The 288,358-nt window shown below is 39.9% G+C and overlaps 1 protein-coding gene across 1 annotated transcript; it reads right to left on the bottom strand.

Moving 5' to 3' along the window:
• Positions 1 to 48,032: 48,032 nt before the first annotated feature.
• On the bottom strand, positions 48,033 to 258,357 carry LOC149165353 (uncharacterized). The gene is made up of 5 exons (XM_089431122.1): positions 258,284 to 258,357; positions 258,127 to 258,178; positions 239,953 to 240,011; positions 164,529 to 164,574; positions 48,033 to 48,542 (listed from the first exon to the last, which is right to left on the bottom strand). The coding sequence occupies exons 1-5, from the start codon at positions 258,302 to 258,304 to the stop codon at positions 48,358 to 48,360; spliced, it is 363 nt and encodes a 120-aa protein (XP_089287248.1). The 5' UTR covers positions 258,305 to 258,357; the 3' UTR covers positions 48,033 to 48,357.
• Positions 258,358 to 288,358: the final 30,001 nt, after the last annotated feature.

The raw sequence follows: 288,358 nt of genomic DNA, 5'->3' as shown, positions 1-288,358 counted from the left end.
ACTAGGTTTTCATACAAATATTAGATTTCAAAAAAGAGAAACAATCAAAACCAATCACAGCTTAGTCATTAACATGACCAGCTTCCACTAGGGTTAGTTGCAAATGCTAGATTTTTCAATGAAACATCAATCCCAACTAAAAATCAGATTTCATCGATCTTACACAAATCTCAAATCATCAGATATTTTTACTTCTTCTAAGGTTTAACTTCAAAACCCTAGAATTTCACAAATACTATCATCCTAGAAAGACAAACTTTGACTAGAACTTAGTTCCAAACCCTAGGATTCATGACCACCGACAAATAGGTCAACTCATACATCTAGGACTTCATCATCATGCATAGGAATTTCATGTGTTAGTCAAACCCAACTTCACAAAGATCAATAAGAATTAGACATACAACAAACTTGATTAGACTAGGGTTTGATCAGACAAACACACACATACCAAGGAAATCATTTCTAAGACATTATAAGGGTCTTGCTTACACATTCCACCAAACCCTAATGAGTTAGGGTTTCAATATAGGAACATAGCAAACCCAATATTACCAAAACTTTCAAAGGTTTGGGATTTTAGACTTTATCATTCAATCCTAACAAGTTAGGTTTTCCTGATCATACCAAAATCCCAAACATGACATCATCAATAAAAACTTCAAATAGCATTTCTCAATAACCCTAGGTGGTTTAGAGTTTCGGACATGACCATAAGCATACCCTTAGGTTAAGGTTTTCCAAAGAACCTATCTAATGATCTATAAAATCACTTAAGAATAGGGGTGGGGTAGATTTATTAAGTGATGAATCACCGAAAATAAGAATCAATAAGATGCACTATAGCTAGACACAACAATGTTAGTAATAGATTATCAAATGAATAAAAATTTATTATAAGGAACTCAATGGTTTAAAGAATACCTTTGTTCCTTGACAAACCTTGTCTTGAGAGGTCATCTTTCATACTCCTTGAGAATATAGTAGATGTTTTCCTAATCAAGACAATAGAGGGAGAATGATGATTAGTATTTAATATAATCAAAGCTAAATGAGTACATGAAACCAAAAACTGAAAGGAAATGAGATACTTATCTTTGGGAGTTGTTGGGGTCTCCCTCCAAAACTTGAGGGATACATATAAACTTATAAAACAAAAGAAAATGTCTTTTAAAAAACTATAAATTCTAAATATCAAAAATACAAAATAGAATAACTAAGACTAAAAGAAAAGGACTTAGTAGTGTAAGTCCCTTATGTCGAATTCTTCGGGTTTGAATTTCTTTGGATCTTCTTCAACATTGTTGGCTTTATCTCTTTCTCTCTTCTTGTTTCTTGGATTGTCGGGATAGTCACTCCTATAGTGACCCTTCTTATGACATTGATAGCATTCTACCTTGGATATGTCAACCTTCTTCCTTGGTCCTTTCGATTTCTTTCCTCTATGTTGAGCAATGTAGGCATTTGAACATCTTCAGAATTGGCAACTAATGAGATCCTTAATTATTCATGATTGCAAACAGTCCATAGTTCTTCAAAAGTGGGAGCTTCCTTCCAATTCTTAAGTCCTGCAGCAAATGCACCCCAAGTAGGTGGCAATCCTAATAGAGCAGTGATCACGGGTTCTTTATCTGGAACAATTTCATCAATGGCCAAAAGATCATCCCTGATTCTTAATATGTTCACAAAGAAGGAAGCCATTATGTCTTCTTTAGTCATCTTTATGGTCCTTAGCTCATTTTTCAAACTTGCTACTTGACCAATGTTCCTAATAGTGAATAATTTTGACAAGGCTTCATAAATTTCCTGAGCATGATTGATGTTGGCTATGAATAGGACAAGGTTGTACATTATTCCTTCTACCATTAGAGTCATGGCCACCAATTTTAGTTCCCCGAATTTTACTTTGTCGGCATCATTGGAGTCTTTTGTAGGCTTATTTACTTTTCCTTTGACCAAGTCTAGAACCTTGTTGTTTTCAAGAATAAAGTTAATCCTCTTCTTTCAAGACGTGTAGTTTGAGGCTCCTTCAAGTTTGTTCTCTCCCTTGATTGTGTTAGACATCTTCCTTGAATATAGTGGACTTCTACCCTGAAATAACCCTTTTGAATGGTCCCTTGATTAAGTTCTTGAGACTGCCTTTTTCTTCTTTCTTCAGCAAAGCTCTGATTCCAATTTAGAAAATAAAAAAGGTAGAAAGATTTTCTTATACTTGATAATTACTTTGTGATGTTCTTGACTTCTTATTAAGTTTTCTTTATATCTTCTTTCTTTAGTTCATCAAGCAATTACCAAAGCGAAAGCACATAAAACAATGGACACCATATATAGGCACTATGCCAAGGCAAAATCCCCCTTGAGGGGAAAACCCAGTCAAAATTCTCTTCCTTTCAATAGTATTCTTTAAGACTCTTTACCCTAGACAAAGACCAAACCTTCCCTCCACACCAAATCATCCTTCCAGATCTTCGACCTCTCTTCCAGCAACTTTGACTATGTAGTAGCTTCTGGCGTCAACAAAACTTGGAAGACTTCGATCTCCCAAACTAGGGCACGAAACAAAGAGAGAGAGACAACAAAATTTAGTTTTTCTTCTTCTCCTTAAACTCCGCCCAACTTGCACTTCCTTCCCCTTCTTCTTCTACTTTGCACTTCTTCCGGCTTCAAGAGATATCAAACTTTCTTGTGAGAGAGTGTGCCCCAAATGAATTTGACTTGCTTCTATTTATAGGCTTCAAGGGAGGTTGAATTGATCTCTTCTAGACCGACTTGATCTGGAGGATACATAAATTATATTTGACTCAATACTAAAACTTTTTACATGATTCAAAAGCCCAAGAAGGGTCTCTTTAAAAGTACAATGACTATGTTGACTCAGAATAAATCCTAGAAGTCCTCAATGGGGACTTTGACCTAAAACATGGTGACCCAAGCATGAAACCCATGCTTTAATAAGTCACAGTAATAATAATAATTATTATTATTATTTTCTTTATTCTTTTGACAAGTACATTACAAGATGACTCAAATACATTTAATGAAGACCGAACCTAGTTACATTTTCCAACAATAAGGACTGAAAGGACTAAAGATGAAGGATTGCCTTCGGTATGTAAGTCAAAACTTGTCTCTATGATCTTTGTTGGGAAGATTGTATATCTAAAGAAGAAGATCTCAAGCCCTAATTTTGTATACTATGTATACTAGTTGTATTAGTGATATAAAGGGCCATGATCCCTGGTACGAGAACCCCGCAATTCTTTTATTGATGGACTAATAAAGAAATAATGCTTTGGGCTCAATATCTCAGTGTACTTTATTGATTTCATTGTTGTAGATTTCCGCTATCCAAAGTGCCTGTACGTTGGGGGTTCCTAGTCTGTTTGTGTGCTTGGTTATCCATATACCAGATTTAGGGCCTAATGAAAATTCAACACGATATCAGAGCTAATTTGAAGAACACATGAATCAAAGTGTGTGCAGGAAGAAGAGTGGGCCTTTGGAGGTTGTGTAGGCTCAAAGGGAGTCTAGCTTTGGAGGGAGCTTATGAAGAATTGTCAGTTGTCATATGGAAGTCTAAATCTTCAAGTTCTAACGAGATAGAGGAGTTTTCAGCCCATGCAAGGATAGTAATGAACCATTATAGAACATTCATGGTGGCACAAGGATAATACATATTGCATTTGAGGACAGTCATGCACCATGCAAGGCAAAGTTAGGCTTAGTACAAAGAAGATGTCACACATGCGAGGAATGTTATGGCTACACAAGGAAAGTCATGACTCATGTGAGGACGGTCATGGGTATGCAAGGAAATCCATGGAGTTGGAAGTGTGAAGGAAATACCTTCCTCACTAAGAGGGAGTGTTAGAATTTTGGGTAGCTCAAAAGGTATTTTCAAGAGAAGGATACCCACCAAAAATAGTTGGTTGGGAAATTTACCCAAAGTAATGGGTTTAGGACCTAAATAAATCAATTTCTTATTCTAATGGGTTGAGAGGATAAAACCCTAAGATCTATATGTTTCATAAATGACCAAAAGAAAAAATATAAATAGAGAGGTTCATGATATCACAAATGAGATGGACTTCACTTGAGGAGATCGTTTTCCTAGAGAAGCCACATATATGAGGAAGACGAGCCGCAGCTAGGAAGGAGGATGAGTTATTGTTTATGGAAGACAAATAGGTCAAGTTATGTTTGTCCTAAAGGGCCAAGGGTTTTGCAATATTCTTCTATGGTTTTTGGTCTGTCCAAGAGTGGATCTATGTGTTAGTCAAGTTCATCTCAAGGCCTAGTTTTGTTCAATAAGCTTAGTTATGCAAGGATGGCACATTAAGTTCATTCCAGCTCTATCCTATGTGATTTGAGTAGGACAAGGCATGAATTAATGGATGGCCGAGTGCTCGAGGTGCCTTATTTAGGGCCCCAAGGGGCTACATCAGGAAGCTTGATGCTAGTGGAGGGTTCTTTTAGGGTTTCTAGGCTATAGGATAGAGGGAAAAGGACTAACTAAGTGTCATGTCCCTTCTCAAACACATTTGTAACAGGGTGTTTTCACACATTTTTGTACAATTTTGGCTAAGGGAAAGAACCCAACATTTTCTACTTAGGGACTTAGGAGGAAATTCAACTTAATTTGGTTGCTAGTGGAAGGTGGGGGCCATTCATGTGGGAATTTGAACTAGGCCATTCGAATGGCTTGGAGGGAATTTGAAGTGTTGGGTGGAGGGGCCCACATGAGGCAAGGAAGCCCCACAAAGATAAAAGGAGGAGAGAGCTCTCATTTGGATTCATTCTTACACCTTGCAAACAAAATTACTTGACTATTTGCTCTGTTATTTAGCTTAGTCAACCAACTATTTAGCCACGAATATCTCAAGCAGGAGATTCAACCTCTACTTCGGGGGACCATCTATGCCCACCCTAGAGAGGCAGTTCCATAAGTATTTCATGAGTTCCGGGAGTGTGTTACGGCAATTCCATTCAACCACAATAGGGAGTGTGTATTTCTGGCTAGCTTGAGAATACATAGGGGGAGTTTGGAGCTATCAATGATTAAGAATTTTCCGAGAGAGTTAGAGGATTGGGAGAGCATCAAAGGGCCAACCTTTCTTGTGAGTTTGGAGCCAGCAGAGCCAGCATCCCAGTAGTCTGATTTACAGTTACATGGGCATGCACAGTGAGCCATCACTAGGCTCACGTGGGAGTTGGAGGAAGGAATTGTAGATCTGGAGCTGGTCAGGAGAAGTAGGAGATCACTTGGAGGGCCATTTGGGGAGGATTGCTAGAGTTGGGAGATCACAGATTGATAGGATCAGTCACAGCAACAGAATTCAAAATTGGAGGAGGGTCAAGCTGTGAAGGGTCAATTTTTGAAGGTTGGAAGCAAGGGAAACCCTTTCTGGGTTTTGGGCAAGGATCACACTCCTAATTTTATAGAATTTTCTAGGCAAATATAAGGGGTCAAACAGGGGTCCCAACTCAGCTAGCAGCTAGAGGAGCTAAGGGGAATTTGGGCCAAAATTTTGAGGTCAACATTTCGCCAATTCCTTTGTGGGTTTTCCTGGGCTTATGCCAAGGAGAAAGGAGTTGAAACCTCATAATTTTATGAGCACGGGAAGCAGTGATTCTAGCCCATCGAAGTCAACGGACAAAGCAATTTTCTGGGGCAGCGCAGTTCAGTTTGGTGTTGTAGCAACCTTCAGTTCAGCATTTTCTCACTTGGGTTTGGTCATGCTTGTCCATTGAAACAAATCCAGGTGCACCATTGTATTTTACTATTGTATTTGCTCCTGAAGAAGTAATAAAATGGCTCAACTATTCTCTATTTCCAATGTTTCCATGGGTGCTTAATTTATATTTCGTTTTTCTGATTGCTGGATTGTTTGCATGCTTTGTATATCACTTACATTCCTGTTTAGGAACATTACGCTAAGCATATATAGGCTAATGGATAGAGGATACTAAGATTTGGAAAGTGGTCCATGACCTTCAGATTGGCTGAGAAAAATTGTAATGGCTAGCATCACAGTAGATCAAGATAAAAGAGGGTAGATATGGGGTCTATTAGGGCTACAGAAGTAATTTGAACCCTAGATCACTGACTGGAAGGGCAGCAAGGAGTTCCTAGTTTCTATGTAGCCTTGGGGAACAAGCCACAACCATGTAGGGCTAAGAAAAGAGAGGTCGAGGACATATTAAAGGTTTCCAAGAGAAGTTAGGCTTGTTGAATGTGTTTCTTAAAGGTTGTTCATCAAAAGGAGGTCATGGGGAACAATGTTTGAAGGATGGAATGCAAATGGTTTGAAGGACTTCATCTTTGGTAGTATATGATATGTTTGATGCTGGAATATGCAATGTAATTGAAGGATTAAATGCACTATGAGTATCTTGTTTAATAGAGATATGAAAGGAGCCAGATCACTTTGTGGAGTCAAAGGACATTCAGAAGCAATGGACATAACAACTAAAAAGGACTAAAGAAGAAGGACTGCCTTTAGTATGTATGTCAAGACTTGTCTTTGTGATCGTTTTTGGGAAGATTGTAGATTTGAAGAAGAAAAACTCAAGCCATGATCTTGTATGCTATGTATACTAGTTGTACTAGTTATCTAAGGGCCATGATCCCTGGTACGGGAACCCCGTGATTATTTTATTGATGGACTAAATAAAAAAATAAAGCTTTGGGCTTAATATCTCTATGCACTTTATTTATTTCACTATTTTATAGTTCCATTGTGAAAAGTGGTTGTAAGTTGGGGGTTTGTAGTGTGTTTGTGTGCTTGGTTAGCCATAGACCAGATCTAGGGGCTAAGGAAAAATCTACAATCTCAAGGGTGTCAAGGGCAGTGTTTTCAATAACATGGCAGTCAAGTGTGTCAAGGGTGGTGTTTTCAATAACATGGCACTGTAGTATTGATGAATGATAGGAAGGGGAAACAAATATAATGTGCACTTGGTGCATTTGGATTAAAGAATCTGGGATCAATTATTGAAAGAACCAAGTTAAATGGGAAGGTGGACATTCATAAACAAATATGTTGATTAAGAACAAAATAAGTACAAAGTGATATCAAAACAACACAAACAAGATGGGTTGTATATATTTGTAGTAATGGTCATTAGAGCAAGTGAATGAGCATTGGTGATTCCAAAAGGCAAGTGCATTTAAGGTATGGACCCATGAAATTATAGGGTTTATCTTTGTTGTGTGGATAAAATATGGTGCACATATTCCATGAAATATATAGGCCACCTTAAGTGTTAGGATTGCATTCTAGAGAAGCAAACTAGAGAAGACCCTAAAATGACAAGCATGGTGTGTCAATGCTCTTTTAGAACCTAAGCACATGGATTTGTGTAGTCTTGAGTTGGCACAATCACTGAGAAAATATTTGTATTACGTGACCTTAAACATTGGGAGTATAAATGAACATGGGTATAGTTGATTTACAAGATTCTACAATTCACACTATCACATTTTCCTACTTTCTTAAACAAAATATGAGAAGTTTTCAAATATTTTCAGAATTCCAATTTGAGGTGGAAGGACATCGTGGAAAGAAATTAGGACTATGGAATCCAATAGAAAAAGTGAGTGTATAATTCAATATAGGTTAGTTAGATTAATGAATTACTAAAGGATCAAGAGATTCAAAGTCAATGCACAATTGCTTATCACCACAACATTATGGGGTCGCATGTGATTATGGATATGGCCTAAACCATGTTGGAGCAGAAATGCATTAGAAACGAGTTTTGGGCAAAATTTGTGTCAAAGAAAGTCCAATGAAACCTATGTGGAACATCACACTAGAAGTGTTAAGGGGAATGAAACCCGATATGAAGCATCTATAGATTTTCAAAATGCATATGCTCAAGGGTAGTGTCCCTACAGCCACAATATTCCAAGTTTTGTTGTGTATACCACCCTAAGCTTTATAATGTATCATATGCTTCATCAATGTAAGAAATTGAAGTTATGTCATGTACAATATTTGTAAAATAAAGTCACAAGTATGCCTAAATGCCTCTTTAAGATAAGCTAGGACCAAGTTTTCTGTCAAACCAGGATGAGTAACTCCACGATGTTGATTTATATTAATGTGCAATCAAATTTATTCAGTGGGGTGACTCCTCATTTCATATTTCAAGGGTCCCTTCATCTCCGTTATATCCTACTAGTTATTTACATTTTTATTTATAGGGAAAACAATTTGAAGGATTATGTCCAACATTCCCCCCTTAAACCGATGGGGTGTTTGTGAGCCCAAGCATCACTATGAATTTTTAAAACTTTTCTCTTCTAAGTGCTTTCATGAAGATGCCTAGAATTTGTTCATTTTTGGAACAATGTCTTACATGAATAGTATTGACATCTACATTATATCGAACCAAATGATAGTTTGTGTTGATGTGTCTGGTTCAATCATGGAATTTAGGATTATGTTGTAGTTGCTACAACCACCCTCCAAAATTTTTCCCATGCTTTGGTTTTGGAGCCTTCCTTCTGTCCACAGGAGCTTATCTTTCATAGTCGTCAAGCATTTTTGCTATGATAAAAGACTTATATTTTCATGCTTTCCTTGTGATGTATTGATCTCGGCTTGACATCTTTCAAACACAAGCCAACTTCCGACTTGACCTTGTAGCATTGTTGGGCTTGCCTCGAGAAACTGCGCAATCTTGGAATGCAAGCCAACCTTGCTCCAAAAACTGCGCAATTCTTCTTGGTAGGCAACACTCGAGCATGAAAAATGTGCAATTCTGGATCGCAACCTAGCCTTGTTGATGGAAACTGCGCAAAGCAGCCCTTGAGCTCAAAAAATGCACAATGCACTGAGTCAAGAAGTTGCCCAGTCCTCGAGAATTACTCAATCCTTCTTGGAAGTGTGCATGCAAGTTTCTCGAAAAAACAAAAAAGAAAAAAAGAAAAATCATCCCTAAAAAATAGGGATTCAATAATTAGTCTTTTATGAAACCAACTCACAAAATAGAAGAAGAGATAGATCAACGACTTCAAATTAAGCCTCTTCGAGGGGGCAACCTCCTTTACATTACACAAATGAATAATTCTTAGATGATACAAATGACAAAACCTCCTTTCTATATATAGGAGTCTAAGGGGTCACAATATAATCAGAGCCGACATAACAATAATAATATAAGGGCACAACAATAACAATAGTGGGCTTATATGGAGCACAATAATAACAATATGGGGACTACATGGGCACAACAATACAATAAGGGGGTTGCACTAATAACAATAAGGGATTACACTAGTAGTATAGGGACCTAACATGCCCATCTCCTTCAAAAAGTGTTGTCCTCGACGCTTGAGTAGTTCTGGATGCTTCTGTATAAAATTCTCATCCTCCCATGTGGAATCTTCAGTGGTTAAGTTCTTCCACTTGATGAGATACTTTGAAATTGGTCGATTTCATAGTTGTCGGGTTCTTATTTCCATGACTGCTTCAAGTTCCAATATGATTTTTCCTTCCTCGTCAAGTTCCAGCAATATTGTTTGAACTAGGAGCTTGTCACCTATAACCTTCTTTAAGCATGAAACATGGAAAACTGGGTGCACTCGAGAAGATGCAGGAAGCTCCAATTTGTATGCCATAGTACTAATATTTTGCAACACCTTGTAAGGACCATAGTACTTTCGATGATAATTTATTATCCTTCTTAGCTTGCTTGAGGGACATTTGTTTGTATGGTTGTAGCCGTAAAAATACTCAGTCACCTACATCAAAACTTTTTTTGCTATGATGTTGATCTGCCTGTTGTTTCATTTGATTTTGCGCCAAAGTGAGGTTATCCTTTAAGAGTTGGGGAACTTGTTTTTGATGCTTGATGTGATCTTCGATTGCTTCAACCTTAGAATTTTCTCTTAATATGATGTGATGGATGGTGTATGATATCCATAAAGTGCCATAAATGGGGTCATTTTTGCTGCAGTATGGAAGAAAGTGTTATACCACCATTCAGCCAGAAGAAACCACTTGACCCATTGTGTTTGTTTATCAGATACAAAGCAATGAAGATATCCTTTCAAAAATTTGGTCACTATCTCAGTTTGTCCATCTATCTTGAGAGTTTGAGGAGTGGTAATTCATGCCAATGAACTACAAGATATGGTCGGATTAATTTCTTCTTTCTCTGGGATTGATTCCTGGTGTATATCCTCTTCTTTTGACGTTTCTTGATCATTTTCTTCCTCCTCTTCACAATCTATGTAGAATAATTTCTTCACAACACACTTCAAACATTTCTTCACTATCTTAGTTTGTCCATCTATCTCGAGAGTTTGAGGAGTGGTAATTCCTGCCAATGCACTACAAGATATGGTCGGATTAATTTCTTCTTTCTCTGGGGTTGGTTCCTGGTGTATATCCTCTGCTTTTGACATTTCTTGATCATTTTCTTCCTCCTCTTCACAATCTATGTAGAATAATTTCTTCTCAGCACACTTATGACCTTTAGTGTATTTGTTATCACAATTGTAACAAAGCTCGTTTTCTCTTTTTTCTTCCAATTTTTGTGGTTTCAACCTTGTAGGTTGTGAAAGGATAGGAGCAACAACACTTCCATATTTATAGTTGTGGGTGGTAGGATTCCTTGTTGCCATAATTTTGCTTTCAATTTTTCTTGCCAACCTGAATGCCTTCTCCAATGAATTAGGTTCACAAAGACGGACTTCACGTTAAATGATATCCTTTAAAGTCCCTATGAATACATCAATCATTTGCTTCTCTGGAATATCATTTACCCTTATATTCCATTTTTGGAAGTCCTCAATGTGCTCTGCCATTAAACCCTTTTGTTTGAGATTTATCAATTGGCTAAAGAAGGTGTTTCTCTTTGTATCCTCATAATGTGCTATCATTTCCTCCATGAAAATTGACCAAGTGACAAGTGGTTTACAAGAACAAAGCCCTCTATACCATACAAATTGATTTGGGTCTAAATATAAATATGCAACTTTTGTGGCAGTTACACATCATGTAGATCAAAATATTGCTCCATCTGTAGTATCCAAGTTATCGGATCCTTGCCATCAAAATTCCTCATATTTATCTTTAGAATATGGTGGGTCTTCAATCCAACATTCGATTCTATGAAAACATGATTAACATTTCTTTTGTTCTCATTATGAGTTTCCTTTACTACCTTTCCGTCATTGGGAGGCCTTTCTTGTAGTAGCTTTGTCCCACCTTCCTTCAAACCTTCCATGTATTTCTTCAAATCTTCCATGCCTTTATTCAAACATGCTTCCATACCATCTATATTAGCTACCATGGCATAGATAAAACTATTTATCTTAGCTTTGATCGCATTCTCAAATCATCCTCCACTTTTTCTTACTAGGTGTTTCTATTTTCTTGATTCGAGTCATTTTTTTTCTTGCTTGTAGCAGCTCAATATTTAAACAACTGTAACTCTGTAATTTAGGATTTCCAAGTTATAAAATTTTGACTATGATAGCCCTCTGATTCCTCTTTCCAACCCCAAAAGTATGATCAAAATTGGATTCTCCAAGAAAGAGTTATACCCAATCTCCCACGATGACCTGATTATAGACTGGTTCAGTAGAGGGAAATTGTACAATGTGCCACGTGTCACTATTTCAATCTTCGGCCCTGAAAACGATACCCAACAAACTAAAATCCGTCCTCTTTCTGTCACTTGTTATGAAAATTGAATTTGATGCTCAAAGAGAAAGTTATGACAATTTTCTCGAGATCACCTGTTTGAGATGGAATTCGAGAGCCTGCACAAACTGTAACTTATTCAGTTCATATATCCAAAAATATAGTGAGAAAAGATCTGAAATTCGGTCACAAGGTTCATCAATATTTCAGCTCAAATGGGTTTTAATTTTAGCTTCTGAAGCTTCTTAGAAAAAACGTTATAGTGAAAATGTAACGATGACCTGTTTGAAGCAGCGAAACCCTGGAATCCAAAGCTCCGATACCAAATGTTATGCAACCAACTCACAAAATAGAAGAAGAGATAGATCAACGACTTCAAATTAAGCCTCTTCGAGGGGGAAAACTCCTTTACATTACACATATGAATAACTCTTGGATGATACAAATGATAAGACCTCCTTTCTATATATAGGAGTTTAAGGGGTCACAATATAATCAGAGCCGACATAACAATAATAATGTAAGGGCACAACAATAACAATAGTAGTCTTCTATGGGGCACAATAATAACAATATGGGGACTACATGGGCACAACAATATAATAAGGGGTTTGCACTAATAACAATAAGGGACTACACTAGCAATATAGGGACCTAACAGTGACACACTTACTATTTTTTAAACTTTCCACCAAGTGTCGCTTTTTCCTTGATTTTAGGCATGTGCATCATAAACCTTAATCGGTCTAGATCTATATAATGGATGCCCCTAGAGCTCAATTGTACATTTGATCTTGGAGCTCTATCATTCCTAAGGAGATCAAGGAGCCTTCAGTGGAGTTTGCAGTGCTTTTCCGGGTGAGTTTTTCTTTTGTCGTCTTCTTTCACTTTTTCCATCATTTTTTGTTGTTTGGCTTCTGTGAGTGATGTTTTTCTTGTTTCTTTTAATGGTTGCTAGTGTTTTAATGTATAGTAGCTTGTACAAGGGTTGGTTCAGTTCGTCGTTCACCTTTCACAAGTGTTGCATCATTTTTCATGTTTTTGCCTGTTAGTGGTCGTCCTTGCGGCGAGTCTCCATGCATGTTTGTTTTTCATTTTTCATGTTGATGTTCCGCACTTGTTTCACACTAATCTATCCATACTTAATCATATCTACACTTCAACATGCACTATCACTCAGATCTGCTAGTTTCCCACACTCAGTTCGGACATATTTTCTCATCCCTTAGCCATGCATCACCTTGTCTAGTTTGGCATTGCGCAAGTCTAAGGCTCAAGCTCTCAACTTCGCCTCTGAGACTGCACAGTACCAGGTTGACCCAACTGCGCATTGTGGAGTTCCAGGGCTCAAGCCCTCACCCTTAGCCTCTGAGACTACGCAATGTGCAGTCTCCATCCCAGTGTTCCCAAGAGGAACTGAACATTGCATAATCTCTAGCCTCAGGTTGTATCACTGGCTGCTGAGACTACGCAATGCTCAGTCCCTCCAGCCAGTCTCTCTCCCTCACCTCAGGAATTGCGCAATCCTCCTCATCAGGTCACTGGTTTGTTGCTTGATCTTGCTTTGTAAGTTGATTTTCTAAAGCTAATTTATGTCTTCCATGAGTGTTTTTTCCTCTCACAAGTATTGCAGGTGTTGAGCACTTCTCTTCATCAGTCACTGTTATCATGGCACCCAAGAGAATTGCTTCAAAGGATACCACAAAGAACAACACCGAGGATCCAATTGAGAGTATGCCATTTTACTTGCCAGTATACTCAGACACTCAATTGTTTGTAGAAAAGGAATCATATATCACATGGTAGAAGGTGAATGAATTTTTCTTAGCAAGAACCTTCAAAGCAGATCTGGAAGACTGACAAGTGTATGTCAATGTCCAGAAGTCGAGGCTACATAGGGTAGCATGTAGGTACCTAGCATTCCCATGTGCAGATGTTATTAGTTGGATATTCTCTCACATGGATCGAAATACTATGACTCTTAGCAGTATCAACAGATAAAGGCTTTCTTCTTTTCTAGCAGCAAACTATCATCTCATGTACCATTTTCTTGAGCCAGAATCGCTCATGGATTCATTCTATGTGAAAACCAGCTATTTAAGCACCAAGGATATTGTTAAAGGTTGGTTGAAAGAGCCAACAAAGTTATGTCAAACACCCACCAACACATACAAGACAAAATCTCTCAAGAGGGCCTATCATCTCTTGATAATTTTATGTTGTAGAATCTACGGCCAAAAAAGCACTAAGACCTTTCCTGAAGGGTGGGCTTTCTTACTGGAATAGGTTGTGAATGAAGTAAACCATTCAACTAGTCAGATTTGTTGGCTTAGCAATTGTGGATCCATGTATCTAACGCCATTAGTCCCCCTAAGGGCAGGAAAACTAGATTTTACATGTTTGCATATCTACTAAATGCAATATGCACACATAATACATTCCCTGGCATACTAGCCCCAATACTGAAACATGAATTCAACACCTACTCCTCCAAAGAAAAGTACTCCCTCTATGCTACGAAGAAGCCAAGGCTCTCACAAACTACCGAGCTCATGATTCTAAGCTAAAAGCCTAGCCAAAAGCTTGGCTCCCCGAAATCCCTTTACATGAGTTAGGAGGGTATATTTATAACAAGAGGGGGTGACTCTTCAACTCCCCTTTGTGACCCTTGCACTTCCCTCACGACTCTTCAACTTCTTTACAAAATGACTCTTCAATTACATTACATGATGACTCTTCACATTCCACAATTGACACTCATAATTTCACTTACAAATTAATTACAAAATAATATTACTCGTACCCATATAAGACAAAATTGGGTAGAGCTAACTAGACAACCTAATAAGACAAAATAGTTAAGCTTGAGTTTGGGGAAACTCCAGCTCAACAAATTCCACTTGATGTTTCTTGGTTACGTAGTGGTGCCAAGCTTTGTACTGCATGATGACATCCCCAAACTATGTGATGGTGTTAGGCTAGAAGCGGACTCTAGCCTCCATGGCATTTGGGTACACTGACTTGGAATCAGTTTGTGTTTCCTTCTTGAGCAGGAGAAACATCGTGTTGATTTGGATAGGGCCACCAATGTACTTGTGCATATTCTATCTATTTACTTCAAGGTCTTCCTTGATGGCTACCTGTCTCAATTGTTCCAAGTATTCTTTAATCTCCTGCCTGACCTGATTCCTACGCTTGATCTCCGTGAGTGATCCCACTGATGGGATATCATGTGATTTCACCAAGAATTCCAGGTTGTTGTACAAATGTGCATATGAGGCTTGAGTGTTGGCAATGAACGAGGCGAGTTGTTTGTTATTCTGGATAAGCATCTGAACCTTTGCCTTCTCCAACTCTGCCTCTTGCCTTGTTTTCTTGCCCAAGTCAAGTGGTGCCCCTTTGTATTGCATTGACCATTCATGCACGATAGTGATGGCAACTTGTACATTCCTAAGAGTTTTGACAAAATCTTTACACTTCTGCTACAAGCCATGCAAGTGGACAACTTCCTTATTCACGGTAATAAGCTTCTCATAAAGAATCCACATGGTCTCTCCCAGTGTCGATACTTCACCAAATATCGCTGCCTTTAGTTCTTCTAGATGGACCTGTGTGAAAGTTGCGTTCTATACCTCTGCTCAAAGTTGTTCAACCTCTTACCTAGCAACCGTTCAACCTCTTACCTAGCAACCTACAAGTTTTTTGCTAGCTATTTTTTCTCGACCATCAAATACTTTGTGTTTGACTTTGAAGCACCTGTGAAGGCCAAGGTGGCTACGACAATGGAACTTGGATTTCTTTTGGTGTCTGTCACGATCACCCTTTCTCTGATGAATGAAGGAGATGTAAGGTCATCTGGAAAATGCTTCATTCTCTCTTATACAATCATTTTTTCAAGCTCATCATAAGTCAGATTGTACATATCCATAACCGAACTAGCATCGAGAGGAACAATTTCCTCTTCCTCACTCAAAGCTTGCTCAACCGGAGGATGGGGAGACTAAATGGTGACTTGTTGTGTACTTGGCATCACATCAACATCTTGATTCTGCGGCTCCATTTCCTCCTCCATGTCATGGATTTCAATCAACTCATCAATCTCTTGAGCGAGCTCTTTATTCTGCATCTATTTTCTCTACTTGTCTAGTTTTCGGTTCGGTTATAGCTCCTCAGCTTGTCTGTGTGCTATTTATTTTGCTATTGCTTTTCACCTTTCCTCTTCTTAATGCTTTTTCCTTTCTTCCTCCAATTTCTTCTGCTCTCGTTCTTCCCTCTGCTTTCGTTTTTCTTCTTGCACCCTTTGTTTCTTCTTCTTCTCCAATGTTATAGCCGCTCTCATAATGACAGGATCTGCTTTTATCTTGCAACTTCATTCTCCCCCTGGGCTATATGCAACTTTCCTCTTGCCCTTCTCATGCACTGAGTTGTGCGCTTCTGTTGTTGCTGCCTCTGGAGTAGCTTCCTTCTGCGGAGTAATCTGTGATGTTCTTGCAAAGCTGACTGGCTCGCACGACTTGGAGGCACTATAACAGTTCTTCCATCCATCCTCCTCAAGCCACTGGAATGTCTTGGTTAGCCACTAAAAATGGATCCTCACACAGTGGTCTTTGAAAATATTCCTTGAATTGTACGAATTGAAACCTCGAGTACCGAATGCAAATTTCTCGATCGCCTTCCCTTCAGTATCCGCAACTTTCAGGTTCTTGATCTCGTACAATCTGATCTGCATAGGAAGAGTAGGCCAAGGTGATTTCTTCTTCTTGTGAAAAACTGTTGACAACCCTGTCGAGAGATGACATGCAACTTTGTTAATTTTAAGTATGTTCTATGCTTAGAGAAATTTATTTCAATTTTCACAGTTAGCTCAATATCTTTTCCAGATTAGAAATCACATCAGCATTAAAGTAAACTGCAGATAGAACATAAACATAAATCGCAGAAGACAAGCCAAGACAAGAGGACACAAGATGTGGTGTTAGCCAGGGACAAACCCCAATATGGGGAAACCCTTGATCAATTCTTCTTATATGTTCTTTAACAATTCAGTAGAGAGAGAGAGAGATAGTACGTTTATAACAGATGTCAACACTTTGACTTATCTAGATAAGAGAAAAGATCATCTCTAAGAAGATGATACATGAGATTAGTTGAAGACATGCTGCTTCAACTAATTCTCCAAGGTGACTCCTTCACCTATCATTGTGCTGCATTTCGTCATCATGCTACACCTCACCGCGCTGCACCATGCTGCACCCATCATCACTATGATGCATCTCATCACGCTTCATTAATCATGATTGTACCCATCACTGTACTGCATTATGTTCCATTGCTACACCATGTTGTCGTACTGACCTATGCTCTAGTTGCTCCTTGCTTGCTTGTTTTCCCTTGCTTGCTTGTTGTCCCTAGCATGCTTGTTGTCCTTAGCATGCTTGTTGTTCTAGCTTGCTTGCTTGTTGCATGCTAGCTGTCCCTTGCATGCTAGCTATAAAATTTCATGCTTGGTGTATTTGTTGCTAAGTACCATACAACTGTCCCAATGTTAGTCAGTTTTCCCTTGCATGCTGCTCTCCTTTGGAGATAGATGCTCCGACAGTTTCCGATAGTTGCAGTTGTTCTAGGTAGTTCTGGAAATTCCCAGTAGTTCTGGAAATTCAAGTTGTTCCTGACAGTTCTGGTAGTTCCTGGTAGTTCCTGGCAGTTCTGGTTGTTCCCAGCAGTTCCCAGCTGTTCCGGAAGTTCCAACAGTTTTGGAAGTTCCGACAATTCGACTGTTCCGTCTTTCCCCGGCAGTTCCATCAGTTCCCGGCAGTTCTGGCAATTCCAGCAGTTCCAGCTTCTACCCTCTAGATTAGGGCAACGTTATCCCTTAGGATCTCTCCTCCTACTAAAACCCAAAGACAAGTAAAGATGAAGAGATCCCAAGTGTGTTGAAAATTACTTGAAGGCCACCTCTATTTATACTAAAATGTTGAGCACAAGTGGGCTTTATTTGGTTGTTGGCCGACCTTGACGAATTGTCCCATAACACAAATAAATTCATATCTCCATGAATACTTATCAGAATCGAATGATCTTTAGATAAATCCTACACCTCTCGATGAGAGGGATCCAAGAAAAATATCAGCTTCCATTAATAAGATGACCCACATGGAGTTTGGCCCTAGTTGCCAATTTTAACACTCCCTCTCAACTAGGGAGAACTCAATCTGCTGATCCATATGTCTGACTATACTATCTCCACCATTAGTGCCCTGCACTGCTCTGCTCTGCTGAGATCTGTTTTGCTCTGCTATGCTCTTCTGAACCATGAAGAAGAAGAATTGATCGAGAATGTCTCATGCCATTCTCTACTGACCCGAAGTCAGTTTCATCTGAAGAGAGTGTGTCACATCACTCTTACTAACCCGAAGTCAATTTTATTGATCCCAGATCAATATCACAAGAGAGTGTCTCAAACCACACGTACTGATCCCAGATCAATAGAGGTCATCCTAGCATAGGGAGTACAGGAGATACAACGATGCGTCCATCGATAGTACAACTATGGTCCCTAACCCGATTTCCCTACTCATTGATCAGATGAGAGGTACTTCCCATGAGTCCCAGACTGCATGGGTAGGATGCCTCAACAGGAGAATTAATCATCCTATCCACAGGAGAACTAATCATCCTACCCCACAGTCGCCACGGGAGAACTAATCATCCTGGCCCACAGGAGAACTAATCATCCTGTTTCACGGTTGCCACGGGAGAACTAATCATCCCAGCCCACAGGAAAACTAATCATCATGTTCCACAATTGCCACGAGAGAACTAATCATCTTGGCCCATAGGAGAACTAATCATCCTGTTTCACAGTTGCCACAAGAGAACTAATCATCCTGTTCCACAGTTGCCATGGGAGAACTAATCATCCCTACCCATAGGAGAACTAATCATCTTGTTTCATAGTTGCCATGGGAGAACTAATCATCCTGGCCCACAGGAGAACTAATCATCCTATTTCATAGTTGCCATGGGAGAACTAATCATCCTGTTCCACAGTCGCCACGGGGTATCACAGGGGAAGGTTGAACCTATCATCCTGTACATAGCACACCACCAGGGGAGGGTGAGTTGCCCTGTGGTCGTATGTTGCTCCAGTAAGTACCCCAAGCCCCCCAGAGCTCTTAGAGCTCAATGCATGCAACAGGAAGGACCCTTATAAGAAAGTCTCTCAATGACTCCAAGTCATTCAGGAAAGTCACAGATTTGACCTTTCCGTGGGCTTTGACAAAATGTCTGTGACCTGTACATCAATCTCAATGCGATGGAGCCTCCTGGCTCATTGACTTACCATATCCCAGATAAGGCAGTATCTGATGTCTATCTACTAGAGCAATCATCGAATACGGGATTCCTCAATAATCGAATCCCCCCTGTGGTTGTCACAGAGAATCATAGTGGTATTCATCATGTGTACAAACAGCTCACTTAAGAGCTTCTGCAACCATGTAGATTCACACGAGATCATACTCGTAGCTATGTATTTGGTCTCGGCGATGCTTATAGCAACCCACTTTTTCTTCCTACTCATCCATGATATCAAAGCAGAATCCAAAGAGAACCAGCACTGAGAAGTGCTCTAGTGATCCTCCAAATTGCCTGCCCAGTCAGCATTCGAATAATCATGAAGTTTCATATTTCCGGCAGTGTATCTCAATCCATGAGAGATTGTGCCCCGAAGATATCTCAAAAGATTCTTGGCACCAATCCAGTGAGGCTCAACCAAATATGAGCTCACCATGCTAACTGCAAAACATATGTCTAGACAAAAGTTCACCAAGAACATCAACGCAAATGAGTTTATGAAACTCAGAGGCATTTCGCAAATCTGGTCCGACATCACTACCATATAACTTCTGAAAGTTAAGATCCTCGAGGTAGTCACAGGCTTGCAATTTATCATTCCACATCCAGAATCCAACTCCCTATTACTTATGCAAATGAGAGGGTCTGCACCTATTAGAAATAGGTCGTCCTCATAAGGTGCCAGTATGAGAGGTCTATCATCCACAACCTTCGGGTAATGGTTTGGATTGGTTTCACTCCTAGTGAATCTTAGCTTCATCAAACAGCTATCAATCCTCTCATACTACACCCGGGGTGTTTTGCTTCAAGCCATAAAGGGCTTTCCTTCACCTATATACGTGAGATTCCTGATCATGAATCTCAAACTCCTCGAGTTGTTCCAAACCTATGGACCTGTTGCATGAGGGGAATGGTCCCCTTATAAGATTTTCCTTTAGTACATCTTAGACATGTAGCTTCATGCTCTTCTTGAATTCAGGCATCCCTATCACCATCTGACTCACATCGGGTAGGGCCCCATAGGTATACCTTCGGTTTTATAGATGCAATATGTCAATTGACATGATCCCCAATGGACCATCCTGCAACTTGATACAAATTGCCAACCCTGAACCCATCAGAAAAAGCATCTTTGAAAATTCTATTTTTTTAACATGTACCTTTCCATCAATGAATGCCACTCTGAAACCTTTGACTTCCATTTCCGAGATGGACACCAAGTTCTTCTTGCGATCAAGTACATAAAAGAGATTCTGTAAATGAATCGAGTTACCCTCATTCAATTGAGGGGTAATATTCCCTACACCCTTTCTGGGATAGGTGGCATCGGCTTCAAGTATAATCCCACAATTGTTTCCATCTCTACCAAATTAGAGAGTGCACCCTACTATCCGATGAAGTGCCTTGAAGCACTACAATCAATAAGCCAGATTCCCGAAGAATCTGAAGGAGACAACCAATACAAGATAACGCTTCTTTATCTTATCAAAAACAACATTTGATTCTTCATACCTGGGGTTCCTTGCTTTTTTTTTTTGAAGAGTCGGCCATTTCCTTATGACTTGCATTACTTGTCATTCCTCTGATCATTGAAGCTATCCCTGGAATGATTGTTATCATCATCAAGTGATGTGTCCCTACCTCAAACACTCCTTCGCATAATGGTCAAGCTTATTGCAACCAAGGCATCTGCGTTTCCTTCCACCCTTAGATCCGGACTTCCCAATGAAGTGATATTTAGGTAGGCCATCAAAAACTTCCACTGTGCCATTCTGATAATATTCTCTGCTTCGACTTCACCCTTGGTGAATTTGAAGAGGGATGAGGAATCTATTGATCCTTTTTGTCCTTTCCCAACTGTCTTCGGTGATTGCTCTTTCACTCTTTCTTGGGCATTGTCTTCACCTCAACTCTGATACCATGTTAATTTTAGGAATGTTCTATGCTTAGAGAAATTTATTTCAATTTTCACTGTTAGCTCAATATCTTTTCCAGATAAGCAATCACATCAGCATTAAAGCAAACTGCATATAGAACGTAAACATAAATCGCAGAAGAAAAGCCAAGACAAGAGGACACAAGATGTGGCACTAGCCAAGGAAAAACCCCAATGTGGGGAAACCCTTGATCATTTCTTCTTATATGTTCTTCAATAGTTCAGCAGAGAGAGAGAGAGAGAGATAGTACGTTTACAACAGATGTCAACACTTTGACTTATCTAGATAAGAGCAAAGATCATCTCTAAGAAGATAATACATGAGATCAGTTGAAGACATGATGCTTCAACTGATTCTCCAAGGTGACTCCTTCACCTATCGGTGCGCTGCATTTCGTCATCATGCTGCACCTCACCGAGCTGCACCATGCTGCACCCATCATCACTATGCTGCATCTCATCACGCTTCATTAATCATGATTGTACCCATCACTGTACTGCATTATGTGTCATTGCTACACCATGTTGCCGTACTGACCTATGCTCTGACTGCACCTTACTTGCTTGTTGTGCCTTGTTTGCTTGTTGTCCTTAGCATGCTTGTTGTTTCCTGCTAGCTGTCCCTTGCATGCTAGCTGTAACATTGCATGCTTGGTGTATTTACTGCTAAGTACCATACAACTATCCCAATGTTACTTAGTTGTCCCTTGCAAGCTGCTCTCCTTTGGAGATAGATGCTTCGACAGTTCCCGACAGTTCCAGCAATTCCAATTGTTCTAGGCAGTTTTGACAATTCCAACAATTCCAACAGTTCCGGCTATTCCCGGTAGTTCTGGCAGTTCCCGGCAATTCCGACTATTCCCAGCAGTTCCGATAGTTCCCGGCAGTTCCCGCAGTTTCGGCAGTTTCGAAAGTTCAGTTGTTCCGGCTGTTCCCAACAATTCCGTTAGTTCCCATCAATTCTCGGCAGTTCTCAGCAGTTCCTGTAGTTCCCGGCAGTTCCAGTAGTTCCGGCCGTTCCGGTTGTTCCGGCAGTTCCTGGCAGTTTCGGCTTTCACCCTCTAGATGAGGGTAGCGTTATCCCTTAGGATCTCTCCTCCTACTAAAACCCAAAGACAAGTAGAGAGGAAGAGATCCCAAGTGTGTTGAAAATGACTTGAAGGCCACCTCTATTTATACTAAAACGTTGAGCACAAGTGGGGTTTATTTGGTTGCTGGCCGACCTTGACGAATTGTTCCATAACACAAATAAATTCATATCTCCATGAATACTTATCGGAATCAGATGATCTTTAGATCAATCCTACACCTCTCGATGAGAGGGATCCAAGAAAAATATCAACTTCCATTAGTAAGATGACCCACATGGAGTTTGGCCCTAGTTGCCAATTTTAACAAACTTCTTGCATGACTAACTTATCAGTGGCATACCTCGGTAAAAGATGCAGATACTTTTATCTGCCAAACACCCTGAGGAAAGTGCCATCTGGTGAGGCAAAACAATCTGCTATCTCCGCCACTGCTTTCATTACCCCACGTGACATGCAAGGTGGCTCTTCTTGAAAGAACATCTTATATAGCAGAATGAGGAAGTGATCAGTCAAATTATCCATTACTCCTTTATGGCTGCACTTCGAGAGCAGCTTACAACAAAGACACACAACAGGCTCTCATGGTGTCCAATTCCAATTCGTCGTCAATGGTATATGTATGATTGGAAAATTCACTTAATGAAAGCTTAGAGCTGACACGTTTTCATGCATATGTTGTGAATATAGTAGGACTATTCTTGTTATGTTTGCAATGTATGTTATTTAACTTACACTTATGCTTATTGTTAAAATTGGCAACTAGGGCCAAACTCCATGTGGGTCATCTTATTAATGGAAACTGATATTTTTATTCGATCCCTCTCATCAAGAGGTGTAGGATTGATCTAAAGATCATCCGATTCTGATAATTATTCATGGAGATATAAATTTATTTGTGTTATGGGACAATTTGTTAAGGTCGGCCAGCAACCAAACAAACCCCACTTGTGCTCAACGTTTTAGTATAAATAGAGGTGGCCTTCAAGTCATTTCTACACACTCACTTGGGATCTCTTCCTCTCTACTTGTCTTTGGGTTTTAGTAGGAGGAGAGATCCTAAGGGATAATGCTGCCCTGATGGAGAAGAGATCTGCGTTGCCCTAATGGAGATCTACACTGCCCTAATGGAGATCTATGTTGCCCTAATGAAGTCTACATAACGCAGCAAGGAAAGATCTAATTGCTGGTCTAGAAGAGACCCTATCCGCTGTCCTAAAAGGCACCTATACGCAGCCCTAAGGAAAGAGACCTATACATTGTTCAAAAGAACCTTAGCCGCAATCATGAAGAGGTTCAATACTGCCCTAGCCGCAGTCCTAAAGAGGGTGGTTTAAGCCGCAATCCAAGAGAGGAGATCCCTACTCCTATATGCTGCCCAAACCTACCCTATACGCTGCCCTAACCTGCTCCTATACGCTGCCCTAGCTTGCCCTAACTCGTTGTCTAAAAGAATGCCCTAACAATAGTCACCAGAGGCTACTTAGCCACAGCAAGAAGGGAGTTGTTTAGAGGATCATCTATATGCAGCAAGGTAAGACCTAAACGCAGTCATACTACAGTGTTTTGGAAGGGTTTAGGACAACCCTTAGACGCAGCAACAAGGAGACTTACCCGTAGTCTATACATAGCCAAATGCAACCCAAAGATGATGACTAGATGCCCTTGTTGTAGCAAGAAGAGATAGCAAGGTAATGTCACTTCAGGACAACATGGAGAGGTTAGATCAGAGGCCAAGTTGTTGTTAAAGAGCAGATTAGTATGAGGGTTGTTTGAGGGTGAAAATAGGTCCTGAACAAGGCTATCTCAAGGATCAAGGAGTTGTGGGTATGGCTGTTGTGACCAAGCCCAAAATCAAGATAGTTTGGACTGCAATCAAGATAGTTTGAGAGAGTTGTAGATGACAGCTATATTGTGATAGGCAGCATGCCTTATCACCTCAGAACAAGAGACAACGTGGATAGGCTTGGGGCAGATCTGTGCACAGTATGTACAGTAGCATAATGATGTGATAGGTGGTAGCATGATGGAGACATATGGTGTTGTATAGTGTAGCCTTGGGACAGCAATGAAGCTTGATGGAGCAAGAAAACGGTACAGTAGTATGGCAAGCATGGAATGACAATGTCACTAACAATGGGACAGCAGTGGCAGCATGAGGTCCAGCAATTGAGAGCAGCATGGTGCAGCACGGTGAGGTGCAGCATGTGGATGAGATGCAACACTATGATAGGTGAAGGAGTCACCTTGGAGAATCAGTTGAACCAGCATGTCTTCAACTGATCTCATGTAGAGATGATCTTCTCTTATCTAGAAAGTCTAAGTGTTGACTTCTGTTGTAAATGTACTATCTCTCTCTCTTTCTCTTTCTGCTGAACTATTGAAGAACATATAAGAAGAATTGATCATGGGTTTCCCCACATTGGGGTTTGTCCCTGGCTAGCGCCACATCTTGTGTCCTCTTGTATTGGCTTGTCTTCTACGATTTATATTTATGTTCTATCTACAGTTTACTTTAATTCTGATGTGATTTCTAATCTAGAAAAGATATTGAGCTAACTGTAAAAATTGAAATAAATTGCTCTAGCATAGAACATATCTAAAATTAGCATGGTACCAGAGCTGAGGTGAAGACAATGCCCAAGCAAGAGTGAAAGAGCAATCACCGAAGACAATTGGGAAAGGACCAAAGGATCAATGGATTCCTCATTCCTCTTCAAATTCACCAAGGATGAAATCGAAGCAGAGAAAATTATCAGAATGGCGAAGTAGAAGCTCATGATAGCCTACCCAAAGATCACTTCATTGGGAAGTCCAGATCTAAGGGTGGAAGGAAAGGCAGATGACTTGTTCGGCCATTATGCAAAGGAGTGTCCAAATGGCAGGGACACATCACTTGATGAAGATAACAATCATTCTAGGGACATCTTCAATGATCAAAGGAATGGCAGGTAATGCAGGTCATCAAGGAAACGACCAACTCTTCAAAGAAAGCAAGGAACCCCAGGTATGAAGATTCAAATGTTGTTTCTGATAAGATAAAGAAGTGTTATCTGGTATTGGCTCTTTCCTTCAGATTCTTTGGGAATCTGGCTTATTGATTGTAGTGCTCCAAAGCACTTCAACAGATAAAAGGGTGCTCTCTCTAATTTGGTAGAGATGGAAACAATCGTGGGATTATACCTGGAGCAGATGCCACCTATCCTGAAAAGGGTGTAGGAAACATTACCCCTCTATTGAATGAGGGTAACTCGATTCATTTACAGAATCTCTTTTATATACCTGATCGCAAGAAGAACCTGGTGTCCATTTCGGCAATGGAAGTCAAAGGTTACATGGTGGCATTCATCGATGGAAAGGTACGTGTATGAAAATAGAATTTTCAAAGATGCTTTTACTCATGGGTTCAGGATTGGAAATTTGTACCAAGTTGTAGGATGGTCCATTGGGGACCATGTCAATTGACACATCTCATCTATAGCACCAGAGGTCTACTTGTTTTGGGGCCCTACCCGATGTGGGTCAGATGGTGATAAGGATGCCTGAATTCAAGAAGAGCATGAAGGTACATGTCTGAGATGTACCAAATGAATATCTTACAAGGGAACCATTCCCCTTATGTAGCAAGTCCACAGGTTTGGAACAACCCAAGGAGTTTGAGATTCATGATTGGGAATCTCATGTATACAGGTGGAAGAAAGCCCTCTATGGCTTGAGGCAAAACACCCCGGGCATAGTATGAGAGGATTGATAGCTGTCTGATGAAGCTAAGATTCACTAAGAGTTAAGCCGATCCAAACCTTTTCTTGAAGGTTGTGGATGATAGACCTCTCATACCGGCACCTTCTGAGGATGACCTATTTCTGACAGGTGCAAACCCTCCCATTTGTAGAAGTAAGAGGGAGTTGGATTCCGGATATGAAACGGTAAACTGCAAGCCCGTGACTACCTCAAGGATCTTAACTTTCAGAAGTTATATGGTGGTGATGGTGGACCAGATTTGGAAAATGCCTCTGAGTTTCATGAACTCATTTGCATTGATGTTCTTGGTGAACTTCTGTCCGGATATATGTTTTGCATTTTGCATGGTGAGCTCATACTTGATTGAGCCTCACTGGATTGGTTCCAAGAATCCTCTGATATATCTTCGGGGCACAATCTCTCATGGGTTGAGATACACTGCCAGAAATTTGAAGCTGCATGATTATTCGAATGTTGACTGGGCAGGCAGTGTGGAGGATCACTAGAGTACTTCTCAGTGCTAGTTCTCTTTGGATTCTGCTTCAATATCATGGATGAGCAGGAAGGAGAAGTCAGTTGTTATAAGCACCGCTGAGACCGAATACATAGCTATGAGTATGATCTCGTATGAAGTTGTCTGGTTGTGGAAGCTCTTCAGTAAGCTGTTTGTACACATGATGGATAGCACTGTGATTCTCTGTGACAACTAGGGGGGATTCGATTGTTGAGGAATCCCGTATTCGATGATTGCTCCAACAGATAGACATCAGATACTAGCTTATCTGGGATATGGTAAGTCGATGAGTGAGGAGACTCCATCGCATTGAGACTGATGTACAGGTCGCGGACATTTGTCAAAGCCCTAGGGAAAGGTTAAATCTGTGACTTTCTCGAACAACTTGGAGTCGTTGAGAGACCTTCGTATAAGGGTCCTACATGTTGCATGCATTGAGCTCTGGGAGCTCTAGGGGGCTTGGGGTACTTACTGGAGCAACACACAACCATAGGGCGACTCACCCTCCCTAATGGTGCGCTGTGTATAGGGTGAATAACGCAGCCTTCCTTGTGATACCCCGAGGCGACTTTGGGACAGGATGATTCGTTCTCCTGTGAGCTAGGATGATTAGTTCTCTTATGGGACAGGATGATTAGTTATCCTGTCAAGGCATCCTACCCATGCAGTCTGGGACTCATGGGAAGTACCTCTCATCTGATCAATGAGCAGGGAAATGGGGTTAGGGACCATAGTAGTACTATCAATGGACGCATCATTGTATCTACCATACTCCCTATGCTAGGATGACCTCCAATTGATATGGGATCAGTATGAGTGGTTTGAGACACTCTCTTGTGATATTGATTTGGGATCAATAAAACTGACTTTGGGTCAGTAGAGAATGATATGAGACATTCTCAATCAATTCTTCTTCTTCATGGTTCAGCAGAGCAGAGCTCAACACAGCACAACAGTGCAGGGCACTGATGGCAGAGATAGTACAGTCAGACATATGGATCAGCAGATGGAGTTCTCCCTAGTTGAGAGGGAGTGTTAAAATTGGCAACTAGGGCCAAACTCCATGTGGGTCATCTTGTTAATGGGAGCTGATATTTTTCTTCGATCCCTCTCATCGAGAGGTGTAGGATTGATCTAAAGATCATTCGATTCCAATAAGTATTCATGGAGATATGAATTTATTTGTGTTATGGGACAATTCGTCAAGGTCGGCCAGCAACGATACAAACCCCACTTGTGCTCAACGTTTTAGTATAAATAGAGGTGGCCTTCAAGTCATTTCTACACACTCACTTGGGATCTATCCCTTTCTACTTGTCTTTGGTTTTTAGTAGGAGGAGAGATCCTAAGGGATAATGCTGCCCCGATGGAGAAGAGATCTATGCTGCCCTAATGGAGATCTACACTGCCCTAATGGAGATATATGTTGCCCTAATGAAGTCTACATAACGCAGCAAGGAAATATCTAATTGCTAGTCTAGAAGAGACCCTATCAGTTATCCTAAAAGGTACTTATACACATCCCTAAGGAAAGAGACCTATACGTTGTTCAAAAGAGCCTTAGCCACAGGCATGAAGAGGTTCAATACTGCCCTAGCCGTAGTCCTAAAGAGGGTGGTTTAAGCCGCAGTCCAAGAGAGGAGATCCCTGCTCCTATACACTGCCCAAACCTGCCCTATACACTGCCCTAACTTGCTCCTATACGCTTCCCTAACTTGCTCCTATACGCTGCCCTAGCCTGCCCTAACTCGTTGTCTAAAAGAATGCCCTAACAGCAGTCACCAGAGGCTACTTAGCCGCAACAAGAAGGGAGTTGTTTAGAGGATCATCTATACACAGCAAGGTAAGACCTAAACGCAGTCATACTACACTGTTTTGGAAGGGTTTAGGACAACCCTTAGACACAACAACAAGGAGACTTAGCCACAGTCTATACATAGCCAAACGCAGCCCAAAGATGATGATTGGATGCCCTTGCCGCAACAAGAAGAGACAACAAGGTAATGTCACTTCAGGACAACATGGAGAGCTTAGATCAGAGGCCAAGTTGTTGTTGAAGAGCGGATTAGTATGAGGGTTGTTTGAGGGTGCAAACAGGTCCTGAACAGGGTTGTCTCAAGGATCAAGGAGTTGTGGGTATGGCTGTTGTGACCAAGCCCAAAATCAAGATAGTTTGGACTGAAATCAAGATAGTTTGGACTGCAATCAAGATAGTTTGAGAGAGTTGTAGATGACAGCTATACTGTGATAGGCAGCAGGCCTTATCACCTCAGAACAAGAGACAACATGGATAGGCTTGGGGCAGATTTGTGCACAGTATGTACAGTAGCATAATGATGTGATAGGTGGCAGCATGATGAAGACATATGGTGTTGTATAGTGCAGCCTTGGGACAACAATGAAGCTTGATGGAGCAAGAAAACAGGACAACAGTATGGCAAGCATGGAATGACAATGTCACTAACAGTGGGACAATAGTATGGTACATGGGACAACAGTGGCAGCATGAGGTCCAGCAATTGAGAGCAGCATGGTGCAGCATGGTGAGGTGTAGCATGTGGACGAGATGCAACACTATGATAGGTGAAGGAGTCACCTTGGAGAATCAGTTGAAGCAACATGTCTTCAATTGATCTCATGTAGAGATGATCTATTCTCTTATCTAGAAATTCTAAGTGTTGACTTCTGTTGTAAATGTACTATCTCTCTCTCTAGCTCTCTCTTTCTGTTGAACTATTGAAGAACATATAAGAAGAATTGATCAAGGGTTTCCCCACATTGGGGTTTGTCCCTGGCTAGCGCCACATCTTGTGTCCTCTTGTCTTGGCTTGTCTTCTGCAATTTATATTTATGTTCTATTTGCAATTTACTTTAATGCTGATGTGATTGCTAATTTGGAAAAGATATTGAGCTAACTGTAAAAATTGAAATAAATTGCTCTAGCATAGAACATACCTAAAATTAACACTGATGAACTATTTTGTTTGCATTAATATGAATCTCGTTGAATGTGTGTTGTTGTTTAATTCCATCATTGTTAACTTTTGAACTATTTTATAGATTAGCTTGTGATGTCTTTATTCTCGTGTGTTCCTTTCAAGCTACGTAATATTATAGGCTTCTAAGGGACTCACTCATCTTCCCTTCATGTGTTAGAACCTCCATGCATTACACTTGACTTTCCACAGTGACATAGACTTATGCCCACCAAAGTCACCATACACCACGTTATGCGTTATTGCATCCAAGGGACATCATTAAAAGCCACTACATCGGCAACCAAGTTGTATTTTGGATGGGACTCCTACACCAAATGGTGTGAGGTATAATTAGGAATTCCTATCGGGGAGATCCTCTTAATGGTTGTAGGTCCAACACCATCAACATATTCTTGGACAACTTGCTTGCAGAAGCATTGTCAATCAGAAAAGGAGTACAATTCACTTGTTTCTCCTACAAATATTCAAGTATTTTGATGAGCCATACAATCTCTTTTATTGCTTCTGCAACTACCACATATTCTATCTTTGTTTTAAAATCTATTGGAACTAATTGTTTGCGTAACTCCAGGACACAGTTGTTGTCGTTACAATCTTATTGTACTTACAATGGTGTTGTCCATGAAAAGAATAGCGTAACCCCCACGAGGTAATAGGCATAACAACAGTCCTAGAAGTTGCAATAGCAGTAGCAGCAGTACTAGTATTAATAGAAATAGCAGTTTTACTATTAATATTAGTACAAGTAGCATCAGCAGTAGCAGCAATAACATTAGGCAGTGGCAGCAGTAGTAGTATTTATTGATACAATATATTGCATGTTTGACACCAAGTAATATCCATGTTTATAAAAGAAACATTCTCTATGTTATAAGCAATAATACCAGAAAAACAGAGACCAAGTAATAGCCTAAACCATGTTGGAGAAAAAATGCATTAGAAACGAGTTTTGGGCAAAATTTGTGTTAAAGAAAGTCCAATGAAACCTATGTGGAACATCACACTAGAAGTGTTACAGGGAATGAAGCCCAATATGAAGCATCTGCAGATTTTTAAAATGCATATGCTCAAGTGTAGTGTCCCTACAGCCACAATATTCCAAGTTTTGTTGTGTATACCACCCTATTGACCACTGTGTGTCAACGACCCATAGAAGTACACCCCCTTTTTCGCAAAAGGGATAGCACCTGATCAATATGTCTGCGTCGTCCATCTATCATCATCAGCCTGATTGTCATGTTATAATGTAAACCCATTTTGCATCTATATGATGTAAATAATCTCAGCAGATCTGTGTCATGTATGTAATTGCCTAAGTAAACCTATTTTTCTGGTAACAATCTACATTCCGAGAGATTTTTTGTCTCACTGATCCATTCTCGGATGGTCGGCAGAGTTTTCCTTCAGCCTTACCCCAAAGCCGGAATGAGTTTTGTCACCAGCATCTTAAGCGAGTCCTAGTGTTATAGATTGAGTCTGTGTCAAAGTGATTTGGGAATAATCCTAACTATTTGGTTAGGTTATTTTATTACAAATTGCTTGATCTGCTAGATTATATTTTGGGGTCGCAGAACTAGGTAGTCTATGAAGGTCTTTTGCAAATGGGTTTTCCCCCTTGAGATGTAAAAAATGTAAAAATCATGATGTAAAGTGTCTTGCGAGTTAGAAAAATAATTTATCCCTTCATAGGTTAATTAATTAAATTTTCTAACCAAAATTAATTAAAATCCTAAGCCAAAAATTTAATTAATTATAAGTCTTAGGTAAACTTAAATTTTCCAAAGGTAAAATTTGTGGGTTCTTTAAAAATTAAATTTTAAGAGGTCCATGAACTTAGGTTAATTGATTATTTTGCTAAATTTTAAGCCTTTGGTCCCTGGGGTTAAGTCAAAGTCAAAATTTTGAGGAAATTAATTCAAAAAATTAATTTTTGAATTAATTAAAATGCATTTAATTGAAAAATTCGAAATTTCCTCAATAATTTAAAATTTTGACGGATAAGATTAAAAGAAATTTTGATCCTCATCAACGGTCGAGATTGTCTTGACGAGGATCACTCGAACTAGCCGTTGGAAGATTTATCTTTAAATAAGAGGTCATTTGTCAGTTGAGATCATTCGGTCTGAGTCATGTGCTACATGAAAGCTCTCTTGTAATCTTTTTTTTATGAGCAATAAAGAAAGACTTTGGGGTTAATTTCTGCTGGTGTTACTCTTCGTAGAAATGCTATAAGATGTGTTATTTTCATGCATAGATTTCCTTTTAGCCATTGATGATCGCTTTCTGAAGAGTGAATTGAGCACATGTATATTGCTCAATCGTTGGGGTTTGAATGGTAATTTAGGTTTTGAATATAATAGCAGGTATCTCTATTAAATCTGAATTTTATTATCGTTTTCTCACTCTACGTTAATGGTTGAATTGAGTTGTGCAAGAAATTCTTGATTTTTAGATTATCAGGCGTTCGGGGAAGTTTTCAGTTGGACCAGCCAACTCTCGATTAGTATTTTCTGAAGAGCCCATCTTGATTTGATCCTGAGGTTATCATAAGAAATTTTATAGGTGATGTATGAAGGGTTTTGGGCGAAGCACCTAATTTAAAATTTAAAATTTCAAAAAAAAATTGTGCTAAATTGATAAATTTGGCTTTTAAGATCCTTAGATTACCAGAGCTGGGAGTTGAGTTGGACTCGCACTCGCCAGATCTGGTAGATTTGTTGTCCTTGTGCATAGATCTATAATTTTATTTCTTACTTTCTCTGACTAGGGTTTCTGGGATTTTCATTTTTTTTGTATATTCGGGTTCTGTGTGTTTATGTTTTTCAGGAACAGGTTGCAGATATGAAGCTGAAGTTTGATTTTGAACCCAAAACTAGGCCGTAGAGGGTAAGATCTGACCTCAAAACCAGCTTTTACAGGTGCATTATTTTTGCAGTCCAAGGGTTTCTTAAATTTTTTTAAATATGGAGATAATTTTACAGGGGTTTCGACTATAAATCTGAATTAAAACATATGAACTTGATCTGAAAATTTCTGGGTTTTATTGGGCCATGACCTTCCATTTTGTCTACTACCTGGAGTTTCGTTTTGCAGTATTTCGCTGAAGAATTTTCGAAAAAAAAAAATGGAGAGGCCCTTAGCTACATGAGAAGAAAAATCCTGGCTGAAGCTCTGCATCTTTCCATTTGTTGCTTTCTTCTTAAATCTGATCAGTCCATCTCTGTCCATCAAGCACTGCTCATACCCTTGGTTTCGTCCATCTCTGCCTAAACTCCTTGCCTTCGTTGTCCAATACCTGCATTTTTCTCTTCCATTTCCCACAGCGTCTTCAAAGATTTCAAAAAAAAAAAAAAAATCGTTGTTCGGTCCACGCTCACCTCGCAGCCTTCTTCGTTCCTCATCCTTATGCTGTCATTGCTCCTCCTTCACCTACGCGTAGTCATTCCAGCTCCCCTCAGCTCCCGCATCCATTCTTCTCTTCCGTCCAAACTTGCAACGAATCTCCTTGTTGCCATTATCGCAATCCAAACTGCAATTCTACATCCTCCGCTCAACGTTGCCCACACATCCTTTAAACCCTCGGCACTTGCTCCCTCTTCCAAACTTGTACCTTCTCCCTTCGCCCTCTGCCTGCTCCATCCACCATCGTTGTCCAAATCTGTACGCCAATCTCTCATCCCTATCTGCACTACTCTCTTTCTGTGATTTTTCTTCCCTTTTGCTATCGATTTCCTCATCCTTCCGCTACTTCATTCCCTCTCCTCGGCTTTTCCCTTGCATTCTATCTGTTGCACCGTCGAGTAGATCTTCTTCTGTCGTCGTGAGCCCCTCCCTCTCCATCGCTGCTCATTCCAGCTCCTTTCCGTCTAACCTTCAACCGCGTCCTCCTCAATCTTCCACGTTTCAGCCAGACCTACAAACCATACTTTTCGAATTTTTATTTTTATTTTTTATTATCTTTTGTTTATGTTGGTAGGGTTAGATAAGATGTCTTAGGTTTTTATGTATGTTCGGTTTTTTATTTTTTTTTAGTTTTGATTTATTTGTTTATTATAGTTTTGATTTGTTCTTTTTTGTCTATTTATTTTTTGGGTTTAGAACATAAGTAAACAAATAAAATATTTTAATTTCTATTTTCATTATTTATTTTTATTTTGTTAAGTTAGTTCGACATTTTGTTTTATGAATTTGATTTTGTAGGGAATCATTTTAATTTTGTTAATCTAAAAGCAAATAAAAAAAAAGGAGGTTAGATTTTGGTTTTATTTTATTTCTTTTTCTTTTCTTTTTTTAACTTTGTTTTATTTTGATTTTATTTTGACTTTGATTTTATTTTTTATTTTTTTTTAAATTCAAAAAAAAATCATTAAAAATCATAAGAAGTTTGAAATTTCTAATCAAAATCTAAAAAGGCCTAAAAAGTTTATTTTATGTGGCTAGGAAATAAATCAAAATTAATTTTCACACTTAAAGATTTTTAAATTTTTTATGTGGCCTTTGGCCCATTAAAAAAATTAAAAAATTATTAAAACTTTTTCAATTTATTTCGGTTACATTTAATCTTACTTAGCATATCGAAAAATTCACCTAAGGAATAATTAAGTTGTCAATTTAAAATTTCTTCTTGGTGGTTTTTTGTGCTAAGGCTAAGATCTAAAAGAAAAAATTGTGTGGTATCAAAATTTTTCCTTAGTTAAATATGCTTAAATTTTTTATATCCTAAGTTTAACTATAGGAAGGTGCTTAATTTTCTAGATTTTGGTCACTAAGAATAAATCTTTCAATCCTAGGATCTAAATTGATTGGCATTTAAATTCCATGGTTGTTTAAAGTATTTGAATCTCTAAAAATTTAATTGCTAATACATTGTGCATCTATTGAATATCTCGCATCTATCTATCGTCATTGCTTGGGTTATTTAATGCTCGTTACATGCTAGACATTTTGCAAATGTTTTCAAGTGATTGTTAAAGAATATTGTTGTGGAATTATAATAGATCGCATATCTCTGTTTCCTAAGCTAAGCATACTTTTGAGCATTTGTTGACATTGATATCTAATTGCAAAGTAGTTTTTGTTCTCTTTGAGCAAAATTGTACCAAGAAGATTTGAAATAAGCCAGTGTTTTAATTATAATATCTTCAAGAGTTTATCTTTTAACTCTTCATCTAATAAAGCAAGCATTTCATTTGGGTCTTTGAGAGCTTTTTGCGACACAAGTGTTTCCCCATCCTCGAGTTTAACTTCATCTCATCTTCCGATGCATTAACATATAAGTTAACTTTGCATAGATAAAATTTACTTCCAAGCATAAGCTTGGTCAATAGACAAATATATCTCCATCTGTATTTTCTTGAGAAGCTTGTTTTAATAGTACTTAAAATGGTGACCTTGCAATCGTCAGAACTACAGCGCTCTATAGCGCCGGAGGCACCAGGTATGTTATAAGTTCAGGAGAGGTATTGTTAATCACACCTTAGTGTGCTTCTCCTAATCTTCTCTCTGCCAATTACTACGAAATCAGAGTCAACACAGAAAGGATTGAAGGATACACAATCTAAGTAGGGAATTAATTAAAAACAACCAATATTCTTGCATTTCACATTTAGTTTTAGGATCTGCATAAGATAGTCATTCACCTAAGCAGAAGTTGCTAATCGATTACTTGGTCTTCATTTTCCTAGCAAGATCGTTGACTCCATAAAGCACTGGTATTAATCGTTTAAAATCTAATCAAATCCTAGGTCTTGTTGAATCTTAATCAAGTACTTGATCGCCTCGCTGTGTCTCCCGAATTGGTTGGTTTCCAACTAGTTCTTCTTCATTCCATTTTTCCATAGGGTCTACCCCCCTTAGCCTATGGTAGGGAAATAGCTTAAACGGAGAGATTGGAGATCACGGTGACAGCCTCCGATCTTAGCGTTGTCGCGATGCCTAGACATTTTGTGTGACAACATTTTTGGCGCCATTGTCGAGGATAGAGTTTTTTCTATCCTTGGTTTCTTTGACATTCATCCCATTTCTTTCTTCTCATCCTTTCGTCTCTTGCCAGGATAAGTTCCTTGTCCTTGGTTCCTTGCTTTCGGGTTATTCTGAGTTAGAATTTTTGTCCGAGTGGCGACTCCACTTCCTCTATCTTCTACAAGAGTGTATACTAGAAGACATCCAAGCAGTTTGGTTAATCCTGCTCTTGATCTTGAAAGGGCTCTCAGGGTACGATTACACACACTCTCTTCTCGTACCCTTCTTGTTAATCTCAAACAAGAATCCCTCTCTGATATCCGTTTGCTTTTTACTAACCCGGTCGAGCACGACATCATGGACATATTCGCCCCTTGTAACTTTGCTAACATTCAAGGTTATCCCAATGATATTCCAAAACATGGGATGGATAAAATACCTCTCTTTCAGGGCAATAATGCAATTAGTGCTAACTCTCATCTAAAATCTTTTAGTTCATGGCTAGGTAAGTATGCAAGGGCTACTGATTTTAATCATGAAGATGTAAAAATGACCATTTTTGTTCTTACCTTGGAGGGGGATGCTTTAAATTGGTTTATGGAAAAGCCTCATAATTCATTTGATTCTTTGCAACTGATTGTTAATGCCTTTAAGGAAAAGTATGGAGATAAGAGAGAAGGGAGGCATCTCGTAAAAGCTATCAGTATCATTAAAAAGAGAGAAAATGAGACTGCAGAAGAATTTAACAAGCGGTTCAATGATATTATTAAGGAATTACCTCAAGATTATAAACCTACTGACAAATCTCTTCGGGACTTTTATATTAATGCCTTTAGCCTTGAGCCCTTTTATGAATTAAGACGTGCTACGCTTCCTGATTATAGGGATTGTCAAACTTTAGCGGTAGAGATTGAAAAAGATAAGGCAGCATCTGGGAAGTCTGAAATCCCAGGTTTTGATAGGGCTTCAACGAAATTGAAAGAGCCTAAAGGAAAAGAGGTTCAAGAATCTGATAACGACCTTATTCAGAAATTACTGCAAAAAATTGAAAGCATGGAGCTTAACCAAGTGAAATTAACCTCTAACCATGCTAAGGAGATAACTACTTTGCAGAATAGGTTGGTCCAAATGGAAAGAGCTCAAATGCAAAATTTCCAGCCTAGAAATAATAATAATAATCGAAATATAATTGGCAAAAGAAAGGTCAATCTAGTGATTAGAGACCACCTAATCCGCTTGAAGATACTAATTTGGTCGATGATGCTCTGCCTTATTGTCGGGCTTGTGATGCTCTTCATGAGGAGGCTACTTGCCCCCCAGTTAGAAGGATTTTAGATAATGGAATGTTTGGGGTAGGTAATCAAATAAATGTAGTGGGTAAAGAGTTTTCTTTGTCTATGAAAGACTGGATGGAGGTTAAGGAAAATAGTCGAGATGTTATGCCTCCCACATCAGCTTTTAGTATAAATAATTTTGAGAATGAAAATGATATGATGGTTAAATTATATGGTGAAAAGCCTTCTCCAGAGCGAATCATGGAAATTGCTAAAGATAAGGGTTTAACTTATCAAAGAAGGGATAAAGATCAAAGTGGGAATCAAATTCCCCCTCAAATTTTTAACCTGGGTTCAAACTCTGGATTAGATGTCGATTTGGGAAGTTGGTTTAATAATGCAAAAATCTGGGTTCCTGTCGCCGAGATTGCAAAGATTCATTCCCAAAGGGCTAAGTTACTAAAAGCTATTGAAGATCCTCAAGTGAATGTTTCTCAACACAAGGTACCGAAGGTTGATTATCAGGATGCTCCTATATATTTGCAAAGTTTAGATTCAGATAACAAGGATCATCAACCATTCTTTATTACTCTGATTCTTAATGGATATAAATTGAGTAATTGCAAGTTGGATTCTGGTGCATCAGCTTGTGTCATGACCAAGAGGGTCATGGAACAACTTAATTTAAGAGTTTCTAGGCCTTACTACAATATATGTGCCATGGATTCTAAGAAGATTGAAGTTCACAGACTGATTAAGGATTTACAAGTTCATTTATTAGTTTACCCTGGCATTATGATTGTTATGGACATTGTTGTTGTTGATGTGCCTGATGCTTGGGGTATGCTTTTCTCTAGAAAATGGGCCTCTAACCTAGGAGGGAGTATTCAAATGAATTGGTCATATGCTATGATTCCTTCTCCTAGAGGTGATGGTTTTGTGAGACTTAATAGAGAGTTTGAGAGAAGATTCCATGTTGAAGATCCCATGAGATAATTAAAGAACAATTTGACATTGGGAGTTATGCTATCCTGACTAATTCCATAGTTCTTCCCGATGATAAGGTTGATAAAAAGATTGGGGATCTCAAGGATAAAGTTTGGTACATGTATTTTGATGGTGCATCGTCTAGGCATGGTAAAAGTGCAGGAATGGTATTAAAATCACCCCTTGGTCATATTTTCAAGTTTGTCTATCGATTGGAATTTGAAGCAACCAACAATGTTGCTGAATATGAAGCTTTGATGTTGGGTCTCGAGTTGGCAAAGGCTTTAAGAGTTAAGTTGCTTAGCATTAAGGGGGATTCTGACTTAATTATCATGCAAATTAAAAATAAATTTACATGTAAAAAGCAAAGGTTAAGGAATTATCGAAATGTTGTATGGGATACTATGGGATACTTTGATGCTCTTGACTTTGAGGCTATCCTAAGAGAGCAAAATAGTTCGGCAGATGAACTTCTTGTAGCTGCTTCTACTTTCCAGTTATCTAATGGGTTGATTAAGGATAAGATAAAAATGGAAGTTATATTTAGGCCTTCTGTTCCAGATAACTCAGAGTATTGGCAAGTTTTTGATGACGAAAAACAAGTAATTCATTTTCTTGATAATTTGGATGAGTTTGAAAATTTTCGGATAGATTCTAAGGAGGATGGATCTGATGATCATGAAGATATCATAAATCCTACTCCTAGAAATGTGGTTTCTTTAGAACAACACTTTGATCGGCATGATGCCACAAATATGAAAGAAGAAAATAAAATGGATCCAAGTGAATACATCGAGGTAAACATTGGTACTTCTAGGGATCCAAAGATTATCAAAATTGGTAAGGGTATTAACGTTGAAGAAAGAAAAAGTTAACCAATTTACTTCGTGAATATTGGGATGTTTTAGCATTTTCTTATGATGAATTAAAAGGTAATAGAGAAGATGTCATGGAGCACACTATCCCTTTGAAAGATGAAAATGCTAAACCTTTTTGTCAAAAGCTTAGGCAGATAAATTCTAAGTTAGCCCCTTTGGTTCAAAAGGAGCTTTCAAAGATGCTTGCAGCAGAAATTATTGCTCAAACGAGGCATTCAACATGGTGTTCCAACCTGGTGATTGTTAGAAAAAAAAAAGGTACAATAAGACTTTGTGTCGATTTTCGAAACCTTAATCTAGCATGTAAGAAAGATAATTACCCTTTTCCAAATATGGAAACTATGTTGCAAAGAGTAACTAGTTCTGGAATGATGTCATTGCTAGATGGTTTTTTGGGATATAATCAAGTGTGGGTTAAGAAGGAGGATCATCACAAAACTACATTCACCACACCACGGGGTACTTTCGAATATATTAGAATGTCGTTTGGATTAACCAATGCTAGGGCTATGTTTCAAAGGGCTATGGATTATGCCTTCAAAGGTTTAATTGGGAAGTTTATCGAAATTTATCAGGATGATCTCACTGTTTTTTCTAAAGATGGTATTAGTCATATAAGTTATCTTAGGCAAGTTTTTGATAAATGTAAAGAGTACGAGATTTCTTTAAATCCGGCTAAGTCTGTTTTTGGAGTCACTGAAGGGAAATTACTTGGTCACTTCATTTCTAAAGATGGAATCAAGATTGATCCTGAAAGAGTTGAGGCAATCCAAAAGATTCCTCTTCCCCATAATCTTAAATTCCTTCAGTCTTTTCTTGGAAAAACAAATTTTTTTAGAAGATTTATTCCAAATTACGCGGAAGTAGCTAAGCCTATTCAAAGTCTTTTGAAAAAAAATGTAAAATTTGTTTGGAAAGAAGATGGAAAAAAGGCTTTTCAGGAAATCAAAGGTGTTATTGCAAAATCCCCTGTTTTAGTTAGTCCTAATTACTCTAAGGATTTCATGATTTTATCTTTCACTTCTAAAGATACCCTTGCTGGTGTCTTATTGCAGAAAAATAAGGATGGTCATGAGTAGCGTATTGCTTTCATGAGTAGAGCGCTTCAAAATTCCGAATTAAAATACAATACTATGGAAAAGCAAGCCTATGCTTTAGTCAAATCTCTTAGGCATTTCAGGGCTTATATGAGTTATTCCAAAATCATTGCTTTTGTCCCACATTCTACGGTTAAAGATATATTAACTCAAACTGATTGCTTAGGGACTCGTGGTAGGCGGGTTACTAAAATACAAGAATATGATTTAGATATTAGACCTACCAAGTTAGTCAAAGACCAAGGCTTGGCTCAAATGATGACCGAAGGTAATGAAAAATCTCTTGGTTTGATTTGTCTTAATGATTCATCTTCACCTAAGCTGCAAAGATTAAGAGAGCATGAGTGGTACAAAGACATTATTTATTACTTGTTAAATCTTACATGTCCTAACCATTTAGTCACTCATAAGAGAAGGGCTCTTAGATTAAAAGCCACTAAGTATTGCCTCATGAAGGATGGCCTTGGATGGAGAAATCCTGAGGGCATAGTACTTAGGTGTGTTGACGAAATTGAGTCCAAGAAGTTAGTTTCTGAGTTTCATTCAAGGTTTTGTGGTGGTCATTATGCTGCTAGAACTACTGCCCACAAAATTCTGAGAGTTGGTTATTATTGGCCTTCGATTTTTTCTGATGTGCATAAGTTTGTTAGAAGTTGTCAAGCCTGCCAACTATTCACTGGGAAACAAAAGCTTGCTGCCCTGCCCTTACAACTTGTGGTTGTGGAGGCACCTTTTCAACATTGGGGTCTGGACTTCATTGGGAAGTTTCATGAAAATTCTAGCAATGGCTACTCGTGGATTTTCACTGCTACCGATCATTTCACTAAATGGGTTAAAACCATCCCTGCTAAGAATGCCACTGAAAAGGTCATTATGGATTTCATTGAAAATAATATCATTACTAGATTTGGTGTCCCTGCTAAGATCACTACTGATAATGCCAAGGCTTTTAGTTCTTCATAATTCTCATATTTTTGTTTCAAGTATAGCATTGTTTTATCTCATTCATCAAATTACTATCATCGGGGTAATGGACTTGCTGAATCAAGTAATAAAAATCTCATAACCATTATCAAAAAGATAGTAGGAGATAATAAGCGATTTTGGGATAGCAAAATCAAATATGCTTTATGGGCAGATAGGATTACTAAAAAAAAAGCTACTGGTAAAAGTCCCTTTGAATTAGTTTATGACTTGGATGTAACTTTACCTGTGCACCTAAAATTGCCAGCTTATCAACTCCTTCAGCATATTTCCACTAATAAAGATGTTGTTCAAAATAGAATTGATCAGATTGTGGAGTTGGATGAAACTCGTAGAACAACTTTTGATAATATATGTAAAAGTCAACCTAACATTAAGAAAAGATTTGATAAATCATCTCGATCTAAATCTTTGCAGGTTGAAGATATGGTACTCTTTTGGGATTGCAAGAATGAAAAATCGAGAAAACATAAAAAAAGTTGACAGTTTATGGTTGGGACCATACATTATCCGAGACATTGTTGGGCCAAATTCATTCCACTTGAGCAGATTAGATGGCGAACCACTTGACTTACCTACGAATGGCCAAATGCTCAAGTTATTTTTTAAAGATGACATCTGATGCCATGGGGCATCTTTTGTATTGTATTTCTAACCCTACACCTTGTCATTTCCGCATTTCATTTATGTTTTAGGATTATATTTACTTTTCGTGTTACTAGATAGTTAATAAATGAAGAGCTTATATCTTTCTTGTGCTTAATGTTATATGATGATTTTGAATAGACGCTACTTATGTTATATTGTGTATTGCGTGGATGCAGATTCTGGATTCTCACATTCCTATAGTGCAGCGACGTGTCCCCAAGTAGAGCCAGATGTTGACCATTGCATGTCAACGATCCATAGCAGTACACCCCCTTTTTTCGCAAAAGGGATAGCACCTGATCGATGTGTCCGCATCATCCACCTATCATTATCAGCCCAATTGTCATGTTACAATGTAAACCCATTCTGCATGTATATGATGTAAATAATCTCAGCAGATCTGTGTCATGTATGTAATTGCCTAGGTAAACCTATTTTTTTGGTAACGATCTACATTCCGACAGGTTTTTGTCTCACTGATCCATTCTCGGATGGTCGGCAGAGTTTTCCTTCAGCCTTACCCCAAAGCCGGAATGAATTTTGTCACTAGAATATTTGGCGAGTCCTAGTGTTATAGATCGAGTCTGTGTAAAAGTGATCTGGGAATAATCCTAATATTTGGTTAGGTTATTTTATTACAAATTGTTTGATCTACCAGATTATATTTTGGTGTCGCGGAACTGGATAGTTTATGAGGGTCTTTTGCAAATGGGTTTTCCTCCTTGAGATGTAAAAAATGTAAAAATCATGATGTAAAGTGTCTTGAGGGTTAGAAAAATAATTTATCCCCTCATAGATTAATTAATTAAATTTTCTGGCCAAAATTAATTAAAATCCTAAGCCAAAAATTTAATTAATTATAAGTCCTAGGTAAATTTAAATTTTCCAAAGGCAAAATTCGTAAGTCCTTTAAAAATTAAATTTTAAGAAGTCCAAGGACTAAGATTAATTGATTATTTTGCTAAATTTTAAGCCTTTGGTCCCTAGGGTTAAGTCAAAGTCAAAATTTTGAAGAAATTAATTCAAAAACTTAATTTTTGAATTAATTAAAATGCATTTAATTGAAAAAATCTAAATTTCTTCAATAATTTAAAATTTCAACAGATGAGATTAAAATAAATTTTGATCCTCATCAAAGGTCAAGATTGTTTTGACGATGATCACTCAAACTAACCGTTGGAAGATTTATTTTTAAATAGGAGGTCATTTGTCAGTTGAGATCATTTGATCTTTGAGTCGTGTGCTAAGTGAAAGCTCTCAATAAAGAAAGAATTTGGGTTTAATTTCTGCTCATATTATTCTTCGTAGAAATGTTGTAAGATATGTTATTTTCATGCATAGATTTTCTTTTAGCCATTGATGATAGCTTTGTAAAGAGTGATTTGAGCATAGGTATCTTGTTCAATCGTTGTGGTTTGAATGATAATTTAAGTTTTGAATATAATAGCAGGTATCTCTATTAGATCTGAATTTTATTATCGTTTTCTCGCTCTACGTTAATGGTTGAATTGAATTGTGCAGGAAATTCTTGATTTTTAAATCATCGGGCATTTGAGGAAGTTTCCAGTTGAACCAGCCAACTCCCGATTAGTATTTTCTGAAGAGTCCAGCTTGATTTGATCCCGAGCTTATCATAAGAAATTGTATTAGTGATGCATGAAAGGTTTTGGGCGAAACACCTCGAAAATTTAAAATTTCAAAATTCTTTTGTGTTAAATTTGTAAATCTGGCTTTTAAGAGCCTTAGATTACTAGATCTGGGAGCTGAGTTGGACTCACACTCACCAGATCTTGTAGATCTGTTGTCCTTGTGCATAGATCTATAATTTTATTTCTTACTTTCTCTGACTAGGGTTTTTGGGGTTTTCATTTTTTTTGTATATCCGACTTCTGGGTGTTTGTGTTTTCAAGAACAGGTTGCAGATATGAAGGTGAAGTTTGATTTTGAAGCTAGATCTAAGCCCTGGAGGGTAAAATATGGCCTCAAAACCAGCTTTTGCAGGTGCACTATTTTCGCAGTCCAAGGGTTTCTTAAATTTTTTTAAATATGGAGATAATTTTACAGGGGTTTCGATCATAAATCTGAATTAAAACATATGAACTTGATCTGAAAATTTCTGGGTTTTATTGAGCCACAACCTTCCATTTTGTCTGCTGCCTGGAGTTTCGTTTTGCAGTTTTTTGCTGAAGAATTTTCAGAATTTTTTTTTTTGGAGAGGCCCTCAGCCACATGAGAAGAAAAATCCTGGCTGAAGCTCTACATCTTTCCATTTGCTGCTTTCTTCTTAAATCTGCTCAGTCCAGCTCTGTCCATCAAGCACTGCTCACACCCTTGGTTTCGTCCATACCTACGTTTTTCTCTTGCATTTCCCGCAGCCTCTTCAAAGATTTCAAAAAAAAAAAAAATCATTGTCCGTTCCACGCTCACTCCACAGCCTCCTTTGTTCCTCATCCTTCCACTGTCATTGCTCCTCCTTCACCTGCGCACAGTCATTCCAACTCCCCTCAACTCCCGCATCCCTTCTTCCCTTTCGTCCAAACCTGCAACGAATCTCCTTGTTTCCATCATCGCAGTCCAAGTTGCGATTCTACATCCTCCACTCAACGTTGCCCACGCATCCTTTAAACCCTTGGCACTTGCTCCCTCTTCCAAACCTGTCCCTTCTCCTTTCGCCCTCTGCCTACTCCATCCACCATCGTTGTCCAGATCCGCACGCCAGCCTCTCATCCCTATCCGCACTGCTCTCTCTATGCGATTTTTCTTCCCTTCTGTCGTCGATTTCCTCATCCTTTCGCTGCTTCCTTCCCTCTCCTCGGCCTTTCCCTTGCATTCTATCTGCTGCACCGTTGAGCAGATCTTCTTCTGCCGTCGTGAGTCCCTCCCTCCCCATCGCTGCTCATTCTAGCTCCTTTCTGTCTAACCTTCCCCTGCGTCCTCCTCGATCTTCCACATTTCCACCAGACCTGCAAACCATACTTTTCGATTTTTTTTTTATTATTATCTTTTGTTTATGTTGGTAGGGTTAGATAAGATGTCTTAGGTTTTTATGTATGTTTGATTTTTTATTTTTATATTTTAGTTTTGATTTATTTGTTTGTTATAGTTTTGATTTGTGTTTTTTTGTCTATTTCTTTTTTGGGTCTAGAACATAAATAAACAAATAAAATATTTTAATTTCAATTTTCATTATTTTTTTTTTATTTTGTTAAGTTAAGTTCGACATTTTGTTTTCTGAATTTGATTTTGAAGGGAATCATTTTAATTTTGTTAATCTAAAAGCAAATAAAAAAAATAAGGGAGGTTAGATTTTGGTTTTTTTTTTCTTTTTCTTTTTTTTAAATTTTGTTTTATTTTCATTTTATTTTGACTTTGATTTTTTTTAAATTGAAAAAAAAAATCATTAAAAATTATAAAAAAAATTGAAATTTCTAATCAAAATCTAAAAAAGCCTAAAAAATTTATTTTATGTGGCCAGGAAATAAATCAAAATTAATTTTCACACTTAAATATTTTTAAATTTTTTATGCGGCCTCTAGCCTATTAAAAAGTTTAAAAAATTATTAGAATTTTTTTTATTTATTTCGGTTACATTTAGTCTTGCTTAACATATCAAGAAATTCACCTAAGGAATAATTAAGTTGTCAATTTAAAATTTCTTCTTGGTGTCTTTTTGTGCTAAGGCTAAGATCTAAAAGAAAAACTTGTGTGGTATCTAAATTTTTCCTTAGTTAAATATGCTTAAATTTTTTATATCCTAAGTTTAACTATAGGAAAGTTGTTAATTTCCTACATTTGGGTCACTAAGCATAAATCTTTCAATCCTAGGATCTAAATCGGTTAGCATTTAAATTTCATTGTTGTTTAAAGCATTTGAATCTCTAAAAATTTAATTGCTAAGACATTGTGCATCTGTTGAATATCTCGCATCTATCTATCATCATTGCTTGGGTTATTTAATGTTCGTTACATGCTAGACATTTTGCAAATGTTTTCAAGTGATTGATAAAAAAATCTTGTTGTGGAATTATAATAGATCACATATCTCCGTTTCCTAAGCTAAGCATACTTTTGAGCATTTGTTGACATTGATATCTAATTGCAAAGTAGTTTTTGTTCTCTTTGAGCTAAATTGTATCAAGAAGATTTGAAATAAGCCAATGTTTTAATTATAATATCTTCAAGAGTTTATCTTTTAACTCTTCATCTAATAAAGCGAGCATTTCATCTGGGTATTTGAGAGTTTTTTGCGCCGCAAGTGTTTCCCCATCCTCGAGTCTAACTTCATATCATCTTCGAGTGCATTAGCATATAAGTTAACTTTGCATAGATAAAATTTAATTCCAAGCATTAGCTTGGTCGATAGACAGATAGATCTTCATCCATCTTTTCTTGAGACGCTTGTTTTAATAGTACTTAAAACGGTGACCTTGCAGTTGTCAAAGCTACAGCTCTCTGCAGCGCCGGAGGCACCAGGTATGTTAGAAGTTCAGGAGAGGTATCGTTAATCACACCTTAGTGTGCTTCTCCTGATCTTCTCTCTGTCAATTACTACGAAATTAAGGTCAACATAGAAAGGATTGAAGGATTCACAATCTAAGTAGGCATTTAACTAAAAACAACCAAGATTCCTGCATCTCACATTTAGTTTTAGGATCTGCATAAGATAGTCATTCACCTAAGCAGCGGTTTCTAATCAATTACTTGGTCTTCATTTCCCTAGCAAGATCGTTGACTCCATAAAGCACTAGTATTAATCATTTAAAATCTAATCAAATCCTAGGTCTTGCTGAATCTTAATCAAGTACTTGATCGCCTCGTTGTGTCTCCCGAACTGGTTGATGCCCAACTAGTTCTTCTTCATTCCATTTTTCCGTAGGGTCTACCCCCCTTAGCCTGCTGTAGGGAGACAACTTAAACAGAGAGATTGGGGATCAGGGTGACAGCCCTCGATTTGAGCGTTGTCGCGGTGCCTAGACATTCTATGCAACAACACACCCTAAACTTTATAATGTATCATATGCTTCATCAATGTAAGAAATTGAGGTTATGTCATGTACAATATTTGTAAAATAAAGTCACAAGTACGCCTAAATGCCTCTTTAAGATATGCTAGGCCCAAGTTTTTTGTCAAACCAGGATGAGTAACTCCACGATGTTGATTTATATTAATGTGCAATCAAATTTATTCAGTTTGGTGACTCCTCATTTCATATTTCAAGGGTCCCTTCACCTCCGTATTATCATAATAATTATTTACATTTTTATTTACAGGACAAAATTTTTGAAAGATTGTCCAAAATTCCCCCCTTTAACCGATGGGATGTTTGTGAGCCCAAGCATCACTATGAATTTTTAAAACTTTTCTCTTCTAAATGCTTTCATGAAGATGCCTGGAATTTGTTCATTTTTGGAACAATGTCTTACATGAATAGTCTTGGCATCTACATTATATCGAACCAAACGATAGTTTGTGTTGATGTCTCTAGTTCAATCATTGAATTTAGGATTCTGTTGTAGTTGCTACAACCACCCTCCAAAATTTTGCCCATGCTTTGGTTTTGGAGCCTTCTTTCTGTCCACGGGGGCTTATCTTTTATTGTCATAAAGTATTCTTGCTATGATAAAAGACTTATATTTTCATGCTTTCCTTGTGATGTATTGATCTCGAATTGACATCTTTCAAACACAAGCTAACTTCTAACTTGACCTTGCAATATTGTTGGGCATGCTTCCAGAAACTGCGCAATCTTGGAACATAGGCTAGCCTTGCCTCCAGAAATTGTGCAATTCTTCTTCGCAGGCAACACTTGAGCATGAAAAATGTGCAATTCTAGATCGCAACCCAACCTTGTTGATAGAAACTGCACAAAGCATCCCTTGAGCTCAGAAACTATGCAATGCACTGAGTCAAGAAGTTGCCCAATCCTCGAGAATTACGCAATCCTTCTTGGAAGTGTACATGAAAGTTTCTCGAAAAATCAAAAAGGCAAAAAAGAAAAATCATCCCTAAAAAATAGGGATTCAATAATTAGTCTCTTATGCAACCAACGCACAAAATAGAAGAAAAGATAGATCAACAACTTCAAAATAACCCTCTTCGAGGGGGCAGCCTCCTTTACATTACACAAATGAATAATTCTTGGATGATACAAATGACAAGACCTCCTTTCTATATATAGCAGTCTAAGAGGTCATAATATAATCATTGTATTTATAATGGTGTTGTCCATGAAAAGCATAGGGTACCCCCGCATAACAGCAGTCCTAGCAGTTGCAATAGCAGTAGCAGCAGTATTAGTATTAATAGCAATAGCAGTTATAGTATTAATATTAATATTAGTACAAGTAGCAGCAGCAGTAGCAGAAATAGCATCAGGCAGTGGCAGCAGCAGTAGTATTTACTCATACAATATATTGCATATTTGACACCAAGTAATAGCCCTATTTATAGAAGAAATGTTATCTGTGTTATGAGCAATAATACCAGAAAAACAGGGTACCAGATATCATCAAAATCCCTTGGTTGTCACAAATGAAATAATATTTCCACTTACCCACAACCTCAATTACTGCAAGCTGTTCAAAACTCTTGTCGTATGTTAGAGAAAATATATTAAACACATTTAAACAGAGCTCATAAAAACTGGGTCAAATGTAACACCTTAAAGATATTTTACCTATGCACTAAGATGAATTGCAAATGTCCCAACCCCTGCCGATTTTACCGAAGCCATAAGAGCACACCCATAGATAACACTAGTTTAGCATATAGTTTTCTATCTATTGCTGCACAATAGCAGAAACATACTTACATTTGTGCATTCTGATTTTGACAACCTTAGGGATAACGTGAGAAAAAAAAAAAACCCGAGACAAACCATAATCATATCTCCCTTTGGAAGGAACACATGCATAGAACACTAATGAATATAAATCATGAGTGCAGCAAATGGGTTTATGTCTTCTTAATTGCCATTGACAGCAACCAACCTATTAACCATGGGAATACTACATTCAAAAGAAGCCACCCAGAACTATACAGTCCTGTAAATGTACAAAGGAATAAGTGCCACACCAATGTTGAATACCTTACAATAGATCATCGCATTTTACATATGATTTACACTGGAAAAGGAATACTATATAACAAGGCAAATATTGTTTCAACCGATTAGGGAGCATATTGTGACTAATTAAATCAAATAAATCAAAACCAGATCTTCTATGAATAGACTTAGGCATTCTTCTCCATCGACAAATTTGTAATGGGTTGTGGATCCCGTGAATGAGGAAGTGAACTAGTAACTTTGTGTAAGTCATCCATGTGCATCGTAACCTGTGGTACTGAAGAGTGGGAACTTGCCAATGCTGCATGATATGATGAAACAGAAAGCTGTGCTAAAGCTGGTACTGCACCACCTGCAGAGTACAGAAGAAAAAAATACAACAAATAAGTATCCAACACTAAAACAGTCATTAAGCATTCATTATAGAAAGCTTTAAGGGTAATATACATTGCTGATAACAGAAATATTTTGGTGGTTTATTTTTACAGGCACTTTTGGACATGGGATTTTCACATCTTTTAACAGTGTCCAACATATTTTAAAGGTTTATATCCTTGACAACAATGGCCAAGCTTTATATATATATACACACACACACCTGCGTCATTCGTTTTCTTGCTTGGCAGAAAATACTTGCATCAGCTACAAGAATGAAATAATATGATAAACAAACTCTTAACAAATTCCATTGTATTTATTATTAAGAAGAGTCTTGTAAAACAAAAGAGAATGAAGTAGGTAATCAGATGACCAAAATATGAAAGCTATGAATTATATATTAGGCATAAGATACCAGGAATGGTGATTGGCAATTACAGCACTGCAAAAGAAGGGAGTAAGGTTTGATTGGATATCAGGGTGCATAGCGAGCTTTGAACAGCTGAAGCACCTTCTCACACATTCCCCTATCCAAAAGATTGTGAACCCAGATTAAGGGCTCGGTGGAGTCCTCATGCAAGATGGACATGTGATTTGCTACGAGTCCAAGAAATTACATGAACTTGAGAGGAACTATGTAATGCACAATTTGGAGCTTGCAACCATAGTGCAAGCCATAAAAGTGTGGAGGCACTGCTTGCTCAGAAGTAAATTCATCTTAATGATGAATCACAGTAGGCTGAAGTATTTGTTTGATCAACCCTGATTGAATTCCAGGCAAGCTAAGTGGATGGCACTTGTTAGCAAGTTTGATTTTCAGATCAAACACATCAAGGGCAAAGAAGATCGAGTGGCCGATGCACTCAGCAGAAGTATGCAAGTGAAACACATGGCAGCCATTCAGACATGTCAGACAGACATCAAGGACAGAACCAGAGAAGCGCTACAGGAAGATAAGCACTTTCAGCATGTAAATAAATGGTTGCAGCAAGAGCCCAAGGGACCAATAGGATAAAACTATCAGCTAACCAGAGATGGATTATTACTGCACTGAGGTAGACTATACATACCCAATGTAGCTGACCTAAAGAAGCTCATAATGGATGAGTTTCATAGAAGACCATATGCAGGTCACCCAGAATATCGAAAGATGATAACAGCCACCAGAAAACTATATTATTGACCAAGGATGAAGAGAGAAATTGCTGAATATATTGCTACATATTTAGAATCCCAACAAGTCAAAGTGGAATGCAACACCCAGCAGAGTTGTCACAGCCAATACCAATTCAAGAATGGAAGTGGGAAGTCATATCAATAGACTTCATCACGGGACTGCCAAGAAACCTCAAGCAGCATGATGCAGTCATGGTGGTAGTGGATAGAAACAGGATATTCCTACCCCTGATGTTCTAGTTGATCTACCTGAATGCCAAGCAATATGAGAGAGAGATGAGGAAGAAAGTATCGGACTGCCCAAGTATGGGCTATGTACCATATGGCAGAGTCCCAGTCAAATCTGTAACCCGAGGAGGGACCCCGAACCTCTCATACACGAGGCAACGCTCATGTGGTAGTATTGCTAGGAGAGCCACCGAAGACAGGGAGACGACAGAGAAGTGCGTTGCAGAGAGCTAACCAGAAAGAGCCTGACTGTGAACCATGAACCCGTCGTGTGCAAGAAGCTTGTGAACCCGTGTTTGGAAATTGGACAGCAGAGTCCATGCTTCAATTGTAATTGTTGAGGAAGCTCTCAGACTGAGTCGAGTAGACCAAGAGGGACTTGACTGTTTGGTTATTTTGTGCACGTGAAGCAGTGAAGAGAAGGGGAAATGGCATCGCTAAGGGACCGTAGGAAGCGGTGAAGGAATTTCCTTTTGTGCTATGCAGGCCTTCAGTGGCCATATATTTGTTGTGTGATTAGCCCAGACTCCACGCTTGAGAGGTAGCATTCCTGTTTCCTACAAGTGAAGGAGAATGCCCCTTATACTCTCTATAGCCTGAGTTGAAACCTTGTTGAAATTTCCTGAGTGAAGCATCCTTAAGACAATGAATCCGGCTCGGGGTTGGCCAGCTACAAGAAACTTATAGTGCAGTCGTACCTGAGGTTGGGTGGAGAGTGGCAGTCCCATCTTCAGTTTCTAACAAAACCTAAGTGAAACAGGTAAGTGTTTTCCCTCTTTGTAAATGAAATGTTAATCTTCATGTTTAATGTTATACTAGTTCACTGTGTATGCATGCAATGACAGGATGAAAGCTGCTGTCATTTCTTTTTGAATATGTATGAGAAGTGAGTTAAGTGTAATGTTTAATCTGCTTGAATGTTGTTTAGTGCCCCTTTAATGAATGAATGTTGTATGCAATGGAAGTCTTTCGCATATGTTATTGTGACCATTGTGTGTTGTGTGTTCATAAATTGAGAGGTTATTCTTGGTTGTATTGGCTGCATTTATTTACTGTTACATGAAAGTTGTCATGTTGAATTCTTGTGTATTCTATAATGGTGAAGTGAAATGATTGGTAGGAATGTCCGGGCTCTTTAAGTATGTTGCAATAAGACTGGTCTGACACTGCTTCCCCTACTCTGAATGAGAAGCATTGGAAGTCCTCCACTTGAGGGGACCTTGTTTCTTAGGAAATGATCATGAACACTAGCCTCTCTATTTTGTAAGTGTTGGAAGTGAAATGTAACAATGTTTGAAATTGCCTAGTTAAAGGCAGTGGTTTCATTGCTCTTAGAAGTTGTTGAAGAGATTTGAATAGCGGAAGTAACTTGGGCCAAAATTATGGGTTTTACTTGAAATTTGGAGTTTAAGAAGGCCTGACCTTAGCCCCTAGTCACATGGCTAAACAAGAGCCATGACCAAGAGCTAGGTGAAATGCATATATTGACGTCATGCATACCGAATAGGCTTACTGAATTTCGGGCCACCAGAAGAACGAAAGAAATACCCTTTGACCGCAATGTCTTTGTTTCCAAGCAAATTAACTATCTACATTGAGCACCAGAGTACTAGGAAATCCTGAAGAATGACATCACAAAGGATGACATGGAAATGACACATATATGACATGTCTCACCTATTTTTGGCATGCCATATGTGTAAATACGAGTGACACATCGCAGCCTACACATTAGTAGTTGCCACATGTCAGATTCTGATTGGGTGTCAAAGAAATGAGGTGGCATGCTAAGCTGTTTCACTGGCCTATCGATATATCATGATTTCATAAAGATGGCAGTTATAGCAAATCCTCAATATCCTGGTATTCCATATTGGGATACCAGCATACCAGCATACCAGGTGTTGGAATTTGGGTAGCCATGGTCGTTATTTTCGTTGAGGAAGAAAATCAAATCTTTAATAATTATTTTGCCTCCTAAAAGTGTCAAGTCAGCTCCAACAGTTGACAGGTTGGCTGGGCCACTTTGTGGCACCATTTCAACCCTATAATGATATATATATATATATAGTAGAAATGTGCTCCTCATTTGGGCATACCAATTTCTCATGGAAGAGCTCTGATTTAGCCACAGGAAAAGAAGGAAAAGGAGGGCCGAAATTTTAGGAGCCCGAATTTCTAGGAGGGCCGAAATTTCAGGGAAGTGAATTTTGGGTCTGTTGTTTCTCTTATTTCTCTCTGTTTTTTGGATTTATGAACTGATCTGAATTGCCTCTCATAAGGAAGGAAGATTTTCTGGGTTTTCCCCTGTTGGGGTTTTTCCTTGGCCATTGGCCTAAATTTTGTCTCGTCTCTCATTGTTGCACTACTGCTGTTCTTATTGTGATAATTTAATGTCTAAATGTGAATTGACGATAAATAATGCTAATGCTAAATTTGTTTTCCTAAAGCTAACTACTGTGAATATAATCTGCTCTTAAAATTGCCCTTAAATTTCAACATGGAATCAGAGCTAGTGCTTTCAACAGAGGGCAGAAAGAAGATCAGCGTGGTGTTATAGCATCTCAAGGAAATCAACTACCATAGACTGAATTTGTGGAGGCAAATAGATCAAAGTTCTGGGCATAATTACCAGCCCTAATTGCAGGGGTAAGGCCACAGGCAATATAAGGCTAGCAAGAACACTTTGAGGACATTTCAAACCTATTCAAGGAGACCTAAAGGCTAATACAATGTCCTTCTCTAAGCCGCATCTATTGACAAGAAGATCGAAGATTTTTGGCACCACCTCTAGCCCTGATTTCTGTAATTAGACCACAGACCTACTTTAACTGAGCAAGGGTACAACATCTTGCTCTTGGAGGCACTGAGAAGCTAGCCCAGTAGCCCAAGGAAAGCCACATTTTTTGATGGAAGAGCGAAGGTCAAAGAGGCCTCTCAAAGTCTGCTAAACTCCTAATTTTCTTAAGCAAATCCTATACCAGGACTGAGCTCCTAGAAAAGGGAGTTCCAAATTCTGGGCATAATTTCTAGCCCTTGTCACAGGAAGAAACGCACAGCCCTGTACCAAGAAAGTGAAGAGTTTTTGAGAGCCTTAAGAGCTCTGTTTTCAAGGTCTGAGGGGCTAATCCTCTAGCTCAAGGAAAGCCGAATTCATCTAGCAAATTATCAAAGTCCTGGTGATGTTTTTCATGAAAATAGGAATCTGAAATCTCTGTTCTACTTCAGATCCAAAATTTTCTAAGTATGAGTATTAGTTCTTTTGGCTAAATCTCCCAGACCAAGTTCGTTGAATTGTTGCCACCTTGAAAGAAGGAACCAAGACTCCTATTGCAAAATTCTGGGCATAAATATATTGAGAAACATAATGTGAAGCTACAGTTGTTTGGAGAAAGGAACCGAACCTCCTACCTGAGCATAAAAGTGTAATCACAGTCATCCTATAAGAAGACCAAGACCTTTGGCAAAGGGAGCGAGCTTCTGGACACTGACTAAAAGGTCTGTTTTCACCATCTCATGAAATCAATCCAAAGTTCTGGGCATTTTTGTAGGCCTATTGAGCATGCGTGCAACATTAAAGGTTTGATACTCAACCTTATAACACTCAGTGAAGGATCCGAGTAGTACTGGGCATACTACTCTTACTAAAGGTACGAACTCTTCTTAAAGAAGTCCGAGATCCATCTATATCTTTGCAGAACTAGAGCAATTTTGAAAGCATTCTGGAAGGGTGGATCTCTCCTCCACTCAAAGCAAATCTTGCAATCATATATCCTTCTGACATAGTTACCCTATACTCTTTGCAAGATCGATTTTGTGAAAAACAAGAACACCGTGGCACAAGAATGAAGTCTCCAAACATATATATTTTTCTGAAGCTCGAACAGTCAAAAGAGCCGACCTACAATTTATGGGTATACCAGTAAGAAGTCTGTTCACAGCATTCTTCAGTACCTGTCACAAAAGACAGGTTGAAATTTGTGTTCTGGAAGGCAAAAGTAAGGCTCTGTGTTGAAGGTCAAGTCCCACTAGCACAACCGATTGAGGATGGGCCTCGTCAGCAAGGCAACCCAGGAGCAAATCTCAAGGGGGGTGGTTGTGCCTTGTGCTACGAGGAGGAGATATGCCAAAAAATCCAGTCAGCTAAGGGCTGGTGTGGCCCAGGCAGGGTGTGATCCCCGGGTGACTTTGACGGCTTAGATGCCACTGGGTCACGGCTCCTCAAGCCACAGGGCAAGCCTGGAGGATAACAGACAACTTGACAAACAAACAAAAAAGGCTGTGTGTTGAAGAAAGCGGTTCTGGGCACACATATATGTAGATATTATATATTATTATTCAATTTCACCCTAAGTCAGTAAGCTGACCTGTGTTAACATTGGTCAAGTCCAGTATGATCTGTGCAAAATGGTTAACAGAGAAGCAAAAGGGTTACAGACTTTGAAAAGATAGTAATCTGTGTATTTTAAGGTGGATACAAAGGAACGGCGGTCTATTAACATAAATGAAAAATTGCAGTCCAAGAGGCTGTATGTAGGATCACCATTTTGTGAAAGAAAGGAAATATATTCCATCATGGGAATGGTATATTGCTGCACACAGCTCTCAAAAATTTGGGCATCACTGATGAACGAGCAGAAGAGCATAGTATGGAGTAGGAAAAGATAGAGAAGGATACCTTGAGTTGATACACAACTTGAAGGTAAAACAATAAAAACATGGCATCCGAGATTGCAGGCCACTACAGGTACAGGGAGTAAAGAAAGAAGGATGGTAATCAAGTTGGATCCATGGACACTCTGATATATTGATCATATGAATGTGGATGCCTAGCTGAGAAGGTCATCATGAGAATTTGATTAATGAAGAATGGAGCACTTGTAGCCGAAGAAACCAATGAACCTGAGAATAAGAAGCCAAAGGAAGAGGATCCCAGGGATCTCTTCTTCTAAAGTGACTCTATCATGATGTTTCTATACAGTTAAAGTAGGGCATGTAGTTGCATTGGTAGAATGCACAACATCATGGTTTTTATTGTATCTCATGGTATATAGATATTGTTCACATGTCATAGCAGTTATCTAGCAAGTATAAAATTTCATGTTACTAATTGATTGATGAAATAATAGGATCGTTTGAGGATCCTGGTTATGATGTCATGGAGTGATTTCTTCTAAGAAAAAAAAATGACCATGATGGTATCACCATTATTTTCTTCGAAGCTTGATTGGAAGATGAGAAGAAGTTGGTAAAAGGCCAGATGATTGGCTGAGACATGGTGATGATGTTTTGCTGAGGACGACTCTAATAATGAGTAGAGAAAGACCATCATGATGATGATGACAAAGATCAAGAGGTAGCTATCATTTCCAAAAGGTAAGTATATTTATTTATTTTTCTTGTATCTTCACTAATTCTCTTTGATGATGATGCTGGGTCCTTGGGAAAAATGATAATACTCCTTGATAATTTGTATTTCATAACATGACTAGATTCTTTGATGGTTTCCTTGTTATAGATTATAGGGATAAGTTTGGATACATGAAAGCCCAGAGCAAGAGGAAGCAAACATGATTTTCAACAGATAAGTCCCTTGAGTTTTCCTTCATATCTTTCATTTCTGATTGCTTATGACTTGTATAATCTTGGGATATGGTTCATATCATGATCACTTTAAATTAGAAATCCTAACTCTTTGGATAGTGTAGACTCTTTAAAAGATGTGACTGTAGATATGGATTTGTGAGGATGTATATTCCTTGATGAAATGGTTAATATTGCCTCCTTGATTGCAATGATGAATAGTGATGATGCCTAACTTCTTGACAATCGTTTTCCTAATGATGACGGTGATGAGATGACAGCAATTAAATATATATATATATTGTTGATGACATAAATTCTTTGATGTCATGGTCCCTTGGTTGATAACATGGACTCTTTCATGATGAGGACTTCTAATGTTGTTGACTTTGGTAATGACGAGGACAAAATGAGAACAAGATTGATTGGGTATAAGGCTAAGAGTAAGAGGGAGCTAACACATTCTTAAGAGATAAGTACCTATTTGTTTGTTAATATTTCAGTATGAATATATCGTCTATATACATCTTGTTTGGTTATATGTGTTCTTCCAAGGCCTCCTAGCAAGTATTGCAGATGGCAGCTCCTTCACTTCCGATGGAAAGGATACAAGGTCGGGATAGCTCGCATTAATGAGGAAGAAATGATTGCTTCATGACATCATCCTTTGGCAATGTATTGGTGTTCGACGATAAGAAGTTGACATGATCTTGAAGACTTTGTGCAATCAGCTAAAAAACCTGATGGATTACTCAATGCCACCTTGAAGACCCAGACTACTAAATTGATGAAGATTAGAAGCAGATGCAACAATGGATGGATCACTTGATGAGGCACCAATCCAAATGTAGCATGAATTGAAAACCTTTGTGTAAGAGGGAATTGATTGGAAGTACGGAAATCATGAAAAGTGACTAGGAAACTAAGTGACAAGAAGACTTGGACTCAAAGGGTGCTGATGGGAATAGCATGCTAATTTGACTCTGTGCTGATGACATTGGACGATTACAAAAGAAGAAATTATATGAAGAGCCTTGATTGATGTATATGGACTGTGAATCCATGGACTTCATACATGATGAAAGACGCTACAAAACTTTTGCTCCTTCTGTTTCGGCTCGCTGATATGTCTACTACATGAATGAAGAAAGTTAATCTTTGAAAGTTGGTTGTTGGCTTGTATGTTTGTTGTTGAGCATTGTTGGTGTTGAGAAGACACCTGTTGTCGTGGTTACCCATGACCACTTTTGTGATAAGTCCCAGCCGATATTGAGTAAATGATTTGATTGATGTGTCGCTTTGAAAAACCACCATGGCTATTCCAAATGTTGATATCTGCTTGAAGCTATTGTACTAGCATCATGAGGATGACAATCTTCCTAGATGGAGTGCACCTGGTAACCTATTGTGAGGATGGGAAGATTGTCACCATCTCGGTGGGATACATCGAGGCGTTGGAATGTTGCAGTGTTCTTTTCAAGATAGAAATGTACCTGACAACCAAGGTAAATGGTTTTGAACACTACTCCCTGAGTCCCTCGTTAGAAATGTACTAGGAAGTTTTGAGGCCTACTATGATCCATCAGGGTAGAAATGTACCTGGGACCAAGGTGATTGGTCTAGGATCCAGTTTTCTATCTTCCTTCAGGTGGGGTGCACCTTGTAACCTATTATTGCTCAAGCTAGCAGGGGACCTAAAGGGGATCCCTAAAGGGCAAATGCTAGACCAAAGGCAACAAATGGAGACTTGGCCCACTCTCTGTTTTCAAAACCGGTCGAGTTGGCCCGAGCCAGGCCAAAAAAATTTGACTCGGCCTTGGATTCGGTTCGGCCGGTCGAGTTAATACTGAGCCGGCCAAGTTGTCTAACAACTCGGCCGGCTCGGTATTAACCCAGTCGGCTCGGCCGAGCCCGCATTAACCCGACCGGGTTAGAAAAAGCGGTCGAGCAACCCGTCAAACAATGAATTTGTTTTTTAAATGATCTTTTAGGGGACTCCAAACCGGTTCTTATTTTGCCTATGTTGTCTTTGGGGTCCATTCCCCTCTCCTAAACCCTATTTAACCCACCCAACCCCTCTCATTTTCTCACAGCCATCTCATGCATTTGAGTGAGAATTTCAGTGAGAGTTTGTGAAGCTTGCTGAGTCACTGGTTAAGGTGTTGCGGTTGGTGGATGGGGAAAGATTGGCTATGGGCTTCATTTATGAGGCTATGGATCAAGCAAAGGAGCAAATAAAGAGGGCATACAAGGATAAAGTGGCTAAGTATGGGCCCATTTGGGCAATCATTGATGAAAGATGGAACAATCAACTCCATTGCCCTATACATGCAGCTGGGTATTTTTTGAACCCACGGTATCATTATAAAGCTAAGGCGATAGGAGCTTTGAAGGGGGAGGTTAGAGATGGATTGATTGACTGCATTGATCGCATGATCCCATTGGAGTGTGATCAGCTAGAGATACACCGACAGGCCACAACCTTCAGCGGTGCCTCAGGTACCTTTGGGAAGAACCTAGCAAAGATTGCAAGGGAAGCAGATGAGCTAGGTAAACAAAAATTTCAATTTTCAAATTCTTAATACTTATTTCGTTAAATTGTTTATAATTTGAAAGTTGGATATAATTTGTAATTTTGTTGAGCTAACTCATTACACTCCTATGTTTTTTGCAGCACAATGGCGGGAGGCTTTTGGTAGCCATTGTCGTGAATTGCAGAGGTTTGCAATTCGTATTTTGAGTCAAACTTGCAGTGCTACTGGGTGTGAGCACAATTGGTGTATCTTTGAGAGGATTCACACAAAGAAGAGAAATTGTTTGGATAAAAAATGGTTAAATGATCTAGTCTATGTCCAATACAACCTCCGGCTCAGATGCAACCAATTGCTGAACAAAAGACCTGATTCAGATCCCATTGTGTTGGAAGACATTGATCCAACATCAGATTGGGTAGTGGAGAGTCATCCAACAGAGTTTGATTCTGATGAGGATCTTGATTTGGATTTACAGGTGGAGGCATCACTCAAACATAATGTTCAGTTGAATGCAGATCCTGATCCACTTGTACCAGCCTCAGGGCCAGCCCCAAGTCCTCCAGTTGCAGGTGCTTCTTTTGTGGAGCCACGACAGAAGCGCATATCTCGTCTATCTCAGCTTGCAGCTGCTACACAGCCTGCTAGTGCTACCACTTCTACAGTTGCGGTTGGAGATGATGATGAGGAGGAGCCATGGGGCCCCCTGTCTGACTCTGATGATGATCCAGAGATTGATCCACATGATCTCAGCTCCTCTGGCAGTAGCCAGTAGTACTGGTCACAGTTTACTTTTGTTGTAGAGGCCATTTCTAGCCTCCTTGGTTATGTGTTTTTGTTTTGATCTCTATATCATCATCATGTATGTATTGGACAGTGCACTGGGTGCCATTTTGATATAATGGATATATACATGAGCCTGCTTTGATCATATGTTGTCTTCTATCTATATAGTATATTCTAATGTTGTGTGTTTGGAAACATGAATGAAAATCTTTAAAATTATGTTTTTTTATAAAAAACATAAATATTTAATGTATTTTTTACAACGACCGAGCCATTGAAATCGAGCCGGCCGAGTCGATATCGAGTCGGAGTCGGAGTCAGAGTCGACCCTCGGTCGAGTCAGTGTAGGAGTCGGAGTTTTAAAACATTGGACCCACTGTCACCTCAGCTAAGGCTCCCTACTATTTACGGACTTTCACCAAAGGGAGGAGACCTGGTATATTATGGAGTCACTAATGAAGGATAAATCAATGAATGGATATGGAGTGACCCAAATAATTCCCTTTACAAAAGAGTTTGAAAGATGGAGCTTGCTTGCTTTCTAAGCAAGGTACAATGACTTTTAGGAGAGGGATGAGAGGATTTGAGGGTTAGGTTTAGGGGATATGATTCGTGAAAGAGTTTCCCAATCCCTAAAATCCTTATTGAAATTGGTATCCTGGATGGTTCTTGAAGAATTGTCTTTTCAAAGGAACAGGACCACACGGGACCAAGTGGACCCGATCTAGGGTAGGAGGAAAGAGTATAGCAACCAATGATGTTCTTACCCTAGGAAAAGGATCAAAGAAATAATTTTCACTTAAAGGTGTTGAATTGATCCAATAAGGTACTAGCCTTGGGGATGCTAGGGCAGAGTTTGATCTCGGAGTTAGGGCTTGGCTTTTCTCACAACTCCACCATCAGAATAGCCTCAAATTTGGAGGAGATTTTGAGGAAACACTAGTGCAAGAGGGGCTAGGAGATCGAACTTTTTGGAGGGCTAGTTCATCGGGAAAATGATGCCCTAGGTGACCCAATTTGGCTAGACATAGGGAAAGGTGAAGGAAGTTGGTTTAAGGTGACCACCTTTTGGTAGATCAGTGCCTTAGTCTTGGCAGAATGAAGTCTATGATGAATATGAGTGAGGACTTTTGGTTCTTTGTCAAGGAGGCCTTAAGACTACTTCGCTAGCCTTCAAGGTGAAAGAGAAGCAATCTTGCAGCTTTTATACTTCGATGTGCAAAATGTGATGGCTTACCAAGATAAATTCGTTGATAGAATTACCCCTAGGAGATTTCATTCCCATTACATGGTCCATACATTGAGAGATGCTATAATAGAGACAAAATTCCACAATTTAAGCAGTAAATGCATGCAGCAATTAGCCCTAAAAATAGCGAAAATCCCAGTCCAATGTATATGACAAAGTAAAACAAGAATAACATTAAAAACATGTACTTACATGTAATAGAATATATCCAATAATCCACAATTTGACAAGAGAGAAGCTCCAAGATAAGATAGACCGAGGTTGTGGGGGAGCACCCCCCCCCCCCCCCCCCCCCCCAACCACGTCCCCACTCCGAATTTGCGCTTCGCTCGGGATCTATTCAACAACTAGTTGGGAGTGCGCTCTCGAAATCGCTCTCGTTCCCTTGAAAAAAAATGCTCCCTGGTTTTTCAGGAGCGATTAGGGGAGCGGTCGGGAGCGGTCGCTCCTTGACCGCTCCCCTATGCTCCAAGAGTGATTTTTAGGAGGGGAAGCAGTGGGGGAGCAAGGGAATGGTTGGGGAGCGATCGCTCCAAACCACTCCCCCTCTTAAAAATCGCTCTCGTCCGGCGCTGAAAAAGAAGGCCGCGCAGCTGAGAGAGAGGGGCGACGACGGACGGCAGTGAGGGAGAGGAAAGGGAGGGAGAGGAAAAGGAGGGAAAGGGGAGGGGGAAAGGATAAAAAGACCCTCTCCCCTCCCATTATTCACTTCATCCATTGGAAAGCAAGAGGAGCAAGAGAGTGTTTGGAGCTTTGGAGATGTTGAAGAAAGTGTAACTAGGTTCGGTCTTCATAATGACATGATCTTTGTATTTGATGTAATAAAAGAGAATAAATTATTTTTGTAATCTTGCTGCATGGGTTTCATGAGCAAGAAGTGTTACTAGGTGAAAGACTTCTTCTTGATGTCTTTAGGATTTATTTAAATGTCAAAGAGTCATGTCATGTGTATAGAAACTCTTCATGAGTTTATGTAAATATGTACAAGTCTTCAAAGTTGTCTAACAGCCCTCCAAGACCAAGATCAATGCCTCAAAAACAAGCCTACAAAAGTCTGCAAGCAAAATCATCAAAGGATCTTCATGTCGGCTTCAATAAATAAATTAAATATATATTTAAATGACACATCGGCTCAACACAAGGTCACGTTAGTTCAAAGGTTCATGTCGGCTTGCATATATGGCACAACTATAAATAGCCTATTGAATCATCCACAAAGGGTAGAACAGAACTCCCATAAAGAGGAGCCGCAGTCATGGTATGGAACTGCAGTGAAATAAAGGGAACCGCAGTAGAGGGTAGCCGCAGTAAAGATGAAGCTGCAGTCAAAGTAAGCTGCAGTCTAGGCAATCCACAGTCAAGGGAATCTCATTCAAGGTCACGTAACAGCAGTAAGGAGGATGAGGTCTATGGGTTCAGCTGCCTCCTTGGATGGGTATAAGGAGCAGCAAAACCTAGATCATCCTCCTCATACCTGTAATGTCCTCGGATGGATAGGAGCAGGCAGCATGTGATCCAGGCATACAAATGAAGTACTATCAGCATAAGGACGCAGTCACTATGGATGGAATACTCCCAGCATTCACATGTACTACTGTCTTCACGTTGATCTTAAGGATGACATATTTGCTACAGCCTTGATATGTCAAGGTCACATAAAGAAGATCTATATGATCTCGGCAGAACCATGAAAGGAGTCTCCATGATGACAGAGATCCTCGGCATAGTGTCATGTGTCACTACAGCTCTCAGATTTATTATGATGCAAACCCGATATACTTTGATGTACAGTGATCAGGATCATAGCCTTGACTGTGATCACAGTAACTATAAGATCATGATCATATATCTATACATTGTACATGTATCAGTAATCTCATTGTCTCAGAGTATCTCAGTACAGCACGAGATGTATTAGCAAATGTTCCTGGTGTCACTATTTTGAAAGCATCTATGTTACAGGAATGAGGATGCAGCAGTGGTGAAGATCATGGTGCTGTAGCAGTGATGAAGATCATGATGAAGATTACGATGGTGATTAACTCTATGGTGCAGCAAAGATAATGATCTCAGCAGTGACTCAAGAGGATTGATGACTTGGTCTTGGAGAGGCAGATTGTGTTAAGGGTCGTGGTCTTGGTATTCGTCAATGGAATCTCTATAAGAAGAATTTATGCATGGGTTTTCCTCTCCAAGAGGGAGAGGTTTTGGCCCTAACAGAAAGCCAATCACTTGTATTCTTGTCTCTTTTGTTTTTTATAGCAGTTTTGATGAAGTTAACAAACACATGCTAATAAGGAAGTAAAAATAAATTGTTTAAATACACAAATTGTTATTGTGTAACGAAGAATCACCTTGATATGCATGCCCTAAGATTCTTCAACATGGTATCAGAGGCATTGGTTCAGCAGTCAAGGAAAAGGGCAGAAAAGAGACATGCAGGGATCAAGTTTTGGAGCAGAGCATCAAAGCAAGAAAGATCTAAACCCTAGATCAAAGGATCAGCCTACAACAGCAGTAACAAGGGTTACTGTCTATATCAGCAAGAGACTTTGTCTCAAGTAATCATCATCTAATTGCCTCAAGATCAAGGCAGCCCGGAGGATCTTAAAATTGAAGCCTACACCTTCTTGAAACCCTAGGAAGCAATCTACAATAGCAAGGGTTTTTGGATATCAATGGCAACACACTTGCAATCACAAGTCGATGTTGCATTCTACCCAATTATATCAGCAGTTTGTTGATATATCAATGAAGATGGCTCGAAGGGAAGGAAGGCAGTCTGCCTATCACAGATCTCAACCAAAGGAAGCATCAACACACCTACTCCAACATGATCAAGGTGAAGATTTTATCTTCACATCTCAAGTAAGTATTTTTCATTAATTATTTTTTAAATGACTTCATTGCAAGAAGATATATATGTTGTATGGGTCGTCAAAGGTTCTTGCATAGAATAAGGAGGATTGTCATTATCCTTAGAGAAGTCAGAACATCAAGGTCTCCTTTGAAGTCATAAGAACTAGTAGGGTTCTATGAAACAAGAAAGGAGACATAGGTAGAATTCAAGAAGTACTAGAGGACATACTCTCTGAAATAAAGTAAAGAAGAATGAAGAAAAATCTTCATGAGATCTCAGTTACGAGATCTGGGAAAAATGGTGAGAAAATAATCATCATTGATATTGATAAGCAAGGTAACAGATGTCCATGAACAAGAAGGTTACCTCGATCAGCAGTCTATGGTCTCTATGTCAGATAGAGAAAGGCAAAGTGATAGGTCACATATAAGTGCAGATAAGTAAAGGGAAGGTTGATAAGACAAAACAGTACTATGGAAGAGGAACTCATATCGCCGGAAGGATGGAAGAAGCTGAAGAAAGGATCAGGGAAAGAGGGAGTAATAGATCTCCATTATGAATGAGATGGTGTCCCTCTCAAAAGGATCCTATTAGAAGTCCTTGTAGATATGATCATAGTAAAATGCATTATGGCATCATGGAAGCAAGAGCTCATATGAAATCATGAAGAACATAGCTCTTGGGAATCTTGTTGCACATTGAAGGAAAAGAAGAGTTCATCCAGGTCAAAGGAAACATTTGCCAGATGGGGATATACTAGATCCTGAAGGATCTCTGATAGAGATTTCAGTGGAGGATCTCCGAGTCCGGAAAGGCAACAAATGTTTCAGCAGAAATTCCAACTCTTGGATCTCATGAGATGGTGGTTCAATGACATGAAGAATGAAGCAAATCAAGGGATTGAAAAACCGTTCAATCAAAGAAGTTGTTGAAAGATACCTAAAGAAAAATAAGGAATGTGCGATTATAATTGTATTTGTATTTGATATTGTGATGTCATGTTCTGTGGTTGCAGATAAAATGGATCAAGCATGATCAAGAAGAAAAAGATCTCTCCCTCTAAAAGGATGTAGAAAGTCAGACTAGATGAAATCAACATAATATGTCCTCATAATGTAGTATGAGGTAGTTGATGACCATTGAAGAACTATGAGAGTTCCTGGGAATAAAAGACATGAGGATGAAAGAGATCATGAGACATGCAACCATGACGAAGGCAGTCAACATCTAGAGGATCAGGAAGACTTGACCAGGAAACCTCCCGGAATGATGAGTAGACTTTGATGGAAGTCTGAAAAGATGAGGACCCTTGACAACATATATCATTGGGAGATGTGTCAACATAGATGCAGGATGATTGATGCCTACAAGAAGATGTCACTAAAAGAAGGCCATCACCAAAAGGTAATATGTGATTTGTTTTTGGTGTCTGGCCTCTTGGAAAAGTCTGGGTATGTGTGCAGGATCATGGAAAGGAGAGTTGTGAAGGATGTCACAACTATGTGATCTAGAGCAATCACTGTTAAAGAAAAGTGGAGACATATGAGCTTATGAAGGAAGCCCCAGATGTAAAGCCAAGGAGGACACTTTCTGGGAAAGAAGGAATGACATGACAGAGGAAAGTGATGGATGGTTGAACCCTACACGTGAAGAAATTGATGACATCGAGATCGTGGATCGTTCGTCAACTAGAAGACCCTATAAAGTACTGATGATAGAGTCCTTGTGTAAGAGGGAGCTCTGGGAGGTTCTTATGAGTAAAGGAACTCAAGCAAGTTTTTGAGTAAAGAGAAACTTGGAACTTGTCCCTGGTTAAGAGGGACAGTTAGACATGACATTCTTGTCTTCAGTTTAGAAGAATGAATGGAGGATTGTGTAATCATCTGGCATCCGACACTCTTTGATGTTAAATTATGGTATGTTCTATGCTTAGAGCAGTTTACTTATCTTTCCTTTTATTATCCACAGATTAGCAATCACATGTACATTAAGTAAAGTGTAGATAGAACATTTAAACGATCAACAGAAAACAAGCCAAGAAAAGAGACACAAGATGTGGCGGCTAGCTAGGGACAAACCCCAATATGGGGAAACCCTTTGATCAAATCTTCTTTTATCTTCAATAATTCAGCAGAGAGAAATAGTGCAAAAGTCTTATTTACATCAGCAGCATCAGCCCTAAACTAGGGCAGTCAATATCTGCCAAACTGGTGGTCGGATCACCTTGATTCCTTCACCAAAAAATGCGGCCTTCCAAAGAGAGTCAGCTTCACCTACTGCGCAGTCTAGAGAGAGAATGCTGGTCAACGTTGGTCAAAGTTCTGATCTGTAGTTGCAGCCCTAAAAATTGCATCCCTTTTCCACACGTGTGAGAGATAGAGTCCTTTCTGTGCAGGAGAGAGAAGAGACTCTTTTCTGCGCAGGAGAGAGAGATGTGATGAGAAGTGTGTGTCCAAATGAGGAGGAGACATCCTGTATTTATATGCAAATGTTGATGTTTAAATAGATGCGTCTATTGGGCTTCTGAGCCTACATAACTTGCTGGCCGACTTTGACAATTAGTCCATAATCAAAATAAATTCATATCTCCATAAATACTTATCGGAATCGGATGATCTTTAGATCAATCCTACACCTCTCGACGAGAGGAATCCAAGAAAAATATAATCAGCCATGAATAAGGTGACCCACATGAAGTTTGGCCCTAGTTGCCAATTTTAACACTCCCTCTCAACTAGGGAGAACTTCATCTGCAATCTATCGGACTGTCACTGTTGTCCATCTATCAAATGCACTGTCCGGTATGGCTTGACCCTTCTTGCTTTGCTCTGCTCAATTCTGCTCTGCTTTGCTCGAATTATGAAGAAGAAGAAATGATCGAGGATGTATCATACCATCCTCCATTGACCCGAAGTCAGTCTCAGAGTGTGTACCACTCTCACTGGTCCCAGACCAGTATCATTGATCCCAAATCAATGAAGGTCATCCTAGCATAGGGAGTATGGTAGATACAACGATGCGTCCATTGGTACTACTATCGTCCCTATCCTCATTTCCCTGCTCATTGATCAGATGAGAGGTACTTCCCATGAGTCCCAGACTACATGGGTAGGATGCCTCGACAGGAGAACTAATCATTCTGTCCACAGGAAAGTGAATCATCCTGTCCAGTGGATGCCACAAAGAACTAATCATCCTGGCCCACAGGAGAACTAATCATCCTGTTCCACAATCGCCATGGAGAACACATCATCTAAGCCCACAGGAGAACTAATCATCCTGTTCCATAGTCGCCACGGGGTGTCACAGGGGAAGGTTGAACCTTTTACCCTGTACAAAGTGCACCAACAGGGGATGGTGAGTCACCCTGTGGTCATATGTCGCTCCAAGAAGTACCCCGCGCCCCCTTGGAGCTCCCAGAGCTCAGTACATCATACTTGACCCTCATCAGAGGGTCTCAGAACGACACCAAGTCGTTCTCGGAAAGTCAGAAATTTGACCTTTCCTAAGGGCTTTGTCAGAATGTCGGCGACTTGTTCATCTGTACCGATATGTTGGAGCCTTATTGCTCCTCTCTGCACCATATCTCGAATATAGTGGTACCTGATATCGATATGCTTGGAGCGATCATGAAATACGGGATTTTTCAATAACGGATCCCGCTTTGGTTGTCACATAGAATCACGGTGGTATCCAATGTAAATCCAAATAACTCACTGAAGATCTTTCGCAACCAGACTGCCTCACAAGAGGCCATGTTAGCAGCAATGTATTCTGCCTCGGCGGTGCTCAGAGCCACCGACTTCTGCTTCCTGCTCATCCAGGATATCGAGGCAGATCCCAAAGAGAAACAGAACCCAAATGTGCTCTTCCGATCCTCCACATTGCCTGCCCAATCAACATCAGTATACCCAAGTAGTCTCACATTTCCGGCAGTGTATCTTAATCCATGAGTGATTGTGCCACAAAGATATCTCAGCAGATTCTTGGCACCAATCCAATGTGAGTGATGAGGCTCAACCATATGTTGGCTCAAAGTGTTGACTGCAAAGCATATATCCGGACGGGAGTTCACCAAGAACATCAATGCTCCGACGAGCTGTCGATACTCAGTAGCATTTCGTAAAACGGGTCTGGCAGCACTACCGCTTAACTTCTTAAAGTTAAGCTCCATCAGGGTAGTTATGGGCTTGCAGTCCACCATGTCGAATCTTTCCAGTATCTTCACCACATACTTTCCTTGAGATAGGAAAATCTCCCCTGGTTTCTGCCAGACTTCGAGTCCTAGGAAATAGTGCATGAGTCCTAGATCTTTCATCTCGAATTCAGAAGCCAGCTCCCTCTTACATTTGTGAATGAGAGGGTCTGCACCTGTTAGAAAGAGGTCGTCAACATACAGCACCAGTATGAGAGGTCTGTCATCTTCAACCTTAAAGTAAAGGTTAGGATCGACTTCACTCCTAGTGAATCCCAGCTTCATCAAGTAGCTATCGATCCGCTCATACCATGCTCAGGGTGCTACTTCAGCCCATAGAGGGCCTTCTTCAACTTGCACACATGAGATTTTCGATCATAAATCTCAAATCCTTCGGGTTTCTCCACATAGACCTCCTCTTTGATTGAACCATGTAAGAATGCAGTCTTGACATCCATCTGATGTAGGTTCCATCCTTGCGAAGCAGCAAGGGCTATGATCGAGCGGATAGTGGTATATCGGGCAACAAGTGCAAATATCTCGTCATAGTCTATACCTTCCTTCTGGGAGAAGCCTCGAGCGACAAAACAAGCCTTATATTTTTCCGTACTTCCATCAGCGGCGTGCTTTATCTTGTAAAGCCATTTAGAAGTGACAATTGTCTTGTCCTGGGGTCTGGGGACCACATCCCAAACATCGATCTCCATAATAGACTCATATTCTTCAGTCATAGCATCCTTCCAGACTTTATGCTTGACGGCATCTATGAATGATGAAGGCTCATTTTGGATGATTGTGCTCATGATAGTCAGGTATCCCTGATACCTATTCGACTTCTTACTTTCACGGAAGGTTCCATGGGGAGCTGTTTGTCCTTCAGCATCATCAAGTGTCCCCCTAAGCCATGAAGGCCTCTTCCTTGAAGAGGAAGGCTCAGGTGGAGGGGGATCAATAGGATCCATGAGTTCTTCCACATCAAGCATTGTTTCATCATCTTTTTCTTTCGGTTCCCTAGTGTCAGCTTATTGAGAGTTCCTCACATTAGGAAGATTGTTCACCTTGCTGAGAGCCATATCTTCGTCCAAGGTGACATCATGACTAATCACGACTTCCCTTTGACTGGCTACATAGATTCTATAGCCCTTAGTATTTTCACTATAGCCCACGAAGATTCCTTTCTTTCTAGATGCACCCAATTTGTTTATTTTCTCTTTTGGCACATGAAAATATACTTGGCTTCCAAAAATTCTAAAATGAGATGCGTCAGGTTTCTTACCGGTGAATATTTCTCCGGGAGTCTTGGAACCCAATGCTTGATGAGGGCATCGGTTTTGTACATATACGGCGATGTTTGCAGCTTCGGCCCATAGAAACTTCGGAAGTCTTTGATCATGGAGCATAGCACGAACAACTTCCAAAATCGTACGGTTCTTCCTTTCCGCCACACCATTTTGCTCAGGAGTATAGGGTGTAGTGGTCTCCCTCTTAATGCCAGCCTCTTTGCAAATGTCATGAAACTCATTGGATTCATATTCAGTCCCATTGTCAGTCCTTAGGATCTTGATCTTCTTTTTGGTTTGATTCTCGATCAAGACTTTGAAGTGTCGAAACCAGGAGAACACTTCATCCTTCTTTTTCAAGAAGTATATCCAAGTCTTGCGAGAATAGTCATCTGTAAAAGTGAGGTAATATGAATATCCTCCGAAGGAGTTCACAGGCATCATACCGGATATGTCTGAGTGAACTAACTGCAGTATATTGGAGGTCTTGCTTTGGCTTGAGGGGAATGGTTCCCTTTTTAGCTTCCCTTCGGCACATCTAGGACATACACCTTCTTTCTCTAATCTGAACTCGGGCATCCCGGTCACCATTTTTCTTACATCAGGTAGAGCTTTATAATGAAGGTGAGAAAACCTCCCATGCCATAGTTCGGACTAAAGAGATGTGTCACAAGACATGACACTTAGCGGACTTCCTTCGACCTGATATAATGAATCAACTCGAAACCCAAGAGTGAAGGCATCTTTAATATTGTTTTTCCATACACGTACCTTGCCATCGTTGAAAGCCACCTTGTAGCCTTTGTCTTCCATTGCCGAAATGGACACCAGGTTCTTTTTGAGATCAGGTACATATAATACATCCTGTAGGTGGATTGTATTACCTTGATTCAATTTAAGAGAGACATTGCCTACACCTTTCACGGGATATTTCATATTATCTCCAAGGACAATTTCTAGGTTGGTTTCTTTCTCTATCAGATTATGGAGAACTTCTTTGTAACCAGTGAAGTGCCTTGAGGCACCACTATCAATAAGCCAATTTCCCAGCGAGTCCGGAGGAGCAGAGGTAGATAGAGCAGCTAGTAGATAATATTCATCCTGCTTATTGTCAACAGTGTTAGATTCATACCTAGAATTTCTTGCCTTCTTGAATGGTTGTCCTTTTCCTTGATTTCCAGCACTCATTTTACCTCGGCCAATTGACCTACCATTTCTTTGATTGCCTTGAGAGGGATTTTGATCATCATCCCAGTGTGAGTTCCTTTTATCAGGACACTCCCTTGAATAATGACCTGGTTTATTGCAATGGTAACATTGTCCTTTTCCACCCTTTGGTCCAGTCTTCCTTTTGGATTCAGTCTCGGGATTGTTTCTTCTTTTAGCATGAGAAGAAAAGGCAGCGGGATGACCTTTAAGTGTGGGCATTTCCTGTTCTTCCATTCTTGCTTCTTCTTGAATGCATCTAGCCATTAATTCCTCAAACCCAGGAATTACATTATTGTTGAGGAGAGTAGTCCTGAATATATACCATTCAGATGGTAGTCCTCCAAGAGTTGTTAGTGCCATTTCCCTGTCAGGAATTACTTCCCCAATAGATAGGAGATCGTTCTTGACCTCAGTGATTCTTAAGAAATATGCTTGCATATTTTCATCTTTGCCCTTCTTAATTTCCTTCAGCTTATTTCTAAGAAACAGAACTTGATTTGCATCATTAACTTTAAATAAACTCACCAATCTATCGTAGATTTCCTTGGAGGTGTTCAACGCAGAAACATAGGCCACCAAGCGCTTGTCAATAGAGTCCCGGATGATCTTCTTTGCTTTGACTTCTCCCTTGGTCCATTTGTTCCTGGCAGCAGCGGATGCATTTGATGGAGGCTTGACAACTCCGCCTCTCACATGGTCCAGCACTTCTTGTTCTTCTAATGTTAAATTGAGAGACATCTTCCATCCGTGGTAGTTAGATTTCTCATGGAGCTTGTCTTTAGCAAGGAAGTGTGATGAGGACCGCATGAATTCTTTTAGATAGCCTTGCCAACCTTCTCTTCGGTGATTGCTCTTGCTCTTGCTTGGGCTTTGTCTTCACCTCAACGTTGATACCATGTTAAATTATGGTATGTTCTATGCTTAGAGCAGTTTACTTATCTTTCCTTTTATTATCCACAGATTAGCAATCACATGTACATTAAGTAAAGTGCAGATAGAACATTTAAACGATCAATAGAAAACAAGCCAAGACAAGAGACACAAGATGTGGCGGCTAGCCAGGGACAAACCCCAATATGGGGAAACCCTTTGATCAAATCTTCTTTTATCTTCAATAATTCAGCAGAGAGAAATAGTACAAAAGTCTGATTTACATTAGCAGCATCAATGGCATCAGCCCTAAACTAGGGCAGTCAATATATGCCAAACCAATGGTCGGATCACCTTGATTCCTTCACCAAAAAATGCGGCCTTCCAAAGAGAGTCAGCTTCACCTACTGCGCAGTCCAAAGAGAGAGAATGTTGGTCAACATTGGTCAAAGTTCCGATCTGCAGTTGCAGCCCTAAAAACTGCGTCCCTTTTCCACACGTGTGAGAGATAGAGTCCTTTCTACGCGAGAGAAGAGACTCTTTTTTGCGCAGGAGAGAGAGAGATGTGATGAGAAGTGTGTGTCCAAATGAGGAGGAGACATCTTGTATTTATATGCAAATGTTGATGTTTGAATAGATGTGTTTGTTGGGCTTCTGAGCCTACATAAGTTGCTGGTCAATTTTGACAATTAGTCCATAATCAAAATAAATTCATATCTCCATAAATACTTATCGGAATCAGATGATCTTTAGATCAATCCTACACCTCTCGACAAGAGGAATCCAAGAAAAATATAATCAGCCATGAATAAGGTGACCCACATGAAGTTTGGCCCTAGTTGCCAATTTTAACATTTGAGGATGTGGTAGGGCATCCAAGACAAGAGTGGGCAAGAGGACCAATATTCTTGAGAGCTGGGAACCCAAGATGAGAATAGTCCTAGTAGGGCTTACTCGGAGAACACCCGGGCGGATATGACCCTAAGAGAGACAATGATGATGCATGTCTATCAGTCATTGATCTTGCCAACATTGTGTGCTCTGATCTAAGTAAGAGATAGAGTTGTTAATCAAGGCCTTGCTAAATGGATACAATGTTGGTTGAAATGATGCTATAACAGATGGATTGCAAATCTGATTCTTCTTATGAGAAATTCTTCAAATTGAGAATGACCAAGTACCATTATGAATACCTCCCTAGTTAAGAGGGAGTGTTGAAGAAAGTGTAACTAGGTTCGGTCTTCATAATGACATGATCTTTGTATTTGATTTAATAAAAGAGAATAAATTATTTTTGTAATCTTGTTGCATGGATTTCATGAGCAAGAAGTATTACTAGGTGAAAGACTTCTTCTTGATGTCTTTAGGATTTATTTAAATGTCAAAGAGTCATGTCATGTGTATAGAAACTCTTCATGAATTTATGTAAATATGTACAAGTCTTCAAAGTTGTCTAACAGCCCTCCAAGACCAAGATCAATGCCTCAAAAACAAGCCTACAAAAGTCTGCAAGCAAAATCATCAAAGGATCTTCATGTCGGCTTCAATAAATAAATTAAATATATATTTAAATGACACGTCGGCTCAACACAAGGTCACGTCGGTTCAAAGGTTCATGTCAGCTTGCATATATGGCACAACTACTATAAATAGCCTATTCAATCATCCGCAAAGGGTAGAACATAACTCGCATAAAGAGGAGTCATAGTCACGGTATGGAACTGCAATGAAATAAAGGGAGTCGCAGTAGAGGGTAGCTGCAGTAAAGATGGAGCCGCAGCCAATGTGAAGTCGCAATCAAAGTAAGCCGCCGTCAAGGGAATCTCATTCAAGGTTGTTAAAATTGGCAACTAGGGCCAAACTCCATGTGGGTCATCTTATTCATGGCCAATAATATTTTTATTAGATTCCTCTCGTCGAGAGGTGTAGGATTGATCTAAAGATCATCCGATTCCGATAAGTATTTATGGAGATATGAATTTATTTTGATTATGGAATAATTATCAAGCCAACCAACAACTCATGTAGGCTCAGAAGCCCAACAATCGCATCTATTCAATCATCAACAGTTGTGTATAAGTACAGGAGGTCTTTTCCTCATTTGGACTCACTCAACTCATCACATCTCTCTCTCTCTCTCCTGCGCAAAAAAGAGGCTCTGCTCCTACTGCGCAGAAAGAAACTCTTCTCTCACATGTGTGGAAGGAAGGACGTAGATTTAGGGCTGCAACTGCAAATCAGAAGTTTGACCAGCATTGACCATCTTTCTCCCTCTCTAAACTACGTTGTAGGTGGATTTGACTCTCCTCAGAAGGCCACATTTTTTGGTGAAGGAATCAAGCCAGTCCGACGGTTGGTTTGCAAGATATTGTTTGCCCTAGTTTGATGTTGATGCAAGTGATGCCGATGATGCCGGTGATGCTGATGCCGATGATGCTAATGCTGGTGATGCCGGTGACGTTGATGCCACTGATGCCGCTGATCTAGATGATCTGACAGATATTGACTGATGCCGCTGATCTAGATGATCTGACAGATATTGACTGATGCCACTGATGCCATTGATCTAGATGATCTGACAGATATTGACTGATGCCGCTGATCTAGATGATCTAACAGATATTGACTGATGCCGATGATGCCACTAATCTAGATGATCTAACAGATATTGACTGATGCCGCTGATCTAGATGATCTGATAGATATTCACTGATGCTGCTGATGCCACTGATCTAGATGATCTGACAGATATTGACTGATGCCGCTAATGCCACTGATGTCGTTGATCTAGGGTTTGCTGCTGCTGATGTAAATCAGATTTATGTATTATTTCTCTCTGCTGAATTATTGAAGATAAAGGAAGATTTGATCAAAGGATTTCCCCATATTGCGGTTTGTCCCTGGCTAGCTGCCACATCTTGTGTCTCTTGTCTTGGCTTGTTTTCTGTCGATCGTTTAATGTTCTATTTGCACTTTACTTACTGTACAGGTGATTGCTAATCTGTGGATAATAATAATAAAAAGAAGTAAACTGCTCTAAGCATAGAACATACCATAACTTAACATGGTATCAGAGCTGAGGTGAAGACAAAGCCCGAGCAAGAGCAAGAGCAATCACCGAAGAGAAGATTGGCAAGGCTATCCTAAAAGAACTATGGGGTCCTCAACACTCTTCCCTGCCGAAGACAAGCTCCGTGAGAAGTCTGACTATCACGGATGGAAGATGTCTCTTGATCTAACCTTAGAAGATCAAGGAGTGTTGGACCATGCGAGAGGCATATTGGAGAGCCTCCATCAAATGCACCCACTGCTGCCAGGAACAAATGGAAAACCGGTTAAGTCAAAACAAAGAAGATCATCCAGGACTCTATCGACAAGCGCTTGGTGGCCTATGTTTCTGAGTTGAACACCTCCAAGGAAATCTACGATAGACAGGTGAGTTTATTTAAAGTTAAAGATGCCTTTACTCTTGGGTTTCGAGTTGATTCATTATATCAGGTCGGTGGAAGTCCGCTAGGTGCCATGTCTTGTGACACATCTCTTCAGTCCGAACTTTGGCATCGGAGGTTTGCCCACCTTCATTATAAAGCTCTACCCGATGTAAGACAAATGATGACAGGGATGCCCGAATTCCGAGTAGAGAAAGAAGGTGTATGTCCAGGATGTGCTGAAGGAAAGCTCAAAAGGGGACCATTCCCCTCAAGCCAAAGCAAGACCTCCGATATATTACAATCGTTTCACTCAGACATATCTGGTATGATGCCTGTGAACTCCTTGGGAGGATATTTATATTACCTTACTTTTACAGATGACTATTCTCGAAAGACTTGGATATACTTCTTGAAGAAGAAGGATGAAGTGTTCTCTTGGTTTCGACACTTCTAAGCCTTGATCGAGAATCAAACCGAAAAGAAGATCAAGATCTTAAGCACTGATAATGGGACTAAATATGAATCTAATGAGTTTCATGACTTTTGTAAAGAGGCTGGCATCAAGAGGGAGACTACTACACCATATACTCCTGAACAGAATGGTGTGGCGGAAAGGAAGAACCGTACAATTGTGGAAGCTGTCTGTGCCATGCTCCATGATCAAAGACTTCCGAAGTTTCTATGGGCCGAAGCTGCAAACACCGCCGTATATGTACAAAACCGATGCCCTCATCAAGCATTGGGTTCCAAGACTCCTGAAGAAATGTTCACCGGTAAGAAACTTGACATATCTCATTTTAGAATTTTTGGAAGCCTTGTATATTTTCATGTGCCGAAAGAGAAAAGGAATAAATTGGGTGCATCTGGAAAGAAAGGAATCTTCGTGGGCTATGGTGAAAATACTAAGGGCTATAGAATCTATGTTGCCAGTCAAAGGGAAGTCGTGATTAGTCATGATGTCACCTTTGACGAAGATATGGCCCTCAGCAAGGTGGACAATCTTCCGACTTTGAGGAGCTCTCAAGAAGCCGACACCAGGGAACCGAAAGAAAAGGATGATGAAACAATGCCTGATGTGGAAGAACCCATGGATCCTATTGATCCACCTGAGCCCTCCTCTTCCAGGAAGAGGCCCTCTTGGGTTAGGGGGCTACTCGATGATGCTAAAGGACACACTGCACCCTGAAGAACCTTCCGTGAAAGTAAGAAACCCAACAGGTATCAGGGATACCTGACCATCATGAGCACGATCATACAAAATGAGCCTTCATCATTCTCAGATGCCGTTAAGCATCAAGTATGGAAGGATGTTATGACCAAAGAATATGAGTCTATTATGAAGAATGATGTCTGGGAAGTAGTTCCAAGACCCGAGGACAAGATAGTTGTGACTTCTAGATGGCTTTACAAGATAAAGCATGCAGCAGATGGAAGTACAGAAAAATATAAGGCTCATTTTGTCGCTTGTGGCTTCTCCCAGAAGGAAGGTATACACTATGACGAGATATTTGCACCTGTTGCCAAAGATACCACCATCCGCTCGATCATAGCCCTTGTGGCTTCACAAGGATGGAACCTACATCAGATGGATGTCAAGACAACATTCTTGCATGGTTCGATCAAAGAAGAGGTCTACGTGGAGCAGCCCGAAGGATTTGAGATTCATGATCGAAAATCTCATGTATGCAAGTTGAAGAAGGCTCTCTATGGGCTGAAGTAAGCACCCCGAGCATAGTATGAGAGGATCGATAGCTACTTGATGAAGCTAGGATTCACTAGGAGTGAAACTGATCCTAACCTTTACTCTAAGGTTGAAGATGACAAACCTCTCATACTGGTGCTGCATGTGGATGACCTCTTTCTAACAGGTGCAGACCCTCTCATTCACAAATATAAGAGGGAGTTGGCTTCTGAATTTGAAATGAAGGACCTAGGACTGATGCACTATTTCCTAGGACTTGAAGTCTGGCAAAAGCCAAGGGAAATTTTCCTATCTCAAGGAAAATATGTGGTGAAGATATTGGAAACATTCGGTATGGTGGACTGCAAGCCTGCGACAACCTCGAGGATCTTAACTTTCAGAAGTTATATGGTAGTGATGTCGGCCCTAATTTGAGAAATGCCTCTGAGTTTCATAAACTCATTCGCGTTGATGTTCTTGGTGAACCTCCGTTCGGACATATGTTTTGCAGTGAGCATGGTGAGCTCATATTTGGTTGAGCCTCACTGGATTGATGCCAAGAATCTTCTGAGATGTCTTCAGGGCACAATCTCTCATGGATTGAGATACACTGCGGGAAATATGAAACTGCATGATTATTCGAATGTTGAGTGAGCAGGCAGTGTGGAGAGCACTTCTCAATGTTGGTTCTCTTTGGAATCTGCCTTGATATTCTGAATGAGCAGGAAGCAGAAGTCGGTGGCTCTGAGCACCACCAAGGTAGAATACATTGCTGCTAGCATGGCCTCCTGTGAGGCAGTCTGGTTGTGGAAGCTCTTCAGTGAATTGTTTGTACACATGATGAATACCACTATGATCCAGAGGTGGGATTTGATTATAGAGGAATCCCGTATTCGATGATTGCTCCAGCAAATAAACATCAGATGCTGCCTTATCTGGGATATGGTAAGTCGATGAGCAAGGAGGCTCCATCGCATTGAGACTAATGTACAGGTCGCTGACATTTTGACAAAGCCCCGGGGAAAGATCAAATCTGTGATTTTCTTGAACGACTTGGAGTCGTCAAGAGACCCTTGTAAAAGGGTCCTGCATGTTGCATACATTGAGCTCTGGGAGCTCTGGGGGCTTGCGGTTCTTACTGGAGCAACATACGACCACAGGGTGACTCACCCTCCCCTGGTGGTGCGCACTGGGACAAGATGATTCGCTCTCTTGTGAGACAGGATGATTCGCTCTCCTGTGGACAGGATGATTCGCTCTCCTGTGGACAAGATGATTCACTCTCTTGTGTAGCAGGATGATTAGTTCTCCTGTGAGGTCTGGATGATGTGTTCTCCATGACGATTGTGTAGCAGGATGATTAGTTCTCCTGTGAGGACAGGATTGATTAGTTCTCCTGTCGAGGCATCCTACCCATGCAGTCTGGGACTCATGGGAAGTACCTCTCATCTGATCAATGAGCAAGGAAATGAGGATAGGGACCATAGTAGTACCGATGGATGCATCGTTGTATCTACCATACTCCCTATGCTAGGATGACCTTCATTGATCTGGGATCAATGATACTGGTCTGGGACCAGTGGTAGGAGTTGTACCCACTATGACGCTGACTTCGGGTCAGTTGAGACTGGTCTAGGACCAGTGGTACATACTCTGAGACTGACTTCGGGTCAGTGAAGGACTGGTCTGGGACCAGTGGTAGGAGTGGTACATACTATGACGCTGACTTCGGGTCAGTTGAGACTGGTCTGGGACCAATGGTACACACTCTGAGACTGACTTTGAGTCAATGGAGGATGATACTGGTCTGGGACCAGTGGTAGGAGTTGTACCCACTATGACGCTGACTTCGGGTCGGTTGAGATTGATCTGGGACCAATGGTACATCCTCTGAGACTGACTTTGAGTCAGTATGATACATCCTCGATCATTTCTTCTTCTTCATAATTCGGACAAAGCAGAGCAGAGTAGAACAGAGCAGAGCAGAGAAGATCAGTACAAGGCAGAACAAAACAAAGTAGAGCAGAACAGAACAGAGCAGAGCAGGCAGGATAGAGCAGAGCTGAGCAGGGGTCAAGCTGTACAGGGCAGTGCATTTGATGGATGAATAGTAGCAACCGACGGACAGATTGCAGATGAAGTTCTCCCTAGTTAAGAGGGAGTGTTAAAATTGGCAACTAGGGCCAAAATCCATGTGGGTCATCTTATTCATGGCCGATAATATTTATATTAGATTCCTCTCGTCAAGAGGTGTAGGATTGATCTAAAGATCATCTGATTCCGATAAGTATTTACGGAGATATGAATTTATTTTGATTATGGAATAATTATCAAGCCGACCAACAACTCATGTAGGCTCAGAAGCCCAACAATCACATCTATTGAATCATCAACAGTTGTGTATAAGTACAGGAGGTCTTTTCCTCATTTGGACTTACTCATCTCATCACATCTCTCTCTCTCTCCTGCACAGAGAAGAAGCTCTTCTCCTACTGCGCAGAAAGAGACTCTTCTCTCACATGTGTGGAAGGAAGGATGCATATTTAGGGCTGCAACTACAGATCCGAAGTTTGACCAGCGTTGACCATCTTTCTCCCTCTCTGAACTACATTATAGGTGGATCTGACTCTCCTCAGAAGACCGTATTTTTTGGTGAAGGAATCAAGCCGATCTGACGATCGATTTGCAAGATATTGTCTGCCTTAGTTTGATGCTGATGCCGGTGATGTCGGTGATGGCGATGATGTTGAGCCGATGCCGATGATGCTGATGACGGTGATGCCAATTTTGTTGATGCCAATGATGCTGATGCCGCTGATCTAGATGATCTGACAGATATTGACTGATGCCACTGATCTAGATGATCTGATAGATATTGACTGATGTCGCTGATGCCGCTGATCTAGATGATCTGACAGATATTGACTGATGTCATTGATGCCGCTGATCTAGGGTTTGTTGCTACTGATGTAAATCAGATTTATGTACCATTTCTCTCTGCTGAATTATTGAAGATAAAGGAAGATTTGATCAAAGGGTTTCCCCATATTGGGGTTTGTCCCTGGCTAGCTGCCACATCTTGTGTCTCTTGCCTTGGCTTGTTTTCTATCGATCATTTAATGTTCTATCTGCACTTTACTTACTGTACAGGTGATTGCTAATCTATGGATAATAATAATAATAAAAGGATCAGTAAACTGCTCTAAGCATAGAACATACCATAACTTAACAAAGGTCATGTAGCCGCAGTAAGGAGGAAGAGGTCTATGGGTTCAGTTGCCTCCTTGGATGGGTATAAGGAGCAATAGAACCTAGATCATCCTCCTCTCATACCTGTAATGTCCTTGGATGGATAGGAGCAGGCAACATGTGATCCAAGCATACAAATGAAGTACTATCAACATAAGGATGCAGTGATCCAAGCATACAAATGAAGTACTATCAACATAAGGACGCAGTCACTATGGATGGAATACTCCCAGCATTCACATATACTCATGTCTTCACGTTGATCTTAAGGATAACATATTTGCTACAACCTTGATATGTCAAGGTCACATAAAGAAGATCTATATGATCTCGGCAGAACCATGAAAGGAGTCTCCATGATGACAAAGATCCTTGGCATACAATGTCATGTGTCACTACAGCTCTCAGATTTATTATGATGCAAACCCGATATACTTCGATGTACAGTGATCAGGATCATAGCCTTTACTGTGATCACAGTAACTATAAGATCATGATCATATATCTATACATGTATCAGTAATCTCATTGTCTTAGAGTATCTCAGTACAGCACGAGATGTATTAGCAAATGTTCCTGGTGTCACTATTGTGAAAGCATCTATGTTACAGGAATGAGGATGCAGCAGTGGTGAAGATCATGGTGCTGTAGCAGTGATGAAGATCATGATGAAGATTATGATGGTGATTACCTCAATGGTGCAACAAAGATAATGATCTCAACAGTGACTCAAGAGGATTGATGACTTGGTCTTGGAGAGGCAAATTGTGTTAAGGGTCATGTTCTTGGTATTCGTCAATGGAATCTCTATAAGAAGAATTTACGCATGGGTTTTCCTTTCCAAGAGGGAGAGGTTTTGGCCCTGGCAAAAAGCCAATCACTTGTGTTCTTGTCTCTTTTGTTTTTGATAGCAGTTTTGATAAAGTTAACAAACACATGCTAATAATGAAGTAAAGATAAATTGTTTAAATACTTCACAAATTGTTATCATGTAATGAAAAATCACCTTGATATGCATGTCCTAAGATTCTTCAACAGGAGAGAGCAAGAGAGAGGAGCTTGGAGGAGCTTGCAAGGGGAGATTGGAGCTTGGGATTGAAGGCCAAAGAGATAGCATCTACATGTTGATTTTGGGTAGCATCGAATGTGCTCTAGCTCCGAAATTTTGTGGAGGGGCTAGAACACATAAGATCTCCAAAACCCAGAAATCGTTTGGAGAAATTCCACCCGGATGATGATTATTAAAATAATTAATAATTTTAATGGGTTCCTAAGTCTAAACTCAGGAAAATAAAAATATTAATGTGTATTAATAAGAATATGGATGAAAAAACTTCTAAGTGACGAGGATCAAGTTTGTTTTAATCTTAGTCGTTGATTAGGGACTTAATCTTGGTTGTTGATTCATCAATGGGAAAAGTATAAGAGGAGGCTTGAGGGTCAATTGGAGATACACCAAGAGATCAAAGAGTTTGATTTTCTTGGGCGAGGTTTGCTGAGAAAATCGAGCTAGTGATCTGAGTTGCAGTGAGAGGCAGTTTGGCAAGGGAACCTCAGTCTGAGGCCGAATAATACATAGCAGAGAGGCAGAGCAACACTGAGAGAGACAGCGCAGACCCAAAGAGGGTGACACAGAGGCCATAGGAGCTGACGCACATGACGCAGAAGCCGTAGAGGCTAACACAGGGCCTTAGAGGTAGCGTTGGGGAGATTCTGTGGGGAAAAGAGGGAGCAATTCAGCAAATCGACTTTCTGAGCAAGGGAGGCTCACTGTAGGGGTGACGCATCTCCTAGAGGAGGTGACGCAGTTCCAGCGTAGAGCTTGAAGCAGCCATCGCTGCCCAACACTGGGAACAACCAGGTCATCTGTGGGGTTTGATCATCCAGTTGCTAAATTTGCCGGAATATCTATCTCCAGATAGAGGTACTTCTGCCAGGTTTATTCTCTGTTGGGTGAGTCGGATTTGGCACCCTAGTTGTATTCAGAAATCTGCTTAATAATACAAACCATCTATATGTTGCATCGGTTTTCCCAAATTGGGTTTTTCTGGGGACAATTGTCCAAAAATAATAGTGTCCCTTGTGTGATTGTCTCAGTTTATTTAAGTTCATGATCTGTATATAAATGTACTCTGCAATAGTGTTTTCGTCGTTGTTTAAATATTTAAATAACTTGTTAAATGTAAAGAACAAGGAGGAGATGATAAACCAGTGACTGCAGTAGGATTTTTGATGTGTAGATTCAGAAATTCTCACATGGTATTAGAGGGAATGCAGATCATAGGCCACTGACGACACCAGCCAAGAAATTTGGAGAATTTGCAACAGAAAAGCAATTGTCCCGAGTGACAACATTGTTCTAGAGCCAGAGCTATGAAGGAGGAGTGACATAGTGTAGAGAAAGTGACGCAAAGGCTCACGCAGTGCCTGCGTCAGCACTCTGAGCCAGGTGGAGGTGACACAGTAGCTGGGAGCAATGTCACATGGTTCGGGTTCGAATTCGAGTTCGACAATGATTAAGTTCGATTCGAGTTCGAATTTTCTGATAAAGTTCGAATGAGGTTCGCCATTAAATTCGAATATATATATATATATATAATTTTATAAATAATGTTTCTATATAATTTTTATGCAGATGGATCATATTAATATGATATTTTAAAGATTCCAAGACAGTCTACATACCAGACACGCCAACACAATTAAATATCAGTGATTGTTTATTGATACGTTATGTGACAGGGCCAAGCCTGCGTATAGCGAGGCTATCAATATGCATCCAAGTCCGCTTATCAAAACCGTGAGTTTGAGATAATCATGAATGACGTCAAACCCTAAAACTACTTTATATAAAATGCAATGTTCCCAAACGACGGCCAACGTTCTATTATATGGTTTTAAACCGTGAATTTGAAGTAACAATGAATGACGTCAAACCCTAGAAATAGTGAAACAAGATTTTCCTAAACGAAGGTCAGCCTTTTCTTATATGGCGGGCAAACCCTGTAATACGAAGAGATTGGAACTCCAAAGTTGAAATACGACGTACCCTGCAATGCAAAACAAGGCAAGCAAAAAATCGAACATGCGCATAAATTTATCGAACTTAACACGTAAAATAAGGCACGCAAAAAAATCGAACATGAACCGGAATTTATCGAACTTAACCCGAACCTGAAATTTTTTTTGAAGTTCGCCGAATTTCGAACCTCAAGGTTCAAGTTCGACGAACCCTGTGACACAGGCTGGGAGGAGCCCACGCAGTAGTTACGTCAACCGTCAAGGCCAGCGTAGAGGCAGAGTGGGGTAGATCAAGCTCACGTAGAGCCACGTCATCTTTCTGAGCCAGGAAAGATTGGCGCAGTTGGCCAGGAGGAGTTGATCCAACCCACGCAGTGGTTGCGTAGAGCCTGAAGGGCTCAGATTCTTCAAGTTGTCAGGTCTAAGGAAGCTGAGCAGATTTTCGGTTTGAGTTGGTGGGACATTGTTTCTGTTGGTGTAGAACAATGTCTAAGGAGACTGGACCAAGGTAGAGGGAATCACTGCCTTGGCAAATTTCTAGCCAAGAAATCTAGATCCGGGTTGCAACAACAAAGCAGGATTGGAGCGGAAGTGATTGGACAGTTGGTAGGAGGATTTCCATGAAGAAAATCAGGACTCAAAGGGAGTCTAGAGGAGCTTGTTCCTTAGAGGATTTCTAGCGCCAAAGAAATCTAGATCCAAGTCTTGCTAGATTGACAGCAGGAGAGGGAGAAGAGAACCAGTCCTATTTTTTAGCAGAGATGGCAATGAATGGGTTGAGGGATTAGGACAGATTAGATGGAGCATCCAATTTTGTCATCTGGAAGGCTAGGATCCTAACAATCCTAGACAAACATCGCATCAAGGACTATGCCTTGAAGGTTGTTGTTGAGCCGGTTGATGATGATCCATTGAAGAAGTACGAGGAGGCCCAGGCTAAGGTCAAGTGCATGATCCTAGACGGGGTCAAAGCTCATGCAGTACCACACATTGCTGAGAAGAACACAGCAAGGGAGATGTGGGAGACGCTGACCACCTTGTATCAGGGATCTTCTATCCAATGGAAGATGCTATTAGAAAATCAGTTGAGACAGTACCAGATGCAGAAGGGAGAAGAGATCGATCCCTTCCTTCTCAGGTTGCAAGGGATTCGCGACCAGTTGACTTCCGTGGGGTCTACACCAGATCCTGAGTTCATGGTCAGGACTGCCCTAAATGCAGTCACCGAGGACTAGGAGACTTTTGTCCAAAGTATCTTGGGCAAAGCAACTCTCCCCAGTTGGGAGGAGATGTGGGCAACTCTTTGACAAGAAGAGCTCAGGACGATGACAAAGACAGGGAGTAGCGGCAAGGGAGCTCGAGTCAAGAAGGAGAAGGAGGAGGATGTAGCTCTCGCATCATCGAGACAACAAGGGCAGCAGAAGAGAAAGGACATAACCAAGGTCAGATGCTTCAACTGTGGGGAACTGGGACATTATGCCACTCAGTGACCCCGAAAGAAGGGCAAGGGGGAGGCTTCTGACTCAAAGGCTGCTCCAACGAAAGCTGACAAGGAAGGCGAGCATGACGATTGTGCCATGAGTGCTCATGCGCCTCTGGAGAAGAGGTGGGGCGACATGGATTTGTAGTCGAGAGGACTACATGTAGGGCAGGATCCTTGAGGTGCCCAAACTCTTGGATCACATACAACTACGGGAGCCCTTAACAACAGTAGCAAAATGATGGGTGTCAGTTGGTGCGAGGTATGATGAAGCGACAATGGCAGAGCTAGAGTGCCAAAGTCGGAGGCAACGCAGTGGATGTTGTAACAGTGCGAGAGGCACAAAACAGCTTGCAGCAGCGCAGTGGCAGACTGGCAGTAGAGGGTCAGCACAGATTAGCAGCAGAGGTAGCTTCAGCATCACGAGGCATCCATACTAACCAACATGTAAGTTTTGGGTGAAGTTTCAGTTGCTTACTTCTCAGCAACTAAGTTGCAGTGCAGCAGTTAGCAGTGGCAGTGTTATGGGCAGCATGAGCAGCATGATGAGAGGGAGTTGTAGTAGAGATGTAGCAGTGACAGTAGGTAGATCTTTTCACTCCAGAAGGGAGTGCAAATAGTAGAGCTAGCAGTCGAGCAGGAGAAAGAGAGAGATGTCTAGCACGAGTAGAGATTTTGGAGAAATGCCCATAGCCGGGCTTAGAGATCGAGATAGATTGGACGGTGTCTCCAACTATATCATTTGGAAGGCCAGAATGTCCTTTCTCCTGGATGAGCAGGGTCTAAAAACTTATGTAGACAATGTTGTGGCAAAACCTACAGACCAGTAGCGATTAGCGACTTTCAAGAAAGAGATGACCAAAGTGAAGCAAGTGATTCTGGATGGCATCCGGGACCATATAGTGTTAAAATTGGCAACTAGGGCCAAACTCCATATGGGTCATCTTATTTATGGCAGCAAATATTTTTCTTGGATTCCTCTCGTCGAGAGGTGTAGGATTGATCTAAAGGTCATCCGATTCTGACATGTATTCATGGAGATATGAATTTATTTATGTTATTTGACAATTTGTCAAGGTCGGCCAGCAGCCAAATTACCCCAACTTTTCCTCAACATTTCATTATAAATAGAAGAGGTCTTCAAGTAATTTTGCACACACACTTCTCCTAAGATCTCTCTCCTTATTCCGCAGCAACAAGAGGCCTAATCAGCAACCCTAATCCGTTGTTAAGAGAGTCACATATGCAGTCTAGAAAGGCTCCTATTCGCTGTCATGAAAAGGCCTTATACACAGCTCACCTAGCTGTAGTTTGTGAGGCCCTAATCAGCAGCATAAGAAGGCCTCAAACCGCAGTTAGATGAGCCCTAATCTTAGCTTGAAAGGGACCCTAAGACACAGCAAGAAGAGTGGACCTAGCCGCAGCAAAAAGGAGTATCTCAACAGCGTGAAGGATCAGTGTTAAAGCCACATTACTATAGGTGACAGTGTGGTCTAATGCAAGGCCACATTGTTGTAGGTGACAGCGTGGTCTAATGCAAGGTTGTTTGGGCATGATAAGGTTGGTCTTGAGCTCGATTTGCAGGGCAGTAGAAGCCGCTTAAAGGAGGAGCAAGGGATCATTGTTTAAGGGTTGATTGGAACACTGATTGAAGGGACCTAAGCTACAGTCCACTACTGGGCTAGGCCGCAGGCTATAGCCAACAGTTGGGGGCCTTTTAGGAGCTGCGTTTAGAAGGTAAGCAGCCATATAAGGCAACGTATGGTTGGAGGGATTGTATGAACACTAGCGGCAATCAATAGGTGGACTGTGGGGTGTGTTTAAGGTGTTGTGGGACTCAGAGCTTGTGCCCTAACCAGTGACCAAGTCTGCCATGAAATGCACCAGTGCTTGCAGCATATGAAAGGTGCTGGATTAGCAGCCTTGTCATGATCAGTGAAGCAGTGAAGGAAGGAGAGTCTTATTGAAGGAAAGCCTTAGTATTCTAGATAAGTGGTTGAGCTATTCTAGGCCTATCATCTGTTGCATATCTTCAGTCCTTGGTATCAGAATTGCAACCTCATTGTGTCATCGTCACGGAGAAGATCTTTGATCTCCTATTTGGCAAGTCAAGTATTGACTTCAAATCATTGTACTCTATCTCTTTCTCTCTGCTGAACTATTGAAGAATATAAGAAGAATTGATCAAGGGTTTCCCCACATTGGGGTTTGTCCTTGGCTGGTGCCACATCTTGTGTCCTCTTGTCTTGGCTTGTCTTCTACTGTTTATGTATATTTTCTATCTGCACTTTACTATCATGCTGATGTGATTTCTAATCTGAATATTAACATTGGGCTAATATGAAAAATTGAAGTAAATTGCTCTAAGCATAGTACATACCTAAATTTAACAATGTATCGGAGCTTAGGTGAAGACAAAGCACAAGCAAGAGTGAAAGAGAAATCACCGAAGACAATTGGAAAGGACAAAAAGGTTCAATGGGTTCCTCATTCCACTTCCTGGCTAAAGACAAGCTCCGTGAAAAGTTTGACTATCACGGATGGAAGATGTCTCTTGATCTGACATTTGAAGAACAAGAAGTGTTGGATTATGTGAAGGGTAAAATCCCTGAGCCTCCATCAAATGCACTGGTTGCTACAAAGAACAAGTACACCAAGGGTGAAGTCAAAGCGAAGAAGATTATGAGAGATTCCATTAACAAGCATCTGGTGGCCTACATCTCCAATCTAAACACCTCCAAGGAGATCTACGACGGATTGGTAAGCATGTTCAAGGTTAGTGATGCAAATCAAATTTTGTTCCTCAAAAATAAGTTGAAGGATATTAAGAAGGGGAAGGATGAGGATATTCAATCCTACTTCTTAAGGATCACCGAGATCAAGAATGATCTTCTATTGATTCAAAAAATCATATCTAACAAGGAACTTACTATCACTACCCTTGGAGGACTCCCACCTGAGTGGTATATATTTAGAACCACTATTCTCAATAATGATTGAATTCCAGGGTTTGAAAAATTGATATCGAGATGCATTCAAGAAGAAACCAAGATGGTGGAGCAAGAAATGCCTTCTAATAAAGGCAACCCTACTGCTTTCTCCGCTCATGCCAAAAGGAGAAATAATGCAAGGTCTAAAGGTCATTTCAATGGAAAGCTCGGATCTAAAGGTGGAAGGAAACGCAGATGCTTTGCTTGCAATAAATTTGGCCACTATGCGAGGGAGTGTCCAAATAGAAGGGACATATCACATGATGATGATCACAATCATTCCAGGGGCAACTTCAATAACAATGATCGAAGGAATGACAGGTACAATGGCAAAGGAAAAAGGAATGCCGGACGTCAAGGAAATGGTTGGCCCTCCATCAAAGTAAGGAACTCCAGGTATGAAGAATCAATTGTTGTTTCTGACAAGAAAAAGGAGTATTATCTTATTTCGGCACTCTCCACTACCTCTCCTCCGGACTCTTTGGGAAATTGGCTTATTGATAGTGGTGCTTCAAGGCACTTCACCGGATACAAGGAAGCGCTCTCTAATCTGATAGAGAAGGAAACAAACTTGGAGATTATTCTAGGAGACGATGCCACCTATCTCGTAAAGGGTGTAGGGAATGTTACTCCTCAATTGGATTAGGGTAACTCGATTCATTTACAAAAAGTTCTTTATGTACCGAATCTCAAGAAGAACCTGTGTTAATTGTAGGTATGTTCTATGCTAGAGAAATTTATTTAAATTTTCACAGTTAGCAATCACATCAGCGTTATAGTAAACTACAGATAGAACATAAATATAAATCACAGAAGACAAGCCAAGACAAGAGGACACAAGATGTGGCACTAGCCAAGGACAAACCCCAATGTGGGGAAACCCTTGATCAATTCTTCTTTTATGTTCTTCAAAGTTCAGCAGAGAAAGAGATAGTACATTTACAATAGAATTCAACATTTTGACTTTTGATATCTGCAGAGATCAATTGAAGACATATTGCTTCAACTGGTTCTCTAAGGTGACTCATTCACCTATCATAGTGTTGCATCTCTTCTATTTGCTGCACATTACCGTGTGACACCTTGCTATACTGTCTTGATGACTGAGCTGCTCTCATCTTCATGCTGCTCATCATGCTGCATCTTCCATGGTCTTATTCATCATCAAGTTGCCCATGCTCATGATCTCATACATCATGCTGCTTATTATGCTGCCCATGCTCATGATCTCATACATCATGCAGCTTATTATGCTGCCCATGATCTCATACATCATGCTACTTATTATGCTGCCCACGATCTCATACATCATGTTGTAGGATTTCATAGCTCCTCTTTGCCACAGGAATACGTTGTCATGATCCTTTTCATGGATATGAATACCACCGAGGAGAGTGTTACTTTCTCTATAACTGTTATCACTTTTGACTTGCTGCGGTGACATCATACAGTGATTTATTCCCTGCTCCATGTATCGAGGTGGTGACTGCACCTAAACCTTAGGTGCAGTCAACCCTTACTGTGGCTGCTTCATGCGGAGACTACCATAGCTCACTGTAATGCATATCTTCAGCTCCTCTTTAAATCAGCATGAAGGAGTCCTCAAGATCTGCATTGCGTGTAAGGAGTGAGTGTCTTCGTTTCTGCGTGAAGGAGTCCTTGCTGTGCATATTTATATATTGCTACGTATGTATCCCTTGAATGTTGAGCGTATATATCTCTATTTACTGCGTAAGGTCTCCCTCTAGTAACTGCGTAATGTCTCCATCTATTAACTGCTCTGAGATTAACCCAATACTGGAATGTCGAGATTATCTATATGCTTCAGTTATTCGAGTGTGACTGCACCTAATACTTCATTCCGGATACCCTCATATCTGGCTGTAGCTTCAAGCTTTGACTGCGGCTCTTGACTGCGGTCAGCGTGTCAAGATATCACATGAACAACGTGTTAAATGTTACCATGACTATGTGTGCAATCAGCTACCTTTTATGACTATGTTATAGGAACCTCCTTGACTGCATGGATTAGGGCCTGCGTATAAGGCCTTTTGAACAACGTAGATCATCCTCATGTGCCTGCTTTACAGAGGATAGGGTTAGGGCATCATCTGTAGCTAGGACTCCTTCTATGCCAGCGTATTCTTTAGTTCTCTCCTCCAAAAACCCAAGACATGGAGAGGAGATCACCTCAAGAATACATATCTAAAATGACTTCAAGTCTTCACGAATTTATACTAAAACGTGGATGATGAATAGACACGTCTATTGGGCTTCTGAGCCTACTCAAGTTGTTGGCCGACTTGACAATTTGATTTATAACACAAATAAATTCATAACTCCATGAATACATATCGGAATCGGATGATCTTTAGATCAAACCTACACCTCTCGATGAGAGGGATCCAATAAAAATATCGGCTGCCATAAATAAGATGTCCCACATGGAGTTTGGCCCTAGTTGCCAATTTTAACAACCTGGTGTCCATTTCGGCAATCGAAGACAAAGGTTACAAGGTGGCATTCATCGATGGAAAGGTAGGTGTTTGGAAAAGGAATTTTAAAGATGCTTTTACTCTTGGGTTCAAGGTTGGCACTTTGTATCAAGTTGCAAGAAGTCCATTGGGGACCATGTCGTGTGACTCATCTCTTCAATGGCACCGGAGGTCTGCCCATCTTCATTGTAAGGCCCTACCCAATGTGAGACAGATGGTGACAGGGATGCCTGAATTCAAAGAAGAGCATGAAGGTACATGTCCGAGATGTATCGAAGGAAAACTTACAAGGGGACCATTCCCCTCATGTAATAGCAAGACCACAGATGTGGAACAACCCGAGGGGTTTGAGATTCATGATCAGGAATCTCATGTATGCAGGTTGAAGAAAGCTCTCTATGATTTAAAGCAAGCACCCTGGGCTTGGTATGAGAGGATTGATAGCTATCTGATGAAGCTAAGATTCACTAGGAGTGAAGTCGATCCAAACCATTGCTTTAAGGTTGTGGATGATAGACCTCTCATACTGGTACTTTATGTGGACGACCTCTTTCTGACAGGTACAGACCCTCTCATTTGCAAAAGTAAGAGGGAGTTGGATTCCGAATTTGGAATGATGGACTAGAATGATAGTGCTATCGGACATGATTTGGAAAATGCCTCTAAGTTTCGCCAACTCATAGTAGCATTGATGTTCTTGATGAACTTCCATCTGGATATACGTGTTGTAGTTAGCATGTTGAGCCCATATATGGTTGAGCCTCATCACTCACATTGGATTGGTGCCAAGAATCTTCTAAGATATCTTCGGAGCACAATCACTCATGGACTAAGATATATTGCCAGAGCTATGAGGCTGCTTGGTTACTCTGATACTGATTAGGCAGGCAGTGTCGTGGATCACAAAAGCACTTCTGAGTGCTGGTTCTCTTTGGGTTCTGCTTCGATATCCTGGATGAGCAGGAAGCAGAAATCAGTTGCTTTGAGCACCGCTAAGGCCGAATACATAGCTACAAGTATGGTCTCGTGTGAAGTTGTCTGGTTGGGGAAGCTCTTCAGTAAGTTGTATGAACACGTATTGGATACCATCGTGATCCTCTATGACAACCAGAGTGGGATCCTATTATCAGAGAGTATCGTATTTCATGATCGCTCCCAACACTCGGACATTAGGTACCACTTTATCCGGGATATGGTACAGCGAGGAGCAATAAGGCTCCATCACATTAGGATTGATGTGCAGGTCGCCAATAATCAGATGAAGCCCATGGGAAAGGTCAAATTCTTGACTTTCCGAGAACGACTAGAAGTCGTGGAGAGACCCTCTCCTGAGGGTCCTGTATGATATATCGAGCTCTAGGAGCTCCGGGGGGCTTGGGGTACTTCTTGGAGCAATGAGCAACCATAGGGTGAGTGGTTCAGCCTTCCCCTAGTGGTCTGCTATGTAGGCAGGATGAGTGGTTCATCCTTCTCCTGCTGAGAGACAATCATAGGGTGAGTGGTTCAGCCTTCCCCTAGGATACCCCATGGCGACATGTAGGCAAGATGAGTGGTTCATCCTTCTCCTACTGAGACATCCTACCTAGGCAGTCTGGGACTCATGGGAAGTACCTCCCATTTGGCCAATGAGCAGGGAAATGAGGATAGGGAACACAGTACTACCGATGGACGCGTCGTGTACTACCGTACTCCCTATGCTAGGATGATATTGATCTGGGATCAACTGGAACTGACTTCGGGTCAGTAAGAGTGGTATGAGACACTCTCCTTATTTGGAAATGATTTCAGATTAGTAAGAGTGGTATGAGACACTCTCTTTATTTGGCACTGATTTTGGATTAGTAAGAGTGGTATGAGACACTCTTTTTATATGGGACTGACTTCAGGTCAGTAGAGAATGGTATGATACCTTCTTGATCACTTCTTCTTCATAGTTCAGCGGAGCAGAGCAATGCAGGACACTGCATTGATGACAGAGATAGTACGAACTGGCAGATGGATTAGCAGATGGAGTTCTCCCTAGTTGAGAGGGAGTGTTAAAATTGGCAACTAGGGCCAAACTCTATATGGGTCATCTTATTTATGGCAACTAATATTTTTATTGGATTCCTCTCATCAAGAGGTGTAGGATTGATTTAACGATCATCTGATTCCAACATGTATTCATGGAGATATGAATTTATTTATGTTATTTGACAATTTGTCAAGGTCGGCCAGCAACCAAATTACCCCAACTTTTCCTCAATGTTTCATTATAAATAGAAGAGGTCTTCAAGTGATTTTGCACACACACTTCTCCTAAGATCTCTCTCCATTCGTTTGGATTTGGTGGCTTGAGAGATCAAGAGGGAGAAGCCCTAAATGCATTAGAGGAAGGGTTCTATATGCAGTTGAAGGAGGAATTCTAGCCGCTGTTCTAAAAGGAGATCTAGCCATGCCCTAGCCGCAGTCACAAAGAATGTATAGCCGTTGTCTTGGAGGTGCCCTAATGTCCTAACCGCATGCCTTATTCTGCAGCAACAAGAGGCCTAATCAGCAGCCCTAATCCGCTGTCAAGAGAGTCACATACGCAGTCTAGAAAGGCTCCTATTCGTTGTCATGAAAAGGCCTTATACACAGCTCACCTAGCCGCAGTTTGTGAGGCCCTAATCAACAGCATAAGAAGTCCTCAAACCGCATTTAGAAGAGCCCTAATCTTAGCTTGAAAGGGACCCTAAGATGAGCAAGAAGAGTGGACCTAGCCACAGCAAAAACGAGTATCTCAATAGCGTGAAGGATCAGTGTTAAAGCCACATTGTTGTAGGTGGCAACGTGATCTAATGCAAGGTTGTTTGGGCATGATAAGGTTGGTCTTAAGCTCGATTTGCAGGGCAGTAGAAGCCGCTTAAAGGAGGAGCAAGGGATCATTTTTTAAGGGTTGATTGGAACACTAATTGAAGGGACCTAAGCTACAATCCACTGTTGGGCTAGGCTGCAGGCCATAGCCAGCAGTTGGGGGCCTTTCAGGAGTTGTATTCAGAATGTAAGCAACCCTATAAGGCAGCGTATGGTTGGAGGGATTGTATGAAGGCTAGCAACAATCAATAGGTGGATTGTGGGGTGTGTTTAAGGTGTTGTGGGACTCAGAGCTTGTACCCTAACTAGTGACCAGGTCTGCCATGAAATGCACCAATCCTTGCAGCATATGAAAGGTGCCAAATTAGCAGCCTTGTCATGATTAGTGAAGCAGCGAAGGAAGGAGAGTCTTATTGAAGGAAAGCCTCAGTATTCTGGGTAATTGGTTGAGTTGTTCTAGGCCTATCATCTGTTGCATATCTTCAGTCCTTGGTATCAGAATTGCAACCTCATTGTGTCATCGTCACAGAGAAGATCTTTGATCTCCTATTTGGCAAGTCAAGTATTGACTTCAAATCATTGTACTCTATCTCTTTCTCTCTGTTGAACTATTGAAGAATATAAGAAGAATTGATCAAGGGTTTCCCCACATTAGGGTTTATCCTTGGCTGGTGCCACATCTTGTGTCCTCTTGTCTTGGCTTGTTCTCTACTATTTATGTATATGTTCTATCTGCACTTTACTATCATGTTGATGTGATTGCTAATCTGAATATTGACATTGGGCTAATATGAAAAATTGAAGTAAATTGCTCCAAGCATAGAACATACCTAAATTTAACATATAGTCCCACACATATCTGGCAAGAATACAACAAAGGAGATGTGGGATGCCCACGCAGTGTTGTACCAGAATCCTTTCAAGCAACAGAAGATGTTTCTAAAAGAGAAACTACGGAATACTAGGATGCAGAAGGGTGAATGCATAAATCCCTTTCTCACCAAAATTCAGGATATCCAAGTTCAGCTCGCAGACGTAGGAGAATCGCTTCAAGCTACAGAGCTTGTGCGTTTGGCCCTGAACAGTGTCTTAGAGAAATGAGAAATCTTCATCCAAGGCATTTTGGGACGAGATACATTACTAGGATGGGACATGATGTGCTCAGACCTGCAGCAGGAGGAAATGAGGCGATCTCTAGTAAAGAACTCGATAGCAGTAGCAACAAGGGATCGAAGGGTGTGAAGGAGGAAGCCAATGTGGCCCTTGCATCAAAAGGTAAGGCAAAAAGATCCCAGTCAGGGACAAGGCTTGCTGGGGAGAAGAAGAAGAAGAAGAATCTATCTAAGATCAAGTTCTTCAGGTGTGGCGAGTTTAGCTGCTACAGTACTCAGTGTCCTGAAATGAAAAAGGGCAAGAAGGAGAAGCAGGATCAAGCAACAGCATCTGCAGAGATAGACCATGTGTCCTCCAAGTTGGAGGAATATTTCGCCATGTTTGCAACTATACCTCCAGGATTGAGGTGGGGCAATATGGAGCTTTAGTCCCAGAGTTGCGCAGAGATTTGGGCAGGGTCCAGTGAAGATGGTGTTTTGCATTGGATGGTGTTTCCTCATGGATCATTACCCTTGCTACAAGGGCCCACATCATTCAATAGCAGGAGGATTAGTGTCAGTTGATGCAATCAAATTCCAGAGTGACAATTGCAGTCAAATGTTGAGGAACGCAGAGCAGTGTTGATAGCAGTGCAGGAGGCACAGTGCAGAATCAACTGCAGTGTAGATTTCTTAGTGGACAATGCAGAGGCTAGTAGCGGTCAGGGACTCTGGAGATAGTTGCATCACAGAGACAGTTGATTCAGTATTTTGGATGCTTCTTAGTTGCAGTAGCAGCAGTAACAATTGAGAGGGATTATTAGTTGGGTTAGAGTGCAAATGCAGAGTTGGCAGCGATACAGGTTGTACAGTGCAGTGTCAACAGCAGCACAGATGCAGGGTGCTTCAGCAACAATCAGTGGCAAATGAATTAGAGTTAGTGCAGTGGTTGGTGGACAGTGGTAGGAAGCTACAGTAATTAGACATCAACAGCATGGTTGGAGCAAGGTTACTTGGGAGCGGGAGAGGAAGCAGGAGCGGGGAGCAACATTTTCAAAAGCTCCTAGTTTGGGAGCAAATCGGCCAAGAATTTTTATATAATATATATTTTGATGCATATATGTCAACAAAAGCATGTAGAATGATGAATTAGATATAAAAAAGCATAAAAACATGGATTACACCATACAACATCAATCATCTAGAAGTTATAATCTTCATCAACCACATCCACAAGTTACAAGTTCTCATTTATAGCCAGTAAGGGTGTACATAACCAAAATAGCACCGAGTGTAATCCATCTCTAGACTGAAAAGACATCAACAAATATGCTCTAGATGGCTTCTAGCATCCAAAAAAATCATGCTACAACAAATAGCTACATATCTTCAAAATCATTGCCTATCTTGGGATCTTTGTCATTAATATCACCCTCTAAGCAATTAACATAAGATAGAAAAAATGTAGCATGTCAAGTCAAGATTTTGTTTGAGAGATGGGTACATTTTTAGTAGGGTCATGATAAAGGAGTTCAACAACCAACATCACTAACATAAAGGTACATACAGGGATTGGTGCTCTTGATTAAATACGAGTCCCATACCCTAGTACATGACAAAATCCAATGGAAACATTGCAATCCCCCCAATCCTGAAATCTTGAAAACTGTTAAGTCTACTGGATTTTGAGTGAGATCTAAAATTCTACTTTCTCCATATGAAATCCAATGAGGTTGGAACCACTCTCAAACATCCTGAGTCATTCCATGGTAATGTTAAAAATTTAAGTAAAAGGATGAAAATGAAAGATAAAAGAGAAACTCACACTGATTGACTTGGAGATGATCTCAACCATCGATTAAGTTTTAATCATGGTCGTTGGAATCCCAACTGGAGATTATAAGAAGAGGTCGATGGGTAGATGGAGAACACACTAGTTGCAGATACTCTGTGATCTAGACAGTTCGATTCTCCAGTGTAGGTGATTTAGCAGGAGAGATCGAGTCAGAGATTGAGTAGCAAGTGTTAGAGGGGCAAAGGCAATGATCGAGAGGAAGATTTCCAGTTCCAGAGAGGCAGCAGCAAGTGACAGAAATATTCCACGGTGAAGCTAGCCCAAGACAGCCGGAAGGGTCGCGCGGATTTTTCTGACAAGTGGCAGATTAGGGCCGCACGGGTTTCCTAGTACAGCCACGAGGATTGCGCGGGTTTTCCCAGCACAGTCACGTGGATCGATCAGAAGCAACGCAAAAAGGGCCTGCGCTGCTTCTTGGAGTTTGCTTGTGGAGTGAGAGAATTTTCTCTCTAAATATTTTTGTCAGATTCTTGTTGATTAGATAGCCAGTTGGGCTTCCAAAGATTGTACTCAAATTTTCACTGGTGCATAGTAAAATAAACCCTCACTGTTGCACCGGTTTTCCTACATTAGGTTTTCCAGGGATAATTGTCCAAAAATAACGGTGTCATAATTTTTGTGTGTGAAAACATTTCTCGGTTTCCAATATTTTTACTTTTGCAACGTTTATTTTATTTTGTGAAGAAATTTCAGTGAGATTAATTCAATATTTATCATAAAATTAATAAACTGAATAATCAGTCAGGAGAATTAATTCCAATTGTTGCATTTCAAGGGAATTATCACAGCATGCACACTGGGTGTAGGTATCGCCCATGTTTTATGTGAAGATATAAAGTTGCACAAAAAGAAAAATATATTCTAAATGCAATCTAATCTACATGAAACGTGATATGAATGGTATTAGAATGCTCACACAATATGCAATGCAACTACACTATTATGCATGATAAGTGAATGCCAGTTTCCATCAAAGAAGGTGAGGCAACTCCCTTTCACTGGAGAAAGTAAAGGTTTAGCATCAAGTCTGAAAATGTAAAAGTAACCTACACCCAATTTCCCATGGATCTTGACAGGAATAAGGTCTTTATCAACCAAAATGAGATCACGAGACTAGTAGTCCCTTTTCAGTTTTTGGACTCATTGCTTCTTAGGAATAGTCGATCGTGAGTTTGGCTTCTTAATGTGGCAGCCTTCTTGAGAAGCATGAGGCTTAATCAGTTTTGGAGGTCCACTAGGAGACATTTGACTCATGGTCTTATGGCTATTATGGGCAGGGAATGGGAAAGGCTCAATGTCTTCCATATGATTAGGAAATCGGGGCTCCCTATAGAGGACAAACAGGGTCCCATCAAGCTCAGGAATGGTGGTGTATAACAAATCCATTTGTAATTTCCCACCAATTGAAGCACATCGTTTCCTTGATAACAACATTCCCCATGCATCAAGCACATCAATGACAACAATATCCATTAATACAAAGATAACTTTGTTGGCTGCCAGAGATAACTTAAGATCTTTGATAAGACCATGGGCGAGGATAGATCTAGAATCAAAACCACACACACATTCTCATATGGCATACTAATGTCCATTCCTAATTGGTGCATAACTTTCAATGCCATGATATTGGCAGAAGCCCAGAATTAAGCACGCAATTGTGAAGTATAAGATTTGTTATCACTAGGGACAATAAGAATGGCTCAGGACCCCCATTTTTCTTGTCAAAGTACATATTTTGTAATATGACAACATGATCATGAAGCTCAATTTCAAAACATAAAGACTTTTTTATTTGCCTCTTGTTGTCGCCCAAATCGTACACTTGATGTGATAACGCTCAGGGCATGGGTTGTCACTCTAATCCCTGCACTCTTCATTTAAGCTATCTCCTAAATGTAGGTTTAGGGGGGTAGTCCCTATAGATGAAATGATAAGAAACTCATTGGAAACCAACAAATTTCGGATATACAACTGAATGTCCTAGCAACTTGGATTAAATTATGTGACAAGTAAGATTATTAAGCACAAAGAGATTACATTTTCTTAAGATATAAGTGATAAACTAGTGCCTTCAAGATTAATTACTTGCACAATAGAAATTAATATATCAAGTTACTGGATGAACAATTGCTGCAAGATGCAAAACCTATCCCCTAAATAAAGTGCAGGACCTAATATAATGTGAGATGCAAGATCTTGGTCAATTTCAATTACATGCCTAGTCTAGGTGAATCCATTTCTCAATTATGGATAGTCACGAATGCTAGTTGTAGAGAGGTCCACGAGAAGGAAGCTAAGGCCTCATTAACGATACCTCCCGTGGAGTTCTAACCACCCAAGTGCCTTTGTTCCTACAAGGGATTTCCCACAAGAGAACTGGAAGGTCACCTGTGTTAACTACGAATGAGGGTCTAGACTTCTCAAACTGAGTGAAGAAGGTGGACCTATCTCTCTTACAACCAAGCTTATGCTTGGAGGTAAATTTTAAACATGCAATTCTACCTAGGATGAAGATGCAAATGATGACAAGTTGCTTCAATGAGATCACAAATATATTAAATGCTTCAATATGACAATAGTAAACCACTTGAAATCAAGATGCTCGCAACGTTACTTCTCAACACAAGATCACATGACGAAAATAGCAAATGAATGAAGCACGTTAGAAAACACTTTAAAGATTATCCCAATGAAACAAGAAGAGCAATATCAATAATCCAAGGCACCTATTAGATGTGACAATTAGAGTTCTTATTATAGTTCTCTTGTGATTTAAAAATTAGAGACAAACAACTTTAAGCACAATAGCAACAAGCACAATAGAACAATGAGATTGCTAACAATGATATGCAATGTATGAAGAGACAAACAAATGCATCTAACTAGCTATGGATGCTAGAAAGAGAAACAACAATGCAATGATGCAAGAATGCAAAGGTGCAAAGAGTTAGCATGCAAAGTACTAGCTTTATCCTAAAGATCGAAAAGAAACCAATATTCTTATAATTTAGAAGATGCACCAGACTTTAATGCCAATCAGAGTAGGCACTGCTGTGATGAAAATATTTCCAATAAGCATTTGCAAAGAAAACAATAACAATGATAAATAAGCCTTTACTTAATGCAAGTTAATCCTTTAGGTTCTTAGGCTTATTAGAGAACGGTTTTAGGCCTTTTCAAGGTGATTTTGAGATGATGCTGTTGGGAATGAGCTCACTGCCAACAAGAAATCAGTCACAAAACTTACCACAAAATACAAGGAAATATTACAAAAGTCTAGCGACCAATTTTACTGTAAAATGCAAGGTAAGATTATCAATGTGATGACACTTTTATGCTTGGATCAGACTTCTGCAAACTCAGATCAGATCTTTGAAATTTTTATATCAGGCCTTTAATGATGAAGATAAGTCACCCAAAGATTCACGAAAGATCACCAAAACACTTGTTATTATTATGGAAATGTTATGAGTGAATTTAGAAGTGTTTAGGGCTTATGAATAGGGTTTGCAGTAGGTTACTTCAGTTCTGATCATAATTATTACAGTCAATGAAAGAGGAATAGGCTAGAGATATCAAAACCTTAAGGCCTAGCGGCCTTCCTTTGATGGCAAATTTGGCTGGTTGAGGCACCAAAATAGTGATGTTTTGACTTTGAAAGTGCAATGTAGGTTCTCTAATATCTGCAACCACAAATGATTAGCCTTCAAATGTATGTGGCTAGGCCTAGAAGGCCTCCAAATGCTAGCGGCCAAGATTATAGGGATAATGTGATGGATACAATGGTCTAAATTTCATCTCGAGTCTAAAAAACAAATTTGTTAGGCCTCAAACAAAAAATGACAAATTACCAATGATGAATCACTACAAAACCCTTGTCGAATGTGTGATCGGTCCTGCAAACATAAAGAGTTATCAACTTAGCACCAAAATCAATTTGCAAAGCAATTTCCAAGCTACCAAAGGCTGCGTTACGCTCTTCAAGAGAAATCAGGGGTTGTGGCTAGGCTGAAATAGGCCAATTAGGCCTGCGGCCAAAGGTCTAAAGCCTCCAAAACTCCTGCGACCACCTCTTGCAAGCAAAAATTGTCAAGTTCAAGCTCCAAAATGACTCTAACCTCAGGAAATCCACATGCAAAACCACTTCAGATAAGAAAAACTTGTGAAAACCCCAATTTCTGCTCAAATAAGCCCTCTAGGGCTAGGGGCTTCCACAAAGAGGCTAGGCATTGAGTTTCTGGGATGTGGGTCTTGTAGATGAAGGCCTCTAGACCCTATATCCACCTCCCAAAGTTGAACGCTCTCCTCCTTAGGGCTGGATGGCTCCTACTAAGGCTGAAAACTGCCCAAACCCTGGCCGTCTAGGCTAGGTGAGGGATAGGATCCTCTAACTTCATATTTGCCCTTGAAACTTTAATCCTTGACACCTGTAAGCTAGATAAATAGAGCCAATCCACAAGATCTAGAAAAATCTCAAAGTAAAAACCCCAAATAATTATTTGCAAAGTGAAAAATAAAATACAAGGGTTAGAAAATTTATTCACAAATTATTCACAATATCTACAAGAAATTTCAAGCTCTAATTAGCATATAAATCATTTATAGCCTAGGTAGAATTTGAAAATAAGTGAAAAATATTTTTTATTTCAATGTACTAACCAAATCCTGCACCATAAATCATTAGATATGTCGAGAAGCCAAACACACTGTGGTCACCTCAAAGTCCATGTACTTAGGGTTTACCCAAGGGTTGAATATCCTGAAGATCTCGACACACTTCAAAGATAGATTATTAGTTCCAAAGGGGTTCGATTCAACAAAAAACCCAATGATCTAGAGATACCTGCTAGATTTGCCAGGTTCAATGTGTTTACTCTAGCCCGATACCTAAAGCACGACACTTGTGTTAATATATAATCCAACCACTGGCTATGGAATAGTAACCTTCAATAATGAACATAATTAGAGCATTAAAATCATTCAGTACATACCATGAATCATCAAGAGAGAGACACCTTGAATTGAAACCCTAAGAAAAAAATATTCCAACAAAGCTTAGCTTAGTACATCAGATCATCATAAGATGAGTAATGAGGAGCCTCAGGCTTCCTTATATAGAAAAATGAGAGAAATCAACCCCTCCTAGTGGAAAATAACAGCTAGTAGCTTAATCCATGGCTTGATCCTTGTGAAAAAAATTGATCCCTTGATTATCTGGCACAAATCTCCAAAATAATTTGATTTTCCTTGTTTACTTCGCTAGAGGGATCAAACTTTGACTTCCAGACCACTGGAGAATCTTCAAAAATAGAATTATTGTTACTTATGCAAAATAATTCACTGCTTGGCCCAAAAAAACGATCTGCTGGGAAAATAGTCATCCTGGGCCCAATGAATTTCTAGACTGGTCCATCCTGCCTTGGAAATGAGGCTTTTTACTTTTTACTTAAATTATTCCCTTTGAAAATGGCCTCAATAATTCTTTTGTTGAAATTTCTAAGTATTACTCATTAGAAATTTTATCTGTATTCACTAGTTTATTTCTCCTACTTGTTAATTACGAACAAGTTATTTAACCATATAAATACTGAAATAAACACAATATAGTCTCAACCATCTATAGATCAACAGTTGAAAGAAATAACAAACACACAAGTGACACCATTATTTTTGGACAACTCGTCCTCGGAAAAACCCAACTTGGGAAAACCGATGCATCAATTCTGAGGCTTATTTTATTATGCAGTCTTTCTGAGGTCAACTGGGTGCCAAACTAGCTCACCCGACAGAGAAAATAATCCAGCAGTGATACCTCTCTATTCAGAAGCAAATATTCAAAAAGTCTGCCCCACGAAACCCTCTCCAGCACAATTTGAAGCTCAGCGTCAGTGCTTTTGGCCTCTGTGTCAGCCCGAAACTCACTGTGTCAGCCCTCTGAGGCTCTACGCGACCTCTACGGCCCTTTGCGTCACTCCTGCAGCCTCTGAGTGGATGACACAGGCCCTTCTGGCCTCTACACAGTCCCTTCTGCCTCTGCGTGGCTCCCTTTGGGTCAGCGTCATTTCATTCATTGATTATGGTATCAGAGCTCAGGTATTTTTTTCGAAATAACTTTTCATTGCTTGAAAAATTTTGTGCTTCATTTCAAAATTGCTCTCTTGGAATCTGAAATTTTTTTTGGGCATCACGTTTTTCTTTGGACATCGTTGTTTATTTTGCGCTTGCGAGTTCTGACTACTTCGAGGGTTTCTTGATTGCTGGAATATACTTTGGAGAGCGATTTTTTTGGCACCAGACCCAAGCTGAGTTGATCCTCCAGCCGATCAAATCCCACTGCGTTGCACCATAAAACAGCAACTCACAACCTTTGGGAGAATTTTTTTTTACTGGTTAGAAGACCCTTCCGTTGCCATTGCGTGGATTCAAGTTCAAAGTTGGGTTTTCGAAACCCTCAAGACCGTATTTCAAAGAGGCTGTATACGCTTTAGAAAACATAAAGACCAGTCAATATTTTTTTTGGCTTTCGTGGTGATTCAAATCCGTGATGTCGACAGGGAAGTGGTGGAGCCTCAGTTCTTGCGTTTGTGTTTGCGAGCATATTGGTTCGTGTCATCCACGGTTACATCCAGTACATGGGAGCCACATGTGGCACTTTTTGCAGCAGTGTTTTGACCAAACACAAAGAAGTAAAGCATAGTAAGCATTTCCAGAACGACAGCAGCCGAATCGCAGGTGCAACATTCCAGAACAACGTGTGTTTGTTGGAATTTCGGCGTGAACACTGACGTTTTTGTTTTTTGTGGCACGGGACTGCGGGGCCGGCTATATATATATATCAGACTGTCGCCTTATATACGACCTCTGCCAGTTTAATCGAAATTGCATACCGTTCTCGCCAGCTCTCAACCGTGGGTCATACCTACATCTCGAAATCACAACAGCGCTGTGATTTAGAAATTTTTTTTTTCTCAGAGGTGCGTTCTTGTGAACCGATGTTTCCAACGTACCTGTTTTTTTTGTGCAGCGGCAAGGGTGCTGGGTACATGAAATTTTATTTGCATATGCTTTTAGAAATACGAGTGTTGTCGCTGTACCAAGTTTCCGTCTGATTCAAATGAGAAGTGTTCAATAGTTATATGATTTGAAATTAAGGGATAGGGAAATCACTTTTTTAAGGGTGTTGGACGTGGTAATCTGGGGCCAGTACAACTCTGTCAGGAGTTAGATTGCACGTTGTTCTGCGGCTCAATTTGTTGTTGTATTTAAAATTAAAGCTGTTCCTGGTCAGTGATTATTTACGTGCTTCTCAGGGTTCGATTCTACGTGGAGAAATCAGCATTTGGCATTTCTTCCTGCCTAAGCCTCTCAGAACGATTTCTAATTATATTTCATATATACACCAACATCTGTCAGAGTTTGACCAGATCAGCCGGCATCTACATTGAAATCCGCGCCGGATTTTTTTGTGTTTTCTGTGTCTTGGAAACGTGCAGATGGCCTCACTAACCAATCTAATGTTGGAAGGCAATCAGCGTTTTAATGGCAACAATTATAACATCTGGAAACAGAGAATGTTGACCATTTTTGAATATAGGGGTCTTGACCAGCTCGTTCTGAACAAAGAGCTCCGTCCTGGTACAGCTGGTACCGATCAAGATAAGTTTGATGATCGAAATCGAGAGGCTGTTATGCTTCTCAAACTCTCTGTGACTAATGATCAGTTACCACAAATTCCTTCCGGCAAGACAGTTGCCGAAATTTGGCAACATTTGAAGGAATTGCATGAGACATCCGACAAGAGCAGAGCTTTCTTTCTAAAAAAACGGTTGTTCTCCATCATGATGGACGAACATATGTCTTTATAGGAACATCTTAACAAGATAAAGACATTCGAGATCAGCTCGAAGCCATTGGTCGGACCATGGAGGGAGAAGATATGGTAGTCATCACTCTGAAAAGTCTACCAAAACCTTATGAGCACTTCATAGAAACACTCAACATTACCTCCACTAATGTTGATCTGAATTTTCCGGAGTTATGCACCAAACTCATGCAGCAGGATCGTTGGAAACAACAGTTTGGTAGTGGTACTGCATCAGCCTCCTCAGAAAATGCTTTTGCTGCCAAATATCAGTCCTCTCCATCCTTTCAGCAGAAAGGTTCTTCTCAGCCTTTTGATCCTGCTAGGAAGAAAAATGTGCAATGGAATTACTGTCACAAGTTCCGCCACATGAAGAAAGATTGTCGACAGAGGATTGCTTCTGAATAGAAGAAACAAGGAGGGCCCCATCAGACAGTGAATGTTGCAGAACATTCTGAGCAGACAGAATCTGCCTTTTACGCCTTTATGGCTAAAAGGTCTTCAGATCATGTCCCGTCTTCTGCCTAGTACATTGACTCTGGTGCATCACGCCATTTCTCTCACAAGCGTGACTAGTTTATTGACTTCTCACCTTTCAGTGATTCCGTGGTATTCGGCGAAGGCGAAGTGTACATAGTGGTTGGCAGAGGTACAGTTCAAATCTAGTTTGGTGGGCGCACACTCATCTTCCTGAATGTGTACTATGTTCCTGGTATGGAAATTAATCTGTTGTCTGTCAGCCAAATTATGAGGAACTCTCCTCAGCTTGATGTAGTGTTCAGTATGCACAAGTAATCCATTATCAACAGGGAGACTAGTCTTACGGTTGTTGTTGGCCTAGAGGATCATGGTCTATACAGGCTTCTTGACACTGGTGATTCTCCAGAAGTGGCTCTAGCAGCTCGTGTCTCTCCCATCAGCACTCTGTGGCATCAGCGATATGGGCATCTAAACATGCAGTATCTCTCTCAGCTCTCTCAGGAGGGACTTGTGTCAGGGATACCCGATATTCAGACTCAGCAGTTGGGAGTATGCGGCGCCTGTCAAGCTGGCAAGCAACATCGGTATTCATTCAAGGATGGAGAATCTTGGCGCGCATCTAAGGTACTCCAGTTAATTCATGCTGATATTTGTGGTCCTATGAATACATCTTCTATTACTGGTTGCAAATATTTTTTTCTTATTGTAGATGATTTCAATAGAAAGATGTGGGTGTATTTTCTAAAATATAAATTTGATGTATTTAGTATCTTTCAGAAGTTTAAATCCTTAGTTGAAAAAGAGTTTGGCAGTAATATCATAACTCTTAGGACAGATAACAGGGGGGATTTTGTTCTTCTGCTTTCTCCAACTTATGTGATACTCATGGCATCAAACACCAGTTAACTACACCCTACACTCCTCAGCAGAACAGTGTTGTCGAACGCCGCAACCATACAGTTGTTGAAATGGCTCGTTCCATGTTACAACATAGGAGTGTTCCGAACAAATTCTGGGCTAAAGCAGTGTTTACTGCTGTCTATCTTCTTAACCGATCACCTACTCAAGCTGTTAAGGGGAAGACTCCCGAAGAGGTTTGGTCTGGCCGTAAGCCTAAGATCAGTCACCTCAAAGTATTTGGCTCGGTTGCATATGTTTGGATTCCAGCTGCTAAGCGCTCTAAGTTGGATTCCAAAAGCCAAAAACTCATGATGACAGGGTACAGTGATCATCACAAGGCCTATAGGCTGATAGATATAGCCACTGGTCGTCTTAGCTTCAGTCAGGACGTAGTATTTGATGAAGACAGAGGATTCTTTCAGTCTCCTCCTTCTGAGCAGTGTTCTGAGGATCAGCCTCACAGTGTTCTTCTTCCGGTAGGTCCACCTGATGGGAGGGATGATGCAGCATCAGTATTTGATGATGCACTACCTGAGCTTCCTCCGGAAAATAACCCTCCTCTTGTTGCTCCTATTGTTCCTGAGCCTTCTCCACCTCCTCCTGATATTGGTTCCTCTACTCTCCGGCCTAAATGGTGGGCTAAAACCATTGGTGATCTCCGGGATAATGAGCTCCTTGAAGGTAGAACTTCTAGACATAAGAGCAAACAGCAGTCTACAGTAAATTTTGCTCTTATGGCTAACCTGCACAGTATTTTTGAGCCTCAAACCTATTCAGAGGCTAAGGGTACACCTGAGTGGGAACAGGCTATGGAAGCTGAATTCCAGAGTCTTCAGAAGAATCACACTTGGACCCTTTCTGATCTTCCTGCAGGGAAAAAGCCCATTAGCTGCAAATGGGTGTATAAAGTGAAATACAAAGCTGACAAAACCCTAGACAAGTATAAAGCTCGCCTTGTTGCTCGAGGGTTCTCACAGAAGGAAGGCATCGACTATGAGGAGACCTTTGCTCCTACAGCCAAGATGAGTACCATACGGCTTGTCCTTACCCTAGTAGCTCAGTTCAATTGGAAAGTCCAACAGATGGATGTAAAGAGTGCTTTCCTAAATGGTGACTTACAGGAAGAAGTCTACATGATGCAGCCTCCAGGATTCAAGGTTGCCGGTCAAGAACAAAAAGTGTGTAGATTAGTTAAAGCACTCTATGGTATGAGACAAACTCCTTGAGCTTGGTACATGAAAATTGATAAGTACCTAACAGATCATCACTTTCAGCGGAGCCCATCTGATGCAAACCTGTATATCAAGCATACTAGTGATGATATTTTGTTTGTGGTTGTCTATGTGGATGACCTTATCATTACTGGCAGTTCAGCACATTTGATCCATGGGATCAAACAAGATTTGTGCAGCACCTTTGATATGACAAATTTGGGACTCCTTCATTACTGTCTAGGGGTTGAAGTTTGGCAAACTGAGAACAACATCTTTCTCTCTCAGTCCAAGTATGCCAAAAATCTTGTGGACAGGTTCAAAATGCAGGATTGCAAACCTGCCACAACTCCTATGGAACCAGGGCTCAAACTTTCAGCTCAATCATCCTCACCCCTTGTGGATGAAACTTTATTCAGGCAATTAGTGGGCAGCCTCATCTACCTTACTGCCACTAGACCTGACATCAGAGCTACATTTCCCGCTTCATGTCAGCTCCTAAGGCTGATCATTGGATAGCAGCGAAGCGTGTACTGCGTTATGTGCGTGGCACTCCTGATTATGGACTTCTGTACACTCAAAGTTCCGATCCTATACTCAGTGGTTACACAGATTCTAATGGGCCGGTTCGGTTGATGACTGTAAATCTACAGCTAGGTATGTGTTTAGTCTGGGATCCGGTGCTATCACATGGACTAGTAAGAAGCAGCAGGTAGTGGCTCTTTCCTCAACAGAAGCAAAGTATCAGGGAGCAGTTAAGGCATCTTGTGAGGCAGTTTGGCTTCGACGTATGCTTGCGGATATGCATGTTTCCCAGGCCGGTCCTACTCCTTTGTTCTGTGATAATCAGGGAGTGCTCAAACTTGCCAAGAATCTAGTCTTCCATGAACGAACAAAGCATGTGGAAACCCATTGTCACTACATTCGACAGCTTGTTGAAGACGGATCCATTCAGTTGTTGTATGTTCCCACAACGGACCAGCCAGCAGACATCCTCACCAAGCCCCTTGGTCCTGATAAATTTGTAAAATTCAGAGGGTCTCTAGGCGTTGTAAATAGATTGAGCATTAAGGGAGGGTATTAGAATAATGCTACTTTAGTGATTAATGTTGTTTCTATTTTCTGTCTTATTAGCAGTTTCTTAGACGAAACTTGTTGTTTCTATTTCTTAGTAGAAACTTGTTGTTTCTATCTATGTAAATACATTTGTATTATTTATTGAGCTTCATAGCTCATTGTAAATCAATTCAATTCATTCATTGATTACCTCTCTACCTCTGCGATGGTATTTCGGCACTATCTTTGCCTCTCTTTCTCGTACTCACTACCCCTCGCTACAAACTGATCACTGATTCGACTTCTCTTAGCAAACCCCGCTCTAGAAAATCAAATGACCGATCACTCTAGTGTGTTTTCCAACTGATCCTCAAGCCTCCTATTATACTTTTCCTGTTGGTTCTTCAACGGCTGAGATTACATCTCTAATCAATGGCTAAGATTAGATCTGGCTTGATCCATGTCATTTGGACCCTTCTAACCCAATTTTATATTAATACCCATTAATATTTTATTTTTCCTAAGTTTAGACTTTGGAACTCCATTAAAAATATTAATTATTTTAATATCTCCTTAACCAAGTAGAATATGCCCAAACCATTTCTGGGTCATGGAGATCTCATGTGCTTTAGCCTCTCCACCAATTTTCATGGCTAGAGCACATTCGATGCTACCCCAAATCAACATTTTTTAATATGTTTTCCACTTGGAGGGTAGTTAAATTTTCCCTTCATTTTATTTTTTGACAATTTCTAGCTAATTTATTTTTTTATTTTGCAAAAAAATAAAATTATAGACTCAAGAGGGGATTACAAATATTTTTCCACCCTCTAAGTGGGTCTAAAAAGTATTTTGGTAATGGTGTTCCAATTATGAGGAACCATTCACCAAAAATATTTCTAGGCACACCTTTACATCAAGATATTACAATGATCAACCCTTAGAAGGGGAATTTACACATAGACACAACCTCTTAAGACTCAAACAAATTATGCGGCACAAGACACATGATCTAGTATGATAAAATACATTGACTTGATAACACTAGGACTCACCTAAGACCTTGTCAATGAGTTCCACTCTAGCTTTGGGGTATATTTGGAAGAAAAACTCTGCCAATTATTTGAGTTTACAAACACAAGTAATTGGGGAGGTTAAGAAACTCCCTAGAGTGAAAACCTTTGACAAGAAACATAGGCTTAATGAGGTGTTGCTACATGGCTTAATAATCATACTAGAACCTTTTTTAGAATACAAAAGCAGAATTTTGAATTAAAATGATGATAATGTATTACGAATATAAATTACATAAAGTGAATATAAATAATGTAAATAATCAAATAATCAAATGATTATGTTAAACAGTTATTAAGTTAAGTGAAAAGGCATGTCTACAAAGACATGCCCAATCGCGAAAGGACACCTTCCTAGTATACATGCACGTCCTCATTATAATATTTGACATCACTTGTACATTTTTATATATATAGTAAATTATTATTTGAAATACCTATGTATTTTTACATTAAAGTCAACAAGCTATAGGTTTTGTTGCTCCAGTGGTATTAGAGCCATGGCACAAAATATAATCATGCAAGTTTTTGAATGTTGCTTGCCACACAGTATGCCATTATGTTCACGTCCTGAATTCATGGAGCAGTTTAGTAAAATTCAAGAAGCATTTCAACGTTTAGAAAAATCATATGCAGAAGTTAAAGCATGTCGAAAGGAAATTGATAACAAGGAAGATGACAGGGATAGTGAAGAAACGAAACAAGGTGAAGCAAGAAAAGAAAATTGTGATCAGAATGATGATAATGTAAATGAAGATGTTGCAGAAAATGATCAAGATAATGATTCTGATAACGCTAATATAGATCAGGATGAGGATTATCTCGAGAAACAAGGAGATGTACAATATCATAACAATGAAGAAGATGTTGTCAATGAAAAACTACCATCTATGGCACTGGAGAAAGAGCAGGCTGTTGGTGATATTGACAATGAAATGATATTAGATTTATCATTGTTGAAAGAAGATGTCAATGAGAAACTGTCATTAGTGGCTCTTGAGAAAAAGCAGGCTCCTGAAGATGTGGAGAATGTAAATACATTCGAGAAAACAGGGATGGTGGGTAAAGTAAGTTCAATTATTACTGCAACCAGTGTGACTGATGGTTTTGTTGGCTTTATGATACAGGTGTTGTCCTTGATGGCAACTCACTCAAATGAAAGATCACAGCATAGCAGGTTAACAGCGAAGAATTACAGATCAGACTCACAGAATGAAGAAAGAGAGGTATACGCAGGTTCACCTTGATCAAGCTGTGTATACACGCAGGTTCACTGACCACAAGTAGCATATACGTACACACGCACTTTCACAGAAGGAAAAGCGCGTATACCTTGGAAAACTAAGTTTTTGGTCCGAGGTATTTGGTCCATGGTATTTTGATCCATGGTATTGGTCCAAGGTATCTGGTCTGAGGTATTGACCCTAGGTATTTGGTCCAAGGTATTGGTTCTAAGTGGTTTTGGTCCATGGTATTGAGAAAGGCCTAAAACTATAAAAGGAGGAGAAGATCATTAGGCAAAGTGTGCAAGTATCGAATATCTGATGAAGTGTGAGATCTAGTATGCAGGTTATTGGCTTATGGTACTGTGCTTGATCTAAACCAAGGATGAACCTCAGTGGTTGGTGAAGGATAAGATCTAATGATGGATCGGGATCTTAAAGCTTGAAATGAATTATCATTATGTGGTTTGATCATGTATAGTCTAGATCTAAATACTGACGCATGTGTTGTTCTATAAATATTATGATCTGGGTATAACTTAAGTCTGGAATAGCTACAGAATTATGAATTAATATTTGCAGATGTGTACGCTGGTTGGCTTTGATAAAAGCGCGTATACACGCAGGTTCAACACATGGAAGTAGCATATACCTCATAAAGTATGTTTCAGTTGTTTATGTTTGCTGTTGCAGAATTTTAGGTTCTGGTGACTTTATTCTAGTGATAGTATTCTGACTGATCAAATTGACTGTCAAAGTGATTGATTGATTCAGTTATGGGTGATTCAGAAAGTGATGTTTGAGTTTCAGTGATTGGTTGATGCAGATGTATTTGATGATTGAATTGCAGTGATAATGTTTGTTGTGGATCCAGTCTGAAAAGTTATGAAACGTGGTCCATGGAGGAAGAAAGAAGGTTGTAGCCTTCAGCGTACGTACTAGTAAACATATCGGCTAGTACAAAAGTTAGGGGGTTGTAGCTCCCTTCCAGTAGAAGCTGGAGAATGAAAGAAGGTTGTAACCTTCTGCAAGTAGAAGCCTGTGTACTGGTATAAGTCTACACTAGTACTAGATTGTAAACAATTTTTCTTATTATTAAAATAAGACAGAGACGACAGCAGCAGGTGGTTTTCACCCACATTAGGTTTCCACCTTATATCTTGGTGTTCATGTGTGTAGCTTATGTGTGATGCTTTATTCTGCTTTTACTGCACTGTCTAATAAATCTCTGATATGCTGGTTAAAGTTCATTGCATGATAAATTGGGTAAATCAAAAGTTCTCTGCATATACGTTGGTTGCTTTAAGTACAGTCGCGTATACACGCAAGTTCACTTAGCTAAAGTAGCGTATACAAATCTGTTTGGGAAATTAAATTATTGATCTGATAATACTGATTCACCCCCCCCCCCTCAGTATTATTTCCAAAAGGTGTAATTGACATTCAGAGTCGTCCACATTTAGATATTGATTTTAATGTGCCTGATGAAGGAGTAGTGGAAGATGGTTTGATGACTTGTTTTTCCTCTCAAATTTTTGCACGTGTGACAAGTTCAGAGCTTGCTACTATAAGTGGTCATAATTTTGTGCTTTCATCAAGGGAACTGGCTGCTTGCAAGTATGTGTGGATGGGAAACATTCCACTGCAAGTTCATTTGCATGATTCCGAAGTTACAACAGTTCCCCCCCCCCCCCACCTCTTCTAGTCTTGGCTCCTCGTAATGGATACCTTCCTCTTCTTATTCCTGTCATAAAACCTCATTTTCAGAGTTCCTTGCCTCCTGGAACAGATACAGTATGGTTTGACTACAAAGGCTTACCTTTGAAATGGTACATTCCAACTGGAGTCTTGTTTGATCTTCTTTGTGCAGAGCCGGAAAGGCCATGGAATATAGTAGTTCACTTTAGAGGGTATCCAACAGATATATTAAGCCCATGTGAGGGTGAAGACAACGTGAAATGGAGTTTTATTAATTCACTAAAAGAGGCATCCTTCATAATGAACGGAAGCACAAGGAATGTAATGAACATGTTAAAACCAGATCAAATAGAGCTATGGCGATGTGTTGCAAAAGGTGACATGGATGGGTATAATCGAATTTTTGCACGACTTAGGCCAGGACCTGTTGTTGAGGATGGTGCTTCTGGAACAAATCTTGGTAAAGGATTATCAAATCAGTGGAACAATGGTGAAAGTGATAGTCATAAACAAGTAGAACTGGAAAGATCCCACTTCGGTTGTATTTACGTCATCTAAAAGAAGTTCGAGATGATCTTGTTGATGCATTGCCAATGGAATGTTGGGATGAGATAACTTATATCAACAAGGCTGTAGAAATTCCAAAAGACTATACCTTTGACACCGTGTCTGTTCATTTGTCTTACGATTACCATCCTCTAATTGTGTTAAGCCTTCCAATTCCTGGCAGCTGCCACTGGGAAAGGTTTTATCGGGCGAGACATTACCTTCCAAAACATAGCGGACCCACAGAATGGTCATGCAGTAACCTTGCTAGTGGGAGGAGACTATTCCACATTGTATCGATGCAACATCAGAGGCTACCAAGATACACTCTTCGCTATTTCTCAACGCTAGTTTTACAGAGACTACGACATTTACGGCATTGTGGACTTCATCTTTGGCAACATCAGTGCAGTCTTCCAGAGTTGCAATATAATAAGCACGCAGACCCATGCCGAGTGGATAAGATAATTACATCAACGCGCCTAAATTTCCACCAATATCGTCCACCCAACACGTCAACAGTGCTCTGCTGCATCCACGGTGTTCTGAAGATAATTATCCACGATGACTGTTGCATCCACAGTATCCCCATTGACCATTTCTGCAGCGTAAATCATAACCAACTGGGTATTTTGAAAAAATGTGTCCTTTTAGTTGGATCAAATTCATTCGTTGTTGAAACAATTAAAACACCCTACGATCAGAAGATTGCATAGTTCAGTCGACCGTCCAATTGCTGCGACTTTCTTTTAATATCCGGCAAGCATGGTCAATATCTAACAGTCTAACTCCTCGTCCAATTGTTGCAACCTGAGTACGACTGCGGCCACACCAGCACAACATTTCCGTTGACATTCTTCTCCTGTAAATTCTCTGCCAACGGAGTGTGTCATTTCAGTCAGCGGATGTGTCTTTTAGTGGCTCATACAACATTAATACACTAATACAAACAAATTAATTAATTAAATTAAAAATATAAAATAAATAAATATCATTATTAAAAAAATAAAAATATTTATATTTAAAATATATATATATAACATCAGTATTAAAAAAACAAAACAAAACCTAGTTCAAGACAACATTACCAGAGAATTCCACAGGATAAGGTACCAATGACGATTATACACACTGAAGATGACCTACACTGATGTGAAGAAAATCCTCAGCTACAAGCTTTGAGGACAAAGCTTCTAAAAGAAGGGGCAATGTTACGAATATAAATTACATAAAATAAAGTAAATATAAATAATGTAAATAATCAAATAATCAAATATTGATTATGTTAAAGAGTCATTAAGCTAAGTGAAAAGGCATGTCTACAAAGACATGCCCAATTGCAAAAGGACAACTACCTAGTATATATGCGGGTCCTCATTATAACATTCAACATCACTTGTACATTTTTATATATATAATAAATTATTATTGCAAATACCTGTGTATTTTTACATTAAAGTCAACAAGCTACAGGTTTTGTTGCTCCATAATCACTAAAAACATTTTGACCACATTTTTGTACTCTGCTTCTTGGCATTGTTGACATGTACATGGTCAACACCTCCTATGAGGAGGAAGCTTAACAATCTCTTTAAGGGGGCTTGCACATTAACCTTAGCCAAAACATTTCCCATGTCAACATCTAACTCAATCTCATCATTCTTGGGTTTAGACTTCGGTTTACTATGAGGTTGCCCTCAAGGAGCTTCCTTCCCTTGAGATGGATTTGCAAAACTAGAGCTTGCTTGGGCTTGGTCACAATTCTTTCTAGAGAATTGGTGACCTTTAAATCTTCTAATATTTTTAACAAATCGCATAGGTTCCACTTGGTTAGCATCAATTTGGGTTTGGCTAGGCTATGGGTGGAAGTATCCCAAGCAAGATGTTGAAAGGATGAGTTTCATTTACTACATTCATGATTCACATGCTCAGGATTTTCCTCCTCTTCCTCTTACTCATAAGGACTATCCTCTTAAGGATCCTCAAAAGATTGATACCAAGGTGACCCTCCTTGTCCAACCAAGTTGGTTGGGGCAAGAGTGTTTGGAACATTCTGTTGCATGGCATGGTCTCCCTCGATGGTCTTTCTAGGGAAGGATTTGTCCTTGTTAAATTGGTTTTTAGGAAGAAAATTTGACTAGACCCTCGCTACCTTTCTATCACCGCCATTCTATTCATGAAAGTCTTTTGGCCCTGCATGATTTTAGTGGTGAAATTATCAAACTTTTGGGCAAAGGCTTGCATAACAAGGTCACCTTGAGTGGATTCAATCTTGACTCTAGGGTAGTTGAACATGTCAATTCGAGCAACATTTAGATTTTGTTCAACCTCAGCAGCAATCTTCTTTGCATCAACGAAGTTTGCGAGGTTCTTGTCTTTGAGAGCATAAGTCAAATGTCCATAACAAGCCTTGATATATCTATCAAGGATGATAGCATCAAAAGGCTTATATCTGTCAGGGACTTCCCTATGAAGGTTATCAAACCTTTAAGTGAATTCCTTCATGGTTTCCTTATCGGATTTTATTGCAACCAAGAATTTAACAAGGCATAGACCTCCAACTAACTGAGTTGCCCACCTCTTCTTGAAGGCCTCATGGAATGTATCCCAATCAGTGATGCTTCCTTGGGGCAAGATAAAATACCAATCTCTAGCATCTCCATCAAGTGAGAGGGAAAATGACATCATGACAACATCTTCATGCTCAAAACACCTAGGGTCCACTACCCAACAGAAATTGTGAATGTGTCTCTCAGTAATGGTGACATCAGAGGCATTGAATCTAGGCACACACTTATGATACTTATCAAGTAAAGGGTGAGGGGCATCCAAATGGCTACTAACGTCCAAAGGCTTGAAAGCAGCAAGATTCCAAGGCATATCGATTGATGAGGGATGGGGAGGATTATTAGGAAAAATATTCCTAACAATAGGTCTCTAGATTAATAGAAGGGGATTTAACCTCGGGAGTCTTCTTTGTAGTCCTTCTCTTTCTCGGAGCCATGATTCTATCAAGAGAACTCTCTAGGGATTGGGTGTGCTTTGAAGTAGGAGTCGCTAGAAGAGGATCTATGTTGTTGTTTGAGATTTTCCTCTTCTAGGGAATTAAGATAAGGCTTCAAACTATGACGAGGTAGACTCACTTCGTCCCCGACAATAGTGCCAAAAAATGTTGCCGCAAAATCTGGCAGGCCTTATATAGGGGTTCCCTACAAGACAATCCCTAGACTCAAAGACAAATAAGGTAGTAGTCCACTATCACCATAGCTACTACCCCTAGCTCTTTATGGATTTTCACCAACGGAAAGAGTTCCGGAAGGTAGGTCACCTAATAGATATTTTAAGATTTGAGGTTCAAGGTGACAAAATGGCTAACTTGGGGATGGCTTGGCTTAAGGATGAGGTTCAAACTATGGTAAAAGGAAATTTGTATCCCAAGTAGAGGCAAAATTGGGGCAACGCAAGACCTAGGTTTTGATTGATATGTTGTGACTTGGGATGTCCTAAGGTCAAGATGCCAAGAAAAGGTTTCCAGCAATGAATATTACCAAGATAAAGGCACATTAAACCTTCAACAAACCCTTAAGTTGAAGTTATATCCAAACTAGGGCAAGACAAATTATGGATAAAAAATGAAGGAATGGCCACCAAATGGGAATGAAATTTAAGGAAATCACTCAACCCTAGATGTTGAGACCTTCCAAGACCGAAAATTCCTCTTCCTAGCCAATTCGCACTAAGCCCTAGTTGCTTGTTTGGCCTTAAGAGGGACAAATTAAAGAACGAAAAAAAAAAGAAAAAAACAAAACAAAACAAAAAAAACAAAAAACAAAAAACAAAAAACAAAAAACAAAAAACAAAAAAAAAACAAAAAATTAAAAATAAATAAATAAATAAAAATTCAAGTTAATGGATAAAAGATACTTTGATCACCAAGTAGACAGGCCAGTGCCTAGTCCTTGGGTGGATGGAGTCTAAGGATGTTTGAGATAAGCTATAACTTGCAAAGGAGTAAGAATATTCAATGCTCTAGCACAAACCCTAAATATTGCCTTTGTGAGGGATGGTGGTAACTTGGGAGAGCTATAATCAAGATACACCAAGAGGATTGCCATTCACGTATCTTACATAAGTAATGAATACAATAATGAAATCTAGATTCTATGCAATTAATTTTTAATAAATTAGGGCACAATCGAAAAATCCTAGATCATCAATTTATTCCATACATTAGACATAAAATAAGAAAATTTCAATAAACAAGCTCACTTACAAGACAATAAGCATGAACAATCCTTTATTGATCTGAGACAACTTCTCCAAAGTCAAGCGAATAGCTCCAATGAACAATAGCCATCCAATCAATCACAACTTCACCAAGAAAAAGAGGTTGAAATCTCCCTAAGGATGGTCGAATAGCCCAAGAGATGATGATTAAAATGAAATAGTCCTCTCCTCTATTATAAGAGGGTGTTAATTTATGGTATGTTCTATGATTAGAGCAATTTACTTATCTTTCTTATTATTATTCACAGATTAGCAATCACATGTGCATAAGTAAAGTGCAGATAGAACATTAAACGATCAACAGAAAACAAGCCAAGACAAGAGACACAAGATGTGGCGGCTAGCCAGGGACAAACCCCAATATGGGGAAACCCTTTGATCAAATCTTCTTTTATCTTCAATAATTCAGCAAAGAGAAATAGTACAAAAATCTGATTTATATCAGCAGTAGCAAACCCTAGATCAGCAGCATCAACATTAGCGGCTTCATCATCAAAACTAGGGCAATCGATATCTCGCAAACCGACCGTCGGATTGGCTTGATTCCACCACCAAAAAATGCGGCCTTCAGAGGAGGTCCAGATGGACCTACAGCGCAGTTCTAAGGAGGGAGTCTTCTGGTCAACGCTGGTCAAACTTTGGTTCTGCAGTTGCAGCACTAAATTCTGCGTCCTTCCTTCCACCTGTGTGAGAGAGAGTCACCTACTGCGCAGGAGAGAAGAGACTCTTTACTGCACTGGAGAGAGAGAGAGAGATGTGATGAGTTGAGTGAGTCCAAATGAGGAAAAGTCCTCCTGTATTTATACACATCTAATGATAATTGAATAGATGCAATTGTTGGGCTTCTGAGCCTACATGAGTTGTTGGTAGGCTTGATAATTATTCCATAATCAAAATAAATTCATATCTCCATAAATACTTATCAGAATCGGATGATCTTTAGATCAATCCTACACCTCTCGACGAGAGGAGTCTAATAAAAATATTATCAACCATGAATAAGATGACCCACATGGAGTTTGGCTCTAGTTGCCAATTTTAACACTCCCTCTCAACTAGGGAGAACTCCATCTACAATATGTCTGTCGGTCGCTACTATTCATCCATCAAATGCACTGCCCTGTACAGCTTGACCCTTGCCCTGCTCTGCTCTATTATGCCTGTTCTGCTTTGTCTTGTTCTGCCCTGTACTGATCTGTACTACTCTGCTCTGTTCTGCTCTGCTCTGCTTTGTTTTGTTTTGCTCTGCTTTTGTCTGAATTATGAAGAAGAAGAAATGATCGAGGATGCATCATACTGACTCAAAGTCAGCCTCAGAGTATGTACCACTGGTCCCAGACCAGTCTCAACCAACCCGAAGTTAGCGCCATAGTGAGTACAACTCCTACCACTAGTCCCAGACCAGTATCATCCTCCACTGACTCGAAGTCAGTCTCAAAGTGTGTACCACTGGTCCTAGACCAGTCTCAACCAACCCAAAGTCAGTGTCATAGTAGGTACCACTCCTACCACTGGTCCCAGACCAGTATCATTGATCCCAGATCAATGAAGGTCATCCTAGCGTAGGGAGTACCGTAGATACAGCGATGCGTCCATCAGTACTACTATGGTCCCTAAATTCATTTCCCTGCTCATTGATCAGATGAGAGGTACTTCCCATGAGTCCCTGACTGCATGGGTAGGATGCCTTGACAGGAGAACTTAATCAATCCCGTCCTCACAAGAGAACTAATCATCCTACTACAATTGTCATGGAGAACACATCATCCAGACCTCACAGGAGAACTAATCATCCTGCTACATTTTGTCATGGAGAACACATCATCCAAACCTCACAGGAGAACTAATCATCCTGCTACATAGTCGCCACGGGGTGATACAAGGAAAGTTTTGATTCTTTTACCTTGTCGTCATATGTCGCTCCAAAAAGTACCTCGCCCCCCCCCAAGCTCAATACATCATACAGGACCCTCATCAAAGGGTTTCTGAACAACACCAAGTCGTTCTTGGAAAGTCGAGAATTTGACCTTTCCTAGGGGCTTTGTCAGAATGTCGGCAACCTGTTTATCTGTACCGATATGTTGGAGCCTGACAGCTCCCCGCTGCACCATATCTCGAATAAAGTGGTACTTGATATCGATATGCTTGGAGCAATCATGAAATACGGGATTCTTTGACAAACAAATCCCACTCTGGTTGTCACATAGGATCACGGTGGTATCCAGTGTAAATCCAAACAACTCACTGAAGAGCTTCCGCAACCAGACTGCCTCACAGGATGCCATACTAGCAGCAACATACTCTGCCTCGGCGGTGCTCAAGGCCATCGACTTCTGCTTCCTGCTCATCCAAGATATCGAAGCAGATCCTTGGGAGAAACAGCACCCGGAAGTGCTCTTATGATCCACCACACTGCCTACCCAATCAACATCAGTGTATCCAAGTAGTCTCACATCTCTGGCAGTGTATCTTAACCCATAAGTGATTGTGCCACGAAGATATCTCAACAGATTCTTGGCACCAATCCAATGTATATGGTGAGGTTCAACCATATGTTGACTCAATGTGTTGATTGCGAAGCATATATCTGGACGGGAGTTCACTAAGAACATTAATGCTCTGATGAGTTGACGATACTCGGTGGCATTTTGTAAAACAGGTCCAGCAGTGCTACCGCTTAGCTTCTTAAAGTCAAGCTCCATCGGGGTAGTTACAGGCTTGCAGTCTACCATACCGAATCTTTCCAATATCTTCACCGCATATTTTCCTTGAGATAGGAAAATTTCCCTTGGCTTCTGCCAGACTTCAAGTCCTAGGAAATAGTGCATCAATCCTAGGTCCTTCATTTCAAATTTAGAAGCCAACTCCCTCTTACATTTGTGAATGAGAGGGTCTGCACCTGTTAGGAAGAGGTCATCCACATATAGCACCAGTATGAGAGGTTTGTCATCTTCAACCTTGAAGTAGAGGTTAGGGTCGGCTTCACTCCTAGTGAATCCCAGCTTCATCAAGTAGCTGTCGATCCTCTCATACCATGCTCGGGGTGCTTGCTTCAGCCCATAGAGAGCTTTCTTCAACCTGCATACATGAGATTTTTTATCATGAATCTCAAATCCTTCGGGCTGCTCCACGTAGACCTCTTCTTTGATTGAACCATGTAAGAATGTTGTCTTGACATCCATCTGATGTAGATTCCATCCTCGTGAAGCCGCAAGGGCTATGATTGAGTTGATGGTGGTATATCTGGCAACAAGTGCAAATATCTCGTCATAGTCTATACCTTCCTTCTGAGAGAAGCCACGAGCGACAAAACGAACCTTATATTTTTCCATACTTCCATCTATTGCACGCTTCATCTTGTAAAGCCATTTAGAAGTGACAACTGTCTTGTCTTGGGGTCTAGGAACTACTTCCCAGACATCATTCTTCATAATAGACTCATATTCTTCGGTCATAGCATCCTTCCATACTTGATGCTTGACGGCATCTGAGAATGATGAAGGCTCATTTTGTATGATCATGCTCATGATGGTCAGGTATCCCTGATACCTGTTGGGTTTCTTACTTTCACGGAAGGTTCCTCGGGGTGTAGTGTGTCCTTCAGCATCATCGAGTAGCCCCCTGAGCCAAGAGGGCCTCTTCCTGGAAGAGGAGGGCTCAGGTGGATCAATAGGATCCATGGGTTCTTCCACATCAGGCATTATTTCATCATCCTTCTCTTTCGGTTCCCTGGTGTCGGCTTCTTGAGAGTTCTTCAAAGTCGGAAGATTGTCCACCTTGCTAAGGGCCATATCTTCGTCAAAGGTGACATCATGACTAATCACGACTTCCCTTTGACCGACAACATAGATTCTATAGCCCTTAGTATTTTCACCATAGCCCACGAAGATTCCTTTCTTTCCAGATGCACCCAATTTATTCCTTTTCTCTTTCGGCACATGAAAATATACAGGGCTTCCAAAAATTCTAAAATGAGATACGTCAGGTTTCTTACCAGTGAACATTTCTTCAGAAGTCTTGGAACCCAATGCTTAATGAGGGCATTGGTTTTGTACATATACGACGGTGTTTGCAACTTTGGCCCATAGAAAATTCAGAAGTCTTTGATCATGGAGCATGGCATGGACAGCTTCCACAATCGTACGATTCTTCCTTTCCACCACACCATTATGTTCAGGGGTATATGGTGTAGTAGTCTCCCTCTTGATGCCAGCCTCTTTAGAAAAGTCATAAAACTCGTTAGACTCATATTCAGTGCCATTATCAATCCTTAAGATCTTGATCTTCTTTTCGGTTTGATTCTCGATTAGGGCTTTGAAGTGTCGAAACCAAGAGAACACTTCATCCTTCCTTTTCAAGAAGTATATCCAAGTCTCTTGAGAATAGTCATCTGTAAAAGTAAGATCATATAAATATCCTCCCAAGGAGTTCACAGGCATCATACCAGATATGTCTGAGTGAACCAGTTGTAATATATCGGAGGTCTTGCTTTGGCTTGAGGGGAATGGTCCCCTTTTGAGCTTTCCTTCGGCACATCCTGGACATACATCTTCTTTCTCTACTCGGAATTCAGGCATCTCTGTTACCATTTGTCTTACATCGGGTAGAGATTTATAATGAAGGTGGGCAAACCTTCGATGCCAAAGTTCAGACTGAATAGATGTGTCACAAGACATGACACCTAGCGGACTTCCACCAACCTGATATAATGAATCAACTCGAAACCCAAGAGTGAAGGCATCTTTAACATTATTTTTCCATATACGTACCTTGCCATCGCTGAAGGTCACCTTGTAGCCTTTGTCTTCCATTGTTGAGATGGACACCAAGTTCTTCTTGAGGTCAGGTACATATAATACATCCTGTAAGTGGATGTATTTCCTTAATTCAATTTAAGAGAGACATTGCCTACACCTTTCACGGGATATTTCATATTATCTCCAAGGACAATTTCCAGGTTAGTTTCCTTCTCTATTAGATTATGGAGAACTTCTTTGTAACTAGTGAAGTGCCTTGATGCACCACTATCAATGAGCCAAATTCCCATTGAGTCCGAAGGAGCAGAGGTAGATAGAGCAGCTGGTAAATAATATTCATCTTGCTTATTTTCAACAATGTTGGATTCATACCTGGAATTTTTAGCCTTCTTGAATGGTTGTCCTCTTCCTTGATTACCAGCACTCCTTTTACCTTTGCTATTAGATTTCCCATTCCTCTGATTGCCATGAGAGGAATTTTGATCATCGTCCTGATGTGAGATCTTTCAATCAGGGCACTCCTTTGCATAGTGATCTGGTTTATCGCAAATGTAACATCGTCCTTTTCTTCCACCCTTAGGTTCCGCCTTTCTTTTTTATTTAGTCCCAGAATTATTTATTTTCTTAGCATGAGAAGAAAAGGCAACAGGAGGACCTTTAAGCATGAGCATTTCTTGCTCTTCAACCCTTGTTTCTTCTTGAATGCATCTAGCCATTAATTCCTCAAAACTAAGAATTACATTATTGTTCAAAAGAGTAGTCCTGAACACGTACCATTCGGATGGTAATCCTCCAAGAGTTGTGAGTGCCATTTCCCTATCAGTAATAGTCTCCCCAATAAATAGGAGATCGTTCCTGATCTCGATGATCCTTAAGAAGTATGCTTGCATACTCTCATCTTTGCCCTTCTTAATTTCCTTCAACTTATTTCTAAGAAACAGAACTTGAATTGCATCATTAACTTTAAATAAACTCACCAGTCTATCGTAGATTTCCTTGGAGATGTTTAAATCAAGCGCTTGTCGATAGAGTCTCGGATGATCTTCTTTGTTTTGACTTCGCAGGTTTTCCATTTGTTCCTTGCAGCAGTGGGTGCATTTGATGGAGGCTCAACAATACTGCCTCTCACATGGTCCAACACTCCTTGATCTTCTAAGGTTAGATTGATAGACATCTTCCATCTGTGATAGTCAGACTTCTCACGGAGCTTGTCTTCGGCAGGGAAGAGTGTTGAGGATCCCATAGTTCTTTAGGATAGCCTTGCCAATCTTCTCTTCGGTGATTTCTCTTGCTCTTGCTCGAGCTTTGTCTTCACCTCAGCTCCGATACCATGTTAATTTATGGAATGTTCTACGCTTAGAGCAATTTACTTCTCTTTCTTATTATTATTCACAGATTAGCAATCACATGTGCCTAAGTAAAGTGCAGATAAAACATTAAACGATCAACAGAAAACAAGCCAAGACAAGAGACACAAGATGTGGTGGCTAGCCAGAGACAAACCCCTTTGATCAAATCTTCTTTTATCTTCAATAATTCAGCAGAGAGAAATAGTACAAAAATCTGATTTATATCAGCAATAGCAAACCCTAGATCAGCAGCATCAGCATTAGCGGCTTCATCATCAAAACTAGGGCAGTCGATATCTCGCAAACCGACTGTCGGATCGACTTGATTCCACCACCAAAAAATGTGGCCTTTAGAGGAGGTCTAGATGGACCTACAGCGCAGTTCTGAGGAGGGAGTCTTCTGGTCAACGCTAGTCAAACTTTGGTTCTGCAGTTGCAGCACTAAATTTTGCATCCTTCCTTCCACTTGTGTGAGAGAGAGTCACCTACTGTGCAGGAGAGAAGAGACTCTTTACTACACTGGAGAGAGAGAGAGAGAGATGTGATGAGTTGAGTGAGTCCAAATGAGGAAAAGTCCTTCTGTATTTATACACATCTGATGATAATTGAATAGATGCGACTGTTAGGCATCTGAGCCTACATGAGTTGTTGGTAGGCTTAATAATTATTCCATAATCAAAATAAATTCATATCTCCAAAAATACTTATCAGAATCGGATGATCTTTAGATCAATCCTACACCTCTCGACAAGAGTAGTCTAATAAAAATATTATTAGCCATGAATAAGATGACCCGCATGGAGTTTGGCCCTAGTTGCAAATTTTAACAGAGGGGGATGAGTTCTAATTTAGCCTAAAAGTCCCTAAATGAGAGCAAAATCACAATGATGCATCAGATTACAAGCCAACCCACTAGCTCTCAACATAAATGCTAAAGAAAACCCACACGTGTGAGTCATGAGGCCTTCTAGGCTGACGTTATCCATGTGGGAAGCTCCAAATGCCAAATGTTGGTGCTCTAGAGTGTCAAGTGTGATATAGAAGCACCTAAAAATCATTCTTTGAGGGATGGCCCTCAAATCTCTGTCAATGGCTATCTATGGTCCCCAAAACCCAGCTGGTGCAGCACAAAGGTGTAACACCCTCCTCCCACGGTCTACCCAAGTAACCAACCAGCCAGGGTAAACATGTGACAAGAAGTTACTATGATATGATTTGACTCCCTATGTGTCGGCTAAGGATGTGGAACCGACGAAACACATCACACAGACCTTCCACACCAACAACAAAACTCCCAGGAACCATCCCAACCACTCAAGTAACCAGCCCCTGAGACCATCTGAAGTTTTAGACCATTAAACCCCCGGACACTCCCTTGATATGGACATGCATGCGTCTAGGAGGCTCCAGGCGCTCCCACAGCATGGGTATGCATGCGTCTAGGGACTTTTTTGCCCACTATTGTGCCTGCATCTGCGAGATTTGAGCCACAATTTTAGGCCCAAAACCCATGTCATTGCCCAGAACTCAATGATACTTTCAAAACTGAAAGATAACAATAGAACAATGATACAAATGCAATTACTTGAACAAAGACTTGACTGGACCCCTACTAGCCATGACAGGCATTTCGTCAAACATATCACAATTATGTAATCTACAGGTTTAAACAATAGATCTGAGCATAGGGGTCTCATACTCATTTGAGAATCACTAAGAAGCATTGATGCCTCAACACATTAGTTGCAGTTTCATCCATTAGACCATAGATACCTTGTTCATTCATTTACAAGTAAAAACATGATGAGAGCCATCCACAGCCACTATCATAATAAATGTTCATAACCAACATAATAGCACCAAAAATACCAAATAAACAACAGCCATATAATCCACATATAAACCAGTATAATACTCATGAATTAACAAGGAGAAATAACCTCATATAAATGATGCAGAGGCCAAACAATTTTGGAACTTCCACGAACCACCCGACTGTAGACATGGTTGAACCAAATCTCTCTTCATCCAGTCATCCCCGTGCCATATTCCAAGCATGAATGTGGGATCTCATAAAACACATCAATCAAAACAATCCAGGGCTTCCAGAGGCCAAACCACCTCATCCCATCAAACAGTGATTCCACCTCACGGTTGGACATCACAAACCATCAACAGATTGATCTCTACCCAAGCCTTCTAGGGCTCCAGAGGGTTTGTTCCAACCAAGGCTTCCAGGACTAGTAACTCAACCCACAATTGTCGTCGGCCTTCCAGAGCATTTGTCCAACCATGGCTTCCAGGACTAGTAACTCAACCCACCAAGGACTTCTAGAGCGTTTGTCCAAACAAGGCTTCCAAGACTAGTAACGCAACCCAAGTTGTTACAGGGTTTCCAGAGTGTTTGTTTAACCAAGGCTTCCAGGAACTAGTAACTCAACCCAAGCCAAAGGAAACATGAGAACCAACCAGAAAAACAAAGAAATGAACCAACAAAACCATGGCTATCTAGGAAATGTCAAGGTTAGGCAAATCCACTGTCAATCCTCCATGCCAATGACAGATCATGACCAATAAACCACATGCATAATCTATCTAGGAAATGGCAAGGTTATGCAAATCCACTGTCAATCTAAGCAATCCTCCATGCATGTCAAAGCTAGTGAGGAAAACTTACATGCAACTCTGTACCTGCAAGCAAAACCCGTTGTAGTTGTTGATCCTAATGTCCTCTTGCGCTTTCTTGCTCTTCCTTTGCCTTCTTGCTCCAAAACTCCAAGTATGTCACACTCTCCAAGAGTGCTCCAAGAAAACTCTAAGTGTCCAAGAGTATGAGAGAGAGAGCTCCAAAACTGAACTGACAAAAGTTTGTGTACTGATCCTCAGAAGCCTTTTTATTAATGAGGCCTCTATTTCTTTATTTTCCATTATTTTCCTTCATTTTCCTCCTCACATGCAACCTGTGACCTTTCACCTCCCTTTTCTCCTAATTTCCATTATTTTCATAAATAAAATGTCAATTAATGCCTCATGCCTTTCCAAAACCTTTGTCATTGTCTTTGCCAATTTCCTTAGCTATTAATCAATCACCAATGATCCCCATCATTATGATTTTGCCCAACATTCAACTTGGAATAAGTGTCCCATCAATTGTGGTTGTTATTTTGCCTTTATTAACTGTTATTACATGGAATTTTCACCAGGGCTATTACAAAACCCTCCCCCTTGGGGGAACACCATATTCGGTGTTCAACAACACCTACAACCAACAAGGTTGTTGTAAGCAAAACATACTGCCCATGGAGATTTATAACTAGCTCGTTGTAGTATTTACAATGATCATCCTGCTAAGAAGCAAACCAACATGACAACATAACAAGTATAACATCATAATGAAATGACACCCATACCACTTATTGGAGCTTTATAACATAGTTCATGGCAGTATTTACATCCATATACATATGTACATATACCAAACATCACCAAAATATGTACCAAAAACATATACCAAAGACATACCAAAACATCCACTCAACCAACGAATAAGGATACATAGCCTGCATCTGATCCGCCATTTCTCATGTAGCTTCATCCAACCCAAAGTGCTTCCATTGCACTTTAACCTGCGCGATTGCTCAGTTCCGGAGCATGAGCACCTTTCTCTGCAAAATACATTGTGGTTCTCACTGGAATTATCCTTTTCGTTCCACCTGCAATACAGACCATTCAATCACATGATCAACATCTTTAACATACTTCTTAAGCAATGACACATGGAAAACATCATAAACTTTCATTGTCAGAGCCAATGTAAGTCAATAGGCTACTGGCCCAATCCTCTCAATAATCCTGAAAGATCCACAAAACCGGGGTAACAGCTTGGCAATAATCCAATCTGCAAGGATCTCTTCTTTGGTTTGATGTGCAAGTACACCTGTTCCCCAACCTAGAACTCCTTGAACAATCTATTTTGATTTGCATAGCTCTTCTACCTATCATGTGTTACTTTCAATTTCTTCTTGATTACCTGCATTTCCTGCTCCATGTCTGCCAACATGTCTGGTCCAATCAACACCCTATTAACTGGATCACTCCAATTGATGGGAGTATTGCAACTTCGCCCGTACAATGCCTCAAATGGACTCATCCTCAAGGATTCCTGATACCCATTGTTATAAGTGAACTCTACCAATGGAAGGTACTCTTCCCACTTCCGTTGTTGATGCATTACATATATCCTCAACATGTCCTCCAATACCCTATTGACTCTCTCAGTCTGTCCATCTGTCCGCAGATGATAAGGTGTATTGAAGGCCAACTTTGTTCCCAAAATCTGCAAATAACTCCTTCCAAAACTTGGAAGTGAACTTCGCATCCCTGTCTGACACACTCTTCTTCGGAACTCCATGCAATCTAACCACGTCCCTGATGAAGACTTGTTCTACATCACTCACGAAGAGTGTAGACTTCACTGGAATGAAGTGCACTACCTTTGTCAACCTATCCACCATTACCATGATGGAATCATGCTATCTCACTGTCCTCGGCAAACCTGTGATAGTCCATGGAAATGACCTCCCATTTCCACTCTGGAATCGGAATCGGCTGTAGTAGTCCACCTGGATGCTTACACTCTGCCTTCACCTACTGACAATCCAAGCACCTAGCCACAAACTCTGCTACGTCTCTCTTCAAATTTAGCCAATAATATAATTTCTTCACTGTTGTCAGTGTCTTTTAATAATCTGGGTGACCTAAATATGGTTTCGCATGAAACTCCCTCAAGATCACCTTCTTGAGCTCACTGCTATCTAGCACATATATCTTGTCTCTAAACCTGAACGATCAATTTGCCGTGAGACAATAGTCCACATATGTGCACCTGCATTTGTACCTGTACCAGTACCACTACATGTAATTGTACATGTACCACTACCTATACCTGTACCTGTACATGTACCACTAACTGTACTCTGTTGCAACCTGTGCACAATCTCCATATACCTGACATCCTATTGACCTTCCTGCAAGATCCTATCATGTAAATCTGTCCCATAGGAGCTCATAGCTGCTATGTGATTTACATGTATCCACCTACTAAGAGCATTTGCCACCCTATTCTCTTTACCTTTGATATACCTGATCTCAAAGTCGAACTCATTGATCGTGGCCAACCACTGAGCCTGCCTTCCATTCAGATTCGGTTGGTCAAATAGATATCGCAAACCACTGTGATCACTCATCAATACAAACCTCCTACCAAGAAGATAGTGCCTCCACATCTTCAATGCATGTATGATTGTTGCCAACTCAAGATCATGTGTCGGATAGTTCTGCTCATGCTCATTTAGTTTTCATGACTCATAGCATACCACATGTCCATCCTGCATAAGGACTCCACCAAGTCCTCTCTTGCAAGCATCTGTACATACTACAAACTCTTTGTCCAAATCTGCAATCTTTAACACTAGAGCATGTGTCAACAACTGCTTGAGCTGCTCAAAACTGGTCACACACTCCTCTGTCCATTCAAACTTCTTACCTTTCCTCTACAATGATGTGATAGGATAAGCAATCTACGAGAAGTTCCTGATGAACCTCCTGTAATAACCTACTAACCCCATGAAAGATCTCACCTCATCCACATTCCTAGGAGCTGCCCACTCCATGATAGCTCTTACCTTTTCTGGATCCACTGCTATGCCATCCTTGGAAACCACATGTCCCAAGTAATGTACCTCAGTTTGAAAGAAACTGCATTTGCTGAGCTTAGCATACAACTGATGTTCTCCCAACAATCTCAACACTACTGCTAAATGTTTGACATGCTCTTCTTCATTTTTAGAATATACCAATATATCATCAATGAACACAATAACAAACTCATCCAAATACGGACGCAACACAATATTCATCAAGCACATAAAGGTAACTAGAGCATTAGTTAAACCAAATGGAACTACAACAAACTCATAATGCCTATACTTGGTCCGGAAAGCTGTCTTGTAGATGTCCTCTTCTCTAATGTGTACTTGATGATATCCGGATCTCAGATCAATCTTCGAGAACACTACTGCTCCCTTCAACTGATTGAACAAATCATCAAACCTCGGCAACAAATACTTGTTCTTGATGGTCACTTTGTTCAACTGCCTGTAATCAATGCATAGCCTGAGAGTACAATCCTTCTTCACAAACAGTATTGTTGCACCCCCTGGTGATACACTTGACCTAATGTATCCCTTGTCCAACATTACCTTCAATTGTAGCTTCAACTCTACCAACTCAGGTGTACTCATCCTGTAGGGTGTCTTTGATGTCGGAGTCTCCCCTGGCACGAACTCAATAGAAAAGTCTACTTCTATGTGAGGTAGCAACTCTGAAATATCTACAAGAAATACATCCTGACACTGCTACAGAACTGGGTACCTGCTCAAAACATCTGCATCCTCAACTTCCTTATCTTTGTCACTAGAAATGTGCATTGCAAATAACACACACCCTTTCCTGCGACTACGCTTGGCCTGCATAGTTGTCACCATTCTAACTGATGTTGCTTTCTTCTTACCCTGCAAGACTCTTTGTTCTCCATTGTCATCTAAGCACTCAATAGCTTTGTCATAACAATCCACCTTGGTTCTATGAAGGTACAACCAATCCATGCCCAACAACATATTGTATGATCCCAACAGTAATACATTCAAATGTGTTGAGGTAGGCATACCATTCAAATCAAATGTACAAGCTCTTACCCAGTGATGAACTCTCTTCTTGGTACCTGTAGCCAACTGCACTAACCAAGACTCTACATGCACTTCTTTATTCAAACCACACTTATCCACTAGGTCAGGATTAACATAACTATAATTAGATCTAGGGTCAATCAAAATAGAAACAACTTGATCACAAAGCTTACCATCCATCTCAATGATAGATGCATGATGATCTGTCTATCTGTTATCCAGCTCCTTGAAATACTCTGCCCAACATCTCCCACTGTTTGTGCCTCCTAAGCACTGTAAATCTGCAATCTACCACCCTGATGTTGTGGACAATCTCTCCAGCGATGATCTTTGCCACAAGTCCAACACTCTATAGGTTTCTAGCCTGCATCCTTGTTCTGCTCCTCAGATCGAAGTCCCTGTCCTCTATCAGATGCATTGAACTTCTTAGATGATGTTGCATTCTCTTTATTACATGTACCCTGAGGTCTTGCTCGCTTCTTCTCCCATTTTTCTTCGTTCTTTGCAATACCTTTCCAATCCGGCTTAGTCTAGATTTGCGCTTCGATTGCTCATAGCAATGCTTTAGCTTTCAGATGGCCTCCTCCAATGATATAGGTTCATCAAACTCAATCTTGTCTTTGAATGCAATCGATAATCCACTAATGAATCTCTGAATCTTGGCCTTCTCCTCCTTGAGGTAAGGCACATACCTCAGTAGCTCCAAGAACCTGCTAGTGTACTCCTCATATGTCATCGATCCCATCTTTAGCTCATAGAATTATTTTTCCCTGTCATCAAAGTATCTCTTTGATAAATACTTCTTCTTGAATAGCCTCTCGAACTCATTCCAAGTCAAGTCCTCCTCATGAATACCTCTGACATTCTTCACATCTTCCCACCAAATATTTGCTTTACCTTTGAGATTGAATGTAGCTATTATGGCTTTCATGTTCTCTGAGTAATCATGTAACTTGAAGAACTTCCTCATACCAAGCAACCATGCCTCTGCATCCTGTGATTTCTTCATCTCTCCATCAAATGTAGGTGGCTTTGCTTTCTTAAACTCGTCCGGCAAATATCCCCTATCACTCCTCCTGTAAGGATGATAACGATGTTGATCATAATGCCTATCAAAACCAGAACTAGAATAGTACCTACGTCCATCACCTCTCCTATCCAGAGTATCTAAGGACCTGCCATCTCTGATCGTGTCATCTCTATCTGACCTGTACTCACCATGAGACCTGCTTCCATATGCCCCATTAGTTTTGTCCTCTTGCTCATGGTTGATCCGAAGTGGTCCCTGTCACTGCAATTCTGACAAACTATGAAGTATCACTGCATTTACCTCTACTTGTTTCTCCTGTGCCTATATGATTCTGTCATTGTCTACCTTACAACTCCTTATTTTTGCCTTTAAGCTTCTCAGTGTGTCTGCCAAATCAGAAGAGTGCCCAACACCACACTACTCATCTGATCCATAGGGAGAGTCTCGAGAACTGTAGTCTACCATATTGCTAGTCATCTTTGATATTCTTCCTGCAAGGTATATCATATCAGCTAAACCAAATCAAACAAACCAATTGATGAGCCTCTTTATTGGGTAATTATATGGGCCTTAATTGCCCTTAATTCACCTCCTAGCTTAGTCAAACCAACTATTCTCACAACTTATTGCATGCTTTTGATTATATTTTGTTTATGAGATGAGTTAGAGTTGGATATTTTGCTTTGTGGTCTAATGTGCATGTAATGCAGGAATAAAGGATAAAAGAAAGGAAAAATGCAGGAATAAAGGATAAAAGCAAGGAACTGTGGCAAAGACCTTAGTCAAAACTCGAATGGGACAAGGGAGAGGAATTATAGGAGGCAAATCCTCCTCATTCACTACCTCTCCATTCGAATATTCCTCCATCAGCTCGGAGTGCAAATAGCCAAATCATGAGGACTAAAAGATAGCCGAGCAAGTGAAAGTGACAGAAACCAGTTTATCTTGAGTGGGGAGCCAAGCCTCCCTAATGGGAAGGAAGTCGTTGGAGACTTCAGATGTATAAGTAGAGAGGCTTAGGACCTCAGTAGGATTTGGATTTTTATTGTAAAACTCTACTTTGTTTCTAAGCTGCAAGACTTGTGACAGTTTGTTATGTAATCCATGGTTTTTATAATAAAGATGAGTTTTGTTTTGAGCCAACACTGAGTTAACTCAGAGGGCTGAAGCTCTTGGGTTAGGGCCCAACCCGAGCAGCCAAAGCTCCTCTTTATTGTACATGTATGCTAGCATAGATTTCTGGTTCTGTTCATTTGCTTAAGTAGCTTCCTGGTTTTCTATTCATTTGCTTAAGTAGCTGCATTTCCATTACAGCAGTATAGCATAGCTTCCTGGTTTTCTGTTCATTTGCTTAAGTAGTTTCATTCCCATTACAGTAGTGTAGAGTAGATTGGTTGTGCTCTAGTTTACTTCCATTTGTGTTTTTTTTCAATTAGCAGGTTAGCTAGGAGAAGAAGATCACCATAAGGTTGTGCACAGGTGTCTCGGCCTCACCTCCTCCCTCTGGGACCATGACTTGAGGAAGAGACCCTTCAACAACCCCAAAAACACAGGTTTCTAGTTCTCGCATGAGCTTTGGAGTTTGTTGTTTGATGTAGTTACTTGTTTCATTTCATTATCATCGTTTTCCCTCGCTCTCAGTCCACTTGCACCCTCGCTGGTTTTTCTGTTGTTTTCATTTGAAACCTCCTTCAGCACGTTCTTCATGCATTGTTTCCTCACCGTCTGATCCACAACAAACCTGACCAATCCCCATCCGATTCATTAGTTTACCCAACGGCCATCGCGCATGAAGTCTTCCACCTCCTTTATGCGCTCTAATCTCCACCGTTGATCCGTCTCTTGATCCAACGGCTATCGCATCACCTCAATACTTTATGCACCCCAATCTCCACCGTCGATCTGTCTAGCCTGATCCGACGGCTATCGCATCACCCGCTCGCCAACTAGCTTGGCCAATCTCCACCGTCGATCTGTCTAGACTGATCCGACAGCTATCGCGCAATCTCGCACAGATTCTTGCACGATTATTATCTGCCCGAGAGCACGTGAGAAAAGTGGTTTTCTCATGCTACGTGTCGCTCAGTAATCGCGTGAAATTCAGAAATATAGCTTACAACTTTGAGGGCGCATGAGAAACTGCTTACCGCCTTCGAAACCCGCTCCATCATTTCCGCACATTTTCTTCCCACGATACGATCTCCACCGTTCATTTGCCGATTAATCTTGTTCGTCCATCCATTCACTTCATTCCTCACGATAAGATCTTCGTCGTTCATCTGCTTCGTTACCCTGTTCATCCATCCATTCACTTAATTCCTCACGATAAGACCTCCGCCATTCATCTGCTTCGTTACCCTGTTCGTTCACCTATTCACTAAATCGGCCGCAATAATATCTCCGTCATTCATCCTGTTTGTTAACCCTGTTCATCCATCTATTCACTTGAGCCCCCGCGATAAGATCTTCGTCATCCATCTTCTGTTCGTTGATCGATCCAACGGTCCCTATGCACTATTACATCCTTACGTCCTCCTTTCACCAATTTCGATCTTCAGCTGCTCTTGCGCTTGAAAACAGATTTAATTTAGTTCATTTGCTTACACCTTAGTATAGTTTAATGCTCTTTACCTCTGCAACTTAGATAGCAGCATTAGATTAGTGTTGATTTAGCAATTTTGTTTAGCATAGTTGTTTAGATGGTTAGTTAGGTTATGGTGTGGTTTAGCATTACATGTTTTCTTCATTACTGCAGTAAAGTAGCTTTCCCTTAGAATAGATTTGCTCTTCTTCCATCAAAGAATTAAGCTTCTTCTGACCCTATAGAAGTCTGGCTTGGAACCCCTGGGGCTAACAAGTGACAACAAGTAGGACCTTCACTTCTACTTGTGCATATAACACTGTCACCTCCAAGTTTGTATGAACCCCGGGTTGATAAGTAAAGCTGGTAGCCCTGGGAGTTGCAGAATTCTTATTGCAATACCTAGGCTTATCACCAATGTACCTTAGCATAATTCAGGGAGGATACCTCATCTGCAAGATCAAAAAATCAGCGTAACACATGTATAACATAATCATGACATCATATAGAAATATAACACATAAGCATGTAACCCTATAATCATCATTCTAGCTAGAGTCCAGTCATCGATGCATGACCATATCAATTACAAGCATGTAACCCTATAATCATCATTCTAGCTAGAGTCCAATCATCAATGCATGACCATATCAACTACACATACCATGACCTCATGCATGACAACAACCACCACATCACTATACACTTGACCACATGTGAATACTAACGTGCATAAACAATGCATAATCAACCATACACTCATGACAACACACTCCACAACAACACCATCAACTTCCCATGGCAACCTCACTGCAACCATAACCCATACCATACAAATGCAACAAGCACATGGTCTTACAACACAAGAAACACATATGCAACTGACATGAATGCATGACCAACACATAGCCCATCTAGTTCGAGGGGTGAACCATGCTCTGATACCACTCTGTAACACCCTCCTCCCACATCTACCCAAGTAACCGGCCAACCGGGGTAAACATGTGACGAGAAGTTACTATGATATGATTCGACTCCCTATGTGTCAATTACAGAAATGAAACCAGCGGAACACATGACACAGACCTTCCACATCGGCATTAGAACTCCCAGGAGCCATCCTAACCACTCAAGTAACTAGCCCCTGAGACCATCTGAAGTTTTAGACCATTAAACCTTCGGACGCTCCCTTGATATGGACATGCATGCGTCCAGGAGGCTCCAGACGCTCCCACAGCATGGGTATGCATGCGTCCAGGGATTTTTCTACCCAGTGTTGTGCCTACGTCTCCAAGTTTTGAGCCACTTTTTCAAGCCTAGAGCCCAGGTCACTGCCCAGAACTCAATGACACTTTCATAACTAAAAGATAACAATAGAACAATGATACAAATGCAATTACTTGAACAAGGACTTCACTAGACCCCTACTAGCCATGACAAGCATTTCGTCAAACATGTCACAATTATGTAATCTACAGGTTTAAACAATAGATCTGAGCATAGGCGTCTCATACTCATCTGAGAATCGCTAAGAAGCATTAATGCCTCAACACATTAGTTGTTGTTTTCATATATTAGGCCATAGATACATTGTTCATTCATTTACAAGTAAAAACATTATGAGAGCCATACATAGCCACTATCATAATACATGTTCATAACCAGCATAATAGCAACATAAATACCAACGAAACAACATCCATGTAATCCACATATAAACCAGTATAATACTCATGAATTAACAAGCAGAAATAACCTCATATTAATGATGCAAATGCCAATTAGGTTCGGGACTTCCACGAACCACCCGACCGTAGACATCGTTGAACCAAAACTCTCTTTAGCCAGTCACCCCCGTGCCATATTCCAAGCATAAATGTGGGATCTCATTAAACACATCAATCAAAACCATATAGGGCTTCCAGGGCCCAAACCACCTCAACCCATCAAACAGTGATTCCACCTCAAGGTCAGACATCACAAACCATCACCAGATTGGTCTCTACCAAAGCCTTACAGGGCTCCAAAGCGTTTGCTCCAACCAAGGCTTCTAGGACTAGTAACTCAACTGTTAATTTTAGGTATGTTCTATGCTTAGAGCAATTTATTTCAATTTTCACAGTTAGCTCAATATCTTTTCTAGATTAGCAATCACATCAACATTAAAGTAAACTGCAAATAGAACATAAATATAAATCACAGAAGACAAGCCAAGACAAGAGGACACAAGATCTAGCGCTAGCCAGGGACAAACCCCAATGTGGGGAAACCCTTGATCAATTCTTCTTATATGTTTTTCAATAGTTCAGCAGAAAAAGAGGGAGATAGTATATTTACAACAGAAGTCATCACTTTGACTTATCTAAATAAGAGCGTAGATCATCCCTAAGAAGATGATACATGAGATCAGTTGAAGAAATGCTGTTTCAACTGATTCTCCAAGGTGACTCCTTCACCTATCATCGTGATGCATCTCGTCATCATGTTGCACCTCACCGTACTGCACCATGCGGCACCCATCATCACAATTCTGGACCTCATCACTGTTGCACCTAATGTTGCACTGCTGTCCCATGTAACATGGTTGAACCATGTTGTCCATGCTTGTTGTCCCATTGTTTGCTTGTTGTACCTTGCATGCTTGTTGTCCCTTACATGCTTGTTGTCCCTCATGCTGCACCTTATTGCAGCATTCATCATCACTGTGTTGCACCCTTATTACAATGTTGTCACACCTTATTATATCATGTTGTTGCACTTACATCAGTTCACTATTAGGGGATTCTCTGATTGCCACATTGCTGGACTAGTAAGGGTATTCTAACAGCTGTTTGGACAGCCTTCACAACATCTGTCCCAAGGCTATGATCACCCTTCTCCAGCATTCCTAAACCACACGTTGGCTTGTTATACCCCAGCAGTCACAACTAGCCCTTACGCCCTCCTTGTTAGCCTTAACGTAGACCTGTAGGTGTATAAGGGACTGCAGCTTGCTACAGCAAGCCTATCCCTTGCTGCGGTAGCCCTTTCCAAGGGTTCTATCCCCACGAAACAGTTCCTCATGCCTTCGGCCCTCAAGAGCAGTCTGCGGCATCCAAGACAGCCTCTAGGCCTCCACCAAAGTGACCCAAAAACAGGCTACTGCTCCAGTAATTAACTCGGCCTCCATTGAGGAACTCGGGCCTCCTCCACGCTGTCTAAGATCCTTCCTCTCTTGCTGCGGTTAGAGCTTTCATTCTTCCATAGACTGCGTTAAGGTTCTAGGGCATCCATCTAGGGTAGAGACCCTTTTCTAATTTGCGTTGAGGGCTTACATTGTTGCCCTTCTTGACTGCGTATACCTCTTCATAGGTTATGTTAGGGCTTCTCCAAAGGGCAGCGTTAGGGCTTCTCCATAGGGCAGTGTTAGCTCTTCTCCATAGGGCAGCGTTAGGGCTTCTCCATAGGGCAGTGTTTAGATCTCTCCTCCATAACTGCGTTGAGAGCTAGATCATCCTCCTTAGGACTGCGTTAGGGCTACTTCCTCCTAGATTTCTCTCACACTAAAACCCAAGACAAGTGGAGAGAAATCAAGAGAGAAGTTGTGTGTAAAATGACTCTCAAGTCATCTCCTTTTATACTAAAACGTTGAGCACATGAGGGGTTTATTTGGTTGTTGGCCGACCTTGACGAATTGTCTTATAACACAAATAAATTCATAACTCCATGAATACTTATCGGAATCGAATGATCTTTAAATCAATCCTACACCTCTTGATGAGAGGGATCCAAGAAAAATATCGGTTGCCATAAATAAGATGACCCACATGGAGTTTGGCCCTAGTTGCCAATTTTAACACTCCCTCTCAACTAAGGAGAACTCCATCCGCTGATCCATATGTCTGACTGTACTATCTCTGCCATCAATGCCCTGCACTACTCTACTCTGTTGAACCATGAAGAAGAAGAATTGATCGAGAATGTCCCATACCATTCTCTACTGACCCGGAGTCAGTTTTATTGATCCTCGATCAATATCACAAGAGTGTCTCAAACCACTCATATTGATCCCAGATCAATGGAGGTCATCCTAGCATAGGGAATACGGTAGATACAACGATGCGTCCATCGATAGTACTACTATGGTCCCTAACCCCATTTCCCTGCTCATTGGCTAGATGAGAGGTACTTCCCATGAATCCCAGACTGCATGGGTAGGATGCCTCAACAGGAGAACCATTCATCCTGTCCCTAAGTCGCCTCGGGGTATCACAGACGAAGGCTGAGCCATTCACCCTGTACACAGCGCACCATTAGGGGAGGGTGAGTTGCCCTATGGTCGCGTGTTGCTCCAGTAAGTACGCCAAGCCCCTCGGAGCTCCCAGAGCTTCAATGCATGCAACATGCAGGACCCTCATAAGAGGGTCTCTCAACGACTCCAAGTCATTCGGGAAAGTCACAAATTTGACATTTCCCCTGGGCTTTGACAGAGTGTCTGCGACCTGTATATCAGTCTCAATGCGATGGAGCCTCCTCGCTCATCGACGTACCATATCCCTGATAAGGTAGTATCTGATGTCTATCTGCTGGAGCAATCATAGAATAAGGGATTCCTCAACAATCGAATCCCCCTGGGTGATACAGAGGATCATGGTGATATTCATCATGTGTACAAACAGCTCGCTAAAGAGCTTCCACAACCAGGCAGCTTCACATGAGATCGTACTCGTAGCTATGTATTCGGTCTCAGTGGTGCTTATAGCAATTGACTTCTGCTTCCTGCTCATCCAGGATATCGAACAGAACCCAAAGAGAACCAGCAGTCGGAAGTGCTCTTGCGATCCTCCATGCTGCCTGCCTAGTCAGCATTTGAATAATCATGCAACTTCACATTTTCGGTAGGGTATCTCAATTCATGAGAGATTATGCCCTGAAGATATCTCAGAAGATTCTTGGCACCAATCCAGTGAGGCTCAACCATATATGAGCTCATCATACTAACTGCAAAACATATGTCCGGACGGAAGTTAATCAAGAACATCAACATGAACAAGTTTATGAAACTCAGAGGGATTTCCCAAATCTGGTCCGGCATCACTACCATATAACTTCTGAAAGTTAAGATCCTCGAGGTAGTCGCGGGCTTGCAGTTCACCATTCCCAATCCGGAATCCAACTCCCTCTTACTTTTGCAAATGAGAGGGTCTGCACCTGTCAGAAAGAGGTCGTCCTCAGAAGGTGTCGTTATGAGAGGTCTATCATCCACAACCTTCAAGCAATGGTTTGGATCGGCTTCACTCCTAGTGAATCTCAACTTCATTAGACAGCTATCAATCCTCTCATACTAAGCCCGGGGTGTTTTGCTTCAAGCCATAGAGGGCTTTCTTCCACCTGCACACATGAGATTCCCGATCATGAATCTCAAACCCCTCGAGTTGTTCCAAACCTGTGGACCTGCTACATGAGGGGAATGGTCCCCTTGTAAGATTTTCCATCGATACATCTTGGACATGTAGCTTCATGCTCTTCTTGAATTCAGGCATCCATGTCACCATTTGACTCACATCAGGTAGGGTCCCATAATAAGTAGACCTTCGGTGCTATAGATGAGATATGTCAATTGACATGATCCCCAATGGACCATCCTGCAACTTGATACAAATTGCCAACCCTGAACCCATGAGAAAAAGCATCTTTGAAAATTTCATTTTCAAACACGTACCTTTCCATCGATGAATGCCACCCTGTAGCCTTTGACTTCCATTGCCGAAATGGACACCAGGTTCTTCTTGCGATCAAGTACATAAAAGAGATTCTGTAAATGAATCGAGTTACCCTCGTTCAATTGAGGGGTAACATTTCCTACACCCTTTCTGGGATAGGTGGCATCAGCTCCAAGTATAATCCCACGATTGTTTCCATCTCTACCAAATTAGAGAGAGCACCCTTCTATCCGTTGAAGTGCTTTGGAGCACTACAATCAATAAGCCAGATTCCCAAAGAATCTGAAGGAGAGGGCCAATACAAGATAATGCTTCTTTATCTTATCAGAAACAACATTTGATTCTTCATACCTGGGGTTCCTTGCTTTCTTTGAAGATTCAGCCGTTACCTTGATGACCTGCATTACCTGTCATTCCTCTGATCATTGAAGATGTCCCTGGAATGATTGTTATCATCATCAAGTGATGTGTCCCTGCCATTCGGACACATAATGGCCGAACTTATTGCAACCAAGGCATCTGCCTTTCCTTTCACCCTTAGATCTGAACTTCCCACTGATAGCAGACAAGCTTTGCCCTAACCAGTAGACAACAATATTCAAAGTTGCAATAAAATAGGTTCCAAAATGAGCTCGGTCCTAGTTCACTTAAAACGGGTTCCTTAGTTGATTATGGTGAGGCCAAGACAATCCCAAAATGAGCAGTGAAACCTGGTCAAAGAGATGAATAATTTTGTGGTTGAGTGTCTGCGGTAAGGGCTTCTAGATATATAGCCTAGATAGCCTCGATCTTGTGACAATTGATGCAGTCCTCCCTTTAGGCAAATCTGATCTCATTCGGCTATGGTTCTGGGCTACAAACAACTCCCATCAAGGTTCCACGTCTACTTGTGCTTGGGGTTTAGGTCTGCGGCCTGTTCTGCTCAGATCATCGTTTCTGCCCCTTGTCCAAGACTCACAAAACCTGCGGCCCTCCTAAAATGGGTACAAGAAGATGCAGCCTTCTCAACAAAGGAGAAAGCTCACTAAATTCACTATCCTGACCTGCGTCTGCCTCTCTGCCTCTCTGCTTCAAGCTTGGACCTGGGGAAGTAAGAATACACCAAAACAAACCCAATATGTGTCCTCCTAGCTCCTTCAAGTTGCGGCTAACTCAGAGATACATTAGAGCCCCTTTAATTGTGTCAAATGAGTTGAAGGAAACATATATATATATATACAAATTGGAGAGGGTCAAGAGACATGACGTTTGGGCTTTATGAGCCTACATGTATGAGAGGCCGACATTAACAATTTGCACATAAATTTAAAAACATTTTTCTCCTTATCCAAATTCAATGATCATTAGGTCAATTTTGGTCCTCTCGAGAAGAGGAATTCAATGCAATAATCATCTTCATCAAATGAGTTGTCCAAAGTGGAATTTGGCCCTAGTTGCTAATTTTAACACAGTTGCATTAACCTTTAAGGATGAGTCATTTCATTGTTCATCGGAGTTGGGACATGCAAGGGTTCCTTTTATGATATAATGGAGCAACATGTGCTTAGGAACTAGGTGATGACCATAATGAATGAGGTAGAGCTCATGCTAGGCTTTTGCCCATGTGCGAATGTGTATGTCTCAGCGATATTTTGCATTTTGGTATTCTTTTATTTTATTTTGTGACCATGCTATGCTCTTTTCTTTTCTTTTTGTTGTATAAACCTCCCAGGGAAAAGTCCCAGGCCCTACCAAGGTATGAGGATGTATGGGTGCCAAATCCCAAAGAACCAATGGTTAGTTGAACCCGAAAAATGGTGGAATATGGGCTTATAATGTAAGATGGAATGTGGTAAGTATGGAATAGGGATAGATGGAACTACACTCTCAATTAGGGCTTCCAAGTAGTGCCCTCGTATACCCATTGGGCCATTAAGGGAGGTACCACTGGACTAGGATCTAACCCTCCATTTAAGGTGAGGGAACAAGATCACGGTCAAAACCCATCTTTCCACCAGGCCACCATATAATCCATATCAAATGCCCAAATACACACATGCATAAGCACCTGATTGCAAAATGAATAAAGTACCTGTTGACCAGTAAAGTTGCACTTGAAGACTTTGTGCCCAAGGATATGTCAAAGCATTCATGCACTTACAGGGTTCCAAATTTCATCAGGGCTTCTAAGCCCCTTTCTTTCTCTCTTTTGTCATTCAATCCTCAGATTCTACAACCCTACAGCATGATGAATAAAGCTATGTAACAGACCTAGGATATTGAGACTCGATCAACAAGCGAGTACACCCTAGAGTGTTTTTTTACTTGGTTAATTATTCCCACTTTTTAGTGGCAAATAATTTTCTAGGCTTTTTCACTCACCGCATACCCCAAAGTCGGGGTGACAGCATGAAGATTGTGCCTTAAGTCCATCTTAGTGTCTAGGCTCAATGCATATTAATATGCTAGGTCACCACTAAAAATACGCGGAATTTGACTAGGTCTAAGTAGGATTTTTTAATAATTAAAAAATTCCCACAAAATGGGATTTTTTTAATTAATTTCTATGTAATGATGTAAATAAGTGGTCTTAGAAAATGTCTAAGGCGTGTGACTACTCGAAATTCATCCTCAAAGGCCTAGCATTATCTTAAGACCCACTTTGAGAGTCAGAAAAACGACTTATAGTCCCTCAAAAGCAAATAATAAACGATGTTTATGTAATAATGTAAATAAGTGGTCTTAGAAAATATCTGAGACGTGTGACTACTTGAAATTCATCTTCAGAGGCCCAGCATTATCTTAGGACCCACTTTGAGGGTTAGAAAAACGACTTTTAGTCCCTCAAAAGAAAATAATAAACGATGCCTTTTGGGGTCTTCAGGTACAGCACAAAAGAGAGCCCCGATCATGGAGGAAAGATCTAAAGGTCTAAACATCTTGTGTTTCTTCCTTAATTGGTTGACCTTTTTGTTAAAGAAAGGAATATGGGGTTTGTCATCTCTCCTTCGATGGTAAGTCACAACCTCAAGATCTTCCATCTAGGAAAGAGAATGTGGAGTCGCCAGAGGAATGATTTATAGATGTCGTTTAATGAATAAATTCCTCAATGATTCACTAGAGAGGTAGGCCTGCTTCCTTCCCGACAACGACGCCAAAATGTTACTGCTCAAACTAACAGGGGACCTAAAGGGAAAATGCTAGGCCAAGGGCAACAAATGGATACTTAGCCCACTGTCACCTCAGCTAAGGCTCCCTTCTATTTACGGACTTTCACCGATGGGAGGAGACCCGGTATATTTTGGAGTCACCGATGAAAGATAAGTCAATGAAATGATGTGGAGTGACCCAAATAATCCCTTTCCTAAAGAGTTAGAAGGATAGAGTTTTCTTTCTTTCTAAGCAAGGTACAATGTCTCTTAGGGAAAGGAAAGGAGGAATTGAGGGTTAGGTTTATAGGATATGACTTATGAAGGAATTTCCCAATCCCAAAAATTCCTATTGAAATTGGTATCCCAAATGGTTCTTGAAGAATTGTCACTTTAAAGGAGCGGGACGAAATGGACCCAGCCTAAGGTAGGGGAGAAAAGTAGGGCATCAATGACTTTCCCTAACCTAGACAAGGTATGGAAATGGATCAAAGAAATAATATCCACTTAAGAGTTTAAATTGATCCAATAAGGTACTAGCCTTCCGTATGGGTTGAAAATAATAGATTTGAGGCTTCTGCGATCTGCATTTTGTGTGGTGATGTCTTCCAGAGTCATCGCATTCATGGTTTTATGTATCAACGTTTCAAACCAACCTCTGTGGTTCATCATCGGGATTAGATATGTGAAAAATTCAGAGGTTTATGAGTAATAAATAGAGGATAGGGTAGGGATGGTAATGTAAGGAGCCGACAGGTTTGATAATGCTATAAGACAGATTTAGTTTAATTAATTAATTCGATTATTAAGTTTTTTATTATTAAAATTTTTAATTTTTATATTTTATTTTTATTTTTATTAAAAAAATATTATTATTAATGACTATTAGCTTATTTAATAGTTGTATGTTGACATTATTAATACTTAATTATCTTGTAATGATACTAATGTTCTAAATGTTTTTTAATAATGAAACTAACTTGGTCTTATTTATATTACTAATTGAATATTAATTATATTTTTCAAACTTTGATTTAATAATTGTTAGAACTTTAATGTTCTAATGTTAAGAGTAATATTATATCTATATTAATTAATAATTATTAAGGTATTTTGTTAATGAAGTTTCTCAGTTTAGATGCTAGATTAATATTATGTATTGATGTATAAAGTTTTCTGGTATTTAATTAATCCTAGATTGGGTTAACTAAGGTTTTAAATAAAATTAAATGAGTTTAATCTTAATAAAGTATTTAAGGATTGAAAGAGAAAGGAAGGGTTCTTGATTATTTTTATTTATATTTATTCAGAAATTATTTTAAAGATTTTAGGGATTGGTGGACCATAAGGAGCATCTAGGAGATGGTAGAATCCCCTGTTAGCGTTGGGATCCAATTATCACTAATTTTCCAACCATTATCACTAATTTTCCAACCAATAACCTAAATCGCGATGATGGTTGGAAAATTAGTGATAATTGGATCCTAAATTGCGATGATGGTTGGAAAATTAGTGATAATTGGATCCCAAGGCTAACAAGGGATTCTACCATCTCCTAGATGCTCCTTATGGTCCACCAATCCCTAAAATCTTTGAAATAATTTTTGAAAAATATAAATAAAAATAATCAAGAACCCTTCCTTTCTCTTTCAATCCTTAAATACTTTATTAATATTAAACTCATTTAATTTTATCTAAAACCTTAGTTAACCCAATCTCGGATTAATTAAATACTAGAAAACTTTATACATCAATACATAATATTAATCTTGCATCTAAACTGAGAAACTTCATTAACAAAATACCTTAATAATTATTAATTAATTATAGAAATAATATTACTCTTAACATTAGAACATTAAAGTTCTAACAATTATTAAATCAAAGTTTGAAAAATATAATTAATATTCAATTAGTAATATAAATAAGACCAAGTTAGTTTCATTATTAAAAAACATTTAGAACATTAGTATCATTACAAGATAATTAAGTATTAATAATCTCAACATACAACTATTAAATAAGCTAATAATCATTCATAATAATAAAAAATTTAGTAAAAAAAATATAAAGAAAAAACAATTAAAAATATAAAAATTAAAAATTTTAATAATAAAAAACTTAATAATAGAATTAATTAATTAAACTAAATCTGTTTTATAGCATTATCAAACCTGTCGGCTCCTTACATTACCATCCCTACCCTATCCTCTATTTATTACCCATAAACCTCTGACTTTTTCACATATCTAATCCTGATGATGAACCACAGAGGTTGGTTCAAAACATCGATACATAAAATCATGAATGCGATGACTCCGGAAGACATCATCACACAAAAAGGTACTAGCCTTTGGGGATGCTAGGGCAAGTTTTGATCCCGAAGCTAGGGCTTGGCTATCTCACAACTCCACTGTCGGAATGGCCTCAAATTTGGAAGAGGACTTGAGAAAACACTAGTGCAGAAGACCCTAGGAGATCAAACTTTTAGGATGGGTAGTTTGCCGGGAAAACGATGCCCTAGGTGACCCAACTTGGCTAGACTTGGAGAAAGGTGAAAAAGATATGTTTTTAGGTGACCACCTCTTGGTAGATCAGTGCCTTAGTCTTGGGAGAATGGAGTCTATGATGAATATGAGTGAGGATCTTTGATTCCCAGTCAAGGAGGCCTCAAGATCACTTTGCTAGCCTTATAGGTCAAGGGGAAGCAATCTTGCAGCTTTTATACTTTGATGTGCAAAGGAGATGGCTTATCAAGGTCAATTTGTTGATAGAATTACGCCTAGTGTGAAAATTCTATCACTGCAACAACTGATTTACTTCTATTTATTGCATCATAAGTTATTCATGAAATTACTTCAACAAACATTAAAATAAATGTTGCTGCAGATATTACACCGTAATACAGAAACAAACATATGCACACATTGACACAGTTATTTTGGACTAATGTCCCCAGAAAAACCAGTGTGGGAAAACTGGTGCAGCAAGGGAGGATTTTATTATTCAGCAATTTTATTGTACAACAGGGTGCCAAACTGGCTTACCCACAGAGAGACAAACTTCCAGCACTTTTCTAAACCCAACGTCAACCCAACTAACCTCTGCGTGGCTCTTAGACCCTCTGCGTCAGCCCCTGCTTGACTGTGTCAGCCCTAGACCTCTCTGCATCACCCACGCATGCCCAGTTAATGATTCCGCAGTCTCCTGCTGCCTCTGCGTCTCCCTGAAATGCCCTGTGTCTGCCTAAAAAGCCTCTGCATTGATCTCTAGTGGTTGATCCTGTCTCTCTGTTCCGTACTCGCTGTCTCCGTTCCGTACTCGCTGTCTCCTGACTGCTCACTAGACCACTGGTTCAATTTCTCAGCTAACCCCGCTCCAGAAATTGAACTGACTGGTCTCCCTCAGTGTGTTCTCCAAGTGCCCCTCAAGCCTCCTCTTATACTTTTTCTATTGACATTTCAACGACCGAGATTAAGTCCCTAATCAGCGGCTAAGATTAGATCTAGCTTGATCCATGTCTTTTGGACCATTCTAACAGATTCATATTAATACACATTAATATTTTAATATTTTAAAAATATTAATTATTTTAATATCTCCTGATCTGTTTAGAATCTTCCCAAACCCTTTCTGGGTATTGGAGATCTAAAGTGCCCCAACCTCTCCACCAATTTTCGTGGCTAGAGCACATCTAATGCTACCCCAAATCAACACTCCCTCTTAGCGAGGATTGTGCTCTAGCAATACTCCTCACTGAGTATTACTCTAATCATTCGACATCGGTACCTATGCTGATGCTAGGCCTTCCTGCCCAACATCCTCTGCACTGCTACCTCCTGTACTGCTGCCCATGACTCTGCTACTACCACTGCTGCATCTGTACGACAGCTCCCTTTGCATCCGTGCTGCTACTGGTCCTTTCTCCCAACACTGCATCTGCACTGCAACTTCCTCTGCATCTGTGTTGTTGTTGGTCCTTTCTCCCAACACTGCATCTGCACTACAACTCCCTCTGCATCTGTGCTGTTGTTGGTCCTTTCTCCCAACACTGCAACTCCCTCTTCATTTGTGCTGCTAACACACAACTTCTGAAAGGGGTTCTTTACCATCCCCATCTTTTCCCTGAAGTAGTCAAATTTTGACTTTCCAAGGGCCTTGGTGAGGATATCTGCCACTTGTTCCCCCGTAGGAGTGTAGCTCAATTGTACAACTCCTCGTTGGACACAATCTCTGACAAAGTGACACCGGATATCAATATGCTTTGACCTATCATGAAATACTAGATTCTCAGAGAGTTTGATGCAACTCTGATTATCACACATGATCCTAGTCGCCTCCATATTTCTTCTGAATAGGTTTACCAGCAGTTTTCTAAGCCATATGGCCTCACACGAAGCTGTGCTTGCTGCCATATATTCTGCCTCAGACGAGCTCAGAGCCACGAACTTCTATTTCCTACTGCACTAGGAGGTTATTCCTGATCCAATGTTGAAACAGTACCTAGAGGTACTTTTCCGATCCACTGAACTTCTTGCCCAATCTGCATCAGTAAATCCACTCAACCTGATATCCTTCCCCTTGTTGTACAAGAGCCCACAATCAATTGTTCCCTGTAAATACTTGAGAATGTGCTTGGTTGTTGCCCAGTGAGCCCTCTTTGGTTCCGCCATGAACTGACTAAGGGTGTTGACAGCGTAGCAAATATATGGCCTAGTATTGACTAGATACATCAGGGACCCTATGAACTGTCGATATAGGGTGGGATCGACATCCTTGTCTTCTGATGCATCAATCTTCTTCCAATTGGTGATCATTGGCATAGCCATAGGTCTACGGTCACCCATCCCAAACCTTTTCAGGATTTCTGTAGCATACCTTCCTTGCCCAAGGAAGATTTCACTTTTTTGCTGCCAAACTTCCAACCCTGGGAAATAGTGCATTCGTCCCAGATCCTTCATATCGAACTTTGTGGCTAGATTCTTCTTATAGTTTTCAATGAGTCTGGATGATCCTGTCAGGAAGAGATCATCCACATATAATACTAAGATAAGTGGCTCGCTCTCTACGACCAGATAGTAGAGATTCGGATCTGTGTCACTCTTGACAAACCCCATCTTCTGCAAGTAGCCATCTATTCGACCATACCACGCTCTTGGTGCTTGCTTCAGCCCATACAAGGCTTTCTTCAGTCTGCATACATGAGACTTCTTCTCATGAGTTTCAAAGCCCTCTGGTTGTTCAATGTATACTTCTTCTTCTATTACCCCATTCAAAAATGTCGTCTTGACATCCATCTGATGGATCTCCCATCCCATCTGAGCTGCAAGAGATATCACGGTCCTAATAGATGTATACCTAGCTACCGGGGCAAAGGTTTCCTCATAGTCAATCCCTTCCTTTTGAGCATACCCCTTAGCCACAAACCTGGCCTTGTATTTTTCAATACTGTCGTCCGCAGCATATTTGATCTTATAGATCCATCTTGAACCTACCACAGATCTATCTTGAGGCCTTGACACCACCTCCCAGACATCGTTTACCATTATGGAGTTATACTCCTCCACCATCGCATCTAGCCAGACCTGATGTTGAGCTGCCTCCTTGAAGTTGGCAGGCTCTCCATCCTGAGCTACTAACGCCTGATACGTCTCTGGCTGTTTTCGCTTCCTTTTACTATTCCTCGGCTCTCCGATGAAGTTCTCTGCATCATGCAGAATCTAACGAAGTTCCTTGCTGGTTCTTCCTCTGCCAACAAGTGCTTCTGTTCGCTCCTCTTCCTCATCCTGAGAATCTTCCTGATCTGAGGAAGGATTCTTCACTTCCATTGGTTGAAGAGACATGACCAACAGATCTTCTTTCGACTACTCCTTGGAAGGCATTTCGCGAGATCTTCTGAAAGCTCTGTCCTCCATGAACTTTACATCTCGTTGTACTACTACCTTCCTTCTCCCTGGAAGATAGATCCTGTATGCCTTAGCGTTCTCGCTATATCCTGCCAGATACCCCTTTTCTGCAATCTGATCCAGCTTCTTCCTCTTTTCTTCGAGTATGCGACAATATGCCAAACTCCCAAATATCCTGAAATGTTTGACTTCAGGGGTCTTCCCAGTGAAGACATTTTTTGGAGTAATCTTGCCCAATTCCCGATGAGGAGTCCTGTTCTAAACATAGACAGTTGTGTTGCATGCTTTTGCCCACAGGAATTTTGGCATATCCTGATCATACAGCATGGCCCTAGTTGCTTCTACAATAGTCCTGCTTTTCGTTTCTGTGACTCCATTCTGCTCCAAATTGTAGGGAGTTGTCCACTCTCTTCTGATGCCCTCCTTAGCGCAATAATCAGTGAAGTCCTTATCGACACATTCTCCACCATTATTTGAGCGCAAGACTTTTATTTTCTTACCTGTCAGATTCTCCACTAGAGCATTGAACTCCTTGAATCGACAGAAAACCTCATCCTTGGTTTTCAGAAAATAGATCCAAATTTTCCTCTAGTGGTCATCAATGAAGGTAAGGAAATACTCGGTATCGCTGAGAGCTTTGACGGACATAGGTCCGCAGATATCTGAGTATCAATCCTAGTACACTCTTGGCCCTGTGGTTGCTCCTAGGAAATGCCACCTTGGCATACTTCCCTAGAGCGCATCCCCTACATACATCATCTCGTTCCGTACTCAGATCAGGAACTCCTGTTACAGTGCTCCTGAGAATTCGCAGAGCTCCATGGTGCAAGTAACCCATCCTTCTGTGCCATAGTTCATTCAAGTCTTTGTCCCCATGATTGCCTATTAGTGCAATTGGAGATTCTAGTTGTAATCTATACAACCGATTACTTTTGATCCTGATCTGCACTTTCTTTTTCCAGCTCGGGTGTTTGACATATACCTTTTCCTTGATGAAGTAGACGTCATAGCCCTTGCCTTGTAGTTGTGACACAGAAAGTAAGTTCATCCCCAATCCTGGCACATGCAGCACATTTGTGGCATAGAACCGCTCTCCCGATTCTGTCTGAAAAACTATGGTACCCTTTCCTACTAGAGTACACTTTACCTTGTTCCCCATGGTGATCTGAAAGTTCATCTTCTCTTCTCGATATTCTGAGAAACACTCCCTGATTCCCGTCATATGCCACGAGGCTCCACTATCTATATACCATACTTCTAATGATGCAGCACTAGTCATGCACGCCACTTCTTCTTCCAACCTGGAAGCCAACATAGAGAAATCGAAATCTCTCTCTCTTGTGCAATCTTCTGAAAATCTGTGAGTCCCCTGAGGTGAATGCCTCTGCATCGTGGTCTCGACCCATAATTGATTTGCCCTTTCTGTTTCTGATTACTTGCTCTGATACCATGTGAAAATTTTATCACTGCAGCAACTGATTTACTTCTCCTACTTATTTCATCATAAGTTATTCATGAAATTACTCCAACATACATTAAAATAAATATTGTTGCAGATATCACACCGTAATACAGAAACAAACATATGCACACATTGACACAGTTATTTTGGACTAATGTTCCTGGAAAAACCCAATGTGGGAAAACCGGTGCAACAAGGGAGGATTTTATTATTCAACAATTTTCTTGTACAATAGGGTGCCAAACTGGCTTACCCACAGATAAACAAACTTCCAGCACTTTTGTAAACCCAGCATCAGCCCGACTGACCTCTGCGTGGCTCTCAGACCCTCTACGTCAACCCCTGCTTGACTGCGTCAGCCCTGGACCTCTCTGCATCACCCACACAGGCCCAGTTAATGACTACGCAGTCTCCTGTTGCCTCTCCATCTGCCTAAAATTCCCTGCATCTGCCTCTCCTGCCTCTGCGTTGATCTCTAGTGGCTGATCTCGTCTCTCTATTCCGTTTTGCTATCTCATCACTGCTCACCAGACCACTGATTCAATTTCTCAGCTAATCCCGCTCCAGAAATTGAACTACCTAGTCTCCCTCAGTGTATTCTCCAAGTGCCCCTAAAGCCTCCTCTTATACTTTTTCTGTTGACATCTCAACGGTCAAGATTAAGTCCCTAATCAACGGCTAAGATTAGATATGGCTTGATCCATGTCTTTTGGACCATTCTAACACAGATTCATATTAATACACATTAATATTTTATTTTCCCTAAGTTTAGACTTAGCGACTCCATTAAAAATATTAATTATTTTAATATCTCTTGATATGTTTAGAATCTTCCCAAACACTTTCTGGGTATTGGAAATCTTATGTGCCCCAACCTCTCCACCAAATTTCATGGTTAGAGCACATCCGATGCTATCCCAAATCAACACCTAGGAGATTTCGTTCACATTACATGGCCCATATATTGAGAGATGCTATAATAGAGACAAAATTCCACAACTTTAAGCAGTAAATGCATGTAGCAATTAGCCCTAGAAATAGCAAAAATCCCAGTCCAATGTATATGACAATGTAAACAAGAATAACATTAAAAGCATGTACTTACATGTAACAGCATATATCCAACCATCCACAATTGACAAAAGAGAAGCTCCAAGAGGATAGACCAATATCCACACATCAAAATTCATCCATAAAGTTCCAATTCATCCTCTAGAAAAAGTGTGAAATTCTCAAGAGAGAGAAAAGATCTAATCCAAAGCGATGATGAGCAAATGAGTTCATCTCACTTGTATTTATACACAACTTAGGAGTTCGAATTAGCCTCCTTGGCCTACATAAGCCCCAAAAATAAAATAATGTTCTAATAATTCAATTTTTGGTAACAAGCCCACCAAACTAGCTCATAAATGAAAACGTAAGCCTCTCAAGAGGTCAAATAATAATCTACGCATGTTGTAGGGCTTGCTAAGAGGCCCAATGAGGTCCATGGGTGCCACAATGAAGAATAGGACCCTAAAAAGCGATGGACAAGGGGTTGGCCCCTTGTAATAACCTATGGTGCCCCAAATGGCATGTGGGGGCACACAAGTGTCCTCATGGATCTCCAAAAAAATCGAAGATGCATGTAGATCACCTGCAAGGGCTAAGATGATGGTGTAGGTGGTGCCACATCATCGTGCAATGCCTGGATCATCTACCAAGTGTATGGTGTAAATCTGGGGCTAGTTGGGCATGATGGATCAGGTGCATCTTCCTCGTCCAATGAGTGAACCACAAGCAATCTCTGAATGGCTGTGGGGGTCCATGAAGTGTTGTATGTTGTTGTGGAGGCCCATGGCTCTCACAACACACCCTACAAGTGCCAATGTAGCCCTCTGAAGGATTAGGACCCCGTATAGGGAAACCAAACCCAAAATTGAGACCATCTGCAATCCTGCATAAGATCCAAAGCGTCCCCTAGCCTTCCAATACAACAAGTCGTTAGAGAAATCGAGTAAATGAGCTTACCAAATCATGGACCACAAGTGGGGACTTCATAATGGCCTGCCCTTCCATAATGGGCTTCAGGATGTGCCAATGTCCCCTAAACTCCAAATGGCATTAACCAGCAATCCTATTAGGTGGTTTCTCCTTCTAAAGGGGATGATATAGTCGGGTTACATCCTTCAAAAGGTGGTGGCATGTGACAGATAGGTGAATGAAGTAGGGGATGAGAAGGGGCAACCCTGGGTCACACGCTGGGGTATAAGAGTAACTAATAAGAGGGAAGCCCACACTTGGGTTTATAATGCATAGGAGGGAGCAATCGTGGTATATGAGATGCCCCGGCCTTGATTTTTCCACCCTTCTTTATATGCCTTTTGCCTTTTTATAATATTCTTTGATTAACTGCTCAGGGCTCAAGGGGTGAGAGCATGATGTATAAAATATAGCAGTGAATACCCCCTTTTAAGGTGGGGCAATCCATTGCCCACCAAGGGTTGGGATAAATCATGGGTACCTATATGATGAAGGAGATTCATAGAACTTGTAGGAACCGGGGTGATAGCCATGATGATGGGGTAGAGCTCATGTATTGGCTTTTGCCCACGTGCTAAATGTGTTTGTCCCGGCCATCTTTTGAATTTTGTGGTACATTTTTCTGTTGAATGTGGCCATGTATGCTTTTATCTTTCTTTTTAGCTGCATGAACCTCCGAGCTTCATTCCAGACCATGACCCAAGGTGTGGGCAAGGGGAAGGGGCATGCTAACCCTATGTGGACCCAATGGCGGAATGTGGACCTAGGTGGGAGAAATCATTAATGGGATAATAATGAATGGAAAGAGGGTAATATAAGCGGATAAGGGAGCGGGACCACGCAACCAAAATCGAGGTTTCCCATGAAATACCATCCCTGGAGCCAAATGTTCAGTAAAAGAGATCCCACGGGACTAGAATCCAAGGTTAATACCGAAAAGGGGTCTAGGGGACAAGAGCACAGACCTAGCCCATTCTTTGCGTCGAATCCCCACATTAATCCGTGCCCAAAAGTGTCCATGATAAGCAAACTACAATACTCAATTTCCAAATGACAAGGCATAACTTTAGGTTTGGGAGGCCCACCTTAAAACATACGATCATGGCAGATGGACAAGGGACCACATGGCTGGCTCAAGTGGTGGAGAAATGGCACAATGAGCTAGTTGTTGGCTGTCGGGTAAGGACCATCTTGGAGAAAAATTTTCTCCTAGGGATATTACCCACAAAATGGTGGGTAACAGTACACTTATATTTTGATGCAATAACAAGACTTTGGGGTTCATATGTGGTCTCTTGCTTCCATTTTCATGGTATGAGGGGACGTCCTCAGTTGGACTATCCCACTCTTGAGGATAAAGCGGAAGTACTCACACATTTGTTTTTCTCAAAGTCTTATCATTTGGATTAATGTGCAGGGATCTCCCAAAACTTGACTTGTGACAACAATCTACTTCAAAACTACTTTCCCAAATTTTATTTTGAGCTTCTATTGAAATACATCAACTAGCATAAATCATATTGTTGACTAGTCAAGGATAGGGGTCATACTCCTAATCTTTGGTCTAGTTCTTGTAGATTTCTTGTAAATATTGTTTTGCAGTTTTTCCACCACCATCCCTGATCATTGAAGTTTGTTTTGGCAGAGATATAACAGCCTATTCAAGGATTTTTTGGTTCTAGGCTATCAAATCTGAAATTTTTTCCTAAAGTTTGCAGGCTGCCAATTGCCCTCTTTGAGCAGAAATTTCACTTAGTTAAGTGCCCTTGGGGGCTGCCTCCTCTGCCTGGCCATGAGCATTTGGGAAACTGTTTTTACTATCAGTCCTAGCAGTGAACAGTTAGAGGCAGATTACCCTTGTTCCTTGAACGAGTCTCTTCATCTTAAGTGGCTGATTTTTGACAAGTTCTTCAACAATTTTCGGACTTGTATTGAGGACCCTCTTGTACCTCTTTTCGACATTAAATAGTTGTAAAATATCCTCACTATTTTGTTTAAGGGAAGGATCATCCCATCTCAAAGATTTGATATTATTTGTATAACCTTCCCTAAAGTATTTGAACCCTTCCTCACTATAAAAGAGGTTCTTATTTTGTAGCATCATAATAATAAAAGTGACATTAGCTTGGGGAATCATCCACTTGGCATACATTCCCTTTCTCCTTTTTGGGAGAAGACTCTCTTCTTGTATGGTTTTTCTTCATTGGCTTTCATTTCCTTTTTTAAAAGATAGTTTTAGTACTGTTAACTCTCTCTTTATTTCATTTGCAAAAGCTAATATCTCATGGTCACATGCTAATTGTTCATTTCTCATTTCATGCCATCTAGTTGCAATTTCATTTACTTGCCTTCATTTGGTTTAGTTGCAATTGTTTCAATTTTGGAATCTCATTTTGAGCACATCTACATTTGAAGCAATTTGTGCTAAGTTCATTTATTTGCAATCTAATTGTGCACTTTGGTTCATTAGCTCATTCCATTTACATATTGAAGCAACTTATTAGCCTATGACCTCATGCAACTTTCACTTGGATATTTGTCATAATATACATTTTTCATTTCAAGGCATTTGAATTGGTATTTTAAGCATTGAGCTAATTCTCCTTCATTGTTTCCATTGAGTTATTGGTACATGTTTTATTGAGCATCATTATAAAGCTTATATCATTGTTTTATCTCTATTGGAAGCACATTGTTATCAATATATCTCTTTGGATACATTTCATTAAAACTTAGGCATTTTACTTGCATACTAAATTAGGCTTGCATTGCTAAAATCCACCTCCAAGCATAAGCTTGGTTGAATAGACATTCTAGAACAAATTTTTCTGATTTTTCTTTCACTTGTGTACGGAGTAAGGTTAAAACACGTGACCTCGCAGTTCTCTTGGTGGCTCAGTCCCCTTGTAGGAATGAAGGCACGTGGATTGCAAGGATCTTGGGAAGGGTATTGTTAACAATGGACTTGTGCCTCCTTAGCCCATCTTCCTTGCAACTCACCCCAATCTTTACCTTATTGTTGTTGAAAATGTAACTAGTTTCGGTCTTCATAATTGTTGTACTCATTTCAATATGTATCCTATGTAACAAACAAGAAAAGAAAAGAAAAGTTATTATTATTATTATAGCATGGGTCCCATGCTCATTATTGATGGTCTTCTAGGTAAAAGCATGTTCTTCGTGCTTCTAGGGTTTGTTAGGTCCTAGGATTTATTCTCTTAAGTCAAAGGAGTCAACATCATGTTTATAAGACCCTACCAGGCAAAAATATATTTGTAAAAAGAAATTTTTTTTAGTCTAGAAAGTCCTGGAAACTCCAAAGTACAAGTCAGCCCTGGGAACATCAAGTCGGCCTAAAGGAGGGAATTCGGCCCCTTGAGAAAGCTATATAAAGAAGTGATTCGACCTCATTTGGACTCACTCACTCCACTAGTTCGATCTATCAAGCAAGAGTTTGATCTGAAGCTAGGAAACAGGAAGAAGAAGAGCAAAGGTCTAGGAGAAGCTAGAAGGATGAATTTTTTGTTATTTGGGCTCAATCTCTCTCACACGTGCGATATTCTAGGGTTTCTGAGTTGCAGGAAGAGGCCAAAACTGTAGGTCCAAGTTGCAATAAGACGAAGTGCAGAATTTTGTAGTTGGAAAGGAAGAAACCCTATATTGACCTCGTTTACCTTGGGAGAGTTGTCTTGCTCTTGGAAGGTCTCAGGAGGAGGTTGGATTAGGGTTTCCAGAGAAGCTGCAAGGCCGAAATTGCAGGGTCAAGTTGCAGGATGAGTTGTAGTATTGAAGTTGGTAGGTCGAAGTTGCAATATTGAAGTTGGTAGAAGCAGAATCAAGGAAAGACTTGAGGAAGGGTTGACTTGGTACTAAGAGAAGGATTTGTTTAGGGTTTGGGTCTTTGTATCTAATTTGAAGTAGATTCTAAGAAGAGAAGAGTTTTCGGGTTTTGCCCTTGGAGGTGTTCTTCCCTGGCTGAGATCCTAATATCTGTGTCCATTATTGTTGTTATTATTGTTCTTGATATTGTTTGATGAATAGATCTAACTAAAGAACATAAAAAAGATAAATAAGATTCACAAGCAATTATCAAGGTTAAGGAAAATAAAAGTAATAGCTGCCACATTGCATTTTCCCACTGTTGAAAGAATTTGAAGGAAGATTTTTCACCATAGATTAGGCATTTAATTAAATTAACCAAGATAACCTACATCTCACATAGTCTAACTGGCATCATCTCTTTTGCATCAATTTGATTTGAGGGATTTTACATTTTACTTACAATATCATTGTACTTGTTATCTAAACTTATGCTCATGGCTATTTGATGTTGTTATATTTTACTTGAGCATTTCTTTCCAAATACAAGCTTTCCATTCTTGCAAGTTATATCTTTAATTTTACTGCTCACATTTTAGTATCTCTTGTATTAATATTTGTTTGGCATTTTTCATTCTTGCAACTTATTGTATCTTGAAAGACATATTTTACATGCAAGTATTGTGATTTCCTTTTGAGCATATTATTTCTTGCAAGTATATTGGCACTAGTCTACTCACATATAATTTTCTTGTAGGATTTATCTTGTCGAATTTATTTGTTTTATCTACATTGTTGACATCCATATGCTCATAGTTATTTGAACTTGCTTATCATTTATTTTCTTTCAAATTATCTTTCAAGTTGTTGAATGGTGAATGTTCTAATCAACTAACTCGTAGAACTTGTTACTTTAATAAGCCTTTCCTTTAGAATCTATCCTTAGGGACCACCCCCCTTAGCTTTAACTAGGAGAGATCCTACACAGGGAGAGTTGGGATTAGGTGACAACCCCTTCTCTGAGCTTTGCCACAAAGGCCACACCTAGTGGGGTTGAGGATTTTTCTCACATTAACTTAGGTGTGTAAGCGAGGCGGCAATAGTACCTTTTGATCGAAATCCCACCTTCGTCCATGTGCTCTTGTCGGATGGGTGAGAAACATATGATTAATGCAAGTAATATAGACATAATGGCATGTCATCGGCTAGTGGTGGTTGTCAAGCGTTGCATGGTTGGTCGGCTGGATGTGAAGAATAGGAGAAACGTTTTCTCCTATAGGGTTACCATTTTGGTGGGTAACATTCCTGTTACGACTCAAATTGTACATTAAAGTGATGAAAGCTCCAACTCACGCCATACAATTTGAGTGGAACGTTGATAGGTCACAATCAACTCGGCAGCCTACCTTGCCTCTTTAGGCCAGCTCTCGTCCAGTTTCGAGAGGGGCTCCCTTGAAGATCACTAGGGCTTAAATTATTGGACAAAAGAAATCAGCCATATGCACACCATAGGAATTTGGATATTGTCTCAAATATTCCATTATAATAAGGAGGTATCAATACAAACATGGAAGTCAATTGGGGTTATCTCGGGTGGTTGGGCCAAATAGTGGTTATCTCCCCCACCTAGGTGTTAGTTTTTGGTAGCATCGGAAGTGCTCTAGCCTTGAAAATTGGTGGAGAGGCTAAGGCACATGAGTTCTAAAGAACCCAGAAACTATTTGGTGAAATTCCACCCAAATTGTATTTTATTAAAATAATTAATATTTTTAATGGAGTTCCTAAGTCTAAACTTAGAGAAATTAAAATATTAATGTGCATTAATCAAAATATGGCTGAGAATGATCTAGAAGGTAGATCAAGTCATGTTTTAATCTTAGCCGTTGATTAGAGACTTAATATCGGTCGTTGAAGACTCAACAGGAAAAGTATAAAATGGAGGCTTCGGGTTCATTTGAAAACACAGAGAAAGAAAGAGAGAGAATTGATCTAGAGTTCGATTTTTTTGAGCTAGGAAGCTGAGAAATTCGAACTAAGTGATCATTCAGCAATAGAGGGCTAATAAGAATCCAGGAGAAGGACTTTACGGAGAATACTGACAAAGAGGCGGAGAGAGCTTGCAGAGAGGCAACGCAGTAGCCGAGAGAGATGACGTTGGGCCAGTATGGACCCATGCAGCCCTGACACAGAGCCAGAAGGACCTACGTAGAGCAGAAAATCAGCCTGTCATGTAGAATCCAGAATTGTCGGGAATAGTCGAAACTGCTGGAATAGTCGGGATAGCTGACACAGAGGGCAGAAGAGGTGACGCAGGACTGACGCAAAGCCTGAAAGACCAACACGGGTCTACGTAGGGTCAGCACAGAAATAGCCGGGTTTAGCCAATCTTGTGTCGGATCAGTCGGAATTCTGCTAGGTGAAGTGAGGTAAAACTCACTCAGATTTTCCGCCAGTATTTTTCTCTGTAAGGGATTGCTAGATAAGCATCCGAGATTTGTATTTAGATATTTCTCCTACATAATAATAAACCCTCAAAAATGTTGCATCGGTTTTCCTGCATTAGGCTTTCTCGGGGATTATTGTGTCCAAAGTGTGTCCTATGTATCTTTTTCTTTGCTCTGTTTTTTGTTTCATGAGATCAAATATTTAATTAGTGTAGGCTGCAGAAGTAATTTTCTTCAGTATTCAGAAGAATAACTTAATGAATATAATTAAAATCAAGTAGGTGAAGTAGATTCAGATTTACTGCAGTAGGGGTTTCTTGAGTGTAGGAATTTTCACATGGTATCAGAGCACTGATTTTGAAATAGGAAGAGCAGATCCAGTGCTGAGCAGTGAGGCCAATAGTTGCATTTGGCAGCAATTCGAATCCCCTTGAAGGGATTGCGCAGTCCTTGCCGGGAAGCAAATCCGAGGGAATCTCTCTCTGAGTGAGACGACAAAGAGGTACAATTTCCAGTTTATGAGTTTGTAGAGACAGAGGGAGTGACGCAGAGCCTCAGCGCAGTGCTTGAAGGGCGTAGTTTCTGTCGGGGCAGAAATCTGCCGGAAAAGAACAAAGACACGTAGAACGGGAATTTTCTCCTCAGAGAACTTTCTGCCAAAAAGTTCGAATTTCTCTCTTGTTGAGCAGTTGAGCAGTGTTGAGCAGTGACTAGAGGAGTCAGTTCGACAATTGGGCGAGATGACATCGCATGGACTCAGAGATCAGGACAGGTTGGACGGAGCCTCCAACTATGTCATATGGAAGACCAGAATCTTCGCTGTCCTAGAGGAATATGATCTCAAGACCTACGTCAAAATGTTGTAGTTGTTCCTGCTGACAACGATCAAAAGAAGAAATACAAGGCCGAGCAGGGGAAGGCAAAGAGGCTCATTCTCAATGGAGTTCGAGATCATGTGGTCTCACACTTGCAAGGCAAGGATATAGCCCAAAAGATGTGGGAATCCTTGTCTTCTTTGTACAAAGGCCCTTCGAAACAGTGGAAAATGTATTTAGAGCAGAAGTTGTAGCGGACATTGATGCAGAAAGGAGAAGGGGTGAACCTCTATCTTCAGCGTCTTCAGGACACTAGAAACCAACTTGCTGTAGTGGGGTCCACTCCTCAGCCAACCGCGATGGTGAGGATAGCCCTGAATGGAGTCTCGAATGAATGGCAAGTTTTCGTCCAAAGCATATTGGGCAGAGAAAAACTACCTTCATGGGAGGAGATGTGGGCGGCTCTTCAACAGGAGGAGTTAAGGAGGGACCTAGTGAAGGTCAACCTCAGTGGCAACAGTGGGAGTGGCACAAAGACGAAGGAGGAGGAGGAGAATGCAGCATCGAAGGGACAGCAGAAGCCGAAGCGAAAGAAGGACATTTCGAAGGTGAAATGTTTCAGTTGTGGTGAGATGGGCCACTATGCATCCCAATGTCCTTTGAAGAAAAAGGATAAGGATGAGAAACATGATCCTAAGGCTGCTTCAGCAAAGATTGACGAGGATGAGTTTGCCATGAGTGCCCACGCATCTCCAGGAGGGAGATGGGGCGATATTGAGTTGTAGTCGGGAGGACTACATGTGGGCAGGATCCTTGAGGAGTCCACCTCTTGGATCAATTCCTTGCTACAGGAGCCCAAGATTCAGCAGTAGCGAGATAACCTTAGTGTCAAATGATGCAGTGGAGTGTTTGGAGGACAGATGCAGTAGCTTGGGAGCAGGACTGATCAGCGCAGAGCAAGGTTGGTAGCAGTGTAGTTGGCACAGTGCAGAAATCAGCAATGGCGCAGAAGATTCAAAGGGTCAGCAGCAGTCAAACTCCAACATTCATTGTATTATGCTGAACACAGTTGAGTTCAGCTAATTTTGGATGTTTTTTAGTTGCTTCTCTCAACAACTGAGTCGCAGTACAGATGCAGTGTTAGCAGTGCCAGTGCTAGCAGCATAGCAGATGCAACATTTGAGAGGGAGTTGTAGTACAAATGTAGCAGTGGCAGTGGAGTGGCAGTGTCATGGGCAGCAGTACAGTAGCAGCAGCAACACAATGTTGGTGGCAGCAATAGTGTAGAAAGGAGGTGCTTCAGAAATAGAGCAGCATGCAGGTGGACATTGTTGCTAGAGCACTTTCCTCGCTAAGAGGCAGTGCTAGTTTTTGGTAGCATCGGAAGTGCTCTAGCCTTGAAAATTGGTGGAGAGGCTAAGGCATATGAGTTCTAAAGAACCCAGAAAACGTTTGGTGAAATTCCACCCGGATTGTATTTTATTAAAATAATTAATATTTTTAATGGAGTTCCTAAGTCTAAACTTAGGGAAATTAAAATATTAATGGGTATTAATCAAAATATGGGTGAGAATGATCTAGAAGGCGGATCAAGTCATGTTTTAATCTTATTGTTGGAATTTCTAAGTCTAACCTGTTAGAAATTCTTCCTATACTATCTGGTTTATTTCACCTACTTGTTTAATTACTTAACAAATTATTTACCATGTAAATACTGAAAATAAACACAAGCACAGTATCAACATCTACAGATCATCAACTGAAATAAAACAAGCACATGAGTGACACCGTTATTTTTGGACCAATGTCCCTGGAAAAACCCAATGCGGGGAAACCGGTGCAACTATTCAAAGGGTTATATTATTATGCAGTTTATCAACTAGGTGCCTAAACCGGCTCACCCGACAGAGAAAAATATATGGCAGCAATACCTCTATAATCGGCAACAGGTATTCAGAAAACCTGTCCCACGAAACCCTCTCCGGCACAACTGAACCTCAGTGTTGGCCCTTCTGGCCACTGTGTCAGCCTCCTGCTGACCTGCGTCAACCCCAAGACCCTCTGCGTCAACCCTTTGAGGCACTGTGTAGCCTCTGGGAGCCTCTGTTTCACTCCCTCTGCCCTCTGCATGGATGAGGCAGCCTCTCTGCCTTTGCGCTACCTCTGCTGGGCTCTGCGTAGCCTGGACTGACTGTTTCTCTCACTCTCTCTGCTTCTGTGCTAGTCTCCCAGTATTGTCCCTGCCTCTCTGCCTTGTACTCACTGCCCCTCACTGTTGATCACTGATTCACTTTTGCTTAGCAACCCCGCTTTAGCAAAATGAATGACTGATCACTCTGGTGTGTTTTCCAACTAACCCTCAAACCTTCTCTTATACTTTTCTCATTGGTCCTTCAACGGCAGAGATTAAATCTCTAATTAACGGCTAAGTTTAGATTAGGCTTGATCCATGACTTTTGGAACCTTCTAACCCAGTTTTATATTAATGCCCATTAATATTTTATTTTTCCTAAGTTTAGACTTAGGAACTCCATTAAAAATATTAATTATTTTAATATCTCCCAAACCGGGTACAATCTGTCCAAACCATTTCTGGGTCTTGGAGATCTCATGTGCTTTAGCCTCTCCACCAATTTTCATGGCTAGAGCACATCTGATGCTACCCCAAATCAGCACTCCCTCTTAGCGAGCACTGTGCTCTAGTAATACTCCTCACTGAGCATCACCCTGATTATCCGGCATCGGTTTCTGTGCTGATGCTAGCCCTCCCTGTCCAACATCCTCTGCACTGTTGCATCCTGTATTGCTGCCCATGGCCCTGCCACTACCACTGTTGCATCCATACGGCAACTCCCTCTGCATCTGTGTTGTTGCTGGTCCATCCTCCAAACACTGCATCCCCTTTCATCATGTTGCATCGTGCTACTGAACTACAACTCAGTTACTGAGAATTAAGTAACTGATCCACCCAACTTCTGACATCCCTGTTAGGCTAGAAACACTCCCGATGTTGAAGCTCCCTCTGTCGCTAACAAGTGTTCCCTTTACTGACCTCTGCGCTGCTGCAACAACTCCCTGCATCTCGCACTGTTGCACACCTCTATGTGACATCTTGCACCGTTGCAACACTTTCGTGCCTCTCGCACTGTTGCGGCTTGCTAGCCTCGCGGTGCCCGGGGACTCCTGCATTGTAGCACTCTCTGTCGCCTCATTCGCATCCGTCTCTAGACTCTCTACCTACATCCACCAGTCCTACTACTCTCTTCGGGGCTCCCGTAGCAAGGTATAATCCAAGAAGTTGGGTACCTCAAGGAACCTGCCCCTCATCTCCTGTAGTCCTCCTGACTACAGCTCGATGTCTCCCCACTTCTTCTCAAGTGGCACATGAGCACTCATGGCACAATCGTCATCCTCCTCAACTTCTTTCTCCGCCTTTGCTGGCACTACCTTTGAGTCAAAGGCCTCTCCCTTACTCTTCTTCCACGGACACTGGTTCACAAAATGACCCAATTCCCCACAATGGAATCACTTGACCTTGGAGAGGTCCTTCTTCTTCCTCTTCTCCTTCTTTCCCGCAGATGCTAGAGTTGCATCCTCTTCCTCTTCCTTCTTGATCCTAACCCCTTTGCCGCTACTCCCCGCCTTGGTCAGTCGTCCTGTCCAGTATGTTCTGGATAAATGTGTCCCAATCCTCGGAGATTGCGTTAAGTGCAGTCCTTACCATAAATTCTTGATCCGGCGTGGCCCCTATAGAAGTTAGTTGGTCACGGATCTCCTTCAACCGACCAAGGAAGACATCTATCTGCTCTCCCCTTCTGCATCTGGTATGACCTTAGCTGATTCTCCAGGAGCATCTTCCTCTGCACGGAAGCATGCTGGTACAATGTTTTCAAAGTGTCCCACATCTCCTTTATTGTTTCCTTCTCGGCAATATGTGGTACCACATGATCCTTAATCCCATCAAGGATGATGCACTTTGCCTTAGCCATTGCCTCCTTGTACCTTTCATTAGCTACCGTGTCAACTGGGATAGCCATCACTCTCAAGGTGAAGCCCTTGATACGATGTCTGTCTATAGAATGGACAAGATCCCGACCTTCCAGACCACAAAGTTGGACGCTCCGTCCAGCATATCCTGATCTCTCAGCCCATTCACGGCCATCTCGTTGCTCTTCTTTCAACACCTACGAGTCTCTCTACTTCCCTCCTGGAAGTCCTCTATTCGACTCCTGCTAAGTCTCTCAACTTCCCGTCTAGAAGTTCTCGGTTCGACTCCCTCTAAGTCTCGATTTCCCTTTTGGAAATCCTTCTGCCAACGTCAAGTTGCCCCACTCTGATCGTTTGTGCAACTGCAACACTGATCCGGATTCCTTGGCTAGAAATCTCCCTCAATAGCAACTCCCTCTACCTTGGTCTTGCCCTGTTAGGTATCGTTTTGACCACAGTCCCCCACCAGCTTTGCTCCGCAAACTACCCACAGCCTCCTAAACCCCAGCAACTGAAGGATTGAGCCACTTGGCTCTGCGCAATCCCGACACCACAAATCAGCTCCCCAGCCAACTATGTCAGCCCTCCTGGCCTCTGCATGGCTCTGCGTGAGCCTGATTCTGCCTCCCTTAGCCTCTGCGCTACCTTTCTCTGGCCCAAAATGATGATGCAGTCCCTCTGCGTCACTCCTTCCTCTATCGCCTTCTACAAGGATCAGCGTTGTCACTCAGGACAGTTGAATCTGCTGCAAATGCTCTACTCAGCTGATGCCTTCAGTTTTCTTGTGATCTGCAACCACGCTCTGATACCATGTTGGAATTTCTAAGTCTAACCCGTTAGAAATTCTTCATGTACTCTTTGGTTTATTTCACCTACTTGTTTAATTACTTAACAAGTTATTTACCATGTAAATATTGAAAATAAACACAAGTATAGTATCATCTACAAATCATCAACTGAAAGAAAACAAGCACATAAGTGACACCATTATTTTTGGACCAATGTCCCCGGAAAAACCCAATGCAGGAAAACTAGTGCAGCTATTCAAAGGGTTATATTATTATGTAGTTTCTCTAGGTACAACTAGGTGCCTAAACCGGCTCACCGACAAGAAAAAATATATGGCAGCAATACCTCTATATTCGGAAACAAGTATTCAGAAAACCTATCCCACGAAACCCTCTCTAGCACAACTGAAGCTCAGCGCTGGCCCTTCAAGCCACTGCGTCAACCTCTTGCTGACCTGTGTCAACACCAGGACCCTCTGCGTTAGCCCTTTGAGGCACTGTGCAGCCTCTGGGAGCCATTGTTTCACTCCCTCTACCCTCTGCGTGGATGACGCAATCTCTCTGGGCTCTGCACTGCCTCTGCTAGGCTCTACGTAGCTTGGACTGACTGCTGCTCTCGCTCTCTCTACTTCTGTGCTAGTCTCCCAATATTGTCCCTGCCTCTCTGCCTTGTACTCACTGCCCCTCACTGTTGATCATTGATTCACTTTTGCTTAGCAACCCCGCTCTAGCAAAATGAATCACTGACCACTCGAGTGTGTTTTCCAATTGACCCTCAAGCCTCCTCTTATACTTTTCTCGTTGGTCCTTCAACGGCGGAGATTAAATCTCTAATCAACGGCTAAGATTAGATTTGGCTTGATCCATGACTTTTGGAACCTTCTAACCCAGTTTTACATTAATACCCATTAATATTTTATTTTTCCTAAGTTTAGATTTAAGAACTCCACTAAAAATATTAATTATTTTAATATCTCCCAAACCATGTACAATCTGTCCAAGCCATTTCTGAGTCTTGGAGATCTCATGTGCTTTAGCCTCTCCACAAATTTTCATTGCTAAAGCACATCCGATGCTCCCCCAAATCAACACTTATCCGTTGATTAGAGACTTAATCTCGATCGTTGAAGACTCAATAGGAAAAGTATAAAATGGAGGCTTGGGGTTCATTTGAAAACACACACACAAAGAGAGAATTGATCTAGAGTTTGATTTCTGAGGCTAGAAAGCTGAGAAATTCGAACTAAGTGATCATTCAGCAGCAGAGGAGCAATGAGAATCTGGGAGAAGGACTTTCTAGAGAATACTGACAGAGAGGCAGTGCAGTAGCAGGGAGAGCTGACGTTGGGCCAGTCTGGGCCCACGCAGCCCTAACACAGAGCCAGAAGGGCCTGCGCAGAGTAGAAAAGTTGCCTGTCACGCAGAATCCAAAACTGTCGGGAACAGCCGGAACTGTCGGAACAGCCAGGGTAGCTGATGCAGAGGGCAGAAGAGGTGACGCAGGACTGACGCAGAGCCTGAAAGGTTGACGCAGTGCCAGCGCAGAGATAGTCGGGGTTAGCCAGTCTTGTGCCGGATCAGCCGGAATTCTGCCGTGTGAAGTGAGGTAAAACTTACTAATATTTTCCGCCAGTATTTTTCTCTGTAAAGGATTGCTAGATGAGCATCCTAGATTTGTATTCAGATATTTCCCCTGCATAATAATAAACCCTCAAAACTGCTGCACTGGGTTTCCCACATTGGGTTTTTCCGGGCACTGTTGTGTCCAAAAATAAGTGTCCTATGTATCTTTTTCTTTGCTCCGTTTTCCGTTTCATGAGATCAAATATTTAATTAGTGTAGGCTGCAGAAGTATTTTGCTTCAGTATTCAGAAGAATAACTTGATGAATGTAATTAAAATCAAGTAGGTGAAATAGATTCAAATTTGTTGCAGTAGGGGTTCCTTGAATGTAGGAATTTTCACACCAGGTTCAATTCCCTGCAAGTGACATGATGATGAGAAATATCGTTGTAATGGCTATATGCCTATGAATATGGTAATATTGACCCTCACTCTCGCCCTTGGGCTGAGAGAAAGGATTTCCCTTGAAAACAGATCGATACAAACATGGAAAAAATAGATAAAAAACTATCAAAACATCCTTATATATTAAAAAGGCAAATGAGGATCTAACCGCCTGTTATGTTCTGTATGACCAGCCATGGCAGTTACAAAAGAAACAGTGACCCTCACCAACAGCTGCAGATAATGGCAGATAGCCAAAATCTTCATAACTTTAGTCTTGACAACTATTCAGTACATTTTCTCAAACAAGAAGGTACAAAACATTGGATATATCTAAAAGCACCACAACTGGCTGTTTTAACTTTAAGGTTTTAAGGTAACAAAAAGAGCATAACTTGATATTGATGATTTGGGATTCATCAGAAACCACGATAAAGAATTGTTGCAAGCACTGAACAATACAAGGAGGAAAAGACTTCAAAGCCTCTTTTACTTTCTCAGATAAGTATTACTGTTGTCACTTTTAAGATCATTTTATATGGTTTAGCTCTATACAGTATCCATTAGGAATCAAAACAAAAATGAAAATCTATGACTTACCACATAACTCTATTTCATTCTAGCCTTATGGTTGTCAAAAATAAATAATAGTAGTTTTCCAGTGCCATTGGTATTTTGGGCCAATAAAGGTTAATAATTCCAAGTTTACATGTTTCTCCCTATTCCTGAAATACCCAATTCATGATTAATAATTCCAAGTTTACATGTTTCTCCCTATTCCTGAAATACCCAATTCATGAAACAGATCGGTATGGTGGAAATCCAAAAAGAACACAGAAAAAGTTACGAAATCCTACAATTGCAATAAAATGGCTGAAAAGAAGAAAAAGGTGACAGAATATGGATAAATATATTGAACTAAAAACCACAAGTTAAAAAAATATCTTTTAACTTTCAATAATATCAGAAAACAAGGAATGCCTACCTGCCAATCCAGCACAGGTGGCAGAGAACAGCATTATAGGAGGAGCCTACATCACACCATGATACTATATGTCAACCAAAACTTACAAGAAAATTAAAGAACACCAGAATTCAATTCGAGTTTTTTGTTATAGTTGTTGAGACTTGAGATATACATGGTGATAAAAAGATTTGCCACTAGATATTACCCTTCTTAGTAAGCAAAATATAAATAAGCAAAAATTAACCTAGAAAAGCCTTGAAGCCTTGACTTTCAATATTTTCAATAATGAAGTACAGGTCAAAAAGTTCATATCTCAAACGATTATGGAAAACAAAACAACGTTTATGTCTTCACATGGTCACTTCAAACAGTGCATCATGTGAGAAATAAATGAAACTGAATTTGAAAGAAATCCAGACACCCACATAATTTGAAGGAAATGATATTAAGTGAATAACCAACAACAAATGTCTGTAATCCAATAACGTAGTGTACTTGTGTTAACTAACACGTCCATGACAATAAGACAAATCATATTGTAAGCTATAAATTTTGAAATTCTGACATCAAGTTTTCTCACCCACTGTTGTAGTTCCAAAAATGTCAAGGCATGTCCAGGTAACAACACTTTGTGCAAAGCCATGACAAGGCCCCATGTACTTTAACTGTATTTATTACCAATATTTTTACATAGGTGCATCTGTTATCATTGTAATTATTGCAGATCTCCCTTGTCATATTTTAAGATTGAGTGAACAAATAATATTTTCACTTGTTCCTGTCCCTGTAGACTGCCAAATGTCAGTGTCATTTACCTAGCATGGTAACCATCAATATTACATTTGACAGTGAATCTATTATGCCACAAAAAGAATTGATGATGAGCATGGAGAATTTTCATGTTAACTGTATGATGCAATGATTGCACATGGGGAACATTATGATTTCTAACAATCAAGTTTTTCTTGGATAGAGATGCCTTTTATTGATTCAAAGGCATGCTAATACCACTTGCTGAAAGATGAAATATTGCACAGGATGTCATCTTGGAGGTAACAATAAAGTTGTAAGACATTTCTTAGCTTTGTTGTTGATGTTGGACACTGAGAGGTCCCATATGGATATAATGTTCTTCTTCCATCCCTCCAGCATTATGTCTTGTCCTTTCATTGGAACTTCTCCCTTCCTCTTCCATTTGCTTACCATTGTGTTCATGGTCAGAACTGTCCATTTCCTGCTCATCTTCCTCCTTTTGTCTCTTTTCCTCTTTTGCTTTCTACCAATGTTCCTCAAGTCTTCTCATTTACTCTTCTTTTCTTGACCTGACCCCCAATAGACCTGCCTTCACTTTTGTCAATGCTTCCCATCCAACATCCTCTAGATGTTGCTTACAATTATTTTTCTCGTTTCTTTTATTGTCGATAATGTGTTTTCCTTTGGACATTTTCTAATTGTTGGAATTTCTAAGTCTAACCCGTTAGAAACCCTTCATGTACTTTGTGTTTTATTCCTACCTACTTGTTCTGTTAATTAACAAGTTATTTACCATGTAAATACTGAAAATAAATACAAGAACATGCTCAACACATTACAGATCATTCACTGAAGGAAATAGAAACAAGCACACAAGTGACACCATTGTTTTTGGACTAATAGCCCCGAAAAAACCCAATGCGGGAAAACTGGTGCAGCTATCTGAGGGTTTGATTTATTAAGCAACTTCAGAATACAATATGGGTGCCAAATCCGGCATACCCAACAGACAAAAATCTCGGCAGTAGTTACTCTCTACTCGGAAGCAGATATTCCCGCTGAAACGCTAGATAAACACTCCGACAGCTCCAATCTGCCCCACGAAACCCCAGCGTCAGCCTCTAGGGATTGTGTCAGCCTCTCTCTGGCCCGCCACCCAGCATTAGCCCATCATCACTCTGGCTTGGCCTGCGTCAGCCTCTGGAGGCACTGCATCAGCGCTCTGGCCCTTTGCGTCACCCACGTTGGCCCTCTGAGGCACTGCGCAACTCCTGTTTGCCTTTATGTGAGCCCTGGCTGGCTCTGCGTGAACCCTTGGCTTCTTCTACGTCCCTCTCTCCGACTACTGCACTGATCCTCCCGGTGCTATCTTTGCCTCTCTGCTTCTGTATTCACTGCCCCTCAGTTGCAACTCTGATCACTTTCTCAGCAAACCCAGCCCCAAAAAGTCGAAATCTTGATCTCTTGGTGTGTTCTCCAAGTGACCCTCAAGCCTCCTCTTATACTTTTCTCGTTGACAAATCAATGGCCAAGATTAAGTCCCTAATCAATGACTAAGATTAGATCTAGCTTGATCCATGACTTTTGGACCATTCTAACACATTTTTATATTAATTCACATTAATATTTTATTTTCCCTAAGTTTAGACTTAGGGATTCCATTAAAAATATTAATTATTTTAATATCTCCCAAACTATTTAGAATCTGCCCAAACCCCTTTTGGGTATTGGAGATCTCATGTGCCTTAACCTCTCCACCAATTTTCGTGGCTAGACAACATCCGATGCTACCCCAAATCAACACTCCCTCTTAGCGAGGACTGTGCTCTAGTAATACTCCTCCCTAAGCATCACTTTGATCATCTGGCATCGGTCCCTGTGCTGATGCTAGGCCTGCTGCCCAACATCCTCTGCACTGTTGCATCCTGTACTACTACCCATGGCCCTGCCACTGCCACTTTGCATCCGTACTGGAACTACCTCTGCATTTGTGCTGCTGCCCATGGCTCTACCACTGCCACTGTTGCATCTGCACTGCAACCCCTCTCATCATGTTGCATCGTGCTACCCATAGTACTACCACTGCAACTCAGTTACTGAGAAGTAAGTAACTGATCTCCCAACTTTGACATCTCCGTCAGGCTAGAAACACTCCTGACGCTGAAGCTCCCTCTGTCACTAACAAGTGCTCCCTCTCTGACCTCTGCGTTGTTGCAACAACGCTATGCATCTCGCACTGTTGCACACCTCTTTGTGCCATCCTGCACTGGTGAAACACTCCCGTGCCTCTCACATTGTTGCAGCCTACTAGCCTCACGTTGTCCTGGGAATCCTGCACTGTAGCTCCCTCTGTCGCTCCATCCGCATCCATCTCTACTGACATCACCAGTACTGCTACTCCTCTTCAAGGCTCCCGTAGCAAGGTCTAATCCAAGAGGTTGGGTACCTCGAGGATCCTGCCCCTCATCGCCTGTAGTCCTCCTGACTACAGCTCGATGTCTCCCCACTTCTTCTGAAGTGGCACATGAGCACTCATGGCACAATCATCGTCTGTCTCCACTTCCTTCTCTGCCCTTGCTGGTGCTGCCTTGGTCTCGGAGGCCTCTCCCTTACTCTTCTTCCTTGGACACTAGGTCGCATAATGACCTAGCTCCCCACAGTGGAAGCATTTGACCTTGGAGAGGTCCTTCTTCTTCCATTTCTCCTGCTTTCCCTCAAATGCTAGGGCAACATCTTCCTCCTCCTCCTTCTTGATTCTGATCCCCTTGCCATTGCTTCCCGCCTTGCTTAGCCTTCTGATCTCTTCTTGGCAAAGAGCAGCCCACATTTCCTCCCAATCTGGAAGGGTCGCCCTGCCCAGTATGCTCTGGACAAACACCTCCCAGTCTTCTGAGACTGCGTTCAGGGCTGTTCTCACCATCAATTCTGGATCTGGCGTTGCCCTTATGGAAGTCAATTGATCCCAGATCTCCTTCAATCGACCGAGGAATGGGTCGATCTGTTCTCCCTTCTGCATCTGGTATGATCGCAGCTGATTTTCTAGTAGCATCTTCCTCTACACGGAAGTATGCTAATACAACTTGGTCAGGGCCTCCCACATCTCATGTGCCATGTTCTTCTCCGCAATATGTGATAATATATGATCCTTGACCTCGTCAAGGATGATACTCTTAGCCCTCGCCATGCATCCTCGTACCTGTCGTTATCAGTCAGGTCAATTGGGATAGCTATTGTCCTCAAGGCGAAGTGCTTGACATGATTCTTGTCTAGTACGGATAAATTTTTGGCCTTCCAGACCCGAAGTTTGAGGCTCCGTCCAGTCTGTCCTGGTCTCTTACTCCGTGTAGTGCCATTTCGCTGCTCCTCTACTTCCCTCCTAGAAGTTCTCGATATGACTCCTCTGAGCCTCGACTTCCCTCCTGGAAACCCTTCTGCCAATGTCGAGATGCCCCTCTCCAATCGTCTGAGGATATTTGGGTGTGAGCTAGCCCCTTACAAGCTGCCAAAATTCCTCCCAATGAGGATTTTTGCTCTAGAATACATCAGGAAAATGCTCAATATGGATGAGATTCACTTTGTAGCTGCCAAGAAGAAATCCCAATTCAAAATCAAAACTCAAATAGGGCCTTTCATTTGCAATAGCAGGGCAAAGGGGAAGAAGTAGATAAATTACTGAAAGAGATGCAGTTCAGCCTCAGTTTCACCTGGTCATATGATCCATTAGGGGTCATCTCCAAGTTGAGGGTAGAGAACAAATCTACTACTTATTTTCACACAGCCAAACCAGAGATTGAAAGATATAAAAACCAACTAGAATGGACTGAGAATACTCTACAAGAGGCAGAGGAGCAGTTAGTGTCCACTTCAACAGTGCAGACTCCTATCACAAAGGAGAAATCAGCAAAGAGGAGCAAAGAAGAAGAGTCACCTTCAGTGACTGAGATTTCTAGTGAAGGCTTTAAAATCATGTACAAAAAGAAGGCTAAGCTACATTATAAACTAAGCCTAAGCAAGGATTCAAAGCAAGAGAATGTTATCACCACCAAAGAGCCACTTGTTTCCTCATTGGTGGGTGATCACACTACACTTTCTCCCACTACCTCCACAGCTTCACAAGATCAGCAGCAGGTTATGCAGACCAACACATCTACCACAGGGGAGACAAAAAAGAGTATATTTGATATATTCAAAGAGATTAAAGTGAGAAATGAGGCCTTGAAAATCAACACATATAATCAGTTCTGGAAGCAAACTTCCAGCTCTCAAAGCAGACTGTTGTCAACCTTTGATTCAGAGAAAGGAAAAATGAAAATGGCATTCCTCCAAGCACAGATTCCCCAGCCCAAGGCAGCATCAGACTACAAGAAGACATCATTTGAATTTGATGTGAAAGACATACATCCCATTGACCAAATGGAGATGCACAAGCAGACTGGACAAATGATTTCATCTACTCTCACTAACACTGCTATGAGTTTGTCTAAATTGCAGGTTACATTAGCCAATGTCCAATCACAATTAAAGATGGAGAAGGTCTTTGCACTTGCCAAAGACACAAGGATCAAAGCTTTGGAGGACTTGGTGATCAAAGTAGGTTATGATCCTGCAAATATCAATGTTGCAGAAGAGCTTGTAAGGAAAAAGAATACAAACATAGCAACATTAAGGAAGCAATTGAAATTACCAACCACAAAAGATCCTTTGGCCAAGGACATTGAAGAAACAGAGTCACAGAAAGCAAACATGATGAAGCTCATCATGGAGCAGAGTGCACAGTTGAAGCAAATGGAGACAGAGATGGAAAATATAATCAAAGAAAAGGAGCAAGCTGCCAAAATGGTTGTTGTCCCTTTGGAAGCACTGCCTATCACAGCCATTCCTACAGCTACATCTTCTACAACAAGCATAGGGGTTGCTGCAGATCAGTTAGCAAATGCAGTGCAGAACATGTCTCTCCAAACTGAAGAAATCAAAAGATTGCAAGCTCAAGTAAATCTTCTACAAGATCAGAAGACAAAGACTAAGACTTTCCATGCAGCAGAGCTACAGAGAGCTCAAAACTAGGTAGAAATATGGAGGAAATCAGCAACTGAGTCCTCTATTGGCCACACATTGGCCCAAGTCAAAGAAATTATATGGAACAACATCATTGAGGCAATGGATGAAATCTGGCCTTGTATCCAGATTATATTTGAGCAGAAAGAGTTGATGGAGAAAGCCAAGCAAGCCATTTCCACTATCAACAATGAATTGGGAGAAATGCCTACCACGGCCAACCACATCATCAAATTTCTCAACTCTAAAAACAGATATGAATTGGATGATTTGGGAGTAGATGACAAAACAGAAACAATCTTAGAAGTAAAGAAAGTTCTAACAAAAAAGAATTTGGTTGTGCAGCTGACAGAGAAATGTCACACTTTGGAGGTAGCAGTTAACAGGTTTTTCACCAGAATAGAAGCATTAAATAAGAAAGGTTTGCCTTCTTTATTTGTGATCAATGATAAGCTGATGACCATGGAAGACTATATGAAGAAGCTGAAAGACATTGCAAAGGATACGGCCAAGTCTTCCCACATCAAAGGTGCTATGACAGGGAGAGATTTTTATGAAGCTATCAGCAACATGAGTTTCATCTAGCATGAGATAAAACACATTTTTGTAGTAAAACCCACATTCGCTCGGTATACTGAGGTAGATGAGATCTACCGCAAAGTAACAAAAATTGCCATTCTAGATGAGGAGCGACGAGATAAACTGTGTGAATTCCAGGATTAAAGAAAGGGCCAGCTTCACCAGCACGACACACAAATAGTGGTCACTCAGCAACTATTCTCCACCAAAGCAATGCCAGATGTCCAAATCACTTCGCCAATTGACCTCTTTTGGTCGCATTTTCTGTTAGTTTGAAGTTAATAATAGAATGCCATGTCAATGAGGCATTAATTGTAATCTTTTTTACAAATTATGTTTAAATACTTCATTCAGTCGAAGTATTAAGAGTCGGTTCCTGATCATTGCAACTCTTTTTATCAAGCACTGTACTTTTTCCACATTGCTGCAGCATCATTAATAAAAAGACTCTTCACAGGATACTTGTGTTGCGATATACTGGTGATGTTTTTCTTACTGTAATTGTGTTTCCATTGTTATTCTCTATCTGTTTATCATCTGAAATCTAATTGTAAAACAGGTGTTGATCACTATGTGTCAACAACCCATAGCAGTACACCCCCTTTTTTCGCAAAAGGGATAGCGCCTGATCAACGTGTCCGTGCTGTTCAACTATCATCATCAGCGTAATCATCATGTTATATTGTAAACCCTTTCTGCATGTGTAAATTGTAAATAATCTCAGCAGATCCATGTCACGTATGTAATTGCCTAGGTAAACCTATTTTTCTGGTGACGATCTACATTCTGGGAGGTTTTTTGTCTCACCAATCCATTCTCAGATGGTCAGCAGAGTTTTCCTTCAGCCTTACCCCAAAGCTGGAGTGGATTTTGTCACTGGGGTCTTAGAGGAGTTCTAGTGTTCTAGATCAAGTCTATGTAAAAGTGATTTGGGAATAATCATAACTATTTGGTTAGGTTATTTTATTACAAATTGCGTAGTCTGCTAGATTATATTTGTGTCGCAAAAATGTGTAGCCTGTGAGGGTCTATCTCAGATGGGTTTTCCCCCTTGTGATGTAAAAGATATGAAAATGATGATGTAAAGTGTCTTAAGGGTTGGAAAAATAATTTATCCTCTTCATAGGTTAATTAATTAAATTTTCTGGCCAAAAATTAATTAAAATCCTAAGCCAGAAAATTAATTAATTATAGATCCTAAGTAAATTTAAATTTTCCAAAGGCAAAATCGTGGGTCTTTAAAATTCAAATTTTAAAAGGTCCCAGAACTAAGGTAAATTAATTATTTTGCTAAATTTTAAGCCTTTGGTCCATGGGATTTAAATCAAAGTCAATTTTTTGAGGAAATTAACTCAAAATTTTTGTTTTTGAGTTAATTAGAATGCATTTAACCGAAAAATTCGAATTTCCTCAAGAATTTAAAATTTTGACAGATGAAATTAAAAGAAATTTTAATCCTCATCAATGGTCAAGATTGCTTTGACGATGATCACCCGAACTAGCCGTTGGAGGATTTATCTTTAAATAGGAGGTCATTTGTCAGTCAGTTGATCCGATCTCTAGATCGTGTACTAGGCTCTCAAGTTCTCTTGTATACTTTTCTGAATTAATGCAAAAGTCTTTGGGGTTTCAACGTGCTGTAGTGTTCCTCTTCATGAATTTATGGTAACATTGTTTTAATTTCTACTTAATATTATGTGAAAACTATCAATCAATAGCTCTCTTAGAATAATCTGAATACAGGTATCTTATTCAATTTGTTGGATCTAGCGTAACATTTTTAATTTTGATTGAAGTAGCAGGTATCTCTATTTCTTCAGAATTTTACTGTTGTTCTATTTCTCTACTTGATTTGATGGTTGATCTAGTGTTTGCAGAAGATCTCTCAGGTTTTCATTGAGCGTTTGGGGATAGTTCTCAGTTGGACCTACCAACTCTCAACACATATTTTCTGAAAATCCTACTTCATATAAGCCTTAGGATTTATCTAACGATATTTTTTTTTCTGCAGGGTGTTTTTGGGCTAGTACTTCTCTAAAATTTCAAAAACTTTTAAATATTTTGTGGAAATTTTGATAGATCTTGCTATTAAGAGCCTTTAGATTATCAGATCTGGGAGCGGAGTTGGACTCATACTCCTCAGATCTGATAGATCTGTAAATTATTTGTATAGATTTGCATTTTATTTGTATAGATCTGTTACTTACTTGTTTAGATCTGAAATTTTTATAACATAATTTTGAATTTTAACACTTGGGTTTTTTGGATTTTCTCTATTTTTGTACATATTGGATATTGGGTTTTTCTCTTTTCACTTGTGCAGGAATAGATATGAGAAATCAGCCAAGTAAATCTTCAGATCTGAGCTAGATCTAGGCCCTGGAGGGCAAGATCTATGCTCAAAGATTGTTTGCAGGAATAGATCTGCGAAATCAGCCAAGTAAATCTTCAGATCTAAGATTTTTCAAGCAAATCTGGGGGTTTTGAGACAGAGCTAGGCCCTGGAGGGCAATATCTTATCCCAAATCTTTTTACAAGGCCAACCATTAAAGATTTTGCAATAAATCTGAAAATCTGAAACAAAATAATTTTTTCAGAACAAGGGTTTCAAGTTTTGGGGCTCCTAAGCCCAGATCTGCCTTCTCCTAGCCCAACGCTAGTTCTATTGGGCCTAGTGCTAGCTCTCATTGGACCTAGATTCCCTTGCTCCATTTCTAATTTGAATATTTAATTTTCTGAAGCTAATCATTGGTGGGTTTTTGCAGAAAATTTGGTAAAAAATTGTGTTTCAGGTATTGAAATTTTTTTGGGCAACTTGGGCAAGTGATCTTCAAAGCCTAGGGCCTAAGGGTTTGATCTCTAAACCATCTTTTTCTTCACTGTTTGCTACAGCAGTCATATACCTTTCTAATAGTGGTGAAAAACACATCTTAGCAGTTTGAAATTAACTAAAAAATTGCTAAATACATTAATAAGTCATTTATGTTTGATGTGTATCAAAAATTTGGCCTAGATCTACATTTTGGGTCACCGTTATCTCTAAATAATTCTGTTTTTGAAGTTTGAAATATAACAATGGAAAAATTTCATGTGGGTTAGCCTAAAATCAGTTCCTAAGTTGTCTAATACATTAAGGAATTAATTTCTTGAGTTGGGCATTCATCGTTAGGCTTATTTCATGTTTTAATTGCTAATTGTAATAAGTATATCATATCTGACATAATTCCGGAAATCACATCACAACAAGCTGAAAACTTTTGATAATTCATATGGGCAAGTTTGGAAAATTTTCGATAAATTTTTGGCATAGAGATATCATTGATAGCTTACTGTTTTCATTGTCATATTGTTATTGTCATAAAGTTTTTCTTACTATTGTCCTAAAAATTAATTTCTGAAAATTAAGTACTCTGTCATGGAATTGTGATAAAATGCATATCCTTTGTTTCATAAACTAAGTATTTTTTTGAGCATCTGTTGACATTGATATCGAATTGCAAAGTTGTTTTTGTTCTCTTTGAGCTAAATTGTATCAAGAAGATTTGAAATAAGCTGGTGTTTTAACTATAGTATCTTCAAGAGTTTATTTTCTAAGTCTTCATCTAAAAAAAGGCAAGCATTTCATTTGGGTAATTGAGGGCTTTTGCGGCATAAGTGTTTTCCCATTCTCGAGTCTAACTTCATCTCATCTTCCAGTGCATTTGCATATAAGTTAACTTTGCATAGATAAAATTTACTTCCAAGCATAAGCTTGGTCGATAGACAGATAGATCTCCATCCGTCTTTTCTTGAGAAGCTTGTTTTAATAGTACTTAAAACGGTGACCTTGCAGTCGTCAGAGCCACAGTTCTCTGCAGCGCCGGAGGCACCGGGTATGTTAGAATTTCAGGAGAGGTATCGTTAATCACACCTTAGTGTGCTTCTCCTGATCTTCTCTCTGCCAATTACTACGAAATCAGGCTCAACACAGAAAGGATTGAAGGGTTCACATTTAAATAGGCATTTAACTAAAATTAACCAAGATTCTTGCATCTCACATTAGTTTTAGGATCTGCATTTCATATAAATAGTCATTCATCTAAGCAGCAGTTGTTAATCGATTACTTGGTCTTAATTTCCCTAGCAAGATCGTTGACTCCATAAGGCACTGGTATCAATAGTTTCAAATCTAATCAAATCCTATAAGTCTTGCTAAATCTTAATCACGTACTTGATCGCTTCACTATGTCTCCCGAACTGGCTGGTTCCCAACTAGTTCTTCTTCTTTCCACTTTTCCATAGGGTCTACCCCCCTTAGCCTGCTGTAGGGAGACAACTTAAACGGAGAGATTGGGGATCAGAGTGACAACCCCCGATCTGAGTCGTTGTCGCGGTGCCTAGACATTCTGTGCGACAACATTTTTGGCACCGTTGCTGGGGATATTTTATTCTCGGTGCTTCAACGACATTTTATCTTCATTCTCCTCATATCATCTTTATCATTTCTACCGGCAACGCCAACATTTTTGGCGTCACTGCCGGCGACAGAGTTTTTTTTTTGTCCTTGGTCCTCACGACATTCATCTTTCATCTTTCTCATCTCTCATTTGAGCCGGCAAAGTCAACACTCCTTGGCACATCTCATCTTTTCCGCCATTCATTAGTTTGTCAAGCGACACAACGTTTCCTGGTGTCATTTGATCTTTTCATCGCCTATCTTTCGTCATCTCATTAATCGTTTGATTTGCACCTTTAGCACCTGGACATTTCGGTTCGTTTCTTGTTTGGGTGGTGACTCCACTTCTTCCATTTATTATTTCTCAGACAAGAAGCCCTCCCTTATATCCGGTTGTTTGTTGCCTTTTGGACCCTAGAGTTAGATTCATGTTCAAGTGGCGACTCCACTTCTTTCATTTCTTACAAGAGTTTCTACTAGAGGCTTGCTTCTTGTGGATCTCTTGATTTTCTTGAGCAGGGTTCTCTCTCTGGCATCCATTTGGTCCCTCATTATCCCTTCAAGCAAGTCATCATGGATGATTCGTTTACCCCGTGTCATTTTACTGATTTTCTCCATGATATACCAGAAGTAGCCATTCATAAATTGCCTTCGTTCTCAGGTGTTGATTCAGTTGTTGTTATAAAGCATCTGCGCAGGGTTTCTCATACAATAATCAAGTATTGTAGTTCTCCCTAGCATAATCATGAAGATGTCAAAATGCGTCTATTTGCCTTTTCTTTAGAGGTTGATGCTTTGAATTGGTTTAATAATTGTCCTAAAGACTCATTCACTTCTTTACAAGACATTGTCAATGCTTTTACAGATAGATATGGTGATCAAGGTAGCTCGCCTTGTGCCCCTAAAATTATGCAACATAATGAAAGTGATCTTGTAAAGGATCCAGTTGTCAATGAAAGATTTCAAGACAATTCTCCATATCAGAATGTGCCATCCACTTGTACCGTTGCAAGTCAAATCCATGATAGTGGAAAAACAGGGACAAGTTGTCAAATCAGTGTCGACAATGAAAGGGAAAATGATAAGCAAATTATAGAAGAACTAAAGCAGTTGGTTAAAGACATGCAGTTCAGTCAAACGCAGCTGGTAAAAAATATGGAGCTTAATCAAGAGAAATTTGTAACTGATTACGTCAAGGATATGAGAACTTTATACACTCAACTGGAAAAACGTGATGAGGAGATGGAAATCATGAAAATTAAACACTTTGATCACGTAACCACCGTAGTAGAAAAGTGTGCTCAGAATATGGAGGATATGAGGACAAACATGCAGAAGGAAATGGAAACCATGAAAGCTAATCATGGCAAAGAAATTAATTCTATGCAAAGCAAGTTATTAGCCCTAGAGGAAAATATGATGATCATGGAATTTAATCATTCAAATCACGTGATTGCCATGGAAACAAGTTATCAAGAAGAAATAAGTTCGATTCAGAACAGATTGTCAACTATGGATGAAGAAATGACCATCATGAGATTCGATTATAATAATCAGTTAGCTATCATACAAGCAAATCATGAGAAAGAGATAAACTCTATGCAACATTGCTTGATGACCATAAAAGCAGATAATGACAAAGTAATAAAAGATATGGAAGCTAGTCAGATATGTCTTCAAAATAAGTTATTGAGCATGGAGGAAGACCATGCCAAGGAAGTCAGTGCTATGAAGGTTGAACACTCTAACCAGATGGATGCCATAACAATACAAGTACAGAAACTTCAGCATTAGTCAGAGGATGAAAGAAACAAGGAAACGTCAACAGATCATAAGCCTCCCTATCTGCTACAACAAGCTCCATCTTATTATGAGGTCCTTTGTTCCATTGAAAAGTGGCTAATTGAAGGTGACCTGGATAAAATGGAAATTAATAATTAGGTTGATGCTCACATGGTTAATCCGCCAATCATAAAAGATCAAGTTATAACCTAAGTAACCAGATTCGTTCATATAGCCCGGCGAACCCGAATCCCGCGTGTCTGATATGATTCTCTTGAAAATCGTATCCTAAAATCGAATTCTATGTGTCCTATTAGGATTCGTATGAATCCTGTACAAATCCCGTGCATGGCCAGCGAATCCCGATTTTAGGATTCGTATCCCAGAAAATAACTAGAAACAATTGTCTCAGTGACCAATTTTTCAGTATTTCTGGAGAAGAATGTATGTTTTAAGTTCGGTGGACAAAAGTTTGCCTATGTAGTTTCTAGAACAGAATTTCTAGGGTTAGATTTCTTTTGTTGGAGGCTTATTCTCATCCTCAGCAGCCAATCTCCAAGCAAATTTTGTACTGTAGATGTGTGTTCCTCTAATACTGGAGAATCATCAATATCATGTTTTCTTTGAAAAAACAACGAACTTGACAAGATTCAAGAAGTGATCTGAGATTTGAAAAGACTTAAACTTCACTGCTCATACATTTGATTTGTTTGACTATTATTTATCCATGATATGTTTGTCCTTTAGTTGGCAAAATACTTTTAAGACTTTTAGAGAAGCATATGTTTAATAAGTCACTGGCATTGTTGGAAGAGACATGACCCCAGACTTCAGATAATTTATCGGCAAAAATTAGCCCTAAGATGCAGATATTTGAATTTTGAAATAAAAGTCCATATTGTCCAACATTTTGTTCATCCTCTAGTAATAGGCATTTATGTTGCTAATATGCCTTAGATTATATTTCTCTGTAACCATTTGCCATTTCATATAAGTATCTTTGTCTTTTGTATGTACTATGCATGCTATAGATGAAGATCTATGTTTGAAGTCAATAAATTTGTATCATTAATTAAAATTTGTGTAAGAAATATCTAATTTTTAATATATATATATATATAAAATAAAATAATATATAACGAATCCTACGTGTCTTGTTCCTGGGGGTCAACGTGTTCGAATCCGACACTACGAATCCCAAATCCTCGTGTCAGGTGACTTAGGTTATAACTCGTGACACTTGTGCGACTGATCCATCATTCTTGACAAAGAAGATGCAAAATGAAGAAAGACATGTCATGCATATCTTACATACTTCATCTAAGAGTTTTGAAGCAGAATGTTCCACGTCATCAGTGATACAGCTTGCCACAAAGAAAAGACGAAAGAGAAAGAGAATGAGAAAGCGATTTGATACATCAGATGGCCACGAGCAGCTTGATTTTCGGATAGGAAAAAGTCCTATCATATGCAGGATTGGACATGGCACATCCGAGAAACAACCGACAGATTTGCCTAAAAGCAGGTAAATGCTCAGTATGCACTATATTGAACACATCTGATGCCATGGGGCATCTTTGTATTGTATTTCTAACCTTATACCCTGTTATTTCAGTATTTCGTTTTGTAGTTAGATGTGTTTTTCATGTTATTAGACTAGTTAATAAATGAAGAGCTTATATCTTTCATGTGCTTAACGTTATATGATGATTTTTGGATGGACGCTACTTATGTTATATTGTGTGTTGCGTGGATGCAGATTCTGGATTCTCACATTCCTCCGTTGTAGCAACGTGTCCCTAAGTAGAGCCAAATGTTGACCACTATGTGTCAACGACCCATAGCAGTACACCCCCTTTTTTTGCAAAAGGGATAGCGTCTGATCGACGTGTCTGTGCTATTCAACTATCATCATCAACCTGATCATCATGTTATATTGTAAACCCTTTCTGCATGTGTAAATTGTAAGTAATCTCAGCAGATCCGTGTCGTGTATGTTATTGCCTAGGTAAACCTATTTTTCTGGTGACAATCTACATTCTGGGAGGTTTTTTTGTCTCACCGATCCATTCTCTGATGGTCGACAGAGTTTTCCTTCAGCCCTACCCCAAAGCCGGAGTGGCTTTTGTCACTGGGATCTTAGGGGAGTCCTGATGTTCTAGATCGAGTCTATGTAAAAGTGATTTGGGAATAATCCCAACTATTTGATTAGATTATTTTATTACAAATTGCTTAGTCTGCTGGATTATATTTGTGTCGCAGAAATGTGTAGTCTGTGAGGGTCTATCTCAGATGGGTTTTCCCCCTTGTGATGTAAAAAATATGAAAATGATGACGTAAAGTGTCTTGAGGGTTGGAAAAATAATTTATCCCCCTCATAGGTTAATTAATTAAATTTTCTGGCCAAAAAATAATTAAAATCCTAAGCCAGAAATTTAATTAATTATAGGTCCTAGGTAAATTTAAATTTTCCAAAGGCAAAAATCGTGGGTCCTTAAAATTCAAATATTAAAAGGTCCCAAGACTGAGGTAAATTAATTATTTTGCTAAATTTTAAGCCTTTGGTCCATGGGGTTTAAGTCAAAGTCAAATTTTTGAGGAAATTAACTCAAAATTTTTATTTTTGAGTTAATTAAAACGCATTTAATTGAAAAATTCGAATTTCCTCAAGTATTTAAAATTTCGACAGATAAGATTAAAAGAAATTTTAATCCTCATCAACGGTCGAGATTGCTTTGACGAGGATCACCCAAACTAGCTGTTGGAGAATTTATCTTTAAATAAGAGGTCATTTGTCAGTCAGTTGATCCGATCTCTGGATCGTGTACTAAGCTCTCAAGCTCTCTTGTATACTTTTTTGAATCAATGCAAAAGTCTTTAGGGTTTCAACGTGCTGTAGTGTTCCTCTTCATGAATTTATGGTAATATTGTTTTAATTTCTGCTTAATATTATGTGAAAACTATCAATCAATAGCTCTCTTAGAATAATCTGAATATAGGTATCTTATTCAGTTTGTTGGATCTAGGGTAACATTTTTAATTTTGATTGAAGTAGCAAGGATCTCTATTTCTTCAGAATTTTATTGTTGTTCTATTTCTCTACTTGATTTGATGGTTGATCTAGTGTTTGCAGAAGATCTCTCAAGTTCTCATTGAGCATTTGGTGATAGTTCTTGGTTGGACCAGCGAACTCTCAACACATATTTTCTGAAGAGCCTACTTCATATAAGCCTCGGGATTTATCTAACGATAATTTTTTTCCTGCAGGGTGTTTTTGGGCTAGTACCTCTCTAAACTTTCAAAAACTTTTAAATATTTTGAGAAATTTTGATAGATCTGGCTATTAAGAGCCTTAGATTATCAGATCTGGGAGCGGAGTTGGACTCATACTCCTCAGATCTGATAGATCTGTAAATTATTTGTATAGATCTTTATTTTATTTGTATAGATCTGTTATTTACTTGTGTAGATCTGAAATTTTTATAACATAATTTTGAATTTTAACACTTGGGTTTTTTGGATTTTCTCTATTTTTGTACATATTGGATATTGGGTTTTTCTCTTTTCACTTGTGCAGGAATAAATATGAGAAATCAACCAAGTAAATCTTCAGATCTGAGCTAGATCTAGGCCCTGGAGGGCAATATCTGTGCTCAAAGATTGTTTGCAGGAATAGATCTGAGAAATCAGCCAAGTAAATCTTCAGATCTAAGATTTTTCAAGCAAATCTGGGGGTTTTGAGACAGATCTAGGCCCTGGAGGGCAATATCTTATCCCAAATCTTTTTACAAGGCCAACCATTAAAGATTTTGCAATAAATCTGAAGATCTGAAGCAAAATAATTTTTTCAGAACAAGGGTTTCAAGTTTTGGGGCTCCTAAGCCCAGATCTGCCTTCTCCTAGCCCAACGCTAGTTCTATTGGGCCTAGTGCTAGCTCTCATTGGCCCTAGATTCCCTTGCTCCATTTCTGATTTGAATATTTAATTTTCTGAAGCTAATCATTGGTGGATTTTTGCAGAAAATTTGGTAAAAAATTGTGTTTCAGGTATTGAAATTTTTTTGGGCAACTTGGGCAAGTGATCTTCAAAGCCTAGGGCCTAAGGGTTTGATCTCTAAACCATCTTTTTCTTCACTGTTTGCTACAGCAGTCATATACCTTTCTAATAGTGGTGAAAAACACATCTAAGTAGTTTGAATTTAACTAAAAAATTGTTAAATACATTAAGAACTCATTTATGTTTAATGTGTATCAAGAAATTGGCCTAGATCTACATTTTGAGTCACCGTTATCTCTGAATAATTCTATTTTTGAAGTCTAAAATATAACAATGGAGAAATTTAATGTGGGTTAGCCAAAAATCAATTCCTAAGTTGTCTAATACATTAAGGAATTAATTTCTTGAGTTGGGCATTCATCATTAGGCTTATTTCATGTTTTAATTGTTGGTTGTAATAAGTATATCAGATCTGATATAATTCCGGAAATCACATCATAACAGGCTGAAAATTTTTTATAATTCATGTGGGCAAGTTTGGAAAAATTTCGGTAAATTTTTGGCATAAAGATATCATTGATAGCTTACTGTTTTCATTGTCATATTGCTGTTGTCATAAAGTTTTTCTTACTGCTGTCCTAAAAATTAATTTCTGAAAATTAAGTACTCTGTCATGGAATTGTGATAAAATGCATATCCTTTGTTTCATAAACTAAGTATTTTTTTGAGCATCTGTTGACATTGATATCGAATTGCAAAGTTGTTTTTGTTTTCTTTGAGCTAAATTGTATCAAGAAGATTTGAAATAAGCTGGTGTTTTAACTATAGTATCTTCAAGAGTTTATTTTCTAAGTCTTCATCTAAAAAAAGGCAAGCATTTCATTTGGGTAATTGAGGGCTTTTGTGGCATAAGTGTTTTTCCATTCTCGAGTCTAACTTCATCTCATCTTCTGTTGCATTTGCATATAAGTTAACTTTGCATAGATAAAATTTACTTCCAAGCATAAGCTTGGTCGATAGACAGATAGATCTCCATCCATCTTTTCTTGAGAAGCCTGTTTTAATAGTACTTAAAATGGTGACCTTGCAGTCGTCAGAGCCACAATTCTCTACAGCGCCAGAGGCATCAGGTATGTTAGAATTTCAAGAGAGGTATCGTTAATCACACCTTAGTGTGCTTCTCCTGATCTTCTCTCTGCCAATTACTACGAAATCAGGCCCAAAACAAAAAGGATTGAAGGGTTCACATTTAAATAGGGATTTAACTAAAATTAACCAAGATTCTTGCATCTCACATTAGTTTTAGGATCTGCATTTCGTATAAAATAGTCATTCATCTAAGCAGCAATTGTTAATCGATTACTTGGTCTTAATATCCCTAGCAAAATCGTTGACTCCATAAGGTACTGGTATCAATCGTTTAAAATCTAATCAAATCCTATAAGTCTTGCTAAATCTTAATCAAGTACTTGATCGCTTCACTGTGTCTCCCGAACTGGCTGGTTCCCAACTAGTTCTTCTTCATTCCACTTTTCCATAGGGTCTACCCCCCTTAGCCTGTTGTAGGGAGACAGCTTAAACGGAGAGATTGGGGATCAGGGTGACAGCCCCCGATCTGAGCCGTTGTCACAGTGCCTAGACGTTTTGTGCGACAACAACAGGAGATGTGAAAAATAAGATATGTTATTGAGCACCTTATTTGGACTGCGTTTACAATCTGTATGTTTTCTTCTGAAGTCTGATTGAGAAATTCTTAAATGCTTTTCAATCACTACTGAATCACCTCTTTTCTCCATTCCATAATTCAATTTAAAGATCCAGTAAATGTAACTAGCTTGCCTTGTGATTACTCCTTTGAACTTTTGATGCAGCATCCAGCTTAATTTGACTCCATAGCCCAATGGAAAGAAAGTAATTTGATCAGATCAACCAACCAACCAATCAAACAAACAACCAAGCATAATCATAACTAGCCTAAAATCAACTTAAAAACCAAGCTAAATTATAAAGAGAGATCCCTCTCTGAAGCTGGCAGGGCTAGATCCCAGCTTCAAAAGTGGTTTTGATGTTGTCCAATGTATTTACTCCCACAACCTAAAAAATACAGAACGATAACAAGTCCCAAATAGAAGAGAGTGCCAATAGCGCTCTTACTGACCTAAAGTCGGTCACAATGAAAAGAGTGTGTCATACCACTCTTACTGATCTTAGATCAATTCCAAAAGAGAGTGAGTTATATCACTCTTATTGACCCGAAGTCAGTTCCAATTGATCCCAGATCAATGTCATCCTAGCATAGGGAGTATGGTAGATACATGAGGTGTCCATCGGTACTACTACGGTCCCTATCCTCATTTCCCTACTCATTGGCCAGATGAGAGGTACTTCCCATGAGTCCCAAACTGCACGTGTAGGATGTCTAGGCAGGAGAAGGATGAACCACTCATCCTGCCTACATGTCGCCACGGGGTATCACAGGGAAAGGCTAAATCATTCACGCTGTACATAGCGCACCACTAGGGGAGGGCGAGTCACCCTATGGCCGCTCGTCGCTCCAGGAAGTACCCCAAGCCCCCGAAGCTCCCAGATCTCAATGTATGCATCATACAGGACCTTCATAAGAGGGTCTCTCAACAACTCCTAGTCGTTCTCGAAAAGTCAAGAATTTGATCTTTCCCAGGGGCTTTGTCAGAATGTCGGCGACCTGCTCATCTATCCCAATATGATGGAGCTTCATTGCTCCTCATTGTACCATATCCCGGATAAAGTGGTACCTGATATCAATGTGCTTGGAGCAATCATGAAATACGGGATTCTCTGATAAACGAATCCCACTCTGGTTGTCGCATAGGATCACGGTAGTATCCAACGTATGTCCAAACAGCTCACTAAAGAGCTTCCTCAACCAGACAGCCTCACAAGAGGCCATACTCGCAGCAATGTACTTTGCCTCAGCGGTGCTCAAAGCCACCAACTTCTACTTCCTGCTCATCCAGGATATCGAGGCAGAACCCAAAGAGAAACAGCACCCGAAGGTGCTCTTTCGGTCCACCACACTATTTGCCCAATCAGCATCGGAATATCCATGTAGCCTCACATCTCCAGCAGTGTATCTCAACCCATGAATGATTGTGCCCCGAAGATATCTCGAAAGATTCTTGGCACCAATCCAATGTGAGTGATGAGGCTCAACCATATATTGGCTCAACGTGTTGACTACAAAACATATATCCAGACGGGAGTTCACCAAGAACATCAATGCTCCTATGAGTTGACGATACTCAGAAGCATTTCCCAAAGCAGGTCCAGCAGCACTACCGCATAACTTCTTGAAGTTAAGCTCCATCGGGGTAGTCACGGGCTTGCAGTCCACCATACCAAATCTCTCCAAAATCTTCACCATGTATTTTCCTTGAGATAGGAAAATTTCTCCTGGCTTTTGCCAAACTTCTAGCCCTAGGAAATAGTGCATCAATCCTAGGTCCTTCATCTCAAATTCGGAAGCCAACTTCCTCTTACATTTGAATGAGAGGGTCTGCACCTATCAGAAAGAGGTCGTTAACATACAGCGGTTGTATGAGAGGCTTATCATCTTCAACCTTAAAGTAAAGGTTTGGATCAGCTTCACTCCTAGTGAATCCCAGCTTCATCAAGTAGCTATCAATCCTCTCATACCAAGCTCGGGGTGCTTGCTTCAGCCCATAGAGAGCTTTCTTCAACCTGCATACGTGAGATTCCCAATTATGAATCTCAAACCCCTCGGGTTGTTCCACATAGACTTCCTCTTTAATCGAACCATGCAAGAACGCGGTCTTGACATCCATCTGATGTAGGTTCCATCCTTGCGAAGCAACAAGGACTATGATCAAGCGGATAGTGGTGTATCGGGCAACAAGTGCAAATATCTCATCATAATCTACACCTTCCTTTTAAGAGAAGCCTCGAGCAACAAAGCGAGCCTTATATTTTTCAGCACTCCCATCAGCTCCATGCTTTATTTTGTAAAGCCACTTCGAGGTGACAATTGTTTTGTCCCGGGGTCTGGCGACCACATCCCGGACATCATTCTTCATGATGGACTCATATTCCTCATTCATAGCATCCTTCCATACTTGATGCTTCACGGCTTCTTCAAAAGATGAAGGCTCATTTTGAATGATGGTGCTCACAATGGTCAAGTATCCCTGATACCTGGTTGGCTTCTTACTTTCACAAAAAGTCCCTCTGGGTGCAATATGTCCTTCGGCACCATCAAGTGTCCCCCTAAGCCATGAGGACCTCTTCCTAGAAGATGAAGGCTCTTGTGGAGGGGGATCAATAGGATCCATAGGTTCTTCCACATCGGGCATCGTCTCATCTTCCTTTTCATCCTAGGAAGATTGTCAACCTTGCTAAGAGCCATATCTTCGTCAAAGGTGACATCATGACTAATCTCGACTTCCCTTTGACCAGCCACATAGATTCTATAACCCTTAGAATTTTCGCTATAGCCCATGAAGATTCTCTTCTTTCCAGAGGCACCCAATTTGCTCCTTTTCTCTTTCGACGCATGAAAATATACGGGACTTCCAAAAATTCTAAAATGAGAAACATCAGGTTTCTTACCACTGAACATTTCTTTGGGAGCCTTGGAATCCAACGTTTGATGAGGGGCATCGGTTTTGAACATAACGGCGGTGTTAGCAGCTTTGGCCCATAGAAGCTTCAGAAGCCTTTAATCATGGAGCATGGCACGAACTGCTTCCACAATCGTACGATTCTTCCTTTTCGCCACACCATTCTACTCAGTAGTGTATGGTGTTGTGGTCTCCCTCTTAATGCCAGCCTCTTTACAAAAGTCGTGGAACTCATTGGATTCATACTCGGTCCCATTATCAGTCCCTAAGATCTTGATCCTCTTCTTGGTTTGATTCTTAATCAAGGCTTTGAAGTGACGAAACCAGGAGAACACTTCATCTTTCTTTTTCAAGAAATATATCCAAGTCTTGCGAGAATAATCATCTATAAAAGTGAGATAATATAGATGTCCTCCCAAAGAGTTCACAGGCATCATACCAGATATGTCAGAATGAACCAACTGCAAAATGTTGGAGGTCTTGCTATGGCTTGAGGGGAATGGTCGCCTTTTGAGCTTTCCTTCGGGACATCCCGGACATACACCTTCATGCTCTACTTTAAATTCGGGCATCCCTGTCACCATCTGTCTCACATCGGGTAGAGCCTTATAATGAAAATAGGCAAACCTTCGGTGACATAGTTCAGACTGTAGAGTTGTGTCGCAAGACATGACTCCCAACAAACTTCCTCCAACTTGATATAAAGAGTCAACCCGAAATCCAATAGTGAAAGCATCTTTAAAATTCTTTTTCCATACACGTACCTTGCCATCGATGAAGGCCACCTTGTAGCCTTTGTCTTCCATTGCCGAAATGGACACCAAGTTCTTCTTGAGATCAAGTACATATAAGACTTCTTGCAAATGAATCGTGTTACCCTGATTTAATTGAAGAGTAACATTCCCTACGCCCTTTACGGGATAGGTGGAATTGTCTCCAAGAATAATTTCCAAGTTTGTCTCCTTCTCTATCAGATTAGAGAGAGATTCCTTGTACCCAGTGAAATGCCTTGATGCACCACTAATAAGCCAATTGCTCGAGTGTGGAGGAGAGGTAGTGGAGAGGGCCGATATCAGATAATATTCATCTTGCTTATTGTTAACAACATTTGATTCATACTTGGAGTTCCTTGCTTTCTTGGAGGGTTGACCACTTCCTTGATTTCCTGCGTTCCTCTTTGCTTTGCCATTGAACCTGCCATTCCTTTGATTGTGGTTGGAGTTGCCTCTGGAGTGATTTTGATCATCATCATGTGATGTGTCCTTTCTATTTGGACACTCCCTCGCATAGTGGCCAAATTTATTGCAAGCGAAGCATCTTCCCTTTCTTCCACCCTTTGATCCGGCCTTTCCTTTGAATATAGACCTAAAATTATTTCTCCATTTAGCTTGAGAGGAGAAAGCAGTCGAGTTGCCTTTGCTTGAAGGTATTTCTTGCTCCACCATCCTTGTCTCTTCTTGAATGCATCTTGCCATCAATTCCTCGAATCCCGAAATTCGATCATTGTTGAGAAGAGTGGTTCTAAATACATACCATTCAGATGGGAGCCCTCCAAGAGTCGTGATAGTTAGTTCTCTATCAACAATCACTTCTCCAATCGATAGGAGGTCATTCTTGATCTCAGTGATCCTTGAGAAATAGGATTGAGTATCCTTGTCCTTGCCCTTCTTAATATCCTTCAGCTTATTTTTGAGGAACAAAACTTGATTTACATCACTAACTTTGAACTAGCTTACCAATCTATCGTAGATCTCCTTGGAGGTGTTCAACTCGGAAACGTAGGCCACCAAACGCTTGTCAATAGAGTCCCGGATGATCTTCTTCGCTTTGACTTCACCCTTAGTGTACTTGTTCCTTGTAGTAGCCGGTGCATTTGATGGAGGCTCCATAATTACGTCTCTCACATAATACAACACTTCTTGCTCTTCCAATGTCAGATCAAAAGACATCTTCCATCCGTGATAGTCAAACTTCTCACGGAGCTTGTCTTCGATGGGGAAGTGTGATGAGGAACCCATGAAGCCTTTTGACTTTTTCCAACTGTCTTCAGTGATTTCTCTTGCTCTTGCTTGGGCTTTGTCTTCACCTCAACTCTGATACCATGTTAAATTATGGTATGTTCTATGCTTAGAGCAGTTTACTGTCAATTGTTAGTGTAGCAATCACATTAACATACAAGTAAAATGTTGATAGAACATAAATGAAATCGACAGAGACAAGCCAAGACAAGAGACACAAGATGTGGCGGCTAGCCAGGGACAAACCCCAATGTGAGGAAACCCTTTGATCAATTCTTCTATATTCTTGAATAATTCAGAAGAGAGAGAGAGAGAGATAGTATAATATCACAAATTTGTGATTTATAACAAGAGCAGCATAAATCAAATCAACAAGGTCAAAGCTGGTCAAACAGCTCACCAATGACCTTAAGATATCCTAGGAGAACTCAGCCTCCAACAACAAGTATGTGCAACCCAAAACAATCCAAGTAAGAGGGACAAATTAGCAATGAAAGCTACAACAACCTGCAGCCAACCCTATCACAAATCAACCCTCCAAAAGTCAACGCAGCACTTCATCTAGCCTAGGAGAGACTGCCCATGTAAAGCCGCAGTCAAAGAGGGTAAAACGTCAGTCAAAGCAGGTCTAAATCACCCCAAACAAGATGGTTGTACCTTCCTGCGTCCTCGCTGCCCTAACTGCGTCCTCACAATGATGTCCTAACTGCGTCTTCTTTTCCCACGTGTGAAAGAGTCTTCTTTCTCCTTCGTATACCCAGAACAAGGAGAGAGAAGAGATGTGAGGATGAGAGTGAGTGAAATGAGACACAATGTCTCCTTTTATATGCAACGTTGAGGTTCGTTGGGGGTGTGCAACACAACTTAACTTGCTGGCCGATCTTGACAAGTTGTCAAGAAATGCAAATAAATTCATATTTCCATGAATACATGTCGGAATCGGATGATCATTAGATCAATCCTACACCTCTTGACGAGAGGAATCCAAGAAAAATATCAGCTGCCATAAATAAGATGACCCACATGGAGTTTGGCCCTAGTTGCGAATTTTAACAGACAACAATTAGGGTGGGAGTTGTCACTCTGATCCCTGTCCTCTCTATTCTAGTTCTCTCCCAATAGCAATCTATGGGGGATAGTCCAAATGAAATGTGAAGATGAAAGACCCATTGGCAACCAACAAGTCCGGGAAATAGAACTGAATGGCCTAGCAACTTGGTTAATTTAGCAAGTTTAGAGTTTAAATTAGATTATCTTGAGAGACTGGTGCCTTAATCGAGTCAAATACTTGCTTTAAATAAATTATTTGCCAAGTAACCGAATGAACAGTTGTTGTCTTAGAATGCTTCACTATCCTAAATGAGATTCAACTCCTAAAATCTAAGTGAGATGAAGAATCTTGGTTTATTTTAAATTATATGCCTAACTAGGTGAATCTTTTCCCTTAGCTATTTTGAAGCTAGTCTCTAGAGTAGGTTGTGAGAGAAGAAACCAAGGGGAAGCAAGCTATGGCTTGATTAACAAACCTTCTCCTTTAGTTCTAACCACCCGATGTCTTCGACGTTGCAGACACTGTGGCTCTTACGACTACAAGGTCACCCTGTTAACCATTAAAAAAGGTCTAGAATTCACAAGCTAGATGAGAGAGGTGGTCCTAAGAGTCTTTCAACCAAGCTTATGCTTGGAGGTAAGTTAATTAAATGCAAGTCTAGTCCTAGGATGCAAATGCAGGATGAGAGATTACTTTTAGTGAGATCGTTAAATGTCCTAAGCACTTAGAGACAAATTACAACGATATAACAAAGTACTCAAATCAATATAAAATGACAATACTCACTAAAAGAGGATATGCTCAATGGAACAAGATAAAAGGTGCCAAAATGTGTTAAGATCAATACAATTGCTCACGAAACAACCATAAAATCAATGCCAATTAAAACATCAATTAGACAATGATCAATAACAATAGAGAGCCAATGTGTTAATTAAATACAAGAAAGAGAGAGCTTAAACACAATTAGCAATTCCTCTTACAACGATTATGATTATCAATTGACTTAATTAGCAAGAGTGTAAACTTTAGATATGAAGCTCACTTGCAAGTACACAATATTAGTATGCTTATTATCACAATAGATCCACAAGAAAACCAATAGCCACTTATCCAATTATCCAATTCTCTAGCAATGAGACAAGCAAAGATATTCCTTAGAAACAATGTCACAATGAGAGGAGAATATCTAATCCACAATGAGATTTTTTAGAGCAATTAGCCAATCTTATTACCAATCCAATTTAACCTTTAGAGCACTTATGTTCATTAATTAGATTTGCTAATTATGTTCTTGAAACAATAAAGAGCACTTTAATGCAAAAATGCTAATGCAAAGATGACAAGACCTTAATGATTTTTTTAACCAAACTTTAAGCCCAAATCACTTCAACAATTAGCACTTATGAATTAGATGAGTTCCTTGGTTAATTTTAGAGTCTTTAGTGTAATTTATTACTGCTGCAACCTTGTTTTCAGAGGTCTGCAATTTTATATCAGACCTTGCAATTATTAGATCAGCACTTAGAAAACAATGCAAGATGTCAAAAATGAGCTAGAAAATTGAAACAAGAGACTTTCCAATGACTGCCAATTAGTTTTATAGGCTATAGATCAGACATTTAACATTCAGATCAGACCATTAAATAGCATATATCAGACCTATATTAGCTCAGAAACTCAGTGAATCAGTCCCTTAAAACCCAACAAGGTGCCAAATAACCAATGCTAAATGAAATCCAATGATCAGTTAATGAAGTTAAGTGATTGTTTATTGATCTTTGTTCACCTTTAATGATTTTAATTTTTTATTAGAGTTATATGACTGCATAGATGGTTGTAGCAAAACAGAGAAGTAGATGAGGGATAGAGAGGCAAACCAAGATGCCTAAGGGCCTAGTTGAGGGGTAGAAAGCTTGGAGATGGCTTCCACTTCCTGCAACCACAATGTTAGCAATAAAATAGTTGCAAACACAATATGTTAGCTCACGAAAATAAGGCAAAAATCAGAGATGACCGAATATAGGGCTAGGGCAAGGCTTCAAGGCTAGGAAAACACCAACACTAGGGCGAAGAGACAAGGCTAGAGGCCAAAGAAGGACTTAATGAGGGGAAACAAGCCCACAAGGGCTGACTCAGGGCTAAGGAAGGCCCCAAAAGGGGCAGCGGCTAAGGGAAAGTCCCGTTAGGTACTGTGGCCAAGGCTAAGAGGGAGGTCGAGGCCCCTAAAGGGTTGGACGACAGGGCCTCTAAGGGCTTGCGGTTAGGCCAAGGAGGGGGGTCGAAGTCTTGAAAAGGCCTCTAAAGGCCATGGCTAGCCCTTTAGGGTTAGCTTCTAAGGGAAAGAGGGGTGCTGAGGGCTAGAGGAGCCCTCTAGGACCCACGGCTAGGCTAGAGGAGGAAGACGGCTAAGCCTAAGGGCCTTAAAAAAAATTCAGAAACCTACAAATACACAAAATGCCAAAAATCACTACCTTATGTTGGACGACTTCCTTTCTTTGGCTGGACATTGGGCTGGGAGGTCGAATGAAGGCTAGATCTTGTATTCCTAGGCCTAGATCTACGTCAATACCCCAGTAAATTGTCTTGAGCAATTGAAAATCCACCTTCACAAATGAATAAAAGAATTCCAAACCCCAAATATATATACAAAATTTCAAAACCCCAAATACCCAAGTGCTACAAAATAAAAAGGGTTCGAAAAAATAATTCACAAATTATTTACAAATGTAAAATATGTACAAAGTTAAATTACAAGCTCTCATTAGCATATTAATTCCTTTTAGCCCAAGAATAAAAATATTTTTGAAAATATTTTTTGAAATAAATGACAATGGATAAGTAATTTTGAAAGATAGATTGGTCAAAACCTTCTTGCAAAATTAATTATCACAACGAAATCTCAAAGCTCAAACATAGTCGGCTCTTCCCCACAGTCTGTGAACTTGGAGCCCAAAGGTTAGCGTACCTATAAATCTCTATAATTTTCTCAAGATAAAATTGTTAGATCATATGGTGAATCAAATCACCTAAGATATAGCTCGTACCAATAGAATGTTCTTATCACTGACAAATGACATAACAACTTGAAAAATTATTAGCACAATATAGGAAAACACATAGCTAACAAATATCATAGATCAACAGAAGAAGAACACCATGAACTGAACCCTAAAGGCTTTCTATTATGATAAAATGTTCCCAACAGAGCAGTAGCTCAATACCAGCGTTACAAAAAATTTCTCATCCAACAATCATATAAAAATAGAAGCCCAATAGCTTCTTTATATAGAGAAACCCCTCCAAGTGGAAAATAACAGCTAGTTTGCTTGATCCTCGTCAAAATAATCTCGACCGTTGAAAATAACTTGATCATCTTTTAATCTCCACCGTCGAATTTTTTGTTTTGAGGAAAAATTCGATTTTTTCTTAAAAACCACTTTTAATTAATCCAAAAATTAATATTTTGGATTAATTTCCCCAAAAATTTGACTTTGACTTAACCACCAAGGTCCAAGGGCTCAAATTTTCTTAAAATATCCATTTTTACCTTGGTGGAGGACCTCCAAAAATACCCACGAATTTTTTATTATTTTCCACTTCAAGAGAAATAAATTTTTCTATAATCATTTTTTGACTCAAAATTAATTAATTTTGTCTTAGGATTCTTATTTAATTTAGTTAGAAAAATTAATTAATTGACTATAGCAGGGATTCAATCATTTTTCCACCCTCAAATATTTTAGCCATGGTGTCTGACTGCGAGGGGCCATGCACTAAAATATTTTTACATCAAAATATTACAATATCAACCTTTGAAAGGGGAAAACACCTTTAGGTATAGACCCTCAATAATTTACCCAATTTTGTGACAAAATATATTCTAGTATGAAACCAAGTGTGTTTGTAATAAAATAATTTAGCCATGTTGTCTGATTGCGAGAGACCATGCACTAAAATTATTCCCAAACACATTTTCACAATGGACTCGATAAACACTAGGACTCACCTAAGACTACGTCAACGAATTCCACTCTAGCTTTGGGGTTATTGCTGGAAGAAAAACTATGTCGGTTAGGCGTGTTTACAAACACACATAATTCGCGGAGGTTAAAAAGCTTCCTAGGATGAAATCCTTTGTCAAAGTCAAAGGCTTACCTAGGTGTTGTTACATAATTAAATGGTCATACTAGCATCGTTTACAATAAACGTTGTAGAAATTGGGTTTACAATGACATATTTATGTTGGCTGATGACTTTGATCCTTGAAAAATGTGTACATTGCTTCTTCAAATTGTAGAAAAAATTGTGGATAACAAGTGTCATTGCCACCCCAATCAGAATCGGTAAAACTTATCAAGTTAATCTCCTTCCCATCATACTTCAGGCAGTGATGAATTGTTCCATGTAGATATCTCAAAATATGCTTGGCAACTATCCAATGGTCATGACAAGGCTCCAACTGAAATTGACTAAGAACGTTTACAACAAAGCATATGTCAGGTCTGGTATTCACCAAGTACATCAAAGAACCCACCAACTTACGATAGCTTGTAGGATCAATAGGACTAGAGTCGAAGCTTCTCAACTTCTTTAGATTTGTGATCATGGGAGTAGTCATAAGCTTGGAATCCATCATACCGAACTTTTGTAACATTTTGATTATGTACTTTCCTTGACCAAGATATATCTGACCAGGTTTTTGCCAAACTTCCAAGCAGCTTTCTCATTTAATGCCAAAAATTTGATTTTATTTGAACACATGTCCTTTCCTTGATTCTAGGATTCCAAATCACCTTGGGACTTCACTTTAACTCCCCCATAATTTTCCACCTCATTTCCACAACATTTAACATGTGTGGATATTTATTTTTCTCCATTTACTTAATTTCTAGCTTAATTAATTGCCAGATTTCCCACTAAACTTAGGAAAAGTGGGTTTTGAGGGTTCAAAACACATTTTTAACCCCTCAAAGTGTGTCATAGTAAAAAGTTGAAAGTGAGAGGTGCAAATTTCATTACTCATACCCCATACAGCTTCTCTAGACATCACCTATTACATTCCAAATACAATTTTTATTGCAATTTCCGCAATGCGGAAAATCTAAAAAAATAAAAAACAACTACCTAGACCTAACCAAATTCCACAAATTTTTTTGTGTGATCTAGTATGGTAATATACATCGACTCTAGACACTAAGATGTGTTAGGGGCTCAACTTTCAAACCATCACCCCGGGGTAAAAAGTGAATGAAAAAACCTATAAAATTATCCGCCTCTAAAAAAGAAGGGATAATTAACCAGATAAAAAAACACTCCAAGGTGTACTGTTTTGTTGATCGAGTCCCAACATCCTAGGCCTGTTACAAACTCAAAACTCATCATTACTAGTATCACTTATTACAATTACCCGCAGGGTATGGAATCTGGGTACAAGAAAGATGATGCGAAATAGAAGTAGAGTTAAAAAACATTGTTGACTGATGATATCTGATGGTACAAATGTCCTCTGGATCATCCTTGGGCATGGAGTCTTCATATAATCATCAAGTGCCACTCCAGTGGTCAACAAGACCATTCCCTTCAAGCAAAAGCAAAACCAGTCAGGTACTCCATCTTATACATTCTGATTTATGTGGACCTATGCATGTAACTTCTCTTGTTGGCTACTTGTATTAGATAATCTTTGTGGATAATTTTTCTCACAAGACATGGATTTTCCTTTTGAACAAACAAAGTCAAGCATTTAACATGTTCAAAGACTTCAAAGCTCTGATAGAAAAACAAACTAGAACGCAGATCAAAATCTTCAAATCTGACAATGGAGGAGAGTTCACTTCAAATGATTTCATTGACTTCTGCAAAGAAGCGAGCATCAGGAAAGAGACCACCATACCATATAACCTAGAACAAAATAGTGTGGTTGAAAGAAAGAACAAAACTATCATGGAAGCAGTCAAAGCTATGTTGCATGATCAAAAACTACAATAGTTTCTACGAGGAGAAGCTGCTAACACTATTGTCCATTTCCAAAATAAATCTCCACATCGAGCCTTAAACAATAAGACCCCTGAAGAAGTCTTCATTGGTGAAAAGCCCGAGGTTGGGCACTTGAGGATTTTCGGTTGTCTTGTCTACTTTCATGTGCCAAAGGAAAAGAGGAACAAGCTGGAAGCTTCAAGTAAGAAAGGTACGGTTGTTGGTTATTGTGAAAATTCTAAGGCTTATAGAATATATGTACCTGGTCAAAGTGTTGAGAAATCTAGGGCATTCAAAGTTAACAATTTCTCTGCTTGATAATTGCTTGTGATGCACTTTTACTTCTTATCTTATAGTCTTTTCTTCATTAGCTTATTAATGTGTTCTTTCATCAAGACAATTACCAAAATGCATAATAAAAGACAAGTGACACAGTATGTAGGCTTCTCCAGCCAAGGCCAAAACCTCTCACCTCTTGAGAGGAAAACCCGATCAAAATTCTTCTTCTAGATCTTCAATTGATAAGTACCAAGACCTTGACACAGACCCTTGACTCTAGTATCCTCTCAAGAACCTTGTCACCAACCTTGATGCTTTGCCTCTTCCTTCCTTCGCCTTTCTTCTTGATCTAGAACTGCTCCTTTTCGACTCCTTCTAGAGAAACTCGGTCTCTATCCTTTTTTGTTGCACCTTCACAACTTCCCTAGAGAATCTTGGTCTCTAGGTCTTCTATATAGAAGCTTGGTCTCTACTTCGATTACCCAAAAGAGTCTTTATTTTGCTGTCCCAAAAGATTTCTTCCTTCACTATCCCAGAAGAAACTTATCTACTGCCTCCCTCGTTGATCCAAAAGATCCCTTCTTCGCTGCCCCAGAAGATTCCTTTTTCGTTGCCCCAAAAGATCTTTCTTCACTGCCCTTGAATAGTGACTATTGTAACCCTAGAGAAAACCCTTTCACTACCTCTTCTTTGCACTTCTTTTGTACCTTACTTCGCACTTCTCTTAGGCCAAAATCAGATCGAACTTCTTTCTTAGAATGGAGGTCGATTTCCTCTATTTATACATCTCTTCACTGGGTCTTTAGGCCGACTTGACAGTTGGAGGTAGGCCAACTTGTTCTAGCAACTTCTTCAACGTTTGCAGCCCAACTTGAAGAGGTTAGGTGACAAGTTATTTTGAGGATACTTTACATAGACAAGATGACATTTTACAAAGTGTAACATGACTTCATTTACATGACAATGACTTACATTTTATGACTAGATGACAAATAAATCCTAAAAACTCTCAATGGGAGTCTTGACTCAAAACAAAACCCCTTGCTCATGAAACCCATGAAGCAAGTCAATATAATAATTTTATTTTTCTTATTTACATCTCATTACATATAATCATAATTACATGTCATTCTGAAGACCGAACCTAGTTACACTTTTCAACACAAATAACTAAAGAGTTTAGTAGGGATGTAACATTTGATGAAGATGCAGCTCTTAGAAACGCAAGAGACACTACTCTTCCTTCTGCTAATGTTGATAGACAAAATGATGCCTTTGAAATTTAAGAATATCCTGAGCCTGAGGCTGATCTTGTTGATGAGACCATGGACCCCTTGGATCCTCCTCCATGTGATCCTCCTACTAGAAAGAGACCAATATGGCTTCGTGACACTCTACAAGATGCTGATAGACATGTTGCCCCCAGAGGAACCTTCAGAGAAAGCAAGAAACCGTGTCAATTCCAGTGATATGTTGTAGCCATGAGCAACATTATTCAGGCTAAACCATGCACTTTTGAAGTAGTGAAAGATCAAGTATGGAAAAATGTAATGGTTGAAGAATATGAGTCCATCATATATAATGATGTATGGGAAGTAGTTCAGAGACCCTATTAGGGTCATATAATTTAGGGTTGAAGTGTCTCCTTCCTGTTATTCATTTCGAGAAAACGATGGTCAATTTAGCCTACGTATCACTAAGGTGTCATAGCCTAAAGATTTACTAGTCAAAGGAGCCATTTAGTTCTTGAAGTCCTATGGTCAAGACAAGTCTGAAAGTTTGGGAGGTTTTTTTTGCATAAAAAGTTTGGTTCAGATCATATTGTAGGTGTTTTCATTGGAAAGTGCTCAGAAGCATCTTTCCAACGATATATCCAGTGCTTCAAACCAAATTCCAGATCAAAAGATAGAGCAAGTTGAAGTTTGCTCCTCAAAAACAGAAAACAAAGGAGAAAATGCCCAAGTGTAAAATCTCGAATCCCGTATATCAGAGTTTTTAAAAGGAGAAGCAGCGGAGGTCAAGGCACATCAATGATAGGCGATCGCTAATATCGCATATCGGCAATCAGAGGCCCAATGCGCAGCGCAATAGCAAAGCCATTATCATCAATCTGCGGTCGGCGAACTGACATATCGGCGAATCGGCAGTTAGCGGGTCCAGGTCATATAGCATATCAGCGATCGGCGTTTTCAAAGTGACAGCATTAATAAAGTTCTGATCGGCGAACGCCGATAGTGTTAAATCATCTGGAAAGTGCCTTCAGTGTTAAAGCGTCGGGGAGGACCGAATACAGATTAACAAAGGGAATTCATCGCAAAACCAAAGCAGGACAGGCCTTTTCTCTCTCCTCTAGCGGGACACGTGGTGCAATGTTATTGGTTCCGATAAAGGACACATGGCAGAATACAATTGGTTCTAATAAAGCCATGTCGTATCTGACGTTAGCATGACGTGGCAATATGACAGACACGTGGCAGGAAGTTTCAACGTTTTGAGGGGTCCTAAGGGGGCAAAACAGGGTGACACGTGTCACCACTCACAATGTGCCACGTGGTAGTAATGACGTCATGATCGGAGTTCGCAAGTCGGAGGTTGAAGGATATTAGCGTTTTGTAACATGTGACACTTCAAAAGTTTCAATAGGGGAGCTCTGATAGAGGGGCTAGCACGCAGTTATGAAGACTTAAAGAGCTCAGGCGCTAATCAGTTTATAAAGGAAAATCGCCCCCAGCAGGAGCCTAAATGCCTTAGCACCTCAAGGGCTAAGCCAATGGTCACAACCCTCGGTCCTATGTAAAGAAATGCGGGAAGGGGCTAAAGCCAAAGGGGCCAAGGGAATATCGGAATTCGTTGTTGTTGTAACATTACTTAAGTCAAAAGTTCTGATGAGGCAAAGGCTCTGAAAAGGTAGTATGGCTATATTACAGGGCATATAGCACCCCGATAGTACAATGCGTGGAAGTGTTAGAAGATGAATGGGTCGGCAGCTGTTGAAATCTTAGAAAGAGGGGAATGGTTATTTGAAATGGACAATTGAAATTTGTGCAGAAAACAACTATGGCCACTCCAGATTTAAAGGCAGAGGATCAGAAATATTGAACCAATTTCCAAATTTAGAGGCTAAGGATTTTCCAACAGAATTGAGAAGAGCGAAGGAGCAGTTTTGATGAATTATTGCAGAGGGACCTATTATGATAGAAAAAATGCTAAAACTTCAGTTAGGGACCTGTTCTACTTTCAAGGGAAGCAATTGACCAAATATTTATTTTGCCTGAATGCAAGCATATTTTCCTATATTTGTTCTAGGACATACAAAATATATTTTAAGTTTATTTTTGCATACATGAACTTGAGAGATACTTAAAATATTTTTGTTTTTGTAATTAAGTAATGATTATTATTTTGTAAAACTATTATGTAAAGCACTATATAAAGAGTTTCTGAAGATTTAAACGAGGTTGGAATGTGTTGGATTATGTTGGAACTTATGAAGAAAAGAGTTGTACATTGATGTAAGTCGTGGATTGTACTCAAAGTGATCAATTTACAGAAATACAGAGAGTTTTGTTCCAGGATTCTTGTGTCAAGCAATTGGTGATGTGTTTTCTTATGTAAAATTGTTTATTTTCTTAGTTTCCATATGTTTTTCCATCTTTATTGTTGCAAGAAGATTAAGGGCCGAATTTGCTTAAGTGTACTATGCTCTGGCTTGTTAGCAATATCCATGTTTTCTTTCTGATTTTAAATATAGAATTCATCTCAATATGCTCTATATTTAACTGAACTTAAATCATATTCATCCTATTCACCCCACAAGCACTCTATAAGAGCCAAGTGTTTGCCTATCCTACCCTATTATAGCTACTTTGTTATTTTATAATTTATTACTCAAAACTTTATGACTCCATGCCCAATGGACTTTCCTGCATCTTTCAACCAAACTTTTGAAAAACCCATCTCAAACTCAAATAGCTAGCCTAAAATATGAAGCAGAAATCTAAATCATATAGAGAGATCCCTCTCTGAAACTGGAAGGGCTAGATCCCAGCTTTAAAAGTGGTTTTGTGGTTACCTCTGGGTTTCTCTCCTCAGCGTGCGGAAATTACGAAGTGATAATAGACCCAAAGGTAAGTCTAGCGTGACATCTAAATGGTTGTATAAAATTAAACATGGTGCGGATGGCAATATTGAAAAATATAAAGCTAGATTTGTGGCTAGAGGTTTCTCTCAGAAAGAGGGAATAGACTATGATGATATTTTTGCACCTGTTGCCCGATATACTACCATCCGATCTATTGTGGCTCTAGTTGCTAGCTAGGGATGGACTCTTCACCAAATGGATGTGAAAATTGTTTTTCTGCATGGCTTCCTCAAGGAAGAAGTATTTGTGGAGAAACCACAAGGCTTTGAAGTACATGACAAGAAAACTCATGTGTGTAGACTGAAGAAAGCTCTCTATGGATTGAAGCAAGCCCCAAGAGCTTGGTATGCCCGCATTGATAGCTTCTTGATGAAGCTTGGTTTTACTAGAAGCAATGTTGATCCAAATCTCTACTTCAAAACGGTCCAAGGTATGCCTTTGATTTTGGTATTATATGTTGATGACTTATTCTTGACAAGTGGAGAACCTCTTATCCTCCAGTGTAAGAGGGAGTTAGCTTCTGAGTTTGAAATGAAAGATCTTCATTTGATGCACTACTTTTTGGGCCTAGAGGTATGGTAAAGACTTGGTGAGATTTTCCTTTCTCAAGGAAAATATGTTGTCAAGCTACTAGAAAGATTTGGTATGACAGAATGTAAGTCCATGAATACACCAATGGAAATGAATTTCAAAAAGTTATGTGGTGAAGTTGCAAGTCCTGATTTGACAAATCCTTCTAAGTATTGACAACTAATTGGGGCACTGATGTTCTTAGTGAACACTAGACCGGACATATGTTTTGCGGTCAATACTCTGAGCCAATATATGATTAAGCCATCACATGCACACTGGATTGCTACAAAGCATGTGCTAAGATACCTGCATGGGACCATCAATCTTGGATTGAGATATACTGCCAGAGATGTGAGACTACATGGGTACTCTGATGTTGATTGGGTTGGTAACTCTGTTGACAGAAAAAACACATCTGGATGTTGCTTTAGCTTGGGATCTGCCATGATATCTTGGATGAGCAGAAAATAGAAGTTTGTAGCCCTTAGCACAGCTGAAGTCGAGTACATTGCTACTAGCATGGCTAGTTGTGAGGTAGTATGGCTAAGGAAGCTCTTTGGAGAGTTGTTTGAGCATGTACTAGATACAACAATAATTTACTATGACAATAAGAGTGGGATTCAACTTGCAAAAAATCCCATGTTCCATGACAAGTCCAAGCACATTGAGATTAAATATCACTATATCCAGGATATGGTGTAGAGAGGAGCAGTAAGACTCCATCATATTGCAACTAATAATCAGATAGTTGACATACTTACCAAGCCTTTGTCAAAAGAGAAGTTCTTGGCATTTAGAGAGCAGCTTGGACTGACAAATGTGACCCTTCCTGGTGGGGGCAGCGATGGATGATCGAAAACACTCAGCTATGCTCTTCCCTCTTATTTGAGCTCACAAGTTGGGAATGGAGCCAGGAGAGCTCGTAGTGTTGACGGACGTGATCCTTGTCATGTGTTGACAAGTGGTAATCCCCCTACCATCAAGTCTGGGACTTGCAAAGAGTATACCCCACTATGCATCCTACCCACAAGTTGGGCTTGTTGGGAGTGCCACCCATCTAGCCAATGGTTGTGGTAAAGCTTGGTTGTGTGCGATCCTCATCATGTGTTGACAAGTGGTAACCCCCCTAACCAGAGATGAAAATTGGTTGTGCGTGATCCTTGTCATGTGTTGACAAGTGGTAATTCCCCCCAAAGTCTATGGATGCAAGTGTTCTATCACTTGACTCTTATGGTAAAGCTTGGTTGTGCGCGACCCTTGTCATGTGTTGACAAGTGGTAATCCCCCCAAGACTCTATCAAGGTGGGAATATCAATGGATATAGGGTGATAGACGAATCTCCCCTATGATGATTCTTCTTCATTAGATTGAGACATCATTGTTCCGAAGCAGAGATGAACAAAGATGAGTAGAGAAAGCAAAGATCTTTGTTGTAGAAAGAAATTCCTCCCTAGCTGAGAGTCAGTGTTGAAAATTAGTAGCTTAGAAATGAATTTCCTTAAATAAAATCTCATTTCTGACAATTCTGGAGTGACTTTCTAAAAATAGAAAGTCATGTCTAGCATCTCAAGTATGTCTTTCCAAAAATAGTAAATCACCTTGCATCTATTGGTAATCAAGTATAGTTGAAGGAAAACCACTTAACTTATCATTAATCAATCCTAATAGTTCAATCTCAACTTAATCATCAATATTATTATTATTATCCTTTATGATACTATGATATTATTATTAAAAGGAATTACAAGTCATCTTACCTTCATCACCTCAATCACTTCGCACCTCTCCTTGAAAATGTTGACACCTAATCATCAGGATTGGGTGAATAACTGAAATTGATGTAAATAAATAATAGAGAATATGAATAGTCACTGGGAGATGAAATGAACAGTCTCTCCCTCATGTATATAATAAAGACCAACCTAAATGAATATCAACGAATTGTTTTTGAGGAGTTACTGCCTGGTCTGACATGGTATCAGAGCCAGCACCATTTTTGGCTTCCCTCTGCTTTGTAACTCCCTATTCTGCCTATGTTCTGCCTTGCATACAAAACACTGCTCTCTGTCTTTTATTCATATTCATATTCACCTGCATATAAAAGCGTTGCTCCTCTGCTCTGCTCTGACATATAATACGCTGCTCCAAAACATCAACTTTACATTTTTGAAAACAAAGTATACATACGCTGCTCATTTCCCATATAATACGTTGCCCATGGTAAATGTTGTGGTACGCTGTTGATGGTGTCAGTTGCCTGAAGCCTGCTCCATGCACAGTATACATTTTATTCTTGTAGTGAATAGTCCGCCCTCCAAACCGTTTGGTATAGTCCGCCCTCCAAACCGTTCTGTTGGGTGAATATCGCTGGATGAGCACAGTTACAGTGTCTACCTTTTCATAGACCTTTTCTTCCAGATTTCTCAATCGTTCCTAGCGCCACATTGCAATGGCATCCGTATCGTTTCTATGTTATGTCGAATCAGCGTAGTTTGTGAAATCTATGGTGAGGAAAATGTTGAGAAATCGCCAGAGGTGCTATCAGTCTCGCCAGAGAGATTACTTCTAAATCTGGTCCTCTTAGCCCTGTCTTCAACACTTTAGGGTTGTGATTTGTATCATGGGGTAAGGGTTCCATTCTCGATGGCCACGGTCCAGGCGTGTTCTTGTCCTGAAATTCTCTGATCCATCCTCTGTTCCTCTAGTCCGCACTGACGCCATTGCCCTCACTAAGCCAGAAACTCCAAATGCAGCTTCACTTCATTACATGAAAACACTCAAATGCGTTTAATCACGCCATTATCTGTATTTAGCCAGATTTCTCATATATAAGTGCGGTGAAGAGCGTGATCAGTGCACTTAACTATACATGCGTGCGGGGAAGAGCGTGATAATATATATTGCCCAAGATGGTGTTGGTGGCAACGGCAACGGTGGTGGAGGCAGCTGTATCAGTGCGATGTCAAGGTGTAAATGGTATCAAAGCGTAAAGCATAGGATTTGAGCTTTCATGCATCTGACCACTCACTTATGAGAAAAGCATCCGTCCAAGTTTTTTTTGGGCAAATTCCGATTTACATCAGAATTCAAGTTATGATAGGTGTTCTTTCGCTTTTGAGCAGTTGATATTGTTTATCTTGAATTGCAACCATATTCTAATGCAAAAAAAAAAAATGGTGATATTCTATATGCATAGAATATAGTTTTGATCTTTGTATACTAAATCAAGAAAGAAGAATAAGGCTGTATTAATTTGAAGCACATTTTCCCAATAGAAGTATTTTTACAGTACACAGATTTTTTTGCCAGCAGAAGTTTTTTTTTTACAATATGCATTCAATCATATCTATTTTGGGAATAGTTCTTACTGACAAGGAGAACTATCCTGAATGGTCCCGGATGATAAAACACACCCTCATTTTCAATGAGTTGTGGAAAGGAGTGTGTATTGGAGACGGAGACAAAGAGCCAGAACAGCCTACCTCAAACAAAGAGTTCGCCATTTGGGAAAATAAGAACAGCAAAGCCTATGCATTAATTACAACATCTGTAAGTGAAGAGGTGAGTCGCCATATTTCACCATTTTCAACTGCTTTCGAAGCCTTACAAAAGTTGAAAGAACTCTATGTCTCACATTCTACACTTGAAGTTGTTCAATTCATGATTAAACTCTTCACTCTTGAATTACAAAATAATGATCCTCTTGCTCTTACATCCGAAGTAAAATCTATAATGTATGATATCAAAGCCACTAAGGTTGAATTGGATATTCCTCTTATCGCTTTTCTCAAGGCACTTTATCCTACTTACTCCAATTATCTTGAATCATTGCAAGCATGAAATCTCAAAGATATTACCTTTGACTCTCTTGTGAAAAAATTTGCTGAAAGAGAGAGCTTTTGGAAAAAAGACAGCCCCTGAATCTTATGAAGAGGCTGTGTACCTTGCTCATAAAGAAAATAATCTTGCTCAAGATTCTTCCAGAGGAAGAGGTGGTCGAAGAGGAAGAAGAAGATATTTCAGAGGCAGGGGGGGCAGACACTCTCAAGGAGAAAAGTCAGATTTGCACTACATACGCTACAAAAGAAATGGATCACATGATGCCTCTACTTGCAAGTTACCTTGGGACAAAATTGAGCAGCAAAGAAACTAACAGAAAGGTAAAACTAATGACACAGACAAAGGTAAAGCACCTGAATCCGCTCATATGTTGTGGCACAATGTAATATCGGAGTAAATGAAGATTTATTAATGCTTCACTTGCTTCTTGGAAAAATGATTGGTTGCTTGACTCAGGAGCAACTTGTCACATGACTCATAGAAAAGATTTTTTTGAAGAATTTACTGACAATGTTGATGGAGCAGTATACTTTGCTGACTAATCAAAAATCAAGCCATCAGGGCTTGGCACAATCAGGCTTAAATTACCTGGTCTTCCAGACTTTCTTCTGCACCATGTTCTATATCTCCCACAACTAAAGAGAAACTTGCTGTCTTTGGTCCACATTCGCCAGCAAGGTCACTCCATTCATATGTTTGATGGCAAGCTTGAGGTAAGAAAAGCATCTGACCACTCACTTGTCATGAGGGGAATAGAAGAAGAAAGGCTTCTCAAGCTGCAAGGTACCTCTGCTCGTGCACAACATTTCTCATACAATTCTCATTATGAAGAAGGTACACTTCCATCAAGTTTATTATGGCATGCTAGATTTGGACATTTGAACTATGACAGCGTCCGCTTGTTGAAGAAAAATGGTGTTGCTGGTTTGCCTACAATTCCTAGGAAACTTAAGCAATGTGATGCTTGCATTCTAGGAAAGCATAGCAAACAGTCTTTTCATGATTCACATTCAAGAGCACATAGAAAACTTGAACTCATTCATTCAGATTTATGTGGTCCAATGCCTGTTCCTTCTGCAAATGGAAATAAATATATGATGACATTTATTGATGACTACACCAGAATGTGTTGGGTTTATTTATTGAAGAACAAATCTAATGCTTTTCAAATATTCAAGAACTTTCATACATGGATTGAAAATGATGCACAATCTCATATTGGCTCTATTCGCACTGATAATGGAAAAGAATACACTTCAAATGAATTTGAAAACTATCTTCGCCAACATGGAATCAAACATCAAACAACTGTGCCTTATAATCCCCAACAGAACGGTGTAGCTGAAAGAATGAATAGGACAATCTTAAATATGGTGCGCTCCATGATGTTTTTCAAAAATGTAAAGTTGATGTTTTGGGCTGATGCAATTCTATGTGCTGTATATATAAAGAATAGATGTCCATCTAATGCTATTAGAAACAAGACTCCATATGAAATGTGGTATGGGCACATTCCTTCGGTAAAGCATCTCAGGGTCTTTGGTTCCACCTGTTATGCCTTGATACCAAAGGTACATAGAAACAAACTTAGTGCAAGAAGTCGTAAGTGTATTTTCCTGGGCTATTCAAACACCTCCAAAGCATACCGTCTCTATGATGAAGTCAATAAAAAGTTTGTTGTATCTAGAAATGTAATCTTTCTTGAAACATCCAAAACTGACAATGTTGTTGAGCGGCAACTTGATTGCTTGGATAGATTCGCAAAATGCAAAATCATTTCAAAAATTTGATAATCAGATTCCACATCTTGAAGGGGGGATTCCTATACTAGATCAACATGTGGAATCTTCTTCTGAAGAACTCTCTCCCCCACATGAAACCCCAACAACAGACGATACATTAAGTGATGTGATTGATAGAATTGGCAGACTCAATCTTGATTCAGTCCCGACTCAATCAACGGCAGCCAGGACCATCTGAGAAAGATCCCCAAAGTGGCTGATAAAGACACTTGAAAGTGTTCATCCTGATGAGGTTGGAAAGACAGGAACTAGAAATTCAAACCGGCAAAATGGAGGTGATGTAGATGACTCTAATTCACCTGTTGATATGGATGTTTCTTATGATTGTGAATTGAATTTGTCTACAGATTTCGAACCAACTTCCTTCAAAGAAGTTGCTTCTCATGATGAATGGAAAGAAGCGATGCAAAAGGAGTATGATGCCCTGATAAAGAATGGCACTTGGAAGCTGGTTGATCCTCCATTAGGAACCAAACCAATTGGCTGCAAGTGGGTCTACAAGAACAAGTATAAAGCAGATGGCTCACTTGACAAGCACAAAGCCAGGCTTGTGGCAAAAGGTTTTGCACAGAAGGAAGGGGTCGATTATGAGGAGACTTTTTCCCCCACAGCAAAATGGGCTACCATCCGAACACTCTTTGCCCTAGCAGCTCAGAACGGTTGGAAAGTCCATCAAATGGATGTAAAAACTACTTTCTTGAATGGAGATCTAAAAGAGAATGTTTTTATGTCCCAACCTGAAGGATTTGTTGTGAAAGGACATGAACATAAAGCATGCAAACTTGTGAAATCCTTGTATGGCCTCAAACAAGCATCGCGACCCTGGTATGAAAAACTAACTGAGCATCTTCTGAAACTCAATTTCAAACATTATGATCTTGATGATGCAACTTTATTTGTCAAAAAAGTTGGCAAAACAGTTGTATATTTTGTGGTATATGTAGATGATCTTTTGATGACAGGGAACAATGAAAGCTATATTGCATCCATAAAGAAGGAATTGGGGAAAGGTTTTGAAATGACTGATTTGGGCTATGTTCATTACTATCTTGGTATTGAAGTAACTCAACATCCGAAGTCCATATTTCTTTCTCAAAAGAAGTACATTGGAGATCTGTTGAACAGGTTTGGCATGACAGAATGCAATCCTCTTACTACTCTAATGGAACAAAACTTAAAACTCACATCCATTGAAGGAAAAGAATTTGAGGATGCAACGAAGTATAGACAACTTGTAGGAAGTCTCAACTACCTAACTACTACCAGACCAGACATTTCATTTATTGTTGAAATCCTCTCGAGGTTTATGCAAAAGCCTTGTGAGGGACATTAGTTTGCTGCAAAAAGAGTTCTAAGGTACTTGAAGGGAACTCAAGACTTTGGAATCAAGTATACACAGGTGGATGACTTCAGCTTGATTGGATACTCTGATTCAGACTTCGATGGAGACAAAGAAACTGGGGTATCTACTTCAGGTTATGCTATGAGTCTTGGATCAAGAGCTGTCACCTGGAGATCACGCAAACAATCAGTTCCAGCAAATTCCACAACAGAAGCAGAATATGTGGCAGCAGCTAAGGCAACAAAAAAAATTGTGTGGCTCAGGAAAATTCTTGAATATTTGCAGGTAAAACAAATACAATCGACTCCACTCATGATTGACAATGCCTCGACAATAAAGTTGGCCAAGAACCCAAAGTTCCATGATCGAACGAAGCACATCAATACTAAATATCATCTGATTCGACATTATGTTGAGGCCAAAACAATCCATCTCCGCCATTGTTCCACTAATGAGCAAATTGCAGACATCTTCACCAAAGCGCTTGGAAGAGAAAAGCTTGAAACATTCAAAACGATGCTTGGACTCACCAACATCCATTCAGATTAAGGGGGGGAATGTTGACACCTAAGCATCAGGATTGGGTGAATAACTGAAATTGATGTAAATAATTAAGGAATTTAGACTTCTGTGATCCATAACATTGTTTAGAAAATCTTCGGCAAAATCACATAATCAATCTTTTGTCGACGCGTTTCGAACCAACCAGTGTGGTTCATCGTCAGGACAAGTTGAAGGACTGATCTGGCTAAGCTTGATTAAATAGAGTGTGCAGAGATCCCAACGGTTATATTGCAACGGCTAATTTTGACTCAGTCAAACTAATAATTTTATTATTAACCGAAACCTACTATTATTAGTTAATTGAATATAATAAATATAATGTTTAAATATAATGGTCATTATATTTATTAAAAATCTATATTTATTATTATTCTTAAATTAATTAATTCCAAATAAATAGTATTAAAATACTATTAATCTTTAGAATTTAGTTACAATGGTAATTGGTATTTAAAAATTGTTTATACCTAAGGATCCAATGGTAAAGATATAATAGTTAATAAATTATGGTAAATTCATAACGGTAAACTACCTATAATGGTCATTAATAAATTATATTAATATTCCCAAATTATTTAACTCTAAATGGTAATAAATTACTATTGTTTTTAGAATCAAGTTATAATAGGTAAAAGTTTAAACCAAAAAATCATTTTAATTTAAAATTTTTTAATTGTAAAGGCCCATTCGAAATTAAATTAATAAGTACTAACCACTAATCTATATTTTCTTAATAATTTATAGTTCTAATAATATTAAAAAACAATAAATAGTATTTTAGTTAAATTAATATTCCTAGAATGTAGTTTACCTAAGGTAAATGCCCTAATTAACATAAATGTTTATTAATAATAGTATATTCATTAACCTAATATTATTGGTATACCATATACTTTTCTAATAACTTCTTGTTTATCATTTAACCTTAAGGGTCATTAGGTAAAATTGGATTACCTCTTATCATTAATTATATTCAATAATTTATCAATAATAATTTACTAAAATTCTTATTAGAATTAATTATGTTATTAGTTATTAATCTTATTACTTATAAGGTTTAGAAAAGGAAGGCCTTTATTAATTCAATATAAGGAAATCAGTTAAAAGTAAAAATCAATGAAACAATCTAATCTAATTTAAAATACCCCTTGGAATAAGGTTAATACTAACAAACTAAAACCTCAAGCACTCCAGATTAATAAGGCAACCCGCCAAAACCAGAACTTGAGGAGAGAGAAGACAGAAACCCTAAGAAGGAACAAAGAGGGAAGGGTGGAGGCTAGGAAGACAACGCTGGGACCCAGCAACTGCTAATCTTCCAGCCATCATCCCTATTAAGATTGTTCGGCCTTTTCTCAATCTCCAGGGCCTCTCTATAATAGGGATGATGGCTGGAATATTAGCAGTTGCTGGGTCCCAGCGTTGTCTTCCTAGCCTCCACCCTTCCCTCTTTGTTCCTTCTTAGGGTTTCTGTCTTCTCTCTCCTCAAGTTCTGGTTTTGGCGGGTTGCCTTATTAATCTGGAGTGCTTGAGGTTTTAGTTTGTTAGTATTAACCTTATTCCAAGGGGTATTTTAAATTAGATTAGATTGTTTCATTGATTTTTACTTTTAACTGATTTCCTTATATTGAATTAATAAAGGCCTTCCTTTTCTAAACCTTATAAGTAATAAGATTAATAACTAATAACATAATTAATTCTAATAAGAATTTTAGTAAATTATTATTGATAAATTATTGAATATAATTAATGATAAGAGGTAATCCAATTTTACCTAATGACCCTTAAGGTTAAATGATAAACAAGAAGTTATTAGAAAAGTATATGGTATACCAATAATATTAGGTTAATGAATATACTATTATTAATAAACATGTATGTTAATTAGGGCATTTACCTTAGGTAAACTACATTCTAGGAATATTAATTTAACTAAAATACTATTTATTGTTTTTTAATATTATTAGAACTATAAATTATTAAGAAAATATAGATTAGTGGTTAGTACTTATTAATTTAATTTCGAATGGGCCTTTACAATTAAAAAATTTTAAATTAAAATGATTTTTTGGTTTAAACTTTTACCTATTATAACTTGATTCTAAAAACAATAGTAATTTATTACCATTTAGAGTTAAATAATTTGGGAATATTAATATAATTTATTAATGACCATTATAGGTAGTTTACCGTTATGAATTTACCATAATTTATTAACTATTATATCTTTACCATTGGATCCTTAGGTATAAACAATTTTTAAATACCAATTACCATTGTAACTAAATTCTAAAGATTAATAGTATTTTAATACTATTTATTTGGAATTAATTAATTTAAGAATAATAATAAATATAGATTTTTAATAAATATAATGACCATTATATTTAAACATTATATTTATTATATTCAATTAACTAATAATAGTAGGTTTCGGTTAATAATAAAATTATTAGTTTGACTGAGTCAAAATTAGCCGTTGCAATATAACCGTTGGGATCTCTGCACACTCTATTTAATCAAGCTTAGCCAGATCAGTCCTTCAACTTGTCCTGACGATGAACCACACTGGTTGGTTCGAAACGCGTTGACAAAAGATTGATTATGTGATTTTGCCGAAGATTTTCTAAACATTGATGTAAATAAATAATAGAGAATATGAATAGTCACCGGGAGATGAAATGAACAGTCTCTCCCTCATGTATATAATAAAGACCAACCTAAATGAATATCAACGAATTATTTTTGAGGAGTTACTGCCTGGTCTGACAAAAAAAATAGATAATAAATAATAACCATAATAATATAAATATAATAATAAATAATAAGTAAATTAACTAATGGTTAGTTAGTTAATAATGAAAAGGCATGTCTTAGAAACATGTCTGTTCGTGAAAGGGTACTTACCTGTCTATATATACAAAACCCTCATTCTCAATTGTACTCATCAAACATCAATTCTTTTAAACAATATACAATTACAATTACTATCTGACGATGGATGTCTTTGTCTACGAAGTATTTTAAATATTTCCGCTACGTATACAACTTTTGGTTGTTACATTGGTATCAGAACTATGTCTAATCCGGCCTTTGGCCATCAACCTATCATCAACCTTGTTGTCGTTGTGATTTAAGCGTTTCGCTACACCAGTCTTGGAGATTTTCCATTCCACCGGTTTCGTCATTTAGGGCTTTGGCCATTAAACGAAAAAAAAAAGGAAGAAAAAAATAAAATAAAAGTACATATAAAGATTAAAATATATATATATATATATATAGATATATATATAGTCCGATGTAAATTTGGAAGGAGAACATTCATATATATAAAAAGGTTTTACATTATTGATAAAAAATGCATGATAAAGTGAAGAGGGAATCTTTCCAAATATATTTAAAATTATACATAAGAAAAGGAAGAATAGATAATATTATCTTGATTCTTCATTAAGTAGTTTACAAGCTCGTGGTTTTAGCAACCCATGGTAATTGCCCATGGTATTTTCAAGGTAAAAGAAAAACAAAAGGAATACAAAACTCTTTATGTGAATGATAAGTTTTACTTTTTATGTAGAGAACATTAACCGAGTCAAAAGCACATAAGTGGACATATATTTTATATTATACCCCAAAGAGGTGAATAGCCACGTTTCACTAGGGTTGTAACTTTTCAAAAAGAAAAAGAAAAGATTATAAATAAAAGATATGTAAAGAGAAGTTTTATATTATAAAGGGGTATTTAAAGAAAATTTCAAGTCATAAAATTATTGAAAATATATATAAGTACAAAGCGGGTATTATTATAGAAGGTTATTTAAAATAAGCGAATTGAAACAATATTTAAATATTCTTTTTAAAGTACAGAAGGAAAAAATTGTTGATTTGGGGTAGCATCGGATGTGCTATAGCCACGAAAATTGGTGGAGAGGCTAAAGCACATGAAATCTCCAATACCCAGAAATGGTTTGGGCAGAATCTAACCAATTTGGGAGATATTAAAATAATTAATATTTTTAATGGAGTTCCTAAGTCTAAACTTAGGGAAAATAAAATATTAATGTGAATTAATACAAAACTGAGTTAGAATGGTCCAAAAGTCATGGATCAAGCCAGATCTAATCTTAGTCGTTGATTAGGGACTTAATCTCGGCCGTTGAATTGTCAACGAGAAAAGTATAAGAGGAGGCTTGAAGGTCACTTGGAGAACACACCAAGTTGATCAAGAATTCGATTTTCTGGGGCAGGGCTTGTTGAGGAAATCGAAGGAGTGATCAGAGTTGCAGCTGAGGGGCAGTGAATACAGAAGCAGAGAGGCAGAGAGGGTACCGGGAGCATCAGCGCAGAAGCCGGGAGAGAGGGACGCAAAGCCAGCTAGAGGCCACACAGTGCCAGAGAGAGCCAGCATGGGTGACGCAAAGGCTCTAGATATTGACACAGTCCTCCATACGCTGACGCAATGCGAGTTGGGGTGACGCAGGGCTGACGTTGGGCCAGAGAGGTTGACGCAGTCCCTAGAGCCAGACGTTGGGGATTTCGTGGGGCATATTGGAGCTGAGAGCTGTGGGATTGTTCATCAGGGGTTTTCGGCAGAATATCTGTCTCCAACTAAGAGGTACTACTGCCGAGATCATTATCTGTTGGGTAAGCTGGTTTGGCACTCGGGTTGTATTCTGAAACTGCTTAATAATAAAACCCTTAGATAGTTGCACCGGTTTTCTTGCATTGGGTTTTTCAGGGGACATTGGTCCAAAAACAATGGTGTCACGAAAGGAAGAAACGTACGATTGTGGAAGCTGTCTCTATGGGTAGATGATGTAACAATGCCTGATGTGGAGGAACCCATGGATCCTATTTATCCACCTCAGCCTTCCTCTTATAGGAAGAGGCCTTCATGGCTTAGGGGGATACTTGATGATGCTGAAGGACATGCTACACCCCGAGGAACCTTCCATGAAAGTAAGAAACCTAACAGGTATCAAAGATACCTGACCATCATGAGCACGATCATACGAAATGAGCCTTCATCATTCTTAGATGTCGTCAAGCATCAAGTATGGAAGGATGCTATGAACAAAGAATATGAGTCTATTATGGAGAATGATGTCTGGGAAGTAGTTCCCAGACCCCAGGACAAGACACTTATCACTTCTAAATGGCTTTACAAGATAAAGCATGTAGTAGATGGAAGTACAGAAAAGTATAAGGCTCGTTTTGTTGCTCGTGGTTTCTCCCAGAAGGAAGGTATAGACTATGATGTGATATTTGCACCTGTTGCCAGATATATGACCATCTGCTCGATCATAGCCCTTGCGACTTCACAAGGATGGAACCTACATCAGATGGATGTCAAGACCGCGTTCTTGCACGATTCGATCAAAGAAGAGGTCTACGTGGAGCAACTCGAAGGATTTGAGATTTATGATAAAAAATCTCATGTATGCAGGTTGAAGAAGGCTCTCTATGGGCTAAAGCAAGCGCCCCGAGCATGGTATGAGAGGATCGATAGCTACTTGATGAAGCTGGGATTCACTAGGAGTGAAGCCAATCCTAACCTTTACTTTAAGGTTGAAGATGACAAGCCTCTCATACTGGTACTGTATGTGGATGACCTCTTTCTAATAGGTGCAAACCCTCTCATTCACAAATGTAAGAGGGAGTTGGCATCTGAATTTGAAATGAAGAACCTAGGACTTGAAGTGTGGCAAAAGCCAAGGGAAACTTTCCTATCTCAAGGAAAATATGTGGTGAAGATTCTGAAAAGATTTGGTATGGTGAACTGCAAGCCTGTGACTACCTCGAGGATCTTAACTTTTAGAAGTTATATGGTAGTGATGTCGGACCAGATTTGGGAAATGCCTCTGAGTTTCAAAAACTCATTCGCATTGATGTTCTTGGTGAACCTCCGTCCGAACATATGTTTTGCAATTAGCATTGTGAGCTCATATTTGGTTGAGCCTCACTAGATTGGTGCCAAGAATCTTCTGAGATGTCTTCAGGACACAATCTCTCATGGATTGAGATACACTGCCGGAAATATGAAACTGCATGATTATTCGAATGTTGATTAGGCAGGTAGTGTGGAGGATCACTGGAGCACTTTTTAGTGTTGTTTCTCTTTGGATTCTGCTTCGATATAATGGATGAGCAGGAAGCAGAAGTCGGTTGCCATAAGCACCGCCAAGACCGGATACATATCTACAAGTATGATCTCGTATGAAGCTGTCTGGTTGGGGAAGCTCTTCAGTGAGCTGTTTGAACACATACCACTGTGATTCTCTGTAACAACCAGAGGTGGGATTCGATTATTAAGGAATCCCGCATTCGTCGATTGCTCCAGCATATAGACATCATCTGGGATATAGTAAGTCGATGAGCAAGGAGGCTCCATCGCATTAAGATGATGTACAAGTCGATACACCTTGTCAAAGCCCCGAGGAAAGATCTAATTTGTGATTTTCCCAAACGACTTGGAGTCGTCAAGAAACCCTTGTACAAGGGTCCTGCATGTTGCATACATTGAGCTCTGGGAGCTCTAAGGGCTTGCGGTTCTTACTGGAGCAACATACAACCACAGGGTGACTCACCCTCCCCTGGTGGTGCGCACTGGAACAAGATGATTCGCTCTCTTGTGGGACAAGATGATTCGCTCTCTTGTGGAACAGGATGATTCGCTCTCCTGTGTAGCAGGATGATTAGTTCTCCTGTGAGGCCTGGATTGATGTGTTCTCCATGGCGACTGTAACAGGATTGATGTGTTCTCCTGTGAGGCCTGGATTGATGTGTTCTCCATGGCGGCCTAGATTGATGTGTTCTCCATGGCGATTGTAGCAGGATTGATGTGTTCTCCTGTGAGGACAGGATTGATTAGTTCTCCTGTCGAGGCATCCTACCCATGCAGTCTGGGACTCATGGGAAGTACCTCTCATCTGATCAATGAGCAGGGAAATGAAGTTAGGGACCATAGTAGTACCAATGGATGCATCGCTATATCTATCGTACTCCCTACGCTAGGATGACCTCCATTGATCTAGGATCAATGATACTGGTCTGGGACCAGTGGTAGGAGTTGTACCATACTATGACACTGACTTCAGGTCAGTTGAGACTGGTTTGGGACCAGTGGTACATACTCTGAGACTGACTTCGTGTCAGTGCAGTACTGGTCTGGGACCAGTGAGAGTGGTACATACTATGACACTGACTTCGGGTCGGTTGAGACTAGTCTGGGACCAGTGGTACACTCTCTGAGATTGCGATACTGGTCTGGGACCAGTGGTAGGAGTGGTACTTACTATGAAGCTGACTGAGGGTCGGTTGAGACTGGTCTAGGACCAGTGGTACGCACTCTGAGACTGACTTTGAGTCAGTGGAGGATGATATTGGTCTGGGACCAGTGGAGTTGTACTCACTATGACGCTGACTTCGGATTGGTTGAGACTAGTCTGGGACTAGTGGTACATACTCTGAGACTGACTTTGAGTCAATATGATACATCCTCGATCATTTCTTCTTCTTCATAATTCAGACAAAAGCAGAGCAAAACATAACAATGCAAGAGCAGAGCAGAACAGAGCAGAACAATACAGATCAGTACAGGGCAGAACAAGACAAAGCAAAACAGGCAGAATAGAGCAGAGCAGGGCAAGGGACAGGCTGTACAGGGCAGTGCATTTGATGGATGAATAGTAACGACCGATAGACAGATTGCAGATGAAGTTCTCCCTAGTTGAGAGGGAGTGTTAAAATTGGCAACTAGGGCAAAACTTCATGTGGGTCATCTTATTCATGGTTGATAATATTTTTATTATATTCCTCTCATCGACAGGTGTAGGATTGATATAAAGATCATCCGATTCCGATAAGTATTCATGGAGATATGAATTTATTTTGATTATGGAATTATTATCAAGCCGACCTACAACTCATGTAGGCTCAGAAGCCCAACAATCGCATCTATTCAAACACCAACATTGTGTATAAATACAAGAGGACTTTTCCTCATTTGGACTCACTCATCTCATCACATCTCTCTCTCTCTACTGCGCAGAAAAGAGTCTCTTCTCTACTGCGCAGAAAAGGGTCTCTCCCTCACACATGTGAAGCTGGACGCTGCTAAAACTGAAGCTGCAACTACAGAAGTAAAGATTGACCTGCGTGGACTAGAAGATCTCCTCATCTGAACTGCGTTGTAGGTTCATCTGAACCTCCTCTGAAAGCCGCAACTTTTGGTGGTGGAATCAAGTCAATCCGACGGACGATTTGCAAGATATCGACTGCCCTAGTTTGAAGCCGGAAGCTGCCAAAACTGAAGCTGCAACTGCAGAAGTAAAGATTGACCTGCGTGGACTAAAAGATCTCCTCATCTGAACTACGTTGTAGGTTCATCTGAACCTCCTCTGAAAGCCGCAACTTTTGGTGGTGGAATCAAGTCAATCCGATGGATGGTTTGCAAGATATCAACTGCCCTAGTTTGAAGCCGGACGCTCCCGAAACTAAAGCTGCAACTACAGAAGTAAAGTTTGACCTGCGTGGACTAGAAGATCTCCTCATCTGAACTGCGTTGTAGGTTCATCTGAACCTCCTCTGGAAGCCGCAAGTTTTGGTGGTGGAATCAAGCCGATCCGACAGTCGGTTTGTGAAATATCGTCTGCCCTAGTTTGATGATGAAGCCGCTAATGCTGACACTGCTGATCTAGGGTTTGCTACTGCTGATATGAATCAGATTTATTGTACTATTTCTCTCTTGTGAATTATTGAAGATAAAAGAATATTTGATCAAAGGGTTTCCCAACACATTGTGGGGTTTGTCCCTGGCTAGCCGCCACATCTTGTGTCTCTTGTCTTGGCCTGTTTTCTATTGATCGTTTAATGTTCTATCTACACTTTACTTTATGTACATGTGATTGCTAATTTGTGGAATATAATAAGGATAAGAAGTAAATTGTTATAAGCATAGAACATACCATAACTTAACATGACCAAGGCAGGAAGCAGTGGCAAGGGGGTCAGAATCAAGGAGGAGGAAGAGGAGGATGCTGCCCTAACATCTGACGAAAAGCAGAAGAAATGAAAGAAGAAGGACCTCTCCAAGGTCAAATGCTTCCACTGTGGGGAACTAGGTCACTATTCAAACCAGTGTCCGAGGAAGAAGAGCAAGGGAGAGGCTTTCGAGACCAAGCTGCACCAGCAAGGGCAGAGAAGGAAGTGGAAACAAATGATGACTGTACCATGAGTGCTCACACGCCACTTGAGAAGAAGTGGGGTGACATCGAGCTGTAGTCAGGTGGAGTACAGGCGATGAGGGGCATGATCCTCGAGGTACCTAGCCTCTTGGATTATACCTTGCTACGGGAGCCCCGAAAATGAGTAGCAGTACTAGCGGATGTCAGTAGAGACGGATGCGGATGGAGCAACAGAGGGAGCTACAGTGCAAGACTCCCAGGACAGCGTGAGGCAATAGTGTGAGATGGATGGAGTTGTTGCAGCAGTGCAGAGGTCAGAGTCAGGGCACTTGTCAGCGACAGAGGGAGTTTCAACATCATGGATGTCTCTAGCCTGACAGAGATGTCAAAGTTGGGAGATCAGTTACTTACTTCTCAGTAATTGAGTTGTAGTGCAATAGTTAGCAGTGGTAGTGCTATGGGCAACGATGCAACATGATGAGAGGGGCTGCCGTACGGATGTAGTAGTGGCAGTGGCAGGGCCATGGGTTGCAGTACATGATGCCACAGTACATAGGATGTTGGGCAGCAGCGCTAGCATCAGCACTAGGACCGATGCCGAATGATCAGGGTGATGCTCCGTGAAGAGTATTACTAGAGCACAGTCATTGCTAAGAGGGAGTGTTGATTTGGGGTAGCATCAGATGTGCTATAGCCATGAAAATTGGTGGAGAGGCTAAAACACATGAGATCTCCAATACCCAAAAATGGTTTGGGCAGAATCTAACCAATTTGGGAGATATTAAAATAATCAATATTTTTAATGGAGTCCCTAAGTCTAAACTTGGGGAAAATAAAATATTAGTGTGAATTAATATAAAGTTGAGTTAAAATGGTCCAAAAGTCATGGATCAAGCCAGATCTAATCTTAGCCATTGATTAGGGACTTAATCTCGGCCGTTGAATTGTCAACAAGAAAATTATAAGAGGAGGCTTGAGGGTCACTTGGAGAACACACCGAGTTGATCAAGAATTCGATTTTCTAGGGCAAGGCTTGTTGAGGAAATCGAAGGAGTGATCAGAGTTGCAGCTGAAGGGTAGTGAATACAGAAGCAGAGAGGCAAAGAGGGTACCAGGAGCATCGGCGCAGAAGCCAAGAGAGAGGGACGCAAAACCAGCTAGAGGCCACGCAGAGCCAATCAGGGCCCACGCAAAGGCAGCCAAGAACTGTGCAGTGCCAGAGAGAGCCAACGTGGGTGACACAGAGGCTTTAGAGGCTGGCACAGTGCCTCCAGAGGCTGACGCTGGGCGAGAGAGGCTGACGCACTCCCTAGAGGCAGACGTTACGGATTTCGTGGGGCAGATTGGAGCTGAGAGCTATGGGATTGTTCATCCGGGGTTTTAGCCGGAATATCTGTCTCCGACTGAGAGGTACTATTGTCAAGATCATTCTCTGTTGGGTGAGCTGGTTTGGCACTCGGATTGTATTCTGAAACTGCTTAATAATAAAACCCTCAGATAACTGCACCTGTTTTCCCGCATTGGGTTTTTCCGAGGACATTGATCCAAAAACAACGGTGTCACTTGTGTGCTTGTTTTTTCCTTCAGTTGATGATTTGTAATGTGTTGAGCATCTACTTGTATTTATTTTCAGTATTTAAATGGTAAATAACTTGTTAATTAAACAGAACAAGTAGGCATAAATAAATCAGAAAGTACATAAAGGGTTTCTAACAGTTAGACTTAGAAATTCCAACAAAAAGAGTAAATAGAAATATATATAAAGAATACAAAAGATTTTTGAAATATTAAAGATAATATGAAATTCAATTAAAAGAGTTTTGAAGAATTATAAAATATATATATATATATATATTAAAAAGGCACTTTTAAAGGAGGCTTGAAGTACAAAGTCCAAAGGAACTTTAAATATATACCTAAAGTCATCTCAACAAAACAAAATGGGATCAATCATTGAAAAAAATGATGAAGCTCAATTTTAAAATGACAAAGGAAGAAAGATTTTCCTATAATGGTCTCTCAGTTACAGATCACAGAGTAATTACATTAAAAGGAAGTATCCAAGGCAGAGAAGTTAATGTCGCCATTAGCCCAAGCAACGATAAAAATTATATCAACATCAATTTGGCAAATCAGCTATTAATTCCAAAGCTAAGCATTGGTGTAAGGAAAAATGCTTTTGACCAAAAAGAATATAAAATTAGTGATCTACAAGTGACAGTAGGTCATTATGAGTACCTATCTCAATTTCATGTTGTAAGGACGGATAAAAAGACTAACATCATACTCGGTCACCCCTGGTTTAAGGATTTGGGTACATTCATGTTAAACATAGAGAAACAAGTTTTGGCGTTTCCTTATAAAGGGAAGATGGTCATGTTTCGAGACATAACAAGTAAATCAAAATCATTGAAATCTTCATTAGAAGACCTTAAGGATATCTCAGACTTGATGTTTCAAGATAACCAAAAAAATATATCAAAGAAGCAAAAAGCGCTGGAAGAAGTCATCTGCAGCAAAGACAAGGAAATTTCGCGCCTCAGAGATCACCAAGAAAAACTACTCGAACAAGTCAAGAAAGCTAAAGTATCAAAGAAGGAACTCAAGGAACATTTATTAGAACAAGAAGAAGAAAATTTACGTTTAAAGAGCCTTAACCAAACATTAGTAGAACAAATCAAGTGTTTAAAAGACAAGAAGCGTGAAGGCCAAAATAAAGTTGACTTAGAGAATGAGGAATGCTTACGTCTCAAAAATCATAATCAAAATCTGCTCAAACAGATTAAAACACTTAAGGACGAAAAGAAATCATTGACGAATAAGTTCAAAGAACTTGTCACGAAAGAAGCATCAAAATCTCCAGATGTAGCAGTCCAAGTTGTAGAAACAAACATCAATACCACTAAAATCGCAGTTCAGGCAAATCCAAACCCTATTGAAGTAAAAATGTACTCAGAGGTTGTCGTTCAAACAGAGGACACCCCAAATAAAGATTCAGTAGTTAAGTCAACAACAACAATGCCTGATGGAAATCAGGAAACTGCCATAAAAACGTTTAAGGAAGTTCAAACAAGAAAAATTCCTTATCTACATTCGAATCACAAGAGTAGATGCCTTAATAAATCTACAAATTTATATCACGCAGAACATAAACAAACTTATGTTCCGAAGAATACTAAAATAAGCTCAATCCGGTCATACGATAACTATTCACCACACATCTCCAAGGATCAGAAGATTCCCCAGAAGATTAATCTAGGATGGTCCGATCCGTTTTCAGTATGACAATTCTGTCTATCGCTCAGAACATCATATCGTCTTGTATCAACAAAGATAAAAGCTCAGAAACAAGAAGATATTCTAAACGACAGAAGAGATCTGATCCTTCATCAGTGAGCTTTGAGGACAAAGCTTTTTGAAGGAGAAGGCAATGTTATGAACATAAATTATGTAAAAATAGATCAAAATAGATAATAAATAATAATTATAATAATATAAATATAATAATAAATAATAAGTAAATTAACTAATGGTTAGTTAGTTAATAATGAAAAGACTTGTTTTAGAGACATGCCTATTCGTGAAAGTGTACTTACCTTTCTATATATACAAGACCCTCATTCTCAATTATACTCATCCTACAACAATTATTTTATACAATATACAATTACAATTACTATCCTACAATGGATGTCTTTGTCTACGAAGTATTTTAAATATTTCCGCAGCGTATACGACTTTCGATCGTTACAGAGTCACATGGCACTACGTAACTCTCTCTCTCTCTCTCTCTCTTAATTATATGTTACACTCTCTCTTACACACTCATTATAGACATGGCATATTCCTCTTACACTCATTAATGGCATGTCATAATATATTCCTCTTACACTTTCTTTAATGCATATGTTACACTCTCCTTCACTAAGGCATGTGTACGTCTCATAATGGCATAAGTTACTAAGGCATGTGGTTCTCTCCTTAAAGGCATGACTTTCACTCCCCTAAATGGCATATATTACTCTTCCCCACAGCATGTGTATTGCTCCGTTATGACAATAATTCGTTGCTCCTCCTATATATGTGTCTCATGTCTTCTCACCTGACTACAACTACTTGTGCATTGCACTGTTTTTAAACTAGGTTGGTTCAACCAGTCGAAACCCCATTTCGGTCCAACTAGGCCCTTAAATCGGATCAAGGACCGGTCCGACCGGCTGAGTCTGACTTGAACCGGACCTCAGATTGGGTAGTGGAGACTCAAGCAGCAGAGTTTGACCCTGACAAGGATATTGATCTTGATGTTGATATGGACTTCGATGCATTAGGGACTGATTAGTTAGATGAAGATCCACTAGTACCAACCCCAAGTCCTCCAACTTCAGGCACTTCCTGTCTGACTCTGATTTAGAGTCTGAGCCAAATGATGTTACCATGTCTAGCAGTAGTGATGACTGATGATTGATCATTGATCATGTTGATCAATAAGATAGTATTTTGTATTAGTGATTTGTAGTCCTGCATTTGTATTGTTTTGTTGTAGAGACCATTTAGAGCCTCCTTGGTTATGTGTTTTTGCTCTGATCTCCATATATTACATGTATTGAACAGTACACTGGGTGCCATTTTGATATAATAGATACATTCATTAGCATACTTTGATCATATGTTGTCTTCTCTCTATTACTCTAATGCTTTGAATTTGGGAACATGAATGAAAATCTTAAAAATATGTTTTTTCGTTAAAAAATAAATATTTAATGTACTTTTGACAAAGACCAAGTCATCGAAATCAACCCGTCCGAGTCGATTCCAAGTCGGAGTTTACCCTCGGTCGGTCGATTCTAAGTCTGAGTCCGAGTTTTAAAACATTGGTGCATTGAGAAAGAAAAATTTGAACTTGAGAGAGAGAGTTGGAGAGGCTTGAAGAAGATTGTGAGAGAGACAGACTTGAAGAGTAAGAGCAGAACTTGGTGAGCCAAGGTTGATTCAGTGCTTCAGTGTTGATTCAATTGAAGGGAAGGTTGATTTAGTATTTTCATTTGTTGTTGCTACCAATGATATTCATGTTATAGCTTGTTTAGATTTCGGTGAATGAACTTATTCTCTTGATCACTCATTGTACTTTGTATCTCTGTTGAACAATTGATATCTAATAGAAGAAGAATTTGGTTGGGTTTTCCCCTTGTGGGTTTTGCCCTGGTCATTGGACCTAAATTCTTTGTGCCTCATTTTGTTCTTGGTTGTCTTCTATTGTGCATTTGGTTTATGTTCTATCTACAATTGCTCAACTAATATTGCGGCAGAAATAAGTTTTTCGAATAAGTAATTGTTTCAGCATATAACATTAGAATTTCAAAATTATACAGGCATCTCATCGGGTCGTTGATGTATTTGGTCAACACAGGACCTAATATTTGTTTTGTAGTGAAGTAGTTGAGTCAGTTCATAATGGAACTGACCAGAGTTCATTGGCTTGTCGCAAAGCATGTTTTGAGGTATCTCATAGGCACAGCAGATTATGGATTATGGTACAGACAGATTGGAGTGAGGCTCGAGGGCTTCATAGATGCAAATTGGGCAGAGAGCTCCACAGATCGGAAAAGTACTTCAAATTGCATCTTAAGTGTTGGGTCAGCAATTGTTTCCTTGTTTAGCAAGAAGCAGAGATCAGTTGCACTCAATTCAACAGAGGTCAATACATGGATACCAGTTTGGTAGCATGTGAAGCCATCTAGATGAGGAAGTTGTTTTTGGGACTTTTCAAACAAGGGATGGAGCCTATTATGATACAATGTGACAATCAAAGTTGCATCAAGCTCTCTGAGAATACAGTGTTTCATGATCGCTCCAAGCATAATGAGATCAAGTATCATCATCTCAGAGATTGTGTGCAGAAAGGGATAGTGAAGCTATCGTACATTCCAACAAAAGAGTAGACAGTAGATATCTTGACCAAGGCATTGGCAAGAAATAGTTTCAACTATTTCAGAGACAAGTTGGGAGTTGTACAGAATCCCTTCCTCGCTAAGGAGTGTTAAAAATTGTAGCGAGTGGAAGGTCTTCTCTGACTCGTGCCTTAGCCAAAAAGGCCACAAGTTGTCTTTCCCTTAGCATGGTTCAAAATCATGAGATAGACTTCATTTCATGTGTAGTGTTGGAGGATTAATTACATGGTCCCTTCTTCAGTTTGATTGTAGGATCGAGTGGCAGTTCGAGTTTAGAAAGGTCGAATTGGAAACTTTATTCTTTGGATGAAGGAAGGACGAGTTATAACTCCATTGATGATTGGAGAGAGAACCAGTTCGACTTAGTTAACTAGTCAATCACAATTCAAGTTCTAAATTTGTAACTCGCCTAATTTAGCATGGATCGAATCTATAAAAGAAGGACGAAGGCACAAAGATTATTCATTGTTGAGTGCATGAGTTTGTGTGAGAGCTCTTTGCTTGTGGTGTGCATAGCCTTGAGGAGCAAGAACACATTGGTTTATTGAGCAGATTTGCGCTAGGATTTAGGAGTTGCATCCTAAATAATAGGAGACCAAGTGCACACAAAAATAGGAGCTATTTGCGCTACAAAATAGGAAATTTTGTGTGCAAGAAAATAAGCCATAGTGTGCTAGGAAATAGGGTTGCTAGTGCGCAAAGGATTAGGAGAAAGGATCACAATATTTGCAAGATGATTCCAAGCTTGTTCAACGAAAGAACAATTGTGTTCTTAGTGTGACAGATTGCCTTGTAAGAGATTCAATTACTCAAGCTCAATCAAAAAATACTGCAACAAAGAAGCAGGTTTTCCCAATTAGGCTTCCCAAGAAATCAAGTGTGCTAATTTGTGTGACTATGTTTTTATGTCTGCATTTATATTTTGCTCCTTATTAGTTAAGAAACTTGGTATCTTGGTGAAAGACAATTTGGTTTCAGTATTGGTTGCCTTGTTTTCAGTTTTTTGTTAAAATTTGACAGCTCAGGGTTGAATTTCTCCTAGAAAAAATCATATCTTTTAGTTCCATTTGAACCACCTATAATTAAATTTCATTTCTAACAATTCTAATATGACTTTCCAAAAATAGTAAGTCACATCTCAATTTGGAAGTGATTTTCCAAAAATAGAAAGTCATGTCTAAATGATCAAGGATGATTTCAACATATGGAATCCACTTTAAAATCAAATCAATCATGAATATACAAGTCAAGAATTAATATTTTTATCCTTACTAATATTATTATTATTGTGATCCTATTATTTATAAAATAATCTAAAGTCATTCACCTTTAATGGATTAATAAAACGAATTCTCTCATGAAATAAGTAAATTAAATTGAGAATCTCTTACTTGGCAAATTGAACCTCTCTCTTGGAATAAAATAGTAATTCCACACTTAAGAGAATGTAACTCTCCTTCACTAATTAAATGTATGACAAAAGTGTAACTCTTCCTCATTAAATGCACTTATAACAACCTCATTCAATTCGATTTGTAACTCTCACCAAATACTTTCTCTCTCCCTAATTCGAATTGTAACTCCTCAAGACAAGTGTACCTCTCTCTCTATTCTTGGGATGAGTTAACATTTTTCCTCGACTAACTCCTCCCTCATGGAATTCAGTTCTCTTATTATTGGCTCAAGGAATGAATTCACTTTGTAACTCTCATTTCTCATCTATTTAAGCAAGAGCAAGTGAGAGTTGAGAGTAACATGTTCATTGTGAAGAAAGAGAGCTAGAGTTGAGTGTGTGCAAGAAAAGTGTGGGAGCAAGTGAAGAGTAAAAGCAAAGGAAGCGCAGGAGCAAGTGTGTAGGACACAATCTAATCAAGAGGAGGAGATTTTCCAACAAAGAGAAAGAGCACTTCAACTGCAAGTTGATTAAACATTGGTGACTTTATTTATTCTCATTCTCTCTCTCTCTGTACTCTACTGAACAATTGAAGAAATCTAATAGAAGAAGAATCATTTGGGTTTTCCCCTTGTGGGTTTTTCCCTAGTCATTGGACCTGACTCTTAGTGTCTCATATTTGTGCTTGCTTGTCTTCATATGATCCTTAAGTTTATGTTCTATCTACAATTGTTGTTCTGAAAAGTTGTGAAGAAGGAATCTGCATTCTAATTAATTGTAACAACAAAGTATATTCAGTTTTCTACAAAGTACATTCAACTTTCTGCAAAGTACATTCAATTTTCTACAAAGTACATTCAACTTTCTGTAAAGTACATTCAGTTCCATTCAGTTTTCTGCAAAGTATATTCAATTTTTTGCAAGTACATTTAGTTTTCTACATAGAACTTTCAAGTTTCTGCAAAGAATTTTTAAATTTCTACATAGAACTTTCAGATTTTAACATGGTATCAGAGCCTTGGTGAAGACAAGTCCAAGGAGATCAGAGATCACTTGAGGAGACCCCACTTGCTGCCAAAGTTTTCTGATTGAGATGGCTTCGTCCTACTTCAAGATAGAGGAGAAGTTGAATGATGCTTCAAACTTTGGTCCATGGAAAGCAAGGGTAGATATCACTCTTGAAGAACACGAAGTTCTGGAGTATGTTGAAGACACAATAGCTGATCCACCAAAGAATGCATGTTGTCAAATCCAAATATAAAAATGGTGAAATCAAAGCTAGAAAAATTATCCTTGATTCTCTTAGTGATCATCTCATTACTTATGTTTCTAGTTTGAAGAAAGCTAAAGAAATGTATGACAAATTAATTGGCATGTTTGCAATTAGTAACTTGAACCAGATTATTGCCTTGAAGAATCAGTTGAAGGACATCAAGATGAAAAGATGAGAGAATGTTCGGGTATACTTCCTGAAAATGACTAAAATCAGGAAACAACTGTCAACAGTTGGTGAAGTTGTATCCGACAAAAAAATAGTGTTGATTGTTCTTGAAGGTCTTTCTCCTATTTGGGAGACTTTTATCACCACTATCAGCAACATCAACACTATTCCCACATTTGATGAACTCATGGGAGAGTGTATCCAAGAAGAGGCCAGAATGGTCTCCAGAGGGAGAATTTCACATCATGAAGAAAGAGAACCTACTACATTTTCAGCCTATGACAAGAGAAAGAAAGGTAATAAAAAGAAATACGCTTTCAAATCAAGTAAAGCGAATCTAGACATGTCAAAAGTTAGATGCTTTAACTGTCAAAAACATGATCATTTTGCTCGTGATTGTAAAGAAAGAAGAAGAGCTCCTAGATTCAAAAGCAAACTTGATTATAGAAAAGACTCTTCTAAAAATCAAAGAAAAGGGCATTCTAAGAAAACAAGAAATCCAAGATATAAAAATAATGCAGCAGAAACTCAATCAGAATATTTTCTTGTTTTTGCTCTTTCTAGTTCTTCTTTTGTAGATTCATTTGATAGTTGGTTAGTTGATAGTGGTGCTTCCAAACATTTTACTAGTTACAAAGAGACACTCTCTAATCTAGTTGAAAGGGGGACTAATTTAAATGCTATCCTTGGAGATAATTCTACTCACCAAATTAAAGGTTATGGTTCAGTTTCATTTCAATTAGATGATAACAAATCTATTTTTCTGCAAGAAGTTTTGTATGTACCTGGTTTGAAAAAGAATCTTGTATCCATATCTGCTCTAGAAGATAAAGGAATGAAAGTTGTTTTTATTAATGGAAAAGTTCTAACTTGGCCTTTGAACTCAAGTATGAGAGAAGCCTTCACTCTTGGATCAAGATGTGAAGGGCTTTACAAAGTCAATGGTAAACCCATTCATGCATTGGTCCATGATATTGATCTTCAATGTGAGCCATGGCATAGAAGATTTTCTCACCTACACTACAAAGCCCTATCTCATGTAAGGAAGATAGTTTCTGGAATGCTTGAGATCATGATGGGTCATGAAAGAGTTTGCCCAAGATGTGCAAGTGGAAAGCATATAAAGGGACCATTCCCTTCAAGCAGAACAAAAACTAGTCATGTACTTCAGTTCATACATTCTAATTTATGTGGACCTATGCATGTTACTTCTCTTGGTGGCTACTTGTATTTCATGATTTTTGTTGATGATTTTTTTCGCAAGACATGGATATTCTTTTTGAAAAAAACGGAAGCATTTGACATGATTGAGAATCAAACAAGAAAGTTGATCAAAGCTTTCAAATCTGATAATGGGGGAGAGTTCACCTCCAATGAGTTTAATGATATTTGTAGAGACACTAAAATAAATAAAGAAACCACTGTGTCGTATAATCCACAACAAAATGGTGTGGCTGAGAGGAAAAATATAACCATTATGGAAGTAGTTAGAGCCATGTTGCATGATCAAAAGCTACTGAAGTTTCTATGGGGAGAAGTTGTAAATATTGTTGTTTATGTGCACACAAAACTCCTCATCAAGCCTTAGACAATAAGACTCTTGAAGAATTTTTCACTGGTAAAAGGCCTGAGATGAGTCACTTGAGAATCTTTAGTTGTCCTGTGTACTTCCATGTGCCGAAAGAAAAAAGGAACAAACTGGAAGCTTCAAGTAAGAAAGGTATGTTTGTTGGTTATTGTGATAATTCAAAAGCTTATAGAATTTATGTACCTAGTCAAAGAACTATTGAGTTTAGCAAAGACGTAACATTTGATGAAGATGCAGCTCTTAGAAAAGCAAGAGACTCTCCTCCTCCTGCCATTGCTGAAAGACAAGTTGTTAATGAAAAAGAGCCTACATCTGAGTCTGAACTGGAACCTGAGAATGAGCTTGTTGATAATCCAATGGGTTCCATGGATCCTCTAGATCCTCCACCACATGATCCTCCTACCAGAAAGAGACCACTATGGCTGCGAGATACCTTGCAAGATGTTGAACAACATGCTGCCCCAAGAGGAATGTTCAGAGAAAGTAAGAAGCCAAGTCGGTTTCAAGGGTATGTTGCTGCCATGAGAAACATCATTCAGGCAAAACCATGCACCTTTGAAGAAGCTGCAAAAGAACAAGTCTGGAAAGATGCCATGACTAAAGAATACGAGTCCATCATCCAAAATGATGTCTGGGAAGTGGTTCCTAGACCTCAAGGTAAATCTGTTGTCACTTCCAAATGGTTGTTTAAGATTAAACATGGTGCAGATGGTAGTATTGAAAAATATAAGGCTAGATTTGTTGCCTTAGCTACTAGCCAAGGATGGACTCTTCACCAAATGGACGTGAAAACTACTTTCTTGCATGGCTTCCTCAAGGAAGAGGTATTTGTGGAACAACCACAAGGCTTTGAAGAGCATGATAGGGAAACTCATGTATGCAGACTGAAGAAAGCCTTATATGGGTTGAAGCAAACTCTAGGAGCTTGGTATGTTCGCATTGATAGCTACTTGATAAAGCTTGGTTTCACAAGAAGCAATGCAAACCCAAACCTCTACTTCAATACAGTCCAAGGTATACCTTTTATTTTGGTAATGTATGTTGATGATTTATTCTTGACGGGAGGAGAACTTCTTATCCTCCAGTGTAAGAGGGAGTTAGCTTCGGAATTTGAAATGAAAGACTTTGGTTTGATGCATTACTTTCTAAGACTAGAGAGGTCTGGCAAAAGACCTGGTGAAATTTATCTTTCTCAAGGAAAATATGTTGTTAAGTTTCTTGAAAGATTTGCTATGGTAGAATGTATGTCCATGCATACTCCTATGGAAATGAACTTTAAAAAATAATGTAGCAAAGTTGCAAGACCTTGTCTAACAAATCCCATAGAGTATAGACAACTCATTGGTGCTTTGATGTTTTTGGTAAACACTAGACTTGATATATGCTTTGTTGTAAACACTTTAAGTTAGCATATGATTTATCCCTTTCATGCCCATTGGATTGCTGCAAAACATGTATTCAAATACTTGCATGGAACTATAAATCTAGGATTGAAATATACTGCTAAAAATGTAAGACTTCATGGATATACTGATGTTGATTGGGTAGGTAACTCTATTGATAGAAAGAGTACTTTTAGGTGCTTCTTTAGCTTGGGATCTGTCATGATCTCTTGGATGAGTAGAAAAAAGAAGTTTGTTGCACTAAGTACAGCTGAAGTTGAGTACATTGCTGCTAGCATGGTTAGCTGTGAGGCAGTTTGGTTGAGAAAGCTTTTTGAGGAACTATTTGAGCAAGTTCTAGACACAACAATTATATATTGTAACAATAAGAGCGGGATTTGTCTTGCAGAAAATATTGTGTTTCATGACAAGTCCAGGTACATTGAGATCAAGTATCACTATATCCGGGATACGGTGGAGACAGGAGCAGTGAGGCTCCATCACATCTCCATTGATGATCAGATAGCTGACATTCTTACCAAGCCTTTACCGAAAGGGAAGTTCTTGGCTTTTAGAGAGCAGCTTGGACTTATGGACGTGACCCTTCCCGGAGGTGGTCACAGCTGATCAAGAACACGTAGTTGCCTTTCCCCCCTGTTAGAGCTCACAGGATTAGGGAATGATGTCGGAAAGCTCCTAAGGATGAGGGACCTCTTATGTAGTGTGTGCCACAAGAGTAGGCCTCAGTATGCATTTGACCCACAGTCTGGGACATGGAAAGAACCACCTATCTGAACAATAGGTGTAGTGAGACTTGTCTGTCTGACTTGTCTAGGATGCAGGTGTTCCACCACTTGACACTTGGTTGTGTTTGATTCTTGTCTGTGTGACTTGTTTGAGTCTTTTCTATGTGATGTCTGTGTTTTATCACCTATTTTTTTTAGATGAAAATTGGTTGAGTATAGTCCTTGTTTATGTGACATGTGATGGTTCTTTCCTTTACAAATTTGTGTCAAGTGGATGATTCTTCTTTAAATTGCGACTTCATTGTTACAGATGTTACTGAGCAGAGTTGAACTGAGATGAATGAAAGAGATCAGAGGAAGCAGAGATCTTTGATGCAGAAAGAAATTCCTCCCTAGCTGAGAGGGAGTGTTAAAATTTGACAGCTTAGGGATGAATTTCTCCTAGAAAAAATCATATCTTTCAGTTTCGTTTGAACCACCTATAATAAAATTTCATTTCTAACAATTCTAATATGACTTTCCAAAAATAGTAAGTCACATCTCAATTTGGAAGTGACTTTCCAAAAATATAAAGTCATGTCTAAATGATCAAGGATGATCTTGACATATGGAATCCACTTTAAAATCAAATCAATCATGATTATACAAGTCAAGAATTAATATTTTTATCCTTACTAGTATTATTATTATTATGATACTATTATTTATAAAATAGTCTAAAGTCATTCACCTTTAATGGATTAATAAAAACGAATTCTCTCATGAAATAAGTAAATTAAATTGAGAATCTCTTACTTGGCAAATTGAACCTCTCTCTTGGAATAAAATAGTAACTCCACACTTAAGAGAATGTAACTCTCCCTCACTAATTCAATGTATGACAAAAGTGTAACTCCTCCTCATTAAATGCACTTGTAACTCTCTCATTCAATTTGATTTGTAACTCTCACCAAATACTCTCTCTCTCCCTAATTCGAATTGTAACTCCTTAAGACAAATGCATCTCTCTCTATTCTTGGGATGAGTTACACTTCTCCTCAAGAAACTCCTCCCTCATGGAATTCAATTCTCTTATTATTGGCTCAAGGAATGAATTCATTTTGTAAGTTTCATTTCTCATCAATTTAAGCAAGAGCAAGTGAGAGTTAAGAGTAACATATTCCTTGTGAAGAAGGAGAGCTATAGTTGAGTGTGTGCAATCGAAATGTGGGAACAAGTGAAGAGTAAGAGCAAGGGAAGAGTTGAAGCAAGTGTGTAGGACAAGCTCTAATCAAGAGAAGGAGGATATTTTCTAGCAAAAAGCAAGAGCACTTCATCTGCAAGTTGATCAAACATTGGGGACTTTATTTATTCTCATTCTCTCTCTCTCTCTCTATACTTTGTTGAACAATTGAAGAAATCTAATAGAAAAAGAATCATTTGGGTTTTCCCCTAATGGGTTTTTCCCTGCTCATTGGACCTAACTCTCAATGTCTCATATTTGTGTTTGGTTGTCTTCATATGATCCTTAAGTTTATGTTCTATCTACAATTGTTGTTCTGAAAAGTTGTGAAGAAGGAATCTACATTCTAAGTAATTGTAACAGCAAAATACATTCAATTTTCTGCAAAGTACATTCAACTTTCTGCAAAGTACATTCAATTTTCTGCAAAGTACATTAAACTTTCTGCAAAGTATATTCAATTTTCTGCAAAGTACATTAAGTTTTCTACAAAGTGCATTCAACTTTCTACAAAGTACATTCAACTTTCTGCAAAGTACATTCAGTTCCATTCAATTTTCTACAAAGTACATTCAATTTTCTACATAGAACTTTCAAGTTTCTGCAAAGAATTTTTAAATTTTTGCATAGAACTTTCAGATTTTAACATTATTCACTAAGTAGTTGCAGAGTTTCATGGAAAATTAACACTTGTATAATATTAGTGTTGGTAATAGTGAACTTGAGGAAAGTTTTGTTATTTTCCATCCTATTTCAGGACTACAAATGCAATTTACATTTTACTTGCCAAAAAACAGAGGAAGGGAATTGACAACTTGGATAAGGTGCACAGAGAAATTTGTTAATAATTTAGTGGACTTATTGAGAGGGATGTTGAATGATGATTCGCTTGAAGATTTCAACTCTGATATACATTTTGCAGGAAGGAAATAGAGTTACCAGCATGCCTATGTTTAAGATGACTAATCTAGATGAGCATCCCTAGGATGAGCAAGGTACCATCTTTGTTATGTACAAGTAGTCTAAGGCGCTGTATAGAGAATGCCCAGCGCATAAATACATGAAAAGAAGGTGCATATATTAGGAGTTTGGCCCTGTGGAATACACCCAGTAATATGAACAGCATAACAAATGTGTCATCTATATACATCCGCGCCATTTTTTAAATGGTAGTTAATGGGTCGACCTGTCGAAGAAGATTAAATATTGATATCAATTCAACAATTTTAATGAGCCAATCCATACCTTAAATATTGTTATGAAATGTGGGCTTTTGTTTGGAGAGATTGTCCTTTGAGGGTCATTGGAGGTAAAGCGTTGGGCCCAATTTGAAAACCTTACATTCACCTTCATATTGTTAGTTTTTGTAGCACTAGACAGGTGTTATAGTCTCGACTTTGGTCAGAGAGGCTAAGGAACACAAAATCTCCAGAATCCAGAAAAAGTTTTAAGAGAAAACACCTAGAGATGGCTCGATTAAGTTAATCGATCAATAATTAAATATTTCCTAAGTCTAACTTAAGAAAAGTGATTAATTAACAGCGATTATTTGATAAAGGTGAGATTTCTCTAGAAACTCACATGGATCAAGTTAGAGATGATCTTAGTTGTTGATGGGAATCTAATCATGGTCGTTGGTTCACCAACAAGAGATTATAAGAGCACCTTGATGGGGAAGGAAAAGACACAACAATAAGGTCAAGTTCCTAGGCAAATTGAGTTATCCAGCAACACCAGCTGAGCAGGGAGGCAGTGGCAAAGATGCTGAGTTATTCCACTAGAGGTTGCGCAGGGATTGTGTAGGTATGTTAAAATTGGAAACCAAGGCCAAACTCCATGTGGGTCTTCTTATTTATGGTAGCTGATATTTTTCTTGGATTCCTCTCATCGAGAGGTGTAGCACTGATCTAAAGATCATCCGATTCCGACATGTATTCATGGAGATATGAATTTATTTGTGTTACTTGACAATTTGTCAAGGTCGGCCAACAACCAAATTCCCCCACTCATCCTCAACATTGCACCATAAATAGAGGTGGCCTTCAAGTCATTTGGTCACTCGTCTCTTGTGATCTCTCTCCACTTGTTTGGGTTTTGGTGGTAGGAGAGATCTAAAGGAGAATACGCTGCCCTAGAGGAGATGCCCTAGCCCTAGACGTTGTCTAAGGAGACCTATACATTACCCTAAATTACAATCATGAGACATCTAGACGCAGGCCCTATACATGTAGTCATGGTGAAGTATTATCATAGTGAAGAGAGGCTCCTACATTGTCCTAAGGGAGGCTCTTCTACGCAGCAAGGAGAAGCTTTAAGGAAGTCTTTATACGCTGCCAAAGGAAGCTCGAAAAGAGCCCTAGCCACAATCTTCTACACACAGCTAGCCACAGTCCTAATGGGAGGATACTAGTCTTACCCTAGCCGCAAATAATGAAGAGATTTGGCCGCAGTCCTAGGGGAGCTCTAACAGTCAAAGAGAGCCTCAATACACTGCTTAAAAGGTCCCTAATCCATAGTCTAATCCTTAGCCTAATCTGCAGTCTCAAGAGGCATCTATCTGCCCTAGCCGCAGTGAAAGGAGAAGGTTCCAGCCACTGAAAATGGAGGTCTCTAACAGCTGCCAAATTGTGCCTTAAACCGCAATCCAAACAAGGAGTTTAATCTGTTGTTTAGTGATGCCCTAAATCGCAGTTATGAAGACGCCTTATCCGTAGCAAAGGAGGATTGATTAGCAGTGAAACATAAGCCCTATACACAGTAATGAGGAGGCCCTAAATCCGCAGTTAAAGGTGGACCTAATCGTTGTTCAAAGAGGCCCATATATGTTGTATAAAGGAGGCCTAACCGAGACCTAAAGTGCCCTAAACACAACAGGTTGTCGACGTGAGAGTGGCATGGTTTGGGCACCTCTTTTGTGACAGTATAAGGCTAGTTTCTTCTTGCAAGAAGACCGAGTTAGAGGAGGATAGTATCAGACCTGTTGAGGTGCTATTGAAGGGACAAGCCATAATGAATATGCTGCCTGAAGACTGTGTGTTAGGCCGCAGGCCATAACACCACAGTCAAGCATTTCATATGAGTGCATGAGGACCTATATATGCCCAAATATTCAGCTTAATCTATGAGTTGTCTTGTGAGATAATTCTGCTGAGATCTAAGGCCATCTTAATGACTATTGGAGGGTTGTATGATGCTGCTGTAATATGAGATGGACAGAGCTATTATCATGAGTTAGTATTACTGCATTGAGGATTAGTCGGCTAGCAAGGTGCAGCATGGTGATGGAATCACCTTGGAGAATCAGTTGAAGAATGAGGACTGATAAGTATGCCTTCACCTGAGTTCAGAACTGCGGTCCTTGTCATCATATCTACAACCTCATTCTATCTTCTTCATGGTGAAGATCTCTGACGTCTGATCTCTTATTTTGGCAAGTCAAAGTGTTAACTTCAAATGTATTTGTACTATCTCTCTCTGCTGAACTATCGAAGAATATAAGAAGAATTGATCAAGGGTTTCCCCACATTGGCGTTTGTCCCTGGTTGGTGCCACATCTTGTGTCCTCTTGTCTTGGCTTGTCTTCTGATGTTTATGTTTATGTTCAATATGCACTTTACTATCATGCTGATGTGATTGTTAATCTAAATATTGTCATTGAGCTAAAATGAAAAATTGAAGTAAATTGCTCTCAGCATAGAACATACCTAAAATTAACAAGGCAGCGCCAGTGTGGCAATTCAGTTTTGTTGAGCAGGGGATTGATTCAATGACCGGAGGCTGGGAAAATTTTCCAGAGGGCCAAAGGATCACTTCTAGTAGCAGCAGCAACAGGCAGAATGACTTAATCAAAGGCAGATTCATGATGTGTGTGTTTGGGTCTACGCAAGCACTGTGCAAGGACTGCACAAGGGTTCTTGAGGGCCAGTTTTTCTGAAGCACGTTGTGTCGGGATTGCTCGTGGAGGGAGAACCAAATGTTGGTTCTCTTTGGGTTCTGCTTCGATACCCTGGATAAGCAGGAAGCAGAAGTCGGTTGCTTTGAGCACCGATGAGACCGGATACATAACTGTGAGTATGGCCTCTTGTGAAGCTGTCTGGTTGTGGAAGCTCTTCTATGAGCTGTTTGGACACGTGTTGGATACCATTGTGATCTTCTAGGGTGGAATTTGATTGTTGAGGAATCTCGTGTTCTATGATCGTTCCAAGCATATAGACATCAAGTATCGCTTTATCTGGGATATGTTACAATGAGGAGCAAGAAGGCTCCAACACGTTGGGATTGATGTGCAGGTCGCCGATACTCTGACAAAACCCCTGGGAAAGGTCAAAATTCGTGACTTTCCGAAAACGACTTGGAGTTATGGATAGACCCTCTCTTGAGGGTCCTATATGATATGGACATTGAGCTCGGGGAGCTCCGGGGACTTGGGGGTACTTCTTGGAGCGATGAGCAACCATAGGGTGAGTGGTTCAACCTTCTCCTAGTGGTTTTCTATGTAGGCAGGATGAGTGGTTCATCCTTCTCTTGCTGAGACACAGTCATAGGGTGAGTGGTTTAGCCTTCCCCTAGTGATTTGTTGTGTACAGGGTGAGTGGTTTAGCCTTCCCTTGGGATACCCCATGGCAACATGTAGGCAGGATGAGTGGTTCATCCTTCTCCTGCTGAGACATCCTACCCATGCAGTCTAGGACTCACGGGAAGTACCTCTCATCTGGCCAATGAGCATGGAAATGAGAATAGGGACCATAGTACTACTGATGGACGCATCATGTAGTACCATACTCCCTATGCTAGGATGATATTGATATGGGATCAATTGGAACTGACTTCAGGTTAGTAAGAGTGGTATGAGACACTCTCTTTATTTGGAACTGATTTCAGATCAGTAAGAGTGGTATGAAACACTCTCTTTATTTGGAACTGATTTCGGATCAGTAAGAGTGGTATGAGATGCTCTTTTTATTTGGAACTGATTTCGGATCAATAAGAGTGGTATGAGACACTCTCTTTATTTGGGAGTGACTTCGGGTCAGTAGAGAATGGTATGATACGTTCTCGATCACTTCTTCTTCTTCATAATCCAGCAGAGCATAGCAATGCATGACATTACATTGATGGCAGAGATAGTACGGATTGGCAGATGGATTAACAGATGGAGTTCTCCCTAGTTGAGAAAGGGTGTTAAAATTGGCAACTAGGGCCAAACTCCATGTGGGTCTTCTTATTTATGGCAGCTGATATTTTTCTTGTATTCCTCTCATCGAGAGGTGTAGGATTGATCTAAAGATCATCCGATTCCGACGTGTATTCATGGAGATATGAATTTATTTGTGTTACTTGACAATTTGTCAAGGTCGGCCAACAACCAAATTACCCCCACTCAACCTCAACGTTGCACCATAAATAGAGGTGGCCTTCAAGTCATTTGGTCACTCATCTCTTGTGATCTCTCTCCACTTGTTTGGGTTTTGGTGGTAGGAGAGATCTAAAGGAGAATACGCTGCCCTAGAGGAGATGCCCTAGCCCTAGACGTTGTCTAAGGATACCTATACGTTGCCCTAAATTACAGTCATGAGACGTCTAGACGTAGGCCCTATAGACGCAGTCATGGAGGAGTATTATCACAGTGAAGAGAGGCTCCTACGTTGTCCTAAAGGAGGCTCTTCTACGCAGCAAGGAGAAGCTTTAAGGAAGTCTCTATATGCTGCCAAAGGAAGCTCCAAAAGAGCCCTAGCCGCAGTGTTCTACACACAGCTAGCCACAGTCCTAATTGGAGGATACTAGTCTTACCCTAGCCGCAGATAATGAAGAGATTTGACCGTAGTCCTAGTGGAGCTCTAGCAGTCAAAGAGAGCTTCAATACGCTGCTTAAAAGGTCCCTAATCCGCAGTCTAATCCTCAGCCTAATCCGCAGTTTCAAGAGGCATCTATCTGCCCTAGCCACAGTGAAAGGAGAAGGTTCCAGCCACCGAAAATGGAGGTCTCTAGCAGGTATCAAATTGTGCCCTAAACTGCAATCCAAACAAGGAGTTTAATCTGTTGTTTAGTGATGCCCTAATCCACAATTATGAAGAAGCCTTATCTGCAGCAAAGGAGGGTTGATCAGCAGTGAAACATAAGCCCTATACACAGTAATGAGGAGGCCCTAAATCCGCAGTTAAGGGTGGACCTAATCGTTGTTCAAAGAGGCCCCTATACGCTGTATAGAGGAGGCCTAACCGAGACCTAAAGTGCCCTAAACACAGCAGGTTGTCAGCGTGAAAGTGGCATGGTTTGGGCATCTCTTTTGTGACAGTATAAGGTTGGTTTCTTCTTGCAAGAGGACCGAGTTAGAGGAGCATAGTATCAGACCTGTTGAGGTGTTATTGAAGGGACAAGCCATAATGAATATGCTGCCTGAAGACTGTGTGTTAGGCCGCAGGCCATAACACCACAGTCAAGCATTTCGTATGAGTGTATGAGGACCTATATATGCCCAGATCTTTAGCTTAATCTAGGAGATGTCTTGTGAGATAATTCTGCTAAGATCTAAGGCCATCTTAATGACTATTGCAGGGATGTATGATGCTGCTGTAATATGAGATGGACATAGCTATTATCATGGGTTAGTATTACTGCGTTGAGGATTAGTCAGCTAGCAAGGTGCAGCATGGTGATGGAATCACCTTGGAGAATCAGTTGAAGAATGAGGACTGATAAGTATGCCTTCACCTGAGTTCAGAACTGCAGTCCTTGTCATCAGATCTACAACCTCATTCTGTCTTCTTCATGGTGAAGATCTCTGATGTCTGATCTCTTATTTTGGCAAGTCAAAGTGTTGACTTCAAATGTATTTGTACTATCTCTCTCTGCTGAACTATCGAAGAATATAAGAAGAATTGATCAAGGGTTTCCCCACATTGGCGTTTGTCCCTGGCTGGTGCCACATCTTGTGTCCTCTTGTCTTGGCTTGTCTTCTGATGTTTATGTTTATGTTCTATCTGCACTTTACTATCATGCTGATGTGATTGCTAATTTGAATATTGTCATTGAGCTAAAATGAAAAATTGAAGTAAATTGCTCTCAGCATAGAACATACCTAAAATTAACAAGGAAGCTTCAGTGTGGCAGTTCAATTTTGTTGAGCAAGGGATCGATTCAGTGACCGGAGGCTGGGAAAATTTTCCAGAGGGCCGAAGGATCACTTCTAGTAGCACCAACACGCAGAATGACTTGATCAAAGGCAGATTCATGATGTGTGTGTTTGGGTCTACGCAAGCACTGTGCAAGGACCTGCATAAGGGTTCTTGAGGGCCAGTTTTTCTGAAGCAGGTTGTGTCGGGATTGCTCGTGGAGAGAGAAAATCCCCTCTAATAATTTTGGCCATATTATTTGCTGAGGATTGCCAGCTTTGGACATCCAGATTGTACTCAGATATTTACTGTTGCATAATAATAATAATAAACCCTCATCTGCTGCACTGGTTCCCACAATGGGTTTTTCTAGGGACATTTGTCCAAAAATAATGGTGTCAATTTTATTGTGTGTGCTCTATATTTCTCAGTTCCAACATTTTATTTTCCACAACATTTTTATGGTGAAAATTGCAGTTGTGATTTTATTCGTTGTTTGTTGTAGCAAATAAACTGCACTTAATAATAATAATTAGTTAGAAGAATAATTTCTAGTTGCTGCAATAGAGTTGAAAATTTCACACATATAAGGATTTGGAGGAGTTGTTGTCACACTTGAAGGAAGTCTCACTCTTTTGAAGGGATTTGAGAGGTTACATGTCAAGCTTTGGAATGCTCATGTACACGCATGTTGAAAACTTGGAGATATTACTTTTATTTGTAGAAGAGGGTTATGTTGAGGGGATTTTGGAGCTGAGTTGTCAATATGAAGCCTCATGTTTTAATGCTTGGAAGGTTACTGATGTACAGATTAAATGTCATCTATTTTTGAATATTTCGAGGTCCATTTGTTTTTTTTGATGTTCAAAATTTGGAAGAAAATTTGAAACGAATGGACCATGTGAAGCTGGAAAAACAAACCGAATCACTTCACATCCTTGCATCAAAATACAAACAGACAGAAAGTTATCTATAAAGATGATGTTTAGAATGTAGAACTGCTAGCTAATTGAATGGTGGAGAGACCAGATCTGAAAGTTGCCAGAAAAGAGAGAAAAATATAGAGAAGAAGTGGAGCAAAAGTGAGATAGAGTAGCAGAGAAGATCAAGGGGCAAAAACATAGTACAGAACAGAGCCAAAGAAAACGAATAGCTTGAATTCAAAGACCAGGTAAATCAACAAAATAAGTTTAAAATCTTGTCAGGGGATTGGTGTCTCCTTTCTAGTAGTAGCCTGAAAAAAAACAAGTTGGAGCCTGTAAGAAGTGGGAGTGGGTGTTTCCAGCAAGTTGTAGCTTGCAAAAGAAAAGAGAGGTTGAAACCTCATGCAGGTAGGAGCCTACAAAAATTGATGTAAAAGAGGGAGTGGGTGCTTGGCTTTACATCACAAAACGAAATTCGTGGTTTTCTCCCTTTATGAGTTTCCACTTATATCTGGTCTCTACATGTTTTGAATGTGTGCTTGCTTTAGTTTTGATGATTAGTTGCTGAATATCTACATAACTCTACTCATTGTTAAAGAAGAGATTAAAAGATTGTTAAAAATAATTAAAATTGGCCATTGTTAAAAATACAATTACTGCTTCACCCGCCCAGTAATTTCCTAGTTTCCAACAAAACCTCCTTTGTAAATCATCTTTTCGATCATTGAGATAAGGCTCTCGAAGACAAGTGTTTCAATCTACTAGCACTACATCTTTGGCATTCTCTTGTGGTTGGCATATTTTCACTTTTACGTGCATTTGCACATTTCATGTGTAGCACAACAATGCTTGGGTATCCTTCTCTCTCTAGTGCACTTTTGGTACAGCCCTAACACACTTACTACTAGCTAGTGCCAATGTTTTTTCTCTTTCTACTGCAGGTTTTTGGGTTGGCATTTTGGTTCCATTCAATCTCCTCTTTCAGTTCTCAACAGCATTTTACAATGAGGCCCCTTCAACCACATGCATGCTCTAGACATCATCAGGGTTTGCATTGATCCCCCCACAGTGATAGATAAGATCTAGGATGCCTCTTCTCCCTCCTCAATATATACTTTTATTTCCACTTCTGATGCTAATGTTGAGCTAAGGCCTTGAGCTTCATAGGGTTTTCCACTTTCGCTTTGCCTAGCTCATGCTCTTTTCCTTTTTTAGTGTCGTTGGTATCTCTTTTACTTTAACAACATGTTCAACATCCAGAAGTGTTCTAGACAGTCCCAGTGTTGTGACCACTGATTGTACTCTCTAATTCGATTGATCTGTTCCATGGTCATTTGTAGACATTAATAAAATTGTCTTATCTTATCTATCTTGGTAGGAAAATTAAACTTTTCCTAAATAATCCTCGCAAACCACTTCTTCCAATAGCGTGGCATCTACAAAAGAGAGAGCTGAAAGCAATGAAATCCCTCTTTTGCTTTTCAAGTTTTTCCCCAACTCTAAAGAATGGAATGCAGACCGCTCAAAGCCTCATAGGTATCCATACTGATCTCTTCCTTGGCACAAAATTGAGAAAGGAAATCAAACCACTTATTTGACTTGTATGATCACATGAATTACCAAATACAGTTTGCATGCAACCTAGCATAATCACAAAAACCATAGGAAAATGAATAATATGGCATTAGAGTACTTACACCAATGAGAAAATGCAACCACATAGGCCCTTTAACCAATCTCTGCACATAAGGCATCCCTGTAAAAAAAAAAAGCATTTCAGTAATAGAAGATAAAAGATAAGAAACAAACTTTTACACAAAAATATCAATATAAAGATTCCATTTCAGAATCTCTTTTAACTAGAACCAAAGTCATCTGAAGAAGACTAGTGAAACATATTATCAGAAATAACTTATTACAGTTTGCAATTTTCTCCATGTTTGATATTTTTAAGTATTCAAATGCATGGTGTGAAAAATTGTATTGCATCAATACAAGCAAAAGTCACGATAATTGTAGAATCTGCACAACATCAATGTCTTCAATCTGTATAAAAAATACAAGGATAGTAATAAGTTAATAACTAGAGATAGCACCTCAGCACATTTCCTTTTCTATTCCACACTATAATTTATGTTTCTAAATATACAATCACATAGTATTCAAAATTCAAGTAATGACACATCACTGCAAAAGAAAGTTCATGGCACAGAATTCACATATCTTGGAACAATTCAAAAGGAAATATTGCAGCAAAGTTCAGCCTCTCTTAAACCAGCAGACTGTCAAACTCACAATTCACCCGCTCTTAACCCAGTAGACTGTGAAACCCACAGTTCACCCTCTCTTAAGCCAGCAAAGAATATGTACTCCCACATTGTAGTCATACTTAATACTGACTGTACTCTTCTTCAGTCCCATTGACCTACTTTTGTGGTCATCAATTGGACATTAATAAATTTACTTACTGCTGTGTACAAAAAGTGCAATAGTCAAACCCAAATACAATTTATGAAGCCCACTTGCAATCCACAGCTATCTGCCAACTCAGGGCTTGATGTGTCACTTTCAATCTTCACACAATTTCCATTTGATTAATCAAATTTTAGAAATTTTCATCAAGGCCAAATTTCCCATTGTATTAGAGAGCATCCATACAAGTTGCTAGCATGACACCCTAGAGCATATTGTAAGAATTTTTTCCCTTTGTGCAAACAATACAAGAATTGGCATCTAGTTTTGAACTCATAAAAGTATCCAGTGGCTTTCAAATCTTTAAGTTTCAAACTATTGTGTATGTTTCTTCGAATTGCAGTATACAAGTCTAAGCCGCACTGATCATCAGTACAGTGCAGAAAGAATTAACATTTTCAGATTGAAGAGCTTAGGAGTTATTATATATGCTTTAGGTCATGCTCAGTCCAGATTTTCTTTGATCTGTTCTCAGAAACTCCACAACTTTCCTGGGGATAATTGCAGTATAAAAATCTAAAATGGACACATCATCTGTTCAGCACAAAACAAATTAACATTTTTTAGTTTGAAGAGCTTAGGAGTCAATATATACACTGTAGATCATCTATGTCCAGATTTTCCTTGCTCTGTTCTTAGAATCTGTACAACCCGCTCCTTCAGTACTAGTGTTTGAGCACTCTGGCAAATTTTATTACCCTTCTTGGGAATGATTGCAGAGTTCATTGTGTGTCCTAAGAGTGGACTCCATGTAATCAAGACAATGTCTTAGTCAATTCAAAATTGTGCAACAACTTATACTGGTTCCCTGGTAGTGCAAGCAGATTACGGTGCAATGTTCAAGGACAGATGTCTACCAATAGTTTGAAACTCATTATATTAGTCACTACAGACAATTGTGCCTTAGGTCATTTCTGAGACTTAATAACATTGAATTCTTGCAAGTGTATAGGTTAATCATTTGAAATTTCAAGTTCTTCAACCAAACTCTTTAATTTTAGTTTCAAAAGTTTATCCCACTGAACCATTGATGCTTCTTACAAAGCACTTGTCACCTTTTTAAAATAAGCCTGACAGAATGCCCTCCCTCCAATGGCGAACTGCAATACAACTCAAGAGTCAAAATGCAATTTATTAGACAAACTTCTTTCTCTATTATATTTGTTCATATTCTGTTGGAAACCAATAAAATGTCCTATAATGCCTTGCTCACTGAAGCTTTTTATGGATAATGAATACCAGATCCACGGCACTTGCCCTGGCCCAATCTGCTGGCCATTCTTTGGCAGCTATTTTTAAAGACAAACTATTTCTATATTACTTCTAGACATAGACTTCATCTTCTGCATGAATAAACCTTATCACATGTTGGAAAATGTAACTAGTTTCAGTCTTAACTCTACAGATTGGTCTTAACGAAAAAGAAGACTGATCTCACATTTCTAAAGAGGTGCAGAGATTCATCAATGAAATATATGTCGGCAAAGCATCTCATAACCATTTATTAAAAGAAATAAAGATCGGTTTTCATCATTCTTTCACATCCTGAAGATGAACCACCGTTGCTGGTTCGAAACGTCGATCTAAAGAAAACTAATGCGATGAATCCAGAAGATGATCTACACAAATTTGAAAATCGCAGAAACCTCAAAGACAAAATCTTCATAATTTGTCAATGTCCTCAAGTCATTATGTATATTTTATGTTACAAGAAAAAGAAGAAAGAAAAATATTATTTTACGCATGGGTTTCATGCTCCAATTTGATCGTCATCTAGGTTAAGCATGTTCTTCATGCTTCTAGGGTTTGTCATGTCAAAAGAATATTTTTCTTGATTCAAGGGAATCCTTGTCAATTGTATAAGACCCTTTCGGGCAAGTTGTAACATATAAAAGATATTGATTTTGAGTTTAGAAATTGCTATGAGCCTCCAAGCACAGGTCGGCCCTATAAATGACAAGTCGGCTTAAAGAAGGGAATTCAACCACAAGAAAAGCCTATAAATAGAAACAGATTCAACCTCACTTAGTCACCAATTCGATCTGAAGCTGGAAACATCAAGAAAATCAAAGCAAAGGTCGAGGAAGCAAGAGGAAGCCAAAGAGAAGAAGGAAAATTTGTTTTTGGGCTACATTATCTCACACGTGCAAAGAAGCTAGGGTTTTTGCGGCCACTGTAGGGCCGAAGTTGTTGGTCGAAGTTGCAAGTCGAAGCTGGGGGCCGAAGTTGAAGCTGGAAGCTGGTTGAAGTAGGATTGACTCTTGTTGTCTTGGTTGATCTTTGACCTAATTGAAAGGGCTTCTTGGAGGGCTGACTTGGTGCTTGGAGGAGGACTTGGTCTAGGGTTTTGGGTCTTGGTTTTCTCATTTGAAGCAGATTCTATAAGAAGAGAAGAGATTCTTTCTAGGTTTTCCCCTTGGAGGGGTTTTGCCCTGGCTTGGAGCCTAATACTTGTGTCCATTGTCTTTATTGTTTTTTCTCTTGATAATTGTTTGATGAAAAGATCTAATAAAGAAACACAAGAAGATAAATAAAGTTCACAAGCAATTATTAAGGTTAAGGAGAAATTGAATTAATAGTTTCCCTACTACATTCTCCAACATGGTATCAGAGCTAAGGTGAACAAAGAGAAGGCAACTGGAAGATTATCTTGTGGACATAAGAAGGAATTACTTATCAAGGGGAATCATTTGCAGAAGGAGACAAAGAAGAAGAAGACCTATTGACTTAAAAAGAGGGTTACTACATCAAGTTTTTGTTGAAAAAGACCTCGTCACCAAGCTCTCATTGAAGAAAGGAAGGACAAGTTATTATTGAAGATTCTCAAGTGCATCATCATGAATAAGAAGAAGCATCAAGGAATCTTGGCATCATCATTCACTCTTTGAAGCTATACAAAGGCACCATTGTTGAAGTCTTCTTTAAGGTCTTGAAAACATCAAGATAGTTAGTGACATCATCAAAAAGGAAAGGACTCTTGGTTGACAAGTATCATATTATCTTCTATGTCTAAATCTACAAATCACATGGCTACATTTTGCAAGGAAAGCAACAAGCTCGTTGAATTGGCAAACTTCCTAGCATGGAAGAAGAGGATTGGCTTAGCACTCACAGAAAATGAAGTCATGGAATATGTCCTTGGTGAAGTAGTTGAACCAAACAAGGAAAACACTGAAGAGTTCGCAAAATACAAGGGCGAAGTGAGGGCACAAAGGATCATTGTTGAATCCATTAAAGATCATCTTGTTCCCTTTGTCGCTAATTTGAAGGCATCCAAGGCTCTGTCTGATAAGTTAGTAAAGTTGTACTCTATAAGTACATCAGGTCAAAAGATTTCCTTGAAAAATCAACTCTATAGAATAAGGAAGTCAAAGGATGAAGACATGGCCACTTATCTCATGAAGATCTCACAAATAAGAGATCAATTGCAAGGGATTGGGGAAATTGTTTCCGACTCTGAAATGACCATTTGTGTATTAAATGCTTTGCCACCTGATTGGAGCAATTTTGCAACTAGTATATACTCTAAGAAGGATACTACACCATTTGATGAGTTATGGGCTCAACGTATCTTGGAAGAATCCAGGATCAAGGCAAAGGATGACACCGAATCAAATGAAAAGTCTCGAACCTTTATTGTTAGATCCAAGAAGTTGAAGAAAGGGAAGTTTGGAAAGTTCAAGGAAAAGACAGATATGTCCAAGGTTCAATGCTTTGGATGCAATGAGTATGGTCAATTTAAGAGGGATTCTCCAAACAAGCAAAACAACAAAAGAAAGGAAAGAAGTGAAGCTCACATAGCTAAAGAAAAGGGAGAAAATGAGAAAAAGTCGAAAGGAGAAGATCCCAAGGATCTTTTCTATTGAAGGAAGCCGCATCTCTGTCAAGTTCTTTATGAAATTTGTCTTTCTTTTATTAAGTAGAAAGTAGAGTAGCATGTTTTCCTGCATTCTCCAGAAGAAGTCTTGATTTTTGTAAAAGCATGACATCATAGATAAAAGCATGTGGTAGTAGAAAAATTAGAATCTAATTGATCAATTGCTTTGGGAAATATCATCTATTTTAAAAGGAATGAGAAAATTGGAACCATATTGCATATAGTTGTTCATCCAAGCATTTTCTAACATCATGTTAGAGGTGGTCATTTTGCAAAGAGGTGTGATTTGGGGTAGCATCGGATGTACTCTAGCCACGAAAATTGGTGGAGAGACTAAGGCACATGAGATCTCCAATACCCAGAAAGGGTTTGGGCAGATTCTAAACAGTTTGGGAGATATTAAAATAATTAATATTTTTAATGAAGTCCCTAAGTCTAAACTTAGGGAAAATAAAATATTAATGTGAATTAATATAAAACTGTGTTAGAATGGTCCAAAAGTCATGGATCAAGCCGAATCTTATCTTAGTCGTTGATTAGGGACTTAATCTCGGTCGTTGATTTGTCAACGAGAAAAGTATAAGAGGAGGCTTGAGGGTCACTTGGAGAACACACTGAGGGAGACCAGTTAGTTCAATTTCTAGAGCAGGGTTAGCTGAGAAATTGAACCAGTGGTCTGGTGAGCAGTCAGGAGGCAGCAAGTATGGAGCAGAGAGGCAGGATCAGCCACCCGGGATCAGCACTGAGGCAGGAGAGGCAAACGCAGAGGCAGCAGAAGACTACGCAGTCACTAGCTGGGTCGCGTGGGTGACACAAAGAGGCCCAGGGCTGACGCAGAGGGTTTGAGAACCACACAGAGGTCAGCTGGGCTGACGCTGGGATTGGGAGAAGTGCTGGAAAATTATTTCTCTCTGTGGGTAAGCCAGTTTGGCACCTTGTTGTACTGAAGAATTGTTGAATAATAAAATCCTCCCTTGCTGCACTGGTTTTCCCACATTGGGTTTTTCCGGGGACTATTGTCCAAAATATCTGTGTCAATGTGTTAATGCTTGTGCATATGTTTATTTATGTATTACAGTGTGATATCTGCAACAATATTAATTTTAATGTTTATTGAAGTAATTTCATAAATAACTTATTGTGGAATAAGTAGGAAAAATAAATCAGTTGCTGTAGAGATAGAATTTTCACAAGAGGGATCATCAAGATCCTATAAGAACCATCACTTTGAAAGGTTCTTGGAAATAGCATTATGACATGACTAGTATATATTCCATCTAGTATAGAAATTGTCAGGCCAGGAGGTAACTCCTCAAAGCGAATTGTGCTTTTGCATTGAGATTGATCATAGATATATACATGGAGGGAGACTCTTAGGTTTCATCTCCTAGTGTCTCTTCAACTTCTAATTCTCCTTATTTTCGTATTTACTATTTACAATATTTACATGGATTCACCTAATCCCAAAGATTAGGTGTCAACATTCCCCCCCTTAATCTGAAGGGATGTTGGTAAGTCCAAGCATCATTATGAATCTTTCAAACTTTTCTCTTCCAAGCGCTTTGGTGAAGATGTCTACAATCTACTCATTTGTGGAACAAATGCGTAGATGGATTGTCTTGGCCTCAACATGATGTCGAATCAGATGGTATTTTGTATTGATGTGTTTCGTTCAATCATGGAACTTTGGGTTCTTGGCCAACTTTACTGCAAAAGTGTTGTAAATCATGAGAGGAGTTGAATGCACTTGTTTCTCTTGCAAATCTTCCAGAATTTTCCTGGGCCACACAATTTCCTTTGTTGCTTCAGCTATTGCCACATATTCAGCCTCAGTTGTGGAATCCGCTGGGACTGATTGTTTGCGTAACTTCCAAGAGACAGCTCCTAATCCAAGACTCATAACATAACCTAAAGTATATACCCCAGTTTCTTTATCTCCATCAAAGTCTAAATCAGAGTATCCAATCAAGCTGAAGTCGCCCACCTGTGTATACTTAAGTCCAAAGTCTTAAGTTCCCTTAAAGTACTTTAGAACTCTTTTCGCAACAGACTAATGTCCCTCACAAGGCTTTTGCATAAACCTAGAGAGGATTCCAACAGCAAATGAAATGTTTGGTCTGGTAGTAGTCAGATAGTTGAGACTTCCTACAAGTTGTCTATACTTTGTTGCATCCTCAAATTCTTTTCCTTCAGTGGATGTGAGCTTTAAGTTATGTTCCATTGGAGTAGTCAAAGGATTGCACTCAGCCATGCCAAACCTGTTCAACAGATCTCCAATGTACTTCTTCTGAGAGAGGAATATAAACTTCAGATGTTGAGTTACTTCAATACCAAGATAGTAGTGAACATAGCCCAAATCTATCATTTCAAAACCTTTCCTCAATTCCTTCTTTATGGATGCAATATAGCTCTCATTGTTCCCTGTCATCAAAATATCATCTACATACACCACAAGATATACAATTGTTTTGCCAACTTTCTTGACAAACAAAGTTTCATCATCAAGATCATAATGTTTGAAGTTGAGTTTCAAAAGATGCTCAGTTAACTTCTCATACCAGGTTCACGGTGCTTGCTTGAGGCCATACAAGGATTTTACAAGCTTGCATATTTTATGTTCCTGACCCTTCACAACAAATCCTTCTGGTTGGGACATAAAAACATTCTCTTTCAAATCTCCATTCAAGAAAGCAGTTTTTACATCCATTTGATGGACTTTCCAACCATTATGTGCTGCCAAGGCAAAGAGTGTCCGAATGGTAGCCCATTTTGCTGTGGGGGCAAAAGTCTCCTCATAATCGACCCCTTCCTTCTGTGCAAAACCTTTTGCCACAAGCCTCAGAATCCCTTCTCATAATCGACCCCTTCCTTCTGTGCAAAACCTTTTGCCACAAGCCTCATAATCGAACCTGAGATGCCTCACCGAAGGAATGTGACCATACCACATTTCATAGGGAGTCTTGTTTTTTATAGCATTAGATGGACACCTATTCTTTATATACATAACACATAGAACTGCATCAGCCCAAAACATCAGTTTAACATTCTTGAAAAACATCATGGAACGTACCATATTTAAGATTGTCCTGTTCATTCTTTCAGCTACTCCGTTCTGTTGGGGATTATAAGGCACAATTGTTTGATGTTTGATCCCATGCTGGCGAAGATAGTTTTCAAATTCATTTGAAGTGTATTCTTTTCCATTATTAGTGCGAATAGAGCCAATATGAGATTGTGCATCATTTTCAATCCATGCATGAAAATTCTTGAATGTTTCAAAAGCATCAGATTTGTTCTTCAATAAATAAACCCAACACATTCTGGTGTAGTCATCAATAAATGTCATTATATATTTATTACCATTTGCAGAAGGAAAAGGCATTCGGCCACATAAATCTGAATGAATGAGTTCAAGTTTTCAATGTGCTCTGGAATGAGAATCATGAAAAGACTGTTTGTTGTGATTTCCTAGAATACAAACATCACATTGCTTAAGTTTCCTAGGAATTGTAGGCAAACCAGTAACACCATTTTTCTTCAAAAAACGAAGGTTGTCATAGTTCAAGTGTCCAAATCTAGCATGCCATAAAAGACTTGATGGAAATGTACCTTCATCATAATGAGAACTATATGAGAAGTTTTGTGCACGAGCAGAGGTTCCTTGCAGCTTTAGAAGTCTTTCTTCTTCTATCCCCATCATAACAAGTGAATGATCTGATGCTTTTCTGACCTCAACCTTGCCATCAAACATATGAATGGAGTGTCCTTGCTGGCGGATGTGGACCAAAGACAGCAAATTTTTCCTCAGCTCTGGGAGATATAAAACATCATGTAGAAGAAAGTCTGGAAGGCCAGGCAGTTTGAGCCTGATGGTGCCAAGCCCTGATGGCTTGAGTTTTGATTTGTCTGTAAAATATACTGCTCCATCAACATTATCAGTGAATTCTTCAAAAAAATCTCCTAAAAGTCATGTGGCAAGTTGCTCTTGAATCAAGCAACCAATCATCTTTTCAAGAAGCAAGTGAAGCATTAAATAGTCTTCAGTTACTCCAATATTACAATGTGCTACAACATAGTGAGCGGATTCGGGTGCTTTTCCTTTGTCATTGGTTTTACTTTTGCCTTCATTTCTTTCCTTGGATCTTACTTTTGATGCTAAGGCAAGAGGGTTGTCATTTTTCAATTCATCACTAAACAACTTAATCATCAATTGAACAACTTCAAGTTCAGAGTGTGAGTCATACAATTCCTTCAATTTCGTTAAAGCTTCAAAGGCATTTGAAAATGGCGAAATATGGCAACTCACCTCTTCATTTACTAATGCTGTAATCAAGGCATAGGCCTTGTTGTTCTTATTTTCCCAAATGGCAATCTCCTTATTTGAAGTGGACTTTGCAGGTGCATTATATCCTTCTCCTTCACAAACTCCTCTCCACAACTCATTGAAAATGAGAGTGAGAGTGTGTTTTATCTTCCTTGACCATTCAGGATAGTTCTCTTTTCCAGAGAGAACTACTCCAACAATTGATGTCAGTGAATGTATTTTAAAATCTGTGTACTGTGTCCGCCTAGGGTAGCTCAAGTGGCGATGGTCGTGGAATGAAGTCTCACCGAACCGGAGATCTTGGGTTCGAATCTTGTGCTACCCTCCCCCGGTAGTGGAGTGAATAATGGACATGTAAACACGAAAATTGGAGAGTCCTACCAAGCTTACCAAAAAAAAAAATAATGTATTGTGTAAAAAATGTATTATGCTTGCATAATACTGTGAAAAAATGCACCTCTAGTGGTAATTTCTGTAAAAAAATGCACTCTGATATATATATATATATATATAACAGAGTTATTACTTGGGAAAGGGTTATATGGGGAAGGTGGTATATGGGGGAGGGGTTATTGGTGGAGGGGGAGTCAATGTATGGGGAAGGTGTTACCAGCAGAGTCAAGGGAGGTGTTATACGAGGAGCAAAGACTGGTTGCAACATTAAAGGTGTACTAGATGTAAAGCAGTAAGATGCAGTGGTAAAAATCGACTAAGCTACAAATATGGTAGATATGATACTAGGCATGGAGTGTTGCTGACATTGATACTCATGATTCTAAAATACAACAAAAGATTCTCCATATCGATCTTCAAGTGGCATATTCAACATATAAACGTGTTCAATGAACATAGGTAGCACAAAAGATAATGATCTCATCAAGCCAACAAATTGTTCAGCAAAGAACTATACGACAACTGCTCTGACTGTTCCAAGATTCCAGTATCATAACAAATCCAAAAGAAATATGTTGAGGGATGTAAATAGTTTCCCTACAAAAAATAGTGCCCAGTACAGAAATGTGAAAGAACTTCTGCAAGGAAGATCCCCTAAAGTCTTTTCCTGCAACAAATTTAGCCACCTTTATTGTGATATTCAAGTTGAACAAACCCTAATAGACGCATGATGTTGACCGACACATGGTCCATACAACTCTATCCTGAGATTTACCATAATGTATTTCGCCGTCTATCCCATTCAACACAGAAACCCTCGTGTCTGTGGCTGAAGAAATGTGCGAAATGGATCTTTTGGGAATCGATAGGACAAGATTAGAATGGTGGCCTCAAAACCAAGGTGCGAGGGCACCCTACCTGCTAACCGGTGGTGATACATGGAGATACACGGGTTTTATAACAAATTTAGCATAGACATAGTTACTGTGAAAATTTGGAAGCCCAAATTTCTACTGCAACAACTGATTAAGTTCCTTCTATTTATTAATTATAGAACAAATTATTTACTACATCCTACAGCAAATACCAAAACTAATGCACTGCAGCCTTCACCAATTAAATTAAATGCGGAAACAAGAAACTGAGCAAGAAAGAAATATACAACACATTACACCGTTATTTTTGGACAAATGTCCCTGGAAAAACCCAATGCGGGAAAAACAGTGCAGTAGCTAAGGGTTTATATTATTAAGTGGTAGTTTTCTGAATACAATCTTTGGATGCCTTGCTGACTATCCAATACAGAGAATCTGACTGACAAAGATATTAGTGAGAGATACCTCACACTATCACTAGAGATCCAAGACTGATCCAACCATTGAATGGATGGATCCTAGCAGTCTCTCCACAGTTTCTGCACAATCACTGCGTTGTTCTGCGTCACTCCTTCTGGGGCCTGCATCACTCCTTCTAGTTGATCATCTTGCTTCTGGAACTTCGACTTCTTCCCTCTTGGTCTCACACCCTGGCTTCTGGCTCCAGGACTCGACTTCTCCAGCAAAATATGGATCTCCTCTCAGGGTCTACGTCAGCCTACACTGCCCAACATGGCATTTGCGCTGCTTCTTCTGGATCTCTCTTTGCCTTCTCTACGATGTATTCCCAGATCAAGAACCTTCAACCGGAAATATCCTTGCCCTTCACTGCAATAAATCACTTCGATCTTCTCTCTAGCAACTGTTGCGCTGCACTCTCTGAGAAATTCGATCTCTTGATCTCTCTCCGATGTGATTTCCAAATGCCCATCAAGCCTCTTATAATCTTCTCGTTGAGAACCAACAACCCAGATTAGATTCTAATCAATGTCTCAGATCATTTTGGCTTAATCCTCGTCTTCTTCTAGAAGTTTCACCCTCAATTTGATTAATACCCTTTAATTATTTTAATTTCCTAAGTTTAGGCTTAGGCACCCATTAAAAATAATTAATTATTTTAATAAAACTGTCTCCGGGTGGAATTTCCCAAAACAATTTCTAGGTATTGTGGAATACATATGTCCTAACCTCCTTGCAAATTTTGAGGCTTAGAGCACATCCGATGCTACCAAAAATCAACACTCCCTCTTAGCGAGGAATGTGCTCTAGTAATGCAACCTGCTGAAGCATCACCCTTCTCTGTAACATCTCCCTCTGCATTTGATGTCTGACATCACTACCCACCAACTACTGCGCAAATGTTGCATTTGCACTGTTGCTGACCCTGCCACTGCCAACACTACATCGATACTGCAACCCTCATAATTTCTCCATCTGTGTTGTTGTTGGCACTGCCACTGTCAATACTGCATCTGCATTGCAACCTTCTCCAACTGTTGCTGCTACTGCATCAGCAACGGAAAAGCATCCAAAATTACTGAACAGGTGTTCAGCATGATGCATCTATTGTTGGAGTTCTGACTACTACTAGTCTCTGCACTGACCCTCTTTTGCATTGTTGCTGACTCTGCACTGTGCCAACTCTGCTCTACTCTGCGTTGCTCAGTCTCTGGCACTCCTAGCCACTACAATTGTCACTCTGGCACTCCTCTGCACCAACTGACACTAGTCCATCCTACTACTTCTGATCTGGGTTCTCGTAGCAAGGTATTGATCCAAGAGGTGGACTCCTCAAGGATCATGCCCATCTGTAGTTTTTTTCGAACTACAATACTAGATCACCCCACCTCTCCCCTGGAGGTATCTAGGAAACCATGGAAAACTCCTCTTCGATCTTTGCAGATGCAGCCTTCGGATCATGCTTCTCGTCCATGTCCTTCTTGAGAGGACAGTGTGTAGCGTAGTGACCAAGTTCACCACACTGGAAGCACTTGATCTTCGAAACATCTTTCTTCTTCTTCAGCTGCTCCTATTGCCCCTTAGATGTCAGGGTTGCATTCTCTTCCTCATCCTTGGGCTTCGTCCCACTGTTGCTGCTGCTATCAAGTTTGCACTTGACTAAGTCTCTCCTCATCTCTTCCTGCTGAAAAGCGGCCCACATCCCTTCCCAATCCGACAATTTCTCTCTGCCCAGGATACTCTGGACAAACACTTTCCATTCTTCTGAGACTGAATTCAGGGCCAGCCTCACCATCTCGGTAGGCTAAGGTGTTGAACCCACAGCTGCCAATGAGTCTCGGATTTCCTGAAGCATTGTTAGGAACGGATCAATGCATTCCCCCTTCTGCATCTGCGTGGATCTCATCTTCTGCTCCAAGTACATCTTTCGTTGTTCAGAAGATCCTTCATATAGTGTGGCCAATGTTTCCCACATTTGTCGGGCAGTATCCTTGCTGGCAATGTGACACACTATGCGATCTCTCACTCTGTTGAGGATCAATCGTTTGGCCTTAACCATTTCAGTGTTGTACTTCTTAAGCAGATTTGGATCTGCGGGTGCAGCTACCACACTGTCGACATAGGTTTTAAGATCCTTGCCTTCCAGATCACATAGTTGGATGCACCCTCCAACCAATCCTGATCTCGCAACCCATTAGCTGCCATCTCTGCCAACGAAATGTCGAACTGCCTCCTCTCTCCTCTGTGTTGTTGTTGGGCTGGCCTACGCACTCCCTGCTGAAGTTAGTAGATCTGTTGCTCCCTGTTGCTGCTCAGCAAATGAGAATTCGGACTTCTTGGTTGGAAGTCCTCTGAGGAAGAATTCCCTCAACAGTGTCTCTCTTCTTCCTTCTGACGTTTTTCTACCCCAACAACTACTGCAGAAAACTGCGTCACACTAGTAACCTCCTCTGCACTGAAGCTTTTGCGCTGCTCCTTCTGACACTGGCAAACTTTGATCTGGAAGTCTTACCTCTCTATCGACTCACTCAGAGAGAGACCGACCTTGAAAAATTTCCCCTCCTGGCCTGGACTACGCAATCCCTCTGGAGATTCGATTTTTTGCCTATGCAACACTTCAACCCTCCTTCTCTTCAGCGCTGGGCTCTTCCAGCTTTGCTCTCTTGCTTCAACTGCAGCTCTGATACCATGTGAAAATTTGGAAGCCCAAATTTCTACTGCAACAACTGATTAAGTTCCTTCTATTTGTTAATTACTGAACAAATTATTTACTGCATCCTACAGCAAATACTGAAACTAATACACTACAACCTTCACCAATTAAATTAAATGCGGAAACAAGAAACTGAGCAAGAAAGAAATACACAACACATTACACTATTATTTTTGGACAAATGTCCCCGGAAAAACCCAATGTAGGAAAACCGGTGCAGCAGCTGAGGGTTTGTATTATTAAGCAGTAGTTTTCTGAATACAATCTTTGGATGCCTTGTTGGCTATCCAATACAGAGAATCTGACTGACAGAGAGATTAGTGAGAGATACCTCACACTATCACTAGCGATCCAAGACTGATCCAACCACTGAATGGCTAGCCCCTAGTAGCCTCTACGTAGTTTCTGCGCAATCACTGCATTGTTCTGTGTCACTGCTTCTGGGGCCTGCGTCACTCCTTCTGGCTGATCATTTTTCTTCTGGAACTTCAACTTTTGCCCTCCCGGTCTCACACCCCGGCTTATGGCTCCAAAACTCTACTTCTCCAACAAAATACAAATCTCCTCTCAGGTTTTGCGTTGCTTCTGCGTCAACCTACGCTACCCAGCATGGCCTTTGCGCTGCTTCTTCTGGATCTCCCTCTGCCTTCTCTATGATGTATTCCCAGATCAGGAACCTCCAACTGGAACTATCCCTGCCCCTCACTGCAATAAATCACTTCGATCTTCTCTCTAGCAACTGTTGTGCTGCCCTCTTTGAGAAATTCGATCTTGATCTCTCTCCGATGTGATTTCCAAATGCCCATCAAGCCTCCTCTTATAATCTTCTCGTTGAGAACCAACGACCCAGATTAGATTCTAATCAATGGCTCAGATCATTTTGGCTTGATCCTCGTCTTCTTCTAGAAGTTTCACCTTCAGTTTGATTAATACCCTTTAATTATTTTAATTTCCTAAGTTTAGACTTAGGCACCCATTAAAAATAATTAATTATTTTAATAAAACTGTCTCCGGGTGGAATTTCCCAAAACGATTTTTGGGTATTGTGGAATACATGTGTCCTAGCCTCCCTGCAAATTTTGAGGCTTAGAGCACATCCGATGCTACCAGAAATCAACAGTTACTCCATTCATCAACCATCGAATAGACAGGCTTCTAAACAAGCTTACCACACACAAACGCCATTGAATCTTGAACATGAATCACACAGCTTACCATGGAGATACACAGGTTTTATAACAAATTTAGCGCAAACATAGTTACTCCATTCATCAACCATCGAACAGATAGGCTTCTAAACAGGCTTACCACACACAAACGCCATTGAATCACACAACACCTCTAGGCAGCACCACAACTCACTCCAATCTTCACAGGAGGCAAAGCAATGCCTCAATGCAACAATTCAATTCTTCAATGGTTAGAACAGAAAGCAGTCTCCACTAGTGTAATGCATGGAATTTTGTAGAGATATGTCAATCTGCAGAAATGCAGAACAGAGGCAGGAAGGAAGCCAAAAATGGGGGTTGGGACCTGTGCTCTGATACCATGTCAGGCCAGGAGGTAACTCCTCAAAGAAAATTGTTTTTTTGCATTGAGATTGATCATAGATATATACATGGAGGGAGAGACTCTTGGGTTTCATCTCCCAGTGTCTCTTCAACATATAATTCTCCTTATTTTCTTATTTACAACATTTACATGGATTCACCTAATCCCAAAGATTAGGTGTCAACAGAAACAATACTTCTGAAGGATGAAGGAATGCAGATGGTCAAGTTGCAATATGAAGGGTATAATGGAAGTCTTTTTGCTCTTGGGAAAAGGAACATAACTTCAACAGGTACAAGAAGCAAGCTCGTTCAAGAAAGGATGGCTAGATGATTATATGGAAGCAAAGGTATGCATATTTTAAGTAACTCTTCTCTAAGGTAAGGTTCATATCTACAAGAATGTTGCAAAAAGAGTTGGATATAAAAGTATGCTCAGTAAAATTTCCATATGGTTGCATGATGCTCGAAAGAAGAAATTTTACATGCTTTGGAATGGATGGAGATCAAGACTCTCTCACAAGATTGCATGGCATAAATATGACAATGTTGATCAACATCAAGTATAGTCTCCGAAAGAAAGAAAGGGAGTTAACAATGACAACTCCAAGGAAGATATTATAACTTGGTAATCAAGTTCGATCCATGGGCACCCAGATTAAGATGAATGCATGGAGAAGGATTCTTGTACAATATGGAGATGGATCATGCGAAAGGATGTTGACCTCAAAGGACTCAAGTAAGTTAATACTTTGATGAGAGGGCCATCATGCTAAGGTAAGTCTGCTATTAATATTCTAATTTTGGTTATCTAGTTAACATATTGTTTTTCTACATGAAAGGATATTGCAAAAATACATAATGGTAGATGAGGCAAGATCAACTGTTGGTGTTGAACTCGATTCAAAGAACATATGGATTGAGTGAATGGTTTTGACAATCCTTGAAGGAGTATGTAGTCAAGATGTTTACATCATCATCTTGGGATTAGAAGGTAGCAGTGTAAGAAGATAATTTGATCCAAGATCACTTTCATGTTTAAGAGGGAGCTATGATTGACTCTATTTTGGAAGGCTCAATACAATGCCTTCATAGATGATGACTAAAGGAAAGTGATATGAAAGGTTGATGGCCTAAATCCTGTCACAAGATAAAAGGAAGAAGATGGCTCCACTGCATCCAGGAAGAAAGAAGCTCAATATGATGAGATACAAAGAAAAAAAAAGAAGCCATGCAGCTATCTCCATGCAGAAATGGTACCTAATGCACTTATGGAAACAAGCTAGAGAGCTTGTGGTTATGACTTCCCAATTGAAAGGAAGTAAAAGAGTCTCCTCTATACTTTAGAGAGAGTATGAAGTCTCCTTATCATTTGTGAAGGAGCAAGGATCTATTCCTTAAATCAAGTGGGAATAGGCATTTGCTCTCTGGTTGAGAGGGAGTGATGTTAAACATCACATTTTTATTATCTTCTTCATGTGTCATGCACTAGGCTAGGACTAACAGTCGTACATCTAAGTGAAGGCCATGGAGGGAGAATGGAGGATTGGATAAGCATCTAAGATTTCCTTGAGGATAGAAAATCCGAGGAAGTGGACCAACACTCTTTGAGGATTGGACAGGTATCCACGACAAGAGTGGTCGAAGAAGACCGATATTCTTTAAGGATTGAGAAGCCAAGAAAAGAATAGTCCTAAAAGGGCATACCTAGTGAACATTCGGATGGGGTATGTACCTTGTCGAGGTAGTGCGGTATCTCATGTAAAGCCTCCTAGCATTATGCTCTTGTATAAGAAAGAGCTTGTCAATTTATGGCCTTACTATGTTGACAATGTTGGTCATGATGTTGATAAAGATGGCTTACCAATCCAACTCTTCTTATGAGAACTCTTCAATTTGAGAATAACCTTGTACTGGTTGTACAATTATGAATACCTCCCTAGTTAAGAGGAAGTGTTGGAAAATGTAACTAGTTTCGGTCTTCATAATTGTCAATGTACTCAAGTCATTATGTATATTTTATGTTACAAGAAAAAGAAGAAAGAAAAATATTATTTTAAGCATGGGTTTCATGCTCCATTTTGATGGTCATCTAGGTTAAGCATATTCTTCATGCTTCTAGGATTTGTCATGTCAAAAGAAATTTTTTCTTGAGCCAAGAGAATCCTTGTCAATTGTATAAGACCCTTTCGAGCAAGTTGTAACATGTAAAAGATATTGATTTTGAGTCTAGAAAGTCCTACGAGCCTCCAAGCACAAGTCGGCCCTAGAAATGACAAGTCGACCTAAAGAAGAGAATTTGACCTCAAGAAAATCCTATAAATAGAAGCAGATTCGACCTCACTTAGTCACCAATTCGATCTCTCAAGAAGAAGTTTGATCTGAAGCTCAAAACATCAATAAAATCAGGGCAAAGGTCAAGGAAGCAAGAGGAAGCCAAAGAGAAGGAAAATCTGTTTTTGGGCTATTTTCTCTCACATGTACGAAGAAGCTAGGGTTTCCACAGCAACTGCAAGGCCAAAGTTGCAAGTCGAAGCTAGGGGGCGAAGTTGAAGTTGGAAGTTGGTTGAAGCAAGATTCACTCTTGTTGTCTTGGTTGATCTTTGACCTAATTGAAAGGGTTTTTTGGAGGGTTGACTTGGTGCTTGGAGGAGGACTTGGTCTAGGGTTTTGGGTCTTAGTTTTCTCATTTGAAGCAGATTCTATAAGAAGAGAAGAGATTATTTTCAGGTTTTCCCCTTGGAGGGGTTTTGCCCTGGCTTGGAGCTTAATACTAGTGTCCATAGTCTTTATTGTTTTTGCTCTTGATAACTGTTTGATGAAAAGATCTAATAAAAAAACACAAGAAGATAAATAAAGTTCACAAGCAATTATTAAGGTTATGGAGAAATTGAATAATAGCTGCCCTACTACATTCTCCAACACCACATATCTAGAAAAATTATTAATTTGAGCTCAGACCATTTGCCTATGAATAAACTTCCAAACAGGCTTCACAAACATTGAGCAATTCTACTTGAGAAATTCAAGGTATCTGATCAAATTCCAACCTTATCCTCTACAGTCTCAATTTTTTTTTCTCGAATTAACATCAAGTAATTTTTTAAAAACTCCATCTCTTTAGGTTTTACATAATTATTTCTATTAGCATTCTATGTTTCTGCTTTTCAGAGTTACTAAATTGAGTTCTGAAGATCGATTACATTACCATGGTTAAATCCATAAAATGCACTCGCACTTCCTCCAATGGCCGTACCAATCTGCTTGATCACGAATGGAAAAATGAAATAATCTTTGAATACAGAATAGATATTTAATTAAATCCACAGCCCAAAAAACAGGGACCCCCATTGAAAAGTATATACCATGGAAAAGCTATCTCGCATGAATGGTGCTAGGCTCCAACTGCTTGCCTCCTACAAAACAATGTTAAGAGTTGGTTGAAATCCTGGCCCATGTAAGTCAATAAAAATTTCCAGCCAAATCATAAGTTTTCTATCTCACCCCTGTTAGTAACAATTCATCTTTTTATTTACATTATCTAGTCATATGCATTCATGCACACAATATGATTCCAAAATATTTCAAATAAAGATAGCACATTTACTGGATTTAGAACAGTTTGAAGTTTGACAGAAGCCAGCAAAAGACCCAAAAATGAGCAGTTAAAAATTCCATTCACAAATATTATGCTTTTATATTTTACTATCTGCTTATAACGTCATGGACATGAGAAAAAATCTCATTTTCAGGAGATGAGGAGGGTCTTGATGCACCTTTGGTGACACAAATTTCCCATGCAATGTGTGTGTTCCAATATAAATATACTACAAACTTATAAAGTTCAAATATCCAACACGAAGTTTTCCAAAAAGTATACAAAAAGGTAAAGAAAAGGTGTGAATTCATATTAATACAATCAGAAGTGTAGATTACACAACTTTAGTTTACTTAGCTGTGGACAGTGGCCTCTCAGAGGAACAATCTAAGTTATGGAGCAGAAACACTTGTCCTTCTACCCCTATCTTGTTGAAGTTTTGTAGCTACAGTCAGTCTTCAGGATTGATCCTAGTGCTCCAAAATAAAGAGAAATGACAAATATTAAAGTCAGCCTTGAAAGAAGAAAATTTGAATTTTTTAAAGTATAAATATAGCCTCCAAAATGACAGGTCAGCTCCTCAAGCTCATGTCGGCTCACTCCTAAAGTCACAACACTTGGGGATTTATTGATCACTATATATAGACCATCCGTTCCCTTCATTTGATCATCAATTCAGACCAATCTGAGGCATAATAAGGACGAGTTCTGAGGCTTATTTAGGATCACAAGAAGGACAAAGTCTGAGGCTCATCAAGGACGAAATCTGAGGCATAATGTGAAGTTTGACTATCTGTGGCAGACGAGTTTTGGGCAGAATCATTCTCTGAGACAGACCGAATTTTTCTTAGCAGCAGGATGACTTGGCTCATGGACATTTTGACCAGGTTTGACCTGGTTCTGGTTGATGGTCACTTTGACTTTATTTGACTAAAATTTCAGATTGTATCTCTTGTTGAAATGGACAAATTCTCTTAGAAAAGGTTGCTGGGTTTTTCCCCTGGTTTGGGGTTTTCCTAGGGTAATTTTGTGTCTCTTGTGTTTGGCTGTCTCTTCTTGTTCTTACTGGCATTATTGTTCTACTGTTGAAGATTTTCTATGTGTAATTGCTTAATAATGATTGTGATGCAAGATAATCTAATGATGAAATTATTGGAAGTAATTACCAGTCTTGAAAATCCCTAAATCTCAGTATGGTATCAGAGCTATGGTTTGAAAAGAGCAGCCTTGCCAAGCCAGCTTATTATAGGAAAAAGTGTGCCCTAGCCGCAGCTGGAGAAAAGCTAAGTTTACAGTTTGTCTTTTATGGAAAGGAAACCGAGTTTGCCCAGGAAGGTAGGACGAAATCTCTGTGGAAGCTCTGTGCCCTAGTTAGGGCTCTGTTCAGGCCAAGTTTAGGAGAAGATGCCACCGAAATACTCTGTGTGATCCATGCCCTAACCAAGTTCTGTCCAGGCTGAGAAAAAGGGGACAGAATATTCTGTTGAGGTCTGTCTTTGTTGTGTGTACAAGAGAGGACTGAGCCTTGGAAAGAGGCATATCAAGCCTCAGTTTAGTTTGCTGTGGAGGGCCAAAGTTCCTCAGGATGTTGCGCAGAAATTTCTGAGGAAAGGTCAAGCCCTAAAAGAGGCAGAGAAACCTAAAGTTTATAGCAAGGCATGGATCTTCGAATTGAGTGATGGCTTGAGTGGTGATCTATGCAATGGCCAGCAAATGCATGAGGGCAATAAGTTGGGTATGATCTCCAATATGTTGCAAATGATAACACGAAAACTGATCTCTGGTGTAGGGCGATGGTATGATCCGATCAATCATGTGCATTGTGTAATCAATATAATTGTATGCAATAGTCAATGTGGGCTATAATCTGAGCAAGGAATATTAAGTCTGAATGATGATGGCAAGATATATTCCAAGTGATAATGACAAGATATATTCCAAGCAATGCTACCAAGTGCGACGGTCTGAGTGTAATGAGTTGACATGATGAGTCAAAGTGAATATGATCTATTGAATCTGAAAATGTGACGAAGAAGCCTTTGTTGAAGTTTCTAAGTCTAACAGTTAGAAACCCTCCATGCACTTTACTGATTTATTCCTACCTACTTGTTCTGTTAATTAACAAGTTATTTACCATGTAAATACTGAAAATAAATACAAGTGCATGCTCAACATATTACAGATCATCAACTGAAGGAAACAGAAACAAGCACACAAATGACACCGTTATTTTTGGACTAATGTCCCCGGAAAAACCTAATGCGGGAAAACCGGTGTAGTTATCTGAGGGTTTTATTATTAAGCAGCTCTTTTCTGAGTACACTGGGTGCCAAACTGGCTAACCTGACAGAGATAAAAAAAATCTGGCAACAATACCTCTCTTCGGAAACAGGTATTCGAAAAGCCTGCTCCACGAAATCCCTCTCCAGCACAATCTGAAGCTCAGCGTCAGCCCTGCTGACCTCTGCGTCAACACTGCTGGCCTCTACATCAGCCTACTGAGGCTCTGCGCAGCCTCTCTAGCTCTCTGCGTCACTCCTGCAGCCTCTGCGTGGATGACGCAGGCCCTTCTAGCTCTGTGCAGTCTCTGTTGCCTCTGTGTGGCTCCCTCTGGCTCTGCGTCTGCCTCTCTCTGCTTCTGCGCTGGTCTCTCGGCACTGTCCCTACCTCTCTGCCTCGTACTCACTACCCCTCACTGCAACTGATCACTGATTCTATCTCTCTTAGCAAACCCCGCTCTAGAGAATAGAATGACTAATCACTCTGGTGTGTTCTCCAAGTGACCCTCAAGCCTCCTCTTATACTTTTCTCATTGACAAATCAACAGCCGAGATTAAGTCCCTAATCGACGGCTAAGATTAGATCCGGCTTGATCCATGTCTTTTGGACCATTCTAACACAGTTTTATATTAGTTCACATTAATATTTTAATTTTCCTAGGTTTAGACTTAGGGACTCCATTAAAAATATTAATTATTTTAATATCTCCCAAACTGTTTAGAATCTGCCCAAACCCTTTCTGGGTATTGGAGATCTCATGTGCCCTAACCTCTCCACCAAATTTCGTGGCTAGAGCACATCCGATGCTACCCCAAATCAACACTCCCTCTTAGCGAGGATTATGCTCTAGCAATACTCCTCACTGAGTATTACCCTGATCATCCGGCATTGGTCCCTATGCTGATGCTAGGCCTGTTGCCCAACATCCTTTGCACTGTAGCATCCTATACTGCTGCCCATAGCTCTACCACTGCCATTGTTGCATCTGTATGACAGCTCCCTCTGCATCTGTGTTGCTGCCCATGGCCCTGCCACTACCACTGTTGCATCTGCACTGCATCTCCTCTCATCATGTTGCATCGTGTTGTCCATAGCACTACCACTGCTAACTGTTGCACTGCAACTCAATTACTGAGAAGTAAGTAACTGATCTCCCAACTCTGACCTCTCTGTCAGGCTAGAGTACTCCTGATGCTGAAGCTCCCTCTGCCGCTGACAAGTGCTCCCTCTGCGCTGCTACAACAACTCCCTGCATCTCGCACCGTTGCACACCTCTCAATGCCATCCTGCACTGGTGCAACACTCTCGTGCCTCTCGCACTGTTGCAGCCTGCTAGCCTCGCACTGTCCTGGGAATTTTACACTGTAGCTCTCTCTGCTGCTTCATCCGCATCCGTCTCTACCCACATCCGCCAGTCCTGCTACTCCTCTTCAGGGCTCCCATAGCATGGTCTAATCCAAGAGGCTGGGTACCTCGAGGATCCTGCCCCTCATCGCTTGTAGTCTGTCTGACTACAGCTCGATGTCTCCCCACTTCCGCTCAAGTGGCATGTGTGCACTCATGGCACAGTCATCGTTTGTCTCCACTTCCTTCTCTGTCCTTGTTGGCGCTGCCTTGGTTTCGGAGGCTCTCCCTTCTTCTTCTTCCTTGGACACTGGGTCGCATAATTACCCAGCGCCCCACAGTGGAAGCATTTGATCTTGGAGAGGTCCTTCTTCCGTTTCTCTTGCTTTCCCTCAGATGTTAGGGCAACATCCTCCTCCTCCTTGACTTTGATCCCCTTGTCGCTGCTTATCGCCTCACTTAGCCTTCTGATCTCTTCTTGGCGAAGAGCCGCCCACATCTCCTCCCAATGTGGATGGGTCTTTCTGCCCAGTATACTCTGGACAAATAACTCCAGTCTTCTGAGACTGCGTTCAGGGTTGTTCTCACCATCAATTCTTGATCCGGCGTGGCCCCTATGGAAGTCAACTGATCCCGGATCTCATTCAGTCGACCGAGGAAGGTGTTGATCGATTCTCCCTTCTTCATCTGGTATGACCGCAACTGATTTTCTAGTAACATCCTTCTCTGCACAGAAGTATGCTGGTACAATTTCTTTAGGGCCTCCCACATCTCATTTGTCGTTTCCTTCTCGGCAATGTGTGGTACTACATGGTCCTTGACCCCGTCAAGGATGATGCTCTTGGCCCTCGCCATTGCCTCCTCGTACTTGTCGTTATCAACTGGGTCAACTAGGATCGCTATCGTCCTCAAGGCAAAGTGCTTGACACGATTTCTGTCAAGTACAGATAAGATTCTGGCCTTCCAGACTGCGAAGTTTGAGGCTCCGTCCAGTCTGTCCTGGTCTCTTACTCCATGTAGTGCCATGCTTCTCTTCTACTTCCCTCCTGGAAGTTCTCGATGTGACTCCCTCTGAGCCTTGATTTCCCTCCTGGAAACCCTTCTGTCGATGTCGAGATGCCCCTTACTCTGATCGTCTGTGCAACTGCACCACTAATCCGGATTTCTCGGCTAGAAACCCTCGGTAGCAACTCCCTCCTCCTTGGCCTTGCCCTGTTAGGTACTGTTCTGACTACAGTACCCCACCAGCTCCACTCTGCAACTTACCCACAGCCTCCTAAACCCCAGCAACCTGAAGGTGAGAGCTCCTAGGCTCTGTGCAGTCCCGGCACCGGCAAACTAGCTCCCTCAGCCAACTGCGTCAGCCCTCCTGGCCTCTGCATGAGCCTGTCTTTGCCTCCTTCAGCCTCTGCGCAGCCTCTTCTTGGCTCGAACTTGATGACACAGGCATTACATCACCCCTTCCTTGTTGCTTTGCTGCTAGGTACAGCTTCTGTCACTCCAGACAACTATTTTCTGCTATTGTTGCCTCTGCTCTGCTGATGACCTCAGTTCTCCTATGATCTACAACCACGCTCTGATACCATGTTGAAGTTTCTAAGTCTAACAGTTGGAAACCCTCCATGCACTTCACTGATTTATTCCTACCTACTTGTTTTGTTAATTAAGAAGTTACTTACCATGTAAATACTGAAAATAAATACAGGTGCATGCTCAACATATTACAGATCATCCACTGAAGGAAATAGAAACAAGCACACAAATGACACCGTTATTTTTGGACTAATGTCCCCGGAAAAACCCAATGCGGGAAAACCGGTGCAGTTATCTGAGGGTTTTATTATTAAGCAGCTCTTTTCTGAGTACACTGGGTGCCAAACTAGCTAACCCAACAGAGATAAAAAAATATGGCAGCAATACCTCTCTTCGAAAACAGGTATTCGCAAAAACTGCTAAACGAAATCCCTCTCCAACACAATCTGAAGCTCAGCGCAGCCCTGCTGCCCTCTGCGTTAGCCTACTAAGGCTCTGCGCAGCCTCTCTGGCTCTCTGCGTCACTCCTGCAGCCTCTGCGTGGATGACGCAGGCCCTTCTGGCTCTGCACAGTCTCTGCTGCCTCTGCGTGGCTCCCTCTGGCTCTGCATCTACCTCTCTCTGCTTCTGCGCTGGTCTCTCGGCACTGTCCCTGCCTCTCTGCCTCGTACTCACTGCCCTTGCTACAACTGATCACTGATTCTATCTCTCTTAACAAACCCCGCTCTAGAGAATAGAATGACTGATCACTCTAGTGTGTTCTCCAAGTGACCCTCAAGCCTCCTCTTATACTTTTCTCGTCGACAAATCAACAGCCGAGATTAAGTCCGTAATCGACGGCTATGATTAGATCTGGCTTGATCCATGTCTTTTGGACCATTTTAACACAGTTTTATATTAATTCACATTAATATTTTAATTTCCCCAAGTTTAGACTTAAGGACTCCATTAAAAATATTAATTACTTTAATATTTCCCAAATTGTTTAGAATCTGCCCAAACCCTTTCTGGGTATTGGAGATCTCATGTGCCCTAACCTCTCCACCAAATTTCGTAGCTAGAGCACAACCGATGCTACCCCAAATCAACAGCCTTGTATATGGTGATCTGCTTTGTGTATAATGGTGGAGTGCATAGTGTACTGTTCAAATCTATGGAATAAGAGCAAGCAAAGGTATCTCAGTGCAATAATAAGCTATTCAGTGTAGAACAAGCAAAGTGTGCAGCTTTGAATTAAACAATGACAGCAAATAGACAGTCAGAGATTGGCAGCCTATGGTCAATAAATATTGTTCATTGTATGATTATTGAAGCCTGTAAAGTGTGCTCTTCATCGATTACCAGGTAATAAAGTTTGTTATGTCTGTTGTACTAATAAAGTATGATATTTGGATTTCACACAAAACAAGAGAGTTTTGAGACATTTTAAAACCAATAAAGCCTTGATGAAGCTTTTGATGTAGATGACTTGAATAGCCTGGCCTTTACGAGCCTGTGTTTCCTATGGAGATGTTGCACTATATTCAGAAGCAAGATGTCATTGGTGCTACAATGGTTTTGAGGGAGCCAAGTTACTTGGTTTGAAAGGACCAAGGATGATCATCTAGTTGTACTACTCAGAGGACAAAATTTGTTGGACCATTTGAAGTCCGTTGGAACAAGTTCTCTTATAAAATTGCTATAGAAGACAATGGAATGCCATTTACTCCCTTTGAAGACACTTACTTTCATCAAATATTCCTTGGAAATTTGTATCTGTGTCTCTACCTGCTATGGCTAGAGGATGTTGTTTATGTACATTGCTAGATAAAGGCAAAGCGGACCATTAATCTTGATACACTTGCTTGGATGAATCATCCTTGATTTCATCACATATGTAGAGGCATGAAGATTCCATGATTTTGGATATATTGGATATGGAAAGATAATTTGTTGTTGAAATCTATTGTAACAGATTGATGTTGACTGTGATAAGGGTTTTGTCTTAATAATGTTATTTGCCCAAGAGATTGTAAACCCTAGGTAAATCTTGAAAGATATATAAAAGCCCTAGGGTTTGTGGAGAAAGTGTTAAAATTGGAAACTAGGGCCAAACTCCACATGGCTCATCTTATTTATGACAACTGATACTTTTCTTGGATTCCTCTCTCCGAGAGGTGTAGGATTGAACTAAAGATCATCCGATTGTGACATGTACAAATGAAGTTATGAATTTATTTTGATTATGGTCAAATTGTCAAGGTCGGCCAGCGAACTTATGTAGGCTCAGAAGCCCAACAGTCACGTCTATTCATCCTCAACGTTGCATATAAATAGAAGGTGACTTCGCTTCATTTGGACACACTCATTTTTACACATCTCTCTCTCTCCCCTCATTGATTGGGTATGGATTTCTGGGCAATCTCTCTCTCCATGCATGCGAAGGAAAGGAAGGCAAATTTTCTGTTCTTGGCGTTGACCAAGTTTTACAGAATTTCAAACACTGTTTTTGGGCTGCGTTGACCATCTTTGACTGCAGTTTTTGGTGGAGGAACTCTGTCCCAGTAGGCCGCATTTCTGGGCATAGAAATCGAGGCTAAACGTTGACTTTGACCAGCGTTGACTGCAGCTAGGGCTGATAGCAAGTTGACTATTTGACCAAATTTTGACTAGGCTGATTTTGGATTGTTTTTAGGGCTGATTCATCTTGTTGTTTGGAGGTCGAAGTTGACTGAAGTTAACCAAATTGTTGAGGGTCAAAGATGCCCTACTGACCAGCATTGACTTTTTTGGTTAGGGCTCTTTTGTTGCTGTTATAAATTGTCAGATTTGTAAATTGTACTATCTCTCTCTCTGCTGAACTATTGAAAACTATAAGAAGAATTGATCAAGGGTTTCCCCACATTGGGGTTTGTCCCTGGTTGGTGCCACATCTTGTGTCCTCTTGTCTTGGCATGTCTTCCACTGTTTATGTTTATGCTCTATCTGCATTTTACTATCATGTTGATGTGATTGCTAAACTGGATATTGATATTGGGCTAATAAATAAATTGAAGTAAAATTGCTCTAAAGCATAAGAACATACCATTGTTGCCTAAAATTAACATGGTACCAGAGTTGAGGTGAAGACAAAGCCCAAGCAAGAGTGAAAGAGCAATCACCAAAGACAGTTGGACAAGGACAATAGGCTCAATGGGTTCCTCATCCTACTTCCCGGCCGAAGGCAAGCTCCATGATAAATCTGACTATCATGGATGGAAGATGTCTCTTGATTTGACCTTGGATTATGTGCAAGGTAAAATCCTTGAGCCTCCTTCAAATGCACCGGCTGCTACGAAGACCAAGTACAATAGGGTTGAAGTCAAAGCGAAGAAGATTATCAGGGATTCCATTGACAAGCATCTGGTGACCTATATCTCTGAATTAAAGACCTCCAAGGAGATCTATGACAGGTTGGTCGGCATGTTCAAGGTTAGTAATGCTAATCAAATTTTATTTCTCAAGAATAAGTTGAAGGATATTAAGAAGGGCAAGGATGAGGACATTCAATCCTATTTCTTGAGGATTACTGAGATCAAGAATGATCTACTCTCGATTGGAGAACTCATTCTTGACAAGGAATTTACTCTCACCACCCTTGGAGGACTCCCACCTGAGTGGTGTGTATTTAGAACCACCATACTCAACAATGATCAAATTCCAGGGTTTGAAGAATTGATGTCGAGATGCATTCAAGAAGAAACAAGAATGGTGGAGCAAGAAATGCCTTCTAATAGAAGCAACCCCACTGCATTCTCCGCTCATGCCAAGAGGAAGAACAATGCAAGTTCAAAGAAGCAAAGTCAAGGAAGACCGGGATTCAAAAATGAAAGGAAGGGAAGATGCTTTGTTTGCAATAAGTTTGGCCACTATGCAAGGGAGTGTCCAAATAGAAGAGACACATCAAATAGAAGTGTCCAAATAGAAGTCCAATGGCAAGGGTAAAAGGAATGCGGGACATCAAGGAAATGGTCAACCCTCCAAGAAATCAAGGAACTCCGGGTATGAAGAATCCAATGTTGTTAACAATAAGCAAAAAGAGTATTATCTTATATCAGCCCTCTCCACTGCCTCTCCTCCAGACACTTTGGGAAATTGGCTGATTGATAGTGGTGCCTTAAGGCACTTCACCGAATACAAGGAAGCCCTCTCTAATTTGATAGAAAAGGAGACAAACTTGGAGATCATCCTTGGAGACGATGCCACCTATCCCGTGAAGGGAGTAGGGAATGTTACCCTTCAATTGAATCAAGGTAGCACTATTCATTTGAAAGAAGTATTATATGTACCCGATCTCAAGAAGAACCTGGTGTCCATTTCGGCAATGGAAGACAAAGGATTCAAGGTGGCTTTTATCAATGGAAAGGTACGTGTTTGGGAAATAAATTTTAGAGATGCTTTTACTCTTGGGTTTAGGGTTGACACTTTGTATCAAGTTGGAGGAATTCCATTGGGAGCCATGTCTTGCGACACATCTCTACAATCTGAACTATGGCACCGAAGGTTTGCCCATCTTCATTATAAAGCCCTTCCCGATGTGAGATAGAAGGTGACAGGTATGCCCAAGTTCAAAGTAGAGCATGAAGGTGTATGTCCAGGATGTGCCGAAGGAAAACTTACAAGGGGATCATTCCCCCCAAGTAATAGCAAGACCACAAATATATTGCAATTAATCCACTCTGACATATCTGGTATGATGCTAGTAAACTCCTTGGAAGGATACTTATATTATCTCACCTTTACAGATGATTATTCTTGCAAGACCTGGATCTACTTCTTAAAGAAGAAGGATGAAGTGTTCACCTAGTTCTGACACTACAAAGCCTTGATTGAAAACCAATTCGAGAAGAAAATCAAGATATTGAGGACTAATAATGGGACCGAGTACAAATCCAATGAATTCCAAGATTATTGAAGAGAAGCTGGCATTAAGAGGGAGATTACAACGCCATACACTCCGGAGCAGAGTGGTGTGGCTGAAAGGAAGAATCACTCTATTGTAGAAGCAGTTTGTGCCATGCTTCATGATCAAGGCCTTCCGAAGTTCCTATGGGTTGAAGCTGCAAATACCGCCATGTATGTTCAAAACCGATGCCCTCATCAAGCATTGGACTCCAAGACTCCCGAAGAAATGTTCACTAGTAAGAAACCCGATGTCTCTCATTTTAGAATTTTTGGAAGTCCTGTATATTTTCATGTGCCAAAAGAAAAAAGAAGCAAATTGGGTGCATCTGGGAAGAAAGGAGTCTTTGTCGGCTATAGTGAAAATTCTAAGGGATATAGAATTTATGTGGCGGTCAAAAGGAAGTTGAGATAGTCATGATGTCACCTTCGATGAAGATCAACAACTTTCCTATTCTAAGGAAGGACAAAGACACTGACACCGGAAATTAGGGTGAAAAAGAGAACGAAACGATCCCTGATGTTGATGAACCTATGGATCTTATAGATCCTCCTCCTCATGAGCCTTCCTCCTCCAAGAGGAGACCCTCATGGCTTAGGGAGACTCTCGAAGATGCCGAGAGACATATTGCACCAAGGGGGACTTTCCGTGAAAGCAGGAAGCCAAATAGGTATCAAGGATACTTGGCCGTCATGAGCACTATCATTCAAAATGAGCCTTCATCATTCGAAGAAGCTGTGAAGCAACAAGTATGAAAGGATGCTATGAATGAAGAATACAAATCAATTATGAAGAATGATGTCTGGGATGTGGTCCCTAGACCACAGGACAAATTGGTTGTCACCTCTAAGTGGCTCTACAAAATCAAGCATGGAGTTGATAGAAGTGCAGACCCTCTCATTCACAAATGTAAGAGGGAGTTGACTTCTTAATTTGAGATGAAGGAACTAGGATCGATGCACTATTTCCTAGGGTTGGAGGTCTGGCAAAAGCCAGGTGAAATTTTCCTCTCTAAAAGAAAATATGTTGTGAAGTTATTGGAAAGATTTGGGATGGTGGACTACAAGCCTTTGACTACTCCGATGGAACTTAACTTTAAGAAGTTATGTGAAAGTGTTGCTGGACTTGAATTGGGAAATGCTTCTGAGTATCGTCAACTCATAGGAGCACTGATGTTCTTGGTGAACTCTCGTCTGAACATATGTTTTGCAATTAACACATTGAGCCAATATATGGTTAGGCCTCATCATATACATTGGATTGGTGCCAAGAATCTTCTGAGATATCTTCGGGGCACAATCACTCATGGACTGAGATACATTGTCGGAGATGTGAGGCTGCATGGTTATTCTGATGTTGATTGGGCTGGCAGTGTGGTGGATCGCAAGAGCACTTCTGGATGTTGTTTTTCTTTGGGTTTTGCTTCAATATCCTGGATGAGTAGGAAGCAGAAATCGGTTGCCTTGAGCACCGCCGAGGCCGAATACATAGCTGCTAGTATGGCCTCCTGTGAAGCTGTCTGGTTGAGGAAGCTCTTCAGTGAGTTGTTTGGACATGTGCTAGATACCACTGTGATCCTCTGTGACAACCAAAGTGGGATCTGATTATCAGAGAATCCTATGTTTCATGATCGCTCCAAGCATATAGATATCAGGTACCACTTTATTTGGGATATGGTACAACGAGGAGCAATAAGGCTCCATCACATTGGGACTGATGAGCAAGTCATCAATATTCTAACAAAGCCCCTAGGGAAGGTCAAGTTCTTGGCCTTCTGAGAATGACTTGGAGTCGTGGAGAGACCCTCTTATGAGGGTCCTGTATGAGATGGACATTGAGCTCTGGGAGCTCTGAGGGGCTTGGGGTACTTCTTGGAGCAATGAGCAACCATAGGGTGAGTGGTTCAGCCTTCCCCTAGTGGTTTGTTGTGTACAAGGTGAGTGGTTCAGCCTTCCCCTGTGATACCCCTTGGCGACATGTAGGCAGGATGAATGGTTCATCCTTCTCTTGCTGAGACATCCTACCCATGTAGTCTAGGACTCATGGGAAGTACCTCTCATCTGGCCAATGAGTAGGGAAATGAGGATAGGGACCATAGTACTACCGATGAACGCATCGTGTACTACCATACTCCCTATGCTAGGATGATCAATATTGATCCGGGATCAATTGGAACTGACTTTGGGTCAGTAAGAGTGGTATGAGACACTCTCTTTTGATTGGGACTGACTTCGGGTTAGTAAGAGTGGTATGACACACTCTACTTTAATTGGAACTAACTTCATATCAATAGAGAATTGTATGATACATTCTCAATCACTTCTTCTTCTTCATAGTTCAGCAGAGCAGTGCAGAGTTGTGCATTGATGGCAGAGATATTACAGATTGACAGATGGATTAGCAGATGGAGTTCTCCCTAGTTGAGAGGGAGTGTTAAAATTGGCAACTAGGGCCAAACTCCACATGGGTCATCTTATTTATAACAGTTGATATTTTTCTTGGATTCCTCTCTCCGAGAGGTGTAGGATTGATTTAAAGATCATCCGATTCTGACATGTACAAATGAAGTTATGAATTTATTTTGATTATGGTCAAATTGTCAAGGTCAACCAGCAAACTTATGTAGGCTCAGAAGCCCAACAGTCACGTCTATTCATCCTCAACGTTGCATATAAATAGAAGGTGACTTAGCCTCATTTGGACACACTCATCTTTACACATCTCTCTCTCTCCTCATTAAATGGGTACGGATTTCTGGGTAGTCTCTCTCTCCAGACGTGCGAAGGAAAGGAAGGCAAATTTTCTGTTCTAGGCGTTGACCAAGTTTGACCAAATTTCAGAAACTATTTTTGGGCTGCATTGACCATCTTTGACTGCGATTTTTGGTGGAGGAACTCTGTCCCAGCAGGCTGCATTTTAGGGCACCGAAATCAAGGCTAAACGTTGACTTTGACCAGCATTGACTGTAGCTAGGGCTGATCACAGGTTGACACTTTGACCAGATTTTGACTGGGTTGATTTTGGACTGTTTTGAGGGTTGATTCATCTTGTTGTTTAGAGGCCAAAATTGAATGAAGTTGACCAAATTGTTGAGGGCCGTGTGGAAAAAGTCCCAAAAAAAATCGCGATTTATTCCTAAAATCACGATTTTTTGGGCAAAAGGATTAAATCGCGCGACTTTTTGGCGATTTTTTCGGAAATGAAAAGATCGCGATTTTATCGAATTAATCCCGATTTAATCGGGAGTCGATCGAAAAAATCGGCTTCCATTTTTAATGCGTGGATAAAATGCCGCAAAGGGTGATTTCGGTTCATTTTCGCTGTGCGTTTTCACTGTTTTGGCTTATTCAGCACTGTGGAGAATCGAGGGTTACGTTCCGACGTTCCATTTGCAACTTTGCCATTGCGTGGAGAGGAGCCCGCAAGGTATGTTCATTGTTAATGTTTCAGTCTTCAAAGTTCAGATTTCTTAGTTCTAATTAACCCGAGGGCCGAGATACCTGTGGTCCTGTACGTTGTTAAAAATTCTTAAATCTTACATTTCAGCGGATTGTATCGTAATATATGTCTACCAATCTGAAGCTTACTGCTTATTGTTGCAATGTGTTCACTGTTTACCTCGGTCCTCAACTCGCTGACAGAAAAACCCTTGTAGCAGAACCCTTACTGCAATCATCAATTCATGATTAATGAACAGTCAATCAAGATATTTTAACGCCAATATACAAAGCAATCTGCTACAATAAGAAAATACTCATGTTTTGTTGATAATTCGATCACTAGTTAGGGGCCAGGGCTTCTGAAATTTGCTCAGAAAACAGTTTTGGTCACAAATATAGCCAAATAGGATCCGCATACATACATTGTTTGAGACTTTGAGTGATCTGTTTCAGGACATCATTTAGGACTATTTTGATGGATCATTTCTACATAGACGTTACTCCTATTGCTGGTCCACGGGAATGCCGAATAGCTTTAAGCCTTGTACCAAACCAAAACAATCTTGCACTTAGTTCCTTTGCTGATTAGAATTATAGTTCTAAATTCTGAGTGCAATACAAATTATATTTTGCTTATTTGAAGGCTGAAATTTAATTTGTTTCAATTTTTTTTGTGCTCAGGTTTAAACTTTAAATTCAAGCTCAAAGTTTAAAACAAAATGCCAAGGATTTTGGACACTATGTGGGAGTTCGGTGAACCTGATACTACACCTGAAACTGGGGGGGTCAATAGAATGTATTTGACTTGCAAGTTGTGTGGCAAGCATATGTCAGAAAGCATCAACAGATTAAAATTCCAGGGCAAAATGTTGAACTTTGCACAAATACAACTCCAGAAATCATCCGACGGGCCATTCAATCATTGATGGATAAAAAGGACGAAAAAGACACTAGGGCAGCACTAAAAAACCAACTTGTAGGGGGCTCAAGAGTGGGGGGAGTTGAGAGTGGCAGTGCTTCTTCGGCAGCATCACCTTCCTCACCCATGGGTCCCAGCCCCACATCTATCTCATCTTTTTTTGTTCCTAGAACAACAGCTGGTTCACAACCTGGGATCAAATCAGCAATGAAAAAAAGGAAAAGGCAAAAGCTGATAGGTTGGTCAGTAAGTGTCTTCTATGGAGTGATGTTCCTTTCAACATTGCCAAGACAAACCCATTCTACCAGCCTATGTTTGATGTTGTTGTTGTCATTGGCCCGGGGTACAAAGCCCCCACCTTTGCAGAATTGAGAGGGCCTCTTCTTCAAGATGAAAAGACTGATTGCACTGCTAGATTGGCGGAGTTTAGGGCATCATGGGAACACACTGGATGCACAGTCATGTCAGATGGTTGGACTGACCAGAAGGGTAGGACCCTTCTTAACTTCTTGGTTAGTTGTCCCAAGGGGACAATGTTTATGAAATCTGTTGATGCATCTGCACACATTAAAGATGCACGTTTATTATGTGAGTTGTTGGACATCTTCATTCAGGAAGTAGGCCCAAGCAATGTTGTCCAAGTCATAACGGACAACACTGCAAATTATGTTGCAGCTAGCAAGATGCTTATGGAGAGGTATCCTAACTTGTTTTGGACACCTTGTGCTGCTCATTGCATTGACTTGATGTTGGAGGATATAGGTAAGATTCCTACTGTGAGGGATATTGTTGAATCATCCAAGAGCATCTGTGCTTAGCTTGATGAGAAGATTCACCAACTACAAAGAGTTGGTGCGGCCTGTCATTACACGATTTGCCACTACTTTCATATCTCTTCAATCTCTGTTGAATTCTATGTGGGATGTGAAGAGCATGTTTCTCTCAATGGATTGGCGTTCTTTATCTATTAGCCGCAAACCAAAGAGAGAGGGCATATGCAGACTAGTTTTATATGATCAGAGCTTTTGGGCAGGAGTAGAGGAGATGTGTGCCATTTCAGAACCTTTGATAAGGGTTCTTCGGTTGGTTGATGGAGACAAGCCCGCAATGGGCTACTTGTATGAGGCCATGGATAGGGCCAAAGAAGCCATTCGTGCTTATTATGCAGATAAGGGAGATGAGGGATTAGAGAAACAACAGGTCATATGGAGAGTGATTGATCAGCGATGGAACAATACCCTCCATCGCCCCATTCATGCTGCAGGTGTCTACCTCAACCCTGCATTTTCTTACACTTGTGGTTTCAGATTTGATGCCGAGGTGATGGATGGATTCTTCAATTGTGTCGAGAGGATGGTGTCATCCGAGCAAGAACGTGAAGAGATTTCTAAAGAAATGGAGGTCTATAGGATGGGAGGTGGCACATTTGGTTTTAACATGGCTATTAAGAATAGGACAACCAAAATTCCAGGTAAGCTTCAGTTTGTTTCAAACTTTCATGTTTAGAATTTCAATGTTTTTTTTTTTATGTTTCTCATTTTTCTTTTAACTTGTAGTGTTGGGTCCCTATAATACTAGTGATTACCCCATTACTATTGTAGTTATACCCTTTATTTATATTGTTGTGCCCCTATTACCCCCATATTGTTATTTCTGTGCCTCATAGAATCCCTCTATTATTATTTTTGTGGCTTTATATTATTATTGTTAGGTCGGCTGGATTATATTGTGACTCCTTAGACTCCTATATATAGAAAGGAGATTTTGTCATTTGAATCATCGAAGAATTGTTCATTTATGTAATGTAAAGGAGGTTGCCCCCTCAAAGAGGCTGAATTCTAAGGCGTTGATCTTTCTTTTCTATCTTTTCTTGAGCTGGTTTCATAACATTTGGTATCAGAGCTTTGGATTCTAGGGTTTCGCTGCTCCAAACAGGTCATCGTGGCATTTTCGCTATAACTTTTTTTCTGTGACGTTTCAGAAGTCGCAAAAAAAACCCATTTGAGAAGAAATCGCGCTGAACCTTGGGTCCGAATTTCAGAGCTTTTTTCGCGATATTTGCGGAGATATGATCTGAGGAAGTTGGTCTTTTTGCAGACTCCTGAATTACATTCAAAACAGGTGACCTGGGGAAAATCGTCATAACTTTCTCTCTGGGGATCGGATTGAAATTTCGTAAGAAGGTACAGAAAGAGGACGGATTGTAGTTTCTTGTGTGTGTGTTTCAGATTCAAAGGTTGAAACAGTGACTCGTGGCACGTCGTACAAGTTCGCTCTACTGAACCAGTCTAAAAGCAAGTCACTGTGGGAGATTTCACATAACTCTTCCTTGGAGAATCCAATTTGGCTCAGACTTGTGGCATTGGAAAGAGGACACAGAAGGCTACTACAGGTAGCAATTTCAGAACTGGATGATTCGAAATTACAGAGATACATCAGATTCAATATCAGGCTTCTATAAAGTGAAAAAAGGTGTGTAGTTTTTTTTTTTTAATTTTTGTGTAAGCTTGGTTTAACGGAATTCAAAGGGCATAGTAAAGCATTATTATCGGTAACTGATGCCCCGAGGAAAGAAAATGCAAACACCTAGTAAGGAACCTGAAAGCTCTAGCATGACTCATGAAGAAGAGGAAGAAATGCTACATGATATATCAAAATTACAAGAACAAGTGCAACAAATGTCACACTCACAAAAGCTAACAGAAGCTAAGATAAGTGGCGTGGAATCTAAGATAAATGGCGTGGAAACAAAGATAAATGGCGTGGAATCTAAGATAAAGGGCATGGAAGCTAAGATGGAGGATTCGATGGCAAATTTGAAGATAGATTTGAAGATAGACATGGAAGAATTGAAGAAGTTGCTACAAAAAAGAGTCACTAATGGTGAAAAGGTAGTAAAGGAAACTCATGATGAGAACAAAAGAAATGTTAATCATGATTCCATAGACACTAATGTTGGATCGAAGAATCACCATATTCCAAAAATCGATATGAGGAAGTTTGATGGCAAGGATCCCGCCACATGGATATTACAGATGGAGCAATTCTTCGATCTCAATAATGTGCAAAACGCACAAAAGGTACGTATGGCAACTGTATATTTGGAACCAAATCAGTTTGTATGGTATCAATGGCTTTGCTCTCGTAAACAATTTATCACTTGGGCAATTTTTACGGAAGAATTGATAGCACATTATGAAGATACAAAAAGCAACACTTTTTTTAGCCAATTGATAAGTCTCAAACAAAAGGGTTCAGTAATGGAGCACATTGAGGAGTTCCAAAAATTGAACATAAGGGTAAAAGATATTCCAGAGGAGCATAGGATTGATGTGTTCATAGGGTCTTTAAAGGATAATATCCAACATGATGTTCGCCTTTGGGAACCTGATTCATTAGAGAAGGCATTCAGGTTAGCAAGAAAAATGGAAAGCAAAATTATGGCAACCAGGAAGCATACCACTCACAACTATAAAGACGGAAGTGTTGTTGCCCCTAGTCTTCCACAACCTATAAGGTTGACACCACAACAATTGGAAGAAAAAAGAGCAAAAGGGCTTTGTTACAGTTGTGATAGCAAATACACTAAAGGTCATAAGTGTGCTGAGAAGAAATTATTCTACATAGATTGTGAAGAGGAAGAAGAAAAGGAGCAAGAAAGGTCAAAAGAAGAAGATATACTCCAGGAACAAAGCCTAGATGAAGAACAAATAAATCCGACCATATCTTGTAATGCATTGGCGGGAATTACCACTCCTCAAACCATCAAGATAGAAGGACAAATCAAGAAGAAAAAGGTAATAGTGTTGATTGATTCAGGAAGCACCCACAATTTTATTCATTGTAGGGTAGCAAAAGAATTGAATTGCTTCCTATATCCAGCACCAGAGTGTCAAGTGATGATTGCAAATGGAGGAACAATAAATTGCTCTGGAAAGTGCCATAATATCAAGCTATCCATGGGAGAATATGTATTGACTAGCCCAATGCTTTCCATTCCAATGGGAGGTGCTGATGTTGTACTAGGAGTCCAATGGCTACAATCCTTGGGTACAATAGCTTTTAATTTTCAAGAACTTTTCATCAAATTTTCTACGGAAGGAAAGGAAGTTGAATTAAGGGGTATTGCAGGGAAACCAGGAAAGATAATCAGCTCTAATGGCATGACAAAGCTTCTAAAAAAGGAGCAAAGAGGTGTAATTGCACAATTATGTTCGCTAGATGTTTCCACATTGGAATCATCTATTTCTCCAGATCTCCAAAAAGTCCTGGACAATCATTCCAAGGTATTTGAGACTCCCAAAGGTCTCCCACCTATGCGTGATCATGATCATGCTATTCATCTGATTCCAGGAAGTGTTCCTCCAAACATCAGGCCGTACAGATATCCCTATGTCCAAAAAAGTGAAATTGAACGTATGGTTGCAGAAATGCTAGAGGCTGGTATAATTCAACCGAGTCAAAGTTCTTTCTCAGCTCCAGTAGTATTGGTGCACAAGAAGGATGGATCATGGCGCATGTGTCCGGATTATAGGGAGCTCAACAAGCTCACTATTAAAGATAAGTTCCCCATTCCTGTTATTGATGAATTACTGGATGAATTGCATGGATCAATTTACTTCACCAAGTTGGATCTTCGTTCGGGATATCATCAAATCAGAATGAAGATTGAAGACATTCCGAAAACGGCATTTAGAACTCATGAGGGTCATTATGAATTTTTGGTCATGCCTTTTGGCCTTACCAATGCACCTTCAACATTTCAAGGTTTGATGAATTCAATTTTCAAACCATTCCTTAGAAAATTTGTGTTAGTATTTTTTGATGATATACTAATCTACAGCAAGTCTTGGAAGGATCATGTTGAACATGTTGACAGGGTGCTACAACTATTGGAGGAGAAACAATTATATGCAAAAAGATCCAAATGTTTCTTTGGAGTCCAGGAGGTGGAATATTTGGGTCATATTGTATCTCATGAAGGAGTTAAGGTAGACCCTAGCAAAATTAAAGCCATTAAGGAATGGAAAATCCCCACATCCATAAAGCATCTGCGAGGATTTCTTGGGTTGACAGGGTATTATCGCAAGTTTGTTAAGAATTATGGGAGAATAGCAGCACCTCTAACAACATTATTGAAGAAAGATTCATTTTCATGGACTCCGGAAGCAACAAAGGCCTTTGAACATCTTAAAGAGGCAATGTGCCAAGCACCGGTCTTAGCTACACCGGACTTCACAAAAACCTTTATTGTGGAATGTGATGCTTCAGGAAATGGAATTGGTGTTGTTCTAATGCAAGATGAAAGACCCATTGCTTTTGAAAGTCGTCCAATCAAGGGAAAGTTTTTAAGCAAAGCTATTTATGAGAAGGAAATGTTGGCAATACTCCATGCACTTAAGAAATGGCGACCCTACCTAATGGGAAGACACTTCAAGGTAAAAACGGATCATGATAGCCTTAAATACTTTTTAGAACAAAGATTATCCTCTGAAGAGCAACAAAAGTGGGTCACAAAGATGTTGGGTTATGACTTTGAAATCATCTACAAAAAAGGGAAGCAAAATGTGGTGGCAGATGCACTCTCAAGAAAGGATGAGGATGTGGAAGCATTGTTGTGTGCCATTTCTATTATCCAACCAGATTGGATAAACGAAGCAAGGGAGGAATGGAAGAATGACGAAGAAGTGTGGGCACTTATTCGAAAGCTACAACAAGATTCCAGTACTTCTGATACATTTAGCTGGCAAAATGATTCGTTATGGTACAAAGATCGCTTATACCTCTGTAAGAATTCCCAGCTAAAACAAAAGATTCTTATGGAATTGCACACTTCTCCCTTAGGAGGGCACTCAGGATTTTTAAAAACTTACCACAGGGTTAAGAAGGAATTTTTTTGGGATGGCCTTAAATCAGATATTCAAAAGTTTGTGGCGGAATGTTTGGTTTGCCAACAAAATAAAGTTGAAACAATTAAGACACCGGGTCTATTACAACCTTTATCCATTCCAAGCCAACGTTGGGAGGAGGTTTCAATGGATTTTATCACAGGTTTACCCAAGTCTGAGGGAAAGAGTGTCATCATGGTGGTAGTTGACAGACTTACCAAGTATGCACACTTTTGTGCATTATCACATCCATTTAAAGCCAGTACAGTTTCTACTGCATTTATGGAAACAGTTCAAAAGCTACATGGAAACCCAAAGATTATTGTAAGTGACAGAGATCCCATTTTCACTGGAAATTTTTGGACAGAATTATTTTCTTGTCTTGGTACTCAGTTAGCTCATAGCTCATCTTATCATCCTCAATCTGATGGGCAAACTGAGATAGTAAACAAATGTTTGGAAGGATATCTTCGTTGCTTTGTATCTGATAAACAGACACAATGGGTCAAATGGTTGCCTCTGGCTGAATGGTGGTATAACACTTCCTTCCATACAGCAACAAAAATGACCCCATTTATGGCACTTTATGGGTATCAACCACCATCCATCACATCATATTTAAGAGAAAATTCTAAGGTTCAGGCAGTGGAACATCACATCGAACATCAACAACAAGTCCTCCAACTCTTAAAGGATAACCTCGTGTTGGCACAAAATAGAATGAAACAACAGGCAGATCAACATCGCAGTGAAAGAAGTTTTGATGTAGGTGATTGGGTATTCCTACGGCTACAACCATATAAGCAAATGTCCCTAAAGCAAGCTAAGAAGGATAATAAATTATCACCAAAGTATTATGGTCCGTACAAGGTGTTGCAAAAGATTGGTACTATGGCATACAAATTGGAGCTTCCTGCAGCTTCTCGATTGCACCCAGTTTTCCATGTTTCATGTTTAAAGAAGGTTATAGGTGACAAGCTCCCAATTCAAACAATATTGCCAGAACTTGACGAGGAAGGAAAAATTATATTGGAACCGGAAGCAGTCACAGAAACAAGAACTCGACAGCTACGAAATCGATCAATTTCAGAGTATCTTATCAAGTGGAAGAACTTATCCGCTGAAGATTCCACATGGGAGGATGAGAATTTTATGCAGAAGTATCCAGAACTACTCAAGCGTTGAGGACAACACTTTTTTGAAGGAGAGGGGCATGTTGGGTCCCTATAATACTAGTGATTACCCCATTACTATTGTAGTTATACCCCTTATTTATATTGTTGTGCCCCTATTACCCCCATATTGTTATTTCTGTGCCCCATAGAATCCCTCTATTGTTATTTTTGTGGCTTTATATTATTATTGTTAGGTCGGCTGGATTATATTGTGACTCCTTAGACTCCTATATATAGAAAGGAGGTTTTGTCATTTGAATCATCCAAGAATTGTTCATTTATGTAATGTAAAGGAGGTTGCCCCCTCGAAGAGGCTGAATTCTAAGGCGTTGATCTTTCTTTTCTATCTTTTCTTGAGTTGGTTTCATAACATGTAGATGCTTGGTGGACAAGTTATGGTGCCAGAGTACCCCATCTCCAAAAGCTTGCCATTCGAGTGCTCAGCCAAACATGCAGTTCCTCTGGGTGTGAGTGCAACTGGAGTGTATTTGACAAAATACACAGCAAAAAGCACAACAGGTAAAAAGATTTCAAATTAAATTTTTGAATTCATTTGATTAATTTTAATATTTAAATTTTATAAGTACTAATTTACAATCTATGACCCTAATACAGATTGGAGTACCAACGCCTCAATGACATGGTCTACGTCTACTACAATCTTCAATTGTGGGTGAGACAGCTTCAGAAACCTACTGATGTGGAAGCCATCTCATTGGACAATATTGATACCACCTCTTCATGGAGAGTCGAGACTGAGAGGCCGATCATGGACTTGATCCCGGATTGGTTAGGTGTGGATCTAGAGGATGTAGCATTTGCAGGGGAGGGAGAGCCAGAGATAGAGGAGGAGGAGCAACATCAAGGTCAGGAGGCAGTAGCAGCACAGGATGAGGATGATGAGGAGGAGGTGACACCATCTAGGATGGGCAGCAGCAGCAGCATAGGACAGAGGCCACCTCTTCCATCGGCTTCTAGAGGACGATTGAGTCCATTTGATTTTGTATCCCCAGGGGCAGGGCCTTCTTCCTCTAGAGGAAAAGGCAAAGCCATTCCCTATTCCCGTAAAAGGGGAAGAGGATCTCAGTGACTGATTACTTGATGACTTTTAGATGACTCATGATATACATTTATTATATTTTTTGTTGATATTTTGACTCTTGAGAGTTGAGACTCAGACAGGACTCAAAATTCAGGAGTTGATTCACTATTTTGATATGTGATGTAGCACTAGACTTCATATACATATTATATATTAGCTTTCTTTACATGTTTATGTGGAAATGCATTTATTTGATGTTGTGGCTACTCTAGATGTTAAAAAAAAATTAAAAAAAAAATGAATAATTTTGTGTTTTTTTTAATTTTGCCAACTTTTTCAAAAATCTCCCGACTTTGCCGAGTTTTTCAACTTTTGGACCCTTGCCGAATTAATCCCGACTTCGACTTTTTCCACATTGGTTGAGGGTCAAATCTGCCCTATTGACCAGCATTGAATTTTCTGGTTAGGGCTCTTTTGCTGTTGTTATAAATTATCATATTTGTAAATTGTACTATCTCTCTTTGTGCTAAACTATTGCAAAACTATAAGAAGAATTGATCAAAGGTTTCCCCACATTGGGGTTTGTCCCCGGCTAGTGACACATCTTGTGTCCTCTTGTCTTGGCTTGTCTTCTATTGTTTATGTTTATGTTCTATCTGCATTTTACTATCATGTTGATGTGATTGCTAAATTGGATATTGATATTGGGCTAATAAAGAAATTGAAGTAAAATTGCTCTAAAGCATAGAACATACCATTGTTGCCTAAAATTAACAGAAATTCCTAGGGTTTGTGGAAAAATCCCTAGAGTTGGACCTAGATCAATGTTTCTACTGAAAGAAGAAACCTAACTCATGCAAGGAAGGAATAACAACATGTTGATGATGAGGACAAGGATGATGCAAGATGGCAAGGATCAAGAGAGAGCTGACAAATTCCCCTCAATCCTCAAAAGATAAATATATTATATCTCTCCTCCTTCATTATAATTGTTGTTGTTTTATTGTTAGATAGTTTCTTGTCTTTTGTTGGGTTATAATCGTTCTTCCATGACCTCCTAGTGAGGATTGTGAACTTTCACAGCAAATGGAAGTATTGGAAGAACAAAGCAAAGTTTGTGACAAGAATATTCTCCCATGAAGAGGGAGAGAGAGATATGAGAAGAAATTTACTCCAAACCAAAGAAGGCTTTAGGGAGCAGTTGTGGCAGGAAGACTTGCCACCATGATAGAGGAGGCAGTCAAGATAGAGAGAATTGACTTCTAAGTTCGAGATGAAGGACCGTTACTTCTTAGGACTAGAAGTGTGGTAGAAGAGATCTTCCTTGGTCAAAAGGATGTATATTGTTACAATCCTTCAGAGATTTGTAACGATAGACAACAAGTCCATTCCCATGGCATCCAATCTGATGAAACTGAGTAGCAGAGGGAGTAGCCTAGATTGCCTCAGCTAGATTTGTTTCAACATTTGGAAGGTAGCTGCGATGATGAATTCAAGTTGATCAGTTTATGGTTGAGCCAAAGGCATGTGGCACAACATGTGTTGAGGTACCAGTATGGTATTGGTGATTGAAATATGTTTCATATGATAAAGTACAGTTGTTGGATATAACAAATTCAAAGTGAATATATATTGCAGTTTGTTTGGCAAGTTGTGAAGTAGGGTAGCTTCAGGATTGTTTAATCTAGTGCAGGTGACGATAGTGGTGATAGGTCAAAGCACGTGGAGCAATGAGGCTCCTATGTATTTCTATGATTAAGTTGTTGAACAAGCTTGGAGTGATTGAGAATGCTTCCCTTAGCTAACAGGAATGTTGATGAGTTTACAAAAATTCTTCGGCGAAGATCACATGAGACATCACATGACAAATGATGTCTCATGTGATCTTCGCCGAAGAATTTTTGTAAACTTGATATGGATCACAGAAGCCTAAACTCTACTAATGTTGATGAGCTCGAAACTCAACATCAAAGGGTAGAGAATCTACTTAGGTCATGGGTTTTGACCGGGATATCCATGGGATTTGGTTGGGTAGATTGGCTCTATTGGCATCAAGGCTTGATTACTCCCTTAGGTCATGGAGTTTGACCGAGAAACCATTATGGTTGAGAGATTGATTCTGCGACCTAGATTACTCCCTTAAGTCATGGGGTTTGACCGAGAGACCATAGTTATGGTCCAGGAGATTGGCTCTATGAGGATCAAGCCTGGATTTCTCCCTTGGCCATGGGGTTTAAGCTAGAAGCCATGGAGTTTGGCTGGGGGATTAGCTCTATGTATATTGAGGCATGGAGTACTACCTTAGGTCATGGAGTTTGACCAGTAAACCATTGTTTATGGTTCGTGAGATTGGCCTTGAGACCTGGAATGCTCTCTTAGGTCATGGTGTTTGACCGGGAAACCATTGCTTATGGTTGGAGAGATTGGTCCTATGTGTATCATAGATTGCTCCCTCAGTCAGTGGAGTTTTGACCTTATTGCCATGGGGTTTGGCTAGTGCGTTGATCTTGTGCCCTTTTGTTGATGTTGATGTGGGATGCTTTCCACATGGTTCTAGTGTTGAACATGTGATGGATGGATACATCAACGTAGCTAAGCTCATTCAACCTTTTCTTGGAATAGAAAAATTTTCAACAAGAGAACATATGTGGAAGTCATTATGGATACCTCCATAGGTAAGAGGGAGTGTTGAAATTTTGTAGCAATGGTTAGTCTTTATAATTGCTCCTAGCCCTCCAAAATAAAGAGAAATGAAAAATATTAAAGTCGGCCTTGAAAGAAGAAAATTTGAATTTTTCAAATTATAAATTAAGCCTCCAAAATGACAAATGGGCTCCTTCTTAAGTTCATGTCAGCTCACCCCTAAAGTCACACCACTTGGTGCTTTATTGATACTATATATAGACCATTCATCCCCTTCATTTGATCATCAATTCGGACCAATCTGAGGCATAATAAGGACAAGGTCTGAGGCTTATTTCAGATCACAAGAAGGACAAAGTCTGACGCTCATCAAGGATGAAATCTGAAGCACAATGTGAAGTTAGATTATCTGTGGCAGATCGAGTTTTTGGGCAGAACCATTCTTTGAGGCAGACCAAATTTTTCTTAGCAGCAGGATGACTTGGCTCATGGATGTTTTGACCAGGTTTCACCTGGGTCTGGTTGATGGTCACTTTGACTTTATTTGACTAAAATTCAGAATGTATATCTTGTTGAAATGGGCAAATTCTCTAAGAAAAGGTTGCTGGGTTTTCCCCCGGTTTGGGGTTTTCCCAGAGTAATTCTGTGTCTCTTGTGTTCAGCTGTCTCTTCTTGTTCTTACTGGCATTAGTGTTCTACTGTTGAATATTTTCTATGTGTAATTGCTTAATAATGATTGTGATGCAAGATAATCTAATGTTGAAATTATTGGAAGTAATTACCAGTCTAGAAAATCCCTAAATTTTAACATATCTGACTTCTAAACCTGCAAAAGATTTGCTGCCCTTGCTTCCTGCCTTCTAACAAATCTCTATACAATACCATAAAAAATCAGATCTGGAAAAACAAATCAGTTCCTCATCTATATATCAAGATTCAAAAAGCTGAAAAATGCTTCCATACATCAATGAGTGAGCATACTACCGCCCCAAACGTATTTCAACCCTGAAATTACATCTGTTTACTGAATTTTCATGCATAGCCCCAAACATACTTCAGCCCTGAAATTACACCCGTATAACCCCAAACATATTTCAGCCCTGAAATTAAATCCGTTTACTGAATTTTCATGCATAAATTGGGTACAAACTAAAGATATCCATGCCTGAAAAGTTTCTGCACATTTAAGTAGATCATAGTGCTCCTTATGCTGCAAGAAATCTGCCCTATTGATGGGGATACCCAGATGTTGATAACAGTAGTTCCAATTTCCTGTGATTGGAATTGTTTGTTGATACAGGAAGATCCACAGATATGAGTTTTATTGTCAACGTTTCGGAGCCACTATCCTGGATTTGTCTTGACAATGGACCAGGATAGTGGCTCCGAAACGTCGACAATAAAACTCATATCTGTGGATCTTCCTGTATCAACAAACAATTCCAATCACAGGAAATTGGAACTACTGTTATCAACATCTGGGTATCCCTGTATCAACAAACAAATAGTAGTTCCATCAAATACCTCAAAATCCTTTGGCTGTCCAAGATCGAAGGAAATAGTATTTGCAATGTCCTATTCATGCTCCATTAGGTGGCTGTCAAGGTTGATCAGAAAAGGAAGGTGCAAATTTATTTCTTCATCTATCAAGCTCTTACCATCGGTGTCATAGATGTGATCTCCACAAACACACCAGATATCCATATCCCATCTACGTCTTACAATCCCTAAAAGAATGCTCACCTTATCATCCTGTTGGCTTCCATGTTCTTCATCACATGAGCTAGCAGAAGCACCTGTTTCTTCTTCCTCCAAGGGTTTCTCTACGCGATCTATCACTGTCAACTCTTCAAAATTTATCATGCCCATAAATTTGGGAAGGAAATTCACCATAACTTAAAAAACCCTTGTCCTCCTTGGAATCATTGATGATGGTTGTTTGAATGTCATGCAAGCATACATCATCATCACAAGATGTTTCTTCTAGAACATGATGGAATGCATAATCTTTAGCGGATTCTTTTCCATCAAGACATGAGGTGCTGCAACAAGGTCTTCAGGAACTCCATCGCATTTCTACTCACCTGGATCTGAAATCTCATGTAAAAGTGGTTTATGAGATGAAAGAGAAAGGTGGTCATCCTCATCAAACTCATTTCCAAGCTTTGTTCGTGGGATGAAAGAGAAAGTTGGTCATCCTTATCAAACTCGTTTCAAAGCCTTATCTGGGCTAATTTTAAGTATCTCTTCTCTACAATGGAAACTAATGTAGTACATCATATTTATCTTTGGCTTTAGCAAACAGAAGATCAAAAGGATCATTTTAATATGAAAGCACTATATCAAGTTTTCATCTCATTCTATGGCAAATCTCAACCATAACATATGCCTCGTTTGATCCTTCAACATAACCATGATCCCAAACCCTAAGACATCCTTTCACTAAAATTGAAAGTGAAGATATCTCCTTTGGACTGCAATCATAAAACCATTCCAATGCATCATCTTCCAAGGTCATTACACATATCTTCATCACAAAATCCTTATGGACAACATTGAGACCTGAAATGAGTTCAATGAAAGATTTAATATGTAGTGTAGATAAACCAATATGTCCCTAGAATTTTAGAACATGCTTGTCCCAAATTCCCAATATGGATCAAAGAACTTATTATGATACCTCAAGATACCTGAAAAATCTAATGGATCAAACCATCCTTTCATTCATGATTCTTCTACAAATTGGAAACTTATTTACTTCAAATCTTAAATATAACAAGTGTTGACCACTGGAGTGGCACCTGATGATTACATGAAGACTCCATGCCCAAGGATGATCCAGAGGACACTTGTACCATCAAATATCGTCAATCAACAAAGTTTTTTAACTCTACTTCTATCTTTTCATCATCTTTCTTGTACCCAAATTCCACACCCTACGGGGAATTGTAATAAATGATACTAGTAATGATGAGTTTTGAGTCTGTAACAAGCCTAGGATGTTGGGACTCGATCAGTAAACGAGTACACCTTGGAGTGTTTTTTTTATCTGGTTAATTATCCCTTCTTTTTCAGAGGCAGATAATTTTCTGGGTTTTTTCACTCACGTTTTACCCCAAAGCCAGAGTGACGGTTTGAAGGTTGAGCCCCTGACACATCTTAGTGTCTGGAGTCGATGTATATTACCATACTAAATCACACAAAATTTCGAGGAATTTGGTTAGGTCTAAGTAGTCATTTTTTAATTTTTTAGATTTTCCACAGGTCAAAAATTGCAAATAAAATTGTATTTAAATTGTAATAAATGTAGTCTAGAGAAGTTGTATGGGGTATGAATAATCAAAATTACACCTCTCACCCTCAACTTTCTACTATGACACACTTTGAGGGGTTAATAATGTGTTTTGGACCCTCAAAACCCAATTTTCCTAAGTTTAGTGGGAAATCTGGCAATTAATTAAGCCATAAATTAAATCACTGGAGAAAAATAAATATCCACACATGCTAAATGTTGTGGAAATGAGGTGGAAAATTATGGTGGAGTTAAAGTGAAGTCCCAAGGTGATGTGGACTCCTAAAATCAAAGAAATGACATGTGCTCAAATAAAATCGAATTTCTGGCATTAAATGAAAAAGCTGCTTGGAAATTCGAATTTGTGAAGTTAATGCACATTTGGGAGGATTTGGGAGAATATTTGGTGGAGATTTTTGTGGGAAATTGTCCCCACATGGGTTACCACCCATATACACTTGTCATTCCACCATAAAATTCGAATTTGGCACATAAGGGAAGAAGAAAATGATGTCCACTTGCCAGAATTCGATTTTTACACTTGGCATTGGAGCTCCATTCAACAAATTCGAATTTCTCTTTGGGATTGTCACCTCATGCCACTTGTTTAATCACTTCTACATTGGGATTGGCTCCAATGTCATTTGTCATTGTCATTCTTCATTGGGATTTGCTCCCAACTCTCTATATAATAGAGCCATGGGCTCTCACATTGTATCATATTGTTACTAGCTATTGTGTTTGCGGAAGCGCTGCTGCCTTGTACACTTTTAGAAATATCAATAAAGACTTTGGGGTTTCATTCATGAGGTGTTCCTCTTTTGGGAGTGTGATGAATTGTTGATCATTGGTATAATTCTTTTTACTTACGCTTTGATCTAATTTGTTTCCATATGCTCTTGTAGATTTGTTCATGTAGAGCTATCTTGCATTGACATTTGATTTAAAAGTATGTCCTACGTATAAAATGCTCTAGTTGGTTTTAAATAAATCTCTAGAGTTTCTTAGCATTGTTTATTGCTAAATATATATGGAATTAATTCTTGATTGAAGTTTTGTAGAGCGAAAATCTTGTTGGGATTACAGAATCAAGCGTGAGGGGAAGTCTTTGGAGAAACCAACCCACTCTTGATACATTCTTAAAGGAGCTCTCATTTGTTCTTTGAACCTTCATAGTCTTATCTTACAAAGTGGTTTTGCAGAGATTTCGGCACATAGTTTGTACAAAGCCAAGAACTTCTAAATTTAAATCTCTTTAAAAAAATATACTTTATTTCTTTCATTTGCTATCTAAGAGCTTGAAGATGGCTAAGCAAAGACGAGAGTTTACTCTCACTCTTTAGCTTAGCCTTTTGTAAATTATAA

The sequence above is a fragment of the Pinus tabuliformis genome, chromosome 5_1, assembly GCF_031772625.1.
Source record: "Pinus tabuliformis cultivar Carrire ecotype Pingquan chromosome 5_1, CPIR1, whole genome shotgun sequence".
Lineage (NCBI taxonomy): Eukaryota > Viridiplantae > Streptophyta > Pinopsida > Pinales > Pinaceae > Pinus > Pinus tabuliformis.
Note: the sequence above shows the minus strand (reverse complement) of the source record. Positions and strands in the feature narration are given on the sequence as shown.

What these genes read in the sequence shown, in the direction of transcription:
- LOC149165353 (XM_089431122.1), bottom strand. Translation starts at nt 258,304, where the DNA reads ATGCGAGATAGCTTTTCCATG. An exon ending in TGCGAGATAGCTTTTCCATG is followed by an intron (nt 258,179 to 258,283) that starts GTATATACTTTT and finishes GTGATCAAGCAG; the next exon opens with ATTGGTACGGCCATTGGAGG. An exon ending in ATTTTATGGATTTAACCATG is followed by an intron (nt 240,012 to 258,126) that starts GTAATGTAATCG and finishes TTTTTTTTACAG; the next exon opens with GGATGCCTTATGTGCAGAGA.